General features: G+C 41.4%; 2 protein-coding genes and 1 long non-coding RNA gene across 18 annotated transcripts; 2 read left to right on the top strand and 1 right to left on the bottom strand.

The window, feature by feature from the left end:
* Positions 1–20,180: 20,180 nt before the first annotated feature.
* MINDY2 (MINDY lysine 48 deubiquitinase 2) lies at positions 20,181–127,539 on the bottom strand. 13 transcript variants are annotated; one of them, XR_010590730.1, is made up of 11 exons: positions 126,715–127,538; positions 110,750–110,807; positions 109,324–109,428; positions 98,661–98,725; positions 76,361–76,519; positions 73,809–73,911; positions 58,714–58,856; positions 32,171–32,372; positions 26,195–26,377; positions 22,393–22,799; positions 20,181–21,899 (listed from the first exon to the last, which is right to left on the bottom strand). XR_010590730.1 is itself a non-coding variant. In XM_065558269.1 (10 exons), the coding sequence occupies exons 1-10, from the start codon at positions 127,405–127,407 to the stop codon at positions 22,674–22,676; spliced, it is 1,806 nt and encodes a 601-aa protein (XP_065414341.1). In that variant the 5' UTR covers positions 127,408–127,537; the 3' UTR covers positions 20,181–22,673. The 13 variants fall into 13 exon arrangements, 7 of the variants coding, with proteins under 7 accessions (XP_065414341.1, XP_065414340.1, XP_065414343.1 ...); XR_010590727.1 differs by having other exon boundaries at positions 22,393–22,796; positions 32,171–32,344; positions 126,715–127,537; XR_010590726.1 differs by having other exon boundaries at positions 22,310–22,799; positions 32,171–32,344; positions 126,715–127,536.
* A 145-nt stretch (positions 127,540–127,684) lies between these two features.
* Positions 127,685–129,181, top strand: LOC135973735 (uncharacterized). The gene is made up of 2 exons (XR_010590731.1): positions 127,685–127,895; positions 128,403–129,181. It is a non-coding gene; the product is annotated as an uncharacterized LOC135973735 (long non-coding RNA).
* A 6,736-nt stretch (positions 129,182–135,917) lies between these two features.
* Positions 135,918–254,942, top strand: ADAM10 (ADAM metallopeptidase domain 10). Of its 4 annotated transcripts, none has more exons than XM_065558264.1 (16): positions 135,918–136,249; positions 170,400–170,550; positions 191,900–192,018; positions 194,799–194,957; positions 206,927–207,030; positions 210,922–211,071; positions 213,509–213,601; positions 215,629–215,812; positions 224,426–224,589; positions 226,559–226,742; positions 233,311–233,461; positions 236,519–236,702; positions 240,923–241,031; positions 242,227–242,447; positions 251,940–252,066; positions 252,673–254,942. In XM_065558264.1, exons 1-16 carry the CDS (start codon positions 136,195–136,197, stop codon positions 252,765–252,767), a joined length of 2,250 nt encoding a protein of 749 aa, XP_065414336.1. In that variant the 5' UTR covers positions 135,918–136,194; the 3' UTR covers positions 252,768–254,942. The 4 variants fall into 4 exon arrangements, with proteins under 4 accessions (XP_065414336.1, XP_065414337.1, XP_065414338.1 ...); XM_065558266.1 differs by lacking the exon at positions 135,918–136,249 and adding an exon at positions 159,131–159,255; XM_065558265.1 differs by lacking the exon at positions 251,940–252,066 and having other exon boundaries at positions 135,944–136,249; positions 252,673–253,313.
* Positions 254,943–263,355: the final 8,413 nt, after the last annotated feature.

Here is a 263,355-nt window from a genome sequence, read left to right as displayed (position 1 = left end):
AAGTTCCACTGTAAGTTCCTCATAATGGTGCTGGATGCTTTTGAGACTGATTATATGACCGAGATGAATGACAAACTACTCCATTTCAACTCAATCCCGTGCTGGTCATGAAAATCCTATCTGCTATAATGCCATGAGGCAAGAGTTTGGGGATTGGGTGGCAACTAGCTTTAGATTTTAAAGGGACTGGAGGTTGCTTTCCAGGCTACTCCTCGATACTATACCTAGCTAAGTCTCCTGGCCTGGGTCCTGAAGACTAGCAGAGAAGTGGGTCCATTGCTGGTACTATGAAATTAGGTCGATTTAATAGTTGATTTTTTTAGAAATTGATTTGATACAGTCAATTGTGTGTGTCCGCACTAAGCGCATTAAGTTGGTGGTGTGCATCCACAGTACTGAAGCTAGCATCGACTTTCGGAGCATTGCACTGTGGTAGCTATCCCGCAGTCTCTGCCACCCATTGGAATTCTGGGTTGAGCTCCTAATGCCTGATGGGGCAAAAATAGGGTTGTGGGTGGTTCTGGGTACATGGCGTCAGGCCCCCCTCCCTCTGTGAAAGCAACGGCAAAAAATCATTTCTCGCCTTTTTTTCCTGGGTTACCTATGCAGACGACATACCACGGCAAGCATGGAGCCTGCTCAGCTCACTGTCACCATATGTTTCCTGGGTGGTGGTGGCAAACGTGGTACTGCAGTGCTACACAGCAGCATCGCTTTGCCTTGCCTTGCAGACAGTGCAATACGACAGCTAACTGTTGTCGTTGTTCCATGGGTGCTCCTGGCTGGCCTCTGTGAGGTCAGTCGGGGGCACCTGGACAAAAATGGGAATGACTCCAGATCATTCTCTTCTTTAAGTTTCATTTAATAGAGATTCAGTCCTGCCTGGAATATTATGGCAGCTGGAGGCTTCTGCCTCAGGCTGCTCTCCCAGTCGGCAGCACTGTGTGGTTGGGCCGACCCCTTGCTCCCATGGCTCACGAAGCCTGGATAGTAGTAAGGAGCAGTTCAACAATAGGCTGAGCAAGTGCATAATGGTGGTAGAATGTGCCTTTGGACGTTGAAAAGCTCGCTAGTGCAGTTTACTGACTCAAACCTCAGCAAAACCAATATTCCCATCATTATTACTGCTTGCTCCATAATATCTGTGAGAGTAAGGGGGAGATGTGTGTGGAGGGGTGGGAGGTTGAGGCAAATCACCTGATGGCTGACTATGTGCAACCAGACACCAGGGCGGTTAGAAGAGCACAGCCCTGCTGTGCATCAGAGAAGTTTTAAAAAAACAGTTTCATGACTGGCCAGGCTACGGTGTGACAGTTCTGTTTGTTTCTCCTTGATGAAAACCCGCCGTCTTGGTTTACTCTACTTCCCTATAAACCAACTGCCCTCCCCTCCCCCCTTTGCTCTCCGCTTACAGAGGCAATAAAGTAGTTTCAAATTCTTGCATGCATATCACACAAATTGGGGGATAATTGCCAACGTAGCCCATGAGGGGTGGGGTAATTATAAGGGCACCCTCTAGAATAGCATGCAGCTCACAGAAGCGGCAGGTCTGGGGCTCTGAACTGGAGCAGCCGTTTGTGTCTCTGGTAGGCTTGCCGGAGCTCCTTAAGTTTCACATGGCACTGTGGCGGGTCTCTGTTACAACCTCCGTCCTTCGTGCCCTTGAAGATTTTTTCAAATATTCCAGCATTTCATCTTTTGGAACAGAGTTCAGATAGCATGGATTCGTCTCCTCATACAGCAATCAGATGCAGTACCTCCCGTTCGCTCCATGCTGGAGCTCTTTTGCAATTCTAGGACTCCATGGTCATCTGTGCTGATCAGCTCGCCACACTGGCCCAACAGGAAATGAAATTCAAAAGTTGGTGGGGCTTTTCCTGTCAACCTGGCCAGTGCCTCTGAGTTGAGTGCTGTCCAGAGTGGTCATAATGGAGCACTCTGGGATAGCTCCTGGAGGCCAATACCATCAGATAGCATCTACACTACCCCAAATTTGACGCAGCAGGGTCAATTTCAGTGCCAATTCCCTCATGAGGGAGGAGTACAGAAATTGATTTTAAGAGCCCTTTAAGTTGACAAAAATGGCTTCGTCGTGTGGATGGGTGCAGGGTTAAATCAATCTAACGCTGCTAAATTTGACCTAAACTTGTAGTGTAGACCAGGGCTGAGGGACTGTAAAGTTGCTTTCCTCTTAAAGCTGCTGCTTCTGCATAAGAAACTACAGCAATACTTACTGAGAGCCAGATTGTCATCATCTAGTAGTGCACCCTCCCTTCCCCCCCCAAACCCAGTGATTATATTGCAAAGGCAGGTGATACAGATCAGTTCTTTGAAGTCTCACATCCTTGACCCATGCCAGTCTACGTAAGGGACAGAAACTGCACATGTGCCTGTACTTCTGTTAAATCTACATTCAGTTCTATGGCTCATGTGTTGATATGCCTGCAGACTACCCAAAGAGTGGATTTGTGTTTAGCTTTATTTGCTGAGTTTTTCCAGGGGGTGGAATGGGGCAACTACTCTAAGGGCTGGCTCAAGTTTTCCATCCATCACATGCCACTGCCCCCTAGCAGTGTTTGGATATAGTAGAGAGCTATTAAATATCTGGCTTTTTTGGGGTGGGGTGAGAAATTAACTAGCCAAAGCTCAATTTAGATAAAACTGCAGTGATGCTGCTTAAAGGGGGATAGCTTATTCTTTTTTGAGAGTGTTTGAACTAGTGACAAATCAAATCATATTCTACAATTGGCCAGTTTGGGTTTCATCACATGACAATCTTTAAATCAATATTAATCTTAGATGCTTGGAGACTCTGCAACTCTACATTCTAGTGAGGGTGGAATAGATGTTCCAAGCCCACCTTAGAGATGCTTTTCCCTTCTGCAGCAGGCCAGGAGGCTTCAGCTTTTTTCTTTCAGCTACAGCCTTTACACCTGTATCCCATACTTTTGTCACTAATACTGGATTACTATAATGGGCCCACGCTCAGCAACACCTAAAACAATGTGGAAACTGAAGCTGCTATAGAATGCAGCAGGCTGCTAGAGTAGAAAATATTAGTGTGAACATACATGTTTAGGATATGCACTAGCTGCCTATTTGTTGTTGGGTCACAATTGAGGGGTTGGTATCAACTTTTAAAGCCCCAAATTGTTCAAAATATTTCTACTTTAGATGAACTTTAATACCTCCAGGGATCTCACAAGAATTAGGTAGGGAGAGGAGCAGAGTCCTGTTATAAACAAGATGGCTGCAGGCTTGCTGCTTTTGAGGATTTGCAAGGGGGGAGGTAGAGATGGTGCCATGGCTCTAGCGCTTCTACCTCATCCAAACTAGCCTAAATCTGATCACTGCCCAGCTATGTTGAAAAGCTCATCTTTCCTGAAAAGGTGGTGGTGACTGAGAAAAGGAATTAGAGGTGGTTAACCGGGGGGAGTTCCTGTCTTAAATGACTTGAAATAGTGGTTAGGGGGCATAGGTGGGCTATGCACCTGGTGACATGAAGTGGTGGCCAGAGAGAAGGTAAGTGTTTCAAGTGGCTTTCAGCAAAGAGATCCATTTCTTGCATTTACCCACAGTATTAGCCACTACCTACCAATGCATATCTCTTCCTGCCCATAATTTGGACAGTTTCAGCACCAGGGCCCTCAAAGATTTGATACCAATGCCAGCCTGAAGTTCAGAAGTGTAAGAGGTGCATCTTTATTGTACACCAAAATTAAAAGCACACTGCTACTCTCTGCTAAGATGCAACTGCTCACCAAAAACCCTCTTCCACTCCAACCACACAGTCTGGCTATTGAGAGGACTAGACTAAGGGCCAGGTCAGTGCTAGGAGTGCTTCAATGGTGTAGGTATAACAGTATGCTTCCCTGGCAAAGTGATTTTAGTGCAGACATTGTCCTTGGGCAAAATTGCCTTTTTGGTAGCCTAAATAAATTCCAGCCACCCCCCACCAAAAGGAATTTTGTCAGTATGTAAAAACATGTAGGGATGTCTCATGCTACAGCTACATCTGTCACATCACCTCCTGACCAGCAGAGTTAGATCAGCAGAAGTTGTTCTAGCCTTACCCTCAGGGAAAAGGGACACTTACTGATTAAAATACCACAATTCGTACAAAGTCTTCACCATTACTGACCAACTGCCATCAATTAACATACAACACAACACTTTACAAAGTTACGTAGCCACTAAAAAGGGGTCTGTCCAATACAATAGACATATGTGCTGTATTAAAAAAAAACAAAGCACCTGCCTCAACACCCAGAGGAAAAGAAAACAAAATTCCAGTCAGATTCCCACTTAAATGCAGATTTCAGAGTAGCAGCCGTGTTAGTCTGTTCTTTTTGCACTTAAATGCATTAATTCTGCTCCTTGCCGAAAACTTGGGAAAGGGACTGGCCCTGCAGCATGTCCTGAGGTTTGACAGATACAGGCTATTAGAGACCAACATGGGTGAGTAAATTCCAAAGGCTAGAGCCCCATCTACTCTGCTAAAGCCTCCTCTTGTGCACTTCCAAGAAGTGAAGCTGTAGCAGTATCACACAGGGAGAGGCCTCTCCAATAGTAATGATTGATGCAGTTCAGCCCTTTACAGGTCAATTACCAACATGCTGAACTCTGTAACAACAGTCAAGCTCTAGATATTACTAAGCATTTGTCTTGTGGTCAGTGAGCTACTCAATTTAACAAAAAAGCCAATGCTTCACTCTTGAGTTCAATTAAAGTGTAGGCCCATTTGATAACACGTGTCTCACCCAGTAGCAACATCACCATGGACCATAATGATAGTGACTATTTGTTACTTAAAGTAATAAGTGCTCTTCTAGGCACCACTATGTAATAACCCATACTATCAAAGAAGGGGGACTGCTAGCAGGGGGGTCTGCAGGCCCTTTCTTTGGAATATGATCTCCCCCTTCAGTTTGGAATAGGCCAAGCTGTTGTCCTTTAGGGGATATTACAATGCATATCTTTTTAAGAGGGCTGCTGCTGAAAAATATTGGGGGTGGATGCATGGGGCAAGTGGAGGATCTGGTTATTTTTTGTTGTCTGGTTCAGTTATGTTTTTCTAACTACTGTGTATGTCAGAAACCTAAATATGTACAGGGTGGCAGAGGTAAATCAGATAGCAATTTATGCACCAGAGATAGGTCTCTAAAGGATCCCTCAAATAATTCTAGTATCAGACAATAGATTATCAGAAGATGTTTTCTAGGGCCTATTTCACTAAGAGCTTGGAGGAATTCAAGTTATATCACACAAAACTCCACTTTTTCCATCAGAGCAAAGTGAGGCCTAAAATGACCAGTATGTGAACTTCTCAAATTCACAACAGTAAAGAAACAATTGCACACAAGAACATGCTAGTGGTACTTGAGACATCCTTAGAAAGACTTCTCTTATAAAATAGTATCCGTGCTCTGATGTAGTAATTGGAATTCTCATACCAGTCCAGACTATCATCTGTGCTTTGTAACTTGATCATTGTGCTGCTTTTGGCGGGGGGGGGGGGGGGGGGGGGGGGGGGGGAGAGAGAGAGAGAGAGAGAGAGAGAGAGAGAGTGTGTCTGTGTGTGTGTAACATCTTTTTATACATGTGATCCAATTATATCATCTCCATCTGCTGGCAACAGAAACTAAAAACCCCCTCAAAGTTATCAGGTACAAAGTGTTATAACCCTTAAGTCTCGACACATTGTTTTCTGTTCCTGTCCTAGAATGTTCTAACAAACTCTGGATATTACTGCAGAACCTCAGAGTTACAAACACTTTGGGAATGGAGGTTGTTCATAACTCGGAACAAAACATGGTTATTCTTTCAAAAGTTTACAACTGAACATTGATTTAATACAGTTTTGAAATTTTGCTATGCATAAGAAAAATGGGCCTTTTCACCATCTTAATTTAAACAAAACAAGCACAAAGTTTCTTTACCTTGTCAAATCTTTTTTAAAACTTTCCCTTTATTTTTTTAGCAATTTATGTTGGGGGTTTTTTTGTTGTTTTTTTTTTTAAATCTCTGCTGCTGCCTGATTGTGTACTTCCGGTTCCAGATGAGCTGTGTGGTTGACTGGCCAGTTCGTAACTCTGGTGTTCATAACTCTGAGGTTCTACTGTAAGTACAGTTTTTAGTTAGAAATAAGTTAGGTCAGAGTGAGACTGTAACAAGATACAAATTATTAAATTTATTACATAAGCACATCTCTAGATACATTTAAAAAGGTATGGCACAATAATCAATCTATCTAATCCTTCAGCTGTGAAAAAACAAAGGAGAAAAATCAAATGCAGAGAAAGTTGTAATTTTTAACTATATGGGACAATTGTTTATCTTGTCTATAAACAGATACCCTGTATTAACATGTCTTGAAAGTCTAATACCTATTTGGTCTTAAATAAAGTTATATTAGGAAAATAATAAAATGTAGGTTTTACCTAAAATATATGTGCATAATGAAATGATCTCAAACAGTATAATAGAAATATCAAGACTGGATAAAATTACAATGGGTTTTATCAGCATTCATTATACTTCACCCTTAATTTAGTGAGACATTTTGTATTACAAATTATATAAAATAGCAGGCATTTTCCATGAGGTGAATATAATATGCACAGTGCTTAATGGATCAAGCAGCAATATAATACAGAGGTCTACTTTCCCATTGGTTAGAATAGATGCAGACAACAGTGTAATGTTCCCACAACTATTTCAATTTTCAGGTAGAAACCTTTCTAATCACAGATACCAAATATAGTATGTAATAGTTTTGTGAGCCATTTAACTACATGGATTCTATATTAGACATCTTACAAGAAATAGCATGCATTAATCTTAATTAATCCTGTTACATGACAGTTTAAACCCAGTAAAACTCAACTCTAGAGACCTTATTAAACATAGAAAAAAACAAAAAACTTTTCTCTGAACACACCTAGAGATATCCATGCTAAGAACAAAACAGGTTAAAAACATTCTCCCTAGGAATCTAGTGTATTAAATGACTGGAAATAAAAGTATGGTACCAAATAGAAAAACCTTAAATTATTAATTATTTTATTATTATTTTTAACAAATATACAATGGTCACCCTTAACTTTTCAGTTGTACAGATGTAGGGAAGCAGAGAAGATGGCAAACGAGGTAACATTGTTTAAGAAAGGGATTCTAAAATCCTATACCGTGGATCACATCTTAATATATTGTAGACCATCTCCCTTCCCATTTATGATCAAATAACAATCCCCATGGAAACACTACAATTGCTTACTTGGAAATGTAATATTAGGAAAGTATTTTTAGGGGTTTTTAAAAATGTTATTTAGTAGCTGCAAATGAGGACTTAGCATCATGCAACTAAAGTTCTCCAGGGACCATCAGCAAGCCCTTGGACGCCTGGTGGTACAGAATTTTAGAACCACCAATGTAACGTTTAATTCAAAATTTTACAAAGTCAGCGTTGCTTTAGTAGTGACCACTAAAAGGACATTTATGGTTTTCTCCCCTCCTAATGAAAACTGTCTTAAGTTTTAAATTTGAGGGTCTATCAGCATTTTATTTATAAAGTTTATTATTTATAATTGGATTGTGACTCCATTTCTCAGGCTGACACTGCATACAACAGTTCAATCAGAGCAATGTTTGGCTTTTTGATTTGAAAACTCTCTTAAGTTAAAGAAAGGCACAAAAGCTAAGCCTGAGACTGTCAACTTATTGCAATTTTGATTAAGTACAACATTGCACAAATAGCCAATGAGCAGAGGTGCCATAATATCTAGGCACAGTGGGGTGAATTTAAAGACCAAAGCTATTTTAATTATGATTCTATTGTGGGTTGAAATTACACCTTTAACAGTTTTTTTTAAAGATAAAATCAGGGTTTTAACTACACTAACCTTTTGTTGCATTTATCTAGTCATAAGGATGAAAATGGCCTTTGAAAGGCTAATGTCACAATGAAACTCAAATGAACCCCAATCCGCCAAGCTCATTTATAAATCAGACCTTTGGGTTCAGTACAGAGAACTAGCTCACTTAGGCACCAATGCTGCAGACTTTTACATATGAGCATAAATCTGAAGGATCAGGGTGTGAGACTTCATGTAATACAGAATACCAAAAGGATCTGTATGTAGTCATCCTGAAACATCTGTGGCTGATTAAAACACATATTAAACAATTTATCAAGTTATTCTATAGAATTTAATATTGTACAGATTAAATGGGCTTTAAAAACACACTTTTATACCTCAAACAAAAAAATAAATAAAAATGGAAGTTGCAGGACTAACTGCCACCAAATAATTGTTTTCAATTGTTGCAACATTTGTATGTACCAAAGTTGTATGATGAAACAGGTTATCAAGAGCTAAAATCCGCAATCATTCAAAAGTATTTAATCTTATTTTATATATAAAATTCTAACAGCTGTACAGGAATAATTTATCATCTGTTTATGAAGTTATAAGCACAACTCAGTTATGACAATGAGTTTAGTTTGAACAAAGGCATGTAGAGGACTGGAATAAAAATCTCATTATCAGTATATTGCTAATATGCTACATTGCAAGGGCAACAGTCACAAATGCATGTCCTAGCATTGTGAACTGTGATAACACTTATGAAAAGCTTTCATTGTGTCTACACTATTAATACAACTATGCTGGAAAAGGTATGTAACCTAGGGAAGAAGGGGCTTTCCACTATTCTACTGACTAACATGTCAAGTCTAATCAACACTTGTGTGTGTGGTTATTGTAATTTTGCTGTATTTCTTTCAGCTGTAGCAATGGCTAAAAATATTTTACATAGCTGTAGACTAAAACTTAGTGTCACTCATCCTGTTTCCATATCTGAAAGATAGTGTAGATTCAATATGGCAAGGCTAAATACAGCAATTATTGAATAGTTACTCAAACTTCATTCCCCACAAACTGTTCTATATTCTCCTGAAAATGGTTTAGAAAAACTGAAAAATACAAAAAACCTACTGTGAATTAAAGATGACGACATTGGGACTAATTCTGCTCTTCTTATACACAAATAGTCACACTGATTTAACTGAAATCACTCATGATTAAGCTGACCAAGATTTGGCCAATAATTAGTAAATGGTCCTTCACACACAGTAATTAGGAAACAATTTAATTACCAAAATGAAACTTACATTAAACAGTTTGCCAGTTAGGTCTCAGTTCAATTTATGCACATTAAGTTGTAGAGGACTGTTCACATACATAAGTTGTATGCAGTGTTGTAGCCATGTCGGTCCCAGCATATTACAAAGACAGGGTGGGTTAAGTAATATCTTTTATTGGACCAACTTCTGCTGCTTGTCTCTCTCACCAACAGAAGTTGGTCCAATAAAAGATAAGACCTCACCCATCTTGTGTCTCATACATAAGTTGTGGCAGGCTAAGTACTTTAAAGTGTAAAGAGAGTTCTACTTACCAGTGATTCTTCAAAATGTTCATGTGTTAATACCTTTTTCCTTTTAGTAGTACAGAAATTTTAAAAAGCTAATTTTCATCTAACTAGTTCATACAAAATTAGTCTTCTCTGAAAATTTAAAATCTCAGATTCTAAACCTTACCAGGGAATTTATTGGTTTCTTAAATTATTCTCTTTTAAAAGATTAAGTAAAACAGATATAATTAATGCTTTAGAAAACAATATAAATTAATCACTAAGACTCTTAAAATGCAAAACAGATCCAGTTTGCAAAAACTGAGATGTAATGCAATATTAGATACCCAAGTAATTGACTGAAACCCTTCTCTTTCATATTAATCTTTGTAAAACAGGATTTTAGTGCATCTGACTCTTGACATGACTGAATTTTAATTAAATTATACTGCTTTTGAGTATAGTTTTCAATATTACAATTTTTTTCCAGAGGTAAGATCTGCAATAAGTAATATGAAATTGTAAAAACATGTTTATATTGTGATTTGTTAATATTATGTGCATCAAGACAAATACCTTAGCTGGCAGCTAAAACTTCATAAAGCAATGAAGCCCTTGAACCAATGTAGCTCAGCAGTTAAAAGATTTTTTTTTTCATTTTGCTGTACATTTTACTAAGGAAAGACATTACAAATAATCAGTTTTAAACAAGAATGTTTCTTTGAACCAACCTTTTTCGTAAGAAGGGATCTTATGAATGGTTTTCTCCATGTTACTTTATTATTTTTGCAAAACACAGTGCCCAGTATCAAAACCATGTAATTAATAAATAGAAGAACAAATATTTCAAACTATCATATTACCTTTAGCAGCTGCTGCACTGGCAGCAACTTTTGTAGTATGAAATTCCCCAGTAGTATAGAGCATGCCTCTTTGTTAACGTGAGTCCATACACATATATAAAACAAGTTACCAAAAGGCAATTGTAAAACAAACAAAAATGATACGTATTTCTGCAAGTAATACTTAAGACAATGTTGAAAGCTTAACCAAAGAAAATTATGAAAATCCGGATGTATCCTGTCTTTCGGTCAGAGGGATGCTGTGATTGAAAGGTAGGAAGTCAGCCGTACAACATTATTTATATCAAACTACTACAAAGGACTAGGGGTGGTGTTCTGCACTCACTTGTGGGACAGCTGGAGGCAAGGCAGTCATCCCTGGTAGAAAAGAATGTATTTTTTCAAAGCTGACCTTTTGCTTAAGAATTGGCCCTCAATTGCTAACAAGAAATTTTGAAAATGGAAGAGGGTGTGATAATGTTCATTGTTATTTTGCCATTAATACCACACATTGGTTTGATGTCTGAAGTCTGTTGGGCTATAATGCAAAGGGGAAGGAAAGAGAATTGATTTCTTTTGTTAATCTTACCAAATTTTGACAAGTTAAAACTTACAGTGATTAAGAACATATACAGGCAATATAACAAAGGCAAAAGCAAAAGGCAATAACAGTTGTTTGTGATAAAATAGCAACATGTTACAACAATGTTGAAAAAAGTGTTATTTACTTTAAGTAGTACAAATTGTATCAAAGGGTGAGTCCAGCTCATTTCACTGATGTGCAGTCTTGTAATAATTAGAACAGTCAAACATTCCAAGAGTCATCAGTAATATTACAATATTTTAATGTATCTGGACATACACAAAGACGCTTTTGCTATAACAAAAATCAAATTGCCTCCGATATAACTAGTTTTCAGACACGCAGCCACTCATTTATTTCTGGCAGGGTCTCAATGGTTATTTTTGCCTGCCGTCACAATGGCCAACTCTTAAGTATGCCAGAAAGGAAAATCTGGTGCTGTAAATTAAATATGACAAATACAATATCCATCTGATAACGCTGCAGCTATTATCAAAGTGCTGAATCTGGTGTAGTTTAAAATAAACAGGATAGTAATTTTACTGGTTCATTATATCTACTTACATTGCTCATTAAGAGGTCAGAGCTTTTAAAGCAGAATGTGCTAGCTAGCATTTGCAAATACAAAACCAGGTTTTCCTACAGCACTTTTCCTAGAGTAAATAAAATTCCTATCTAATTATTTTGTCATTTTTGTCCCTTTTTAACCCTATCAAGATTTAAGTTAATTAAAAAGCACACTGTTGAAGCGTTTACACCAAAAATGTGACCTACCTTTAAACATTTGAACCTAAAGGACCTTGCAGACTATATTCTATAAATATCTATTTAATTTGAAAACTAAAAACATGTTTGATGTAAAACATCTCAACATGATTTTGAGCCCCTTCTAATTGCTCTGTACTAGTTGTAAAATATTATTCCTTGAATAAGGAGAATAATAGATGCTTGGGCACCAAAGTAGTAACAATAGAAAATCAAGTTCAATTAGAAACAGAAGGGAAAGGTTGCCAAAAATGTAAGGAAATTTGGTAGGACAAGAACTGTGTTTTCAAACTTCTCTGGCAGTATTCTAAACAAATTTTGTATTATAAAATAGTCATTTTGATTTAAAATCAAATCTTTTTTTAATAAAACGCATAATATAAAATCAAACCAATTACAGTTTAATAACGGAAGCAGGTTGGGGTTTATCTTTTAAAACTTGGAAGGAAGGAAATCTTAATATTCGTTCACATTTTTAAACCTCTCCCTTCCTCAACCTGATGAGAGTGAGCTAGAGACTATGACTGGGATTGTCAAAGAATATTAATGGTATTTTAGTGCCCAGCTCCCTTGGGCTCATTTGAAAATCCAGCCTAAGGTTGTAATTAAATCTAAATTGTATATACTGAGTCTCGCTTTTCTTCTTCCAGTCTTCATAACTACAAAATTCTCGATTACTACTGGGGACTATATAAATACATAATACTGATATACATGTTAACAATTAGCTGTGCAACCTTTGACTGAATTGCAAGAGTGACTCCAATGTACAATAAACTGCCAGACTCCTTGCTCATTTCTAGTCTAACCTCACACAACACTTTAAAGATGGCATTAAGAATTGGAATTCTATATTTAGTGGATTGTGGTATTGTCCAGGAACCAATGGACGCTTAGCCCTGCACCAGCCTCTGCTGGTCACAAAATGAGAATGATAGCGAAGAGCACACAAGAGTATATTTCTGAGGACTTGTCTTCATTACCACTCAAGTTGATGTAAGTTACACCGATCAGGAGTGTGAAAATGCCACCCACCGGAGCGATGTAAGTTGCAGCAACTTAAGCACTGTCTACACCACATTATATCAGCGGGAGACACACTCCCGCCAACATAGCTTCCATCTCTTGTTGAGGTGGAATAATTACATTGACAGGAGAGCGCTCAACTGTCAACATAGACGCAGCTGTAGCGCGGTAGTGAAGACAAGCCCTAAGGCTTCAAGTTTGTATAGTGATATAAATTCTATTCCTCCGTGTAGTCATTAAATGTTTCCAGTGGATTTACAACAATCTCCATTGAGTTGGGAACATTACTGTGGATGGTTATGGATACAGCAATTTGTTACAGTTCTGAAAGCTAATATCAACTCAAGTAATTGAGCAGAATACTTGTCTGCAAAGTATTAGTCAAAAACAAGATGTAAATGTTCATACTGCTATATTCTGCACAAATGTATTACAATAGAAGAAAACAAATGTCAGTATGTGTCAAACCTTTCATGTTTTTATCTACTTTTCATTCAAATGTGAAATTTTTTCCTCAATGTCAGTGGCCCTTTTCTATGCATTCTTTTGAGTTTCACAAGAACAATGCTGCAGATAGTACTTTTATAGTACATTTCATCCAAGTGTCTAAATGTTCTTTGTACACAATTATGCCTCACCACACAGCTGAGCTTACAAACATTTCAGATGAATAATGAGTTGGTAAATGATTATACATCAATTTTTGTTAACTATTCTTTTTCCTCCTTTAACTATTTCAATTCTAATCAGTATTACCCCCTTGTGATGGATTAGTATAAGTCTGCATGTATCTGTATCAAGCTGCAATCTTCATTCTGTTTTGTGAAGACCACTTTGATTGTAAAACTGTTTTGGCTGTGTAGCCCACATGTTGAGCTAAAACACACACACACACACACACACACAAAAAGAGAAATTCTTGCCCCTGGTAGAGGACTAGCAATGGGAGGGAGTCATTAAACCCTGATGACCTTCCATTTAATTGGAAGCTCCCTTGGACAAAGAGCTGGCTACCACCCAAGGAACCCAGCTCTCCCAAGCAGGCTGACAACCAAGCAATGGATCACCTGATAGGGGTCTGAGGCTGACCAAGGAGCTCACCTGACAGAGAGGAATGCAAGATACAGAAAGAGAAGGTCTGCTCAGAGTAGCTCTCTCACCAACCAGAAAAGGAAGAGAAGACTGTATTGGAAGAACGAAGTTCAGGAGAGGAGAGCTGCAAGTCTGAAAAGACACTGAGTCCCAAAGAACACTCAAGAGTGGTGAGGAAACGGAGGCAGGGAATTGTGTACATGTGGTTTATTTTACATGGATTTGTCTCTTGTGCTATCTAAAGTAATGAGTGATTGGTTTAGAAATCCCTCTGCAAAGTCTCTGTATTTTCTTCAGTTATCACACGTCCCAGAAGGGGTTAACCATAAACCAGAGTGGAGCGCTAGAGTAGGTGCCAAAGCTATTGGGGAGTCTTAGGAGGGTTCAGCACTGGCCAAGGGCAGCTACAACACCGGGTCCGACTTCTGAGAACAGATGCCAGACAGCGTTTATGGGCTGGGAAGCAAATCTAGAGGCCAAAGAGAGACTGTGCCATTGAGTCTACCCAGGCCCACAGGAGCTAAAAAGCATTCATATCCAGTGTGTGGATCCAAATAGAGGACTTTAGTGAGTGTCCAGCTGGGGGAGTTTGACCAGGACTGTGACACTCCCAGTCTTCCAAAACAGAGACTTATAAATAAAGGTATAAAATATAACCCTGAACATAATCAATAGCACCATCTGAAACGAGTGCAGTTTTGATAATCAGATTATTACAAGAACCATACAAAAATACCACTGTATCGCAGCTTATTACATACATGGAAATATAAATAAACTATATAGATTTCATGATAAATATGGTGGCTCCATATTTATTTGGGTAGAGCTGAACAGAGGTACAATAGCTATGTTTAGGAAAAAGACTTGGCATTGAGAAACAGTGAGACACAAGGGATGTTTTTCCATTAGAAAAGGAAAATGTGTGTGTATGTTTAAAGACAGCTTTTGGGCTTCAGAGGGTGGCTGAAATACAAGAGATCTTGAGATGTAATCTGCAGCTGTGGAGGTGGAAGATGGCAGAACAATTTCCATATCAGAGACCAAAAAAAGGAGCTGGAAAACGTATTTATTAACACACTTCATTTGGAAATGTACATTCAACCAATGTAGATTTCTGAGAAAGGAGCTGTTCCATTACTGAATATGGGTAGAAGGATGAGTCACTGTATCAAGTACAAATAAACTGAGGTGCCAAAGTAATGCCCTCCTTCACCATCTCCCTATCTCCACCTTCATTATAGTAGTTTAAAAATCGAGAGGGAATAAAATTGGCGAATAATAGTTTAGTTGACCATATAAAGAGTTGTAAATCTTTGATTGTAAACTCGTCAAGGAGGGGACTGTGTCTTCCTTTGTGTTTGGACAGCAGAACAGTTGGAGTTGTTATAATCAGATAATAAATCTGGTATAGGTAAGAGGAAAGATTTGTGAATGAAGTCAAACACCTGAATTCATGACAGACAGGATGAATGTGGGTCAAAATGGGAAATTTTAGTTAAAGGTACTTTTCTTACCAATTACCAGAATAAGAATTTGATACAGTAGAAGACAGAGTGAGGAAATAACCAGAACAAAGAAGAATACATATTTGGGTATCCTCTGCATAGAAATAATAGCCATGAACCAAAATAATAATAATACCTTGAACCAAAAAAGGTAGTGGCCAGAGGAAAGAAGTGTAGGTAGAACATGGCCCCATTATAGACATGGGCAAGTGGAATGGGAAAAAAATATTGGAGAGGTTATTGAAAAAGATTATAGAAACAATCTTTGTTTGCTAAAGAATACAGGGTAAGTCAGAAGGGAAAATTTGCTGGAATTCCACAAGTACATTTTAAACACTTGCAAAAAGTCAGATTTATATTCTGTTTACCTCTAAGATGCTGGACACCTTTTTTTTCCCCCTCTGTGTACCTTACAAGAAAGGTGAATAAAAATATATACCCTGATCTGCTACATTCATGAATATTCCCATTGACTAAAGAGTCTATTTGGCAATGTCTTAAGGATGTCAGTCCTGATAGAGACCGGAAAGCATAAACATCAATTGTTTCCAAAGCCAGATCCAGAGAATGAAATAAAATACTTAAACCCACTGTAATAATGAATAGATACTAGTTTGTTTTGAACATGAGGAAAGGAAAAGGAGATATAATTGTAAAAAGCATTTATCTGCTGTTGCCCATGCTGTTCTTGTTCTGTAACCCAAAAAGATTTCAGATACGAGTACTGTCAATCTGACACCTTCCAATATTACGAAATTAAAAAAATTAAATGCTCTGCATTCTGAAATACTCTATGAAGCAAAATGGTCAAAGGTGTCCCTTAGAGAAGAAAACTCCAACTTCTATCTTAGGTACATTATCCACATAGGGTGGGATTTTTCAAGAGCATCTAAAGGAGCCAGGCACCCAAATCTTACTGACTTTTAATGGGAGTTGGTTGCTTAACCCTTAGATGCTCTTGAAAAATCCCACCCATTTTCTACATTAAGGGACAAAGGATAAGATAAGATTATTTTTTCCTATAGCTATTTTTACATCTTCCTCCTTTTCCCCTGGATTTGGAAAGGAAAAATATTAAAGTTGTGCATGCTAGTGGTACCATAATGATGTTTGTTGTAACATTTTCACACCTTTCAGTTTTTCCATAACATTATAGTTCAGTGTTTTAAAGTATCACAGCTGATAAGCCTAGTATCCTTGGTCTCTGCTCAGTAATATTTCTAAAATTGTTTTTAATGTTTTTAGCGAATATTATGCTTATGAATAAAGGTTAACATATACCAGATACTTTGTCTGCCCTATAATTAAAAGCGTCTCTAAGTCCCTAATGTGTATTTAGCCATTTTTATTTTTAAAGAAAATGAATATGCTAAAGTTACTCATATCTGAAAAGTGGCCAGTGTAGAATAAAACTAGGTTATATGCACAGATCCGCACTCCTGGACCACTCAAGGAAGTTTAGAGGCAACTGTTGAAAGAAAAAGTTACATTAACTCATGACCAGCTACACACTTAGTCTAATTGGATACAAATTAGAACTCGGTTTCAATATCTCCTATAGCAGAGTTCTCAGAAAGCACAAAGAGCTCAATGATTGAGGCACAGCGTTGGGATTCATATTTACTGAAATAAAAGAAAACTTATAGCTGTAATTCACAATTTTCAGTCACTTTTAGATACTGTCCAGCATTTCTTTTATTGACAGTTCCAGCCATGCCCTTGCTATATCAAGATAGAAGACTTGAACAGAAACATTTAATACTAATCAGTTCTTTCACACACAAAAAATCTTTGAAAGGTAGTCACTTTAAAAAAAATATAAAAAAGCAAAACTAAAACTGTGTGCTGAGCACATTTGAAAATCTCATCCCAATGTCCTAACTCTGTGAAGTCAATTAGAGTTTTATCACGGGCTTCAATTGGAACGGTTAGGCCAATACAATTTTGAAAATCCCACTGTTGGATTTTATGCTAAAAGAAATCTGTTTGAAACAACCACAAGATTACTTCATACAATTTAACAAATTCTCTACAGTACCACAGCAGGATGGTTAAGTCTCCCATAGTTATGAATTTTATGATATCTGTGCTTAATCAGGCTGGAATCTAGAATTGTCAAAGTTGTAACTGAGCCTAAAATTCAGTTATGTCACTATTAGGGAAATGATAAAAGATACAGGCCCATGAAAGATCTAATTTAAAAGAAAAAAAATGTAGCAAGTTTTACCAGCTTGGAGACTTTTTTCTTGCTACTACAAAGACTTAAGCATAGCATTTGGGGTGGAGAAACCGTTAGTTAATCAAGCAGATTTTACATATTTCACTTTCTTTTGGCCCAGTGAAAGACATTAGCCAGGACTATAGTGCAACACTGTTTCCTATACAGATGTAGCAACCATGGAATTGGGCAAAATTCTGATAATGGTTACTCACTCCATTTAGGAAGATGTGAACTACATCAACAAAAATTTTCGGATGAAAATAAGGGCATAAAATCAATCCATACAGCAAAAAGTCACCAGAAAGTATTTTGTAAGCTGCCAATTTAAAAACATATGAGGGTCCTATTTAGAGTTTCGAAAATGCTGCTAGAATGTTCCCCATGGGATACCAGGCCGGACATCTGACACTTCCCACAAAACAACTCTTTCGTATGCCCTCAAAATATTGCTTCTTGTACAAATCAGTATAGGGCCTCTGACACTTCAAATGACAACCATTCAGTTATAGTTCTCAGTTAGAAATACACAGGCATCCAAGACAGATTAATTCTAAAATATGAAGACTTTCCTATTTTGTAGGCTTACTTGTGCATATGGAAAGTGATAGCTGCAAAACAGCAATGAACTTCCAAACTGCAGCAAGCTCTGCAGAGGCAATTTTTCAGATAAAGACAGAGCTAAAGTTCATAAGTTTAATCAATCATTGAGATTTCAATGGAGCTGCTGAGAGGCCCTACAGAATGGGCCCCATTCTTGACCCAGGTGCACTACAAGAGGGGAAGAGGGGACAAAAGGTGCCCTAAATGAGACAGCTGGTGTAATGCCAATAATCAGTTCCCTTCCTGCAAGTGGGCATGTCAGGCATTGCTTGGGGGAGGAGAGGACCTGGCCAGCTCACACTGTGCTCCAGATATCTGAGAGAGAGAATTGTTCCTGGGGAACATTCCAGCTGCATAAGTAAGAAAAGCCTTCTAGACAGGGGCCTGAACAACCAACCAGGAACCGCACATACCATCGCCCCCCAAGATCATGAGCTTGAAACAGCTGACAATTGACCCTAAGGAGTCTGTATGTCTCCTGGCCAGCTATGCAACAAGAAGTGCTTATGACACTGCAGAAAGTGGCAGGTAGACTACTACACAGCCAGATTTAGGATAAATGGAGAAGGAGGTCATTCAATGTGACAAAGCTCTCTTAAAAGGTGGACTTCCAAAAAAGAGGAAGAATTACTATATTGTTGTATGTTCCAAATACACAGAAGGAAGGAAGGAAATTCTGCAAATTTCTACTTTAAAACATACCTATTTTCTCTTACTGGTGGTTTGAGTCTATCAAGATTCTTATATTAGTGCCTATCACCATTGAGCACCTTGTACCATAAATCATAACTGGCTATGTAGTCTAGACTGATGCTACAAGCCTTTCTTGGTGCAAACAACTTATTCTCATAGCTGGCCTGGAGTAATACACTATCTCAGGACAATCAAACTAAATGCTTGATTTGATGCTTTTACCCCAATATACAATCTGTGGAAGATCTCACACTGCTCAGATCACCAAGGAACATGCAGGCTGCCTGCTGTTTAAGGTTTCACTTTCTCAAGTTTTTAAAAGTAGAATGCTCTAAAACAAATAAAACCATTAGAAAACTACATAAAATTGGCTACATCATAGACCATATCTTTTACAAACTCCAGTGATTGGTTTGACATCACCAGCAGAAAACTGAACTGAGCAAATGGCTGCCTGCACTTTTCATATACGCAGCAACAGAAGAAAAAAGGTAGGGTTTAAATTAGAGGAGTATTGAGTACACTTTTTACTTTTGTGTTTATGCTGAATAACATCAAATGATTTTGAATTGCCTTGTATTAAGTAAGGGAGTCATTTTTCCAATAACTTTGTATTTACAAATCTGAATACCCAAAAGCAATCCCATACAAATGTTGCAACCATCACGGTACAAGATTAAGAAGCCAAAATAGTTTGACAAATATCAAACAAGTTGTGGAAGTGTGGGTTGCTGATCCCAGGGCATGTCTATACTAGAAAGGTAAGTAGGCCTATATTAGGATTAATGAGGATTATATTTAGCAGTGAAATGGGTTCCATATAACTCCCAATATACTTTCCCTTGACAGCTCTCTATCCATCTTTGTGTATGAGGAGGAGATGGCTAGAGAGTACATCTTGGTACCAAAAACCCCCACACAAGTATTTTAACAGATAGAATAGAGTAAAAATACCCAAACATTCAAAGCATTTAAAAAATAAGCCTAGTTCTGTAGAAAGTTGCAAGAGTAATAGCACTGGAGAACAGAACACAGTACTGGAGTTAGGGGTATAAATCTTCCTATTGTGCCCCACAAATATTCCCCAATATTGATTTAAAGGGATCACCATTACAGGTGAGTACTTCAGTCTCAATGACCATTCAATCTCTGGATTCTTTAGATGCTCAACAGATGCCAACTGTTATGGGAGTTTTGCTGATGTAGACATCAATCCCGTAGGAAATTAATTAAGACCACCACACTCATTTCATATTGGGTACCAGCTTATATAGTTATGATTTCGGTCACTACCAAGTTGGGCTAGATGCACACTAATGTCCTACAAGTAAAAGAGTAAAACCTCAATATTACTAAAACCTTTAACCATCCAGACCCTTAAAGAAAGAGCAAATTGACAAGAATCATTGTGTGAATAATATGAATATCAAGCCACAATATTTCTGAAATTGATAACTCCTTTATTGAAGGAGAAACTGAATTCTCTGGAAAGTCTGAGATTTTTACAACAAACATTGACAATTTGTTTTCTTCCACTGTAATTGAATATACCAATATTACCATAAGTATATCAAATTATGTTTCAGGGGTGTCAGTAAGACATGAAGTAGGAATATTATACAGACTTTTCTGATACTAGCAAGTACATTGAATTATTTTTAGTGATTTACTTTATTTTACGAAAAGATGTACTTGATAGTAGCAACAACAATCTAAGTTAATTTGTTTTAAAAGTGAATGTAAATGGCAGTATTATCATTGGAAACAATACGGTAACAAAAGTTTAACTTGACATTTATTTTTAAAAAGTATTAAATGTAAATATGAGTTTGGAAATATTTCATCAGTAACAGACAGCTTTTAAAAAAAATATGGTTCAAAGTTTTTGTACCTCCAATACAATACGTCAATATTTTCTGTTCTGCGTAAAGCAAACCATCACATTTGTGTTCCTCGTTTATATTCGTATAAATTTATCTGAAGAAATTGATTGCTCCAGTGAAAGGAATAAGGTAAATAGTTTGATTTGACATAGAATAACGTTATTTTAACTGGCATACATTTGAATAAGTATTAATGACCTTTCTATATAATTATCAAGAAATAAAAAAAAATTGTATCTAAAATTTGTGTCTGAAAGAGAGATCCCCTTCAATCATCCATCTCTTCAGTATTATATAAAGGAAGTTGTAACAAAATGGATAGAAGGAAAAAAGCTGAGGAAGAAACAAATAGCGTGATCTGAACTGGCTCTTTAGTTATTACCAAAACTATGCCTACTTTATCAGTCTAATTGTTTATTTAAATATGTAACAGATTTGTGCAATGACTGGTTCCAACTATGGAGGCAATTCCATTTGAAACAATTTTATAGCATTTCTTTAACTCTGGACTCATTCAAAAAATCAAGAGGGTTTTTTAAATTTTGAGTTCCATGGACATTCCCCCAACCCACACTTCAAAAATATATGAATGTCATACTCCAGTTGGCTGCTTTAAACTGTTCTATACTCACGTATATTAATGCACTTACCAAGCCTTAGAATGTGAATCAGAACTATTTTTTTCCAGCAGAAGCAGCTTTTTTCAAAAAAGTCTACAAATTGCTAAATAAAAACTTTATCAAAAGGATCAGCAACAAGGTAGTTGTTATTGGCTTTCCCTGTTGAAATGAAAGAGGATTTGTAGTATCCTCATAATAAAATTCAACAAGTATTTTGTTCCTGTAACCTATAAATACTACAAGATGGAACATGTTTATTTGGTTCCCATAAATTAGAAAATAGAAGTTTCCCATAACTCTAAACTAATGATTTAAAAAACAAAGTGATACTACATCTGAGTGCCTTTCCAAACAATTTGAGAGACTAGCTTAACCTTTCTCTCACCCTGCAAAAGTGTGCTTTTTACAGATACATGATTTTTAAAAGTATTTGTACACAGTACACTAGCTTAAATATACAAGTGGACATGTTAAAGTCATGTTACGGTTCAAGGTACTTCTGGACGAAGGCAGATATTAAGTTAGTTATTTTAATTCTGCATTCCTATGCAGGACAAGCATTATTAGAGACTTCAGTTTCCTACCACCATTCACGTGTTGCATGGAGAGATCAATAAATAACTTCTGTGGTCCAGTTTACCTATAACGGAAGATACTAAACAAAGAAAAAAAAACTATTAAATTATTTGTGTCTGACCCTGATAAGATCTGAGTTGTGATACCCAGTTTTTAACTGCAAGAAAAGCAATAATAAATCTTTATCTTGCTTATCAATAGACACCCCATTTTTCCATGACACCCAATTTTCAATATAATGGTTAACAAATAATTTATGCATGGGACAAAGGTCATGGTGGTAGAACTAACCCAGCACAAATATGGGTTAAAGAATGGGCTACCAGCTCTTGAACAAAAGGAATCTGGGTGAGTTATGGAGGCAGTGTGCCCAGACACTCATTGGGCTCTAAAGCCATGAATACCCAATCTAAGTTATATTGTCAGACCATGAAAAGTAATACAGGATTCTGTTGTGCTGATGTAAAGAAATCTGACAAAACCAATTACCTCCTTTCTTTGTTTAGAGCAGAAGATGAACTAGCTTACTAACTGATATTTTAAGTAACGCATGTCACTATGACAAAACTTGCCGTGATTTGTGTGTTTAGCTACAAGGTGCAGTATTTCTCATGACTGACTCAAAGCACAGCCGCATCCAATTGTAATGGAATTCCATCTCACACAGAGCGCACTGTATGACTTTGAAGAAAGTCTGTATGATTGTAACAAAGTAGTCACCCATCCTCTCCTTAAACGTGAATAAATCCATGGGGTAATCAGGCACAGGCGGCATGTAACGGGTTTGTCTTCATTTTATTCCTTGTTTTTGTTTGAGGACATGCACTTGACTCCAGGCAAAATCCATCCCCGGTTACAAAATAACACAACTATTCTTTTCTTTCTCTTTCTCCCTCTCTTTCTCTCGAGGTTCTTTTCGTTTGCGTTCACTACTTCCAGATTGTCTTCCACTTGCTGGAGAAGCAGCTCCTTGCACCTGCTGGAAGAAAGACTTTAAAAATCAAAAACAGCAAAGAGAAATATTATTCTAAATGCTACAGGTAGTTCCTGAATCAACATTGTGGTCTAAAATTCATATGGCTTGGAGCAGTAACTAACGGAAACTGAAACTTGCTCACTAGCTTTAATAATCATTAATTATGCAAACCACAACCATCAGGCACAGAGTGTTTCAGTTTGAGGTTGGTTAAAACTAACATGCAAAATTAATTATTTTTGGCAAGAAAGACTGATTGTATTTTAGTTGGGTGGTGGGAATCTAAGTCCCCTGCATCTTATACAGCAGAACAGATCTAAATAAGGTGCAGTACTGAGCCCCAAGCACTCTCCATATCACTTGTATCATTTATTTTGATATTAAATTTAACTTAGTTTATAATACCCCCCATTTTCACTGTGCTGTAGATTTTTCAGTTTTCTTTTTTAAAAATCAAAGACAAACTACATTTTCGAAGTTGCAGAGGGAAAATGCTGGGTTTTGACTACTAATTGTGGAAAAGTTGGGACTTTTGGCAACAAGGAAGCCATAGGAATTAGTTTTAGTTTTTGATAATCAAGAGGCAGTGAATGCTTTTGGTACTTTAAGCCCTATGGGGCCAACTATGGGAAGGGGCAGAGGTGATTTTACATTTGGGAGAGCAGGCACATGAATTTCTTCTTCCCCATCCCAGCAATTATATTGAAGCTGGCTAATCCCTTTATGTCTTGACCAACTAACTGCAGCTGCATCCAGTAGTGATGGATAAACACAGTAGTTTGATATTTCTGCTAAAACAATGAGCAGCATAACCATGTTATTTATATTGTCATAATTGTGCTTCTCTGTTAACATCCTGTTTAGATTAATGGGTGCACTTCACACTTCTGAGTTATTGTTCCTGTCTGTCTGCAGGCTCAGTCAGACATCACAGATAGTTTACTTTCAATTTTGAATATTTTTCGCAACTAAAAATGTGTTTTTTTTATTATCTTAGAATCAGGAAGGGCAATTTTAAAAATCCAGTTAGGTGACAATTTACATAGATGAATATAAATCACATTAAACAAGGTGCCTTGAACATCATTATTTACCTTGACAAAACAACCTCAGAGGACCTGGACTGAAAATTCTACTGTCATCTACTGCTAATTTGATATTTTGACATAAAATCAAAAGGACAGAATAAAAGCAATTACCAAATCTAGTACAAACTAAAGTATTACATAATATAATGCAAGAGCACGAAGTCCTATAATGTGGTTTGTGGGAAAGTAGCGTAGTTGGATATTATTTAACAGATAACTCCTCTGATAATTCAGTAATTACAGTGGACTAAATCAGTGGTTTTCAAACTTTTTTTCTGGCAACCTAGTTGAAGAAAATTGTTGATGCCCATGACCCAACAGAGCTGGGGATGAAGGGTTTGGTGTGTGGGAGGAGCTCAGGGCTGGGGCAGAGGGTTAGGGTGTGTGGGTGAGGGCTGCAGGGTGGGTCTGGAAATGAGGGGTTCAGGGTGTGGTAGGGGATCAGGGCTCTGTGATGGGGTGCAGTCTCCGGGGTGGGGCCAAGGATGAGGAATTTGGTGTGCAGGAAGGGGCTCCAGTTTGGGGGGGAGGGGCGCTCAGGGCTGGGGCAGGGGATTGGGGTGCACGCTTACCTCAGGTGGCTCCCTGTCAGCAGCACAGCGGGGGTGCTAAGGAAGGCTTCCTGCATGTCCTGGCACCACGGACCGCGCTGAGCCCTGGAAGCAGCGAGCAGCAGGTCCGGCTCCTAGGCATAGGCATGCAAGCGGCTCTGCGCAACTCTCGCCCGCAGGCACTGCCACCCCCCAGCTCCCATTGGCTGGGAACTGGCCAATGGGAGTGCGGAGCCGGTGCTCGGGGTGGGGGCGATGCGTGGAGCCTCTTGGCCTCCCCGCCTAGGAGCTGGACCTGCTGCTGGCCACTTCTGGGGTGCAGTGCGGTGTCAGAACAGGTAAGGACGAGCCTGCCTTAGCCGGGCAGCACCACCGATGGGACTTTTAACGGCCCAGTCAACGGTGCTGATCAGAGCCACTGGGAACCAGTGCCTTACATTCCACGGCCCAAAACTGGGTCATGACCCACAGTTTGAAAACCACTGGACTAAATAAACAGGATAAAGGCAGAGGTTTTTTTTTTTTTTTTTTTTTTTTTTTAAACACCAAATGCCGAGACATCTATTGCACAGGCTATGATCACTGTGTAAACAAGCAGCACCCTCAAAATGTTGGAAGATGCTCTCCCTCTGCATGTGCTACCCTTTTTTCCCCCCGCCCCCATCTCCTTTCTCTGAATGAGAGGGCTTCAGTCAATTTTGAGTTTTCTGTCCTCTGTCAGTTCTGCAGTCTAATAAATAAATTTGAGACAGACATTTTTCACCTTTTATGATTCACTCATACACAGGAATAAGTTTTGCATTTGCTGCCTCACATTTGGATGACTGGGAAGGTAACAAGGAAAATGTCTCAATGAGGAATAAACAGATATGAATAAGAACTTACTGATTAACTGCAAGTTGGATAAATGGGGTTTTATGCAGCTTTTTAGTTGGTTTAGTTTCAGAAGTCAGATACAATTAGGTGTGTAAAAATAGTTATGCAAAACTGAAAATGGGATTACTTAGGGACAGTGAGACAAGCAGCATTCAGTGAAATTTCTAGTCATGATGTAGGAGAGGAATAAGATGTTAAAAACTGGTTTTGCTGTAGCTACTAATAGCTGAATAATGAAAACCCAACTCTGCATGCTAATTAGTATAAAACAATTAAAAATCCAAGAGATACACGTTTCAGTTTTTCATAGGATTGTCTTATTAAAAAAATGCTCTCTCCTCTTCATCCAAAGATGGCTGAAATACTGCATGGCACTACTTCTGTTTCAATGCAATTTCTGTAACAACAATTATAACTCTTATCAGGATCCCTATTTAACAGTCTTAGCAAAATGTTGATGTAGGAGCCTAGGCCATTAGCAATGTGGTTTAATTTACCGTGACATTGACTGAAATTGATATGGAAGTAGCATGCATACTCTAGCAGTAATAAGATTTTTCCTAAAGTTTGTTGTGCCATCATCATAATTCACTCATTGTACAGAGTGTTAGTGGTATTAGTGTTACACATCTAGAATAAGTTCTATGAACATTGTTATGGTAATTCTGCCTATGTAATTGTTATTGAAGCAAAAAGATTAAATAAAATCTGAGAAAGTAAGATGCTATGGAAGAAAATCAAATAGACAGTACCCTTTTCATACTGAATGAAACTTATCATTGATGTAAAACACTCACAGTAGTTAAAAATTTTGTTTTAATGAAGTTACCACAAAACTAAATAAAGTCAGTAACTGTACTCTAACCATGGAATATGCTCTTACCTGGACCTGAGCAGCAGCTGCAACTGCTTGTTCTTGTTCCTGATAGTACTGAGAAGCCCGCCTATCCTCCTCTTCCTGCAGCTTCTTTGCCAGCTCTAGATCACTGATTCCTTCTGGGATCTGCTCCCAGTCGATATCTTGGCTCTGCTGCTCTTGTTGTAAAGACAATGCCATCAGATAGTCCTAAGAAGTAAACTCGTTATTAGTAAACACTCTTCTGCTTCCCTAACGATGAGCCAAAGTTGTAACGGGAATTCTATGAATCTCTAAAAATGAGAGCTCAATATTTATGCTTCCTGGATGGTTTATTATGTTGAACGGCCACTTAAAATTGCTGGCTAAAGCTTCCATAAGAAGTCAGATCAAGGAAGGAATTGTGATAGGAGCACCTGTATACCTCCTCTGTCATTGTTGCCTGCCGTACATCTACAGTCTACTTTTTTTTTTTTAAATATTTATCCATATGTAAACAAACATATATAAAAACTGTGTTTACATACAGGCTTACTTTTTAAATTCCTTATATTATCACCTCTCTTTTTCATAAGTGTTCCATTAAACCACTATGAGCAAGCTATTCTCTACCAAAAATCTTCATCCTGTCTTTGGGGGGAGGGGATTGCTCTGAAAATCTAGCTGAGGGATTATGATTTATAGACCATCAATACTCAGTGATATTAATACTCACTTAAATTTTGACAGCACGTAAGAGAATGAAGTTCCACACTGACAAAGTGCTAAAGTTATGTGAACTAGTGTTTTTACCCTTTCAGAAATATTAGCATTGCAATATATTATCATTCAAGAAGAGTACTTTGATTAGCACATTGCTTTATAAAAATCACTTTAGACCAAGAGCAGAAGAGAGCAAAACTGCAGAAATCCCTCAGAAAATCTGTGTGTGAGGGCATGAAGGACAAGTGCAGTAACATCTCTTTTCCCTAACCCAACTACCATATACTTACATCTTTCTCCTCAGAGAACCACATGGAAATTCAGTTTAATGTGAAGTTAGAGAGGTGCAGAAGCAGGAATCAGCTGCTTTATACGGCACATTTCCCCTTCTGCTGCACACAGTAACATTAGTAAATGTTGCTTCAAGGAGCATTAGCTTACACTATGGGATTGGTGACATAAGAAAAACAGAACCCAGGCACTACCAGTACTTGGGGAGAGGATGTTAGGCCTCGGGGACTGCAGAGGGACAGTTTATCTCCAGTGCAAAATCTGTGCTTTGACTCAGGGTTACTACTGGATGTACAGACCATCTGTCTATTGTGAATACTGCTTCCCCACTCCTTCCACACCTCCACAAACTCCTGAAGGAAGAAAAGGTTATGACCTTCCCAAAAAGTACACACATTTTTGAACAAGTGTCCCTCTGTCACTTAATTTTATATCAGAGGAGATCAAAGATTTTGAATTTAAGTAAGAGAAAGTTTTTTCACTATTTAAATTAGCTACTTCTGATTGTAGGGCTAGTGTACAATACTGTAACTTTTGCAAGGAATTCTTAAAAAGCTGCACTTTAATAGTTATACTGGATCAAACAAAAATATTCCATTAGAAGATATGTCATCCAGAATTGTACTGTATTGCACCACCTAAGAATAACAAAATGTTTTGTAGCTGTCAGTTATTTCGGATATTATTGGTATTGAATTTAGTTTTCATTTTATCTGCCATGAGGGAGCTGTCATGGGAAAACACCTTTCAGCCAAATAAAATAGTAGTAGTAACAGCAAAATAAAATGGAAATTCTTCTTGATCAATAGAAGAAAGAGACATTACAGTCTTCCAGTTCAGAGCTTTAAAACAGGAGTACATTAAGCACACCAGGGAACTTTTAGTTTGCGGAAGCAGGTTCCACACAAATAGTGCACAGCAGGACTGTGAGAGTTAGACTTTCACCCTAGTTTGTCAAGAACTTATTGTACATATAGATATATAGCTAAATTTTGTACAGCTGTCCACAGCTTCAAGGGGCCATGGCAGCCACGGCTTTCCAGCAAGTGAAGATGCCCCAGCCATCTCTCTTTCACTCAGAATTAGGGCTTTGGAGCGGTGCTCCAGCTCCAGGAAAAAACCTGCAGCTCCACTGCTCCGGAGCTGCTCCGCGCTCCAGCTCCGCTCCAAAGCCCTGCTCAGAAATGCCCCTTGTACTGGGAACTAGCCATAAAAGGCTGCTATACAATGTCTACGCTACTTGGGGATTCCCCTTACTCCAGGAGAATCCTGAAGTGCCCAGCAGTGCTGGCTTTATGGCTGCTTTGAGCCATAAAATCACAGTGGAGAATCCAACCCATTGAGTTTTTGGGGTTGCACTGAAGTGTTCAATTCCAACAAATGCCAGTACAGAATCGTCATTCCAAATTTGTTCTCAAGCTTCTTTTCCCCACAATGTAGCACTTCACCCCAGCAAAAAAATGGATGTGCCAGCTTTTTAACATTTAATTTTGATATACCAGGGGTTTTGGGTTTTTTTGCATTACTTCAACAGCTCCAAACAAATTAAATCTGATAACATTAATTTCAGATAATCAACTCTACAGACATCTGTTTGGGCTAGTCTCTGCTCATACCTGACTGCGCAGTACCACAGGTGGCCCCTAAATTTTTCTCATGTTTCTAAATTTTTTAAATTTCACTCATATATTTGCAGGGAATAAGATTAAGTCTTGATTTATATTATCAGAAACGGTTATCAAAACCTACACATGTACATTGGAACATGTTAATATGGGGGAGATAAAACATCTTAAATCTCAGATTTTAACTGAAGTGCTTACATTTATTAAAAGCATCTGCCTACACATATTTTAAGCTTTTTAAAAATATGTAAAAATGCTTCTCAAATACACTTTAAGAACTCATTAATTGGTTTTGTCTATGCAGAATGTAAGGTCTTTGAGGCAAAAATGGTCTCCTGCTGTATGTTTCTACCCTGCCTATCACAATGGGTCCTCTTAGATGAGACCTCTAGAAGCTAATATGAAAAAAACAAACTAGAATCGATGAACACTACTGTTTTTGTATTCCATTCTGCAGAATTGATATCAAAAGGCAAAGTTCAGTGATGACAGTGAGATCTGAAATAATGTATATCAAAACACAATTATGTACTGTACTACTCTTCTCAAATTTAGCACCCCTTACAGACAGGCTAACCCATGCTTTTAAGGTAAATTACCAACAGCATGCAGAATTTAAGTCCTTACAGAACAAATCTGAAGTTGGCTAGATATTGTAGCTTTCATAAACTAGCATACGCTACTAAGTTTTTACTAATAGGATGACAGTAATTTATTAGTCATAGTAAGTTACTATGTATAGTAACTGGGGTTCTTCAGATGTGCTGACATTCTATTCGTAGAGTGCATGCACCTAGAGAGTTTGAGATTGGAGACTTTTTGACTCACACTATCCATATGGCATTCATGCACCCGCCCAGTCCTTGTGCTCTGCAGTAAGGGCATTTAAGGGCAATGTGTGTCAGCACTTCTCACTGCAGAATCCCCAACAACTAGTCCAAGGCAGACAGAATGGAAGAATGGGATGTGGAATGTGCATATGGTCAACACATCTCAAAGAACTCCATTTACAGTACATGGTAAGTAACTTGCCATTCTCCTTCGAGTGTTTGCCCATATACACTTTCCACTGATGTTGACTCCCAAGCAGCAATGGAAGCTTAGAATGGTTAGTTAAACAATGAGTGAAGAACTGCTTTACCAAATAAAGCATCAGATCTAGAAGACTTAGTGATGGTGTAGTGCTTTATGATGATGTGTATTGATGCCCAAATAGATGCTTTACAGATGACTGATAGGGGAAAATTTTCACAGTGATGCCACAGATGTTGCATAACCACCATCATCACCATGAATCTGGCAGCTGTTTCCACCATATACAGTGAACCTCGCCGATCTGTACTGGCCATTTGCTGGCCTTTGTTGACTAATGACAAATTCTTTGCAAGTCTCATTTGGCAATTTATCTGCAAAGGTATGCAGTCTCTCGTGTACCAAAACTCATAATTGGCTAATATGGCCTAGTAATTGGCCACATAGAATTGTAGGCTTGCTAAAGAGTAGGCTTTCTGGGCAAATTTACCTAATCTCTTTGGTTAGTCCTCCTTTTGGTGTGGACTTGAGTTGTTTTGCTCTTTCCTTCATTACTGTGACTACAGAGGAAGATGTCTGTAAAAGAATTCTGCACTCTTGGGAGGCACTTGATATTTGGCTGTGTCCATGATAGCTTTGTTGACAGGGAGGGCTATTTTTCCTGCCAAAGAAGCATGGGGAATGTCCACTGACTTATGAGTCTGCTTCTGGACCTCCTCAATAGGGATTTGAAGGGCCTCAGATATCCTTTTTAATAAATATTGGAAGTCCTTGAAATTGTCCAATTATGAGGCCATTGGTAGCACAACAACCTCATCAGGGGACAAAGAACAGGGCCACCAGAGCTGGCAGGCTGCCCTCTTGTTCCTGTTCTTCTATAACTTCCTGTTCTACCTGCGGTTGAAGCAGAACCAGGAAATGTCAATGGGTAGCCTGTGGGACTGATATTGTGGGTGAAACAATCTCCTAGCAGCGGTGTTGGACCGTCGGGTTAAAATTGGACTGAGCAGACCAGGGTCACCAACAGGGCCACAAGGGAATTGGTTGGTATGAGCCTGATGGCCAGGAGATAGGGAACCAGGGGTCAGGATTTTGAAGGTCCCAGTATTTTTCCTGTGAAAAGTGTTTGGACTATCAAATATCGAGGGTTGAGGCAAGTAAAGATGCTACTGGTATGTATCTTCCTAACCCTTTGACTCTGAAGAGAACAAGAAGAATGGATAGCGCTGATTAATGGGGGAGGAGGGTGTTGTAGAGGGTGGTGCTGTGGCTCCCAGTGCATTAGGAACTGATGGTGCCAGACCAGTTAGTATAGAATCATAGAATATTAGGGTTAGGCTGGTGTTAGGTGCTGTAGGCAGGTTTTCCTCTTAGACAAAGCCTTGGTAGGTGTTCCGCCTCTCGGACTCCTGGAGCCTTGTGGGCTGTCTGAGGAGGAGGACAGCCCTCATGACCTGGGGGTTGGGCAGTCATTGGACTCTCGCAGGCTGTACTTTGGGGCTCTGAAGTCATGAGGAAGACCTGTAAACCAGCCTCCCTGTCTTCCCTGGCCTTAAAACTAAAAGACTTACAAATTGCCCATTTGCTGGGAATGTATGATTCTTTCAGACAATCAAAGCACTTCTGAATGTCAGTCTGAGACTGTGATAATTCCCTCACAAGGGGCAGCGTTTCAATTCAAGAGAACCAGATGATGTCATGCTGTTGGTGATTAATTCCTAAAGAACTAACAATAGATACAGACAACCAGGTAACTATATCTATTAATGGACTAAGGTATGACTGTATAAACTTTGAAATCAGAGCTAGAACTATACTAGTAAAGAACAGCTAGCAGTCTCTCAGACAATCAGGGCTCCATTTCTAAGCTGAAAGGATATGAGAAGAACTGAGTGGCGGCTGATTAGCTTGTCCCTTAGATGCCCTCACGGCAGAGCATGAGGATTGGCAGGGTGCACGTGCACATATGGATACTACTGGCCAAAAAGTCTCCAATCTTGAGCTCTTGAGGCATATGCACACCATGAGTGGAATGTGCATATGGACAAGCACCCGAAGAAGCGAAAATTCCACAGTATTTGTTTTATGTTTTTAATAATGTATATTAATTCCTTAACATGTCAAATCTGACTTCCGGTACCTTAACAGAACATGCTAAGAAATACCCATGTGAAGAGGTAACACTAGAATCTTTGGAAAACGGGTTCACTTTTCCCAGAGAGCAATTTTCAAAAACAATCTGTCATCCTTACTCTGATCCCACTGAAGTCAGTGGCAGAACTTCTCTTGATTTCAATGGGACCACTTTGGAAAATCCCACCCTACAAAAGCTGGAGAAATGCAATAGATTTACCTGATCGATTTGATCCTGCTGCCCTCTATATACAGTTTCTGGGTCTGATGGAGGCCGAAGGTGGAATTCAGAGTCACAGAAATTTCCATCACCATCTACATTATGTAAACTTTCCCAGACAACTTTCTCTTCTGTAAGAAAACCCTGATCTGTCACCAGTAGATAAAGCTGACCCTAAATGGAAGGATAATAAGGATAGAATCTATAAAAGAAATAAAAGTAGATCTTTACAGTCTGAAACATTTACTTATTATTCCTGCTAACTGAACCTCCATGATTCGGTAAACCGAACAAGGATAATTTAGATTTATGCCCATGTTTCAGATTTAAAACTATTTGTATACTTCTGTTATCTGTACAGAATATTGAGATTTATATTAGTGCCCATTGCCAAGGCACATTGGCAACTTACAGCAATACAAAGAATCCATCACAGGAGAATAAAATCCCTGCATATTAACTAAAGTTCCCATTCTCTATTACAATAAGCATAAAACATGGTCTTATAGTACTGTGCTCCAACACCAACTTGGGGTCTCAAACTACTTGATGGAACAGGTTCCAGAGGTGTGGGCCCTTAGCTGAGAATACCTGGCTACCGGCAATGTAAGTCCCAGGACAGCAAAAAACGAAAAAAAACAACAACAACAAAAACCAACAGATTTTAACTCCCATGGCAGGACTTGGAGACAAGAGAGGATCTTCAAATAAGTGGTCTCGGACCATTATTACATTTATAGATGCTAATGCTTTAAACTGCACCCAAAAGCGAACAGATGGCCAATGCAGGTCATAGAGCACTATTTTTTTTTTAAATGCGCGCTCTCCAACTCAAGGGGAGCTGCTAACTTCAGCAGTAGCTGAAGCTTTCAAATCCTCTTTAGTGGTGCCCCAAGTAGAGCTTACTGCAGCTTTCTAGCCTTCACGTTATAAAGCCATGGCTCACTATGACACTATCCACATCAGATTATATATTATTTCTATTATGGCAGTGTTAGAGACCCCACCAAAATCACAGTCAGTGTGCTAAGAGCTGTACAAATGCATAGGAAGAGACAATCCCTGCCCTAATAAGTTTACAGCCTAACCAGACTAAACTATGGGATGCAAGTAATATGCCCATTCCACACAGAGAATTTAAGCACAGAGCGATTAACTGACTTCCCCAAGTCATAAAGGAAGACTGTCACAGATCCTGGAATCGAACCCAGACGTCCTGAATTCCAATCATGTACCTTAATTTTACAATCATCCTCTCTCTCTCTCTCTCTCTCTCCCTCCCTCAAAGAACAGTTTCAGCCAACAAGCCAACAAATATACCATAGCTGTCAGCTGAGAATTCAGGGCCAGCAATAGATTCAATATGGCCTGAGATTGCAAAATGTGCATTTGCAAAGGCCAGATAAAAGATACAGTGCTTCCCTTATCTATCATATCGGCTTAATCTTACACAGCCAGTTTGATCGCATCTAGTCTGCACTTTTGTTAGAAATTGACACTTAGTAGCTGAAAAAGAGCTGAGCAGCAGCATGAAGTAAAAATAGGGTTGCATAGTGGGAAATTGATGACAGCATAGAGAAATTTACAACTATAAACTATTAACCAGCTCTTAGACACCTCCAATAATTACATTTAAACAGAAAAAAAGTTTTATTTATCCATTGTTACGATTAACCAAAACACTTCTCATTAATCTTTTTCTTGGTAACTGATCTAATTAAGCAGAAGTAACACCACACATGGTTCTCCCACTCTCAGCATAAATACATGACTGAATGTTAGGGACCAGATTTCATAACTGTGCATGCAAATGGTCAGGTAATTGTTTAAAAGGGTTATTTGCATATTTGTCACCACTGTGCATGCAATCATAGTAATTCTACACAAATATGGGTACTAATTTCTGTAACTGCAGATGTACCCGCACAATTATGGAATCGGAAGCAAGGGAAGATTTAAATACTAATATCCATTTTGTAAGAAATTGTAATACATATGCTTTTTTTTTTTAAATTAGCCCTCTACTTTTATTTCATTGACCACTTTTGTAATAATTGGGCCTAAAAATTTACCCTAATTGTAAGCTTAACTGTGGGAAAGTGGATAAAAAGTTTACAAAATGTTCCAATCACGTGTATCAATAGATGCAAAAGGGAGACAGACTGAATCAGTTCAAACAAAAAGGCCTGCTGATATAACTCAAGGACTGTGTTAGGACCACGTCTGGTAAACAAGAGAAGAGTGGAACTGGAAATCAAAAGAACATAAGAATGGCCATACTGGGTCAGACCAATGGTCCATTTAGCCCAATATCCTGTCTTCTGACAGTGGCCAGTGCCAGATGCTTCAGAAAAAACTAACAAAACTGGGCAATTTATCAAGAGATCCATCCCCTCTCATCTAGTTCCAGCTTCCAGCAATCAGAGGTTTAGGCACCCAGAGTAGGAGGTTGAGTCCCTGAGCATTTTGGCTGGTATGCATTTATGGGCTTATCATTCATGAACTTATCTAGTTCTTTTTTGAACCCAGTTATAGTTTTGGTCCTCACAAGATACCCTAGCTACAAGTTCCACAAGTTGACTGTGCATTGTGTGAAAAAGCACTACCTTGTATCTGTTTTAAATCTGCTGCCTATTAATTTCAGTGGGTAACCTCTGGTTCGTGTGTTATTTGAGAGAGTAAATAACACTTCCTTTTTCATTTCCTCTATGCCATTCATTCTTTTATAGACCTCTATTATATCCCCCCTCAGTTGTTTCTATTCCAAGATGAACAGTTGTCTTTTTAATCTCTCCTCTGACAGTTGTTCCATATCCCTAATAATTTTTGTTGCCCTTCTCTATACTTTTTCCAATTCTGTCTTTTTTTTTTTTTAATTAAAAGATGAGGCAACCAGAACGGCACACAGTACTCACGATGTGGGCATACCATGAATTTATATATTGATGATATTTTCTATCTTACTATCTATCCCTTTCCTAATGGTTCCTAACATTGTTAGCTATTTTGACTGCTGCTGCACATTATGTTGAGTATGCATAGCTAATTTAGACCTCATCATTTTGTATGTGTAGTTGGGATGATGTTTTCCAATATGCATTACTTGACATTAATCAACACTGAATTTCATCTGCCATTTTCTTGCCCAGTGACACAGTTTTGTGACACCCTTCGTAACTCTTCTCAGTTAGATTTGGACTTAATTATCTTGAGTAATTTTGTAGAGTCTGAAAACTGTGCCACCTCACTGTTTACCCCTTTTTCCAGATCATTTATGAATATGTTGAACAGCACTGCTGTCAGTACAGATCCCTGGGGGACTGTGCTATTTACCTCTCTCCCCTGTGAAAACTGACCATTTATTCCTAGCATTTGTCTCCTATCTTTAAACCAGCTACTGATCCATGAGAAGATCCTTCCCTCTTATCCCAGGACTACTTACTTTACTTAAGAGCCTTAGGTGAGGAACCTTGTCAAAGGCTTTCTGAAAGTCCAAGTTGACTATATCCACTGGTTTACCTTTGTCCATTTTTGTTGACCCCCTCAAATAATTCTAATAGATTACTGAAGCATGATTTCCTTTTATAAAAGCTGTGTCGACTCTTCCCCAACATATCCTGTTCATCTACGTGTCTGACAATTCTGTTCTTTATTACAGTTTCAATGTACCTGATACTGAAGTTAGGCGTACCAACCTATAATTGCCAGAATTGCATCTGGAGCCAATTTTAAAAATCAGCATCACATTAGGTATCTGCCAGTCATCTGGTACAGATCCTGATTTAAGTGATGGGTTACATACCATAGTTAGTAGTTTTGCAATTTCATATTTGAATTGCTTCAGAACTCTTGAGTGAATACCATCTTGTCCTAGTGACTTATTACTGTTTAACTTCTCTTTTCCCCAGAAAGGACAGTTTTTACCATTTTAAATACCATCTAAAGCCTGGTCTACATGTAAAATTTAGGTTGAAAAAAATCCACACCCCCAACTGCTATAGCTATGCCAACCTAGCCCCGACGATAGATGTAGCTAGGTTGACAGAAGAATGCTTCCATTAACCTAGCTACCATTGCTTGGGGAGGTAGTGTTCCTGTAGTGAAGCAAAAATACCTTCCATCACTATAGCCTGTATCTATACTATGATATACCAACACAGCTATGGCACTGCATAGCATAGCAATGGCCTAAATGACAGTGAAACAAGGGTGGTGGCAGGGGTAGGTTCCTTTTTAAAAACTCTCTCCAGGTATTTTAAAATGAAAGACTTATTTAATACTTAATATTTCAAATGCTTTAAATTTCTTTTCTGTATCTTTAATAAAAGGTTAAAAGGATGTTTAATGATGTGTTTGCCACGGTACCAAGCAGGCTGAGGGGTCTGTATCTCAAACCTTGTTTAAAACTGTTTAATGCTGGACAATTACAGGAGCACGTTAACACTTTTGACTCTTTAGGCCCATTTATTCCATCAAAATTAATGTACCACCACTTGCCTGCATTCCTAGGCATATCAAAGTGTGCAAATACCTGCTCTTTACAGACAGAATGTTACCATCCTTTAACTACATTATGCTAATATAAAAGTGCATTCATTCAGTCATCTTTTAAAAAAAAACCTGTAAAGACAGTACTTCAGAGCTTTGGCCCATGGAAAGCTTGCAGCAGACCCGTCCATGCCTAGTTTTCTTTTCTATAGCTCTCAAAAATATTGTGAAACAACTTAACATTTACTACAAAAAGTTCATTTTTATAGTTTATGTGAGAAAAAAAGCCTATGAAATCTGATTGTCACATACTAAATTCAATGTTTTAATTAATTTACTAACTTCATACTACAATTCAAACAAATCTGAAGTGTTTCAACTATAGAATACAACATTTTAGTTATGATTTTTAGAAATATATTGCACAGAGCCCTAATAATGTTGTATAACAATTTATGTCTAGTAACTTTAGATAGCAAAACTTGTTTTGGGGATTTTACATAGAGAAATCTCATTTTGGAGCATAGATTTTTGAGGACTGATGCTGGAAGAAGTTCTGAAGTCTCATACATTAAACTCATACAATATTGTATAAGCCAAATCTTCCCTGAGGGATGGCTTCTTTCCTATCTGTAAGTGGAAACTTTAAACAAAGTTCTCTCTTTTGTGGCGAGAAGAAAGAAGTGGTAGGTTTCTTGTTGGTGTTTTTTTTTTTAGTTATTTTTCTATTTACTGTTTCAGAATAAATATAAAAATGGGGCAGTTTTACATCACTCACCCCAACTCCCCTGGCAACTGTTTTTCCTGCTTGGAAGTTTGAAATGGTAATAATGCCAGTAGAGATGGATTAGTAGGTAGAGTGCAAATAAAGTGGACAGCAATTTATCACATGGATACGACCATCGCAGGTGTGATCACATTTTTTTCCCCTTAGACTGTAATGGTCATTAAAGACATCAAATGAACAGAACAGCTACAGTACTAGCAACAATTTTGCAAGTGTTCTTATATACACAAATAATGACATCTTAAACTTGATCTAGAGAGCCCACCCTCTAGGAATGAGAAAGTAGTTCAACTTCCAGACCAAGGCAAAACTTGGGTTCTGCTCAGACTATCAACAAAGGTACCAATTGTACATTTTGGGTAGGTTTTTTTTTTTGGGTGGGGCGGGGGAGAAGTCAAGGAAGAACAAGGGCATAAAACTGGTATTTTTATGTAGCCCTCAAAGAACCATGATTTCACTCAGTATCAATTTAGTGAACATTCAAATAACTCTCTCACTGCTGGAAGGCTTGGTATCTCAGGATTAGTGTCCTGACCCAACTATTCCCCTTTATTTCTCTCTTTAATATCCTTTTGATTCAGAATCTGGCTAATATTATGGTTAATCATATTGAGTTGCCACTGAGCAGCTCCTCTACTGCTTACATACATATCAGAGTCTCTCTACAACAGTTCATTTTGGCAGTCCATCTGTCCTTCCCCCAAAAGCTCCCCCCCCCCCTATAAATAAAGGCAAAAGAGAGATGTGTCAGGGATTTTTAACCGGTTAGCTGACAGGCAACATTAATACTATGCTGTTTATGAAAAGATTTTCATTTGATAACTAATACCCCAATACTACTAGCCCCAAAACTGGTGGCATAACCCTCTCACTCAAATTCAATTAACAATACTACAAGAATCTGTAACAGCAGGAGAAGTAAAAGCCAGTATGTCACACCCATCTAAAAACTTCCCCTTTAATGATTTTCTATAGTTTGTGCCTTTGGTCTTGCCTACCCTATAGAAAAGACTATAGTAAAATTATTAAAAAAAACTTGCGTCAACTAGTAACGTTTTCCTCAGTGAGGAGAGAACATTATGGAGCACTTGCAGTGAGGAGGCCACAAGGAAACTTCCCAGTTTTGCAAGGGACAGAAACCATCACACTTCTCCACACTGGCTACTGAAACCAGCTAGCTGCACAGGGCAAAAGAATATCTGGCATCATCCTAAGGGATGCAGCAGCAGGCATACTCCCTCTCTGAGCACTAGGGAACTCCCGGGAGGCATTGGACTGCCTTCAACATAAGCCTGTGCTTATCTGATACCATTTTTGGAAAACCATTATTAATATTAGACTATTGTCTACACTGTATTAGTTTTCTATGTTCTGACTGTAAACCAGAAAACATAGCTGTTCTAGTTTTAGCTCCGACACAAAATCAAAATTTTAGGGGCAAGTTCAGATCCAAATACTCAGACCAAATGACCAAAACTTTAAAGGATGTCAAAATCTGACATTTCTATTTTGTCTCATTCCTAAAAAGAATCTCTCCATAACTATAATAATCTTGCTATAGTATTGTGTATTTCTCTGTAAGCCATTGAGACCAGCTATACAACTTTCAACACAGCTATGGGAATTAAATAAAAATAGAACATTAAGATCAGCAATCTCATTACCAACATTTTCTACAAAATCAAAATCCCTTCCCTTTTTAATCTTCAGTAGATGGTACAGGAATAGTAAGATGGTTAGGAAAAAGTCTATCTTTTCTTGATTAGGCAGGAACCCCTATATATTCATGAACTTTTTCAAACTGGATAAAACCAAACCAAAAAAGTTTCTTATATTTCCATCTGCTGAGTGTTTTAAATAATGCAGTATAATCTGTCATAATATACATTAGTGTAATTAGAAAAACAAATTGAAAGAGGAATGCACTTCTTAAAATAATGTGGACAAGTCTGTTCAATGCAAATGCACTGTAGAAATTGGAATTATATTTATTCAGCAGGTTAAACTCCCACACTGCTGAAGTTTTATATGGCTACTATTGATCAATTCACTGCAATTCACTTTTCTGCATTCTAATGTTATAACCAAGGAGTGCCACCTTAGAAAGCAGTTTGGAGCAATATTTCAAGAGTCTAGAGTAATGCATGAGATGGTGAGAAATAACTTGTCCTATAACAATGGTTGACTGAAGGGAAGATGTGTAGGAAAACTATGGATGTGAGGAAAAAAAAAAAAAACAACTCAGTCACCAAAAATACTGAAATTCAGAAAAAGTTAGACAAAATTTCAGTTTCTGTCCAAGTTTTGCATCAGATATACATTGCGCAATTGTTTTATGTACAAGTGATAAAATATATATTCTAGGGCTGCTGATTAATCGCAGTTAACTCATGAGATTAACTCAAAAAAATGAATAGCGATTAATCGCAATTTTAATCACAGTTAAACAATAGAATACCAATTAAAATTAAATATTTTTGGATTTTTTCTACATTTTCAAATATATTGATTTCAATTACAACCCAGAATACAAAGTATACACTGCTCACTTTATATTATTTTTATTACCAATATTTGCACTATAAAAATGATAAAACAAACAGTATTTTTCAATTCACTTCATACTGTAGTGCAATCTCTTTATTGTGAAAGAGCAACTTACAAATGTAGATTTTTTTTGTTACATAACTGCACTCAAAAACAAAACAAGGAAAACTTTAGAGCCTACAAGTCCACTCAGTCCTACTTCTTGTTCAACCAATCGCCAAGACAAACGAGTTTGTTTACATTTACGGGAGATAATGCTGCCCACTTCTTATTTACATCACCAGAAAATGAGAACAGGCAAGATATCTACCAGATATGCTAACTATCCGTATGCCCCTTTATGCTTTGGCCACCATTCCAGAGGACATGCTTCCATGCTGATGACACTTATTAAAAAATAATGCATTAATTAAATTTGTGACAACGCCTTGGGGGGAGAATTGTATGTCTCCAGCTCTATTGTACCCGCATTTCTGCCATATATTTCATGTTATAGTAGTCTCGGATGATGACTCCGCATATGTTGTTCATTTTAAGAACACTTTCGCTGCAGATTTGACAAAACGCAAAGAAGGTACCAATGTGAGATTTCTAAAGATAGCTACAGCACTTAACTAAGGCTAGCATATGTCCGGATTTCCCCGGACATGTCCGGCTTTTCGATCTATAAATAGCCGTCCGGGGGGGATTTTTAAAAATCTAAAAATGTCCGGGATTTCCCCCCAGTCGGCTATTTATAGATAGAAAAGCAGCGGCCAAGTGCCGCTGGGCACCCAAAGCCCCTTCCCGGCTCCCCCCATCCCCTGCAGCCTTACCATGCTGTCTGGCCCGCAGCTGTCTTCCCCCTCCTCCCCTCCCCTCCCCTGCACGCTCCGCCCCACCTGCTCCTCCCCCTCCCCTGCTTCCCACCAATCAGATCTTCGCGGGAAGACTGAAAAGAAGCAGGGGCAAGCGCGAGGCAGCAGCAGGTAAGCTGGGGCGGGGGGCGCGAGGAGCAGAGCTCCGGGGAGGCGCGGCCTTGGCCGAGCAGCTCCCTCCGGCCCGGGCCGAGCGGCGCCCAGCTGCCCCAGCGGCTCCGGCCCAGCTCGGGCCCCAGCCCGGACCCGGCTCAGCTCGGGCCCCAGCACCCCCAGCCCGGACCCGGCTCAGCTCGGGCCCCAGCAGCGCCGGCCCGGCCCGGGCCCCAGCAGCGCCGGCCGAGCACCTCCGACCCAGCCCCAAGCCCCACCCTGGCCGGAGCATAGCCCGATTCCTGGGCTCTTTAAAGCCGGCCCTGGTCAGGGGACAGGGAGGCGGGGTTGGATGGGTGTGGAGAGGGGTTGGGACAGTCAGGGACAGGGAGCGGGGGGGGGTAGATGGGTCTGGGGTTCTGGGGGGGCTGTCAGGGGGCAGGGAGCAGTTGGATAGGGCATGCGAGTCCCCGGGGGTCTGTCTGGGGGCAGGGATGTGAATATGGGGTGGGGGTGTGGATAAGGGTCGGGGCAGTCAGGGGACAGGTAGGGTTGTAGGGCGTTCTCAGGAGGGGGCAGTCAGGGGACAAGAAGTAGGGTGGCTTAGATAAGGGGCCGTTAGTGGCAGGGGTCCCAGGAGGGGGCAGTCAGGGGACAAGGAGCGGGGGGGGTTGGGGGTTCTGAGGGGGGCAATCAGGGGGTGGGAAGTGGGAGGGAGTGGATGGGGGTGGGGCAGGGGCGGGGCTAGAGCGAGGCTCCTCCCCCCCATCCTCTTTTTTGCTTGTGGAAATATGGTAACCCTAACTGAACCCAAGGTTTAAGAATCTGAAGTGCCTTCCAAAATCTGATAGGGATGAGGTATGGAGCATGCTTTCAGAAGTCTTAAAAGAGCAATACTCTGAAGTGGAAACTACAGAACCCGAACCACCAAAATCAACCTTCTGCTGGTGGCATCTGACTCAGATGATGAAAATGAACATGCACTGGTCTGCACTGCTTTGGATTGTTATCGAGCAGAACCTGTCATCAGCAAGGACATGTCCTCTGGAATGGTGATTGAAGCATGAAGGGTCATAAGAATAGTTAGCGCATCTGGCATGTAAATATCTTGCAATGCCGGCTACAACAGTGCCATGCGAACACCGGTTCTCACTTTCAGGTGACATTGTGAACAAGAAGCAGGCAGCATTATCTCCTGCAAATGTAAACAAACTCGTTTGTCTGAGCGATTGGCTGAACAAGAAACAGGACTGAGTGGACTTCTAGGCTCTAAAGTTTTACATTGTTTTATTTTTGAATGCAGTTATTGTTTGTACATAAATCTACACTTGTAAGTTCAACTTTCATGATAAAGAAATTGCACTACAGTACTTGTATTGGGTGAACTGAAAAATACTATTTCTTTGTTTTTGCGGTGCAAGTATTTGTAATAAAAATAAATATAAAGTGAGCACTGTACACTTTGTATTCTGTGTTAAAATTGAAATCAATATACTTGAAATGTGGAAAACATCCAAAAATATTTAAATAAATGGTATTCTATTATTAACAGTGTGATTAATCACACGATTAATCGTGATTATTTTTTTAATCGCTTGACAGCCCTCATATATTCCATCTTTGAACCCTTGTACAAATGTATTTGAGCCTTTATTTATTACAGCCATCTGGTTTTTATTTGTATAATACACTAGTTCATTTTTTAAACAAGTATTGGCTCACATTAAATGATGTTGCAGATTTTATTCAGAAAGGCAAATAAAGGTGTAAATAAAGCTTCTAAAACAATACAATATGAAGTGCAACTTGAGAAAAATACTTCACTATTTACATGCTTTAGAGATGTTCTTCAAACAGGAAGGATGATTTCTCTTTTTTTTTTAAGGGGACATTTTAGGGGTTTTTGAAAGGTAAAAGGTTTTTGTGACAAGTTCAGTTATTCAATTACCAATATTAAAAAGAATATTTCATAACCTCTATGGATATGTCTATACAGGAATAAAAAACCCAAAGATGGCCCAGGTCAGCTGACTCAGACTTACAGGGCTCAGGCTCTAGGGCTGAAAAATTTCTGTGTAGACATTTGGGCTTTGACCCTGTGAAGATTGTGAGTCCCAGAGCTTGGGATCCAGCCCAAGTCCAAACATCTACACAGCAATTTTTAGCCCCACAGTTGACCCAGGCCAGCTACAGCCATGGCATGGGTCTTTTATCCCTGTGTAGATGTTCCCTATCAGACTAAAACTGAACATTTGTTAAACTATTTTAAAGCCAAAATTTATTTGATACTGGAGAACTGTTTCAAGCTTGAAGTAAATATTCGCTACTTTTTTTTCTTTTGCTTTAAAAACTGAAATTTAATAGGTGTATATAAATCATGATCATCTTCAAATTGCAGGTATTTTACCTTATAATAAGACTAAAACATTTAAATACACTATTTCCTGCTCTAAGGTGAGAAACTACTTTGGATTTTACTGATCTATCTAAGCAAGATCACTGCAATTGGCTAGTTAAAAAATAAACTGGTTCACATGAGCAAAGCACGAAATGAGATAAATAACTACTAGTTGCAGGAAGATGAGGAAAGTCCTCCTCTGGGCACCTGTCAGTTATAGGTCCAACTTAAATAGATCTCATGATTATTATTATTCTGCAGTTACCAAAAACAACTCCCTAAAGGCCTTTACATATTGTTCAGGTAGTCTTTGGTGTCAAGAGGGAAATGGGTGCCAATCCTGCATACGGTATTGAGAGGCAATGAGCAAACCACAAGAGCAAGGTGAGGCTTGACCATCATGTACTGTCAGTTGTGTTGCTCCTGTGTAATAGCCATAATTTGGCTACTGAACTAAATGGAGCATCAGTCTTTCCTGTATTCCAATTCCTGTGTTCCCATGTAAATATTGTTTTTAACTTGAGACAGTGAATCTGAAATTTGTGGTGTGTAACCAGTAATACAAATGTACAGTTGATTTATGAGGTAGTCTTAGCATGTTTCTGGCAACAATATGGTAGAGAAGTTTGTCATATAATAGATTAAACTGAAATTATTTCCTAGCCTCTGTATTGTAATTTTCTTCCTGTCTTCTTTTATAAGAATGTGATCATGTCTTCCCCCTTTCCAAGCTAAAAGAAAATATTTAAATTGCAAATACTGCCCAATAGTTTAATCTGACAGTTGAATACTAGCATATTTTAATCTAATTTCCTTGAGAATAAGGATGCACTGACCAAGGATCTGAATCTGGAAGCAAAACTCTTTCTTGAACTCAAGTCTTGTATATTAGTTGAATGCACTGCCATTCTGTTGGGTGTCATTTCTCATATATTTCTATTACAGCCTCTCATAACAACTCAAATTGATGTCATAAGGGGAAAGGTTTTAAGAATCCTGTAATTTCTTAAGAGCCATGTACACAGGCAACTCGATTTTTACTGACTGGTGAATTGTATTTTGAAGCTGTTGATCTTGAAAACAGAAATACTGATGAGATTGGGTTGTAACCACATAGTAAATGGCATAAGGATAGATATTTGGCACACAAGAAGTTTCTAGTTCATGTGATGAATCCATTTAAGTAATTGTGGCCTGCTTTTTGGGCCATGCTTGCTGACCGTCTACAATGCATTATTAGTATAGATGTTTTTATCTGAATTGTGATAGAATGTTAAGAATTCATTGTTTATAAAATATGGAATTAAAAATGAATACAAAGACGAAGACAGACTGATATAGTAATGTTTTAGAAATATACATTTCAAGGGCTATAAAGCTAGCAGTTAACATTACTATACATTGCAGTAATAGCTGTTATCAGAAAGGGCATAGAAGAGAAGGGTTTAAAAAAATTAGTCACAGGCCCACAAATGATATTTATATTTAGTAGATACTAAGCCTATTGAATAATTATGAAATATTAAATATTTATCCTGAAAGTCTAAGCCTTCATATATTCATAAGAATAAGAACAGAACATAAAAATGGCCCTACTGGGTCAGACCAAAGGTCCATCTAGTCCAATATCCTGTCTTCCAACAGTGGCCAGTGCCAGGTGCCCCAGAGGGAATGAACAGAACAGGTAATCATCAAGTGATCCATCCCCTGTTGCTCATTCCCAGCTTCTGGCAAACAGAGGCTAGGGACACCATTCCTGCCCATCCTGGCTGATAGCCACTGATGGACCTATCCCTCCATGAATTTATCTAGTGTTTTTTTTTTTAAACTCTGTTATGGTCCTGGCCTTCAAGACATATGCACACAGTTTAGCCTCACACATAAAAGGCTCAAGTGCAAGTTTTGATAATGGGATTGTTTGTCTAAAGAACCATTTAATACTTTTCTGTTTGTAGATAAATAATCTGATAAATGCAAGGACAATGAGCATAGACTGTGGTATGTCAAACTACAAGTACTCTGTTAACCTGAATATACTTCTTCCACATTTCTTCTAGCAGTTGCTTTTATGTATTGATTGGCAATACACCTACTGGTTCTATTGGTTTGCATGACACTTCTAACAATTAATTCCATACACTGATTACTTGTTATAAAAGTGATTTATAAAACTTTTTACACAGTATTTTCTGTTTTGTTTATACATTATAAGGCCAATTAGCAAGTTTCGATCAGTCTGGAAAACTGAAAAGGAAAACTACATTCTGTCTTAAAGGGCCTGATCCAGAGCTCACTTCAATGAGCTCTGGAACAGGCCCTTTGAGTGTTACAAAAATACTATACATTGAGATGAACAAACTTAATTATTTTGGGACAATTGAGAAAGACCATGAGAGAGAAGTGTACTTGTTTTTTGAAGTACTATAAATGTTTGATTTGATAGTCCTGATCTTTAAGAATAAAAGTAGTACTAATACTAGACAAGCAGAAGTATTTGAACAATTTAAAATTATACACCTCTACCTCGATATAACGCTGCCCTCGGGAGCCAAAAAATCTTACCGCGTTATAGGTGAAACCGCTTTATATCGAATTTGCTTTGATCCACCGGAGTGCGCAGCCCCCCCGCCCCACCCCCCGGAGCACTGCTTTACTGCGTTATATCCAAATTTGTGTTATATCGGGTCATGTTATATCGAGGTAGAGGTGTATTCAGTGCCAAATGGCATTAATGTTGTGTCTAATCTCTGAGACACAAATAACTCACTATTTTTACAGACATAAATCTGATGCTTAAAAAGGAAAAATTATAAGTGTTTCTATGATATGTAGAATCTGGATAAATACTGTGCAGATTTCTTAATACAGAAAGAAAATATCTTTTTAACCTACATAAAATCACCACAAAACACACTTAACAGTCCAGGCAGGAAATTAGTTTCCTGTTACTTTTCTGTAAAGCAAACAGAGTGTGTAAGCAGTCATATCAGAGGGAAACAGTCCAACTGAACTAAGATATCTTACCAGAGCCCCTCATTACAGTCCTGTTTTTCCTTGATTTGGGGGATTATCGTTTGCTGTACTTATTATCTGTGTAATGGAAAGCAGAGGCAAATCTCAAAAAAAAAAAAAAAAAAAAATCACATCTTTAACAGTTTTAAAATACTATTGGCACAATCAAAGGCCCACAAAACCAAAAGCTGTTAGAAAGTTAAGGGTAGGGGACAGAAGAGATGAATGCTCAAGTGAAAATGTACAAAAAAAAAAATCTGGTGTAACTTGTTATCAAAGTGATTAGGAAACGGTCTTTAGTTTTATGGAATTGTCAATTTATTCTCCCCATTATTTTATGCAATAAATTGAAAATTTCCCACCAATTGCAATATTTTATACATACACACACACACATATACATGCATATATATATATACACACACACAGTAGAACATCTCTTTATGAACACAAGCAGAAACATGCACAAAGAATACATCACAATATTCATTTAAGTTTTTAACTTAATAAGCAATGTCTGGTAACAGAGTATGAAGTATCATATACATTCGATTTTAATCATACAGTTTTCCATAGCAGGAACATTAAAGTTTGGCTAAAAGACTTAGTTTATGCAAGCCTATATTCCTTACATGTTCCAACACCTATTCATCAAATTAGGCTTGAACTGGTATTTTTTCTAAAATTATGCTGTGTGTAAATTTCAACAAATTATAAAAGATCTGGGTGTGACATCCAGAGTATTATAACTTTTATAAACAGATAAAACAAAATCCAATTCTTTGGAGAGGAAAACAATTTCTTTACTCTCTCATGTTAAACCTCTGACAAAGGCAATATTAGCTCCCTTCTTACAACTGCTGTTGCTGTATTTTTAATGTCTTCTTTTTAATGTGAATGATGTGACTGAAAACTAAAAATACATTATTGACTGAAGGATGCTTGTTAATATGCTTCTGCAGTCACAGGTCATTTAATACATGGACTAATTAAAGTGACGTAGTTAGTTATCAACATGAAATTAAAATAAAATATCAAGAGATGTCTATATATTGCATAAAAGCACAAAGTGTGAGGATATCAATAAGACTGATATTTTAATATTGTTTCACTCTCCAAACAATAACATACAACATTGTTCCCTGTCACCGTCTACGGCAAACAATGCAAAGCTTATGTTTTCCTCTACATTTTGTTCCTTTTTGTGTTCATATGTCAAGGACTCTGTTAATCAGGTGCAAAAGCCAGTCCAGATGACATCTTAATTCTGTAGCCAGTGTAGGATTCTATTCTTAAAAAAAAAAATCTGCTAGCATGTGTGTGTTATGTCTAAACTACTTAAGTACATCAGTGCAACTTGCACTATGGATGAACACCTAGTACAGATGCAACATTGCCTAAAAGAGGATTCTCTGCAATCACAGTTCACTATGTCTTCAAACAACACTCACTGAAAACTGTTGCGCTCACACTGAACCGTAGACAACTATCCCACAGCTCCATGCAAATTTCTATTTACTGCTTCAATCCAGTTTTCTATATGTAAAATGCAAAGTGTCTAAATGTGTATACACATACAAACTGAGTAAAGTTTTCAGAAGACCATAAGTGACTTAGGAGCCTAAGTACCCAAGTGACTTTTGAAAATGGAAATTGGATACTTTTGTAAGTTGTCTTTATGCAAAAACAGATATAAGCATGATTTTACAAGTTAAATGAGCTTGCTTGAGAAAACTGGGGATTTGGTGAAACAGTTATATTGAACTGGTGCAGCTTCAACCCCAACACAGTCAGACTGTTTTAGCACTGCAATGGAGCACATTGATCTGATGCAGAGTACAATGGTGGTGAGCTTTGCTCTGAGCATGAGCAATTGCCACAATGCTAGTCAGGGATGCTGGAATAACTTGAGTAGTGGGAATACTGAGAACCAAACTGTGAACCCTGTAGATAATGGAAACCACTTCAAGTGAGGGGTTGCGGCAGCATCTCCAGCATCCCTAGTTTCAGTACCTATGATGCTAGTACTCTTTGTGAGCTGCTGCAAGCACTTTATGTGGAGAGGAGGTTGCCAGTGTATGCAACTGTGCATGCAAAGCACAAATTTCTTTAATGTAAACAAGGCTATGAAATGCAACAAGTCACCTCTGCAATGCACGTCAGCTGAAATAACCTAAGAAATTTTAATCCGACAGCTTCTCCTGCATTTTGGTGTCATATGACAATACACTATACTTGTATTGGTTGGAAAAAACAAGTTTTTCAGCAAATATTTATATTCCACTATGGAAACACTGGTTACAATTCAACTCCATAGTTAAAGCAGAGTTCCATTTTGCACTTAGAGATTCAATCTTTATTTTTTTATGAAAAACAGCATATCGTCCCCAAACTTACAGAATTTACTTTTTGAGTGTTGGATTAGTTGTCTGAGAATTTAAAGTAAATCCATTAGAGTTAACAGTTAAAAACCGGGTCCTATAAAAAATTAGTATCTCTGTCTTTTCTTTATTCCGAACGATCTTAGCAAAATATAGACACTTCAAAACTTGTATATAGTTAAAATAACAATTTTATCTAGTTATTATGGTTATGTAGGCTACAGCCAGGCTCAAGTCAGCAGCTCAGGTAACTTAAGTGCATTGTGTCATCCGGTGTAATTAGAGATTAGCATATATTTCAGCCTTCTTTGAAATACAGTAAATCAATTGCATCTCAACCTCAAAATTCAAGAATGATGTTGAGTTTTGGGAACACCCAAACTCTCAAGTACACGAGTACATACATCTGATGTATATGAAAGCTTTATAGCTAGGTTGACATGTTTAAGCTACCAAAGCTAACAAGAATTGTTCTTTCAAAAAGATTTGCACTGCAAACACCTGTACTAATAACTTACAAAAAGGTTAGCATTCCAATATTCCTGCAGCTTCAGGTTTTGGGAGATTACCCATTTGCTATAATTGTGATTTAAATTTGGCTAATCTGTACTGGCTATTAGTAGCCAGGTCTCAAAATATAAGGCTTTGAGAACATGGGACCAAAAAGCCCAGGGCACAACCTGGGGGCTGGATATTAGGAAACCCAGAAGATAGAGCCCCTCTCACACAGTACAGCAGTATGACAAGCACCATCACTTCCCTCTCCTCCTGTCAGTTATTACAGTACTGCTGCTGTAAATATCATTAAAACTTGCAGAGATTACACTAAATCCAACTGGAGGATACAATAGGACAGATGCAAGACCTTAAGGCAAAACTTCATAGTTGTAACTTTGTGTATTTGACACATATAGAAAATAGTCTTGAAGGCCCACAGATGCCACAGAGTTGCTTGGGTTTTTAGCTAGGATTAGAGTCCAAACTCCATTTTTAACTTCCTTGGATTGGAAGAGTAATGATGTAGTGATTTAACCACTGCTCGTCCAGAATGGACAGATTCCTGACTTTTTATTTAATTTTTATTATACCCCTAAAGAATTTCTCCACTGAGGAAATTGGGACAGTTTCTTGAATATCTTGCAAATGATTCAACATGGCTAAGAGTCCTTCCTAAATACAGATGCACGATTTAAAATGTAGAGTGGTGGGAAGGTCCAGAAACTAAGAGCCTTGGGACATTATAAAGCGGGCCCAGTAGCTGGAAGTGAGGAGACTTCAGTGATTTTAAAATACAAGAATCCTGGCCTGTATCTCTGAAACACCTTATGGTCAGATTTCCCAGAAAGGACAGAATTTAATTTCCCAACTTCATCTTTGTTTACGCGGAACAACAGGATCTGATTTCAGTAACTGTTCCTGATTGGTTTACCACCAAAGAGCAAGATTACGAAAAGTAATGTTTGGGCCTATTGCAAGGCCTGAACGTTATGTTTAGCTGATGAGACATTTTCAGCAAGGTCATTCATGACTTTATAAAGTCTCCCTGAAAACATGTCCCTTCCTATACGGAAAGGACACAAGCTTGAATTAAGCAGTGATTTAGTATCTTGTCCAAAAGCAAAGCCTTGGGGACTCTTCTTGACAATGGAAGGAAATCCATAATAAAGGGTGGTAAAAAAAACCATTCTGAGCTTGTATCATAGAGGTAAGAGGAGGATAAACTATAATGAATTGACAACTTGTGGAGAGATGAAGAAGCAGTTGTTTCAGGAGAAGCCAAGAGCTCTCCTTTCTACTATTTTATTAGGTATGTAGGCTATGTAGAAAGAATGAATTGAGATGGTTAGATGGGTTGCCATAGACCCATAAGATTTTATAAGGACTTCATCAACTCTTTCAAGTAGATCCTGGGGCTGGCTTTTACTTCAATGGGATCCAAGCAGCCACCACAAACTATTTTGAGGACTGAGGACCAGCATTTCACATTAATATTGGGGAGCTTATAAAACTTGGCAGCATTAGCAGGAAAGGCAAATTCAATGTCACGAGCATGTTACAAAGATATTTTCTGACAGACACAGATAAATTGCATTCTTAGGTTTTTCTTCCTCTACTATGAGCTAGAGTTCCCTTGTGGCAACATATAAGTAGCAGGTTTAATTCTAAGCATTTTAGTAGTAATTTCAGCATAAACAGGAAATTCATCCAGAAGTCCTTCAGTACATCCTAAGACTTGGGAAGACTCAACACCCTTATCATCCTCCTCTACCAGGTTATCTCAGAGGATGAGAGAAAGGAAGGCACTTTTATCATTGAATGATTAACTCTTCATAGTTGTCCCCAGTGAGATTTTCCTTATCAGAGTTTGGCTGAGCTGAAATTGAGGTAATGCTCTTGGGAGGTAGGTACAAAAAAAAAAATAGTGCTAGCCTTTGTAGTAGAAGCTGGTTTCTTTGTCTTAATGGTTATGCTGAGTAAGAGGTCTTGTCTGTACCTCACTTCCACAACTGAATTATCTAGAATGAAAACTAAATTGAGTAGAAAGAACAGAGGTGCATTGTGTCCTTTCTGGAAATTAGAAATAGACTGAGCAGAATTTCCTACCTCTTCTGTAGGTTTCTGTGCTGCCAAGACAGGACTGTCAGAACTCCTAGCTGATCTTGAGGTCAAGGTCCTGGAACAGCAGGAAGCTCCAAGTCAGTGTCACCTGATGGTTTGAAGTCCTCAGAGCAACAGAGGCAAATAGACCCAGCAGCTGTGGGTTGAAGAGGCACTCTGCAAGTTAGACATTTCTTGTCCCCTTTTCTCATTTTATTTGTTGACTCAGAGTAACTTTTTTATTTTTCAGCCATGACTGAGCAAGGGTACTTTTAAGATGTACTCTGAGCAAAAACTGGAGAATTTAGGAGACAGTATGTGAACAAGAATCCTTGAGGCCAAACTTTTTGGAGCAATTTGATTGATCCCTGTGTCACTTGCATGGCAAGAATGACTGACAAGCATTCCACACTGGTGTAGCAGAGACTGCAGAATGGAATAATATTTTAATATTTAATTTTCAAGACCTCTAGTGTATTTTCTTACTCATTTGTAGCATATTGGCAAGTTTAGCTTCAAGCTCAGTAAGTGGGAAGGAACATAAAACTTAACGTGGGAACAATATAAGAAAGGTAGTGGATTTTTGAACCTCAAATCCCATCTCCCCCAAAACTATTTGTAACATACTCTGTGCACTGGAAGCTAGCAATAATATCTACATATTGGGAGAATGACAAAAGTTACATCCTCGTTTTCATTATACCAATTCAATCATGCATCCTCGACGTCACAACAGCCTTAAAATTCTGCTGCTGACTATATTGCATTTCAGCCAAAGAAATCCTGTTGTCTTAAATTATATTTAACTGTTTTGTTCATCTCATAATTGTAGAGTAAACATTTTTATTACTTCTCAATTAGAACAGAAATGTGATGTGTGAAAGCAGCGCTGGCTACAGCTCAATTACTGCTGCCAAGATTGGGAGGTCAAGCATAAACATTAAGAGCAGATTGTGTTACTAAGTAGCAGATCAGTTTTTATTTATTTGTATGACCATATTTTTTAGCATCTTGTATTTTGTTTCAATAGATTACTGAAACTCATATAGTAGAAATAAATGTGGCCACGACAACAACAACAAAAGACTTGTGGTTAGTTTTTATTAGTATGGGGCCCTTTATGCTAATGTCTGCCCTCCTGCTTAGATCACCTCATACACAAAAGAATGCTTTTCTCATTGTCTCCCCAAAGTCTCATTACAAAGTAACTAGTTTGTTGATAATTTGGAAGCTAAAATGCTTTCCTGTCAAATTTTATATCGGAAGAAATTAACTTCCTTTAAAGTCTCAAAGGGATTATAAAATGTTCCAGCTGACTTGTAAAGCTATACATTATATTGGCCCTTCTTGTTTTAAAAACAACTAAATTTGCACTGTACTCTTCTAATCAAACAAGGTCTCTTATGTTCCGTAGTGCCAGTTTAAATTTCTGGAAAAGTGAGTAATTCAATAAAGGGCTTACCAACCTTTAGAGATCAGCAATATGGGGGGGGGGGGGGGGGGGGGAATGTAGTTTTAAAGACTACAGCCAAAGTTTTCAACATTATGTGCCTGAAGTTAAACATCTAAATCTATATAATGGCACATAAGTAACCGGTGGGATATTCAGCATTCCACAGCACCTGTAACTCCTGTTGAAACCACTGACACCCTAGTTTGAATTGTTTTGCATACAAGACATTCCAAGTCATGCTACTGTACTATTTACATTTATTTATACTAAGCACTAAGAAATGTACATTAAGGGAACTAAAACTGAAGCCGGACTTTACTGTACTAAAGTCTCACTAACAGTAACCCACTGATATCCCACTGTTAATTACTGATTTTCTGAATTAGCAAGTGTAAACAAGTATAATGCATCGACATGCACCTTGTTCATTTATTTGTATCGCTATATTTTAGCTTTAATTATTCACTGCGGTAGTTTTCTAGAAAATAATAAGCCTCAAATCTTTAAGACACTCCCTTGAAAGTAACATCTGCTCTCCACCAAGATAAACAGAGACAAACATATATAACATAGTAAATATATCAATTAGCATGCCATCTTTTGTCTAACATACTTAATAAAAATTTGAGTCACATTTTTGAAGTTAGGCATGCTCAATCCATCTGCACATATCTAATTTATGTGCAGGACCTATATGTCACACATGCTATTACCCAACTAATCAGCTGTATGCATACATAAATACCTGATTTGGACATGTATACTAGGTATGTCTATGAATATATTAATTATGCACAAACTGAATGTAACAGCATATTATACTTTGAAAGAATTGTTCAGTACACAATTATTTCCAGCATGTACAGTATTATAAGCAACTGATAAGGAATCTGCTCCCAATTAAGAAATCCTTAGAAATCAAACAAGTTTTATTCATGAAGCTTTCTATCACATTTCCAAAGTGCCTACAGGGATCCTTCATGGAGGAATTATCGGTTCTACTGGGACAGCTCTTTTATTAGCTCACTCAGTTTTAATATGTGAAAACAAATTATTGATTTGTAAATGTGCAAGATAGACTTTAATAACCCATGCTGGGAAATTATTCAGTGACACTTCACTCAGAAAAAGTAATTTACTATTTATATTATGAAAAGGCAAAAATTAAAAATGTAAAATGTACACAATATACAGTAGAATCTCCCAAATTCACAGAAATGACTGGGGTGAGGGTCCTTTGTGAATTTGTAAAAAGTAAGTAATTAAAACCAAGGATAACGCACCACAAAATGTACTTTGATAATTAAATAGGTATACTTTAATCCTAATAATTTATAGGAGTATTTACTTGTGTACAGTACTAGCGAATGTTCAAATATTGAATAATATTCTATGTTTGGAATAATACAAATATTTTGTATTATTAAACTTCTTTATTTTTACAAAGTTTGTTATTCAGGTGTTAAATCTCCATAGCAAAGTGGGGACAGACTGCTGGACTGTGTGCAATTTAGTGAAGTCTAAATCCATGAGATTCTATTGTATTGCTATATGTTAAACATAATTTTCAAAGTATACAATACCTTTCATTTGCTGGATACCTATAAGTAGGATGAGAGTAAAATATACTGACAACATATGATATTTCCAGATATTTTAAATTCAATTTAAGATAAGATTTGTTTTCAGTCTTAGAAATGTATTTTTAGTAATAGGCACTCTTCATTTCCTGTCCTAAACCAAACTATATTATTGCTGGTCACTTAAAAAGGTGTTGTGTTTAATCCCAGAGGCGCAGCATTTTCATGTATTAAAGTGATCTCACTATATAATCTATATTTAAGTGTGCTAAACTGGTAAAGCACCCAGGATGAAAATGAAAAGCCAAATTTTGAACTCTGATCCAAATACTGGGCTCTGGCTAAAAACAATACTTTTCCACGTGTGGATATGAAGACAGAATTTGACCCATATTATATTTCACTAGTTAAAAAAAGTGACTGCAATCCATTCTGAACAGCAGAAACATGCTTAACAGCTTCAAAACTTAAATTACAATATCATAAGTGAATTTAATGCATTTTTACTATTTTATTTTAAATATTACTTTCTGTGTTGTGATTGGCTGATTCTAATTGGTATATTGCTCTAAATCTCATTCATTTGTTGTTCGAAATGGTTGGTGCTTGTATGACAGTTCCTTTTTAAATAAAAAGGCCTCATTAAATATCCCCCTACACACACAAAACCACCCCCACCCTCCCTGCAATGTTTTGGTTCACGTTACAAACATCATTACAATGATCTGCAAGGCTATATTTTAAATAAATAAATAAAAGTAGCATCTAAAGTCTTAAAATTGCACAGCTTATTCAGGTCACTAATTATTCAGTGCTCCATAGGGAATGATTTATACAGAGTTTTTTACATTTTGAAAATAACAGTCCAGTAACAATGATGGAAACACTTGTCATTTCTTCAGAGTTTGCATTGGGCATGAAGCCACAAACATAACTGGAGACCTATAAGATCTCCTAGAATATTATGTTATATTATGAGACAGTATCTTTGTAATCATAGGGATGTCTCACCTCATGGAAGAAACTACTATTTTTCTGGCTTTAATTCTAGCTGCAAAAATTCTAAATATCTGCTGTCAACAAGAGTTTTAGCACATACTGTCACCTCAGCAGTGATGACTAAACCTGTTCACAGATGATATTTGTATTCTGTGCACATTTAGGATGTGAATAAAGTCTCAAATTGACTAAATTTGACTATGATAAAATTTTGAGGCACAAATTCCGCTTTTCCTTCCCACAACAGAGGAGAGGGGGGAGGCTTATAGGAAGAGATTAAAATTCAGCAGAAGATCTTGCTTCCCAACACCAACTCCATCCAAGACTTCTACCAAGTATTCAGAGTCTTCCTCCCAACCCCCCATCAAATTCATTCATGGCCTATTTTAGCTTCCTCCTTTGTTGGCTTAGAGTGCAGAATACAACTCCTTTAACTATTGATTGTTGCTGTATTCCACATTAACTTAATTCAAAGCATGTATTTTTTTCTGAAAAGTTAGTAAAAGTGACTTGAGACAAACACGCTTACAAGTAAAAAGTTATTCAAAGTGTCAGACCTACAAATTCAATCGAAAAGTCAAGCTGGCTTTTTCAACTGCTTCACTAGTACGACCAAATTGGAAAAAAAAAAACCTTATCACTAATGTTAAAAAGTGGCAAGTTCATTTTTGTAATTAATGCTGCATTTCTGGGACAGTATGGTAATGATTTGTAAAACTGTTTGGGTTCTAAATAAAACAAACAAACAGACAAAATCTCCTTTTTATCAGTCAAATTCTGCCCTCAATCACATTGTCCAACATCATTGTACATTTAACCTGTACTCCAGCTTATGGTTTCCAATATACAAGAGACACACTAACTGATACGTCCTGAAATACCATGTAATAAAAAAATTAGCAATTATTAGCACTATTTACAAGGCACAATAAATACGCATGAATTAAAAAAGAAGGCTCCTTTACTAAAATCTGGCTAATACACAACTGCAAAGCTTTAATATAGAAAGGTAAAACTTACTAAAACTCACACTCATGTTGAGAGAACTTAGCTAGAGTTCCACGTCAGAATTTTCAGCCTCATCAACCACCCAGGGGTTGACTTCCGTCATTCTGAACTTTTGTCTCCAAAGACCTAGTCACTCCTCTCTCCCCAGAGGGCTGACTGAGTTCAAAGTTGACAGTGCCCCTTTCTGGATAACCTCATATGGTTAATTCAATCACAGCAGCCTTTCAGGATTTGTAAAACTGTCTTAAAGCAATCGTGCTCCACAAGTGCCTTTGAACGTGAATGAGACAGATCCTTCCATCCATGGAGCAGGTGAGCCCTACAGTCACTGAGTCTTAGTCTTTCCTATGGTAGCCTTGTTTGCCTGGTTACAAATTTAATGTCAACCTCTTTCCTCACGTCAGAAAAAAGCCAATAAAAGTGGTTTACCTTCCACTCTATGTAATTGCTTTGTAGGACAAAGAGTTTACCCTTTCCTACCCACAAAGAAATTTCAAATCCCTATAATTCTTATTTCAAGAGAAGATGTCAGTCAAGAGCCCTCTCATCTCTGAAGTTCATTGGCTTTTCCACAATTTTAGATGCTGCTAACTAATCAGAGGCGGCTATATCCCAGGCAGTGTTTGCACAATTTTCTGCAAATATAAACAGTTAGGCTATTGTCATACCTAGCACTGAACTCATTTACCCCATCATTAGCTACGTGCTAGTCAAGTTGTCTACACATATAGAGCTTGTCTAGACTAGGATAAAAGATGTATTTTTAAAAAGTTAGCTCAAACATTTTAACTACCATCTTTTAAAAACTCTAGTATAGGCAGGTCAAGTTTACTCCTGGGGAATTCTGCGCCACTGTCTGTGTGCAGAATTCATGTCCCTCACAGAATTTTTTTCCCTCCACAGAAAATACACTCTGCTGGAGAGGCACTGCAGTTATGGCTTTTGCCCACCAGGTGCTGCTGTGGCACCAGACCAGAGAGCAGCCGGCTCACCAGACATAGCAGCAAGCAGCTGATAGGGTGGAGGAGGAGAGTCTGTATTCCTCACAGTGCCCTGCCCACAGGGCCAGATGAGGAGGCACAGGAGAGCGGGGCATATGCAGCTGCTGGGGAGAGTCACACATGGGGGTTCAGAAGGGCTAGTGAGGGGGACAGATTGAGGCAAGGGCTAAATGGGACTGGGGGTGCAGGGACACATGGGGCTTGTCAGGGATGCATGGGGAGAGGGTGACTGAGTGGGGATGCAGAGATACATGAGGAGGGGGGGAGGCAGTGCAGGTACACATGAGGACAAGGGCAGGTGTGCCTGAACGAACAGGAGAGGCTAGGGGTCAGCCAGGGTCTGCATGTGGGCGGTCCCGACTCCCTAACAATCCCTCCACCCCCAAAGTCCCCTATTCCATACTTCTCTCACCCACACCCAACAACCCTCCAGGTTCACTCCCAGGCTTCTTCCCAGCAATTACTTTCCTCTCCCTCAGCTCCTCCATTTCCCCTGACTCCTCCAAGCCTTTGCATTTCTTCTGAAGGGTGCGAGAAATACATTTCTGTATTGCAGTTTATATGAATTATTACTCAAAGCTAGGTATTAATATGCCTAGTAAGGAATCTATTTGTCATAAATATTTCCTGGATTGTTTTTTGTCTGTACTGTTACAGACATACTGGACAGGTATTTTGAAATAAATTACCAAAATAATAGAAACTGGTATGATTATATTGTGTTATTTTGACAAATAAAATATGCAGAATTTTGCAATATTGTGTGCAGAATTTTTAATTTCTTGGTGTAGAATTCCCCCAGGAGTACAAGTTGTATTTTAAACGTGTTAAGTGGTAGAGATCACCCAGAGTTCACCCACTGTCCAATGATTTGCTTCATGAGAGTATCTCCCTAATTGTTAGCATATCCAAAGACAAGAAATTCAGCAATACAGCAATATAAAAGTGAAAGGGTATAAACCCTGTATAATCTGTATTCCAATAATAAAATACCTTGTCTCAAAGATCTTAAATCAGAGTAATGCTGCATAACAATTTTATTTTGGGAGGGGGAGAGAGATTAATGTTTTTTCTATACTATAATAAGCTAAAATATTTAATTATTTTAATTTTTGAAAAACAGTGCTAAGTTATCAAAAACAATAATTTAATCTAAATATGACATATACCTTAAAACACAGCTGCTTTTTATACTAGTAATTTGGAAATGGGTCATATTTCTCCACCATTTAAATTCAGTAAGAAAGTGCAGTCTTTTCATCTGTCACTACAAATATGTGCAAATTCCCTTTTTCTAGCTGACATACAGACGATAATCAATGAAAAGGTTAATAATCATACCTTATATTTGGTCATGGTGCTAAAATGGTTGTTCCTGAAGAACACACAAAGTTCTCCTTCCTGAACTGCTGAAGTCAGCTCACATAACCCATGGTATGTCAACTGAGTGGCTGTGTTGTTCAGAAATTGTTCAGCTACAAATCCTATAAAAGCAATGCAGATTATTAACTGTGTGTCCATCATACACATCTAAATACATACATACCTACATAAAAAAATTAGATACATAAAAATTCAGACTGTCAGTTAGTGAAATGAACTCTCAAGGTTTATATCAACTTAACTTTTCTTCTTCTGGTGAAATCTAACTTCCCTTCTCAATTTACAGCTGTGACACTATGACATTACCCAGGGTACAATCTGGACTGATAGACAGCTGCATCCCCTCAATTCTCCAGCATGGGGTACCTTTTACACTGCTTTGCTGTTGGAGCAATCACTCCTGATCTGCTCTCTCACAGCTTTCAGCATGTAAATTACTCCCAGCTATCCTGCAGGAGTGTCAGCCACTCTTGAATTACACTGCAGAGCAACACCAGCAAATTTTCTGTGCCAGACTTTCCCCCAGAAATGTGCATCTTATATTGCGCAGCCCTCTCCTGGACAACACATGCTCATATAAATAAAATATATTTTATTAAAAGAAAATGCTATGTACAAATCCTGTTAGCCTAAAGTTTCCCAAACACTTCAATCCAAGCACACTGGTTTAGATAAAACAATAAAACAAGTTTATTAACTACAGAAAAAGATGTTGCGTGATTACAAGTAATGAGGCATAAATGTCAGGACTGGTTACAAAGAAATAAAAAGCAAGAATACAATACCTAACTTAATAAGCTAAGTGAATTTAAAGCAAAAAGTCTCTCTCACCACATGTTCTAGCAGTCTTACTGGCTAATTTCCTTTCAGACAGGATTCCCCCCCGAGTCCAAAGCTGTTTCTTTGTTCCTCAGGTGTTGTAGTTGCCGTTGATAGAGAGAAAGGAGGGAATGTTTTGGGGCATCTGTTCCACTTTCTTATAGTTCTTTTTCTTTTAAAAAGATCTCCCGCTGCAGTTCAGGAGACAGACAATCTGTGGGGATGTGAACCTCCAGCTGTTTCTTTGGCAAAATGTAGATTTCTCACTAATACCCTCTTTCCTGCCAAAAAACGGCCACTTAACCAGGTGATAGTCCACTTGATTTTTTTTAACATCTGCTGATCAGGTGGTTTCGCAGTTTCTTTCAGAGTGTGTGACACAGTCTCTCAGCATAGTCTCTGTGATATATAGATTGTAATAGATTTTTTTACCTTTAGTCCTTTTGGTATGATGTCCATCTGTTTGTATTTGGAAAGGAAGATGATGTCTGTATCTGTATGAGTTTTTCCATGAAGTTGATGGATTTCCACTCCATACGGCTAAATGCAGTGCCTTGCATAATGACAGGTTTCAGAGTAGCAGCCATGTTAGTCTGTATCCGCAAAAAGAACAGGAGTACTTGTGGCACCTTAGAGACTAACAAATTTATTTGAGCATAAGCTTTTGTGGGCTACAGCCCACTTCTTCGGATCCATTACAATCTACATATCACACAGACTATGCTGAGAGACTGTCTCACACGCTCAAAGAAACTGCGAAACCACCTGATCAGCATCGTATACAGCAAACAGGGAAAGATTAAGAATGAGCTCTCAAAACTGGATACTCTCATAAAAAAAACAACCTTCCACACAAACTTCCTCATGGATAGACTTTACAAAAACTAGACAAACCATTTACAACACAAACTTTGCCTCTCTACAAAGGAAAAAGGACACTAAACTATCTAAACTGCTACATGCCACAAGGAGCCACAACAGTAGTTTCCTTAACCCACCCAACAATATTGTTAATCTTTCCAGCTATACTCTTAGCCCAGCAGAAGAGTCTGTCCTATCTCGGGGCCTCTCCTTTTGTCCCTCCAGATCCACGAACATGATACAGTTCTGCGGTGACCTAGAATCCTACTTTCGACGTCTCCGACTCAAAGAATATTTCCAACATACCCCTGAACAGCATACTAACCCACAGAATCCTCCCTACCAGCACTACAAAAAAAAAGGATTCTGCGTGGACTCCTCCGAATGGTCGAAACAACAGTCTAAATTGCTTCCATCAACGTGCAAAGGCTGAAATTGTGGAAAAGCAACATCACTTGCCCCATAACCTCAACCATGCTGAACACAACACCATCTACAGCCTCAGGAACAACTCTGACATCATAATCAAAAAGGCTGACAAAGGAGGTCCTGTCGTTATCATGAATAAATTGGAATATGACCAAGAGGCTGCTAGACAGCTCTCTAACACCACATTCTACAGGCCATTATCCTCTGATCCCACTGAGGATTACCTAAAGAAACTACACCATCTGCTAAAAAAACTCCCTGACAAAGCACAGGAACAAATCTGTACAGATACATGCCTAGAATCCCGACCAGGGGTATTCTATTTGCTACCCAAGATCCATAAACCTGGAAATCCTGGACGCCCCATCATCTCAGGCATTGGCACCCTAACATCAGGATTGTCTGGCTATGTGGACTCTCTCCTACACTCCCAGCAATCTTCAAGACACCACTGACTTCCTGAGGAAACTACAATCCATCGGTGATCTTCCAGAAAACACCATCCTGGCCACTATGAATGTAGAAGCCCTCTACACCAATATTCCATACAAAGATGGACTACAAGCTATCAGGAACAGTATCCCCAATAATGTCACAGCTAACCTGGTGGCTGAACTTTGTGATTTTGTCCTCACCCACAACTATTTCACATTTGGGGACAATATATACCTTCAAGTCAGCGGCACTGCTATGAGTACCCACATGGCCCCACAGTATGCCAACATTTTTATGGCTGACTTAAAACAACGCTTCCTTAGCTCGTCCCCTAACGCCCCTACTCTACTTGCGCTACATTGATGACATCATCATCTGGACCCATGGAAAAGAAGCTCTTGAGGAATTCCACCATGATTTCAATAATTTCCATCCCACCATCAACCACAGCCTAGATCAATCCACACAAGCGGTCCATTTCCTGGACACTACTGTGCTGATAAGCGATGGTCACATAAATACCACCCTATACCGGAAACCTACTGACCGCTATTCTTACCTACATGCCTCCAGCTTCCATCCAGGACACACCACACGATCCATTGTCTACAGCCAAGCTCTAAGATACAACCGCATTTGCTCCAATCCCTCAGACAGAGACAAGCACCTACAAGATCTCTATCAAGCATTCTTAAAACTACAATACCCACATGCTGAAGTGAAAAAACAGATTGACAGAGCCAGACGAGTACCCAGAAGTCACCTCCTACAAGACAGGCCCAACAAAGAAAATAAAAGAACACCACTAGCTGTCACCTTCGGCCCCCAACTAAAACCTCTCCAGCGCATCAAAGATCTACAACCTATCCTGAAAAAGGATCCCTCACTCTCACAGATCTTGGGAGACAGACCTGTCCTCACTTACAGACAACCCTCCAACCTGAAGCAAATACTCACCAGCAACCACACACCACACAAGAAAAACACTGACCCAGGAACCTATCCTTGCAATAAAGCCCGATGCAAACTCTGTCCACATATCTATTCAAGTGACATCATCATAGGACCTAATCACATCAGCCATGCCATCAGGGGTTCATTCACCCGCACATCTACCAATGTGATATATGCCATCATGTGCCAGCAATGACCCTCTGCCATGTACATTGGCCAAACCGGACAGTCTCTACGCAAAAGAATAAATGGACACAAATCTGACATCAGGAATCCTAACATTCAAAAACCAGTAGAACACTTTAACCTGCCCGGTCATGCAGTAACAGACTTGAGGGTGGCAATTTTGCAACAGAAAAGCTTCAAAAACTGCTGAACTTCAATTGATATGCAAACTAGATACAATCAATTTAGGCTTGAATAGAGACTGGGAATGGCTGAGCCATTACACACATTGAATCTATCTTCCCATTAAGTATTCTCACACTTCTTATCAAACTGTCTGTACTGGGCTATCTTGATTATCACTTCAAAAGTTTGTTCTCTTACTTAATTGGCCTCTCAGAGTTGGTAAGACAACTCCCACCTTTTCATGCTGTGTGTGTGTGTGTGTGTGTGTGTGTGTGTATATATATCCTCAATATATGTTCTATTCTATGCATCCGAAGAAGTGGGCTGTAGCCCACGAAAGCTTATGCTCAAACAAATTTGTTAGTCTCTACGGTGCCACAAGTACTCCTGTTCTTCTTCTTATGTAACTGTAGTTCTTTAAGATGATGTCATCAATGTGGACGCCACTGTGAGCGTACATGCACCTCATGTGTGAGATCAGAATCTTCTGAATAGCTGTGTGTTGTGGGGTCTTGCTTGCACCCTGTGCCTCTTCATGCTCCCATGCAAGGGCATAAAGGGAAACGTGGCCATGACCCTCCCTCAGCTCCCATGCAGCTCAAAGCACTTTTTGGCTAACAACGCCAAAAGCAGAGATGGGGAACAGGCTGGGGGATCCACACTGACTACAACATCTCCAAGAACTATAGTTACCATAGGGTAAGTAACCATATTTTCTTCTTCTAGTTTGAGTCAGTGTGGATCCCACTGTGATTGGCAAGCAGCATCCCCTTCAGGCTGATGGGAATGACTATCACCATACGCATTTGTCAAATGGATATTGGAGTACTGCTCTCTCAAATCTAACATCAGTTCTTGCAGACAAATCCAGCGCATAATGCTTTACAAACATGAGCAGATTACTCCACATAGTAGGCTTTGCAGATTTCAGGTATGGGAACATGTGAGAAACAAGCCAAAGATTTAGCTTGAGCTCATGTGGAGTGAGCTTGAAGGACGGGGGGGAAAGTACATCTGTCGACTGCTAGATGAATGAGATACGCTGAGTTATCCATTTTGACAGTTTCTATGACTACCTAGCTTGACCTTCAGAGCAGCCACTTGTAATTATGAACAAATGTTGGGACAGCATGAAAGATTTAGTCTTGTCAACAGTACTATAGAGTGTGACTGCTGGATAAGCACATATGAAGCCCTTGAGGAATTCTGATACAGTAAGATGAGAGAAGATGAAGAGCAACAGTATCAGAGGGTGGTATGCCAAAATTACCACAAGATAGACCTTGCTCAAGCTGGAAGTCAAGTCTAGAGCGCTTCAATTGCAGTATGTAGTCCAGGATCTTCGGTATCGAGGCCTGTTGGACCACCCATATGGAAAACCTCTTCCACTTAGAACGGTTTTTCTCATGGATAGGTTCCTGCTTAGAACCAAGATACCCTGGACAAGTGACAAGCAGCCCTTTTCCATGATACTCATCCAAGCAGTATTTAGGCAGTCAGTTGTAGTGACACTAGGTCTGGGTGAAGTAATTGTCCCTGTGATAACAGATCTGGGTGGAGTGGGATCTTGACTGGGGGGTTGTGCCAACAGATGTAGCAAGTCCATACCATAAGACAGAACTGTCTCAGCCATTACAAAGTTACGGGGATGAGCCTGAGATGGTCTCACTTGGCTTCAGTGGTCACTCTGGGGATCAGTGGGAAGGTGTAACAAAGCCTTTAACTCCACTACAAAAGAAAGGTGATTGGAGGGACTCTGGATTCATGGCCTCTGGAGCAAAGCCGGAGCACTTTGCATTATCTCTGGTGGCAAACAGGTCAATTACCCACGTCCTCCACAACAGGAAATTACTTGTGGTGAATTTCTACAGCAACCACTTGTGGTCAGTGACTAAATGCCTGCTCAGGAAACCCACTAGGTCATTGCTGGTTCCTGGCAGGTGCTGCACTACTGGGGGGATGTTGCATAGACAGCACCAATTCCACAACTTGATTGCTTCATTATACAACGGGGGATATGTAATACATTGCCAATGTGTTTTTGTTGATATTTGTGCTACGAAGTGCCATAGGACCAGGAGGATACCACTCACACTGGCCTGATGACCCTAAACTCCAGCACTTCCATGAAACCGCGTTATATCGAACTTGCTTTGATCCGCTGGAGTGTGCAGCCCTGCCCACCTGGAGCGCTGCTTTACCGCGTTATATCCAAATTCGTGTTATATCGGGGTAGAGGTGTACTACCATTGATTTGCTCAGCAGATGGTTCCCGGGGACTGACCTGAGCCAGGTGAAGTCTGGCAAGCAGCATCGCATATGTACATGTGGACACATGACCCAACAGTGTCAGCTAAGTCTACACTATCCTGGTCAGATTAGTGATCATCCCATTTACTAGGGATTGGATTGCAAGGAACCTATCCTGCGATATGTACGCTTGAGCTATTACCAAATTTATTCTGGCTCCTATAAATTCTAATGTTAGCATTGAAATCGGGGTGGTTTCTCTCAGTTGATCAAGAGGCCTAGCTGAACAAACAGGACTACTACATAGTCTCAGCAGAGTTTTTGGAAGCGGCAGAGAGATAGCCTTGCACGATTGGTCACAAAGATGCAAGCTGCCATCTGTCCCAGGAGCTTATTGTGTTTTGAGGTCTCCCCTGAATTGCCCGTACCAGACCTGACAAGATTACAAAGTGTCTAAGGGAACATAGGCTCTGGTTTCAATGAGTCCAAATATGCCCCTATAAACTGTATCATGTGTACAGGGATTAATGTGGACTTTTTTACATTCAGCTACAGACCCAACTCCTGGAACAGATCATGGGCCATCTGGGTGGAAGACAGAAGTGCTTCGTAGGAACGGCCCTTGAGTAGCTAGTCATCGAGGTACAGGAAGTCTAGGATCACTTCTTGTTGGTGTTAAGCAGCTACTACTGTCAGGACTTTTGAGAACACCCTTCAGGCTAAGGAAAGGCTGAAAGGAAGCACACATTATTAGAAATTATCCTGGCCTATAGTGAAGCATAGGTATTTCCTATGGGATGGGATTGTTATATGGAAATAGGCATCTTGTATATCAAGAGCTGAAAATCAATCCCCTTTCTCTAGTGAGGCAATTATAGCTGCCAGAGTCAACATCCTGAATTTTTGAGACTTTACTACCTTGTTTAGAAGTCTTAGATGTAAGTTCAGTCTCCATCCTCCATCGTCCCTTGGCAGAAGGAAATACTTTGAGTAAAATCTCTTGCCCTTTGTGAGGGGAAGGAACTGGCTCTACTGCTCCTAATCAAAGGAGAGAGTTCACTTCTTGTCTCAATAAAAGCTAACAAGAGGGGCCCTGAAGAGGGACAGGGACAAGGAAGGAGTAACGTAAAACGGATGGTTTAACCTGATGTTATGACCTCTATCATGCAGTGATCATAGAGGTCATAGTCTGTAGTGATCTGCCTCCAACCATGGTGGAGGTAGGCAAGCTGGTCTCCAAAGGAGGGAGGTAGGCTAATAGGCACAGCTGTAAATACAGGAGGCACAGGTGGATTTGAACCCTCAACCAACTCAAAACTGTTGCTTTAAAGATGGCTGGGTGCTCATGGAAGGTGGTTGTGCAACCCTCTTTCTCTGAAATTTGTCTTTGTGGGTGGTTCAGTGGCTCTATGGAATCTGGAAAACGGAATAGGATGTGATCTCTGGGTAGTCTGTGACCTACTCAATCTTTTCTTGTATGTAAATGTATATATGCCCTGAGATCACAAAGGAGCCCTGGAGTCCTTTAGGACTCATCCATGGCCTCCAAGAACAGTTTATGACTGTCAAAGGGGAGGTCTTCCACGCTGTTCTGTACTTCTCTCAAAATCGTGAAAGATGGAGCCATAATACCCTCTCATAACCACTGCCATGGAGAAGGACCTGGCAGCAGTGTCCACAGCAGTTCCGGCCACCAACTGTCTCTCTGCGATGGACTGGAATTGCACACTATGTTTTTTTGGCAGACGTTCAACAAAAGCCATGAATTCGTTATAATTTGTAAAATTATATTTGACCATCACTGCCTGATAATTCGCGATCCTGAACTGAAGGGTTGCTGATTAATAGATCTTTCACCCAAGGGGATCCAGCCTTTTCTGGTCTGTCTCATATGGTGGGGGGGGGGGGGAGAGAAGTCCTGCTTCCCTCCCTTGTTTACCGCATCCACCACTAGGGAGTTAGGTGGGGGAGGGGAGAACAAAAAGAATCCCTAGGGGAAACAAACACTTCTTATCCACCCATTTACACATGGGTAGAATAGTAGCAAGTGTCCGCCGAATCATCTTAGTGAGATCTAGGAGCACCTCATTGATTGCTAACACACATTTGAGGAGTGTTGCTGACTACAAGATATTCAACACTTTGTGCTATGAATCCTTGACCTCCTCAAGAGGAATATGAAGAGTGTCAGCTACCCTCTTTATGAAGTCTTTAAATTGCTGAAAATCATTGGCCCTGGGTGGTAGTGGAGGCATAACTGCCTCGTCCAGATGCAAGAATTGTCTCCTTATTCGCCCTAGCTTCCTGCTCCTCCAATGTACCCTCCTGGGTGGGAGCTGGTTGGGGAGGAGAGTGCTGTACAACTTTACCCTCGCTGAGATTTTGCCAGACCACTGGTACTTTGTTGTTGAGAAGCAGCTCAGGGCCTCAGAATGGCCATTGGGGAGCCCATACAGAAGTGGGAGTGGAATGCATGGTTTCACCACCCTTGATAAATGAGCCTTATCTTCCCTCTGACTTTCAGAGAATGGGATCCTGAATGGATGTGTGGAGATTCATGAACAGAAATAGAGGATACTGACTGGAAGTCTCCTTCATCCTCCTCTACCTGATCCAAAGGGGGAGTACCTGCAGGAAACAGTGGAGAATCTTACAGTACTGGAGGACAGTAGTCCAGAGATCAGGTTTCAGTACTAAGAGATACTCCGTACCCATCAAGAATGGAGACTCTGGTTCGTCCATCATTGAGAGGTCCCTAGTATAGCTGAATTCCTATGGTACAGAGTAGGGGGAACAGTACCCTGCGGTAGCGGAGACCATGGTCGCCAAAGCCAACAGTGGACATACCAAAGTAGACACCGATGGTATCTGTTGCTTGAGGGTGCTACAGGCATGGATACCGACGGTTGGGATGAACTCAACAGTGCCAATCCCAACTCTCTAAGCTTTCCCTCCTTGCTGGTAGAGGTTACCAAGGCCCTATCAGAACCATGTCTTTCCTTTGTGCTCTGGGATTTTATGGCCCCATCGGTACTAGAGGAGGAATCCTTCAACTCAGAAGGTAACAAGTAGAGATGTCAAGGCTTTGGAGACATAGATCTCACCAAGGAACTAGACCTTTTCAGAGCTGGCTCCTTAAAGTAAGAGTCCATGCTCCTCTTTTCAGAAACCTTCCCTGAAGGCTTCAAAAGGACTTTCTCAAGGGAAGCCTGAGGGGTGCTGGATCTGTCTGGAGACAGATGTATAGGTTGATTTACTGACCTGACTCAGAAGCTGGCTGAAGGGAACGTTCCATCATTAGCAGTCTGAGTTTAATCTCTCTATTTTTTCTTGCCCTGGACTTGAGGGCCAGACAGAAGTTGTACTTCTTGGAGACATGGGACTCCCCCAAGCAACAGACACAGATTGGCCATCTCCCACAACACTTCAGTAGTAATTCAGGTCTAGTCATTGTTTTTCCTGGAGGAATCTCTGGATTATGGATTGCTGGAGAACTAGTAATAAATATTATGACATTACAGATACCAAGAAAAAGAAATGTGAGAGGGGGAAAGAGCTTTTCTTTAGTTAGGTAGGCATTTGATCTAAATAGATGGTAATAAAGCGGACAATTTTAAATAGTGTGAATAAAAACTCTCTCAACAGTTCAAGCATCTAACCTTCCCAGGATCCCAGTTCACATCTCCATGTCCTGTAAGGAAGGCCTCAAACTAAAAAAGGAAAACAGGACTTGGCATTTCTGATATTAGTAAGATATGAATTAAATAAAAAAACATGCAGAGCCTGAAAAGTTTGTGTGTTTCTTTATGCACTAGGAAGATGCACAAAAAAGTATGCAACCAGTTTTTTGTGCCCCTCTCACCCTTCAAATCAGATTTAAAAATGTACTTTACATGTACTTAAAGCAATTTTCAAAGGGGGATAGCTCAGTGGTTTGAGTATTGGCCTGCTAAACCCAGGGTTGAGAGTTCAATCCTTGAGGGGGCCATTTAGGGATCTGGGGCAAAAATCTGTCTGGGGATTGGTCCTGCTTTGAGCAGGGGGTTGGACAAGATGACCTCCTGAGGTCCCTTCCAACCCTGATATTCTATGATTCTATGAAATGTGGCCAATCAAAAATAATTTTTACCAACACTGTCAGAGGCATTTCACTACCTGAGCCAGTTACCCACCTATTTTCAACTTTCTATTTCCAACAGTCTGGGCTATAAAGCTGTTCAATACAGATTGTAAAAAAGGGAGAAGTGATGTGTTCCCTTATGAGTATACTGAAAATTCAATCATACTAGAGCCTTCATATAGGATTATTCCATTTAACATTCCTGCACTTACTATAGTTCAGGCTCCTTAGAAGCAAACAAATACTTCAGGTTTTCAAAAAAGTTAAATGTAACAGTTTTACATCATCACAGGATTTCCCCCCCCCCCCCCGCCGCCCAAAAAAAAATTCACCTTTTTGGATGTTTTTCCATACCTGGTCCCTGTCCAAAAATGAACTTTTCTGAAAATGCCAGCCAAAATCTTCACTCGTTTTTTGGTTAGGTAAGAATGAAAAAAAAAGTTCATTTTTCAAACATCTAGCTCCAAAACAGCTGAGCTTTGAAGACTTGCCAATTTTGTACAGCTGACATTGCCTTTTTTAGATTGACCAGTACATATCAAAACTATATATCAGCACTGTAAATCTTCTTTGTATTCCACTATTACCTTTATTCTTGTAAATAATTCTGTAATTCTCTTAACATCATCATGGTACAGGACTATTATAAAGCTCCACAATCTGTTATTTGCAGGGCCGGCGCTTCCATTTAGGCGACCTAGGCGGTTGCCTAGGGCACCAGGATTGGGGGGGTGCATTTTGCCGCCCTTGGCGGCAATTTGGCGGTGGGGGGTCCTTCCACACTCCGGGTCTTCGGCGGCAATTCTGCGGCAGGTCCTTCACTCGCTCTGGGACCCGCCGCCGAAGTGCCCCGAAGACCAGGGGCGCGGAAGGACTCCCCCCGCGCCCGCCGCAGAATTACCAACGATGACGGGGAGCGCGGAAGGACCCCCGCCTAGGGAGCCAAAAACCCTGGCGCCACTCCTGGTTATTTGGCAGCCACTTCTAAATATGCACAAAAATTAGTTTCAAAATTTCATGACTCTGTAGAAAACCTAAAATGGTTGTATTTAATAATAAGGAAAATTACCACTGTCCCAACAATATTTCTTATACACTCATAAGCCATGCCATATTTATTCTAAATTTTGAATTTAAGCATTCATGTTGTGGTTCCGGATGGTGTCTGCCTATGCACGGAAGATGGTAACTAGCTGAAAGAATTCCAGGTAGAAGTGGATAGCACGGGGTATTTCCTCCCACAATGTAATGGGAGCTAAAGGGTAGCCCCTTTATTATATTTAGATAAGAATTTTATACTTGTTAAAACAAACTGGCTTATATAGTCATCAGTTTAGAGCAAATGCACATATTAGTTTGCAACTTTAAAGTTTTAAGTGGATCAAGGCCATTATTTGGGCCCTTAATTAGGCATTGCTGAGTGCACTGCCTAAATCACTTTTCAGTAGGAAATTTAGGCTCCTAAATCAACACTGAGGGCAGCAATGCCTAAATACCTTTAAAAATCTGAAGTTAAGTGTTTACCTAGTTGACCTATAGGATATTTTTTCCCAAGTACTATTATTTAGGAATAATACCAGGAATAAAACCTAAGTTTGTCACAATAGGGAACTGGAATAGGATTTGAGAGAGTCCCCAGGTGAAACCTGGACTGTGGGACTGCTGAGACCTCCAAACCTACCAGCTTGGATTGCCTCTCACATTGTGAGGCTGATGTCAAGCTACAAGCCTCTAACACAGAGGTTCTCAAACTGTAGTCCGCGGACCACCACTGGTCCGTGAGCTCCATTCAGGTGGTCCCCAGACAGTTCCCTCAAAGGTGCACACCTGGGTGGCCGCACATGAGAGAATGAAGGACTACCCACCTAATTAGTGGAGCCACGCAGATGTGGCTCCACTAATTAGGTGCCTGGACCCTGGAGAAGACGCACATGTAAGGTGAGGTGGTGGCCTTCGGGGGAATAAGGGGTAGGTGGGAGGCAGCAGTGGGGTGAGAAGAGGGGGTGGGGGAATTTGGAATGTGCAGAGCTGCGGTGGCCAGACAGAGGCGACTTTCCCCAGCTCCAGGGCTGCAGCTGCTGGGGAGAGACGGTCCTCCTTTCCAGGCTCAGCTCTGTGGCTGCTGTGGTGGGGGAGAGACCCTCCTCCTTCCCAACCCCAGTTTGGGGGCTGCTGCAGCAAAGGAGAGAGGGAGACCTCCCCCTCCGCTTCCCAGCCCCACCTCGGGGGCTGTCGCGGCAGGGGAGAGAGGGCATATCTATCTCATTAGAAAGGTAAGACTACTGATATTAAAATATGAGTTGTGTGCTTTTATTTGTAGAACAAAAAATGTTTATTATTACTTTTTTTAATGTAGTGCTTTTATCTAAAGTGCTTTACAATAGTTAGCTAACAGTACAAACAATATTTGGAAAGATTATTAAGTGGTCTGCTGAGACCCTCAGCAATTTTCAAATGGTCCACGGGGGGAAAAAAAGTTTGAGAACCACTGCTCTAACAGGTACTGCACTTACACAGGCATCCATAGGCAGGGACACACTCAACTGAGTTACATGAATGATCTCCCAGCCACTCATGAACCATCAATAGAGAGGCTCCAGCCAATTCCCCTCAGCTCCCCAGCCTTAGACCCCAGAACTGTACCATCTTGCACTGGTCAGATGCCTGACCAGTGCAAGTTCATATTTAGTTCACCATTTCTTCATAGGAAAGTGGATATGCACCAGCCTCTGTAATCGAAGCTGGGATTTCCTAAGCACTTCCACCAAAACACACTTTTAGGTAAAATTAAAAAAAAAACAGATTTATTAACTACAGAAAGATAGATTAAGTGATTTTAAGCAGAAGGCACAGAGATCAAAATTGGTTACTTAAGAAATAAAATAGTTAGAATTTAAACTGCATTTCTAACAGACTAAACAAGATTTGAATCAAGCAGTGTCTCACCCTAACAGATGATACAAGCAGGTTACAATTTCTCAATGCTCACAGACTGGACTACCTTCCAGCCTGAGACCACACTTCGCCAGTTCAAAATCTGTGTCTTCCAGATGTGCTTCCAGGTGTTGAGATGGGGGGTGCGAGAGAGAGGCCAAGTGATGTCACTGACTCTCTTTTTATACTTTCTTCTAGCTGCTAGAAAGATCCTTGCTGTGACGCGGGAATTGGGCAAGCAATCTCCACTGCTCTAAGGAGCCTCTGGTATAGTGGATTATTTTCTTGGCCCATTAATGCTGTGTGGGGCCTCCTTTGTTGTAACTGAAAGGCTGGCTGTGGGCATTCCCAACCTCACAACATATTTCAGTAACACATATAGCAATACTTAACTTCACAAACAATGATAGTACATACAATCCAACAGGATATTAAATGTTCAACAGATCAAGACTTGTTAAATGATACCTCACAAGGCATACTTTGTACAAAACACATCATAATCATATGATAGTGATGAATATTGGGGGTCCCTGGGTGTTACTTTAAGGTACAGAGTGTCACACCTATCCTCTAACACATTGCCTCAAGTAGAAAACATGATGGAACTGAAGAGGCTAGAGTGTTTGCAAAAGTCACAGCACCTTGTGGAACTAAACACTGGTCAGACTTGTTCTACACCCCTTCTGATACAGACACACATTTTCACAATGGCTTCAGTGGCATATTTAGAAATAGTATTGTAAAGACTACTAAATTAAAAATGAGTCTACCCATGAAATTTTGATTGAAGTTTAAATAGAAGTAGATCCAAAAGTATTAAAGTAAGGCTATCTGTAGAGGAATAAGAATAAAGTTTGGCACCAGTCCTGAAATTCCAAGAATAATCTTTAGCTCTTCAAACTCCTTATATATACTTGCAGTTGTATAGAAAACTGAGTATGTGGTGATACATACTTATTTTCAAAGCACAATGGATTTAAACATTGCTGTAACTGAAAAGTTGAATGCAAAATTCTAAGCTCCTGTGTTTTCTGTAGAACTATCACTGATGACACCCAGTACCGATTAGGCACTCTGCCTCTCACATTGCAACTAACATAATGAGCCACTAATAAGGCTTCCAAAAATTCATTCCTGCCTGATTCAACTATAGTCTATGGATCAAACTTTAGAACAAAAATGGATTTTAATATATTGTATTTTTTTGTGAAATACATTCTCACTCACATGTGCCTTTTTACTGGCACTATTTTTCATATCCCTTCACCAGTAAAGGAAAGCTCCCTTATTACGGAGTCCAAATGCACAAACCACAGAAAGAGAACAGCTGATACATTGCAAATCTCAACAATAATGTATAATAGATTTTCTTTATGTTTCCAATCTGAAATCTTGAGACCTACCATGTGTAGAAGTACTATATCTTTCTAATAGTGATTTTCCTCTTTCCAAATGATAAAGTTCCCATGTCTAGACATGATATGTGGAGACATAGCAGATCTGAAATCTGTCACTGACCCATGACTGAATGTTGCCCATGAGACCTCAGACTAATGAAATTCTGTAAGAAGAGAGATTTCTCCAGCTTTTTAAAATGTAAAAATAGCAGAGCTCAGAGGTTTGTAAAGCTTTGTAAATTCCACCCCCAGAGGGCAATCCCAGTGCAGATAGTTTAATGGGCAAAGATGAAGTTGAGGAGATTTAATGTGCATGATTAATGCAGTTTATCACATGGATGTCACCACCACGTGACAGACTACATATACAGTAAGCCAATATACAAAATGTATAATTAAAAACATTAAATAATTTTTAAAAATGTATAAACTGATACTGCACTTCATTAGTTCCAGTAATGAAAGAAGAAAAAAAAATTACCATGGCAGCATTCACCCACCTTCACTAACCAGCTCACTGTTGTCCGACTGTTTACAACAGATTATCTTCTCCACCAATTGATTGTAACTACAATTACCAACTGCCTTCACAATGTCAGCAATCTGAAAAAACAAATACCGGGTAATTCATTTATCTTTATGAAGAACAGAAAATCCATTGTTTGTTCCTGTGTGCCTACTGGAATTGTTCACAAGATAAAATACATCAAAAATAAATTGCCCACAAGAGGTTTTAGTCTTTTAGCTATACCACACTAAGGTCAATACATAGTCCTAGTTCAAGAAGCCTTAATCCAAGGATGTTGCACACATTTTGAGGAGAGTGCAAAATTCCATTTTAATTATGGAGCTAGGGTTTAAGTTTAATACTACACACTGCCCTCAATACACAGCAGAATATTCAATTATATCCGGGGGAGATCTGCATAAAGATCAGGGGTAGAACCAGTCTTAAGCAATACCTCAACTTTCAGTTATTTATTATTTTTTCAGTTATGTGTTATTGGCACATTCAGCTTCACTTAGTGCAGAATATGCTGCTTTTTTTAAAAAAAAAGATATATATATAATATATATAAATACATAATTTTTCCCCTCTCTTCCTTCCTTATTTCCTTTTTTCTGTATCATGCCTTCATACTTTCCAGAGCCATTGTTGCAGGCAGCCTGCAGACTCAGGCAGATGACACTGCATTAGTTGTATTTGGTACACATCTCGAAGACGCTCTGCAACTATGAGGGTTACAAACTTTATCTTTTAAATGTGAAGACTTTGATTTTTATGTGACCCACATGACACACATTCTGCAGAATCAATCAATACATGCCTACTTAAGCCACATTTCTTTGCTGATTTTTAGAATACATTATAATGTGCTGCAAATCACTTACATGCATGTTCTAGAGGATCCCAAAGAAAAGTTAAAAAAATTAGATGGCTTCATCTAGTATTCCTCCTTTTTAAAAAAAAAAATACTCAAACATTTAGCATACAAAAAATAATGCATTCCTATTTTTAGAAAGGCTATTACAAAGTTTTCACGATTTAAAAAAAAAAAAAAAAAAAACATGTCTGCCACAGTTGTCTCTGGGTGCTCATATAAATCTTGATCTATACAAAATCAGTTAAGTAACGCCAACTAAACTGAAAATGTAGATGTTAACTGTTACAAAAATATTTTCCATCCTCATTCCCTTAGAGAAATACCTGAGGGAACAGTTAGCTTTTTACATTAAAGAAATAATGTAAAAAGCTAAGGAAATTCTGGCTCTGTTAGATCAGCACAGGAAATAATTTCCAGAATTAAGGTTACTCCATTAAGACATCCCCTCCAACAAATCTCAAAATACTCAGCTCTATTAACTATTAGCATGTCAGCTGATTTAAGCCATATTGGAAGATCACAGAGTCAGATGCCCAAGTAGCTGGGAAAAAACTTGGTAAATACCACTTAAAATCTAAGTTCTTCAGACCATGGATCACTTCTTCATGTGTTTCTAAATCAGTGGGGCTTCAGTCATAGCTGGTGCCACAAGGGACTAACCTAATAATAAATATTAATATCAGTATGAAAGGCTTGGTTTGCACCTGGAAGCAAATAGGAAACCAGAAAAGTTTCCGAACACCAATATGTGCTTCTCCCTTGGCCAAAACTACAACATTCTACAACAACTATTGTTTCTCTTGTTCTCCAATGCTGTCACCCATAGAGTTCACAAAAGGTCTGGACTATAGATGAAGGGTGCACATCAGAGAGAGATGGGTTGCCGTCTATAGTGCTAAAATGAGATGAAAACATTTTCTCGCCATGAAAATTGCCAGGTGAAATTAAAAAAAAAAAAACACCTAGAAAAAAGCCTAGATGATTACAAGACAGAGTCACAAATCATTAGGAACACATCAATCATATAGACAGGCTACTCTAGCCATATAACTCCCCAGCCAAAGAGTATCACCTTCCTTTCTTAATTGGATGGCGCCTCAGCCAGCCCATCTTAAACAAAATTATATCACTTATTCTTACTTGGTTTTAATGCTCTCAGTTCTTGAAACAGAAGCTGCTAAAAGCAAGTAGGAATTTCAGGAAGGAGGGAAGTCACATCATGTTCACTAACTTCTTAGTGTCCAAATTCTTATATGAGCAATCAAGGTAAGAAATGAATACCACCCCTGGAAAGGGGAAAATAAAACTCAATACCCTATTTTGCACTATTTTGGACTTAAAATAGACTTGTCTAAAATCTGGAACTTTCTAACATTCAATCATTGCAAAGTTATAGTGCCTTAAAATGACCAGTATGATTCACACCACTCTTCAAGGTGAAATTTTAATCTTTCTGGGTGCAGACTCAAAAGAAAACATGATCAGCTCACTGTGACGCCTGTCTACACAACAAAAGAGACTATAAACCTTAGGTTAAAATTAAACAAGAATCTGAAAATTCTGATGTGCCATACACATCTTTGATGCTCTTCAAACATTCCCCCAGTAAAATGTAAAATAGTTCAGACAGGAAATAGATAACTCATCATATAAGCTATTTTGCTTACCTGAGGATCCACTAACCATCCATGGTACAAAGGGATATCAAGAAGGTCAAACACTATGCATTCAGGTGTGTATTCAAAAACTCGTACACCAGTGAACTTCACGTTCACATCCAGACCTGTCTGTAGCTTATGTAGGATAGCCATTGCATCACTCATATTCTGACAACAGAAAGAAAAATATAGATTAACCGAATGGACGGCACTAGAGAATTTTCTACACTTAGTAGCTACTCTTGTAAGATAATCATTTCATCCAATTCAGTGTTTTATATAAAACTTGCAAAAAGGCACATTAGGTAAACAATGGATTCAATACATTTTCTCATTAGTTACACAAGTATCACAACTTAAGATGCATCTTCAAATAAAAGAAAATATAAATTCACTTACAATTTTGTGTAACAAATAATCTACATGTACTAAACAGCACAATTTAAGTTCATTAAAACCTATTTATATATATTGAGGTAGTACGTCAGAGGTCCCAGTCCCATATGAAAGGCACTGTACAAACAATATAACAAAGACAGCTCCTGCCCTGAAGACTTAAAGTAAACAGTTTATATATTTTTAAATAAGATCAGTTTTCCTACTTTCCATCCCTGACTTCAATTTATTGATTTGAAGGAAGGGAAAGTAGCAATGCACAGAAGAGTCTGGAATAGCATTTGAGGCATAAGTTTGTTATAATGCCCACATCCGCAATGGCTGAAGACTCTGGTTCCATGTTACACAAACAAAGGAGCTGTATTATGGAACTCGAATGGATGAGTGGGACATGCAGAGAGATGCTGCTGACGGTGATAAACTCATAGACTCATAGACTTTAAGGTCAGAAGGGACCATTATGATCATCTGGTCTGACCCCCTGCATTTTAATAAAAGTTATTAAACCGTGTTAATAGCCGCAATATGACAGTAACTTTCCCCAATCTTCCAGAGCAGCTCTGCAGATTGCCATTTGCAGTTCCCTCACTCAGTTCTGTCTGACTTCATGCTGCATGTCACTCCTGCCTCCAAAGTTCAAAAAAAAGGGTGCTTTGAGTAATTCCTCTTTTCTCTCTCCACACCCAACAGCCCCAAGCCAGATATTTGGGAAAAAGGTGGTTGCAGGAATGTCGTCTTTTTCCATGGACAAAGTCCCATACTTCTGGGGATGTTCTTCTGAGTCCTAACCCCGATGTGAGGGCAACACCACTGCTTTCAAACAATGAATGGAGACAAGGGCCAGAAAGATAAAATGAACCAGAACTATAAGGAATGACTTGGAATCATGGAATCATAGACTATTAGGGTTGGAAGGGACCTCAGGAGGTCATCTAGTCCCACCCCCTGCTCAAAGCAGGACCAATCCCCAACTAAATCATTCCAGCCAGGGCTTCATCAAGCCTGACCTTAAAAACCTTTAAGAAAGGAGATTCCACCACCTCCCTAAGTAACCCATTCCAGTGCTTCACCACCCTCCTAGTGAAAAAGTTTTTCCTAATATCCAACCTAAACCTCCCCCACTGCAACTTGAGACCATTACTCCTTGTTCTGTCATTGCTACCACTGAGAACAGTCTAGATCCATCCACTTTGGAACCCCCTTTCAGGTAGTTGAAAGCAGCTATCAAATCCCCCCTCATTCTTCTCTTCTGCAGACTAAACAATCCCAGTTCCCTCAGCCTCTCCTCATAAGTCAGGTGCTCCGGCCCTCTAATCATTTTTGTTGCCCTCCATTGGGCTCGTTCCAATTTTTCCACATCCTTCTTGTAGTGTGGGGCCCAAAACTGGACACAGTACTCCAGATGAGGCCTCACCAATGCCGAATAGAGGGGAATGATCACGTCCCTTGATCTGCTGGCAATGCCCCTATTTATACAGCCCAAAATGCCATTAGCCTTCTTGGCAACAAGAGCACACTGTCGATTCATATCCAGCTTCTCGTCCACTGTAACCCTTAGGTCCTTTTCTGCAGAACTGCTGCCTAGCCACTCGGTCCCTAGCCTGTAGCAGTGCATGGGATTCTTCCATCCTAAGTGCAGGACTCTGCACTTGTCCTTGTTGAACCTCATCAGATTTCTTTTGGCCCAATCCTCTAATTTTTGTCTAGGTCCCTCTGTATCCTCTCTCTACCCTCCAGCGTATCGACTCCTCCCAGTCTAGTGTCATCTGCAAACTTGCTGAGGGTGCAGTCCACGCCATCCTCCAGATCATTAATGAAGGTATTGAACCAAACCGGCCCCAGGACCAACCCTTGGGGCACTCTGCTTGATACCAGCTGCCAACTAGACATGGAGCCATTGATCACTACCCGTTGATCCCGACGATCTACCCAGCTTTCTATCCACCTTATAGTCCATTCATCCAGCCCACACTTCTTTAACTTGCCGGCAAAAATACTGTGGGAGACCATATCAAAAGCTTTGCTTTGCTAAAGTCAAGGAATAACACGTCCACTGCTTTCCCCTCATCCACAAAGCCAGTTATCTCATCATAGAAGGCAATTAGGTTAGTCAGGCATAACTTGCCCTTGGTGAATCCATGCTGACTGTTCCTGATCACTTTCCTCTCCTTTAAGTGCATCAGAATTGATTCCTTGAGGACCTGCTCCATGATTTTTCTAGGGACTGAGGTCTTTTAAAATCTCAAATAGTTTTGATAAACTGTAATTATTAAAGTAATGTTGAGAAGTGAAAATTGACCACTAATCTAAACGGCAAAAACAGCAGTTGAAAGTGCTTGATATCAACAAGAGACAAGATTAGAGAATTAAACAGTAAGTCAGCCTTACAGAATTCTATTTGTTCACTAACTCAGAATGAGGTTTTAGTTTGTTGTCCCCCAAATTTAGTTGAATAAAAACAACTTGGAATGAGGCTTTAGTTGTTAAAATAGATGAATAATATATTAAGATAACCATCACTTCTGTAGAAGGTTCACCCTAGGCACTAAACAAATGAAAAAAACCACTTCATATTAACGTAGTAAATTCCTGCAACATTCCAAACATACCTTTCAAATGCTAGTTGTTTCAGCTGTAGGAAACATGGCATGGAGATAACTCTTATTAAGGTGACATGTCCTACCTAGTTCTAGAGGAATCTGGCTTTGAACTGAGCTGTGAGCCTTTCACCATGGGAAAAAACAAAAACAAAAAACCCCACATACAAAGCACACAGAGATTTTTCACTAAGCTTTGATGAGTGCTCATAAGGAAGAATAATAGCTGAAGCTATCTAAGTGAATATCTCCTAGGGAAAGGATATAAAGTAGGGCTGTCAAGCGATTAAAAAAATTACTCGCAATTAATCGTGCGATTAAAAAAATTAATCATGATTAATCACGCCGTTAAACAATAGAATATCATTTATTTTAAATATTTTGTGTGTTTACTACATCTTCAAATATATTAATTTCAATTACAACACAATACAAAGTGTACAGTGCTCACTTCATATTTTTATTACAAATATTTGCACTGTAAAAAAACCTAAAAAATTGTATTTTTCAATTCACCTCATACAAGTACTGTAGTGCAATTTCTATCATGAAAGTTGAACTTACAAATGTTGAATTATGTACAAAAAACTGTATTCAAAAATAAAACAATGGAACTTTAGAGGCTACAAGTCCACTCAATCCTACTTCAGCCAATCACTCAAACAAAGGTTGATTACAATTTGCAGGAGATAATATGCCTGCTTCTTGTTTACAATGTCACCTGAAAGTGAGAACAGATGTTCACATGGCACTGTTGTAGCTGGCGTTGCAAGATATTTATGTCCCTTTATGCTTCAACCACCATTCCAGAGGACATGCTTCCATGCTGATGATGGGTTCTGCTGAATAACGATCCAAAGCAGTGAGGACTGCTTTTTTTCCCCTCCTCCTCTGGTTTGGGTTCTGCAGTTTCCACTTCAGAGTGTTGCTCTTAAGACTTATGAAAGCATGCTCCATACCTCGTCCCTCTCAGATTTTGGACGGCCCTTCAGAGTCTTAAACCTTGGGTCAAGTGCTGTAGCTGTTTTTAGAAATCTCACCTTCTTTGCATTTTGTCAAATCTGCTGTGAAAGTGTTCTTAAAACGAACATGTGCTGGGTCATCATCTGAGACGGCTATAACATGAAATATATATAGAATGCAGGTAAAACAGAGCAGGAGACATACAATTCTCCCCCCAAGTAGTACAGTCACAAATTTAACGCATTTTTTTTTAAACAAGCATCAGCTCTGTTTTGTTTTAGAGTGCAGTTATGCAACCAAAAAAAAAAAATCCGTATTTGTCAGTTACATTTTCACGATAAAGAGATTGCACTTCAGTACTTGTATGAAGTGAATTGAAAAATATTATTTCTTTTATCATTTTTACAGTGCATATATTTGTAATCAAAAATAATATAAAGTGAGCACTGTGCACTTTGTATTTTGTGTTGTAATTGAAATAACTATTGAAAAGGTAGAAAAACATCCAAAAATATGTAATAAATTTAAATTGGTATTCTAGTGCTATAAGTGAGATTAATTTTTTTAATCGCGATTAATCTTTTTGAGTTAATCGCGTGAGTTAACTGCGATTAATTGACAGCCCTAATATAAAGTAATAAGAGGAGGCACCCAAGATCAATGCCTTGTGAGACCTTCACACAGTTTTGCAGGATCATTCACCAAAACAGATGAAGGTATGACCTGAGAAGCAAGAGGAGAAAAAGGAGAGGGCAGTATCGTCCATCAAGTGAGACCAGGATTTTGAGGAGAGTATTACTGCAGTGTCAATAGTTGCAAAGGGCTCAAGGAGGCCATGAGAAATGGCTATCAAGACATCACTAAAAACTTTAAGAACGATTTCAGAGGACTGGAATGGATGGAAAATTGATTAAAATGGGGATTCAGGATGGAGATGGTGGAGGGAAGGAATCAGAAGACCAGTCCCACTTCTGTTAAGGTGGCTGGAGGCAGAAAAGATGGGAATGGAGAAAAAGAAGGGTTAGATACACTGGAGGTTAGGGAGAGTAAGCAGAAGAGTAAATGGAGTCAAGGGTAAGAGAACATGGAGTTAATGAAAGCAGTTGGAGAGGAATGAAGGGAAAGGAAGATAGTGAGAAGAGGAAAGAATGGAGAAAATGACGAATGGGCTATGTGGTGAGCATCATGGAGAAATATGTGGCAGACAATGATTAGTGAGCCAATTAGGTTAATAAGACAATGAAATGGGTACGCCATGAAATGACCTGAACAAATGAAAAGCAATCTACTAAATGGCAGTGAATTCCCAGAAAACTGGAATGATTAAACAAGAGAGTAACCAATAGATTTCTAATGTTAGTAGTTAATTTTTAAGCAAGTTAATGAATCAATAAAAAGATAAGACAGGGCTTGAGTCTGTGTGTTAAGATATAGTAACAAAGAAATTAAAAAAATCAGTGTATATGCACACAGTCTAACTTCTCTCCTCGTAACTCAGTCAATTCAAAATGTGTTTTCATTGAACTTCCTAATGATATATTTGTGCCAATTTTTGAGTTTCTACCCCCAACCTCTAAGATACTAGGGAACTATCATTCAAAAAGCATCCGAAGAAGTGGGCTGTAGTCCACGAAAGCTTATGCTCTAATAAATTTGTTAGTCTCTAAGGTGCCACAAGTCCTCCTGTTCTTCTTTTTGCGGATACAGACTAACACGGCTGCTATTCTGAAATCATTCAAAAAGGCTTTTATTTATTTATTTATTTATTTTTGGCAAGAGTAGGGTTACCATACGTCCGTTTTTTCCCGGACATGTCCGGCTTTTCGGCAATCAAACCCCCGTCCGGGGGGAATTGCCAAAAAGCCAAACATGTCCGGGAAAAATACCTTCCGGGCACTTCCCCTCCCGCGGCTGCTCTGCTCCTCCCCTCTCAGACTTCGGCTCTGTTTAAGAGCCAAGCTGCCCAAGCCAGCGCTACCGGCTTCAGGCAGCCCCCCTTGCCTCCGGACCCCGTGCCGCCGGCCTGGCACTTCTCCTCCCCGGCTCCAGCTGCTCTGCTCCGGCGGCGCAGGGTCCGGAGGCAACAGGGGCTGCCCGAAGCCGGTAGCGCTGGCTCGGGCAGCTTGGCTCTTAAACAGAGCCGAAGTCCGAGTCCGGGGAGGAGCAGAGCAGCTGGAGCCGGGGAGGAGAAGTGCCCGGCTGGGGGCGCAGGGTCCGGAGGCATAGAGGCTGCCCGAAGCCCGAGTGCTACCGGCTTCATGGTTTGCCGGGCAGCCTCCAGACCCTGCGCCCCCGGCTGGGCGCTTCCCCTCCCGGGCTCCAGCTGCGCTGGGGAAGCCCCGGCCGGGGGCGCAGGGTCTGGAGGCTGCCCGGCAAACCGTAAAGCCGGTAGCGCTCGGGCAGCCCTTTTCGCGTGGCTGGGAGAGAGGAGGGGGAGTTAGGGCGGGGACTTTGGGGAAGGGGCGGGGAAAGGGCGGAGTTGGGGCAGGGCCGGGGTGAGAAAGGGGCGGGGCCGGGTGGGAAAGGGGCGGGGCTAGGGCCCGTGGAGTGTCCTCTTTTTTTATTTTTTAAATATGGTAACCCTAGGCAAGAGTGTCATTTCCTCCCTACCCACCACACAGTCTCTCTTCCCACTTAAAATCAACTGAACTATTTTTACTCAGACCTCTAGAGGAGACCAAACCTGGAAAGTTTCATCCCAAAATGTAAAAGTTTGCAAAGTTATAACAGTTGAAAAGGGCTTTTTAAAATGGCAATGCTCACTTTAACCATAGGTATATGCTCCACTTGTATCATATTTGTTTCTACAACCTACGATGTAATATCTAGTAGCACTATCTGCATGATGAGTCCATAAAATATTTTTTATTAAACCATAATTACAAAATGTAAATTACAGATTAAAACATGCACTGAAGTAATGCAAGTTTGCTAGCATATATAGGCCAGAAAAGTTGGCCACAAAGTTAGCTTCATCATTAAATCCTTTATCACTGAATTGAATTTAAGCATGGCTGTGCTGCTGGTCGAAAAGAAAAGGTTATTAGAACACACATCAGCATGATGTTATACAAAAATTCTAACTCAAGTATATGGAATCATTATGGATAACAAAATTAGTTTATGTGTAAAAGAAAACTGTACTAGTTGATATGCGTGGGTAAGATTGTACAAAGTGCTGTAAAGTATTCTATCATATTTAAGAAACAATATGGTAATACATACACACAAGAAAACCAAGTTTCATCTCAATCTTTAACTCTGGCATTTAGTGACTTGAGAGTTTAAGCAACTAATGGCCCATTACATTTTTCCATATAATTATTACTGCTTTGAGGGTAGAAAAGTATTTTATACCTAAACTGATTAATTTCAATGACAATTTTGAGACTCTGATTTAAGTATAATAATGATATCATGAATTTTTCATTTCTGCTAATTTCGGTTAAACTGGATACCCTCTGTTAAAACAACAACATCATGTAAAATGTACTACAGTATTTGAAACCAAATTATTTCTTCATTATCTAAATGGATTACGTTTTCACTTATATAAATTTAAACTAACAGTGTCTAATTTATTTCAAAAAGCACATTAAAAACTCTACTCATGTAGGACTCTTTGCTTTGGAATCTGGCATCAGTGGAGACTGACCCACCATTCATGACTTAAGTTGTATGAAAAGTAACTTCATGAAGCTAGGAACTGAGCCTAAGGCTCCATATCGCTTTTACTGATGTTCAAGCCAGGGCCTTATGCAGGCTATCAATTAAATATATTACTCCTGGGGGAATTCTGCACCAAAAAATTAAATGTTCTGCAAAATTCTGCATATTTTGTCAAAACAACATCACCACCCCAGTTTCAAATTATTTTGGTAATTTATTTTAAAATATCTGTCAACAAGTATGTTTGTAACAATACAGATAACAAATGAGATGCAGGAAATGTTTTTTGAGAAATAGATTCCTTACTAGGCATATTAATACATAACTTGAGTAATAAAACTACAATACAGAAATGTATTTCCCACACCCCTCAGAAACAGTGCAAAGGCTTGAGGGAGTCGGGGTAATGAAGGAGCTGAGGGAGAGGAAAGTAATTGTTGGGAAGGAGCCTGGGAGTGAAACTGGATGGTTGCTGGGTGTAGTTGGGAGAGGAATGGAACAGGGGTTTTGGTGGGCAGGGGGATAAATTATTAGGGCAAATTGTCTGGTGGGGTTTTTTGCCTTTCTTGCAGTATCCTGAAAGTCCAGTTTTATGATAATAAGGAGAAAGGACAGGAATTAAAAAGTGGAAAGGTTATAAGTGGAGTAATTTCATCACAAGCTGTGTTCAGTATTGCCATGAAGTTCAAACTGGCCAGCTCCCAGAGGTAAACATGAGTAAAATCCATCCCTGTGTCTGTTTCTTTCTCTTGCATGCGCACACTGCAGTAGAATCAAGGTAGTACCCAAATTAAGGTCGTCTGTATCTTCTAACTTTAAAGTGCTTGATTCTACAACCTTAAACAAAATGTTTCCATCAACATATGATTTCTCTCACACACAATTTCTATTTATTTTTTAAAAGTAAGACCAAGTTCTGCTGTGGACAACTGTAGTTGTGAAGTGTTAGGCAACCTTAATATTGGGATGTTACCTCTATAATGTGGTCCACTACAAAAAAAGTTTGAGAACTCCTGGTTTAAGTTTATAACCGATACATGAGAGCCCAAATTTTGGGTCCCCAGCTTGTGAGGGATCCTGCCTGAAAGATGCTGTCAAGCAGTTGGGGAAAGACTTATTGGGAGGAGTTGATAGGTTGCTGTAGGAAGACAACAGGCATGTGTAAAATATCGTAATGGGTTTCCCCTCATCCACTGGCTGCACTGCAAGTAGGTGTGATTTTGAGAGAGACTATTGAGAAACAGAAATTTAAACAATATTTCTTTTTTTGGGGGGTGGGTGGGGGGGAGCACTGTCTGCTCCGAGCTGTAGAAGAGGTAGGAACAGTTGTGGAAGGGCTTTGGCTATATTAAACGTTCATTGGATTTTGGGAGGGAGGGGCATAGCCTCATCTCATTCCTTTGATGTTACAATATTTCGTACTTACTGAAGTCTAAGGGAGTTGCAGTTCCTCAGGAATTCTCAGAATTAGGCCTTCAGATTTTTCTAATACAATAAACCAAGCCATAAAATGATGTTACTGTGACAAATAAAATGATAATGTTCTTTACAGCTTTTATCTTCAATGCTATCAATGACACAGACTGAAAGTTAATTTAAAGAATAACTACCATTGTGATTAACTCTATGCTAATTATGGATATGTTCTGTAGGTCCATTACAATATAGAATATGCACTGGAAACTCAGTCCAGATTTGAATACGGGTAAACAAAATAGAAAAAATAATATTTCAGCAACGTGTCTGAACAGTGAAGTTTTCTATTATTGTTAAAAGTGAGTATTAAAAGTGGGACAGAAACTCTTGTTCACAAGTTATGTAAGACACTTACAATGCCAATGCCAAATACTTCCAAACAAAATAAGCAACCCTAGTAGTAGGTTCAGTTACATCAATTTCACTTAAATCTTCCTTTGCATTCAATATTTATGCTTTGTTCAAGAGGATACTACTTATTACTCCTCAACTTTTAGATTGCTTTGCTGAGCAAAATGGGACCACTTCTCTTTTAAAGCTTTCACTTTACTATCAGGCTATAGTTGATTGACATCAGAGCACTTTTGTCACTGGGAACTCAATACACTTAAACACTAACTAATTATTTTTAGTATTGGGTAGAGACTATAACAGGGGTAGGCAACCTATGGCGCGAGTGCCGAAAGCGGCACGCGAGCGGATTTTCAGTGGCACTCACACTGCCCGGGTCCTGGCCACCGGTCCGGGGAGCTCTGCATTTTAATTTAATTTTAAATGAAACTTCTTAAACATTTTAAAAACCTTATTTACTTTACATACAACAATAGTTTAGTTATATATTACAGACTTATAGAAAGAGACCTTCTAAAAATGTTAAAATGTATTACTGGCACGCGAAACTTTAAATTAGAGTGAATAAATGAAGACTCGGCGCACCACTTCTGAAAGGTTGCCGACCCCTGGACTATAACAAAACCAAGCCATCTCACTTGAGAATTGGATTTCTTTAGCTGGGAGTGGACAAAAGTACACAGGACTAGGAATCCGATGTTTTTAAAGGGAGGGGTGGCCAAACTGTGGCTCACCGCATGTGTCTCTTTCACAGTTAAAGTGCAGCTCCTGGAGCTCCCTCCCCCCCCCCAATTCTCCCACCTACCAGTCTAGGGGCTTCTGCCCAGCAGTGGGGAGGGGAGGGTGTGTCTTGGGTCTTCTGCCTCACAGGAGGTGCTTGCCAGGACTTGGGGAACAAGGCTGAAGCCCCATGCCCTGGCTGGCATGCCCCGGCTCTCGAACTTCTGAAGACTGTCGTATGCGGCTCGGAGGGTCTGTAAGTTTGGCCATCTCTGTTTTAAAGAAACAATCTTACACTTCCCATTCCTTTAACAGGTGGGGAGGAACTAGTCACTCCACACACTTCAGATCATATATCAAAGGAAAGAGTTCCTTGATGCACAGGAAAGAGAAAACCTACTTTGTAAATAGAACTGGAATAAGACAAGTCATCAAGAAAAAGAACAGTTACTTACTTTACAGTAACTGTTGTTCAAGATGTAGTCAGTGTGAATCTCACTATAGATGTGCAGGCAACTCGTGCACGTGAGATCGGAATCTTTTGAATACCTATGTCCATTGGAGCTGCATGTGCTCTTATGCAAGAGCACACAGGGTGGAGGAGCCGCAAATCTCCCTCAATTCAAAGCCCATTTCATCTGCAGACTCTAAAAAGCAAGAATGGAGGGCAGGCTGTGGGTTCCGCACTGACCACATCATATTGAAGAACCACAGTTATTGTTGGGTAAGTAAAAGACAGACAGTTACCTTTTCTGTAACTGGTGTTCTTCGAGATGTGTTGCTCATGTCCATGCCACAATAGGTGTCATGCTCACCACGTGCACCGGTGCCAGAAGTTTTTCCCCTAGCAGTACCCATAGGGGAGCGCCCCTAGCGACCCCTGGAGTGGCGCCTCTATGGAGCAGTATAAGGGGTGCAGCGCGCGCTCCCCCCACCCTCAGTTCCTTCTTGCCGGACAACTCCGACAGAGGGGAAGGAGGGCGGGATGTGGAATGGACATGAGCAACACATCTCAAAGAACACCAGTTACGGAAAAGGTAACTGTCTTTTCTTCGAGTGATTGCTCATGTGCATTCCACAACAGGTGATTCCAAACTATATCTGTTGGAGGTGGGTAGGAGTTCACAAATTCTCGGGATGGAGCACAGCCATGCCGAACCCAGCGTCCTCCCTGGTTTGGGTGATGATCGCATAATGTGAGATGAACGTGTGAACTGAAGACCATGTGGCAGCCCTACAAATGTCCTGAATGGGGACATGGGCTAAAAAGGCAGCCGACGAGGCTTGTGCCCTAGTCGAGTGAGCCCTCACAAATCGGCGGTGGGGGGACTCCTGCCATGTCATAACAGGTACAAATACACGAGGTGATCCAGTTGGAGAGCCGCTGAGTGGAGATCGGCCATCCTCTCCTGTGTTCGGCCAATGCGATCAACAGCTGCAAGGACTTCCTGAATGGCTTCGTACATTCCAGGTAAAAGGCCAGAGCACATCTCACATCCAGCATGTGGAGACAGCGCTCCTCGTTGGATGCATGGGGTTTGGGACAGAGCACCGGCAGGAAGATGTCCTGACCCATGTGGAAAGTAGAGACCACCTTGGGGAGGAATGAAGGACATGGTCGGAGCTGGACCTTATCCTTATGGAACACCGTGTACGGGGGTTCAGAGGTCAGGGCTCTGAGCTCCGAGACCCTTCTAGCTGACGTGATTGCCACCAGGAAGGCTACCAGACATGAGAGGTGCGACCAGGAGCATGTAGCTAGTGGCTCAAACAGGGGAACCGTCAACCGGGCCAGCACCAAGTTCAGGTCCCTCTGCGGGACTGGGGGCTGAACATATGGGAAAAGACAATCCAATCCCTTAAGGAATCTGCCAGACATAGCATGGAAGAATACCGTGTGGCCCTGCACCGGTGGGTGGAAGGCTGATATGGCCGCCAAGTGCACCTTGACGAATGAGGGCCCTAAGCCCTGGGCTCTAACGTGAAGGAGGTAGTCTAAAATGAGCTGGATCAGAGCAGCCCCGGGCGAAACACTCCGATCAGCTGCCCACTGGGAAAACTGAGACCACTTCGCCAGGTAGGCCCAACGTATGGAGGGCCATCTGCTTTCCAGGAGGACACGCTGACCCCCTTCCAAGCACGTCCTTTCCTCCAGGCCTAACCATTGAACAGCTATGCTGTGAGGTGGCGTGCCGCTAGGCTTGGGTGGAAGTGGAGGCCCTGGTCCTGGGAGAGCAGGTCCGGGTGGGATGGCAATGGCCACGGCGGGGCGACTACCAGGCTCGTGAGAGTCCCATACTAATGTTGCCTGGGCCATGCTGGAGCAATCAGGGGGACCCGGGCCCTGTCAGTTTCTATCTTTTCCAAGACGTTGCCGATCAGTGGGATCAAGGGGAAGGCATAGAGAAGCTGGCCCAACCAGGATAGGAGGAAAGCATTGGAGATGGCGCCCGCGCCCAACCCCTCCCGCAGCAGAAGTGGGGACACGGGCAGTTCTGCCGTGTTGCGAACAGGTCCCCCGGGGAGTGCCCCACTTTTGGAAAATCCTGTGCACCACCTCTGGGTGTAGTGACCACTTGTGCTGAGAGGAGAAGTCTCGGCTCAGGTGATCCGCCCGCGAGTTCTGGGTGCCGGGTAAGTGGTGGACTTGTAGGCAAATATCGTGGGCTATACAGAAGTCCCACAGCCTGAGGGCTTCCTGGCAGAGGAGAGGGCCCTGCCTTGCCTGTTGATGTAGAACATAGAGGCCGTGTTGTCCATGAGAACCCTGACCACTCTGCCCTCCAGGTACGAGCGGAAGACCACGCATGCCAGACGGACTGCCCTGAGCTCCTTGACATTTATATGCAGGGCAATACCCTGCAGGGACCACAGACCTTGGGTCTGAACGTTCCCCACATGGGCTCCCCACCCCAGGTCCAACGTGTCGGACACCAGCTCCACTGATGGGGGCCTGCCCCTGAATGAGACCCCATGGAGCATATTCCCTGGGGAGGAGCAACATTGAAGGGAGGTGATCACCGGTTCAGGCACAGTGAAGACTTTGCCCATACTGGGAGAACACTGGGGCCAACCAGAGCTGAAGGGGACACATCCTGAGTCTGGCGTGGCGAACCACACATGTGTATGCCGACATGTGACCCAGGAGCTGGAGGCATGCTCTGGCTGTGGTCATGGGAAACCCAGTGACTGTGCTGATGAGCTCCCTTAGGGTCTCGAACCTGCCCAGCGGGAGGGAGGTCCTAGCCAATGTCACGTCCAGGACTGCCCCAATAAACTCTATGTGCTGCACCGGGACGAACGTGGACTTGGTGTCGTTTACCAACAGGCCCAGAGTGCTGCATGTGGACAGGAGAAATGATACGTGAACCCGCACCTGCAATCTGGAGCTGCCCTTGACCAGCCAGTCATCGAAATGGGGAAGATCTGAACCCCACAAAGTCTGAGGTAGGCTGCTATCACAGACATGCACTTTATGAATACCCAGGGAGCAGTGGACATGCCAAACAGGAGGACCATAAATTGGTAGTGTTCCTGTGAAACGGAGGAAATGTCTGTGCCCCTCGAATATATGAATGTGGAAGTACACATCCTGCAGATTCAGGGCTACGTACCAGTCCCCAGCATCCAGGAAGGGGATGATGGAGGCCAGAGAGACCATGTGAAACTTGAGCTTTACCATGTACTGGTTCAGGCCTCACAGGTCCAGTATGGGCCAGAGCCCTCCTTTGGCCTTCGGGATAAGGAAGCAGCAAGAGTAGAACCCCTTGTATCTGAACTCCACTGGCACCACTTCCACCACTCCTAGGCCAAGGAGCCGCCACACCTCCTGCTTGAGCAGGGCCTCGTGACAGGGGTCCCTCAGGAGGAACAGGGACGGAGGATGGATGGGTGGGGTAGAGGTAAACTGTAGGGTGTAGCCCCCAGAGACGGTATTGAGGACCCATTGGTGCAAGGTCAGCCGCGACCACTCCGGGAGAAAAGCACACAACCAGTTGGAGAAGGGAAGCTTTATTGCAGGTGGATCCCTAGTGTGAACTGGTAAGTTGCCCCCGGGCGTCCCGTCAAAACTGATGTTTTCCCGCTTGTTTGTCCTTGGAAGCCCCAGGTTGGGGGCAAACTGGGACTGCCTCTGTGGGCGTTTCTTATAGTCCATTGACTTTTTATAAAGGGGGCTCATATTTAGAGTGGGTGGCCTGGGTCGGAGCCTGCTGCGGCTTAAACTTGGTCCTGGCCGGGACATAGAGGCCAAGGGTCTTAAGCGTTGTGCAGGAATTTTTCAGGCCGTGCAATTTTATGTCCGTCTATTCCGCAAACAGAGCCTTGCCATCGAACGGAAGGTCTTGTAAGGAGTTCTGTGCCTCGCTGGACAGCCCAGATAGCACGAGCCATGATGCCCTCCTCATTGAGGCTGTGGAGGCCTTAGACCTTGCAGCCATATCTGCGGCATCTGACGCTGCCTGAAGGGTTGCCCTTGCAGATGCTGTACCCTCCTCCACCAGAGCCTTGAACTCCTTCTTGTCACACTCTTGGAGAGAGTCCTTGAATTTAGACAGAGCCGCACAAATTGAACTTGTACCTCCCCAGGAGGACTTGGTGGTTCACCACCCTTAACTGGAAACTCAAGGAAGAATAAACTTCTCTCCCGAATAGGTCCAGTCTCCTTGAGTCTTTATTTTTCCGAGTAGGGGCTGGTTGGCCCTGCCTCTCCCTGTGGTTGACCAATTCGACCACCAGGGAGTTGGGGGCAAGGTGGGTGTACAGGTATTCATGCCCCTTGGTGGGCATGAAGTACTTCCGTTCCGCTCTCTTAGCGATTGGGGGCAAGGAAGCCAGGGTTTGCCACAAGGCCTTCGAAATCTTTGCCACCCCTTCATGGAGAGGGAGGGCCACCCTGCCCAGTGCCCAAGAGGACGTTGAAGAAAGAGTCCGAGGGTTCCTCCACCTCCTTGTCTTGAAGCCACCCTTTTCAACCATCCCTGGTGGGCCTTAGAGTCCTTCTGCGGAATAGGTGGAGGAGGGGCTATAATCGCCTCATCAGGGGAGGATGAGGATGGGGGTGCAGTACTCTGTGTACCCACTGGTGCTGGAGGTCCCACTACTTGGTCGCCCTCTGGGTGATGAACACCCCACCATCTCCTTCCTGGGAAGCTGAGATAGGGAGACCGATGGTCTCTCCGAGGCTCCGGCCACCGAGCAAGCCACCACCAGGGGCTGCATCAAGGGCCACAGGGCCCATTGGTACCACTGTGCTGGCCAAGGAGCCTGATGCCACCGCACCTGCTGTGTCACCAGTGGAGCAGGCTGTTAAGCCTGACTAAGCCTGTCCCATTGACTGACAACTACGAAAGGAGGCCGGGCGTACGACTTGCTGCTGTCCCAGGACTGGGAGGAGCGGTGACATTGGAAACTGTGCCGACCACGAGACCGTGATCCTGGAGTAGAGGAGTGGAAATACCGCCGGTAGCAGCTGCTCTGCGATCGGCTCCAAATGGGCAGATCTGCGACAGTGAGGTGCTGGCAATCGACACCAGGGACTGTGGGAGCAGTGCCGTGGTGGTGTCCTGGAGTGAGACGAAGAACGGGAACAGCGTCAATGCCTGTACCACAATGGGCTACGGTAGCCTCTCGGAGATGAGGACCTCCAATACCGTCTATCCCGCTCTTGACGGGGCACGCTCTCCTCGCAAGGTCTACGGTCCCTCGAGGTGGAGCAGTGCCTGGAACCCCTGCCAGTCAGTACCCAGCCAGACAACCTGGTGGGGGTTGACAGGGACCGGCGCGGACTACACACGGGGCAGTCGCTGAGCGACGAACGGCATCAGGAACATTCCCTAGACCGTCAACGGCGGTGACGGCAGAGATCCAAGTGGTGGCTTGCCTCTGGACCGGGGAGCCAATGGTGGCGGTACTCCTGGTACCAGCACAGATATAACATCCCGGGCTGCTTGGTGCACTGGTCGGGGTCAATGCCAACTCCATCAGAATGGCTCAGAGCCAAATGTCCCTTTCCTTCTTGGTTTGAGGCTTGAAGGATCTGCAAATCTTGCAGTGATCGCTGAGGTGGGTTTCCTCCAGACAGCGTAAACAGTCCGTGTGCCGATCACTCACTGGCATCAGCCGCCTGCAAGTGTCGCACGACTTAAAACTTGGGGCATGCCCCGACCCAGGCACACTAAACTGACCTACTTTAAGTATAGGTATTACTAACTATGAACGAACAAGAGTTCAAGAGGGAAGCTGCAGCCAAGCTGGAGCAGAGCAGTTCCGATGCACCTTCACTGGCGGCAGGAAGAAACTGAGGGTGGGGGGAAGTGCGCAGCACCCCTTATTCCGTGCCATAGAGGCACCACCCCAGGAGTACCCTACGGGTACTGCTAGGGGGAAAACTTCTGGGACCATTGCATGTGGTGAGCACGCACACCTATTGTGGAATGCACATGAACAATCTCTCAAAGAATCATTCTTCTTTTTTTTAGTATGCGTCAGTGTGGATCCCATAACAGATGACTGGCAAGCATCTTCAGGATGGTGGGAATGAGACGCTTCAATTGCATCAGTTGAATAGTGACTGGAGTACCACTCTTGCAAATCTGGCCTCTTATTAGTCCAATGCGTAATGTTGGACAAACATGAATGGCTGCTCCACCTAGCAGCCTTGCAGTTTTCAGATATCAGCACATTTCAGAAACAGGCCAAAGATGCCACTTGGGTTCTGATTGCATGACCCTTAATAGTCAGACAGAGAAGTACATCAGCCAGTGGGTAGCACAGTGAGATATGGGTTACCCATTTGAAAGTCTGATGAAACGCCTTGACCATTGGAGCAGCCAACTATAGATATGGGGACAATCTAAAAGATGTTGTCCTGTTGATGCAATATTGAAGAGCTCTGGATACGTCTAGGGTATGGATCGTCTTCTCCCCTTGTGTGGAATGTGGCTTTGGAAGACACGGGCAAACTGAAATCAGAAAATGCCTTGGGAATTAATTTTTTGCACAAGGTCTCAGTACTACTGGCTTTATGAAACAAGATGAAAGAAGTTTCCACTGAGTGCCTGAAACTTGCTCACTCTTCTGGCTAAGGTAATGGTCACCATAAAGACAGCTTTGAGTGGCAGATGGAGTCCTAAAGGTTTAGGAGGACAATGTTGAAGCACCATGCTGGAGCAGGTTCTCTAATCAGTGGGTAAAGGCATCAGACAATCACAAGAAGGACAGGGTTTAAACCCAGTTTGATTCTAGTACACCACTACAAACAGTCAGTGTGAAGCATTTCACCCCACTGTATAAGGAGGTATGCAGGAGGATCTTCCCCTTCTTGACCTTTTCCTTTTTGGGGAGAGGAGAATGCCCATTTAAACGAATTTTTAATAGAAATATCAAAATAAAGAAAGTGAAGAGAGATTTCTTGAGAAATGAAGAGTTTTGAAGCCTAGAAAAAAAAGAAACGGGTCAAATACAGTCCAAGCTCCACCTTGCTGCCATGGGAGGTGAGAAGGAACTTAAGGAGGGTTGCAGCCACTCCACACGAAAGCACAAAGAGGCAGAGGAAGCATGCACAGCCCTGAAGGAGGCTACTATTCAAGCGATTATGAGCTTTCACATGAGCCATGTGCAAACCTACAGTGCAGTCCAGAGATATGAGACGCATACTTATAAAACTACAAATTCTTCAGTAAAATGTGGCATCTCATCCTTTTTTATTTGCTTTTTAAAAGAACCACACACTGAGAACAAGAGAAATGCAAAATATAGTACTTGCTGTCATTAGGTTGACAAGCAGCAGATAGTTTCAATTAATTAAATCCTCCCAATATATTCCCAAACAACAATAAAAATCTATGTAGTCTCATCTTAACTCTATTTTAACATATTAATTATGTAAGAGTAAAAACACATTACAAAGATGCTGTAACCACCACAAAAACAGATATTACACACCCAAAAAATGCAGAGATAAGGGTTACATTAAAAAGAAATTCAAATCAGTTCAAGTAAGGAAATGTACAGTAAAGACACCCAGACAATCTTTTCTCTACACTGTAGTGACACCATACAGTAACCACACAATTATGATTAGTGCATAATTGTGTTTCCAGTTTATATTAAACTGATTTTTTATAACAATATATATTTTCTCTCAAGGCATAATGCATTCCTCGAAATACAATACCTCACCAGAGCACTATGAAATATTTGCTGAGAAAGTGGATGAAACAACTAGGTCGCCATAAGAATGGAGTCTGCTACTCCACAAAGTGAGCGCTACTAAGATTAGAAAATACTGGATAAATATGACTATTTATATATTTATAAAGCAATGTGGCATGGAAGTTAAAATATACCTACACTAGCCTCTTTAATGATGTAAAGGAACATACCAAACAAAAATATTGTATGACAATTACATGTAAACTCATCCAGTTGGGTAAAGGGAGGCCAGAGAGGCTGCACTTTAAATGGGTAGCTAATTTTCTTCAACCTTATTCCAGTACACTGCATCTATCTCTATACAATATTTTTCCAATAACTTCTAAATCACAAGATTTCTTGTAACCATTGATAACTTAGCACTCACTTGGACACATGAAACATTATATGTCAGTTACTCCAATCAAAGTTTATAACACAAAATAAATCATTTTGGATAATTTTGAAAGACTATGCTCCATGTCAATTTCAGTTTCCACAATACCACTCCACTTGCTGTTTCCAGCACAACAAATACAAGAAGTATGTGTATATCCTCCCAAACCAAATAAGGAGATCCAGTAATAAAACATTAATAGTTCCATTTCAAACTCTAATCATTTACTCCCAATGAAATCCCCCCACCTCTCCTTTAAAAATGTTATGCACAGGGAATAAGCTATGAACACATGTAGATGGAGCTGAAAAAATTCACTCACTGGAGGCAAGTAGGAAGCTTTGCATGCTACTTGGGGGCATATGTTAGCAGTTTCTACAAAAAGTAAGCTTTTAATTAAAAAAAAAAACCCTTTGTTTCTGTTCTTTATGGTACTAGAGTAAATATTCCAAAATGCAAACCAACTCAGCATTGTCTTCCCTAATCTGCAGTCAGTTCCAGTGCCTTTGCACAGCATTACCAAGCACCAGCAGAGTATTTAGACTCTGGTCTGTTTCACTGCTTCTATTCAGAACCTGTGGGAAGCAATAAAACTCCGGAATCATATCAAATTTACACGGATGTAGAGAAAGCAATAAAGCATAGAAGCAGGCACTTCACAGAGGAGACAGACTCAAAAAGTGGTCTAGAGGTAGATAAAGGAGGACACTTCTTCACACCACCCTACCCAGCATCCAAGAAGCTCTAGGTGAGAAGTCGAACAGTGGAGACCTGATGCCCACACCCCACAGGAGCGGGGAAGCTGAGGAGAGGAGTACAGTAACAAAAGCTTCTGTCTGTCGCAGCAGCCAGGAGGCTCTGGGATGGGTAGGAAAGACATAAGCATTGCCTTACCAGATCATTGGTCAATCTAATCTTGTATCCTATCTCCAACAGTAGCCAATACCTGCTGCTTCAGAGGAACATGCAAGAAATACTGCAGTAAACAGTCATGGAATAGCCTACTCATAGGGAAAGTTTCTTCCACTGTAATTCTAGATGTTTCCATTATCAATATATCATGAATGTCAACCTTTTTCCGAACTCTGCAAAGCTCTTGGTCTCATTGTGGCAATCAGTTCCACAGGCTAATTGTGTGTTTTATGAAAAACTGTTTCCTTATTAGTTTGAAATGTGTTGCTAATTCGTTCATTAAAGGTCCACTTTCCTTATATTAGGAGAAAAGTGGAACAGAAGTACCCAACCTATCTTCTCTATATACTGTTCATTATTTTGTGTATCATGTTTTCTACTGGAAAGAAACAGCACAGATCCCCTTCATCTTTTATACCCAATGCTGATTAGTAGGTGCATCTTGTAAATTTATCAAGGTCTGTAATAAGAAATATTTCTGCATCATCTCAATGTTTTGTCCTGATCGTTTAAGGCAATACAAGTGATTAAAATAATGTTTTAAGATTTTAAAGTCTTAGTTCCTTGAGAAGAAGCAATTTAACAACTGTAGCAACACAAAGGCTCATCATTTTTGTGCACTGTAGCAAGGTCTGCATGGCACGTTAGTGCACCTCTTCTTGAAAAGTCAGGCACCTCTCCCTGAAAAGTCAGGAGCAATAATCAGTTTCCTTAGTTTTAGGATTCTTAATTTATTTTCCCAAACACTTTTAATCTAAAGGATTTCTTTTCAAGATATGAAGTGAAATTTGTTTGTGAATGATGCTGCATTAACAGCACTAGAAACTGAAGTCCCTGACTAATCTAATCTATGTAGCTTGTCTGATTTGTAGAAGTGCAATCTCTAGTGCACTGCCATGCATTTTTTCTGACTAACATGTCAATACAGGAATAAAGACCCTAAATGTCAAATTATGCCTTAGCTTGTGCAAGCCCTTTGTCTCCAAATTGTGACTTCAGTTATATCTGTGTAATGCTCAGCTTATTAGTGGGGATGACGTATGAACCAAGGAACATCCACCTTGACTTCAGATACCAAGTTGAAATTGTGAACTCATGTTCCTAGACATTTGCCTTCCAACCACCCACAAGTGACTCAAGACACCTTTTAAAGAAAAACGGCTTACATCAGTCACTGTTGGCACTTACATAAGCTCGTACACAAGCTTTCATGATGTCACTTTGCCTTTTTAGTATTTAAAATGGAGCGAGAAAACTCAGTTAGGTATACATTTATAACAAATAACCTATAAGATTACAACAAAACAAAACATAAAAGAAAAATCTTTCTTTCCACTCCTCTCCCATTTCATTTACTTTGTGGTCAGAGTCACAGTTTTATTGATGGTACACATCTTTCTCCAGATCCTGCAAGAGGATGTTTATCAGTATCACAAGCATCAAATCTCAAAGTGAAAATGATTCAGACAGAAGTGTGCTGTGAAACAAAAGTGAGGAATGAGCTGAGCATCCTGGGTGGTGTTGCTATCAGTCACTTCTTGAACATCAACAGGAAGCAGAAAAAGTTGCACATTTTAAAAAGGACTTTACAAAATTCAGAATGCATTATTGGTACTATATCAAAGAATATATTTTCAAAAACTTCATGCAGTTCATGTCCTTTTAATTTGGGTATGTATAGCGATTTTTGGTTTTAATAAGAAAATTACTATTTGCATGCACCCCAATTGCCTCTACAGGGCAGTTTTTTAAAAAATTAATGTTTATAGTGACTCATCCCAAAAGGCTCCCAAAGCTCTTTTCAAAACATATATGTAGGATCACACACCTCGGATTAAATGCGGCAGTCACTCTATACTAGCAGTACCCACAACAGATTTGTTATTAAAAATACATATATGGGAGAGACACCTTTACCTCAGTTATATTTAAAAATGGAATAAGTATATTACTGTTACTAGATCAACTACTATATCCTCAATTCAAGGAAGAAGAAATAGCTATAAAACACTTCCAAGAATTCTTAAGACTTTCTGTACTACTTCTGTGATCTGGTTACAGCAGCATCTACAGATAAATTTGAAGTGATTAAATTTTCTATTCCTATCTGAATAGGGTAGGCTAATCTGAAAAGCATGGTTTTCAGTTATCACAGATTTCAGAATAAGTACCTACTACCAGTACTCCAGGGACATCTGAACTGAAAATATGAACTACTTTAAAATAAGTACAATGGAGTCTGTCATTATACTTGCTGCAGAGAAAGAAACTCATTTTGCCATGGCTGATATAACAGCATGCAAAGACATTTTATTTTCTTTGCTAGCAGAGAGGGAAAGATTTAGAAGTCAGATTGAACACTAAGCCCAAGGCCAATCTGTTATAAACAAGAAAAAACTGTTGTCTCTTCTCAAGAAAGTGATTCGTATAGCAATAACTAATCTTCTCTACTTTAGGAGAGACTGTAAAACTAAATTTGATACTAAATAAATAAGAACAAAGGCTCTATTTTCCATACATTGGTGGATTTTACAAATTCTCAACAAAAATAATTTAGTGAAAAATAAAAAAAAATAAAAATGCTTTAGTTCATTACTGAAAAACAAACAATTGCTTTTTAGAAACTGTTTCTTACCTGCTCATAATTTAGACGTTGAATTTCAGAAATCTCTTTTGGTTTTGCATCAAGAATATAGTCTCCTTAAAAAAAAATAATAAAAAAAAATTTCAAGTTATAGTTTATTCCACAACTCAAAGCTTTAGATGTACTCTTTAAAAGTTGTCTATCTTCCTGAACCTCTTTGACAAAATGGTGGCATCTTTAAGTAACCGTCTTTAAGAAACTTACCATTGGAACAACTTCCCCAGGGTCATAGTGGATTCTCCATCACTGACATTTTTAAGGCAAGATTGGATGTTTTTGTAAAAGATATGAACTAGGAATTATTTGGGGGAAGTTCTATGACCCGTGTTACATATGACATCAGTGATCCCTTCTGAACATCTATGAATTTAAGTTTACTAATGAACTGATGAGAGCCCACTTCCTCAGAACTTTAATCATAATTGTTAGAGAAAAAGTTAAAACACAGTCTTATCAGAAGTGAAACCCAAATGATAAGTAAACATTTCAGTTAGGCATGTAGCTACTCTATGGCCTGGTCCACACTAACCCCCCACTTAGGACTAAGGTACGCAAATTCAGCTACGTTCGTAGCTGAATTCGAAGTACCTTAATCCGAACTTACCGCGGGTCCAGACGCGGCAGGGAGGCTTCCCCGTCGATGCCGCGTACTCCTCTCGCCGAGCTGGAGTACCGGCGTCGACGGCGAGCACTTCCGGGATCGATTTCAGAACATCGATTGCCTGCCGCCGGACCCGGAGGTAAGTGTAGACGTACCCTATTTGTTGACTTTTTTTTTTTTGAGCAAGTAGTCATTTATTCCTAGAGTTTGACAAAATATTGTTTGCAATGTTCTTTCAGTGTTTCATGAATTAATTTTTATTGGGTCCAAGATTTGCTGTTTTCTGTACCATTTTCAATGTGTCATGATGAGAGTTAAATATTAGTTTGTATTTTAATAATCCTGTTGCTTTGGATAAAGGCATAAGATAAACTGTGTTATATATACAAAGTTATACAGACACAAACTTGTAATTCTTACATCACACAAAAATATCCACTCCCTATTTGTATATATTTACATACATGTTTGTGAAAATCTGATTATACTGTTTGAATGTCTATTAATTTCCCATTTTTATATAATATTCAATTCTTTGTTTTTATGCATTACACTTTGTTTCTGTTCTGCGTGTGTCTCCAGGGGAAAAAAACACATTTTGAAGTGAAAGTTACAATTCTTCTTGCACAGCAAAATATTCCTCTTGCAATCGCAGACCAACTGAGCCCCCTGTTTAAAGAGATCTTTCCTGACAGCCAGATTGCTCATTCAGACCAAACCTTGGACTAGATGGGACACAGCCCTCTATTATCCAAGTGAAGCTAGCAAATCCCAAATCATATTTCAAGTTTAAGCCACTAAAAGAAATAGTAACAGCAGCAAGGTGGCCACATGGTAATATAACAAAGTACATGAATAAAATCAGACACCAAATTAGAAACCAATATAGATATTAAAAGAAATGTGAAATCTAAATCCTTTATGTTTTGTTAGCATCAGATTAAATACATGTAAAAATAAAGTAATTAAACAATTTACTTAAAGTATAGTTTGGTTGGGTTTTATTTTAATTTCATTTTAATTTATTTTGCATTTATTTTGGAATCTGATTATTTAGGCTTGCTGTAAATGTAATATGAGCAATTATATCAAAATCAAATGACACTGAAAAGTAGGGCTGTCCATTAATCAGTTAACTCACACGATTTACTCAAAAAAATTAATCGCTATATTAAAAAATTAATTGCAATTAATCGCACTTAACACTAAAATACCAATTGTGGATATTTTTCTACATTTTCAATATTGATTTCAATTATAACAGAATACAAAATGCACTGTGCTCACTTTATATTATTTTTGATTACAAATATATGCACTGTAAAAATGATAAACAAAAGAAATAGTATTTTTCATTTCACCTCATACAAGTACTGAAGTGCCATTTCTTTATCGTGAAAGTGTAATTTACAAATGCAGATATTTTTGGTTACATAACTGCACTCTAAAACAAAACAGTTTAAAACTTTAGAGCCTACAAGTCCACTCAGTCCTACTTCTTATTCTGTCTGTCGCTAAGACAAACAAGTTTGTTTACATTGACGGGAGATACTGCTGCCTACTTCTTGTTTACAATGTCACCTGAAAGTGATAACAGGTGTTTGCATGGCACTGTTGTAGCCAGCGTTGCAAGGTATGTGCTAACGGTTCATATATCCCTTCATGCTTCAACCACCATTCCAGAGGACATGCTTCTATGCTGATGATTGGTTCTGTTTGCTAACGATTCAAAGTAGTGCAGACTGACGCCTGTTCATTTTCGTCATCTGAATCAGATGCCACCAGCAGAAGGTTGATTTTCTTTTTTGGTGGTTTGGGTTCTGTAGTTTCTACATCAGTGTTGCTCTTTTAAGACTTCTAAAAGCATGCTCCACACCTCATCCCTCTCAGATTTTGGACAGCACTTCAGATTCTGAAACCTGGGGTTGAGTGCTATAGCTATTTTTAGAAATCTCACATCGGTACCGTCTTTGCGTTTTGTCAAATCTGCTGTAAAAGTGTTCTTAAAACAAACATGTGCTGGATCATCATCTGAGACTGCTATAACATGAAATATATGCAGAATGCAGGTAAAACAGAGCAGGGGACATACAATTCTCCCTCCAAGGAGTACAGTCACAAATTTAATTGATGGATTATTTTTTTTAACTAACATCAGCAGCATGGAAACATGTCCTCTGGAATGGTGGCCGAAGCATGGAAGGGACATATGAACCTTTAGCGCATTTGGCACGTAAATACCTTGCAACGCTGGCTACAACAGTGCCATGCAAACACCTGTTATCACTTTCAGGTGACATTGTAAACAAGAAGTAGGCAGCAGTATCTCCCGTCAATGTAAACAAGCTTGTTTGTCTTAGCGACAGACAGAATAAGAAGTAGGACTGAGTGGACTTGTAGGCTCTAAAGTTTTACACTGTTTTGTTTTAGAGTGTAGTTATGTAACAAAAAAAAACAAAACAAAAAATCGCATTTGTAAATTATACTTTCACAATAAAGAGATGCCACTTCAGTACTTGTATGAGGTGAAATGAAAAATACTATTTCTTTTGTTTATCATTTTTACAGTGCATATATTTGTAATCAAAAATAATAATATAAAGCGACCACTGTGCACTTTGTATTCTGTGTTGTAATTGAAATTAATATATTTGAATATGTAGTAAACATCCAAATTTATTTAAAATAAATGGTATTGTATTGTTAACAGAGCGATTAATCTTTTTAATCGCTTGTCAGCCTTACTGAAAAGTGTTTTTCAAATGGATGATCACTAGGAGAAGGTGATATAGAAAATAAACACATTGTTGTATTGATAAAACAGTTCTCTTTTTTGTTAGGTTTATATAAAAACAGTTTATTTTTTGAATACTTCTCCTATACTGTCCACTGACTGTGTGCCTAAACCAGGGGTTGTTAACTCAGGTCCTCAGGGATCTCCAACCATCTAAATTTTTGTTTCCGACAGCAAATAATTGTTTTTATTAAAATCCATTAATTTGTGTTGCATATAGAATGCTCACGTGCCCTCGACATTTTTATGAATTAGGACATTTAAGTGTTTTATATGCAATATTAAGCAGTGTATATTTAAAACAAACTATTAAGTGAAGTGCCAGTTGGATTAAAACCCTGGACTATTGGCTGTCACCAAGGACCAAAGATGATCTAACACACCAGCTGGGAAAATCTCACTCTTTGGCCTTGAATCTCACTCTTTGGAGCTGTAAATCTCACTCTTAAGGGCAGCCAACCCTCGGCATCTCTGTTAGCTATTAGTTTATCAAAGAGAACAGAAACTCCTAAAACATTTGCCTAGACTTCGATTTTTAAAATGTGATGAAATAATATAGAGCAATGCCCTCACAGCACATATGATCATAACCCCAGACAAATACATTCTTTAACAAAGTTAATGAGAGATCTTGAATCAATACCCAAATTGTTGTTTGCCACGAGTTACAGACCCTTTGAAACAATAAATCTGTAGATGCTTTGATAGAACATAGCAATATCTGCTTTATAGGTTAGATTAAAACATGGTCAGACAAAATATGAATTGCTTTGAAAATTAGTATGGATTTGGTTTCAAATAGTTGTAGAATTTGACTAATGCATCCAGATCTAATAAACTATTTAATTTGTGTATAATACACTAATCAAAGTATATAAAAATTGAGGATATTGGCAGCAGCCAACTGGCTAGGAGTACTGCAAAGAGCCAACTCCTTTCCCCATGAGCAGTATAATCTTCCGTCTCTTGGGAGTAGGAGAGGTGTGGGGACCAACCAGACCAAAGGCTCTTGTCCCATCCCATTACTCTTCATATATATGTGTATATATACATATATACACACACACACACACACACACACATATATACATATACACACAAGTTAGCTACCAGCCTTTCAGAATCCTCCCAATGTTGCTTTATTTTGCCTTGCAGCATCTTTCTCCCCCAATCTCTATGAGTTAAGTCTTCCCTTATCAGATATTAACTCACCATCTCCTAAGAGGCCCTTTGAGAAGAATGAAACAGTGGGAATTTCCTCACAACAGGCAGCTTCTTACCATAACCTGAGAAAACCTGGCAGATATTTAGCAAGGGATCCAAAAATTACTGTGTCCTCATGAAACACTTAAGGGGGACCATCTGTCATAAGAGCCTGAATCACCCCTATACTTTGAGCTGAAGTGAGGCTACTAAGAAAAGCTGTCTTTGCAGGTAGGTGGTAAAGGGAACAGCTTGCTCAGCACTCAGAGGGGCGGAAATCCATCAGCTCTGCTAATACTTAGGCTTGGCAGAATTGAATTTTTATTTTATTGTTTTGACAGATAATATTGATGTTTATTTTTAAGCATTGTTCCAATTTTTATTATTTACATTTTCACAGTTGAGGGAAATTATGGAGGGAGGGGTCAGACAATGACAGAAGATGATGAGATTCAAGAAGTTCAAGCTTTATAACCATTAACACCACAAACTGTCAGCATCAAATGTCAAAGTATACAAAGGTTTCAGAGTAGCAGCCGTGTTAGTCTGTATCCGCAAAAAGAAGAACAGGAGGACTTGTGGCACCTTAGAGACTAACAAATTTATTAGAGCATAAGCTTTCGTGGACTATAGCCCACTTCTTCGGATGCATATAGAATGGAACATATATTGAGGAGATATATATACACACATACAGAGAGCATAAACAGGTGGGAGTTGTCTTACCACCTCTGAGAGGCCAATTAATTAAGAGAAAAAAACTTTTGAAGTGATAATCAAGCTAGCCCAGCACAGACAGACAGTTAGATAACAAGTGTGAGAATACTTACAAGGGGAGATAGATTTCAATGTTTGTAATGGCCCAACCATTCCCAGTCCTTATTCAAACCGGAGTTGATTGTGTCTAGTTTGCATATCAATTCTAGCTCAGCAGTTTCTCGTTGGAGTCTGTTTTTGAAGTTTTTCTGTTGTAATATGGCACATGATGGCATATATCACATTGGTAGATGTGCAGGTGAACGAGCCCCTGATGGTATGGCTGATGTGATTAGGTCCTATGATGATGTCACTGGAATAGATATGTGGACAGAGTTGACATCGGGGTTTGTTACAAGGATAGGTTCCTGGGTTAGTGGTTTTGTTCAGTGATGTGTGGTTGCTGGTGAGTATTTGTTTTAGGTTGGGGGGTTGTCTGTAAGCGAGGACAGGTCTGTCTCCCAAGATCTGTGAGAGTAAAGGATCATCTTTCAGGATAGGTTGTAGATCTCTGATGATGCGCTGGAGAGGTTTTAGTTGGGGGCTGAAGGTGACAGCTAGTGGTGTTCTGTTATTTTCTTTGTTGGGCCTGTCTTGTAGGAGGTGACTTCTGGGTACTCGTCTGGCTCTGTCAATCTGTTTTTTCACTTCAGCAGGTGGGTATTGTAGTTTTAAGAATGCTTGATAGAGATCTTGTAGGTGCTTGTCTCTATCCGAGGGATTGGAGCAAATGCGGTTATATCTTAGAGCTTGGCTGTAGACAATGGATCGTGTGGTGTGTCCTAGATGGAAGCTGGAGGCATGTAGGTAAGTGTAGCGGTCAGTAGGTTTCCGGTATAGGGTGGTATTTATGTGACCATCGCTTATTAGCACAGTAGTGTCCAGGAAATGGACCGCTTGTGTGGATTGATCTAGGCTGAGGTTGATGGTGGGATGGAAATTATTGAAATCATGGTGAAATTCCTCAAGGGCTTCTTTTCCATGGGTCCAGATGATGAAGATGTCATCAATGTAGCGCAAGTAGAGTAGGGGCGTTAGGGGACGAGAGCTAAGGAAGCGTTGTTCTAAGTCAGCCATAAAAATGTTGGCATATTGTGGGGCCATGCGGGTACCCATAGCAGTGCCGCTGACTTGAAGGTATATATTGTCCCCAAATGTGAAATAGTTGTGGGTGAGGACAAAATCACAAAGTTCAGCCACCAGGTTAGCTGTGATATTATCAGGGATACTGTTCCTGATAGCTTGTAGTCCATCTTTGTGTGGAATATTGGTGTAGAGGGCTTCTACGTCCATAGTGGCCAGGATGGTGTTTTCTGGAAGATCACCGATGGATTGTAGTTTCCTCAGGAAGTCAGTGGTGTCTCGAAGATAGCTGGGAGTGCTGGTAGCGTAGGGTCTGAGGAGAGAGTCTACATAACCAGACAAGCCTGATGTTAGGGTGCCAATGCCTGAGATGATGGGTCGTCCAGGATATCCAGGTTTATGGATCTTGGGTAGCAAATAGAATACCCCTGGTCGGGGTTCTAGGCATGTGTCTGTACAGATTTGTTCCTGTGCTTTGTCAGGGAGTTTTTTTAGCAGATGGTGTAGTTTCTTTAGGTAATCCTCAGTGGGATCAGAGGATAATGGCCTGTAGAATGTGGTGTTAGAGAGCTGTCTAGCAGCCTCCTGGTCATATTCCAATTTATTCATGATGACGACAGCACCTCCTTTGCCATCATGTGCCAGCAATGCCCCTCTGCCATGTACATTGGCCAAACCGGACAGTCTCTACGCAAAAGAATTAATGGACACAAATCTGACATCAGGAATCAAAATACTCAAAAACCAGTGGGAGAACACTTTAACCTGTCTGGTCATTCAGTGACAGACCTGCGGGTGGCTATATTACAACAGAAAAACTTCAAAAACAGACTCCAACGAGAAACTGCTGAGCTAGAATTGATATGCAAACTAGACACAATCAACTCCGGTTTGAATAAGGACTGGGAATGGTTGGGCCATTACAAACATTGAAATCTATCTCCCCTTGTAAGTATTCTCACACTTGTTATCTAACTGTCTGTCTGTGCTGGGCTAGCTTGATTATCACTTCAAAAGTTTTTTTCTCTTAATTAATTGGCCTCTCAGAGGTGGTAAGACAACTCCCACCTGTTTATGCTCTCTGTATGTGTGTATATATATCTCCTCAATATATGTTCCATTCTATATGCATCCGAAGAAGTGGGCTATAGTCCACGAAAGCTTATGCTCTAATAAATTTGTTAGTCTCTAAGGTGCCACAAGTCCTCCTGTTCTTCTTTTTAAAGTATACAAAGTAAATATCCTTAAATCAAACTAAGTTCTCAGGCAGCATTTCTCTTAGTTTGCCTATTTGCAAATTTTGATTAAGGAAATACTTTCTGGTTGGTTTGTGTGTGTATAGTGAAATTGACATTTATGACAATTATCGAGGAAAAGCTCATCCTTCCAAGTCTACTAATACTATATTGAGGTCCCAAGGATAAGGGGGCTTCCAAATCAGTGGAAAAATGTGAATGAGGCCTTTAAGGAATCTTCCTGCTGTGGGATGTGGGAAAAACAAAAAAAGTATGGCTCCCTGGATAGGAGTGTGTTATGCAGATATTGCTGCTAGAAGGAACCTTATGGAGCTGATTGAAAAACTGAGATTATTTCAGAGTTAGTAAATAGTCCAGTATTGCTGAAATTGGTGATGTCAGGGGAGAAAGCTGGTGCTGAGATCCTCAAAACAAAAAAAAAATCTCTTCCATTCAGCTTTATAATTAAATCTCATGAAGGCTTCCTGCTTTAGAGCAGGGGGGGAGGGATAGCTCAGTAGTTTGAGCATTGGCCTGCTAAACCCAGGGTTGTGAGTTCAATCCTTGAGGGGGCCACTTAGGGATCTGGGGCAAGATCAGTACTTGGTCCTGCTAGTGAAGGCAGGGGGCTGGACTCGATGACCTTTCAAGGTCCCTTCCAGTTCTAGGAGATGGGATATCTCCATTTATTATTATAGAGCAGAATGTTCTGAACCTCAGAAGAAAGCTTCTTTCTGTGGACATCATCCAGCCAACATCCTGGCTGTCAGATGTAACAGAGTTGGGTCCAGGTGTATAATCTAACTGTTGTTCTCAAAGACTACGCAGCCAGGGCCGGTAAGGTGATGGTGGCTATGTTGAAACGTTCATCAGTTCTAAATACCACAACTGCCTGGCCCAAACTGGAGTGTGTCCTCAGTACCCTTGGCATCATGGACATTGGTGGAAAGGTATGCATTAGTCTTAGTAGCCAGGCAATTAAAAAACAAAAACAAAAACAAACAAAAAATGACATCTGTCAGGGAGGATTGACTCCAACACCCTCTTAAACAGATTGTCAGACTTCTGTTGTTCTGGTCTGGGGCAAACAGATCTATTTCTGGAAATCTCCATTTGTGAAAGATGTTATGTAGGACTGAGTCTCTGACAGATCACGCATGGTAATCTGAGAACAGCCCATCAGCTGTTCTATGAAAATAATGAGACCAGGACGGCCAGGCAACCACAGTGGTTTGATTCAGAATGCACCAATTCCATTGCCACATGGCTCCTGATAGAGCAGGGAATGACCTTGCTCCCCCATGGCTTGTTGACATAATGCATAGTTGTGGTAAAGTCTGTCAGAACATGTACTGTGGATCCGAAATGCTTTTTCATGCCAGTTGGACGGTTCTGAGCTCTAGATATTTATGTAGAGAAAAGCTTTTTGAGATGTCTGAGTGTCTTGGGAGGCAGCAGGTACTGTGTTGTACACCTGATGAGGAGAGAGCTTTTTGAGGGACTGTGACCATCATGTCCATGCAGTGCCTTCTGGATAGATAAACTGATTTCAACTTCAACCATCCTTCAATAGAATGTAGGTCAAGTCTGACAATCTCGGACGTAAGAGCATGAGGCCATGGGTCCTAGTAGCCTGAGACACGTTCTTACTGATGGTCTTAATTGATCTTGAAGTGGGTTGATAAAACCTATCATTATTTGGAATCTCTTGTGTAAGATAAGCTGTCATGGACCTGGACTCTATCAGTGTTCCTAAGAAATCTACGCTGAGTCAGTACAGTTTTTTGTCTTTTGATGTGGATCTAGCGAGGCAAACCACATTAGAATTATTTGTACTGAGTTAATCACCTGTTGTGGTGATCTTCCTCGAATCCTCTAGTAATCAAGTTATGGATGAACCTGGATTCTTTATCTCCTTAGATAATCACCACAACTATTGAATACATTCAGTGATGTGGAAAGATCAAGGGTAGGACTGGTAGCAAGATGTTCCCACCATGAATCTGAAGTATTTCCTGTAGACTGGCTGGACTGATATATAGAATAGGCATCTTGCAAGTCAAGAGCTGCAAATCAGTCCTGAAGATCTAATGAGTGAATTATAGAGGTCAAAATCACCATCCTGAACTTGAAATAACAGATTTTAAATCTTATCAGTGCTAATACCCTCGGGAGGGGAAAGGAGAGTGTCTAACCTAACAAGTTTATCTAAGGGAAAAAGACATGTGTTTTTGTAAACAGATGATTAACTATGATTCTGACTAACACCCACTAGCACAGTCTCCAGAGCAAAGGAGACAACTGCTATGGCTGCGAAACAGAACCTCTGGCCATAAGAAAGAACTCAGGGACAGCTAGACCTGTTCCAACCTTTACGCCATCAGGTGAGGGGATAAAAGGGCATGTAGGATGCAGGCAGAGCCCCACACTCTACTGCCCAAAAGAAACCATCTCACATGCATGAAGCATATGCACACCAAGAGCAAAATCCATTTAGGCAATCACTCACAGAAGAATCAATCAGTCCAGGGTTGTAATTCATCCTTATGAAAATATGTTATAGAATATTCTCCATAGCCAGTTTACTAGTAGGGCTGCTTAAGAGTTTCTTTGTAGCATTAGCAATGGTAGAAGTGTTTTAAATCTCCATTATTATTCTTCACTGTTTGCTATATGTAATGGATGCTGGTTACTAAATTTCATAAATAACCTCAACTCTATATGCTTAGAATAGCCTTCAAACAGTAGATTAAAATAAAGGCTACTGGGAAAAACAAACAAGAATTTTTTAATTACTGCAACTAAGAAAAATTTAATGTTTAGTGCCTCTGACTGACAAGCAGCCCCAAATCACAGATATGTATATGGCCATATAAACCAAGTGATGTTTCCCATTCTTTCTTGCCATCTCCTATGGTTCTTGATGGGACAGAGATGACAGTAGCCCTCAGTTAAAATGACCTCTTACAAAACAGCCATTACCTCCCTTTGTTCTCAGCAAGCGTGAAGCAAAGCTGCTCTCAAAGAAGATGGTGTCACCTATGCCGTGAGGGTCCACGATCTCCTCAGCATGGCCTAATTTCTTTCCTATTGGGAACAACAAGAGGTGGTGGCCGTTTCCTAAGAGAACAGTTCTCTGTGGCATTCCCTAAATACCAAAATTCTATTTATCAGCCTCAGTTATGAAAAGTAAAAGCAGGAAGTTACTACTAATCATAAAATGAATGCCCTCAAATAGAGCCAATGCATGAGATTTCAGTGAGTTTTAACTCTATGGGGAGTTTGAAGTCTGTTATTCCATTATTAAAATAATTCATAGTAAAGTGTTCAGACACTGGATGCTAAATTTCTTAAAGAACTCATTAAAAAACTTTAAAACTGATGTTATTTCAAACTAATTAACCAAATTTGGTGCAGAATGAATTGACAAATAAAAGAGCAAGTGCAATAATTGTGGGAAGGATATGCTGTATTCCTTATACATAAAGTGGTTGAATTCCTGCTTTAAGAAAAAACCACCCCTCACAGTTCCATAATACATGCTCATAAAAAGTAAATCTAAACAGTCCATCTATACAAGTGCTTCCTACAGTAGCACAGATCCATTCATTGTATAGTGCCTAATCTTTATGTGTTTTTCCTCCTTGTTATTTTAACCCACAATAAACTATTCCCTAGGGAAGGAATGTTATAGAGAAAATCGTTCTTTTCACTTTTTCAGGTTAATTTTATACAAAAAACTGAAACATCACTCCAAAGTTATTAGGCTGGGAGGGAAGGACCTGTAGTGTCTAGAGCTTAAAATGTGTGGTGATTGAACCTTGAATATCTGAATGTTCTGGACTATCAGAGTTAGACTTGTCCTCTGGAAACAGTTGTAGATGGGTTAGAGACTGAACCTGAGAATGAAGTGGAGCCTGCAAATAAGAGACCCCCGTGCCAATTACCTACCGTGCCAATTACATTAATTTTTTGTTGTTCTTGTGATTAGGCAAGAACAAGGAGAAAAATAAAGTCACTGTAGAAATTTAAAAGAAACAATTGTCTTCGTACTTTTCAGGAGATAGAATATGAACAAAGCAAGGAACATGAAGAAGAAAATGTCTATTGGCATCCTGGAGCATGAGGCCAGGCCATCTGCATGATCCAGGCCATAAGCTGGCAGTCACAGCAACATTTTACATATAACCATGAAGGTAGAGCACAGAACTTCCATTAGCAGCACCAATGAAAAGAACGAATGCTAACCAAGGTAGTCTAGTATACCAGATTATATTTTGCGTAACCTATATTCAATCAAAACCTGCTGGAGAAAAAGTTATATGGAAAAATATTCTCATGTAATACTACCAAGTGATAAACTACTTTCTTAAATATAATTATAAATCTATCCTGGGTCACTACTAACCTAAATATTCCATCAGCTGTTCAGCAGTTATGATTTCCATCATTGGTGGCAGCTTGACCTGTGAAAGAAAAGGATTTTGCTTCAAAAACTGAGAAGTATATTTGAGGAAGTTTGTGTTTCACTTTTTGATTTTAATGTTTTTACAAGCTCTTCTGAGCAGAGAGCATACCTATCTCTGTGTTTATACAGCACCTAGCACAAGGGGGCCCAGATCCTATAGGATATCTCTAAGGGATACCATACTATATTTCAAAAAATAGAAAATACTTTCTAGTACATGAACTAAACACACACAAGGGTGAAAGATCTCTCCACCACAACACGACAGTACGGTCACACAACTTAAAGGAATGACAGTTGCATACTGCTTGTGTACTGTATTTAATGTAACATGGTTAAATTTTTTTTTTTTTTTTAATTGTACGTAGTGGAAAGTTAACTTGCTTTTCTACCATCTTTTCCTTCTTCGCTTCACTCACCTTTTCTTCTTTCCTTTCTCTTCCCCTCCAACTCCTGCTCTTTCCCTAGAATGTTTTTTCTCTACTTCCTCTCCTACATTTTCCTTCCTTCTCACAAGGTCCATCCCTCTCTCTCTCTCTCATATTTCACTATTCTAAATTATCCCATCAAGCTTTTCCTCTCTCCCCTCCATCATGCAAATTCAGATATAGGATTTTTATTTATTTATTTTAAAGAGAATACCTAATAGCAAAAGGAAACAGATACTAAACACTGGGCCAAATTCCTGTGGAAATACTTAAGTGAAACCTCTCTCCATATACACACAAAGAAAGAATTGGTGCTGAAATCCCTGAATCTTGCTTGGAGCACCATCTTTTGTATCAGCCTCCAACTAGTAGGCGTCTGATAAATGTGAAGCTCTCACGCCAGTCTCCCAAGCCTCTGGGGCTGCTAGAAAAGAAGAAAGTCTTCTCTGTTTACTTCTTTACCAACTCTGAACATGGAACCCAAACCTCAATTGGAGTCATACTCCTTGGAAAATAGTTCCAGTGCCTACTTCTGCAACTGATGAAAATGAAATTCAATTGTCAGTTTCACTGCTTCCAGTGGGATTCAAAAAAGGCAGAAATGGAAACTAACAAGGCAAGTTTTCACTCCACTGCATCTTGGCAAAACTATAAACAACATAAGCAGCACTAAAGCTCTCTGAAAACTCTGGAAGACAGAACAGCATCAGGTGACAATTTTGGAAAGGTTTCAAAATCATAAGGGCTGAAAAACCTTAATACTTGATTCTCAAGAAGCTGATGGAAGCATTTGCCTAGACAAGCAAATTTTTGAAACCTTTTAAAACTGAGCTACTTAGAATGATTAGACTTATACAACATCTCAACTTAATTGCAAATCAAATCTATTTTTATAGGGCTTCTATGGCCTGGTTTACACTAGGAGGTTATGTTGAATTTAGCAGCGTTAAATCGAATTAACGCTGCACCCGTCCACACAAGGAAGCTATTTAGTTTGACATAAAGGTCTCAAATTCGTTTTCTGTACTCCTCCCCAACGAGGGGAGTAGCGCTAAATTCAACATGGCCATGTCGAATTAGGGTAGGTGTGGATGGAATTTGACGCTAATAGCTCCGGGAGCTATCCCACAGTGCACCACTCTGACGCTCTGGACAGCAGTCCAAGCTCGGATGCTCTGACCAGCCACACAGGAAAAGCCCCGGGAAAATTTGAATTCCTTTTCCTGTCTGGGCAGTTTGAATCTCATTTCCTGTTTGGACATCGTGGTGAGCTCAGCAGCACTGGCAACGATGCAGAGTTCTCCAGCAGAGGTGACCATGAAATCTCAGAATAGAAAGAGGGCCCCAGCATGGACCGATCGGGAAGTCTTGGATCTGATCGCTGTGTGGGGCGATGAATCCGTGCTTTCAGAGCTGCGATCGAAAAGACGGAATGCAAAGATCTACAAGAAGATCTCAAAAGCCAGCACAGAGAGAGAGTACAGTCGGGATGCAACTCAGTGCAGTGTGAAAATCAAGGAGCTGAGACAAGCGTACCAGAAGACCAAAAAGTCAAACGGACGCTCCGGATCCCAGCCCCAGACATGCCGTTTCTACAAGGCACTGCATTCCATTCTAGGTGCGGCCGCCACCACTACCCCACCACTGACCGTGGACTCTGAGGATGGGATATTGTCGACGGCCGCTTCCTCGGAGATGTTAGTGGACGGGGAAGATGAGGAAGGTGAGGAGGAGGACGAGGCAGTCGACAGCGCTTACAATGCTGATTTCCCAGACAGCCAGGATCTCTTCATCACCCTCATAGAAATCCCCTACCAACCGTCCCCTGGCATTAACCCAGACCCTGAATCAGGGGAAGGATCAGTCGGTAAGTGTTTTAAACATGTAAACATTTATTTTGAACAGAACAGGAATATTAACAATGGGTTTTTCATGATTTGTTTGCCCTAGGCGCTTATCGTTTTAGTCTTTGGCAGTGCAACTACTGCAAAAGAATCTAACAATGTCCGGTTTATCATGATTAGTTTGCCCTAGGCGCTCTACTTTTTAGTCCTTGCCAGTGCAGCTACTGGAAAAGAAGGTCTATATGTCCGGGGATAGAGCTGAAATCCTCATAGGACATCTCCACAAAGCTCTCCTGGAGGTAATTGGAAAGCCTTTGCATGAGGTACCTGGGGAGAGCGGCCTTATTGTATCCTCCATGGTAGGAAACTTTTCCTCGCCGGGCTATCATCAAGTACTCTGGGATCATTGCCTTGCAGAGAATACGGCCCTGGTTTTTGCTGGCTTTCACGCAGCATGCGTTCTTTCTCGATCTCAGAAATTCTCAGCAGAGTGATGTCGCTCATGGTGACCTGCTTAGAATTAGGGGAATGTTACTATTGGGACTGCTTGCCTGTTCCTTTACAGAACTGTCACCGGCGGTTTACAGCCACACGGTGGAGGCGGGAGAGAGGCAGCATACAGGGATCTTTCCCGGGGACAGCCATGAGGGGGTGGGACAGGGGCAGAGTTCATGCTGGCCGGATTGCCGGCAGCAGGAACTGGCCAATGATAGGAGCATTGCTTTGAACGTGCAAGGAGTGCACTGCTATAATTTAAGTTTTAAGCAGCCAAAAGTCTACGGCTTACCATGTCAGCCTGCTACCCGAATTCCGCTGTCCTGCCCCGCTTGTCTGATCTCCACTGCAAGACTCCAGGCACTTGAATGCAAAGGCCGAAAATTTGACTGTCCTGAGTGCGCATGTGATAGGTGCTGTGCATGGTCTTGTTCACAGAGAAAGACTATGTTCATTGTTCACAAAAAATTATCTTTGTGAGGAATTCACTCCCTTTTTCCCATCCCACAGCTGCGAATGTCTCCTGACCTACCCTGGCATCCCCCTCGCAGAGGCTGGCGCAGATTAGGCGGAGAAAGAAAAGGACACGGGACGACATGTTCTCAGAACTTACGGGCTGCTCCTGAGCCGATGCGGCCCAGCAGACCCAGTGGAGGGAGAACATGTCGCAATACCAGCGAGCACACAGCGAACGGGAGGAGAGGTGGCGGCAGGAAGACCAGCAGGCGACTCAAACGCTGCTTGGACTAATGAGGGAGCAAACAGACACACTCCGGCGCCTTGTGGATGTTCTGCAGGACCGGAGGCAGGAGGACAGAGCCCCGCTGCAGTCTATCTCTAACCGCCCTCCCCTGCCACAAACTCCCATACCTCCTCACCCAAAGTCCCAAGAAGGAGGGGCGGCAGGGGCTGTGAAAACTGTCACTCCACCCCTGCAGTACCAGAAGGCTCTCATTCCCAAAAATTTGATAAGTCCTTTCCTTCCCGCCTCACGCAAGCTCCCGTCCCAGTTTCATCCCCCAACTGTGTAGTTGCTAATAAAAGATAAGTTTCTGTTAATTACTGTTTCCATCATGTTCTTTTAGGGGAGAGTGTTTGAAGGGGGGGGGAGGGGATTGGTAATTGGAGAGGACAGTCACCTTTACCAGGGTACAGACACGGGGGCAGGTTCAGCAGAAGGTCACACACACATTGCAGTCACTAGGCACCCTGGTCAGTCTGGGAGGTGGTTTTCATGTTCTGTGTGTGTGTGTGTGTGGTGGGGGGGGGGGGCGGCATGTGACTTTGTGGTGGGGGTGGGCGGATAGAGATCTTATGCAGCGGTCCTTGTCCTGGATCACAGAGCCACGCAGCAGGGGATCTGTAACCGTCCTCCCCTGCCACAAAGTCAAATAGCCCCCACACAGAGTCCCGAAAAGGAGGGGTCGCAGGCTCCATTGAAACAACCAGTCCACCACTGCGGACCACTCTAGGAGCAGGAGCCTGTCATTCCTCGAGTTCAGAAGCGTTCTTTCCATCACTACGCCCGCTCCCCACCACAGTCTGCATCCCAGTTTCAACACTTTACCGCAAAATCCGTAATAAAGAAAATGGTGTCCATTAACAAAGTTCCATTTCTTTTATTTTTAAATGTGTGTTGGAAGGGGGGAGGGGATGGGGTGAACGGGGTATGTAGCTGGAGAGGATAGTCAACAGTAAGTGGGTAAAGAAACGGGGGCAGGTTCAGCTTCTCTTTAAACAAACTTAATAGTCACAGGTTACCCTGCTCACTGAGGAACCTAGCTTTCAAAGCCTCCCGGATGCACAGCGCGTCCCGCTGGGCTCTTCTAATCGCACGGCTGTCTGGCTGGGCGTAATCAGCGGCCAGGCTATTGGCCTCAACCTCCCACCCCGCCATAAAGGTCTCCCCCTTGCTCACACAGAGATTGTGGAGCACACAGCAAGCTGCAATAACAACGGGGATATTGGTTTCGCTGAGATCTGAGCGAGTGAGTAAGCTTCTCCATCTCCCCTTGAGACGTCCAAAAGCACACTCCATCACCATTCTGCACTTGCTCAGACGGTAGTTGAAGAGTTCTTTTTCATTGTCCAGGGCGCCTGTATAGGGCTTCATGAGCCAGGGTATTAGCAGGTAGGCTGGGTCCCAGAGGATCACCATAGGCATCTCCACGTCCCCAACAGTTATTTTCTGGTCCGGGAAGTAAATACCTTCCTGCAGCCATCTAAACAGACCAGAGTTCCTGAAAACACGAGCGTCATGAACCTTGCCCGGCCATCCTACGTTGATGTTTGTAAAACGTCCCCTATGGTCCACCAGTGCTTGCAGCACCATTGAAAAGTAGCCCTTTCAGTTAATGTACTGGCTGGCCTGGTGGTCCGGTCCCAGGATAGGGATGTGAGTTCCAGCTATAGCCCCACCGCAGTTTGGGAATCCCATCGCTGCGAAGCCATCTATAATGACCTGGACGTTTCCAAGGGTCACTACCTTTGACAGCAGTAGCTCAACGACTGCGTTGGCTACTTGCATCACAGCAACCCCCACGGTAGATTTGCCGACGCCAAAGTGATTCACGACTGACCGGTAGCTGTCTGGCGTTGCAAGCTTCCAGAGGGCTATGGCCATTCGCTTCTGGACAGTCAGGGCTGCTCGCATCCGGGTGTCCTTGCGCTTCAGGGCAGGGGTCAGCAACTCACAAAGTTCCAGGAAAGTTCCCTTCCGTATCCGAAAGTTTCGCAGCCACTGTGATTCATCCCAGACCTGCAGCACTATGCGGTCCCACCAGTCCGTGCTTATTTCCCGGGCCCAGAATCGCCGTTCCACAGCATTAACATGACCCATTGCCACCATGATAGTCACGACGCGGGGTCCCGTGCTTTGTGAGAGGTCTGTGCCACCCTCAGACTTCATGTCCTCACCGCGCTGCCGTAGCCTCCTCGCCCAATTTCTCAGCATCTGCCTCTGGAAAAGGTGGATGATAAGGTGCGAGGTGTTGACAACGGCCATAACTACAGCGATGGTTGCAGCGGGCTCGATGCTCGCAGTGCTGTGGCGTCCGCGCTGTCACTCACCAGAAAAGTGTGCGAACTGATTGCCCGCCGGCGCTTTCAGGGAGGGAGGGCGGGAGTGACGGTTGGATGACGACAGTTACCCATAACCACCCTTGACACATTTTTTTCCCCAGCTGGCATTGGGGGCTCGACCCAGAATTCCAATGGGCAGCGGAGACTGCGGGAACTGTGGGATAGCTGCCCACAGTGCACCGCTTCCAATGTCGACGCTTGCCCCGTTAGTGTGGACTCAAAGTCGAATTACTGTCCTTAGTGTGGATACACACGTTCGACTTTGTAATATCGATTCCACATATTCGATTTAAGTACAATCAAACTACTCTCATAGTGTAGACATACCCTATAACACTACAAACTAATGACTTTCAAAACCTTTGGCAAGTGTGCATACAAGATTTTTGCCAAAATGGTGCGCAGCCCTTGAGTTCTGTTGCAAGGATTTGTCTCCACAGGGAAAAAGTCCAGAATAGATAGTGTAGAACAGCTATTGCTGAATAGGTATTCCACAGTAGCTCCCCATATGGATACTCTTATTTTGCGCCTTTGTGAGTTTTAGGTTAATTCGTTTAGAAATGGATTACCCCAAACTGCTAAAAGGCCCTCAGTGCGGAATAAGAGCGTCCACACAAAATGTCGAAGTGGGAATAGCTATTGAGATCTAAATTTGCACCCTTCTTATTTTACAGTAACTCCCCTGTATAGATAAACCCTTAAATCCCCAAGCAGCAATATTGGTCCATACTGTCTTTCACAATCTACAGCAGGCCACGAAACTATAGCTATTTTTCTGTTATGTAGACCTTCCAAGAGCTAGATGCCTGTGCTGCCTTCAAACTTGACTACAAAAACATACTTAGTCCTTCCCACAGAATTCAAGCAGAAGCTACAGCTAATGAAAATAAGATACATTTAAGCAATGTGAGCATATGGGATTACATCTGTGATAAAGTCTCTGAACTGGCTTCTTGTTCACATCCCAACAATTCATGCTAATAGTGATTATCTTTAATGCCCTGCATAGTCTAGAACTAGCCCCTGCCTCTGATGATTTGGGGAAATCTATATGTATAACTTACAAATTCTGGTTATTATGAAGTTACTGTATCATAAATGCTCTCTGTTGATGTGTACCCACCATGATTCTAGCAGGATTGTTCACAGACCAGGGACAATGTAGAGTCATTAGAACTCAACAACCATGTATTCAGGTTAAAGTACGTTGGAACAATGGGTTTGCTTGAGCTGGAAGAGGATACCTCCTCATCCTGTCTGAAAGGAGAGGGGAAAATGGATAGCAGAAAATTCCCCAAACTGGACAAAAAGACACCAACATACTGATGTTGGCCATAGAGGCTGGGTGGGTCAGGGGAAAATTCACAGTAAGACACAGGAAATATAGGAAGGAGAGGGGAAGGGGATGGTCTGGCCACAGTCAGAGGAAGCAAGCTGACCTAGGAAGAGAGGCTCCATGTTTTGACAGAGAAGTCATACAGCTGCAAGGAAATAATCCTGGATCCCATAGAGGACCCTGTCCACAGCCGAAAGAATGCTCTGGAGTGGTGAGGAAACTCAGGCATCATGAAATGATGAGTTCAAGATTCTAAGGAATGGTAGGAGGGAGAACAGCAAAATAAAGACAATGGATTTCAAGGCAGCAGATTTCAGCAAACTCAGGGAGTTGATAGGTAAGATCCTATGGGAAGCAAGTCTAAGGGGAAAAATAATAGAAGACAGTTGGCAGTTTTTCACCACCTGGATCGATCGGTCTTCAGCTGTTGTTAAGTCTGTGCCAATCACAACACGTCCGCCATTCTTCTCGCATTCTTGAATTTCTTCTCCACGTTCGTCCGAAACGAATTACAATGTCATCTTCCCATCTTCTTGGAGGCCGAACAGGTGGTCTTTTCTGTTCTCGCGGGTACAACGCGGCAGTTTTTCAAAGAGACATTATTAAGGGCACAAGAGCAAACTATTCCACTGCGTAAGAAAGATAGGAAGTAGGGCAAGAGACACCGCTGGTTTAACTAGGAGATCTTCAATGATCTAAAAATAAAAAAAATGAGTCCTACAAAAAGTGGAAACTAGATCAAATTACAAAGGATAAATATAAACAAATAACACAAGTATGTAGGGACAAAATTAGAAAGGCCAAGTCACAAAATGAGATCAAACTAGCTAGAAATATAATGGGTAACAAGAAAACATTCTACAAATACATTAGAAGCAAGAGGAAGACCAAGGACAGGGTAGGCCAGTTACTCAATGAGGGGAGAAAAACAGTAACAGAAAATGTGGAAATGGCAGAGGTGCTTAATGATTTCTGTATCTTGGTTTTCACCAAGAAGGTTGGTGGTGACTGGAGGTCTAACATAGTGAATACCAGTGAAAATGAGGTAGGATCAGAAGAGGCTAAAATAGGGAAAGAACAAGTTAAAAATTACTTGGACAAATTAGATGTCTTCAAGCCACCAGGGCCTGATGAAATGCATCCTTGAATACTCAAGGAGCTGTCTGAGGAGATATCTGAGCCATTAGAGATTATCTTTGAGAAGTCATGGAAGATGGGAGAGATTCCAGAAGACTGGAAAAGGGCAAATATAGTTCCCATCTATAAAGAGGGAAATAAGGAAAACCCAGGGAATTACAGACCAGTCAGCTTAACTTCTGTACGCAGAGAGATAATGGAGCAAATAATTAAGCAATCAATTTGCAAACATCTAGAAGATAACAAGGTGATAAGTAACAGTCAGCATGGATTTGTCAAAAACAAATGGTGTCAAACCAACCCGATAGCTTTCTTTGACAGAATAACAAGATGGGGGGGGGGGAGAGGATGTAGTGAGGCGGTGTGGCTCCCCGCCGCCCCGGAAAGGGAAGAGCCCGTCCCTCAGAGGTTCAGGCGGCGACCCGGAAGTATAAAGGCTCGCCCTCAGAGGTCAGTAAGGCCCCAGCGCTAGAGAGACCAGATGTCTCCAGCCTAGCTCGTGACTGGGAAAACTCTGCGGCCCAATGTGGCCGCCAGGACTGGCCAGGCCCGCCCTGCGCCCGCTACCCGGAGGAGTTGCCGGGCCTGCCACTCGCCCGCTACCCGGAGGAACCTATGGTGCTGGATCCCCCAGAGGACAACACCCAGTCCCAGGTACTACCCGAGGGGAAGTCTGGAAGTGGCTGCAGCACTGCCAGAGCCCATGTCAGTGTGTTGCGGCCAGGATCCCCACTGACTAAGCAGCGAGTCTTCTGCCGCTGCTAGGGCCCCAGGCTGGAACGCAGTGGAGTGGGAGGGCCTATGTCCCCCCTGCCACCCAACCCGTGGTTGGCAGTCTCCCCCTCTCCCAGGGCTGAAGAGGCTTGGGGCCTACTGTTGTTTCTCAGCCCTGCCTGAGGGCTTGAGCTCTGACTCTGCATTGCCCCGCCCTGTTCTAGGGCCTGGGCTTGATCCTATTTATACTGTGGTTGCTCAGCCCTGCCTGAGGGCCTGAGCTCTGACTCTGCATTGCCCCGCCCTGACCTAGGGCCTGGGCCTGCTATTAATTGTACTGCTCCTGCTTAGCCCTGCCCGAGGGTCTGAGCCCGTGACTCATTGTTGCCCGCCCTGACCCGGGGCCTGGGCTTCCATTGTTTATTTCAGTTAGCGCAAGGGCTGCCGAGGGAGACCCCCGTGGACAGACTAATTCCCCGAACAATAACTGTATGTAGGGAGCCGGTGTGGTTCCCTGCCGCCCTGGAGAGGGTCGAGCCCCGGTTAACCCTTTTACAGGGGGAAAGCAGTAGATGTGATATATCTTGACTTTAGTAAAGCTTTTGATACAGTCTGGCATGACCTTCTCATAAACAGACTACAGAAATGCAACCTAGATGGAGCTACTGTAAGGTGGGTCCGCAAAGGGTTACAGAAAGTATTTATCAGTAATTATCCGTGGTTCAGAGTCATGCTGGAAGGGCATAATGAGTAGGGTCCCGCAGGGAACAGTTCTGGGTCTGGTTCTGTTCAATATCTTCATCAGTGATTTAGATAATGGCATTCAGAGTACACTTATAAAGTCTGCAGATGATACCAAGCTGGGAGGGGTTGCAAGTGCTTTGGAGGATAGGATAATTCTAAATGATCTTGACAAACTGAAGAAACTGTCTGAAGTAAACAGGATGAAATTAAATAAGGACAAATGCAAAGTACTCCACTTAGGAAGGAACAATCAGTTGCACATATACAAAATGGGAAATGACTGCCTAGGAAGGAGTACTTTGGAAAGGATATGGGGGTCAAAGGGTCACAAGCTAAATATGAGTCAATAGTGCAATAGTGTTGCAAAAAAAGGGAACATCATTCTGGGATGTATTAGCAGGAGTGTTGTAAGCAAGACACAAGAAGTAATTCTTCCACTCCACACTACGCTGATTAGGCCTCAACTGGAGTATTGTGTCCAGTTCTGGGTGCCACATTTCAGGAAGGATGTGGACAAATTGGAGAGAGTCCAGAGAAGAGCAACAAAAATGATTAAAGATCTAGAAAATATGACCGTTGAGGGAAGATTGAAAAAAATTGTTTTTTTTCAGTCTGGAAAAGAAAAGACTGAGGGGGGAGATAACAGTTTTCAAGTATGTAAAAGGCTGTTACAAGGAGGAGGGAGAAAAATTGTTCTTAACCTCCGAGGATAGGACAAGAAGCAATGGGCTTAAATTGCAGCAAGGGAGATTTAGGTTGGACATTAGGAAAAACTTCCTGTCAGGGTGATTAAGCATTGGAATAAATTGCTTAGGGAGATTGTGGAATCTCCATCATTGGGGATTTTTAAGAGCAGGTTAGACAAATACCTGTCAGGGATGGTCTAGATAATACTTGGTCCTGCCATGAGTGCAGGGGACTGGACTAGATGACCTCTTGAGGTCCCTTCCAGTCTTATGACTATGAATCCTGTATATTAACCTGGTTATTTAGATGTTTTCTGTATCACTATATTGATTTAACACAACAAGAGAGTCTGAAAAAAAACAAACAAACAGGCAAGAAGGGAAGGAATGGCTTAAGAAAAACTACATCTCTGCAAACACATGAGGGTTGTTAAGGAACAATGCCATGATTAACTTTGAAGATTTTGCCCCCTCTGCAGCTAATCCACAAAACTCCTGTAAGCACAGGACATGAAAGACTTCTGGCATGTTAAAGGAACATTCCCAAGAGAATCGGGTAATTATCAAGGGGAGGGACTAGAGAGACAGGATGGGGTGCCTGAAGAAGTTAGGCGTACCCAGATTACCGTCAGAGGATGGTAGGCCTTTAGGTAAATTAGGCATGGGTGTTAACTGTTTTAAAATCCTCTTTTCTAAATGTTTTGCTCTTATTGCTAAAATAAATAATACATTGGTTTTAAGAAGTCTGATCACCATATGCTTCTGTTCAGACTCCTGAAAGGAAGAACCACAAGAGTATGAAGTCAGTCAGACCTGCTAGGTAAGAACAGTTGATACCCAGGGCTACAATATCCTGTGTCTACTTTAAGAGTTGGAGAGTTGTGGAATTCCACCCCAGGATAGGTAAAAGCACAAGTCACCTGAGGGGATGCACTCAAAAAAGGCACAGAGACGCTGTTAGCCCTGTAACCATGACATACCCCTTACTCTGAGTTGCTGTAAATGTTTGAGACCATAACATGTTTGTCTATAGGGTGACCAGATTTTCAAGGTAAACACAAACACCTATGGAGGTAAAGGGTTTGGTGGGTGAGGAAAGGAGCAGAGAGATCACTGTTCTATTCTCTATATTTTAATCTTTCTTCCCTCTCCCCCCACTTTTTCTTCTCCCTACATCCTTGCTGCATTCTGCTCTGTATTTCCGCTCTAGATATCTCATGATATCTCTCCCTAACACACACAGTACGCTCAATCTCTTTATCCTAACTCTCAGTCTTTAGTCCCTTGTTCCCATCCCCACAATTCCCTGCCACAAATGGAGTTTTCACCCATGGTGTAGGGAAAGTGAGCAGAATGTGGACGTCTATCCTCAGCCTGGATCAGTAGCCAGCTACATACAAATGTGGTGAAGATCAGCTGCCAATAAGCTTGCCACTCTCACCAGTGTCAACATATATCTGATTATAGTTTGGGAGGGGGTGGTGGGGAAGTAAAGCAAGTGGGGGGGAGGGGCACATTAACCAGGAGATTTAATTAAATGTAGGGGGGCAATATTACTGTACAACAAATTAAGTGGAGGTCTCTGAAATGCATGCATGCTCACTCAGTGTGAAATCAGTTTCATCAATTTAGCTGGCTAGCAGCTACTTCAGGTAGCCAATCTGCTGGGATTTACATAAATCAGGACAGAACTCTCTTCTGTAATACTAACAGGAATATTAGGATAGGCCCTGAAATTAGAGAGACTTTGGATTTTTCAGGGAAACACTGTTACCTTATTTATAAAATCAGAGATTACACTGTTCACTCAAATAAATACATAGGGGCACATGATCATAGTGTACAAAAGTCAAGTACAATTTTGGGTGGAGTCTAAGAGTTAATTATACATACATATTATACACTGTAATAATTGGGGCATCACAGGTTCTACTCCAACTGTGAGTTTAACTGCTGGAAAGTAGGTATAGGTTCATAAACTGTCCCAATTATCTGTTATATAAAATTGTTTAAAAATAAACGCAAAAGACAGTCTACTAAGGCCAGCCAAGGACTGTGTTAAGATCACTTCTGGTAAACAAGATGAGTATTGAACCAGAAATCAACAGACCCAATTTGGTGCTGCAAAAATTAAGCCTAATTGGTGGACAAAATAATGAGGAGGGGCTATTCCACTCAACATCCCATTTTTGAGGTCCCTAAGAAGAGACTTTGGGGGGTGAGATAGTAATGGAAAATTTTTGTTGTGAAACCCAGATCCTGGCACACAATGGGAACCCCCAGAGTTCCCCCTTTTTATCCCTCCACTATCTTCCTCCTGTCCTCTTTCTCTGTTTCAACTTTTCCACTCAATCCTAAGACCAACTGCACCGCATAGCACCAGCATGACAAGACGAGGCAGCCCACCTAGGTCTGTCCAGCCTTAGAAGGAGCAGTGAAGGAGAGGAATCTGACAAGGCCAGGCAAATTACATCCCTGACCAGAGAGGTAAGCCAGATCCAGAGCAACAGCTGTTGTGGCCAACCTGCCAGCCCCAAAGCATCCATCCATAACTGACTAGCCATCTTGTATCCGAAAAAACAACAAAAAAAGCTATATTCCCCCCACCTTTTACTATCCTATCTCTTCATTTCCTGTGCGTCCCTCTGTTTTGTCAAAAGCAGAAAAGTACGGCCAGCTGCGAGGCCGCCCAGTGCGGCCAGACGGTGGGGTCAGCCACACTGGCTGCTGCAGAAGTCACGGACTCCATGACTTCCACGACCTCAGTGACAGACATGGAGCCCTAGTCATAATGACGGCACCCTTCTTTCTAATGAGAAATGAAATATATGACTAGACTATATTTAGGAGGTATCTTTCCTCATGATTTTTACCAAAAAAACCCACCAATAATTGTTGGATTAACAACACTTATCTTTGTCTAATTAAAACAAAATCCCTCTATTTAGTAGGAGAATACGGTTTCTTAATACAAACATCCTAATCTGGGGTTTCATCATATAAATACGGCATGAAAACACTTCACTCTAGAGAAGGAGACAGTCTGGGTTAATTTTAAAAGTAGGTTTTTGCTTTGTAAGATCATATCCACCTGGAGCTGAAGGATGTTTGTGCTTTTCAATGAAAATACTGAAGATCTCTGAGGGTTTTTTTGACATCTTCCCTGAGTCAAATGCAAGTCTTGTCTGCTCTCTGTGGTCATTAAAGATCCCACAGAACTTACTGTAAGGTGAATTGTATTTGCCCCTGGACTCTGGACCCACCAAATTTCACTGCTAACTACGAAAGTATAATATAGTACAATTCTGATTGCCACCCTACATGCCAAAGATATCTGCATTTCAGTAGCGAAGCTGTATGAATATTTGGCCCAATGCTGCTTCCATTTAAGTCAATAGTAAAACCTCCACTGACATTTGTACATCCTGAAGGTTCCCAACACCTACCTCTTAACCACTTTTGGCTCTTTGTTCACGTCACCTGCTACATTTGAAACAGCCTCCCACTCCAGGAGTGCCAACTATCTTTCCCTTGCTCATTCAAATTCCTCAAAAAAACTACTTCTTGCACTAAGCCTTCCTGTACTGATTGCCTGAGTGATACTCGTGATAGACTGATAATATCCTGAACAAACCTTATGGAATTAAGATTAACTTAATTCCGTAAAGTTTAAGCTTATTGAATGAGGGTTAAGACCTTTGGGGTACAGTGTATTAAGAATGCAATTGTGTATTATCGTGTCTTTGTATGTACTTTCACTAGTAAGGATGGGGAATGCTAATGTACTTCTTCTGTTATCAACCCTTTGAAGCCACTCATCTGGAGAGGTTTGCACTAGGTCAAAATGGATTATCCAGGGACCAACAGACAAAGAATAAACAGCCTTGTTTTAAACTGGTTCAAGGCCGCCTTCTTGATCGAGCAAACAGCCAGGTCCCCCGGTCCACAGAGGGCCCCATTCCTTAGGGTAGGGATGGAAGGACTGGGCCTGCTGAGGCCTCATAAGGCTGGGTGTTTGTTCCGAGCTGAAGCTGTAATGAACATGTAACATGTAACTTATAACTATGTCAATTACATGCATTGACCATCTCTGAAGAGAAAGCAAGTTGTTATCCTCAGGCAACCTCTGTCTGTGCTGCAAACAACATAATGAAGGCAGAGAACTGTGCATCTTGGAAATACCATGGGGGGGGGGGGGGGAGAGTCTCCACTCACAAAGGAAATGGCTGAGAAGCTAGAAGCCTCAGAGTGGGTGCCCTTCAGTGGACCAATGAGGGGAAATACAGATGCAATTGCCCTGAGCTGTCACAATATCTTACAGTATGTGGGGTAACAGGTGCATCTGTTTGGGTTAGATTATTGACTTTTCTTGAGAGGAAAAACCCACTGTGGTTGGTTTTAAAACAGAAGGCAAATTACTACTTTGCATTAATGTCTACTTCCTTTTCAAATCTCCTTATAAATATTAATCCTAACACCATGCTATGAATTGTAGATAAGGATTATCCCCATTTTATAGATGGGAAAATTGAGACAGAAGTTAAAATAACTTATCCAAGGCTGCAGTGGAAATCATTATTCAAGACAGGATTAGAACATGGGAGTTTCTGGTTCCCAGTCCTTTGCACAATCTTGGCATATATAATACTAAATAATATTGGATCTTTACAATACGCTTCATACAATTACAGCCGAGTAATTATTATTAGGTATGTGCTTTGTAAAGCACCATGCCCGTTATCAATGTGCCAAACAGCAATAATAGGTTGGCATTTTATAAAGAACTGTATACAGGCCCAGCACTCCTGAAAACAGGTTATTTTTTGCAAATTGTTGCGTATGTTCCTATCACCATGAATTTGTAGAATAGATTTCTATTTAGTAGACTGCTACACATATTTCTAGTAATATATCATTGTTATGCTTTTGTTTTGTGAAGCACCATCTACATTACTATTGCTATTTAAAAAGTAATAGCAGCACTTTATAAAACACAATCTTACCTATATTGCCACTACTACACAAATAATAGAACTGTTTTGCAAGATCCCATGCACTTTCCCAGCATTTGGTATGAGAAGTGCTATATAAAGCATATAAACAATAATAGGCTTGCGTTTAAGAGGTGTAGTTTCTAATGCTGTAGTAATAGGTCTAACATAAATAGCTGCGTATATGTTTCCACCCTACTGTATAAAGATTTGTGATCACAGAAATGCTGTGCATGTTTCCACGGCTACAGTAATAGTTATTAGGTTTGTGAAGCATCTTGTGCGTTTCCAGAGGAATACAAATCACAACACAAAGTGAGATATATGTAGTGCGGGTCTGTGCGTATCTCCACTATCACAGACACTGTAACTGTGTCTGCGCGAAGCTTCAGGTACGTTTCTACAGCTAAAGACATTGTCAATTACTCCCGGCCCGGGGGATACGATACCTTCCAAGCCAACAGCAGCACGTTCATAATGGCCAGCAGCGGGCAGGGCCCGTTCTCGTTCTGGGTGATGATCGGGGTGTTCTCCTCCTTCCAGCGGACCCACTTGATGTGATAGACCGACTGGCCGGGAAAGCGCTCCTTAGAGGCAGACAAGAGCTGAGCCGCTGCCGTGGGCCCATCCCCTCCGGGGCTCGGGGCCTTGCCCTCCGCTGCCAACGCCACCTCCTCGGCATCGCTATTGAGCTCGGAGCTGCTCGGGCAGCAGGAGTGCAGGTTGGAGAAGGACTCCAGGGAGTCCAAGCTCCGCGACTCCTCCTCTGGGGGGCTGGGGTCACCGCTGCTGCCGGCCTCCCCGGGGCCGCTCTCCAAGGCAGGAGCCGCCTCAGGGCTCTCAGTCACTGCTAGCTCCGCGCAGTCCGCAGCGGACCGGCGGTTCTCAGTGGCAGACACGGGAGACCCCTGCGCGGAAGGAGAGTCCCTCCCGGGGCCCGCAGCAGGCGGGGGAAGAAGCAGAGGGGAAGGACCCCACTGTCCGCCGCCCTCCTCAGCAGTGACGGGTCCATCCCTGCCACTACCCCCGTTAGCCGCCACCTCTTCCTCCACTGACCCCTCCAGGATGATTCGGCCCGCAGCGCCCCCGCCGCCCCGCTTCAGCGCGCCCGGGGGCGGCGGGGGCTGCGCCAAGCTCTCCATGGCCGGCCCGCCGCCTGCCCGCCTGCCTAGCGCTCTACTGGCTCCGCAGAGGCAGTTCCTTCGCCAGCAGCGCCCAGGACGCCATGACAGCGGCAACAGCTCCGCCCCGCGGCGCCGCCCCTAGGACGTGTAGGTGGGAGGAGAGCAGCTTCAGATCGCCGCTGGGGTGGGGAGCGCGCGCGAAGAATGGGAGAGGCGCGGCCTAGAGGCTTGATTTGAGTCTGGGGAGGGGCGGAGCGAGGAGCTGGTTGTAGGCTAGCGGTGGCGGGCCAGGAGCGACGCGAGCCCAAGGAAGCGAAGGGCGCGAGAAGCAGGTTACGCAGCACCAACTGGTTTGAGTCCGAGAGGGAGCGGCGAGGAACTGCGCGCGGCCCAGCGGCGCGAGCCCGAGGGAACAGGTGGGGAGGGTGCTAAGAGCAGGGGGCGCGCGCTCGGCCCAGCCGCAGGAGGAACGCGCTAGCCAGCGCGGCTTGACAATTTCGGATGTGGTAATTGCAATATCCCGTTGGACATCCACCATGTAATTGTGTGCATGGCTAGCGCCTTCAGGATGCGTAGGGCAGACACCTGTTTCGTAAGCCAAAAAACAACTACAAAGCCGACTCCCTATTCCCAAGCAATATCCAATTTGCTGACTTAATCTCGGGTTCTCCATTTTATCATACAGGCTGAAGTGTGTGTGTGTGTGTCTTTCAAGATCCACATTTTCCTTTCAAAGCCAATAGCCGCTTTCATCTCCCCGGACACAACCGTTTGCTTTTCAGTCTCAAGTTACTCTGTTACTTTGCTAATGATGTCTGTGAACAAATATAAGGCACAATACAGCTGTGTGAGTGAGATGTGCCTTAGATAGTTTTTAAGACCTTTTAATTAATTGCAAGCCCTGCACGAGTTCTGGAATAGCGTGTTAGGAGCGGGCAGCACGCACTGCTGCAGCGAAAAGGAATCTGGGCTCACAACAATTACGTTTGCAATCATCTCTCACTATTTTGCAGGAAGTTGAAACTCGGGGCATAGGATCTGCGCAGAGGGCTCCGGTCACAGCCTTTTTAAAGAAACAGTGCAGCTGCTTTCCTGAGCCGTAACAAAGAACATAAGAACAGCTATACCGGGTCAGACCAAAGGTCCATCTAGTCCAGTGGTTCTCAAACTTTTGTACTAGTGACCCCTTTCACACAGCAAGCCTCTGAGTGCGACCCCCCCCCTTAAATATATTAAAACAGTATATTTAATTTATAACTGTATTATAAATGCTCGGATGAAGTGGGGTTTGGGGTGGAGGCTGACAGCTTGTGACCCCCTGATGGGTCACCTAGTTTGAGAACCCCTGATCTAGCCCATTACCCTGTCTTCCTACAATGGCCAATGCCAGGTGCCCCAGAGGGAATGAACAAAACAGTCATCATCAAATGATCCTGTTGCCCACTCCTAGCTTTTGGTAAATGGGCTACAGACACCATCTCTGCCCATCCTGGCTAATAGCTATTGACTAGGACCAAAGGACTATTATGTTCTTCCAAAAGGAATTGTAACATAACCAAGATGAAAACCTCGCAAAGTTCTCGCTTCCTATCAATATCAGGGATCTGAGGAAGCTGGTAGAAATGTCATCCGTAAAATATTAAAGACCATCTCAGTTCCAGGGAATTATTTTCCTTTCTCTATATATTTTTCAGTGGTATGCATTACCACTGGTGGTGGTTTGCTAACCATCTATGCTTTAAAATGTTATAAATGTATGGTTAATGTAAACCATCATTAAAAAAACTAATGTCACTTTATGATTGAAATTGAATACTAAGCAAAATCCCCAACTGAGATAAAAATGTGAGTTTGTAAAATGAAGGGTTGATATAGACTTGTGAGGCAGGGGCAGGTAAGAATTTACTTTCTCCATATTCTTATAGATTCATAGATTCTAGGACTGGAAGGGACCTCGAGAGGTCATCGAGTCCAGTCCCCTGCCCGCATGGCAGGACCAAATACTGTCTAGACCATCCCTGATAGACATTTATCTAACCTACTCTTAAATATCTCCAGAGATGGAGATTCCACAACCTCCCTAGGCAATTTATTCCAGTGTTTGACCACCCTGACAGTTAGGAACTTTTTCCTAATGTCCAACCTAGACCTCCCTTGCTGCAGTTTAAACCCATTGCTTTTTGTTCTGTCCTTGGAGGCTAAGGTGAACAAGTTTTCTCCCTCCTCCTTATGACTCCCTTTTAAATACCTGAAAACTGCTATCATGTCCCCTCTCAGTCTTCTCTTTTCCAAACTAAACAAACCCAATTCTTTCAGCCTTCCTTCATAGGTCATGTTCTCAAGACCTTTAATCATTCTTGTTGCTCTTCTCTGGACCCTTTCCAATTTCTCCACATCTTTTTTAAAATGCGGTGCCCAGAACTGGACACAATACTCCAGCTGAGGCCTAACCAGAGCAGAGTAGAGCGGAAGAATGACTTCTCATGTCTTGCTCACAACACACCTGTTAATACATCCCAGAATCACGTTTGCTTTTTTTGCAACAGCATCACACTGTTGACTCATATTTAGCTTGTGGTCCACTATAACCCCTAGATCCCTTTCTGCCGTACTCCTTCCTAGACAGTCTCTTCCCATTCTGTATGTGTGAAACTGATTTTTTCTTCCTAAGTGGAGCACTTTGCATTTGTCTTTGTTAAACTTCATCCTGTTTAACTCAGACCATTTCTCCAATTTGTCCAGATCATTTTGAATTATGACCCTGTCCTCCAAAGCAGTTGCAATCCCTCCCAGTTTGGTATCATCCGCAAACTTAATAAGCGTACTTTCTATGCCAATATCTAAGTCGTTGATGAAGATATTGAACAGAGCCGGTCCCAAAACAGACCCCTGCAGTACCCCACTCGTTATGCCTTTCCAGCAGGATTGGGAACCATTAATAACAACTCTCTGAGTATGGTTATCCAGCCAGTTATGCACCCACCTTATAGTAGCCCCATCTAAATTGTATTTGCCTAGTTTATCGATAAGAATATCATGCGAGACCGTATCAAATGCCTTACTAAAGTCTAGGTATACCACATCCACAGCTTTATCTGTCTTTGTTTCTCACTCTCAAAATCCCTCGGTCTCTCCTGGTGTTATTTAAAGTTTTTGGAAACAATTACTTCAGCATGAGTAGCTTCCTGTGAAGCAATGGAAGTTCTTGTAACTTACCTAGCCCTTCCTGTGTATATGCTCATGTAATAATTCTTACAGACAACTCTTCCATTTGATTCAAAAGTAACTCAGCCTTTGTAACTTATTCTGTAAAATATTCTACTATTTTGCCAAGACAACAGTAACTAAAAGCAAGTGTTCAAAGCTTTAAAATTTAAATATTAGTTTGATGTTTTAGTATATAGTTGACAACATCTGAAAAGCAAACTATAAAACTGGATTGTGTCCTCCTCTATTTTTTAAAAAAACTTTTCAATAGAAGCGCATATAAACAATTACACACTTTTATAAATTGCTTATTGTTGACTTTTCTTGATAATTTTCTCATTGGGTCAAAAAAATAACAGCACCATCAGACAAATGCTATACCATTTCTGAAGTCAGACAGAATGTGCTGTAACCTGAGGGAGTTGTGGGGAGAGGGTTATATTTAAATTTGACAGTAGCACTGTAACCTAACAACCGAGGTTGCATGCAAATGTGTTAGTTTCACTGTAACCTGAAAGCAGGAACCGTAAGCAAATCTTTCGCTGTAATCCAGCAGCATTTTATGTTACCTTATAGCAGTGCCATAACAAGGGCGAGGCGAGTGAGGCACTTACCTCGGGCGCACAAAGGGAGGGGCGCAATCACCTCCTCTCTGCCCCTGCTTCTCTGCTCCACCGCTTCCCGCGAATCAGCTGTTCGCATGGGAAGCCTGGGAGTACGGAGAAACAACCGGCGGCATGCTCAGGCCCAGGGAGGCGGAGGTGGAGCAGAGGTGAGCTGGGGCGGGGAGCGCAGGGCCGGGTCTAACTTTTTTGCCACCACCCCAAGCAAAAAAAAAAAAAAAAGTGTGTGTGTGGGGGGAATGCGCTGCCATGGTGCGGCCGGAGGAGTGGGGGGGGGGCAAGGCACGGCCGGAGGAGCGAGGCACGAGGTGGGGATGCGGCCGGAGGAGTGTGGGGAGCTTGGCAGGAGGAGCGGGGGGGGGGGGGCACGGCACAGCCAGAGGCACGAGGGGGGGTCGGTGCAGCCGGAGGAGCCAAGGAGGGGGTGGCGCCCCCGGAGGAGCCGGGGGGGGGGCGCAGCATGGCCGTAACGTGGCCGTAGGAGCCAAGGGAGGGCACAGCATGGTGCAGCTGGAGGAGCCAGGGGTGCACGGCTGGAGGAGCATGGGGGGGGGCGCAGCATGGCCGCAGCGCGCCCAGAGGAGCCAAAGGGGGGCGGCACTGCCAGAGGAGCGGGGGGGGTGGGCGCAATTTTAAATTCTTGCCTCGGGCGCAAAAATAGCTAGTTACGGCTCTGCCTTATAGGGACATTCTAAATTGACAGCAGAGTTTGAATGTAAACTGGCAAAGTAACCCAACAATAGAATTTGCATATAAATCTGAGACTAGCACTGAAATTTGACAGTAGGTTACATGTTTAGATTAAGAGTGTTACAATTCTGGAGTGAGCTATACCTTTGTCTGTTCTCTCAGTCTTTCTTTGGGCACCTCTTTCAAGTGGCAGACTTATAACTTCTCTGAGTTGGAATCCTGTGATTCACCTAACTTTTAGATGGAATCACCAAGTTACAGCACCCCGTTTACCAACCATATTTCTTCAGCAGGTCCAACTGTCTTTGGCCCCTACTGAAGTCTTCTCTCTGGGAGCTGTGACCAGTTTGTAAATACAGAGACAGAGTACAGCTTGTTCAAAATATAGTATTATTTATTTATTCATAGGAACATAACAAAAAAGGATTAAAACAACAAAAGCCTAAGCATACATTGTCTTACCTAAATTTAGCACCTGCCGCATCCAGTTAGTCCTGATTTAGCCTTGGTAACCTCTGCCTCATTTTCCTGAGGACCAAGCTGTAGTCTGCTTTTCTGCAGAGACTTTGTCTTCTCAGGCTCAGCTTTTTAACCACTTTCAAGCTCTTTGTTGAGAGTTCCTGCCTCAAAAGCCCTGGAGTTTCAAGCTGGAATCTACCCTACCTTCTTGTGGGATCATACTCTGATTCCACATTAGTGAAGATAAACCTCAAAGGAATTTTCACCTCTTTTGCTGTTTGAGTACTGGCCATCGGAGCTGTCTACAGCCATTGATTTTTGTTTCCTGCAAAGCTAAATAAGGCTACGGTGTTGGCTACACTAGAGAGCTTACACCAGCATAGCTGCACCATTGTAAGCTCTCTAGTGTAAGTGCTCTAAACCAATAGTAGAGAGCTCTCCCATCAGCTTAATTACTCCAGCCCATGCTAGTGGTGGTAGCTTTGTTGGCGGGAGAAACTCTCCGGCTGACATAGCACTGTCCATACTGGCACTTAAGTTGGCATAAGTTATGTCACTCGGGGTGGCTAATTCACAATCCTGAGCAACATAATTTATGTTGACTAAAGCTGCAGTGTAGCCGTAGCCTAAAACTGGTTTAATTCTTACTCTTTAGCTAGCAATACAATAACCACCTAGCCCACAGAGATATATGTATAACATTCATAAAAATAATACAGCTAACTCCCACATTCTCCAAGAGCATAGTTGGAAAAGCTGGAGATTGAAAATGCAGAGGTGATGGATGTGAAGAGGAATAATAAGTAGTGGAATTGATTGTGAAAGAGAAAAAGAAGACATGAGGAAGGAAATGGAGAAGGATTATTTTCTTCAAATAGGTTAATCAAGTAGTGGATAAAGGAGAAGTTGCTGACAATTTATTTAGATTTTAAAAAGCCCTTTCACAAGGTCCTCATAAAAGACTACTAAAGAAACTAAATACTCCTGGTGTCAGAAGTAAAGTATTGTCATGGATCAAAAACTGGCCAAGAGACAGAAAACAAAGACTAATAATAAATGGTAATTTTTCATCATTGTAGAAGGTTAAAATGAGAATACTTCTAGTTTCTATACAAGCACCAGTATTGATTAATCTATTTATTAATTACCTGAAAAAAGGGGTGGAAAAATTTGTAGATGACACAAAATTATTTAGGTTAGTCAAGTCCAAAACTTGCTATTTTAGCATTAATTATTACAATATTCTTGTTATTCATATTAATGTCCAATCCCCTCTTTGAACCTTGCTAAATTTTTGCCTCGGTAATATCCTGTGCCAATGACTTCCATAGTCTTACCATGCGTTTCGACATAACACGAGAACAAGGGGACAATGAAATTGAAAGGCGACAAATGTAAAACTGATAAAAATAAATACTTTTTCACATAATGTGCAATTAGAGTGCAGAACTTATTGCCACATATGTGGTTGAGGTCAAGAATTTAGTAAGGTTGAAAGAGGGCTTGGACTTTTATAAACACAAAAAGAATATCCAAAGTTGCAATACTAAATTTTTTGAAGGGATATAAAGCCTTATGCTTCAGGGTTTAAGCCAATTTCTAACTACTATTAAGATGAGCTCTTAATCAATATAAAATTATTGAATATCTGTCTACAGGCCCGACGACAGGGGAGAAGGGAGCAAAGGGGGCAATTGTTCAGGGGCTGGCAGATAGCAGGGTAAAGGCAGGCTTCCTGCCTGCCCACTCTCGCTCCGTGCCGCTCCTGGAAGCGGCCAACCAACGTCCCTGCGGCCCCTGGGGAGGGGGTCTCCGTGTGCTGCCCCTGCCCCGAGTGCTGACTCTGCAGCTCCCATTGGCCAGGAACCGCGGCCAATGGGAGCTGCGGGGGTGATGCCTGCGGGCAGCGGCGCATGTAGACCCCCTGTACCCCCTGCCTAGGAGCCGCTGCCAGAGGGGTGTGCCAGTCGCTTTCGGGAGCCACCTGAGGTAAGTGCTGCCCCCCTGCTCCCCACCTGCCCTCCAAACTCCTGCCCCAGCGTAGAGCCCGCATCCAAACTCCCTCCCAGAGCCCAAACCCTCACCCCCTCTTGCACTCAAACTCCCTCCCAGAGCCTGCACCCTGCATCCCAACCCCCTGCCCCAGCTTGGTGAAAGTGAGTGAGGGTGGGGGAGAGCAAGCGATGGAGGGAGGGGGATGGAGTGAGATGGGGTGGGGCCTTGGAGAAGGGGTGGGACAGGGGCGTGGTTGCAGGGAAGGGGCAGGGCAAGGGTCTTTGGGTTTTCTGGATTAGACAGTTGGCAACCCTACCGGGCAGGCATGTAGAAGCCCTGGCTGTGCTGGAAGAGTGTACCCAGTAGTGCAGCTGGCAGCTTGCTGGGAACCAGCCAGCACAGGCGCAGAATTGCCCAATTGTCAGGTGGACTGCACCCTTGTGGCGGCTTGTGCATGTGTGGGGGCCCATTGACTATTCTGCCCGGGGGCCCGGAATTGCTGTCAGCGGGTCTGTCTGACTACTGTGGAGAAGAGTTGGCAGGCACTAGGCAAAAGCAGATTAAGCAATGGCTTAGGGTCCTGAGCAGCTCAAGGGGGGCCTCCCATATTTGCTTTTTATGTGTTGGAGAGGGGAAGGAAATATTCCTGCATAGGGCCCCTAGCGGGCTAGCACTGCCTCTGGGGTTTCTTGCACCTTCCCATTGAGCACATGGTGTTGGCTACTTAGAAAGAGGATACTGGAGCACATATTGGGTCTGACCCAATATGCCTTTCTTCCTAAGGGGGTCCTTAACTCTTGGGCCTATTGTTTCTACATGCAGAATCAGAAAGCGAGGAATCAAGCCTAGCCACGTTTGCCCAGGGAAAAAGGCAAGAGGAGGAATAGCATGAGGACTCAGGAGGCTTCACGCACCAAAAGTGCGGGGGAGAAGGTAATTCGATCAATCGCCTACAGAAATCTGGCTTTAGTTGAGGAAGCCCCTTTCATTGTGGGTTGTAAGATAGGGCTTAAATTCTTAAGAGTATTTCCTGGACCTCCACCCCCATGCTATTAAAAACTCCAGGTAGGGTAACCAGATGTCCCAATTTTATAGGGACTGTCCTGATATTTGGGTTTTTTTCTTATATAGGCTCCTATTACCTCCCACCCCCGTCCCGATTTTTCACACTTGCTGTCTGGTCACTCTAACTCCAGGGGATTTGAAAATATTGACGGGAGCTCTGCTCCTCCAGACAGCTCCTGCTGAATGTAGGGGAGGCGCGTATTGGGAGAAAGAGGCTGTCGAGTTGGGCAAGGAGGAGTAAGCGTCTGCTTGCAGTTTGCACCTTGCGCGGCACCTTTGTCGGTGCAGCGGTGGTCTTTACAGTGTGCTGCTAATGCATGCTGCTGAACAATGAAGGGGGGGGAGACGCTGTCCCTTTAAGACAGCAGGGACACTATTTTCCAGCAACGCCCCGACGCTTGGGTCTGGCTCGGTGGCTCCCTGTACCACGTGGGAGGAGGCGGGTCTGAGAGTGGGGACGGGGTGTGGCCGATCGCGCGCTGTGGGCGTGTCCCCGAGCCCCGCCCCTCCCTGGTGCTGGCGTCGCGCGGGGGGAGGGCGGTGGAGATAGAGTGGCTGTGGCTCCAGGAGCGGGGCGCGCTGCCGGGCGGGCGCTGAGGCGGAACGAGCCACCGAGTTGACGGTTGGAGGAGCGGGCGGAAGCGTCTGCCTGTGCGGCGGCCGAACGAAGGGAAGCGCCTAGCCGCCCCTCCCGATCCCAGTCCCTGGCCGGAGCGGATGCGCTGCGGTTAGGAGGAAGCGGCGGCGGGGCCTGGGTCAGGCGAAGATGGTGCTGGTGGGGGCGATAATCCTGTTCTGCTCCTTGGCGGCCGGAGCCGGAGGTAGGGACTGGCCGGGGCCTGGCACCGCGCGGTGTGTTGCCGCTCCTTGTTGGGGGCGAGTGAGGGGAGTGCTCGAGGCCGGCGGTGGCGCTCCGCGTCTCCCTCATTTATAGCCTCGAAGGGAGCCCGGGGCCTCTTCTAATTCCTGGCTCCCGTCTTTGGAGCGGATCTGGGCCCCGCTTCCCGGGATCTTCCCTTGAGTTACCGCATGTCAGGCCTGGGTTAGATCCGGGGGCGCTTCTCTTTCCCTCCCCCGCCAGATTTCTGGGCCGGATCCAATCCTTCCTGTACGGGCTCTTTCTCTCTCCCCCCCCCCCCCCCCCGTTACTGGGCTGAGTCCAATCCCCGTACTTCCCGGTGGTTCTTGTCCCCGCAGGTCACTGGGCTGAATTCTTCCTGTTCCTCTTCCTCCCCCGAAAAATCCCTCCGCTGGGTTTTGTTTTCTGCCCCGCGGTTCCTAGGCTGGGTCTGACTTCCCTTCCCCTCGTCCCCTGAGACTTTCTTTATGACCTCAGGATCTGTGACTGCCCAGGTTCATTCCCTGTTATTCTCTCTAAATCTTCCTCCCCCGCCCGTTGTGTGACGGGAGCGATAAGATGGTCTGTGTTTGAGAGAGAACAAGGCGCACAAACAGCAGAGCATGGGGGTGGTTGTTGCCTGGTGAATCGTCTTTCCCCCTCAACAAGGCATGTAGTAAACCTCACCAAACTACTTTTAGGCACATAAAAGATGTAAAGTAGCTAGAACATCCTACTCCCAAAAGGAAGAAATCTTCAAGAGAAAGTAGAGTGGTTGAAAGTTGAAAGCTATTGTGTTTTAGAGGTCTGGGAAGATGATTAGCCGTTTGTTAACACTTCTTAAAGCTCCAGTTTCTATGTAGTAATTTCCCAGTTTTTGAGGTCACTTGAGGTTTTAAAGGCGGAAGTATGGTTAGTGAAAGAAGTTAGAGCTCCCTTTTCTGCTGTGGAAATAGAATATAAGAGCTGGGATTTCCTGGAATGGGACTGTAGTTACAGCTAGGGGCTTAACTCTGTCCCAAGCCAGGGAACCTTAGCCTTGGAAGAAGCGCTGTTGCTTTTGACATAATTTTTATAGTGGCTATGAAATGCACTTTGGAATTAGGAAGATATATGGGGAGGGTGGTTGGTTGTTTTGTGTGTGTGTGTGTTTTGTTTTGTTTTTTAGATGACTCTGGAAATGGAAGGGTTAATAGCAGCATAACTGAAGCAGTTGATGGAGGGGTGGGTGGAGTAGTTGATAAGGACTTCTGCTTGTTTCACACTTATTCTGTTTGAGCTCTGTTTCTGTACATTTCAGTATTAATGGGATTGTGCAAAAGATGGCATTTTGGATGAATTGTAATAAAATGATTTTGAAGTAGTTACATGAAAACTTCAGAGCATAGTTTTTAGGCAAAGCCAACAGAAAAATATTTCTAAGATAGAGCTGAGAAAGCAACCCAGTTTGCTGTCAAAACACACACTAATACTGCAGTATCTAGTACTTTATATAGATCAGAATATAGACCAAGTTTTTCTACTAATGTTCCTGTAAGTTTGCAAATATTAGGACATGACATTTTTAAACAAGAATGTTTTGGAGTACTATTCAAGGGTTTTTCCTCAACACTTTATATAAATTGATTAAATTGTCCTGACACTAGGAGCATTTGAGATAGCTCATCCTCTGTTCTTAAAAGTAAAATAATGCTTTCAATAGGAAGCTTTAAGTACACTAAGAGTAAACTTAGAATGTACAAAAGCAAATTCACTGGATGCAAATTTTAGGTCCAGAGCTGTCAATTTTATTTTAGAAATTCATATTCAGATTACAGAGTAGCAGCCGTGTTAGTCTGTATCCGCAAAAAGAAGAACAGGAGTACTTGTGGCACCTTAGAGACTAACAAATTTATTAGAGCATAAGCTTTCGTGGACTACAGCCCACTTCTGCGTGGGCTGTAGTCCACGAAAGCTTATGCTCTAATAAATTTGTTAGTCTCTAAGGTGCCACAAGTACTCCTGTTCTTCTTATATTCAGATTAGCCAATGAAAGAGGAATGGGGTCCTATTTATATTTTTTTTTTTTTATAGGTTTGGGAAATGTATAAAACTTGTGACCTATGTTTTTGTGTGTAAACATAATCCTCAGCAGGATAAGTAACATATTGGGATTGGTGTTGGTATCCATTCCTCCCCCTCTCCCCCCAGTGATGCATGTGACATGGATCAGGTATCATTCTCAGTTTTGCATTATATGTTGGAGGTATAGAAGATGCAAATATTTAAAAAAATCAAATTATTTTTATTGGTGATTTTTTTTATTTATTTTCATGTTGGTTTACTTTTCATTTTACAGTGGATGTGGTGTAGTTATTTTTGTAGTTTAACCTTATTATAATTGTTAAAGCAGCACAAACTCATACAAAGTGAACTATGTAAAAAGTGAATTGACAAAGGTAAAAACACAAACTCATACAAAATTGAGAAACAAATTGCCAATGCTCCATTTGAAACCAATACCACCTTCCAGTATAACGAATTTACACAAGAAAGTGGTCCTCCATCAGTGTTTACAGTCCAAAGTTATTAGGATTTATGCTCTTCAGCCACTTAGGTGATTTTGAAAATCCCACCCTCAGAGTGCTTAAATACTTCTTAAAATGTTGACGTGTGCATATTAAAAGTTCATAGTTTTGTAAGTGATAACGGTTTTATGCCACTAAAAGAAGCTTTCAGTAAAATACACTAGCCTTGATGCATTGAAATGAATGTACCTGCTTAAGTATTAGCAAGATTAGGTCGTTAATTCTCAGTGTATTGGGGTTTTTTGCTCACAATAGTTCTGTAAAATTCAAATATATCTATCAATACCCTCACAAAAAGGAGCAACGTTTATCGTTAATTATAAATTGTAATCTAAAACTGTAGTAGTACCACAAATTTTGTAAAACTGATTTGAAAGCCTTAACTTGATTTAAATGAATATCTTTTTTTTTTTAAAGTCATTTGACAAATCACCTTGAGTTAAATGGCTCCACCTTGCTTGACACAAAGTTTGTTTAGAAAACCACTTAAACTGGATACATGTTCAGTATCCAGTGACAACTGGTTTTGGTTGGGTTCCACTTTTTAAAAAGTACAGTACTGTCACTTTGTAAATTGTTCTAGGGCAAAATGATTATTGAAATGTCCTTATTATGATCCTTTGTAATCATTAATACACTTATTAATTAATAACATCAAGACCCATTCCTACAAACATATATACATAAGTTTATATAGGCCCTGATCCTTAAACACTTATGTCAGTATAACGTCGTTGAGCAGTGCAGTTATATCAACCTAACTCCTCGTTTAGATAGCACTATGTCAATGGGAGGCTTCTCCTGTCAACATAGGTACCACCTCTTGGGGAAGTGGAATACTTACCTATACAGGATAAACTCTCCTGTCAGTATAGGTGGCATCGCCTACACTTACAGAGTTTAGTGAAAAGCCTGTCTTGAAGTTAGACCACTTTCTGTTAGCAAATTAAATTGTTTCAGCTGAGTAAATGTAGCATTCAGAAAACAAGTGATCCAGCTCTACAGTTACAGGATTAGCGTAATTAGCATATACATCCTTTTTTCATAATTGGAAGAAGTGGAATCAGTTGGGGATTTGTTTGAGAGAGATGCAGACTTGCTAGCTTCTGGCACCTAAAACTGTTGAGAATTTTTAAGAGATAAATCTTTGTTAACTTAAAAGTTAGAAACTGGAATCCTGAAATTAGTTATTGCTGTAAGAAAGACAAGGTATGTAATGTCTTTTATTGGACCACCTTCTGTTGGTGAGAGAGACAAACTTTTGAGCCACACAGAGCTCTTCTTCTGATCTGTTACCTCACCCACCTTGTTTCTCTAATCCTGAGACTGACACAGCTACAATTACTCTTACTGCCTATAAGAATTTTTAATGTACAGTTCAAAAAGGTAAATTGAGCATGTGACAGGTTCAGTCACAGAGACTCCCCTTGGGACTGTCACCTGGCGTGGTGAGACTACCTCTAAGCCAGTTTTCCCTGCCAGCTTGGGACTTCAGAACCCTGTCTTGTTGAGCCAGGTAAGGCTAATCTGCTGCAACACAGACCCAGGGTCTGAACCACGCTCCCAAAGCTGCATACTTAACTGAAAACAGCTTAGAAAGTACTCCTGTCTCCAGCATCCAGACACCCAGCTCCCAATGGGATCTAAACCCCAAATAAATCCGTTTTACTCTGTATAAAGCTTATACAGGGTAAACTCATAAATTGTCCGCCCTCTATAACACTGATAGAGATGCACAGCTGTTTGCTCCCCCAAGTATTAATCACTTACTCTGGGTTTATCAATAAACAAGTGATTTTTATTAAGTATAAAAAGTAGGTTTTAAGTGGTTTCAAGTAATAACAGACAGAACAAAGTAAGTTACCAAGCAAAATAAAACACAACACGCAAGTCTAAGCCTAATACATTAGGAAACTGATTACAGATAAAAGCTCATCCTCAGATGTTCCAGTAAGCCTCTTTCACAGACTGGACTCCTTCCTAGTCTGGGCCCAATCCTTTCTCCTGGTACAGTTCTTGTTAGCTCTAGCTCAGGTGGTAACTAGGGGATTTCTCACGACTGGAACCTCCTTTTGTCTCTCTGGTCCCCGCACCCTTCCTTCTAAATGGAAAAGCACCAGGTTTAAGATGGATTTCAGTATTATGCAACATGGTCACATGTCACTGTAAGACCTTCTTCATTACCTTTATTACATAGGAAGGCTTGTATGTAAACAAAGCCATCTACAGTCAATTGTCCTAGTAAATGGCAGCCATCAAGATTCTAAATCACCATTCATGGCCCACACTTTGCATAATTACAATAGGACGTCAGAGTTGTGCTTTATATTCCTAGTTTCAGATACAAGAATGATGCATTCATAGAAATAGGATGAACACACTCAGTAGATTATAAGCTTTGTAATTATAATTTACAGGAGACCTTTTGCATGAAGCATATTCCAGTTACGTTATATTCACACTCATTAGCATATTTTCATAAAATCATATGGAGTGCAACATCACAGCACTGTGGAGACATTTGGTTCAGGGACTATTCAGTGACTTACACTACTGTTGCATTCACAAGCAAGGCAATAGTCAATGATGTGGGGTGGGGTGGGGGGGTGTTCTTGACATTTAGCATACACCGCTATTCCAGTTTTCTGTGAGGAAATAGGATGCAACTGTTAAATGTTAATGAGTTCCAAAAGGAGTTGCTTCCAGTCTTCAAAGGAGTTGAATATAGTCCATGTCTTTCTGGTTGTGGGATAGAAAATGGGCCTGGGTTTACTTCTGGCCTGTAAAGTTAACCTGTGTGATTGGCACACGGGTTTGAGGATCTGGATTGGCCTCGTCCAATTGTGAGCCATACTACAAAGCTATACCTGAGTTACTATATCCTTACAAGTGCCGTGTTCACTCATGTCACTAGGACTTCTGGGGGTACAGTCCGTGCTTCTTTGTGCTGTGGTAAGGTGAGCTGATCTGATTCTTTTGCAGTGAATTGTGAGCGAACTTGTCTGTCCTTGTGGGCTCCTGGGTGGAATTGTGGGAAGACCTTTGGAGGATTATTGGCATTTTAAGAGATTTAGTCTGCATCCTCACTGCAGAGCGGGTGTGTTATCAGCCCGAACAAAAGTGGCACTTGTGCTCTAATCTATACCCCCAGCCAGACAGCTAGGATTTAAAGCATCACCAACCTCATGTGAGAGGGTTTTGTGTGTGATGGGGAGAAGGAATTTGGGGTATGTCTACACTGGAAACTTCAAAGTGCTGCCGTGGGAATGTTCCCATGGCAGCGCTTTGGAGTGCAAGTGTAGGAGAGAGCTCCACAAGAGATTAGCTCCGTGCGCTCCCAGTACTGGGAACCTGTCTACACTAGTGCTTTAAGGCGCTCAGACTTGCTGCAATCAGGGGGGGTGATTTTTCACCCCCCCCGATTGCAGCAAGTCTGGAGCGCTATAAAATGTAAGTGTAGACAAGCCCGTAGAAGCAACACCTGAGTAAGAGTCTTAAAAGTCACTCTTAATCCTAGTATGATGCAAACTTATATGGGATATAATATATGAAATCTTTTTTTTACAAAGGTTTATCTAAAAAGTTTGTTGTTGTGAGGGAACACTATCAACTTGAAATCTCTAATCAGTTTCAAATGAGTTAAAGGTAGCTTCAGGTACTATATTTGTCAGAGTCCATCTGCTAATTCTTAGGAAACTATGATTTTAAGTTCACATTTTTTGTTTTTTCTCCTATTTCTATATGAAGGGCATACACACACACAGCAAAACAATGAAACTACATTTGGTAGCACACTAAGTATAAAGTAAACACACTGAAAGTATACTTTTCTCTTTCAGTAATACGAGAGCTTGTCTATACAGCCACTTAGTATGTGGTAAGATGGGGTGTAAATCTACAGTGCTCTTGGAAAATGTATGTGGAACTTTAAGTGCACAGTAGCAGGGTCCACGTGGCCAGTTGGAGCATGGCATTTTAGAGCACTAGATTTATATCCCAGTTTTCTACATGCCAACTCTACAGAGACGTATCCTTAAACTTTAACAGTAACAGTAGAAGCTAAAAAGAAATGTTTGTGTCCCTTTAAGAGGTTTCTTATCTTTTCTACTGGAGAAAGCAACATGACAGTGCAGAATACGGAAGTTCTCTTTAGCTCGAAAAAACCCCCAGCAATGCAAGCTTCCCTCTTACTGCAGCTTTGTAAAATTCTGTTCAACCGTTCATCTTGATGAGGGTTAAATGTTATCTTCACATGAGCAAATAGGTTTTCATGAACATTTACCAGTCCAGTTAAAATTTTTTTTTGCACGTCTTCTCTAATGTACCTCTGTCTTCAGCTGAAGACAGAATCTCTCTAGTGATGAGTAGTTCACTCCCTGTGCTGACATTTACAAAGCTGCCAATCAATGATGACTCTTGCAATGTGGACAGCTGTCCTGTAGGAACTAGGCTGAGGACTGTTAACCAGTTTCAAATAGCCTGTCAATCATACATCAGATTTTGTAATGACTTTTGGCTTTTTTGGATTGGGTTTGAGCTACTGACTTCAAAGTAAGACTTGTCTTACTATCAAGCAATCTGTGTAGTCCTCAATGTAGTTTTGAGTTCAGTAGATTATAATGAGGATTACTGTATGCTTTGCAGATGAGAGATTGCATTTTATTCACAATAGTGATTTACAACATCTTCACGAAAGTGGTGAGGAACTTTTCCACTTAGTCTTGTGAACTATGAAATTGCATGCCAGTGTTATAGAAATCTGATCATACCAACTATAAATGTTAATTATTAGCATCTGAAATCTATAGTAAACTGTTTAGTGATATTAGTTTAACTTCTTTACTCATGTCTTTAACTCTATATGCTATTGAATAAAATTCCACAGATTTGGGTCATCACTTGGCCTGCAGGTTTGTCATGCCATGGAAAATGTCATAGATAGCGAGATTTTCCTCTTTGTCTATTGCTTTTTTGTCTGTGATTCATCTTGCAGCAACATCTCTTGTCCATTGGGCCTGGGCCTTGCTCCCTGCTCTTTGTATTGTGACCTGACATACCAGGTCACAGAGCTGCTCAGGTCTGGCCAGCCTGCCCCTCTGTTGTTTGGATTGTGTAACGCGTATTCATAATGCCTAGAGCAGGGCACCACCTCCACATATTGGGCTAACTCTCCAGCTCCTGCCCCAGGCCTTGCCTCCACACAGGGCAGGGATTAGGGTTGTGCCAGGGGTGAAAGATGGTTAGTTCCCCCTCAGGGGGGCAAAGAGGGCAAATCCGGACCAGTCACAGTAAATGTAGTATCCTGTGACTTACTGAATTTGCTGTGATCAGTTTTTTTATCAAAAAATACCATGACAAATCTGCAGTCCTAGTCATCGCTAATTATTGTTGTGGGCACATATGGTGCGTCCCAGAGAAACTACTGATGTGCGTGCCACTGTTTAAAGTAGGAGAGAACAGTTATCAGTATAAGTCTAATTTTTAAAGGAAGATAGAGGCCCAATTTTTAATTTAAATATGTGCGTGCACATTGCTGCAATTTTTCAGTTGCAGTCACACCTGCATATATGACATTTGCATTGTTTCAGTGAAACTGGGCTAACACTTGTAATATATTAACATAAGCTTATCACATAAAGCAGTTTTTTGGGTGAAGTATAAGTGGGGGGAGCATGTTCACATTTAATTTCTCCTCAAACATCTGGCATACTTCCCACTTTATTCAGTGGTAAGTTTAGTGTTCTGGAAAGGTTGCAGGTAATACTGGCGAGAGATGTGGTATAGGTACAAAAGAAGTACAGTAGAATCTCAAAAAGAACAGGAGTATTTGTGGCACCTTAGAGACTAACAAATTTATTAGAGCATAAGCTTTCGTGGGCTACAACCCACTTCTTCGGATTGTAGCCCACGAAAGCTTATTCTCTAATAAATTTGTTAGTCTCTAAGGTGCCACAAGTACTCCTGTTCTTTTTGAGGATACAGACTAACACGGCTGCTACCCTGAAACCAGTAGAATCTCAGAGGTATGAACATAAGAGTTACAAAGTGACTGGTCAACCACACACCTCATTTGGAACTAGAAGTTCGAGATCAGACAGCAGCAGAGACCCCCAAAAAAGCAAATCCAGTACAGTACTGTGTTAAACGTAAACTACTAAAAAAAAAAAAACCTAAAAAATTGACAGGGTAAGGAAACGGTTTCTGTGCTTGTTTCATTTACATTAAGATGGTTGAAAGCAGCATTTTTCTTCTGCGTAAAGTTTCAAAGCTGTATTAAGTCAATGTTCAGTTGTAAACTTTTGAAAGAACAACCATAACGTTTTGTTCAGAATTACGAACATTTCAGAGTTACAAACAACCTCCATTCCTGAGGTGTTCATAATTCTGTGGCTCTACTGTACCACAGACAGCTGTGCAAACTTCAGACCACCCTGCCAAGGTACCTCAATCGTGATATGAAAGGACTACTTCTAGGACTTCTCTACCACCTCTGCTGGGATTGATTACAGAGTGGTCAGTGATAGTAACTGTGTGGTGTGGCAGGGTTATTTATTAGGAACAGCGTGAGTACCAACTCATTTTTCATAGGCCACCAAACAGCCATGATGTATCATAATATATTCTCTATCAAGAGCTTTACAGATGAATAAACACAATGGGTGAGATTTTTCGTCACCCACAAGCCAGGTAGAAGGGCTAGTGTGGTGAAACGGAGCTCTAAAATGGATCTGCCCAGGGAGGAAGTCTCCCAGCCTGGGAAGTGAGGAAGACCGTCACACATGTCCTCTCCTCCCATAAATACTGGGAGAAAAGAGTGAAGCTGTAGCATATAGTGCTGTACTGATGGTGCCCATAGGTAACCAGTGGCTGAACTACTGTAATTTAATCCTCTAGTTATGTCTGTTACGCATCAGTAGCTCAGAATTAGGAGGGTGCAAAGGTGGCTTGAAGCTACCTTGTCACCCCCTACCTCTGTGTGTGAGTTGTTTGCTGTCTCTTTGTGCTATACCTCTATCTTAGTCACTTTCTGTAGTCAATTGGATACTAAATGTAGACCTAGGAAAATGGTTGAAAGTAAAAAAAAAACATTTGAGGGAAATAGGGAGTGTGGGGATTAGGATTAACAAAAATGTCACTTATTGGAGTTTATAAACTTGGTGAAAGTTTTTCATATGGATGCACACTGAACATAGTTCAACAATGTGGTGATAATATTTTAAATCATTTTTAGTACTTTTCCCTTCCTCTTGCCCTCTGTATTCCTGCCCAGTCTTTGAATTTACCCTGTTACTACTTTACCGTATTTAATGACCTCTGTAATTAATGCTAGCAAGTTTTCACCTGTCTTGGAACAACATTTGTGACACAGAGCAATGCGTCATGTCTTATGTTTAAGGCTGCGTTGTCTGTCACGGAAATCATGGATTCCATGACTTTCCGTGACCTCCATGACTTTTGCAGCCACCAGTGCTGGCTCAGGGGCTGCCCGAGTTGGGCAGCCCCATGGCCAGCAGCAGCAGTTTGGGTGTGGCGGAGGCGCAGGGCTGGGGTTGGGGGTGTGCTTACCTGGGCCGGCTCCACGTGCTCCCACCGGCATGTCCTTGCAGCTCCTAGGTGGAGAAGCCAGAGGGGCTCCATGTGCTGCTCGTGCCTGCAGGCCCCGCCCCCGAAGCTCCCATTGGCTGTGCCTCCCAGACAATGGGAGCTGCGCCTGCAGAGCCAGTGCTTGTGGTAGGAGCAGCAGTGTGCGGAGCCCCCCTGGCTGGAGCTGTGGGGACACTTGGAGCCTGGTAGGGAGCCTGCAAGTCTACATAGATTCCATTCGTGGTGCACATGTGGCCCATGCATGCAAGATCAGATTATTTTTAACAATGTGTCTGTCTGGAGTTGCACCTTTGCCTTTGGAGCGAGCTCAACCACTACTGCCTTCTGCCCACCTGTGAGTGAGATGGAACCCTTTGCAAAGTCCTCATTCCTTTCACTGTGTGAACTAGACTTTGTTTAGTTATAGTCATAATTAGTGTTAGTGTAGTTAATAGAGTTGATTAATGAGGTTTTTGTTGCCTATGGCTTAGACACCCAAACAAACTTTGTAGTTGTTTCCTTTTGCCTAAGTTTCCCCTCCTCCCCCATGCCAGGTAGACACCAAGCAACCAGGGTTAAGAACAGTATCTCATTTGACTTTATTGTACACCTGTTAATGATAGGCACTCTCTGTATCTCATGAGGAAAATGAAGTGTACACAGAAGGAACTTGAGGGAGGCAAGACTCAAGCTCCTACTACTTGAGAAGTCTATGCAAGTCTCCACAGACTTGGAGACCTGAGAATCCTCAGGAGACAGGTCAGTCTCTTCCAGCTAATGCCCTTGTGAGCAGAGAATCCACTCCAGACTCCTGGGCTGCTACTACTACTCACCCCATTTGTTGTCCATGTCCCAAAGAGGCAGGAAAGACCACCACTCAAGGGAAGGGGCTAGGTGTAGGTTACCCAACAGCATGCAGGAGACATAAGCCACAGCTTTCCTTAGGGTTCTTCTGTCAACAGCCATAATCAGAGCAAGATAGCACCAACAGTTCCTTTATGATTGTAAAGACCATGCTGCACTCAGTACTGAGTTCAGTGCCCAGAGCCTCAGCATCAAATGCTTCCCTTACAGTACCAGTGTTGGTCACCTCTCTACCAGTTGATGCTTCAATATCATGGCATCAAACCAGTTTCTTTCAATTGGCTGAAAGTGTTTAAGGAAAGTTATTGCTAAACTCCCAGATTTTTGTTTCCTATGTGTCTCCAGTTGAGTCTCATTGGTACTGATATCTCCATGTCTTAAACAAGGCATGTCAGATAGGACTGGCTTTTCCCTTGTAACAGTTTACTTTTTCATCTTCCTCAGCAGAGCAGAGGACACAAGCGGGGGAAGAGCCTCTGTTTTCCCTGGGGGCGTTGCAATGGGAGTCTGGGAGTGAATCCAGAGGTTTTTTTCCCCCCAGGGGTATTAAGAAAGAGATCTAGGGAGCACTTTAGTTGGTCTCCCCCATGCATCCTTCCTCACATTATCCATGTCAGCTATGGTTATACTTGGTTCCCTTGGGGTATAAAACTCTACTCCAGAAAGTCAGCATCCTCATTTGTATTGAGGGTCAGATCTCATTCACCTGTGAGACAGATTCAGATTCCCAAACTTCTCAGCTAATTCATCTGCAGCTGTTAGGTCAAGAGAAGGACAGTGGGGATGATCATTACTCTTCTGAGCTGGAATACCCAGCACCTCTTGCTATATCCTTTTCTTTCCCCAGAGAAGCCTTCAGTCCTGCATCGTAGCCTCTGTTTGAGTTCAAGGTCTGTCAAGACCTAATGAAAAGGATGGCAGAAATACTGGATGTTACCTCAAGAGAAGTAGCATAAACCCCTGGGTATCCTTAATACAGCAGCATTAGGAAGGCTATGTATTCACATAAATCAGGAATTACACGAACCTGCCAAGGCAATTCCAGCTATCTGCAAGGGTGCTGACTGGAGGTATCCGGTTCCAGCTAAAGGCTCAAGTACTCTTACCAGCATTCTGCACTTGCCTTCCCTTAGGCCGCTTGTACTGTCAGGGAGTCAAAGCAGCAAGGTCTCCCATGATGATCAGGATCCTAAAAATCTAGACGTTTTGGCTGGAAGGTCTGCTCATTTGCAAGCCTACAAAGGAGGATAGCAACCTGCCAAGCAGTATTCTTTAAGTACCCCCTCAGGTCCCTTTTCAGAGACCCCTCTCATGAGACTGTTAAAGCAGGAGTTAGACTCCCTTTTACAACTGAGTGCAGAAATTGCCCTTAGAATTCAGGGACAAAAGTTTTCATTCCCACTACTTAATCCCACAATAAAGCAGTGCTCTGGGGTGGCAGGGCTGTGCACTCCGGTGGATCAAAGCAAGTTCAATATAAGGCGGTTTCACCTATAACGTGGTAAGATTTTTGTGGCTCTCAAGGACAGCGTTATATCAAGGTAGAGGTGTAGTTAACTTAGCTTCTACCATCCCTTCTTTGGGTCCTGAGCCTATTTTGTTCTGTTATGACCACAGCAACTGTCGCCTTAGTAGTTCTGCCTGATTCTAGTCTCCTAGAATAGAGGCCAGATTCTGCATCTAGAAACAGCACTACACCTGACAGCCTGCATGCTGTCTGGCTGAAGTTCACAGAGAAACTGTTGAACCTGGAGTTTTGCTTCAAAGCAGGAAATCTTTGTTCAACCAGACATACAGGGCCAAATGGAAAGATTTTCTACTTGGGCAGCTCAGCTTTTGCCATTGACCGCTCCAGTTGCAGCAATACTGGGCTGTTTGCTATCCCTGCAGCAATCTGGACTATCAATGAGCTCAAAGTCTATCAAGGGGTAATATCTACAAATCCTCATCCTATCCAGGGCACACTATATTTTGGCACCTTATAGTGGTAAGATTTCTGAAATAATTTCTTGGATTTTCTACCAGTTAGGGAGCCTCTTCCTTCCTGGTACCTTAATATAGTACTAACTGGATTGATGGGGTTCTCCCCCCTTTGAGCCCCTGACAACCTGCCTCCTTTGACACCTAAAAAAGGGAAACAGCATTTCTGGTGTCCATAACATCAGTTTAGGAGCAGTTAGGCCCTCACTCCCAGTCCCCTGTAAATGGTCTTTCTACCAGGACAGTTACCCTTAGATCGCACCTAAAGTTCCTGCATTTGGTGGCTTCAGAATTCCATACAAATCAGTCCATTCACCTCCCAGTTTTCTTTCCCACGCTTCATTTCTAAGCATCACACATTAGCCATAATGAGAGCGTTATCTTTTTTTATTTAGGTAGGCTTGGTCCTAAAAATTTGTCCTTGGTATTTGCTTCTATGACCAAAGGTTGTCCTGTATCCACTTGGAGGTTATTGAAGTGGGTTTCTCTACATGGATATTTTTTTTATCAATTAGTCAAGAAGGATTCCACTTTGTCATATTTGAGTTTATTCCACTAGAGCACAGGCATCCTCTGTTGCCTGTTCGGATAATAGTCCTATACCTGGGATATATAGAGCAGCTACGCAGAGCTCGATCTACAACTCACTATTCCATAGTGCAGGCTTCCAAATCAGTGATGGTGTTAGTAAGGCTGTCCTGCAATAATTATGCAAATAGAACTCTTTGTACCCCTCTCCAAGCAACTAAACAGCTATTTAATAGTCATCACATGTGGAATCTCTGTACAATCAAAGAATGTTTACCTTCCAGTAACTGATTCTTCAAGAGGTCTTGTCCCCACAGATTCCATGACCCAACTGCCTTCCCTGCTAATTTGAAGCTCTGCGCCATTGGGGTTCATATTGGCGAGGGGACCGAGTGACACTTGAGCCTACTCTACTCTTTATGCCCTTGGCTATAAGCGTGGGTGGTAAGAGCACCTACGACACAGGCAGGGCTCCAATGGATACTGCTATTCAAAAAGATTCCAATCTTGTGTGCATGGACCAGAGTGGAATCTGTGGACAGTACATCTGAAAGCTCCACACTTACTGTAAGAAAAGCAGGGTGGATAAAAATCAATGCTTTAAAAAAAAATAGGTTTTTTCCTCAAAAAGCATTTTATCAAAAAAAAATCAATCTAAAGATAGTTTTAATTAAGATACATTATAGCCCAAAGATATTTCATCATGGAATAGGGATTATAAATTCTAATTCTATAGTATGAGACAATATATTCATGTAATGTTTAAGAAAAGTTTCGTAAATGAGTTCCAATAGTTCATGGGTTAAGGACCCAATTTTATGCGGTTCCACGTGCTTCTGTATAGATTATTTAGGTTAATCTTTCTATCGACCCAATAGGACTTAGTGCTCAGTCTGGAAGGTACCATCAGAGACACTTCGTTTTGCAGTTCTCAAACTGTGGATTTGTCTCTCCAGAGATAACATGTTTGTTAACAGCAAAAATGTTTTTAAATAAATGTATAGAGGTGAGAAATAACAGACCTCAACCCTGTTGTCCCTCTTCAAATTTGTGTACACAGAGTCAATCCCTTACCTCTCTCTAAAAGTGCAAAGTTTCAAAAAGTTCAATGAATAGAAGATTGTTGGGGGCGGAATAGAGAAGAAGTCTGGAGATAAATGTGAGAAGGGAGGGACAGGCAGTAGAATCAAAAGTGAAACTGTTTGAGCAGCATACTCCAGAAGTCTTGAGGTCTTTCTGAGTGAAGCCTTCATTGATTTGAGATCTACTAGACCATTCTCTCACTAGAAGGGAAAATCTATAATGGCAGCATGCGGTAAAAGAGACCCAGTTTGGGAATAAGAACCATTCAAGAAAAATGTTTGCTGATGATGTTTTAAAGAGAGTCCCACCAGTGAACTAGTGGAAGTCACTTAAGCACTTGGATTCAGAGACTATTGAAGTGATAATCTCACTTTTAACAGCAGTAGCTTCTTCTGCCGGTGTAGAAAGAATATTTTCTTCCTTTGGACTAATTCATTCTAAATTGAGAAATTGTTTGGGACCTGAAAAAGCAGGGAAACTTGTTTTTCTTTTCCAGATTATGAACAAACAGGAAAATGAAGGTGAAGACTGAGTTAGCTGCAGAAGCCAATATTTTAAGTTTCTCATGTAGACCTGGCTGACAGTAGATTTAATTTTTTTTAAATATTTTATTTAACTATTTTTGTTAAACAATTTTGACAAAAACAAACCTGATTTTAAAAAACTTGAATGTTTAACTAAATTCAAAAATTCAGCTGCTTGTTTTGTTAAAATACATAACATTGGTATTTTAGTTAAATAAAACAATTTAAATGTCTGTCTAGTGATGTTCTCCTAATATAGCATGACAAGAAAGTCCTCCAAATATTAATGATTAGTCTGTTGAATTGGAGATAGTTCACCTTCCAATGACTTCATAAATATCTGCTTCATTTACCAAAAGTAAATGAAATAACCAATCATTCATTTTCTGAAATAGCTGTAAAACTAATCTGAAAAGTTTTCAAAATAAATCACTGTTTAAAAAGGTATAGTGTGTACCTTGTAAAAATGAAACCTACATCTATCTCTGAGCTGTAAAGAATATGTATTAAGGTTATAACAGCTAACAAGAATGCACTTTTATGTAGAAAACCATGATTAAATCGAGTCTTCCTGACTAGTGATTTTAAATCACGATCCTGAAGGAAAGTAACTTTTTTTTGTTTTGACTTTAATTGAGAGGTTACAGGCTGCCAAGTTACGTCCTACATTTTGGGTTACCTGATACATTTTTGAATGGGGCAAATCATTAGACAATTGTGCTGCTTCCACTGTTAGCTTGTAGCCATTTGCATTTCTCAGCATAACTCTCAAACATTTCAAAGTCTAGTCTTCGGGGGAAAAATAAGCCGAAGTATTGATTTTTATTTTTTTCCAGGTGCCCAAACAATGCAAAACACCCACACAACCAGTGTAACCATGTGTACTTAGAATGATTAATCTTCTTGTCTTTCTCCTTCCCTTCTGTGTCTTGTCTTAAATTAGACTGCATACTCTGCAGTGCAGGGACCGTGTCTTCCTGTGTTGGCATAACACCTGTCACAATGGGGGTCTGATCCTGATTGGGTCTTTTGGGCACTATTGTAATATTAATGTTACATTTTCAGAAACACACAAAGTTAAGGTAGCATCATCCAGTGTGAAACCTTGATGTTTATTTGTAGAGCCCTTAGCAGATACAGATTTCTATCCATGGATAGAAATCAGTATCCGCCGAACTGTAAGGCTCTCCTGGGAACCACAGGGGCGAAAGGAGCAAAACATGGGGCCGCTGCTCCCAGGAGCCAGCACCCTGCATCAGCAGCTCTTCACGTGCTGCTGTACTACCCCCACCTCTTCCATGCAGCTGTCTGCGTGACTGCATCTCCTGTCTGGGGTCTGTACAGCTGCGCCAGAGGACAGGGCTGGGGGTGGGACTTGGGGTGCTACACTTGCACAGGAGGAGCCGCCAGCGTGGGGTGCTGGCTCCTGGGAGCTCCTTTTGCCGCTGCGATTCCCAGGAGAGCCCTGCAGTTCAGTGGATACCGATTTGTATCCATGCAGGGCTCTATTTATTTGGTATAGAGTAATTGAAGACTGAAACCCATTCTAGGAAAGCTACATATGAAAAGACATATGCCATAGATAATGGTGCTGCATTCTTTCCTGGGAATAGGGTAATGTGAGCCCTTCTGAAATGGCAATTGCTGTTTCCTAATAGAGCAAGAGAAGATCCTTCCACAACACTAACCTAGCTAGGAACATAGCACTGCTGAAATGCACAAAAGGGAATATGTAACTGGAGTGAAAATACCTAAAAACCTTTCAGTGTCTACTTTCTGTGGGGAGAAATAGCAGTATTGGTTCCTAATACTTCCATATAGTGACCTAACTGATGAGGGCTTATCAAAGGCTGTGTTGCTGCCTAGCAGAACCAATAGTTATGCAAGAACTGCTAAGGCTGATTATTTTTGCTATTTTATCACAAAATAGCCACTGTGTCAGAGATGGGCTAATTTAAGCACTGAGTACCGCAGAAAAGGATCTGGGGGTTATGGTGGATCACAGATTAAATGAGTCCACTGTGTAATATTGTTGCAAAAAAGCAAACATCATTCTGGGATGAATCTCATTGGAGCTGCAGTGTTGTAAGCAAGATGAGAAGTAATTCTTGCACTCTATTCAGCACTGATAAGGCTTCTGGAGTACTGTGTCCAGTTCTAGGCATCACACTTCGGGAAAGATGTGGACAAATTGGAGAAAGTCCAGAGGAGAGCAACAAAAATAATTAGAGCTAGAAAACATGACCAAAGAGGAAAGATAGAAAAAATTGTTTTAGTCTAAAGAAGCGAAGACTAAGGGGGGGACATAAATCTTTCAGTATGTAAAAGTTTGTTTATAATGAGGAGGGTTACAACTTGTTTTCTATATTCTCTGAAGACAGCAAAGAAGTTATGGGCTTAAATTGCAGCATGAGAGACTTGGATTATTAGGAAAAAGTTCCTAACTGTAAGGATAGTTAAGCATCGGAAGAAATTACCTACAGAGGTTGTGGAATCTGTTGTTGGAGGTTTTTAAGAACAGGTTAGACAAACACCTGTCACAGATGAACTAGAATAGAGGCAATACAGGTAACGCGCCAATCTTCTCCCCAGCCACCCCCCACCTGCTGGAGAAGAGGTGCTGAAAATTTTGACAAGGGGCTGTCCCAGGACCTGATTTCAGGGTTCCAGTTTCTATGTTGGACACCTGTTGTCTGAAATATGATAAATATGAAGCAGTTTCCCCAATCTCTGCTGGAACAGAGAAGAGCATTCTGTTTCTCACTCACTCCAGAGCTTCTTGGCTGTTATGAAAGTGGGTGGAAATTCTGCTCCTTTACTTAACCTCAGTCTCTTGGGTGCTGCTGAGATGTCTGTTCTCCCTTTTTTTGCTGCTGGGGGTGGGTGAGAGGATGTTTTCTACTTCCTCCAGCAGCCACCATTGATTGTGCTCCCTAGTGACTGGCTCAAATGTTTGCCTTTGCTCATAACTTTCCTAATCAGTAACACAGTGATACTGATCTAATTATTAGTTTCACTGCTCCCTACATGGTCATGAATAAACAAGGAAAACTAACACTGGTAACTTTTTTTTCTCTCTCTCTGATCAGCTGAGGCATTGGAATAGTCTTGTTTTAAGATTGAGGAAAACAGTACATTATTGGTTTACTTTCAGTTCCTATTTGGAAGGTTTTTGGAACGGTTAACGTATAGAAGTATTTTTTAAGAGAGCCTAGGTTCTGCAGAAATGAAATCACTTGCCCAGGAAGACTTCTTGTTGTCCTCACGTTTCACTTCTGTTGATCTTCCTTAAATAACTCAAGTCTTGTTTTTCTTGGGAAAAAAGGTGACTCATCTGAAGTTTGCTTGGGGAAAAAAGTACTTAATCTCTATTTGTAAGCATACCATTATGTTACCTAGGATACAAATGGATTCCTTGTAAATTCACTACACGATGAAGTCTCAAATTCTTAAAGGTTCATGATTTTCTTCACTGATACATTTTTAATTTGTTCAAATTTCACTCTACAATAGTAGACCAGATACAAGCTAGAGATTTTCTAGTCTTGAAGTCCTGTGAGGAAATGTCACGCTCATAGATGGACTAAATGTAGGATCAAGGAGAGTTGATATTTGATACGGACATACTCTAGAGCAGTGGTTCTCAGCCAGAGATGTGTGTACCCCTGGGGGTACTCAGAGGTCTTCCGGAGTTACATCAACTCATCTAGATATTTGCCTAGTTTTACAACAGGCTTCATAAAAAACACTAATGAAATCAGTACAACTAAAATTTCATAAACAAAGATTTGTTTATACTGCTCTGAATACTATAAACTTACATTTAAGTGCAATATTTATATTCCAATTGATTTATTTTATTATTATATGGTAAAATGAGAAAGTAAGCATTTTTTGGTAGTAGTGTGCTGTGACACCTTTGTATTTTTATGTCTGATTTTGTAAGTTTTTAAGTGAGGTGAAACTTGGGGGTACAAGACAAATCAGATTCTTGAAAGGGGTTTAGTAGTCTGGAAAGGTTGAGAGCCACTGCTCTAGAGACTGGATGATAAGTAGAATGCAATTCTCTTTCAATTTTGGGTTTTCTTTCACTCACGTACTAAGGATGTCTGACTGGGAGTATTTTAGAGAGACTAGATTTGATAGAAACATCATCAGGCCTTTTCTCAAAGCAAATATTTGGTTTAAATACTGAATGTTTTCAAAGGGATAGTCTGCTGTGGCAACTTATCTTAAGATAGTATTTTTACTTAAATCACAAAATAAATACCAATTATTCATTTACCCAAAAGTTTAATCTGAAATACAGCTGTCTTTCAGTGAATTCCTGATTTATTTATTTTTTAGTTCAACTTCACAAATAGGCTGATTGAAGTATAAGAGTGTGTGCCCTGTGGGGGCCAGCTGTGGTCATTCAGTTAGGGTGAACTGCAAAGGTTGGGGCAGACAGTCCCCATAAAGCTGGTGGATTTTGCAATACTTAGATTTACCAATCCAGCACAAAACAGCTTCTTTATTACTTTACTGGTTATTCAGAAGTCCAAAACAACACAGTTCCCTTAAAGCAACTCAGCCTCTGGCCTCCATCCAGGTACCCAAGTTAAATATGATGCAGATTCCTGTGACTCTTATTTAATCATATAAAAGAAAAGGTTCTACCAATCCCAAAGGATCGGACGCAGTACCTCCCAGGTTATTGAATATTCCACATCTTACCCAAATACACGCTACAGCCAACTCTTATTAACTACACTAATATTTATTAAAACACAGAGAGAGAGCATGGTTAAAAGATGGATATGCATACAGACATGAGTTCAATTCGAGGTTCAGATTTGTAGCAGAGATGGTAAGCTTTCTGGTTGCAAAAAGTTCTTTCAGAAATAGTTCATAGGTTATAATCCAATGTCCAAATATCATATTCAGGGCATACCAGCATAACTGGGATCTCAGTCTTGTGACTCAAACTTCCCCCTATGAAGCTTAAGTAGATCTGAGATGATCAGGACCCACGAGTCTTTTTATACAGTGTTCTAGCATCCACTTGACCACATAATCCTGGTTAAACAATAGGCTTTTGATGTAACCTTTTGCTTTCTAAACACTACCAGTAATTAGTTACACAAATTAACATAGGGCAATTCATCCATTAGGCAGTCTAGTACAGACTTCAAAGAGGCATATAGACAATGACATTATTTTACCCAAGATTCATCTAAATATTAATATTCCCTTTTGATCTCTGAATCAATAGTTATAGTGACAGAAACTGTCTGTTTACGGGTAGCATATAAGATGTACACAATTAGTATTCTAACAATATAGGTTTGCATTTCAAAGTTCTAGCCTATTTAGCACAAATGGCCCTAATTATCATTCGCATATCTTTCTATCATGACTTTTAAAGGTAGGCTTTGGGTCATTCAGCCTGCAAGCTGTTGAACCCTTTCTAGCCATGTGTCACAGAGGGTTATAGATTGCCTTAGGTCATACTATGAGGCAGTGGCTCTTCCTTGTGTTCAGCTATTATTTGTAACTATTGGACCATACTGAGTTGAACTGGCATAAATTACATTGTGCAAATGCTAGTTTTACAATGCAAAACTTTCATAATGAAACATAGAACCAGAGTAGTCATGAATTCCTGAAGCTTACTGCTAGTTAAAGAACCTTTCCGGTAAAAGTTTTTCGTGTATTGTCAGTGTTGTCCAAAGACTTCTTGCCAGAACATGTCCTCTGGGTGGGAGGACCAAGGCCAGGGCTACACTAACAAGTTAGGTTGATCAGCTACATTGCTCAGGAGTGTTTTTAAAAAAAATCCAAACACCTCCCCCTAAATCACACCCTTGAGCTAGGTAGTTAAGCTGATGTAACCCCTGATGTAGACCGTGCTAGATCAACAGCAGAATTCTTCTGTTGACCTAACTACTGCCTCTCAGGGAGGTGGGTTACTTACATTGATGGGATAACTCTTCTTGTCGCTTTAGTAAACATCTATGCTGAAGTACTATAGCAGTGCATTTCTAGTGAAGACATAGCCCAAATTTATTTAGCTCGTATACAATAACTAAAGGGGAAATGAGCCACGTAATTACAGATTTAAAACTGGAAATAGGCAGAGCAATATTCTTAAACAGAAGGATACAAAACAAATTAAGAAATTACAGGCAAGTGTTAAAGAACTATGTAAAAAGTGCATTGACAAAGGTAAAAACACAAATACATTTATATGGTGTACTAAAATGCAGCTTCTTTACTAAAACCACATCTAGATGTATCCAAAGGAAGTCTTGCTGCAAAACATCTCACAAACACTAGTTTATAGAAGAAGGCATATGATTATAGGTCTGAAGTATTCTTTCCCCACCTTTCTTGCTGAAAACTAGGGCTGTCAATTAATTGCAGTTAACTCACGTGATTAACTAAAAAAATAATAATCGTGATTAAAAAAATTAATCTCCATTAAACAATAGAATATTAAATATTTTTGGATGTTTTTCTACATTTTCAAATACATTGATTTCTATTTCAATACAGAATACAAAGTGTACAGTACTGACTTTGTATTTTTATTACAAATATTTGCACTGTAAAAATGATAAACAAAAGAAACAGTATTTTTCAATTCACCTCATACAAGTACTGTAGTGCAATCTCTTTATCATGAAAGTGCAACTTAAAATGTTGATTTTTGTTGTTGTTACATAACTGCTCTCAAAAATAAAACAGTGTAAAACTTTAGAGCCTACACTTCACTCAGTCCTACTTCTTGTTCAGCCAATTGATAAGACAAACACATTTGTTTACATTTACAGGAGATGCTGCTGCCTGCTTCTTATTTACAATGTCACCTGAAAGTGAGAACAGGCGTTTACATGGCACTTTTGTAGCCAGCGTTGCAAGGTATTTACGTGCCAGATATGCTAAACATTCGTATGCCCCTTCATGCTTCGGCCACCATTCCAGAGGACATGTTTCCGTGCTGATGATGCTTGTTAAAAAAATAAGGTGTTAATTACATTTGTGACTGAACTCTTTGAGGGGAGAACTGTATGTCTTCGGCTCTGTTTTACCCGCATTCTGCCATACATTTCATGTTATAGCCGTCTCGGGTGATGACCCAGCGCATGTTTGTTTTAAGAACACTTTCACAGCAGATTTGACAAAACACAAAGAAAATACCAATGTGAGATTTCTAAAAATGCTACCGCACTTGACCCAAGGTTTAAGACACTGAAGTGCCATCCAGAATCTGAGAGGGACGAGGTGTGGAGCTTGCTTTCAGAAGTCTTAAAAGAGCAACAGTCCGATGCAGAAACTATAGAACCCGAACTACCAAAAAAGAAAATCAACCTTCTGCTGGTGGCATCTGATTCAGATGATGAAAATGAATATGCGTTGGGCCTTTCTGCTTTGGATCGTTATCAAGCAGAACCCATCATCAGCATGGAAGCATGTCCTTTGGAATGGTGGTTGAAGATGAAGGGACCTATGAATCTTCAGCACATCTGGCACGTAAATATCTTGTGACGTCAGCCACAACAGTGCCATGCGAATGCCTGTTCTCACTTTCAGGTGACATTGTAAACAAGCATACAGCATTATCTACTGCAAATTGTAACTAAGTTTGTTTGTCTGAGTGATTGGCTGAAGTAGGACTGAGTGGACTTGTGGGCTCAAAAGTTTTACATTGTTTTATTTTTCAATGCAGTTGGTTTTTTGTACATAATTCCAGGGCTTTGAAGCTGTGCTCTGGCTGTGCTCCAGCTCCAGGCAAAAACCTGCAGCTCCACTGCTCCAGAGCTGCTCCACGCTCCAGCTCCGGACTCCACTCCAAAGCCCTGCATAATTCTACATTTGTAAGTTCAACTTTCATGTGGAGATTGCACCTGTACTTGTATGAGGTGAATTGAAAAATATGATTTCTTTTGTTTTTTACAGTGCAAATATTTGTATTCAAAAATAAAGTGAGCACGATACACTTCGTATTCTGTGTTGTAATTGAAATCAATATATTTTGAAAATGTAGAAAACACCGAACAACATTTAAATAAATGGTATTCCAATATTGTTTAACAACATGATTCATTGTTAATCGTGCGATTAATTACATGATTAATTTTTTTAATTGCTAGACAGCCTACTGAAAATATATTGCTACTCCACTGAAGTGGGGGATGATAGATGGTGTGTTCAGGGGTCTAAGCTTCCCTATCCCTTCATTTTGTTTCATTTACCAGACAGCTTCTAGCTAGAGAGTAACCAGAGCTAGATACAAAACTTTAGTGTAAGGGAACACTAGTAAGCATTGGGAAGTAAGGTGAGGTGAGAAGTCATGCTGCTCAGAAGGAGGAAGAAACTGGGATTCTTCCAGATCCTGTCCTTGGACCCTGGTGGATGGGGCAAAGTTGTATCTTTCACAGCAGCTTCTGGCTATTAGATGTATCTTGTTGATTTATTTTAATCCTAGGTGTCCCCAAGTAGACATGCCCATAGAGACCAAAAACCTTTGCGCTTGGACAGTTTTGAGTGTCTTTCTAGGTAAAAATCCAGCAGTGTGAATCATACAAGATGTCTTCATGAGGTAGAATTATACGGTTATCTTCCCTTCTCCCCCTCCAGTCCTCTTGGCGAGTTCTCCATTACTGTACTCTTCTCTCTTGTCCCCACAGTTTCCCAACCGCTGACAGCAGGGGAAGGAATTAGAGGTGCTTTTCTTCTGCCCTTCTTGTTGCTTTAATTTCACAGAGAAATGGAGATAAACTCTTTCCACTGGGCAAATAGTCTGCAATTGCCTTCTTATTAAATGTGTAACAGTGATAATAGGAAGAAGTGCTTTGAATTTTCTTGTGTTCATCAAAGCAATTGCTTACGAAGTCTGCTCCCCAAAATTTTGAGGAGATTCAGGCGTTGAGTAATGTGAGCTTCAGGGAAGCTTATGAACCATTTACAAATGACTGCTGTGGGGTTTTATTGCTTGTGCACTATTGGGAATTTTGATATGGCTATTTCCTGTTTGGCTCCCTGGCCATACCATGTCAATTTGTATTTTAAACATCATTTTTTAAAAAAGGGAAGCTTGTCTAGAGTAGACGCTTGTACTCTTTAATTCATTTTTTTATTACCACCCCTTTTGGTCAGATAGTTAATAGTAAATTTTCAGATGTTTGTCAGAAAATGGTATTCTGTAGAACAGACGGTAAGGCAAGGGTAGTATATAGGCAGACCATGGGCCAAATCTGGACTGCCAGACATTTTTGAAAGCTCCCCAAAATCTTTTTATCTACTTTATTATTTATTATCATTATTTTTTTTTATTTTCTCTGGAGTTTGGGCCTTGACAAAAAAAAATTGATTTACCAGGGGAAAGCAAATGGGACATGAATGCCCAGTTATTCTGTTGGTGCTTTTATACTAATAGTGGGGTAACTGGGAGCACTTTTATGTCAGCTTAGCTAAGAACTTGTGTTTATGTTGAGAGAAACCAAAATACTGTAGTAAATTCTGAATTGGAGAACATATTTAGCTGAAAACATAAATTACTTTTATCATACAATAAATCAAGATGGTATCAGGGCTGCCCAGAGGAGGGCAAGTGGGGCAATTTGCCCCGAGCCCCCGCAGGGACCCCGCAAGCCCTGGCCGAGAATCCCTTCTCTGGCTACCCACCTGGCGGCAGTTCGGGTCTTTGGCAGCATTTCGGCAGCGGGTCCTTCAGTGCTGCCGAAGGCGCAGAGTGAGTGAAGGACCTGCCGCCGCCACAGACTCAGAGCAACTGAAGGACCCGCCGCCGCCCGGTGAGAACAAGCGCCGCAGCAGGTGGCGCCTTTTTTTATGTCCGCTCCCCCGCTTTGCCCCAGGCCCCCTGAATCCTCTGGGTGGCCCTAGATAGTATTCAGTGTTTTGAAATCACACTGATTAGATTTAAGTTTTTTATATCAGTTGGTGAAATATTTAATGGAGAAGTTACAGAATTGTGGTATTTTAGTTGCAAGACATGTCATGTAGCTTCATATTCATTGACTGCATATTTTAAAGTGCCTTTAAGCAACTCTTAATGCTCCATTATTTACACTGTTTTATGATACATACTTTTTTTATAAAGGAAAAATTGTTTGCATTTCTGTTTAATCAGTTTTGTAGTACTTCAGGAAACTGGTATTTTTAAGTATATTTTAGTGAAAAAGGCCCTGAGACACAATTACTACCTGTCTATACTTCGAACCTACTGACAAAATTAATGGTAATATTTTTTCCTCTTACCATAGCATAACAAAGGGTGAAAACTTGGCCCGGTTGAAATCAAAGGTCAGGATGTTGCTTCAAAGTGTTTGTTTGAAATCCGTTGATGTTTATTTTCTAATGTCCACTTACTTTTTCTGAGCTCTGGTCATTTTCTAAATGCATGTTTAGGGATGTTCCATTTATGTACTTTCTACTTCTAGATGTTACTGTCGGTTTAAGTGTTCTATTCTAAAGATGTGTTTTTAAATATACTTGACATTGTGTATGAGTAAGGCTGCAAGTCTGTCATAGAAGTTCCAGATTCTTTGACTTTCCGGGACCTCTGTGACTTCTGCAGCAGCCAGTGCTGGCTCAGGGGCTGCCCGAGCCAGGCAGCCCCTAAGCCAGCAGCAGCAGTTTTGGTGTGTGGGAGGGAGCTCAGGACTCGGGGTTGGGAGGTGTGGGGGGATGCTTACCCCAGGGTGGGGGGCTCCCAGGCTCCCATTAGCATGGCCCTGCAATTCCTAGGCTGCAGAAGGGCCGGGGGCTCCCTGCCCCCACAGCTCCCATTGGCTGTGGTTCCCAGCCAATGGGAGCTGCGCAGCCGGTGCTTCTGGCAGGAGCAGCATGCGGAGCGAGCTCCCCCTGGGCCTGGACCCTCTGCCGCCTAGGAGCTGCAGGGACATGCAGAGGTGGGTAGTCTGGCATAGACCAGCAGGGGTCCCTGGGCACATGCCATTGCTCACTCTGTCTCCCCCAGCACCCGCGGTGCCCTGGGACCACTTCCCCTCTCCCTCCCTCGTCCCCCCTCCGAATACCTGTGCCCCTCCGCCAAAATTTTAGGTAGGGGTATATAGTAAAAGTCATGGACAGGTCATGAGCCATGAGTTTTTGTTTATTGCCTGAGACCCGTCCATGACTTTTTTACTAAAAATACCCGTGACTAAAAGGTATGTATAAGAGAGATTCCCACTCTTCAGACTTTATAATCTAGATAGACAATATACCAGCATGGAAGCAAACTGTAAAAGCTTACAAAGTCTGGTTGTGGGGGTTTTGTTGTTGCTTTTGTTTTGTTTTTTGCTGCTTTACTAGCTTCTTCAAATGATTCACACCCTTATCTCTACAGTTGTTCCAGCTTAACTCAAAGAGCTCTCTTCTATGCTAGCTCCATAGAAAGAAATAGCTCACTTTCATAGAGAAAAGTGACTGCATACCCACTGACATCAATACTTTTAGGGGGGGGGGAAGAAAACAAAATTTTTTTTTTTTTGAAGATGGTTCCCAAATCTCTGGAGGTCTGTGCTCGCTCTCCTCCTGCCACTACAACTGCTCTGGCAGCAGGATGTTCAGGAGCACCGCCAGCTTTTCCGCCGCCCTAGGCAGCGGAAGGTCCCACCCCAAAATGCTGCCCCCCCCCACAGAGGCAGCGGAAGGTCCCGCCGCGGAAATACCGTTGCGGTCACCGCCCCCCAAATTGCAGTGCCCTAGGCAACCGCCTAGGTCGCCTAATGGGTTGCGCCGGCCCTGAGGATGTTGGGTCTGCTTCAAGGAGATGACTCCCTCCCTGCATGGGAATGTCTGCTGGAGATTGAATTCAGCCTGGTGAGATCTTCCCTACTGCTTCATAGTTCTTACAGTATAATCAAGTGTTTGGGCTCGGATACAGGGTCTGGACAAAAAAATCATCTAGCATCTGGTTAGTAGGTGCTAAAGATGTCCTCCTATCTTTTTTACTGGACCAAAAAGATGGGAAATTAAGTTTAAAAATAATTTCATTAGGACATGGAAAACAGCACTGTAAAGTCAAGGAGTAATTCGCAGCTCTAATCTGTTCCTTGAATTAACTCTTTACTAGATATGTGGTCATACCTCTTTCTGCATTCATTTGGAGAGTGAATTCCTCTTGCTCATTCTGATTTGAAAAAATTGGATGACAAGCTTATGAATTTTCCTCATGATCTTGTCTAACTTGAAGTACTCATTGTTCTGTAATTTAAAGTAGCTTATGGTTGTAGTGGTCTCACTTTTTAGAAAGGTATCTTGATGAGCGTCACTTTAATTACTAATTGGCACAGTGGAGTGGAGATCAGTTGTATGTCCGCCAGTCTGCACTTTCCATTATTCATTGTCTAAATATTTCTGGGTGAGACTTCCTGAAGGAAACTTCTTAAGAGTCGTTAGCTTAAAAAAAATGATTTTCATGAGGTGCTCCTATCCTGATATTTTTGAATACAAAAAGACCAGCAAACAGACTTGGGTGTATGAATTCTTATCTCCCCCATAGATCAGGACTCTGATACCTGCTATTGGAGGATCCACTTAATCTTTAAAGGAATTTATTGGTACCCTTCTCGCTCTTTTCTTTTAAAACAAGTCTCTCCTATCCCAGCCCGATTAGCTTATTTCTTCAGTTATACTCTTTACCCATTTGTACATCTTCATGCAGAATATGCACATTCCAAAGTAGCTGAACAATTTTCCTCATAGCTGAACAGGTCCTCTGAATATTCTTTAAATTAGAGGATGTTGCTTCTCTGTTGCTGGACTTACTATTTTACCAGGCTGAATGAAATGGGATAGAATGCACTTCTGAGGTTATTTCCACCTTCCCTCCTCCCCCAGTGAGTCTATTTAAAAGCAAATTAAGCATAGAAACTAGCTTTAATACTTTGTTATACTGTCAGTAAATTAGGTGTTGTATCTCTACTATAACATAAATGCTTTGAGCTTTTGTAAGAGATCTGGGCAGGGTTGGCTGAAAATAGATATTGTGCTTATGTTCCTTTGAATGTTTGACTTGGGAGAATAAAAGATGGCCTTTATATCGTTAAGTGATATTAATAAGAACCAGGTATGAAATGACTGTGATTTAGAAAATTCTTTGATATCTTAGACTTCATTCCAGTTAAATCCTTTAAACTTATTATGCTTAGGAAAATGTAATTACTGCTCTGCCAAATAGCTTGAAGAATAAGCAATACTTAATTGCAGAGTATTCCTAAAAATTACTTCTGCTTAGTCCTTAGTTTCTCTTAAAGTATAATTGTATATAGAAGCAAATATATCAAGCCAGAATATAATCAACCTTTTTTACTTTACAATATTGGTGGATAGCGTGCATAAAAGGCCACTTATCTGACATAGTTTGGAGCAAAGACTGAGTGTTCTTATGATTGGGGAGGCTTTTCTGTTGATTTGATATATTGGTTGGCTGAGTTAATTGTTTCTTGTATGTAATTTAATGTAATTTAATGCTGGGTGTTCATCCTTTGATGGAGCGTTCAAAGTTGTTTTGGTTTTTTTTGCATGGAAATCTTTTCTTGTCTAAATCTAAATAAAATATAGCGATTGGCTTGTCATGGAGAATACTCAAATTGTTTTTCTTTGGTGTTTAGGGAAGACGAAGTGTGTAGTATTGTTCCCTTGTTGCAGCAGTAGCAGGGCAGAACTCATATATAGGGGTCAAAACTGTGAGAATCTTGAAATGAATCTATAATAAAGATGGTATCCCAGCCAAACTTCAGTTAGGTACAGTTCTGGAGTGATTTCTCTGAAAAGCCATGCCTAACCATGTCTTAGTAGAACAAGCATTGCCTCCTTCCAATCTAAATGTAAAGCTCACTGCTTCACCCTCACTCTTCTGCTAAGCAGCACATAGTATACCAGTATTTGCTTCAATAGTTAAAGCATGCATAATTTTCTTTCCGGGCCAAAAATGGAAAAGAAAATTCAAATGAGATGCTAGTGTATTTGTTTTACCATGGAAAGTGATCAGATCACAGTGATGGCCTGGTTTAAAACCATAAATAGAAAATCTAAAAAAACTGAAGGTAGCAATTTACAATAAATCTAAATTTGCAAATGTCTCATTCTTGGCACATACACAGAGGCCTCTGCTCTATTATCCTCATTTTGGGAGGGTGAATCCTCACTTGAATTTGGCTACGGAGATAATGGGAGGTGCAAATCAATGGTAAACCCTCTACTTTGACTACTTTGTTCATTTTTGGATACTTAATCTCCAGAAAAAATATACCAGAAGTATAACAGATTCAGAAATGGGGGACAGTTACTAGAGGTATGGAAAATTCCAGGATATTTTTAGATTGTGAAATTAGTTTAAAGAGGAAATGAATGAGGTGACATAAGAGATAAGAATGCTACCCGATATGCTTCTCATAGCACAAGAATAAGGAGATGAATGAAAATTAAATGAATGAATTTTTTTTTTATTTAAACACAACATGTGGCATTTGCTGCCATAAAATGGCTATAAGTTACAGAGGCAAAGTCTTGGGCTGCATTAATTCTTCAGTAGCCATCTCTGCTTGGAGAATTATCTTTAAAGAGGATAGTGGTGTTTTGGGGAAATCCCTGTGGAGCTGTGCTGGCCAGGGAGATGGGCAGAGCAAAAGAGTCCTGGCATCCAGGAGATTGGCTTAGTTTGGGATTAAACTATTTACTCATTGGGAAAACTGCATTTTCTCCTACCTTAAATTAATTATTTGGAGAAAGCTCAAGGATCTGATTTTCCTTGGATATATTTATTTTTACCATAGTGAAATCCTCCAGATCCCCTCTGACACTTATTTCTAGAGAAAGGGGGATGGTCCAGTCCAAGTTCTGGAAGATTAAGGACAGGAAACAGAAGAATGAGTTTCCCAGGAGGAGAACCTTGAGAATAGAAAAGATTATTCTCCTCAAATAGATGAGCAACCAGTTTTAATTGTGGCAAGCACATTAAAAAAATCATAAGGAAGAAAAAAAAGCAGATGGTGAGCATGCCACAGTAACAGAAGTAGAACAAGATAGTAATTTTGTCCTTGGAGTTTTTTCATAAGGGCACTTTTGCACAAGGAAACGTTCAGATCACCAGTCCATTTCATATAGGTAACTAAATAGTATCAGATCTGGAGTTGAAAACTGGAAATAAGACTGCATATCTTACTTCCAGTACATTAACTTGGATATCAACAACTGTGTGTATTAACTTTAAAAATAAATGATCTGAAATTCCTTTTACTCCCACTTAATCCTGAGTGAAGTATATGCAAAGGAACATCTGATTTTGTGTGGTAACTGGATGATAGCTGGTTTAAGTAAAGATGGTGCTTTTACTCCATTTTATCGGCCTTTTCGTCATTACTTCAATTTCACAGCAAGGATACAATTGCAGAGTATTTCTCCAATCCATCTTTGAAGTCATGGGGTCTACTCTATCAAAGGGATGATGTGGGGAAGACCTGACAAGCCATTGGGCAAAGCTTGAATAATAAATATTAATATTATTTGAACATTTCTTCTAGAAGTCTGGTTGGCAAAAGTTATCCTAAAGACATTTTTTGTTTTAGAACTATTAGCTTGTTTTAAAAAAGTTTGACTTTTCCACAATAAACTGCAAATTAGTGTTTCTACATCGCTGCAGAACTGGTGTTTACATTTGAACAATGTTATGAACTATGTTCAAATGTAAAATGCTGTCTTAATGCACGTGACTGCCTGATCCATTGTGTTCTTCAAATACAGCAGCTTCAAATGAAGCTATTTCTATGAATTTGCAAAAGGAAGGATTATAAATTGGTCATTTTGTTCTTCTGGAAGGCCTCCTTGTCTCCAACTATATAAATTTACATATGAAGTACTAATGGCAAATACTCGTGTGTTCTGCATGCAAAATGTGTGTAATGTTTTAAGGCCTATTTTAATTAGGGTAGCTAGTTTTTAATTTTCCTCAACATGCTGTGGTTGTTTAGTGTCCCATTCTAACAAAGAATGAAACAATGAAGTAATTAAGACTGATACATTTAAAAAAAAAAAAAAAAAAAAAAAAAAAAACCAAACAAATGCAAACTCTGGTTCCAATCAGGGCATCAAAACTCTCTCTCAAATTCTGTATAATAACTTTTGGCCTGATCTTCAAAGTTGTTGATTAACACCTGAAGTTTACATTCATTTGCTGGAATTTGAGGGCACCCACCTTTTTATTGCTGTTCCTTTTATGAGCACCTTGAATTCTTAAGGGTTTAGATTTCTGGACCCAAACCTTTACTTTAGGGAGCAAAATCATATAGAACCTATGCTCAGTCACTTTAAGTGCCTTATATCCAATTAAAAATGCTTTGCAAGATATAAAAATATTATATCTGATCTCCATCTACTCATCTCCTGTTGGGTTTGTTCCTCTTTTCTGTTCTTCCTCCCCACTACTTTCCAGAGTTAAGCTTTTACTTGTCTTTGTCCCCAGTCTGAACTATTGAATCCCTTCCTCTTAAGTTGTTTCCACAAAGCCTTCTTTCAGCTTGCCTTATTATTAACTCAGAAGTAAATTCTATGTATGAAGAATATTGTATGCGAATTGTGATGTTTCAGATACTGAAGGAAACTATACATAATGGCTGTACTTATGTGTAGGAAGAATAATTGCTTAGAACACACTTAATGAATGTCAGGACTACTTAGAAGAATACCTTGTCTCAAATGATCTCTTGTGAAGCTTATTTTGTACTATCACTTTTGAATATTCACTTTCCAAAATAGAAGAAGCAGAAGTCTTCACTTTTTATTTAAAAATATGAAACATACAAAATAACAAGTAGTGGCCTAGAGCATTGAATACATAGTATTCACCATTCGGGGCATGAGTTCCCACCACTCTCCCATCCATGAGGGTTTGCGGGAGGAAGAAATTCTCAAGACCAAGCCAGCCTTGGAGTCACTCATCCATTTTGAGTTGGTAGCAGCAGCCCTCAGTCCCCAGTACATTCATTACTTTTTTTTCTGAAGTTTTACTGGGGAAATGTCAGTGACAAGCTGTTTGCTCCAAGCTAGGGTTACCATATTTCAACAATCAAAAAAGAGGACGGGAGGAGCCATGCCCTAGCCCCGCCCCTGTCCTGCCCTAGCCCCGCCCCTGCCCCTTCCACTCCCTCCCACTTTCTGCCCCCTCAGAACCCCCAACCCTCCCCCCCACGCCTTGTCCCCTGACTGCCCCCTCCTGGGACCCCTGCCCCTAACTGCCCCCCAGGACTCCACCCCCTACCTAAGCCTCCCTGCTCCTTGTCCCCTGACTGCCCCCTCCTGAGACCTTCCCCACATCCTAACTGGCCCCCTACCTGTCCCCTGACTGCCCCAACCCTTATCCACACCCCCACCCCCAGACAGACCCCTGGGACTCCCACGCCCCATCCAACCACTCCCCACCCCCTGACAGCCCCCCCGAACTCCCAACCCATCTAAACCCCTCTGCTCCCTGCCCCCTGACAGCCCCCCCCAGAACTCCCAAACACCCCCTCGCTCCTTGTCCCCTGACTGCCCCCTCCTGGGACCCCTGCTCCTAACTGCCCTCCAGAACCCCACCCCCTACCTAAGCTTCCCTGTGCCTTGTCCCCTAACTGCCCCCTCCTGAGATCCCCCCCACCTGTACTCTGACTGCCCAAAACCTTACACCCCCAACCCCCAGACAGCCCCCCCCGAACTCCTGACCCATCCAACCCTCCCCCTGCTCCCTGTCTCTTGACTACTCCCCCCCCCCCCCGAACCTCCCTGCCGCTTCTCTGACCCCCGGCCCCCTTACTGTGCTGCAGAGCAGCGCGCTCGGCAGCGGGGGAGGGGAGCAGGGTCGGAGCTCCAGACTGCCGGAGGCCGAGGAGACGGCCAGCGATCTGCGAATGCAGGGGAGAGGGGGAGAGAGAGAGAGAGAGAGGAGGGGAGTGGTTTCAAGTTGCAGGGGAGAGGAGGGGGAAGTGAAGGAAGGGCTCTGGCTGCCGGAGCCCGTGCGAGTGGCACCATCCGGCTGGCTGCCCTGTAAACCGCGCACGCTCTGCATGGGGGGGGCGGGGGAGAGTCCGGACATTGACAAATTCCCCCCGGACGCTATTTTTAACTGAAAAAAGCCGGACATGTCCAGGGGAATCCGGACGAATGGTAACCCTACTCCAAGCCCCTCCTGTCCGCTACACCACAGGCTGCTCACCATCAGCTTTGATATCAGTGTTCCTATTTTCCTGTTCCTAATGTCCCTCCCATTTAACATCCTCTGTCCCTTCCTTTGGTTTTCCTTATTTTGTTTCTTCCCATCCTTTGTCTGCTAGGTTGCTTTAGCAGCCTAATTTAGCACGTACCCTTAATTTGTCTTCTGGCAGATGTCTAAACAGCGGTAGAGAAGTCAGTTCACAAGCTTATTAATGCCAGCTGACCATTCAGATATCTAGTCTTGCAGTGAGTCTTGTACTAAGGCAGAAGTACCCAATGTCTATCATAACTTTAAAGCCATTGTTTTGGGCCCTGTCTGCACTATATGTAGATCCAGGCAAAGCTCTCAAATACTAGTGCTCCTGGCCAGCTCTCCTTGTGTTCCCTTCCATCCTCAGGGTAACCAGGTTTTTCTTCCAAATTTCTCGTGCACTCAACATGAGTCAAAAACCTTCTGCAGGGAAATGTCTAGGCCAGGAGGCTTGAATTCAAGCTGAATCTTCAGGGATGTTTCTTCAACCTTGTTTGTTTGTTGCTTGCATGGAAAACTGCTTTGGAAGCACAGTTATCACATGGAAGAATATTTGTATCACTGCTCATTAAGACTTGCTTTTTATTGCCATGTTTGGCCTGCAGAAGTAAGCCTTCAATTTTGAGTAGAAACTGTAGTGCTAGCAATGCAGAAGGAAGAAAATGCAAGTATGTTTCTTTTAGGAATGCAAAAGAAAAATGTCAAGTTGTTCTATTCACTGATACTTTTGAAATGCTGAGACTCAGATTACTGTTTTTTCTTTTCTTTTCACAGGCCAGTATGGAAATCCTTTAAATAAATACATTAAACATTATGAAGGATTGTCATATGATGTGGATTCATTACACCAAAAACACCAGCGTGCCAAAAGAGCAGTGTTGCATGAAGACCAGTTTCTGCATCTAAATTTTCATGCACATGGAAGGTGAGTAATTTTTATTTAAAGCTATTCACCTTAAGAATACTTCCCATTTATTTTAACAAAATACAGATGCATTGGTTGAAGTACTATACAAGTGCATATGAATGTTATATAATTTGAATGTTAAAATATTTTAAAGATAGCTTTCATAATGCAAGTGAATTAACTGTAGGTGTTCAGAATAAATCACACTGAGTTGCAACTGTCATTTTTACTTAACTTCCTCAGATTTTCTTGTTTAACCTCAAACCAAAGATTTTATTTTTGGCTAAGCTTAAATCTCTGTTGGTTTTTGAAATATGTTAAGAGTGGACTGGCATAGTTATTCCTGGTTTTGCAATGCATTTTTGGACTTTGTGAATAGCACAAAGCTGCACACTGAACTTTGCCTGTGAGTAGTCTTCATTGAAGAAAATAGTCGAATTTGGGACAAAATACTAAATTTCGTAAGCAACTAAAAATGCGTTTTCTATACTTATAACTGAAAACTGAAGTTATCTAACTCCATGTTGCCAGAGAAAATTAGGTAATTCCATAGTGTCACATTGTAGATAAATGTGGTGTGTGGGTGAAAACTAGCACTGTGCTGCAAAGATTTGAAAAACCCTGGTCCTGCAGGTAGCTTGCCTTTTTATTTAATAATAAATAAAAAATAAAATAAAAGAGAACTCTTGTATTTAACTTACCTTTTGCTCTTCCTGATTTTTTTATGGTCAAATTTGCTCTGAGACTGTCTATATACCACAAGTGCTACAGCAGCACAGTTCTACAGCTATGCGACTGAAGGGGTTTTTCTGTTGCTATGTTGCCCAATTCTTTAGTAGTTATTAATTATTGATTTCTAATTAATACTAATTTAAATAGGGTACTGTAGGTTCTAGTCCCAGGATCTGGCTTGACAGAATCAAGGTTATTGAGTTCAGTATCTGGTTGGGAACCCCAGAGTACACAGTGTAGACACTCAGACTGAGGGGAAAGCAAAGCTTTAATACCCGTTGTGAACACAATTAGTAAAGCCACAGAAGCGCCAAACCACATAAAAGGATAGCAAAAATACAGAGTTACGGTGATATATTGTACAATCCCTCACATATGTACTCATATAGTCATACCCTTGCTTGGGGATCTGATTGTAAGAGACAACCTGCTCTGATCCTGGCATGCCAAACAAGGCCCATGGTCCAGATTGATGGACAACAATGACCCCCTTTATGTGGTGGTCTGGCCTATTGTAGGGCCCAGGGGCTGTCATGAATATTCATTCAAATGCTCAGTCTCCCTTGTCCATATCCAACTTTTATCCTATAGATAAGTATATTAATGATTTTAGCTTATTGCCATATACATCAGTTAATTGCCAGGGCAAATACGTGGTTAAGCATCTGCTGACAGTCTATCCAAACATACCCAAGCCTAGTATCAGCTCAACATTCCTGTGGTTATCTGGTAGCATTTTAGACATATTCATCTCTGATGTAGGAAAGTATTATCTTTATTTGACACGGTAGAACAGAGTTACAGAAAACATCACATTTCAGATATCCTCATTTTGGTTGCCTCAGTGACTGCGTGCTTAACTTGAAGTATCCAGGGCTTGATATTTCAGAGGTTCTGAGCATCCAGAGCTCTCAATTATTTCAGCTAGAGTTGTAGGTGTCACAGCTAAGCACCCATAAAATGAGGAACGGTTAGTAGCCACATCTTAAACATTTTAATCTAAGTGACTTGACCAGCATCACATAAGAAGCCGGTGGCTGAGGAAGGATAAAGCCCAGATTACCTGGATCCTAGCCTCATGCCTTGCCCACAAGGACTATCCTTTCTATTCCTGCAGCAATTTGCCTTATTCAGTATGAACCTTCTGAGGGAATGCAAACATGAGAAAGGAAATAGAAATTCTCAGCTGTTTATATTAGGCAAAACCTAGATGGGATTTCTGGGGACACAGAAAAGGCTGCCTCTGTCGCCCTTCAGTCTTTTTTCCACTGCTATATTTTAAAGGCCTGCTGCAAACAATGGATGTTTTGGAGCGTCTCAAAAAAAGACAAAAAAATCTTCCTGTCTCTCAACTGTGTTCCTCTGGGTGGTGGTCACCATTTCCTTGGATTACTTTTGAGGATCAGTGGGTGCATTATACTGTGAGCCCAGAGCTCCAGGTCTCCTGAGCTCCTAGTTACATAGACGTGTTTCACAGAGTTCACCTGGCTGGGGGAACTAAGGTTGCTAATTAAGCCTGCAGGGACAACATGTCAGGAAAGGAAGGAGTATAGGCTTGGCAAAGGCATTTCCTAACCACTGTCACTTTCTAATAATGTTTGAGTTACAGATCTATAAAAATAAAATATGAGCACAGCCTCCCCCAACTCCTGGTGCCTGATCTCGATGCTCTTGAGAGCCCTGGGTTTGGTTGAAGTACATAAGGCAGGGTCCCCAAATTGGGGGCCGTGCCCCCATAGAGGCATGTGGAGGAACATTGGGGAGGTGGCGTGTGTGGAAGGGCCTGGGCCAGCCCCATGGGGCCACTCTTCCAGACCAGCTCCACCCCCACCCTCGCTCTTCCCCCACCTCCCGTTGAGCCTCCAGTCCTGCTCTGCCTTCAGGCCCCACCCAGCTTCCAAGGGGGGGTAGGGAGGGAATGCTACATTTCCAGCCCAGCTCCACCCTCATTCCCTCTCTGTCCCTCCCTCCCCCGATCAGCTCCGCATCTAGCCCCAGCTCCAGCCCAAGCTCTGCTGTTGAGGAAACCTTGGCTGTGCAGTAATGGAGGGAGGACACTGACCGATTCCATTACTGGTTAGGGAGGAGGGTGACTGGAAAAATTTGCTCAACTCCTGCATGTTGCGATGGTCTGGCCTCTTGCTTAGAAAAGTATCCCTCTTCTAAAACAGCCTTTCTCCCCCTCTTCCCTGTGTGCTTCAGCTCCCCTCCCTCTTCTGTTATGTGTATAGAGACATTTAAAGTCAAGGGCCCTACTGGAAGAAAACCCATTGTTCCAATAGGGGAGAGTCATTCAACATTGATGGCTGTGCCATAGCTTCTCAGACAATTTTTCTGCTAGGTGTCATGCCCCTGCCACAAAATGGATGCTCTAATCAACAAAGGAGGTTGTAATGCAGCATGAAGGTCATGCTCCAAATGATTACAATGGAAAATACAACCCCTGAAACAACATGGGGTTTATAATTTGATATTGACGCATCCTCAGTTTCACATTGACCACTGTGATCAGTAAATAATCGATGACAGTCTCCAGAAAAGTACCAGTATTATATTGGTGTTGTAAACAGGTTCCAACATCTCTTACTACATTTTGCTTACCTAAAAATTTTAGCTGATGTGGGATTCTATATTCTAAATATTGCCATAGTGTGTTGATAGTTATCTGCTGCATTTCACCAAAGAAGTGGTTTCTCTTCAGTGGTGGATAAGTCATCCATATATGTAGCTTTATCTACATCAGGGATCGGCAACCTTTGGCACATGGCGGGCTGGGCCGGTTTGTTTACTTGCCGCGTCCGCAGGGTCAGCCAATTGCGGCTCCCACTGGCCACAGTTCGTTGCTCCAGGCCAATTGGGGCTGTAGGAAGGGGCGTGGGCCGAGGGATGTGCTGGACGCCGCTTCCCGGCATGCCAAAGGTTGCCGATCCCTGATCTACATGATAATTTTAAAGCTCCATTGGATGAAAATAGCTAAATAAAATTTAGATAGTGATCTTTGAAAGACTTTCCACTGTAAACTAGTCTCTTGTGCTCCAGTTCCATAAGGTAACTGAGCCCAGGAACCTGACAGTTTTTTTTTTTTAAAAGATAGCATGAGAACATCTGCAGTTACCTTAGAAAGAATTTTAAAAAAAGCGTGGAAGGGATATAAATCTGCGCGCTTCAGGATATAAGCCAACTTCTTACTTAAGGGGTTAGGAGGAAACTTCCTACACAGATAGGTGTCACCGTTCTGGTTGAGCTCCTTGTAGACACTCACCAGGCTGCTGAGTTTGGATCTCAACACTGGACTTCTGTGTTTTTTGGCTTTCTGATCATATTCCAGGTACTATCTCTGGCTTTGGGTCTCTAGGCACACAGGGTACAGATCCTTCATCTAACTCTGGCCCCTCTCTGAGCTGGGACTTTATTGCCTACTTGCCTAGGCCCTGATATTAGCATCATCCTCGCAAGGCTTTCCAATAACTTAAGTACATCCATTCCAGAACTCCAGCATTGTGGGCACTCTGCTTTATGGTTTATCCCTTCAGAGACATCTAATAGCTGAAGCAAACCGCTAAACTTACATATGATTTCCAACACAATAACTCTTCATTTTAGATGGGGTCAGAGGTACAGATCTAGGCAAAACAAGAAACATCTGCGCAAAAATTCTTCCCTCGGTTTCCTCAGCACTTTGCAGCATTCTTTGGGACTGTACTCTGTGTCTTCTCGTGGTTCCAGGACTCCATTCCTCCAGGTCAGGGTTCTCTTCCAGATCCTGGAGTCACTGTCTGAACTCTGCAGTTCATTTCCTCTAGCTGTGGCTGGTGTCCCGCAGTCAGATAGTTCTCTCTCCCTCCTCAGCCCCTGGTTTTAAAGAGCTGTACCCGCACCTAGGCTGTATCTACACTTAATATGCTACGGCAGCAGTGCTTCAGTGTAGACAATCACTACAGTGATTGGGAGGGGTTCTCTTGTTGCTGTAGTTAATTGACCTCCCTTAGAGGCAGTAACTAGATTGACAGAAGAACTCTTCCATTGACCTAGCCCTGTCTAAACTGGGGGTTAGATCGGCATAGCTACGTCTCTCAGAGGATGGATTTTTTTACATCCTGAGAGACACATCTCTGCAGACGTAAGTTTTCAGTGTAGCCCATCCCCTGGTTTTTATGCCCCTTATGGAGAAAAGCCACTGCTCTAAACCCCCACTCTGTGGACAAACTTGGTTGAACTGGTTCCCATAGGCTTCAGCCTTTCCATTGTCCTAAGGTGCTCCCTCTTGAGTAAGAGCTGTTTTGGTGATGACTATCCATTGCTCCTAGTCTGGGAGAGACATGACACCAGCCCTGATAGCAGATGACTGACTATATATCCCCTGAGGCATTTAGTGATGCAGAAACTTCCTCAAATCAATCACAATTCAGAAGTGTTATGTAGGTCTCCAAATAGAAACAGCAGGTTAGTACACAATTGCCCACTTTGGGATTTTTGCACCTTCTCCTGAAACATGTGGTGCTGCCTGCTGCTGCAGGCTGAGTAGTGGACTAGATATTTCTGGTCTGGTAATTCTTAGGTTAATTGTTTTGAATGCATTCTTAAACTAAACAGCAAAGATTAAATATACACACAATGCTCAGTAGAAATAAAGTGTTTTATAAAAATTATGACACTCTTTAAAACTGATGATGCTGGTGTTTCAACCACAAAAGCAAGCAATGCAGTGTTGTGGGTGACATTTGCCAACAGGTAAATAGATATTAGATCAAGAAATCATTACTTACTATAAACAGCAGTACCTGGAAAAGGTAGGTGGATGGATTAAGGGCAAATATTCAACCTTGGGATTCCTAACAATGAGTATAGCTTTTGTTTTATACATAACTTATTTTTATTGTAATATGGAAGAAAATGTGTTTACAGTTTTTTACAATTGCTATTGTATGAACTGACTTCTTTGATATTCAGTCATAACTCTATGTTCTGAATGTACATTAAAAATACTTATTGGTGTGTTTCAGAAGCACTGATTGTTAATAAACCATGCTTGCAAAGATTGTAAATACACTTTGTGGAGAGGGGAGAATATTGCACATTTTTTGCAGCGTTTAACTACAATAAACTGGCACTTAAATCCCACCCAAAAAAGATGTCTTTTATGATTTGTTTGCAAAAGTCATCTTGAGTGCAGACCATTTGAGCTTGTAGGGTTTAGGTGAAATGTCTTGAAACATAGACCATGAGTCTGCAATGCGCTGCACCAAACAAGTCCTTGAGTCTTGGTTTACACCTAAAACTTAGGTCAACCCAACCACGTTTCTAAGGAGCGTGAAAAATCCACACCCCTGAGCTATGTAGGGGTAAGGCGACCTAACCCTGGTTGTAGATGGTGCTAAGTCGATGGAAGAATTCTTCCATCAGCCTACCTACTGCTTATTGGGAGAGGTGGATTAACAGCAATGAGAGAACACCCCACCCCCACCCCATCCCCCGGTTGCTGTAGTGAGTGTCTACACTAAAGCGCTACAGCAGCACAGCTGCAATTGTGGTGCTGTAATGGTTTCAATGTAGACATAGCCTAAGTATAGATATCACTAGATTGATGGAAGAATTCTTCTATTGACCTAACTACCACCTTCTGAGGGGATAGTTTTACTACAGCGACTGAAAATCCTTCTGTTGCGGTAGCAAGCATCTACACTGCAGCACCACAGCCGTACTGCTGAAGTGCTTATAGTGTAGACCTACTTTAAGGCTCTGCCTGTGTATAGTGGTCTGCCTGCATGGAGTCAGTTGTGAGGCCTTAGCAGGGGACTTTATATTTTAAAACCTCATTTCCTAGCTGAATTCTTAACTTAGCTTGCAGACTGGGTGATACTTTAATGGCCCAGTTGTAAACACTTGATAATACAGGTTAATATAATACTTGCATCTCCTTAAACGTGCAAGGGCACTAAGCATAGCTACTTCTAAACTTTTTAAAACTCTTGCCCATTGTACAAAAGGAGAAGTGTCTGTTAAAATGAGACAAAAGCTTTTGTAGAAGTGTGGCACATCTATATATTTTTATTACAACGCTTTAATCCTCACTTCAGAAGATTCACCCTTTTTAAATTGACTTTGAAGATCTTGGCTTATTCCTTAGTCATAGTGACTTTTATAACAGACCATTAAAATATTGCAGAAGTGTGGAAAATTGTAATTCTAAGCAATTATCCAAAGCCTTTCTACACAAGATATGTTTTTGTAAGGAGAACAAAGCTATTCTTTTTAGATGGGGAGAAGCACTTTTGCACTTGTGCTAATGGTAAATGTATCTCAAAATAGTTATTGAAAATTAAAGAATACTATTAGAATACTAATAGATTTATGAATATTTCAAAATATTGAAAACTAATCCAATTTCAACTTGCTGATCAATTATTGTTTAACATTCCAATTTAGAACAATACCTTGCTGTGTTTACATTTTCTTGCATTAGTTTTTCTGGAGGGAAAAAAGTGCATATACATGAAAGCAGAAGCTATCAAAATAATTCTTTATAAAGGTTTGAACGCTTAGAACAACTTCGTGAATTAATTGCTGTAACTTGCTGAAGTTTTTCCAGAGGAAAATTCTAACGATACCAGACGGGTGTTTAATAAACTTAATTGAACAGCTCTGATACCATCTATGAAACTTTTTTCTTTTCTGTGGCTCTGTTTCCTTTTGGGGCTTGTGGAGGATCAGAGGCTACTGCTGAGAGAAGTCCGTGTTTGTGAGTGAAGATGCAGAGGATCTCGTATTCTAACCTTACTGCTTTCTTGGGCTCATCTGGTGCATTTGGAGCTGCTTTTTCTTTACAGAAATATCTGATGTGCAGGCTAGGCTGTAATACTACTTCATTACTTGATTTTTAACTGCCATCAGTTCACTGTATAGAGAAGAATCAAAAGACCCTTCAGCTCAGTGTCCAGAAAACTTGCTGGTGACATTGGGGGGAAAACAATGTGTGAAGAATCAGAGTATTCAAGTGTGGCTGGCTTGCTTCAGTGTGATCTGTCTTTTAATCTGTAGATGCTGCTTAATAACATGGAGACCAAAGACATTTACAGCTCTTTACATTTGAGTCATTTTAATTGAACTGATACTTAGATAAGTAGTCTCTGCTAATAGTATCAAATATATAACTATTGTATCACTACTGTGTGTAGTATTTCTGACAACTTACTACTTCAATATTTGTACTAAAACAAAATGCACAGTACACCACAACCACACAAAGCAGTTAACTTGTAAATACAAATTAAAACAAGCTCTTATACTATAAATTTACCAAATAAAGTAAACCTTTTACAACTTCAAAAACAGATTACAGTAAGTTTTTTTTATAATTGGATAATCATCTAAATACCATTTGTTTGGCAGCTTTAATGCTTGAGATTTTAAATGAACACTTAATAAAACACAAGGGCAGTTAAGACCATTAAAAGTAACATATGGAAACCTGTTAAATCTTCGGAATCATAAACTTTATTGTTTAGATCAGTTGACATCGCTGCCTTGCAGTCAGTACAAAAATTATTTTATTTTTTCAAGGTCTGAAATAGGAGAAAATGAAAAGTTGCATGTGCAAGAGGTACAGGTTAGAATTAAAATTAACCTGCCTACAGTTAATTTTACATGCCCAGGATTTGCAAACCCAGTTGATTCTCATTCAGGTAGGTCCCCTACTGCTATCAGTATCCTATTAGGAGGGTAGTGAATTCAGAAGGAATGAGACACTAGAGGGACTCCAATATGGTGTAACTCAGTGGTTCTCAACCAGGTTTCAGGTGGTCCACCAAGCATCGCCGGCATTAGACTCACTAGTGCTCAGGACAGAAAGCCAAAGCCCCGCCATGCAGGATTGCAGCCTGGGGCCCCAAGCCCCATCATTGGGGGTTGACGCCAAAGATTGAACAACTTAGCATCGCAGTGCCACCGGTGGCGTGGGGCCCTAGAAAATTGCCCTGCTTGCTACCCCCTAATGTTGGCTCTGGCTTTTATATGCAGAAAAACAGTGGTTGTGGCACAGCTGGGCCATGGAGTTTTTATGGCATGTTAGGGGGGGCCTCAGAAAAAAAGATTGAGAACCCCCAGTGTAAGTATGTGTAAGGGAGTTTGATTGTAAATGAGTTTAACTTACTCCATTATATGCCTTCCCTCTTAATATGGGATATTGGTCTCCATCTCAGTGGCAGTATTTTACTTTCTAACAGACTTTTCTTCTTGATCACAAATATTGCCTTATTGTTTTGATGTTCACTTTCCTTTAATAAACTCTCCAGCAGTAGTTTCGAAACCTTCTTTCGTAATATTGCGTTTCATTTTAAGGTTGAAAGAAAAGCTAGGCTTCTATAGCAATCTTGTAAATCAGATCTATCCCTTCATCTCAAATGATGTTTGTAAGGTAATTCATAATTCTCGGGTGGAAGATTGAATCTTTCATGAAGTCTGCAACTTAAACGTAGGAAGCTGTATTTTGTCATGTTAACTCCTGAGGTTGCAACTTCCATACTGGACTATAAATCTACTTGAGTTCTTGTGTTGGCTCAACTCCTTGCTCCTGTAGGGTCCCTGATCTTGCATTGAAAAAGGTGGAAACTTTGATTCAAGGAATGAAACTGTCCCAAAAATTGAAGAGTAATGGTAAATTGCCCTTCAGGGAAAGATCCTTCTCAGCCTAGACATTGCCAACATACCAACTGCAGAACAAACATAATCTTAAATAGGTAATTGTAGTTCTATTAAAGGATGAGTTTATTGTGCTAGACATTAATTAGTAATTGATTATTTTCATTTGAGGACAGGATTTGAAAAACTTACTTCGCACCTCATAGTCCCAGAATTAAGTCTGCCAATCAGGGTGAAAAATACATGTACAACCAAGACCCATGCATATTCAAAGGAATAATAAACTGTCTTCTGTTTAACTGTACTGTCAATTAGCTTTCTACTTAATGCATTTAAAAAAATGTAATTTACTATCTCTTCCTTATACTTTTTCTCTAACTTGTTCCATCAGTCTGTCATCCACACCCACTAACCCCCACTCTGCATAGATTCTGCAAAAATTGATGACATTCCCCTGGGAAAGATTGCTACTCACCATGGGTGAGTGAACAAGTGGATTTTTCAAGTGCTTTTTGAGGACAAATGACTACATCTGCATATTACTAAATCATATTACAGGTACACTCAAAACAGTTTTTCAAAGGCAATCACTAATCTAAGATTTTTTCAGATTTTTATTGCAAACCATTTCATATCATTCCGGTTGAAGTCAAGCATCTGAACTAGCTTCTGTTGGAATGTGTAGCCTTAAGGAAAAAGCTGTTTTTAAAATACGTGATATATATGACAGTTCTTAATTTTTAACTGTGTGTAAGCCAAAAGGCCTTTCACCTGGTTAAACCTGTGGATATTTTTGTGTTCTGTAATATTTGATTCAAAGATGATTTAGGACCCTATTATTTCAATATTTAATATCTATTATAAAAAGGTTTAAAGTTCAATAGCAAAATACCTTCATACATTTGCTTCAGTCTTTGGCTTACAAGTAAGGATGGCTACATCTGATAACTGTCTGTCAAAAGTGCACATTTTCAAAAACTAGAACCCTATCTTAAACCAAATGTTTGGAACAGTTTTTTTGAATGTCTCACCTAACTGAGTATTTCTAATGGTATTTTCATTGGTCAGCGCTGATAACAGAGGGCACCTATGGGATGGCTTGCACAGTTGGGCCCTGAGTGACCAGTGGATGCAGTGCAGTTGCTCTCCAGGAGACTGACAGGAATTGTTGGTGGCAGCAATTCTATGCTTTTTGTGCTTATCCTGCACATTTTTTGAGTCTAGGGTCAGTGGCTCCGATTGGCCAGTGTAATCAGCACTACATGGTTGCCTTTAACAGTGGAGTCAGATAAGAGTGGGTAAGCAAAGTAGGAAAGCAAAATAATTATACCAAGCCAAAAAAGTGGCAGTGTAGCTACCATACCATCGAATCAATGCTTTTAATTGATAAATCTTAAACAAGTTTGCTACAACAAGCTGGGTAAGGAAAAAAAAAATTCAGCAAATGATCTTGCGTTCAGACTATAGGGCTGAGGCAATGGGGATTGACCCCTTTAATTAAATACTATTGAACAGCCCAACTACATTCAGACATAGTACCCTGGATGCCAGTTACCACTGGGTTAACATGGAACACGATTAATTTCTGGATGCCATAACCTTACTGCCCCAAAAGTAGAGGCTGCCGCAAAAGGGTGCGCATCCTGACAATACTGATAGTTTAGAGAGCCTCTGCAGTGAAGGGGAGAGGGAAAGGCTGGTCATGATGAGACCATTACAATTCAAAATGTCCTTACTAAAATGTACTGGCTTTTATTCCAGTATTCACATTTTCAGTTAAAATATTCTTAATGTGCTGGTGGTATTGCAGAGTAAGAAGTCTTCATCTCAGCTACAGGCATAACTTTGGAACATATAAATTATCTGACAATCAGTTAAACTGAGGATGGGAATAAGCCTTATTTGTTAAGTAGAATTTGGGTGGGCTTTTCCTTACCAGTCAAGGGAACTCTTTAGATTCCCTTCAATTTTCACTTGAAATTAGTGCAAATCACTGACTGTTTTGATGGATAGGTTCATTTTTATTAAGGTGTTCAAGCTGATGTTACTTCAGCAATGACTGTCATGAGATTTTTTTTTTTGGGTACGGAGTGGGCTTGTTGATTGTGCAGTCATTATGAACTGAGAGTTAGGGGCACAGTAGCCCCAGAGCAGTTTGCTAACATGTTATGCTAGTTTTTTAATCTTTGAGAGAGGTTTTTTTTATAGTGCCTTCAGTTTTCAATGCTGTTAGACACCTGGATATGTTAAACCAAGTAATTATTGACTATATTTGAACAGGTCATGAAAATGAAAGGTGCTGAAAATTATATTGATATATTGTCATCTTTAAAAGTGATATGCAAAGCATGCAGTCACAAATGAGATGGACTGAGGCGACAATATTTTATCTCAATGAACGGGGGAGGATGCTCTTCTCCACGCTGTCAAGAAGTGACTCTACTCTGGGAGTTATTGCCAGTCAGTAGATATAGAAGCCAGGAATACAGAATGACCTAGATGACCAACTGAATAGATAATTTACGAGTCACCATGAGTGGTCTCTTCGCCCAGATCTGGCCAAATACATCTTCCAGCGGACAGGTTCCCCAAGTGGACCTATTTGTGACAGTCCAACAGAAAACATTAGTAGTTCTGTTCCGTATGAGGTCACAGCCCAAGATCCATAAAACGACTTTTTACTGATATGGTTAGTCAGGCTCCTCTATGCTTTTCCACCAATCCCATTCATTTGCAGGATGTTGCTAAAGATAAGACTGGACAAGACCGGAGTCACACTTGTAACCCCAGCATGGGCCATCAGCACTCTCCACAGTTCTCCACTCTCCTGGCACTATCAGTGAAACCTGCAATTTCACTTCCACTAGACTCAGACCTAATCTCCCAGGATCACGGTTGCCTACTCCACCTGAGCCTACAGTCCCTTCACTTAACTGCATAGATGCTCCACGGGTAGGTGCTAAAGAGCACGCTTGCTTGAAAGATGTTCAAGAGGTCCTGCACAATAGTAAAGCCTTCTGTGAGAGTTACTTACCTTGCTAAATGGAAACTTTTCTCCATCTGGTCTTGCCGATATGGGGTATCACCGACTGGTTCATCAGTTCAACAAATTCTGGACTACGTATACCTGAAACACCAAGATTTTGCAGTTATACCATCAAAGTACATCTGGCTGATATTTCAGTGTTCCATCCTAAAGTGGATAATCGTTCTGTTTTCTCCAATGACATGCAATAAGGTTTTTAAAGGTCTTAGTCAAATTATATCTTCAATTGCAAGAGCCCATTTCCACAGGGGATCTAAACTTAGTATTGTCCAGACTTATTGGTTCCCCATTTGAACTGCTGGCTACCTGCTCGCTGCTGCATCTATCAATGAATGTGGCATTTTTTGGTGGCCATTACCTTGGCCAGAAGAATAGAGAGCTGCAGGCATTAATGTCGGGACTTCCTATATGATGTATTTTAAGGACAAGGTTTACCTGCGTCCTCATCCAAAGATCGCCCCAAAGATGGTTTCCTCTTCTTCCATAATCCAGCCAATTTATTTGCCTGTATTCTACCCAAAATCACATACAACCAGAGTGGATGAGTGTTTGGATACCTTGCCTCAAGGCTCCAGGGACAATGCTAGAGTGGGACAAGTTATTCTCTAATCTTTATTGAAATAGATTCTGATTCCACTTCCTGTCTTACAGTTTGAGAGTTGCCAAGAGTGGAATGCATGTGTGCAATCACTCAAATAAAAAACAGTTGCTAACCTGTTCCATAAGTTATTCTTTGAGATGTTTTGCACATGCCCATTCCACAACCCTCTTTCCTACCCGTCTCATTGGAGGTACAGCAGGAAAGAATGGGGGAGATGGGGTAGGGGTGGCTTTTCCCTTTAAACCTGTGTGCAGTGGCAAATGGCAGTAGGGGAAGCTTGAGCTGCCTAACAGGTTCTGCGGAAGGAAAAAGTTTCCATTGGCTGGGTGCTCAGTGCACTGACATTGAGAGGAATGGAAGTGCAGCATATCTCAAACAGTTACAGAACAGATTAGTAACGGGTTTTTTTAGCTTTTAGAAGATACTCAAAACACACAGACTCGGAAAGAAACTGTTGGCTTATAGTGTAAGCCATTCCATTGCATGCTTCACTAGTAAATTTCTGTAGGAAAAAATGCGCTAGCTAAAACGTATATGAAAGAGCACTTTGTTATAAAAATGTCTGCAATTTGGACCGATCACTTTAAAGTCAAGTTTGGATCCAGATGCAGACTTTTTCAGGGCTTCAGAGTTGTTAGGGATCCCTGTTTTTTATTTGTGTTCATCTGATCTGTAAAATACTTATATTGAGGCAAAAGCATTAAAAGTAATAAGGTTCTTTTCGTAAGAATTAAGCTGGGAATGGAAAGGGGAAACTATTCAACTATGGGGGAGAGGGAAAGTAATTACAAGCTAGCTTAAAAGTTGGAAAGAGTAACAAATTGTGCGAAATTGGAAGGGGGAGATTAGGGACTCTAAGGCTGCATTTACATGCCTGTTAGTCTTTACTTTGGTTAGAGCTGTGTTTCCTAGTGTACGGGAACTTCTCTTGATGAGATTTCCCAAGTTGTCTTGTGCAAAAATAACAGTTGTCTCCTATTTTATAGGAACCTGATGCAGAAATAAACACTAAATGCTTTGCATACCTTAACTGTTATCATATTCAGTCAAAATAAGCATGTCAGTAGTTTTCAGCTGTTTGATTTGTATGCAGTAATACTGTGCATACCTTTTTATGGCTAAAGTAAAATGTAGGATAGATATAATTAAAGCTTATGAGAAACTACAAAGGTTTTGTCTGAGCATAGTTAGCAACTGTTTCAACTACAAATCTTCATGACAAAGGGACAGTCTGGCCTGTACATTTGTTTTAGTAAAATTGTTGAAACTGACTTTTTTTAAAGCAAACCATGCAGTAACTTAAACATGGCTCATTATTGCATCTCCATGGTTGTATATAATCAGTTAATCTATCATAATTAAAATAACAGCAATAATAAAAAATCTATTTAGTAAAAAAAACAAAACCTAAAAATCTGCAATAATAAGCATGATTAAAACCATAGTTCTTGAATATTTTAGTTCAGCTCTAGAGGTAACATCACTGTATGAAATGTACTTTTATGCTAATGTGGCAAACATGAAATATGAGAGAAATCGTACTCTAGCTATTTTCTGGAAACGGGTGAAAAAGATTATTTAACCAGTGTTCAAGCAACATAGCTTGCTGGGTATTGGTACTGCCTGTGTGGTGCTTTGTCAGTTTTTTCAGCAATATGTGGCTGCAAGCAAGAAGGTCAAAGCCATATTTCAAATGCATTACAATTCAGTTTATACATATTAAGAAGTTCTTGCTATGTCAGTTTACATAATTGTACTGAGCAAAATGGTTCATTTGCTTTCATTGCTAACAATAGGTAACACATTAATAAAATGAGACTAAATGCAAATCCCCAAGCACAGAAATTCAAAGGTAGGAGTCCTGTTGTCGAGGTACTATTTTGATCCCAAACTGTGAATTGACGTGATTGTGTGGGTTTAAACCAATATCTACCTTTTAAAATATGTAGTACAGAATTTCATCATTACCACTGCCTATCTAAAGCTTTGGGGCTTAATTTAACTTAAATTGTACTTCATCCTTGAAATCAAATAACTTTTATCCCCCTCCCTTTTTTTCCCCTTGGAAACTCATTAGCAAAAATTAGTGCTAGTGACTCGCCAAACTTGCTGAGTTATGACTGATTATTCTTTTGCTACCTGGAGTATGTGCAAATGACCAAGAGAAGAAGGCCTGTTATGTTCCAAAGCTGTTTTTAATCAGATTATCTAACAGATTTCTTAATTTAGTTAAATTTCCTCATCACTTCCTACTCACCTCATTTAAGAGTGAAGTCAGTATGTAAAAGCATAAAAGGATGTATTTTTATTTAAACCTCTAGTCTGTTTTACTTGAGAATGGCTGATCGTTCAAACTGCTCTGTTCATAATAAAAAGTTTAGTCACACTAATTAGCATTTGTGTATAATTTGTAGCTTTACCCATATACTGGAACATAGTGGTGTTTTTAGAAATCAGGAATATTAATTCCAGTGGTTACTGGAAGTTTACCTTACAGGCCAGTTTGGTAGGTATGGATTCCCAGAATGGAGGTATGAATTCCCAGGATGTACACATTCTCAGATACCAACAGAAATTTTTTTATTATAAGGTACAGGCCATCTAAGCAAACCTACCTCAACAATTGCTGTTGTGGAGTAGGAAGTGCAAGATTGAAGAATGATGTGTAAATACCTCAGAAGAGGATTTTAGTGTCAGTTGAGACATAGAGCCTGTTTATCCTACTCTGTGTAATTTTAGGTTGAATCCAGTATATTCTGGCTTTGTATATAATTTCCTTTTGTAATAAGGCCAGCTACATTCTCAATTCCACTTACTTCAGTTGAGCAAGAGTGTCTGAGAGGAGGATTTGGCCCTGATTATGTAGTATTTCTACACCTGTTTTTCATACCTCTCTTGAGTAGTTATGTAGTTTTCAGTGTTAGATATAATAATAAGCTTGTCCTTTATTTTCGAATAGCTCATGATTGACTTCAGTTTATATGAATTAGAACTGGAAAAGTTTAGTCTTAGAGTACTTTATTTTCAATATGCTACTGTATCACATGTAATATAGAGATCAAGGTCATTCTTTTCTCTGAGCATATAGACTAAGTTACGGGTCTGCAGGCAGAATAAAAACACATGAATTTCCTTTTAGAAAGAATACCATTCACTTGAGTCAGCTGTGACAGAGGTCTTGCTAGGATTTTTAATAGACATCAGTGAAATCAGGGAGACTAGGTTATTCTTTCACACTTGGGCCTCCCCTAGGAGGAAGATAGCAGTCCCTCAAATGTGAGGGTGGAGATTTGTTACTAGAGTTTCAGCAGATGGATGGAGTCAAGAGCTTGTCTAAACACAACAGTTTGACTTAAATCAGTTTTAAAATGTATTTAAATTGGTATAACATTGTTAACCTTGTGTATGGACACCTATATCTGTTTAAACCTGCCGTATCAGTTTATCTTGATTTACAGGCATAATCTGATAAGAATGTCCACGCAAAGGTTTTAAGTCTGTTTAAAACAATACCTTTAAACCAGTGCTGTGTGTGTAGACCAGGCTTAAGCAAGAGCATATTGTGAACTTCATTATATTCAACTTTATCGTTTAAAATGGATGAAGTTGGCGACCAGGGCAGTTGTGTAACTTGTCAATGTAATATCAAAACAAAGTAATATTTAATATTTTAGTTTTATTCTGTAATCTTGAATTCCTCAATTTTCCATCTGTTTGTCATTTGGTCTCTAAATATTTATAGTTTACAAGTACATAAAGTATATATGTCTAGAGATGTACCATTTACATAAGGACATTCTGTAGACATAAACTTTCAGTGAGACATTTGTTTTCTTCTTACTACCAAATATAAAGTTTGTTTACCTAATCTCCTAGGCTGTGTAGCAGTGTGCATTTCTCATCCTGTTATAAATTACTAATTTACTTAAAGCTAATCTACCAGATGTTAACTTTGAGTATTGAGATTACTTTCTCAAAAGATAATACATAAAATGCTATTTTTTGCTGGAGTGGTGTGTGCGCTATTTAATAGAGAAGGTTAGAGAACAGGAAACTTACTGCTTGTTTCTTAGTACTGAAAAGTAATATGGCTATGGAAATATAAGGATAGTTGTATTTGGAGGTATTGCTTATTACATTTTGTATTGGTGTTTGTATTGAAAAATCAAAGAAAAAACTTGTCTGAATATAGACTTCACTGTGCGTTTTTCTGAATTTAGATGAAATTGAATCTTAATATTAAGAAAATGCTGAAGATATTTTTAGGAAACTTTAAAACTGAAGATATTATTTATTATATAATTGAGGTGTATCCTGGAACAAAATTGGATTGAAAGTGACTGACAATGTGACTGACTTCAGACATTAACACCCTTTATTTTTTTTATACTGTGAGCACAAATGGACAGTAGGTTTTACTATATAAACTATGAATCTGAATGTGTTTGTGTAGTGTACATCTCAATGTACGGGGGAGAAATTGATTTTTTTCTTGTTCGTTTAAACAGTGGATTTAAGAGAAGTCAATATTGATGTGCTAACTGTTTTCTTGCTAGCAGATTAAGGGGAAAGTAAAGGTGGAAAGAGTCAAGAATATTTATTATAATGACTACAGAAATGAAAATTACAAGCCAAGTAATACCCTTTTTATATATGCTTATTTCAGGTTTGTCTCACTAATTTGATTACTCTTCAAAGTCACTCTGTTTAGGCCTATTTGACACTTTTTAGTCTTAATAGTTAGTTCTGTCTACCGTATGCGCTCGAAGACTTTTTGTAGATGCTCCAGGTGTTCTGCCCATGAATCAGAAAAGATGGCCACATCATTAAGGTAGGCGACTGCAGAGTCTCCCAGTCCCACTAGGAGACTATCTACAAGTTTTTGGGAGGTGGAGGGCACATTTTGCAGCCCTAAAGGGGGCATGTTAAATTCATACAGCCCTACATGGGCGATGAAGGCTGACCTTTCCTTGGCGGATTCATCTAGCAGTACTTGCCAGTACCCCTTGGTTAAGTCTAAGGTAGAGAGGAACTGAGCACGTCCCAGTTTCTCCAATAGGTCATCTGTGCGTGGCATTGGATAGTTGTCTGGGCGAGTTACAGCATTTAGCTTACGGTAGTCCACGCAAAAGCATATCTTCCCATCTGGTTTTGGAACTGGATCCACTGGAGATGCCTATGCACTGTTAGAGGGGTGGATTACGCCCATCTATAGCAAGTCCTGTATCTCCCGTTATATAGCAGTTTTGGCTTGAGGAGACACCCGGTAAGGTTGGGATCTAATTGGGCGAGCATTACCTGTATCAATGGAGTGGTATGCCCGTTCGGTCTGTCCTGGGGTGGCTGAGAACATCAGTGCAAAGCTAGTGCACAGCTCCTGGATCTGCTGTCGCTGCATACGTCAAAGTGTTATGGAGAGGTTCACCTCTTCCACACCACTGTCACTTTTTCTTTTGTAGTAGACACCTTCAGGCCACTCAGCGTCATCTCCTCCCTGGGCTGTAAACTGACAAACCTTTAATTCTCTGGAGTAAAAGGGCTTTAGAGAATTAACATGGTATGCTTTAGGGTTGAGGTGGAGGATGCTATGAGATAGTTAACAGCTTCCAGGTGCTCTTGGACCATGAATGGCCCTTCCCACGATGCTTCCATCTTATGGGCCTGGAGTGCCTTCAAGACCGTGACCTGGTCCCCTACTTTGAAGGAACACTCTCTGACATGGTTATCATACCAGGCCTTTTGCTCTTCTTGAGCATCTTTTAGGCTTTCTCTAGCAAGAGTCTTGGAGGGTGTTTTGTACGTTGTTTACAAAGTCCAGAATGTTAGTTCCTGGAGAAGGCGTAAACCCCTCCTATTGCTGATTCACCAACTGTAATGGCCCCTTAACCTCGCGGCCCTACACAAGTTCAAATGGTGAAAACCCTAAACTGGGATGTGGTACAGCCCTATAGGCAAAACTTCAGTTACAAAAAACAGGAATAAACCTCCCTCTTAGCATAGGGAAAATTCACAAGCTAAAACAAAAGATAAGCTAACGCATTTCCTTGCTATTACTTACAGTTTTTGTAATCTTGGATGCTTATTTCAGGCAGTGTTTTAGGAGATCGTTTTTCCTGCCCTGGTCCCTCTCTGTCCCGGAGAGAACCACAAAGCGAGCACAAAACAAAACTCCCCCCACAGATTTGAAAGTATCTTCTTCCCTTATTGGTCCTTTTGGTCAGGTGCCCACCAGGTTATTCGAGCTTCTTAACCCCTTACAGGTAAAGGAGGGATTTTATGCTACCCTTAGCTGTATGTTTATGACACCCCCTCTTTCTTGATTTGAGGTAAAGATCTGGGATGGCCCTTACTAATGACATCTGAGGCAGGATGTATGCAGTGTTGTAGCCGTGTCGGTCCCAGAATATTAGAGTGGAGCATGGCATGCATCTATGTCACAGAACAAATTGGGAAGGATGGTTTAGTGGCTAAGGCATTTGGACCGGGGCTAGGGAGATTGAAGGTAATACCCTGCCAAAGGTTTCCTATGTGGATCTTGGGTAGTTCTCTTAATCTCTGTTCCTCAGCTTCTTATTTACAAAATGGAGGTAATATCGTGTTGTCTTGCATGTTTAGACTGTAAGCTCTTGAGAGCAGGGCCATCTCTTGCTATGCTTGTATAGTGCCTAGAACATTGAGTCCCTGATTTCAGTAAGATTCTCTACAAGAGGAGGATAATATTCTGTAACACAATCTCCATCCAAGATTTCAGTAAGGACAATTGTCTCTGTAGTTTGAGAAGGACGAACGTCAGTCTGTGTTGCACATGTGAATTCAAGTTGTGTCATGAAGCGCATATGTTATGTGGGAAATGGGAAATGACAGCATCTCCAACTTCTGCCACTATTCCCTTCCTATGTGATTCTGGAGCTGGGTAGGTTCCGCTGCTGATAGGGGAGCGTTTGGTTCCTTGCTAGTAGTGCTTCTTGAGAACAGATCAAAAGCCCAAAGCTTGACCACCTCTCAGGGGATGTGTACCTGGGAACATTCAGGAAGATTAAGACAGATTACCGGAAGGTGCAAAGTCAGTACGGATCTTTAATTGATTTGCCTTAACTTCCGTGTGTCCATGTAGACAAGCCTTTAGATGTCTGGCTTCACGTGCATCCACTCTCTCGGTGTTTAGGAGTGGCGGCAGCAGCACTTGTGTCCATCTCATTGTTTGAATGTAAAGTAAGGGATTTCTGTAGTGAGGAAGAGTCATACAATAGAAAGACCTAAATGAAACTGATATTGCAAACTTCATTAAACAAAACCCAGGTTGATTTTATATTATTTTAAGAGCTTTCTAGTGTTGGGAGGGTGATTCTATATGCAAAACATGAAGTTTAAATGTTGCAGTCCTGATTAATTTAGATGACTAAAATAAGTTGCCAGGTAAAGGTAATTATTATTTTGTTCAATTGGACTATGCAGTTGTTGATTTTAAAAAATACTTTATTAATGTGGCACTTGTCATACTGTAATACAAATAATAGCGTTGGAGTGAAAATTAATTTTGGGCCTAATAGCTGTGGATCACTAGTGGTGTATTAGTTATTGCAGCACTTGTAAAAATTGTCATGGTTTTAAAAAAAAAAATGGACAAAGTTGACATTTTATATCTTGATAACTTTTTCTTCCACTTAAGTATTAGAGGTTGAAACATAAATTTGTGCTCCTGATTTCCAAAGAGATCATTTATATTTCTAGTGGAATTAAATGTAGTCGGAGTGTTAAATATAAGTAAATCTGTTCCATTTAGATATAGTTGAACTGCTATAGTTACATGTAGTAATCCTTACACATATTTGTGGACTTATTACAAGTGTTGGCGTCCATCTTACTTTTGAATTTCATATCAAATTAATCCAACAGTATATCTATACTTTAAGTCTCTATGCTGGAAATTGCAAGTAAAATAAATTGAAAATGAAGAGATTACTAACTTGAATAGTTTATAATGCTTTATCAAAGAAAAGATGGCTCTTCCTTCAGTTACTCCTGCGTTTTATGGAGGAGTGGGAACAAAATCCATAGTTAAGGCTGGAGCAGGTAAGATTAGGTTTGTGAACTTTAAGAGTGGCCATTTCTCTCTTATATTATTTTGTTAGTATAGTTACATCAGAAACGTCTGAATACCATTATGTACTGAACTGAAATCATTCTTGTAATATGTTTATCTGTCTCATGCTCTATGTAAGGAATATTGTTTCCATATTTTTAAAGGATTTGCAAGGTGTTTTTACTACCCACATTTTAACAGTCTGTATTCAGCAGTGTTTGTGAATTGAAATTATATTTCAGTTTACTATCTTTTGTTTACTTTATAGACACTTCAACCTTCGAATGAAGAGAGATACGTCCCTCTTTAGTGATGACTTCAAAGTAGAAATATCAAATAAAGTAGTTGATTATGATACCTCCCATATTTATACTGGACACATATATGGTAAGTACAACAACAATTTCACATTGATTAAAAAGTGCAATGATTTTTAATGTTGTTTTGACTTATGAAGTAGAAAATACTTGATCAAATTGCTCAGATATTATTTTAAAATTTCCTTAATTGAAAAAATACTAAAATATGATACATGGACAGTTGATTTATCTTTTCCTAACTTAGTTTTGGTGGACTTACTGCAAAATACTTTCATAACTTATTTGAAGTCATTCAAAGTCTGAATGTCCTTCATTTTAAGAACCTTCTCAAGAATGTGGGTACTGCACTTCTGAACATAGTCTTTCCTTCCTTTCTTTCCTCCTTCCTTTCAAACAGATGGTGACTTCAGTCTGTGTATTTTCACTTAAGGATGAACTAAACCAGATGGCTGAACAGTTGATTTGACCATCCCCTATTCAGTTATACTACTGAGTGGCCCAACTACAATATCAGGCAACATGGTACCTGAGGGATTTTGACAAGCAATGTGGTGAACTTAGACACCCATATCCCAAAAGAAGGCCCCTGTAAAAATTGTATGTAATCTGGTGCTTAGCCCTTTGAACAAGCTGAACGTGGAAACTAGTCCTGACCTTCCCCGTAATGCTTGTTGGAAAAACTTGAAATTTTCTGTTAAGTTTCTACAAGGATTATGAAATGGCTATAGGTGATCGAGTATGAAATATTAAATTTGATGCCTATTCAAATTTACTTCCATTTAAGAGTTCACATACCTTGAACTATAAAACTTTATGCTCATATTGAATGAATGGTGAAGGGAATCTAGAGAGTCTTCACCAGCATAGAATCAATAACTTGGTCATTGACTGTAAATGCATGTATTCCAGAATTATATATATATATATATATATATATATATATCTGGAGATGTAAACTCTGGGGGGTGGGGAAGAGTGCTTTCCACTACTGGTGGTTCATACATTGTTGATGGGAACCAAAATCTCTTGTGTATCTCCATAAGAGAGCACCATCTACAAAGCGATGCATTTATGGTATCTTACCCCATCTTGCACCCCTCCTTGCTCCAAAATAAAATGTTGGAAGACATGTAGGGATACATGGTTGGTTTCCTTAAGTGTGTTCTGGGCTCAAATTTGGGGGTGGGGGTAAATTTGCAGTCATTTTTGTCATGCTTTTCTTGGTATACAGCCCCTACAAAATGTCGTGCTTTTACATTTCAAAGTGCTTGAATGCTTGTGTATAGCCAGACTGTCTTCAAGACAGCTATGCCCTGTTGGAATCTGGGGTAAGCTATGTAGTGGAAATCTGGGGTTATTTGGCTAAAGGGTTCATGAGAGAGCCTCTCCCACAAATGACCAACTTTTAATTTGCTAAGTGCTCTAAAATCAGGTACACAGTGAAGCTAGGGTGGGGAGCTGAGAATAAGCAGGCAAATCTTAGACCATTGACAGGTACATAGTTCTCAGAGTTGGTAGGGGTGGGGTGTAAGGTCAGGGAAACTAAGAGGAGGCTCAGTTGAAGATCAGCTAAAGATCAGCTTGAGCTCTTCAAGGAAATGCTTAGTGAATGAGGCCCTGGCAGTTGCTCCACTCACCTCAACTCAGCTGGTTGCTTGGGGAGGCTGGTGCTCATCTGCAGTCCCAGTGACTATGAGTTCAGATCCTCTCCTCATCTGACTCTTGTGATTGAATTTTAAGCATGTGGAGTCCACATACAGATTCATCTGGGTTCATCTTGTATCCGGAATCAGAGCCATTCTCAATGCAAATGGTCTGGGTCCTAAAGGGATAGCAAGACTGAAACTCTACTCACCAGTCCTGCTGGTTTCTCCAGCTGCTAATTGTGGACATGGGAGAAGTGCTAGCAAAGTCTCCCTACAGCACCCCTTTGGTCCCATAATTGCCCCTCAATCATGCCCTATATAATTTTTTGAAAACTGGAAGTTCACATGGAAAAAGATATTTGTAGGATATACATGCTTCTGCATTGCCTTGTGCCTCATTCTATTCCAGAACATAAGATTAACTTCCCCAATTTAAACATTGGCAAATGAGCAAATGCAAAGTTGAAATGACTTTCCCATATGAGCTTATCTTTTTTTTCTTTTTCTCCTTGATGTCTGAACAGAGGAGTCTTCGTCATCCCTTAGCCTCTTCCAATCAGTAGCAAGTATTCAGGTCACTGATGCTTTACAGAATACAGTGAAAGTCCATTGAACAGCCTGAATAGAAGTGCTGATTTGGAGCTGTACAGGGCTTGGTTAGAGAAAGGGGGTTATGATACTGTGGTAATCCCAGTTCCTGTAGCGATCCCTGTGGGGGATCACTTAGGTTTGTGGGAAAGTATTGCTTTAACACTTTTCAGTGTTTTGCTTTTTAACACTTGTTTTGTTCTTGTAACATTAACCTTTTGAGGTACATGTAAGAGGACCCTAATTCTGCATTTCTTGGTTTGCCAATGTTGGAATTTTGGGAATTAGGCTCATATTCTGGAAAATCATGAGTACAGGGCAGTGCTGAGTACCTATTACTTTATCTGTATGTTAACTAACTGTTTTGCATGTGAATAAAAATATATTTGAGGTGGTCATGGGAATTTTAGTTTTACAGCTTTGTGCTTCAGAATTTCCTTTTTGAATTCATGTTTCAGGTGCATTCTTGTAAGTAAGCTTAATTCACACACTGTTTCCCTGTATTGATTTCAGAGTGTATCCTGGAAACATCTTTGTATATAAACTGTAAGAATGTTTTGAGATGGATGTAAATATTGTTTTTTCAAAACACGCTTGCTGCTTTGTTTAATAGGCGAGCAGGGAAGCTTTAGCCATGGATCTGTTATTGATGGAAGATTTGAAGGATTTATCCAGACTCACAGTGGCACCTTTTACGTTGAGCCAGCAGAGAGATATATTAAGGACAGAACCCTACCATTTCACTCTGTCATTTATCATGAAGATGATATCAGTAAGTATTCCCACTCTGTGCTGTAGACAAAGAGAAAACGTTTTGATTAAATGTAAAACTGCCTAAGCCAATGGTAAGTTTCAAACTGAGGGGTCTACAGAGACAAATATTCCAAGATTCTCATTATCATACAACAGTACGAGTCATGATGTTCTGAAGTGATCCATGTGCAGGTATGGTATGAAAGGAGTCTAGTGCAGGCACAAACCTTACCCCACTTCAAACTTGTTTTGTTTTTTATTCACTACTTGGCCTCTTGGACTAGCCCTCTAGCTGCCAGACTAGTGGAGTGGAGTACTAGTGGAGATCTTTCCTGCAAAGTTAACATAAAGCCTTCCCTTGAGCTCGTTAAAATGTCACATACTGGCCATGATGCTTTCTTGTGAAGTTCTGTGGTATCCAAAAGGAGGGATGAGTAATCTTAATTCACATTAAAGTGCTCCTAGCTTCATATAATTATGTAAGAAAGATGCCCAATTTAGCCATGTGGAAAGCAACAGCTTTCCCTGCACATATGGGTCCCAGACTCCTTCAGACTGGTACTTAAAAGGTGCAGTAACAGCTAGCATCTGGCATTCTGGGGCACAGTTCTGAGGGGAATTTTCAGTTGACGAGAAAGTGCAGAAAATGCTAGCTACAAAGGTCATAGATTGTAATGCTAGAAGGGACCATTGTAATTATCTAGTCAGATCTCCTATATAACGTAGGCCCTAAGGCTTCTGTACTTTTTGAATTAATTCCTGTTCAAACTAGAGCATATCTTATAGAAAACCGTCCAATTTTGATTTTAAAAATTGCCAAAAATGGCGAATCCACCTCGACCTTTGGTAAGTTGTTCCAGTGGTTAATTACCCTGTTGTAAATTTACATCTTATTTCCAGTCTGAATTTGTCCAGCTTCAACTTCCAGCCTTTGTATCGTGCTGTACTCTTGTCTTCTACATTAAAGAGCCCATTATCAAAGTTTCACTTCCCACATAGGTACTTATAGACTGATCAAGTCACCCCTTATCCTTCTCTTGTTAAACTAAATAGATTGAGCTCCTTGAGTCTATTGCTGTAAGGTGTAAGGCATTGTTTTTCAATACTTTTAATCATTCTCATGGCTCTTTTTCTGAACCCTCTCCAATTTATCAACATCCTTCTTGAATTGTAGACTCCAGAACTGAACAGAGCATTCCAGTAGTGGTTGTACCAACACAATAGAGGTAATATAAGCTCCCCACTCCTACTTGAGATTTCCCAGTTGATAGATCCAAAGATCACGTTAGCGGCAGCCCTTTTGGACACAGTGCTACACTGGGAGCTGGTGTTCAGCTGATTATCCACCGCAATGCACATACCTTTTTCTCAGTCATGGCTTTCCAGGATAGTGTCCCCCATTCTGCAAGTATGGACTATATTCTTTGATCTAAATGTGTAACTTTACATTTGGCCATATAAAATATGTGCAGCCTTACCAAGTGATCCATGTTGCTTTGTAGCAGTGACCTGTCTCCTTTACCACTCTCTGCGCCTTTGTATCATCCGCTTGTGCACATTAATAATAATGTTAAGTAGCTGTAGGGCCAGGAACTGGTCACTGAGACCAAACTAGAAACATCCCTACTTGATGACTGTACCCTAGTCACAATTCAATTTTGGGTCTGTCTACACTGTAGCTGTCTATACTGCAGCTGGAGCTCAAACTAGCACATTAAAAATAACAGCGTAGGCGTCGAAGCATGGGCTCTCAAGCTTAGTTTTGATGTCAGATACTGACTCTGTGTTTGCTTTATTAACCAAATTTATAATCTTGTCAAAATACATAGTTTTAAAAGATCTATTTTCCACAGTCCTGTGTCAGTTGCTTCCTTATTTTGACCAGGATTAATGTCAGGCTGATAAGCCTATAATTACCAGGGTCATACAGGGTCATACTTGATGCATCTGAAGAAGTGAGGTTTTTACCCACGAAAGCTTATGCCCAAATAAATCTGTTAGTCTTTAATGTGCCACCAGACTCCTTGTTGTTTTTGTCAGGGTCATCCTGTTAACCTTTTAAAAATATTGGTACATCAGCTTTCTTCCAGTCTTCTGGAACTTCCCCAGTGTTCCAAGAGTTATTGAAAATAGCTCTTCAGTCAGCTCTGTAACAGCTCTTGTTTGCAAGTTGTCCTGACATGCTGATTTTAAAATGTCTGACTTTAGAGCAATAGTTGCCAACTGGTCGATCCTAGAGGATCTTCTAATCGATTGCGGTCTCTGATGGCAGCGCAGTGTGGCTACCACTTAAGGCAGACTCCCTGCCTACCCCGGCCCCATACGGCTCCCAGAAGCGGCCACTGCAGGAGGGGGGCGGAGCAGGGGTCTCCCTCTGCGCCCTGCTCCTGCCTGCAAGCACTGCCCCCGCTCCCATTGGCCAGGTGAGCTGCGGGGGCGGTGTTTGCAGAGGGGGGCAGTGCACGGAACCACATGCTCCCCGCCGCAGGGGCGCGTAGGCCCCTTCTGGGGGCGGTGTGAGCCCGGGGTAGGCAGGGAGCCTGCCTTAGCCTCGCTGAACCTGCTGCCCAGCGGGAGGCCGCACTCCAACCCGGATTCCTGAGTCCCTTCCTGGAGCCAGCACCCAAAGCCCCACCCTGAGCCCCCTTCTGGAGCCAGCACCTCATACCCCCTCCTGCACACCAAGCTCCAGTCCTAATCCCTCAGCCAGAGCCAGCACCCCATCCCCCCTCCTGCCCCCAAACTCCCTCCTAGAGCTTGCACCCCTCACCCCCTCCTGCATCCCAACTCCCTGCCCCAGGTTCAGCCCAGAGCCCCCCTCACACTGTGAACCCCTCGGCCTCAGCCCAGAGCCCACACCCCTCCCCAACCCCTGCCCCAGTCCAGTGAAAGTGAGGGATGGGGGCCTCGGGGAAGGGGTGAGGTAGATTCTGGGTTGCCCTTGGATTCAAAAAATGATCTTGGGCGTAAAAAGGTTCGAGACCACTGCTCTAGAGGCTGCTGTTTTAATGTCCTTCTGAGTTTCTGTTAAAATGGAAAGAGTTTCTTCATCATTATCTATTTAATTTTGCTTTGATTTTTCATTGATATCAGCTTAGGATAACTTCAGGACTTGTGTACATTGTAATATTTTAAAAATTAATGTATAATGTTTACTAAGACACCTCAAAACGATTTGTGAGACACCTTCCAAAGCATACTGTCTTATGCCGTGAGGACGCGAAGTAAGTAATTTGAATTCAATCTAAGATACGTCGACTTCAGCTACGCTATTCTTGTAGCTGAAGTTGTGTATCTTAGATCGATCCCTCCTAGTGTAGACCAGGCCTTAGATATGTAATCTTGTTTGTGATTGTAGTTTAACAAACAGGCTCTTAGTTCTTCTTGCTGTATAATCTATAACTGCTTCTAACTCTCATGACATAGATAACAGCTCGTACTGGAGAAGCAACAAAAAAAGGTCTGTGCTATTTCAGCAGGTTGTGGGGGAGGGGAAGGAATCTTTTTGCTTTAAGATGGAATATTTTTGGTCAGCTGTGTTTGAACCTTTTGAAACGATATACTTTTAGAGCCTTTTCAGGAACCATAATGCAACATATGATTAGCATCTCAATGAAGTCTTATTCAGTAGTCAAACAAAAGTTTTTTTGTAAATGGGGATTATATTGTCATCTTTATAAGCAGGCTTTTGTCGGTTACAGTGGATGTGGTGACCAGTGGAAGGCAGCCTTCTATTCATGACTCTGAACACAAAATGAATGATTTCAGATTCCTGAGCCACTCCCAATCAAACTGTTTTATAACTCAGTGCCAATATGATGCTAATTAGTTGCATTCATTGATGGATTAGTTTTGGAAACCAGTTCTTCTACACAGTAAGGCTTTCAAAGGAACTCTTTATTTAAATATGTGAACTATATAATATGTTCTTGAGTCACATTATGAAATACAAAATGACTTGCATGTTTACTCAGGTTAGTTGTGGAAGGGAAAGCCTGCTCATAATTCTTTTGCAGTAAGTCATAAAGGAAGTGGAAATTTTGGTGGCCTCTTCAAGGCCTTGGAGAAGTTTTAATCATTTAAAAAAAAAAATCATCCTGTACCTGTTCTGGTGAGTCCATATTTTGGTAAGGTAGCTTTATTCACCATGAATAAATTTACTCAAATTTACAAATTGTGTTTTTAATTACAACTTGCATTTCTGTGCCCACTACTTGTGGTAACCATCTTGTCGATAAAAATATTTTTGAAGGTGTTATGGGAACCCAGTGTGAGTGGTTGATAGTTCAGAAAAAAAAACTACTCCTTTAATACAGGTTTAACGTCTATTTATAAGTTTTAAAATTGTTAGTTTTTCTTAAATCACTTTGTGAGGAACCATGTGTCTAAATCCAGTGTACTTTTAATTATTTAACCATACATTGCTTAGTAAACAGTGCCATCAACTAACAAATGGGGGACGGGAGGAGGTGACCTGGTTTCTTGCTCTCCAGACTGATATTACACTTGGTATTCTGACAGAGTAAAAATAGATTTCTCACTTAAAACATCCCTGGTTACTAATGTCATGAACACTTCATAGCTGTTCTGCCTGCTAGTTACATGTAAAATGTTATGGCCCTCACTAAATATTGAGGACAGTAGGGATTTTAAAGGGATTATATGTAAGGATATGTAAAAAGTTCCCCAGTGTGGTCTCTGTTTCAAATATCTAACACAGGGGTAGGCAACCTTTCAGAAGTGGTGTGCCGAGTCTTCATTTATTCACTCTAATTTAAGGCTTCGCGTGCCAGTAATACATTTTAACGTTTTTAGAAGGTCTCTTTCTATAAGTCTATATTATATAACTAAACTATTGTATGTAAAGTAAATAAGGTTTTCAAAATGTTTAAGAAGCGTCATTTAAAATTAAATTAAAATGCTGATCTTACGCCACCAGCCTGCTCAGCTCGTTGCCAGCCTGGGGTTCTGTTCACCTAGGCCGGCAGTGGGCTGAGCAGGGCCTATGGCCGGGACCCCAGACCTGGGGGAAGGGGGTGTTTCAGGGATCAGGACTGGGGTGTGTGGGGGGTGCAGGGCAGAAGGCTGGGGGTGTGTTGGGATGTGGGGGGTTCAGGGCAGAGGGCTGGGGGTGTGGGGGGGAGTTCAAGGGTCAGGGCAGAGGGGTGTGGGGGGGTTCAAGGGTCAGGACAGAGGGCTAGGGGTATGGGGGTGCAGGGCAGAAGGCTGAGTATGTGGGGGGGGTTCAGGGCAGAGGGCTGGAGTGTGTGGGGGATGCAGGGCAGAAGGCTGGGGTGCTCGGCTCGTGGGGGTGCTCCCAGCCCCTGCCCTGAGCGGCTACCTCTCTGCGTCCTCTATGGAGCTGTGTGCACGCTGCCGCTCTTCTCCCTCTCCCCCTCGCTAGGGCCATCAGATGATTGGTCAGGGAGGGAGAGGAGGAGGGGCAGGAAAGCACCGCACTGGGGGAAGAAGCGGGGAAGGAGGGAAGCTTGGCTGCTGCAGAACCAAGCTTCTGCCTCCTGCCCCCGCAGGGGAGAGCAGTGGGCGGGGCTGCTGAGTGGGGCTGGGGACCGGGACCATGGCAGGGAGCTGCGTGCCACTCAAAATCGGCTTGCTGACCCCTGATCTAACACTTGTAGGAGAATAGGAAAAATAGTTTTTCAGTTGTTCAACATATTACCTTGCAACTCTTTGCCCAGAAGATCATCCTAGTTACATCCAGTGGAGAGGTCCAGATGCCCTTCTTGGCTTTACTGGAAACTTGTGGTCTGGAAGAGGTGACTGAACTTGCCTTTTGGTGAAGGCACATGCTCCTCTGCTGGTCAGCTCTGCGAACACTGGAGCTAGGATCAAGGGCTACTTCAGGACAACTGGAGAACCAAAATGGAGCTATGCTTCACACAGGAGTTTAAAAGCATCAAGAGAAGCGCTGCATAAGCCTTTGTGATTCAAGGAAGCATCACTGCTTTAGCACTCACCATCACAGGCTGTTCTGGGACCTCCTCCTCATCCCCCAAGATCAGAGTAATGCCCTCACTGAAATGAATGGGTAGTCCTTGCTGCCCCGCTCCTTGCACAGCAGAAGTGTAGTGCCACTGATTTTTTTAAAGTGAATATGAGTTCTGTTTGAGGCTATATTACTCTGAATAGTAGCATAGCCACACATTCTAATAATTTTTTGTTTTTGGAATGTACATATATCTATCAAAGGGATACTAATTAATCCAAACTCGTTTGGTGTCAATATTCCAATTGAACAATTAACAGCCAGCAGAAAAAGGTTCTAGAAAAGTTCTAGTCTCATCTCAGTAAATTTTCTCTAAAAAGTTGCCATCATGGGAAGGATCTTCATTTTGAGAAGCATTTGCTATAGTAAAGACAGCTTGAAAAATTCCTGACTGCAAATGTGGTGTCAGGTTGTACCGGAATCTCAAGTCAGCTCCCCTTGGTAGAGATGGTAGGCACCATTAGCTAGTTAGTGTCTTGATACACTAATAATATGGCTTAGGTATGTCTGTTGTATTTTGATGTCACTTTAAACCTCTTTAAGGTTGCTACTGCACAAAGGACCTCTTGTCCCCTGAAGCTTTTTGGAACATGGGACTTCAAAACCCCATATTCAGATATGAGAAACCCTAGAAAAATACTCATTTAAGGGGTCTCTACATATCTCTGAAAAGAATGCTACGGTTATAAGAAAAAACAAACCACAGACTTGTAAGTCCATTTGAGATATCAACATCTTGTACCATTCTTTTGCAAGTGAGAACTATTTGCCTAAACTGCATCAAAGAGACTTTAGGAAATCCCTTAGCATTCTTAGCTTCTTAAACTGCAATCTTGTTTCCTGGAAAGGCAGGTCGTTGTTGACAGATCCCACTAAACACTATTTTCATTATCCGTGCTGCTGAACAGGCCACATTGAAGGTCCTGTTGGACTGTATGAACAAGAGTCGTGATTTGGATTTGTGGTGACCAATGAGTGGCTTTTTGTTAAGGAAGGGGTTTCTATTGCCACCCCTGCAGAGTGGCAATAAGATTGTGTGGTGATTGTGTATGTGAAATCTGCTGGTACATCAGATGACCTGTTGGTCATCACTTTCTATTGGTCGTCACTCTTTAGGTCACTAGAAATTCAAGTCTGAGGTTTATCTTGGAGCCAGGCAACATAGTCCAATAAAATCATCCTAAACAACCAGGATTTTTTGAAAAATTAATGCTAAAGTCAGCAATTTTAAAAATATTTGATTTATTGCAAGACACAGCTTAAGTCTCAACCTCTCCTCTCTAATAATATAAAAAATACAGAACATAAGAGCACTTATGAGGAAGCTGACATGCCTAATTGAGGTAAAAAAGGTCTTGTGGTGACATTGTCACTAGTTTACAGAAAGTTACCAAAATCCGGTAAAAAATAGCTTAAAAGACCCTGGCAACAGCCAGCCACTGAACATTCATTTATAAGGTTACAAAGTAGCAGCCGTGTTAGTCTGTATCCACAGAAGGAACAGGAGAAGAAGAAGAAGTGAGCTTTAGCCCACGAAAGCTTATGCTGAAATAAATGTTAGTCTCTAAAGCGCCACAAGTATCCTGTTCTTTATTCATTTATCAATAAAAGTAAAAAATAAGTTGGAGAACTTACGACTAGTGTTGTCATTCGTCTTGCAAACAAGACAATTTACAGCCATCTTTATATTTGGGGACTGGGCCACAAATCAAATAGCTTATCTTTGAAAGTTTTCATTTTGATAGAGAAAAATTGTGTTAAAATCTCTCAACATGAAACACATTATATAACAACTATTTCTTAAAAGTCTGTGTGCTACATACACTATTTCTCTCAGGTGAGGAAAGCTTGTTAGCCATATTCTTTAAAGTCATAGACAGTGGATTAACAGAAATATCATATGTATAGTAAAATATTCTTGGTTTGGGTCTACAGCAAAAGTAATCTTATGTGGCTTTGTAAATGTGGCTTTCAGTGTGTTCTAGTGTTAACTTTTCTTTTAGGGCTTAAGTATTCATCTCAAATCCTAAGATAGAAAATGAAATACTAGGTTTTTTCTGTTCAGTCTTTTCTTTGACTGCCTACTAACTTTTTCTTCTGTGATTGTGGAAGTGTGTGTAACGTTGTGTCTGGGGTAGAAAAGGGTATGGGGAGGAATATGTGGTGCATTTCAGCGTGAATTATTGGTGTCTGGGTGTCACTTGAGAATGATCCAGGACTGCTTGCTTTGTTCTTATTCTTGCGCCCCCATCTATTCCTTCACTATCCCACCATCAGAAAATGAAATCCTCCAACAGATGATTGATTTGTATTTAAGGACCTTTAAAAGAAACATACCTTACGATAACCTTTGCCGATATTAGATTTGCAACAAAAACTAAGTTGTGACCTTCATTACATCATGTGACTAAAGCTGATTATGAACATAATTGGATTTAAGGCACAGCCTATTTAAAGTTTCCCTGTAAATTCAATTCCCCTCTTTCACAAATATGCAACTGGCAGTATTAAACAATAAAACATCAGATAGACTATTGCCCAGGCTGGGTAGAAATATAAATATTGTGCACTTGTCTAGTTCAGGGGTTTTCCCATAGAACAAAATATTGCTGTTCTGAGTTGTGATATTCCATTGAAAAGAAGATGCGAGTGTTCCAGACATTTTTTGTAATGCAGCCATATTTTCCAAAGAGATATGGACAATAGATCCCACAGTATTAACAGTGTATTAAACTAATGGACACTTGTTTATCAATAAAAAAGTGCTGTTTCTCAACCTAACTTTGAAAAGCAGTATTTCTTGAAATGTGCAGACTAAGCAAAGCTCACTCAGCTGTTCAATAGTGCAGTAATCTTGCTGAAAGTATCTAACTCAGGAACATGTTAGCTATAAGAAGATCTATGCTAATTAGTTATTATTATTGTTATTAATAATCTAATCAAAGTTTTTTACATACATATATCCGTTTAAGATTTAATTTAAAACCACAATATATACGAAATACTGTATCTTTAAAACTAGAGTTCTCTGTATGATATACTTCCATTTGACTCTAACATTCATCTTGACTTGATCCTTTGACATCAGGAATTGGGATTTGAAAGAGAAGGCTCCCACCTTACGTTTATTTCCATGGAATAGGATGATTTATTGAATTCATTTAAAACATTCAAATAGAATTTTAATGCAAGTGGATAGAAATGTTTTTTTCTTTGAAATTGCAAATTTCAAAATAGTTTTAAAATGAAGTTAAATATACAATAAATGGCAGTGGCTTGAATTTCTAGAAGGAAATCTGTAGAGGTAAGTCTAAACACTGCATTCTTGCCTACTATAGAGTTAGCTGCTATTTAAAGAAAATGTCATCGGTTCACGCTCATTGTCTAGATAATAGCGTTCCTTGTCCTAGAGGCATGTCTGTCACTGTTCACTTCCTTTTTGTGCAGATGATATTCCCATTCTTGCATCTCCTTTTCCCATAAGGTTCCCATCCTCTTCTCTAGTCTTCCTATTTTAAAAGCCAACATTTTCTCTAAAAAGTAAATACCACTATTTGTAGCTATAAAGTGGCTACTGCACATGTAGTGGGTGCCACCTACAGTTGTACTGTACCATGTCCCTATTCTCCTCTCAGGAAGCACATTTTCTCTTAGAACAGGAGCACGCTGCCATCTTGCATTTCAAATTGTTTTAACAAACTACTTTTGTTTAGTCAACATTGTTTAAGGGTAAATGCTTTATTCTTTGCTTTGTAGTATCAGTGATTTATGCCCCAGAAAACAAACTAGTTTTGTGGCATTGATCTGGATTCTCTACTCTAGGGATATGATGCAGTTGGAAATAGACTTTGAAGTTATAACAGTTGTAGCTTAGTTTCCATTAACAATCAGATTGTAGTAATTCTGTATCTTGTGTTTCTCCCTCAGCTTCCCCACAAAACTTTCATTTTTTAAAGCACAGTGTGGCCATGTCTACATTAGACTTTCAGCAGCATAGCTCTATTGGTTGTGTCCCCTCAATGTGTGATCTCGTACTGACTTAGCTCTTTTGGTAAAAGCTCCAAGTGTAGATGCAATTGTAATAGTACAGTTTTGCCAGTATCAGTTTTGCTCTGGGTGGGGGTGTAAAATAAGCTGTATCAGTAAAAGCATAGCTTTGCTGATGTAAATTGCCTCCACGCTAGGAGCACTTTGCTGGTGTAGTATACTGGTATACTTGTACTGACCAGTAAAGCACTCCTAACTGTAGACATAACGTATGGTTACACTCTACCAAAGACACTGACCAATAAGCTGTATTTACTGATACACCCAGTAAAACCAGAATGGCTCTGTAAGGTGGGAAACTGAGGCATGAGTCCTCCCAGTGTAGGCTTAATCAGTTTTTTCTTTGTAAATTTCAGACAAAATCATTGTCATTTACAGTTTTACATATATAACACACAATAAAATGGAACAGATAGGGGTCCAAGTTACCGAGTTCTGTTGTACTGGGAAGCTCTCCATTTCATGATGGTCATCTCAGTCTCTGGACTGGTGTTCTCCAATTTGAACCCTTGCTCACTTGGGTTTTCATACATTTTGTTCTACATCACAAAAAAGCATCCTAAATTATTTGTTAACTTAACCTTTATTTTTCTTATTTGAGTTACAAATTTATAGGGAAGAACATGCCCTTATGTCAGCATATTCTTATATTTTCCAAACATGGGTTTTTGGAGATTTTTTTGCTCAGTTTAGCACTAATGCTCATAAATCATTGAAAATCCTATTGTTACAATTTGAAGTACTTATTCAGTCTAGGGCCAAGATGTTGAATTGTTCCCCAACAGCTCTGAAAGTGTTTTGAAATATTAAAGTACCATATGACTTGTAAGGTTCTTTTAATTTTTGTTGTAGATGGCAGGAGAGGTTATAAAATACAACCTGTGCAACCTGTAAATATACTACAGACTATTCAACTTGGGACACTATAGCACAATCTTCAGGCAACGTGGTCCAGTTGCTGGAAAATGGGACAGGGAATTAGGACATGAATTCTTTTCCCATCGCTGCCACAGATTTTCTGTGCGACTGTGAGCAACTCACTAAATTTCTGCATCGTAGTTTTTCCTTTGTAAAAAGAGATAATACCCACTTGTACAATTCTGATAATTCGTAAGAAAATGGTTCTGCTTATGGCCTAGTTTATATAAAATATACACTTCCCATAAGAGCAAATATATATATTTGAATGTTTAATTTTAAGCTTATGTTGAGTAGTCACTAGTGATGGTTTTGTTGTGTCATATTCATGTTAGTGAGACTTAAATTTGTGGGTTGATTAGAGAATAAGGTTGCTCCAATATAGTAAGAAAGTTCAGAAGTGAACTGAAGGATTGTAAAATCCAACGCTAGTTACTTGACAGTAATAGAATGCCTCGGGTAGAATTAAAAATGACCGATATTTTAAAACAAGTAATAAGATAATTTCCTCTTACCTACCAGGACCTGATTTCAAGGTCTTCCTTTCTTCAGCAAGAATTCATGACATCATTAGGACCAAAATAATGTAAGGAATACTGCTTTAATGGCCAATGATGTCATCAGCTCTTGCAGTAGAATCAAAATCCTAAACAGTCTGGTCAGGTAAAAGCTTCAGTTCACTCTTTTAAAGCTTATTTTTCATTGTAAAACTATCCATGTTTTTTAGTATTTTATGTGTCACGATTCATTTGTGTGAAATAAACTAAGAAAAGTGAAGTAAAGTTGGTGGCTTATTGGGAATGCTTCTGGGGAAATATTTCAGCTGTTCTGTTGCATACTCAAGTTGCAATCTCTGAAGATTAGAGATTTTTCCTTGAAGTATCAAGTGAGCAATGTTGGACACTAATTGAAAATTAATCTGTCTGATACTCTCACATTTTATACATAAAAGTAAAATTTAAACAAATATTCAGAAGTTGAAAAATCAAAATAACCTAATTTTCCCCACATTTTAGAGTATCCTCATAAATACGGACCACAAGGAGGTTGTGCAGATCATTCCGTGTTTGAAAGAATGCAGAAGTACCAAATGACGGGTGTAGAGGAACCAACAGCACAGGTACAGCATATGGTATAATGGATCGTATTGATAAAATGAAAATTAAATATTGATATTGTTCCTCTGCATGTGCCCAGTATCCCTTCACTCTTTTCCTGGCCCACCTCACCAGCCCTCCAGTCAAAGTTGCCCATACAATTTCAGAGGACTTCTCCAGCTTAACAAAAGTATCTGAAAAAATCATTTTCCTGTCTTTAAATTGTTTATAATTCAAAAGGCTATTTAAATTTAGGCCCAAAAGTCTACATTCCTGAACACAGGTATAGTATAGATCCTGGTTGGTATATTATGTTCAGGTCAATGAAGATGCATATGTGCACAGGTACTTGGGTTTCAGTTGAGAATATGTTTTTGGTACAGAACGGAGGTCTGCGTTGATGTTATCTCAAGGTCTTAGTTATTTGACTATTTTTATTGACTATTGTTCCAATTACAAGTCAGACTTTGCAGATTTTAGGTGGTGTAGAAGCAAACAGTCATGTCAACCTTGGAACAGAAAAGTTGGTCACATTGAAGAGCCTATTTGTTTGGTTTTTGTCTGGTGACTAGCAATTCAGCTTTAACCCACTGAAGACTAACCAGCTTCCTAAGGTTTCTGGGGAGAGGGAAGAGAGGTTGGTTCTTGAAGAGCAATCTATTGATTACAGGCCACAGTGGACCCAGGAGTTGCTTATGTCTGCACGTAGTTCATTTTGTTACACGTAGATTCTTTGTACTATATTCATCACTATGGAATCTGAGCACCTTCCAGGGGCAAATTAAGGAACATGAGTGGAATAGGTGTGGGATCAAAATGAGCCTCAGAATGTCTGCAGCAGGCAATGGAAGTTTGAGTGGAAAGGCACTTAAAATTTAACCAATGTGGAGCCCTACTTCTTTAGTTCTACTAGGATGCACAGGAGTTTAGGTGTTCCTTATGAGAACCTTGGGAGATCCACAGGAAGAAGGGGAGAATTGCCCCTCTGTGCTGACTCTTGTAATCTTTTTAGTCTCCTAATTTCTCCCCTCACTGCCTACATATTTTAGAACAGGGGTCGGCAACCTTTCAGAAATGGTGTGCTGAGTCTTCTTTTATTCACTCTAATTTAAGGTTTCGCGTGCCAGTAATACATTTTAACGTTTTAGAAGGTCTCTTTCTACAAGTCTATAATATATAACTAAACTATTGTTGTATGTAAAGTAAATAAGGTTTTTTAAATGTTTAAGAAGCTTCATTTAAAATTAAATTAAAATGCAGAGGCCCCCCTCCCCCCTCCCCCTCTCCCCCCCCCAGACCAGTGGCCAGGACCCGGGCAGTGTGAGTGCCACTGAAAGTCAGCTCGCATGCCGCCTTCGGCACACGTGCCATAGGTTGCCTACTCCTGTTTTAGAATGTGCACAGAGGAGGGAATCCTCTCCTAGCCATCTTAGCGTCTCCTAGCCTTCAGCAAAGGCAAAATACTCTTTAGTGGATATTAGGAGATGCACAGATGAGGGCTTCCACTCCTGCAGATCTCAGGAAGAAAGAAAATAATTCCAAGTCCTTTGCTCTGCCAAGTTTCATATTAGTTCCGAAAGACAAAACTTGATTATGAAACTATTAAGGCTGCAGATACATATCTGAGTGTTACCTTTCAAGAACCTTTTAGCTGAAAAAAAGGTTGAAAATTAGATAAGGTTGTACTCCTTAAATACAACATTGCCTTCTTTAAAAAGAACCTTCACTCCACCCTCAGTAAAAACAACAGCACAGAGTAAACTAGTACGTGAATACCATAATCTCAGTAAAACTACATGTTCATATACTGTTAAAAACATTATTATTGTCATCTCATTCTTTCTTCCATTGGACTATACCTTAGTTTAGACTGGTTTGTGTCTCATTTTAATAAGCACTAAAATTTTCTTTTAATATATTCCACCCTATATGTTAATATATTTTTGGAGCTTTCAGTGAGGAAATCTTGTAAATACAGCTAATTACACCTGAAACAGTCTCTTTCCTTCATTCCCTACATATTCTGGAAAGGGCCACAAAGCAAATTGCATTCATTTTCTGTCCTTGAAGGGTAAAACCTAGTTCAGATGCTAATGGCTTAAATTAATTTTACTGTCAACAGACCTGCTCAGATGGGATTTGCAAAGTGCTTTAGTGTTTTAGGAGCCAAAGTCTTACTGAAAATCAGTGAGAATTGTGCTAAGTCACTAAGATGTTGAAAATTGCACCCACGGTCCCTTATGCTACAGTACTTTCAACTTTATTTTAATTATCTTAGGTAATAAGTCAACTCGCTAAATTGAGTCTTCCAAAACTGACCGTATCCATCTCAGATTCCACCATATAATCTATTACATTATGGATTTGCTCCAAGTCTTGTCTCTAGCTAAAAACTTTCTTTCCAGTGTTAGGAATGTCCTGATCCCTAGTGTGGACAGTTTCAACTGTCATGACTATTTTCAGAGCTGTCCAATAGATTTACCTTTAGTGGTTAGATGACACTCTGCTGAAAACAGCACTGGCAGCCAAAACCCTATTTACATTGTGGCTCAAGAAATTGCTAACACTAGTGCAATTAAGCCAGTGCAGATGGATCCAGTGTTGGGAGCAGCAGGACTTTCCCCCCAAAACTGCCATGTGTAGACATGACCTACTAGATGATGATGGGCTATAAATAGGGCCCTACCAAATTCACGGCCCATTTGGGTCAAATTCACAGTGATAGGATTTTAAAAATCCTAACTTTCATGATTTCAGCTATTTAAATCTGAACTTTCATGGTGTTGTAATTGTAGGGGTCCTGACCCAAAAAGGAGTGGGGGTGGGGGGGAGAGGGTTTCGCTACTGCCACCCTTACTTCTGCACTGCTGCTGATGGCAGCTCTCCCTTCAGAGCTGGGCTCCCAACCAGTAGTCGCTGCTCTCCAGCTGCTCAGCTCTGAAGGCAGTGCTGCTTTCAGCAGCAACGCAGAAGTAAGGGTAGCATTAGCGATCCCCCTGCCCCCATAACTCTTTTTTGGGTCAGGATCCGTACAATTACAACAGCTGCCGCTTGCAGGCTGCCCAGCTCCGAAGGCAGTGCAGAAGTAAGGGTGGCAATACCGCGACCCCCGTAAAATAACCTTGTGAGCGCCTCCCCATCACTCCCTTTTGGATCAGGACCCCCAGTTTGAGAAACACTGGTCTCCCCTGTGAAATCTGTATAGTATAGGGTAAAAGCACACAAAAGACTAGATTTAATGGGAGGAGACGAGATTTCACAGTCCGTGATGCATTTTTCATGGCCGTGAATTTGGTAGGGCCCTAGCTCGCTAAGGCAAATGTGTTAGCTATCAGTGCTCTGAATGGCAGAAATAGTGGATGCGTTATTCTGGCTGTTGTTTGGTAATACTTCATTCCACGTTCAAGCACATATTGGAGTGTTTCAGCTTGTTCAGGTTAATAACACTTCAGATCATTACTACTCTAAGAAACAACCTTTTTGTTGTGGTGAGGAAACACTTCTAGAATTGATTTTTATATCTACAAATTGGATTTTGTTGTTTATCCACCATTGCAAAGAGCTACATAGTTTTCTATTATGGTTTACTAGGTTTTAGAAGCACAGAATTCCTCTACGATGGTACCAAAACTTCTCTATTTTTGTTGGCTATATTCCAAATTACAGGGATAAGCTCACAGAGGAGTTATGAGTAAAGTGTGCTTATGAAGTAGATGACCTATTTGAAGACTAGCCAAGTTCAAGGTTTAAGAAACTTTTATATAATAAATAGGATAATATAGCTCTTAATGTGTTTTTTCTCTTAAAAATACTACATTCCTGTAAAAGGCATTAGTGTTTTTAAATTACTTAATTTTAAAAGAATATGTACAAAATTAATGCTTCATTGCTTTCTAATTTCTATATATATATAGAAACCCTACAAAGAACATAACATCAATGGTCCAGAGCTTTTAAGAAAAAAACGTGCAGCTCAAGCTGAAAAAAATACTTGTCAGCTCTACATTCAGACTGATCATCTATTCTATAAGCATTATGGAACAAGGGAAGCTGTGATTGCACAGGTATTTGTAAGCCTTTAGTCACTATTTCAGGAGTCTGTTCTTTTTCTCTTTAAGGGGGAATAGTCTAGACAAATGAATGCATTTTTATCATGGTGCTTTTCATGTTCAGGTCTGGATACACTTTTTCATCTGCTACTGCCATCCTGGCATTATTAAGGCAGCTTTCTCATTGACCCACCACAAGGGTACCAAGTGCCCAATGTTCAGAGGTGCTAGGCGCTTGGACCTCTCTTTAATGGGAGTTGTGGATGTTTAGCACCTGTGAAAATCGGGCCCCAAGCTCATAGTTTAAGAAAATAGTTCCTTCTGGAGATGTCAGATTTGTATGAAAGTCTGAAAAAATGATATGTTAGCATTTCAAGAGGAAAGCTATACAATGTAAATTCTGAGCACTTTCAGTTAATGACTGTGGGTATGTCAGCAATGCACCTGGGAGCATGCCTTCTAGGCTGGGTAGACAGATCATACTAGCTCTGCTTGCGCGAACATGCTGAAGCAGTGTTGCCATAGCAGCACAGGTGGTGGCTTAGGCTAGCCACCCAAGCGCAAACCCAAGGAGTCAGGAGGACTTGGACTTGGGTGACTAGCCTGAGCCCCTCTGCCTGTCCCACAACGTCCACACTGCTGTTTTAGTGAGTCTGTGCTAGGACGCGTGTTCCCAGCAGCGGTATAGACGTGTCCAGTAAGACCTACTCCTATAGCAGCAAGTTCAGTAGATGATCAGAGAAGCAGCAGGAAGAAACTAAAAGTAGACAGTCCTCACTTATTTCAATGAATTCCTAGCCAGGAAACTTACTTTCTTGGTTCCTCTTATGTTTGCTGAAAAATCTAGGTGAAGTGTTATGTAGCTTCACAGCCCATTTTTGCATCTAATTTAATGTAGATTATTAGTTCATTAGACTGTACCGCTACAATTCATTATGGGTAATGTTTTCAGAAGTGTCCTAGTCCCATTTTCAAGAGTGAGTTAGATAATTAGGCACCTAATTGAAAGTCAGCAGGACTTAAGAGCCTATGTCTCTTTTTTTGAAAATGGGGCTTGGGCTCCCGAGTCCACAAAGGGACTTAAGCTTTGCAACACTTTTAAACTTTTAGGCGCCCAGCTGCTGGGTAGGAATCCTTAGCCCCAATTTAGGCAATGCATGGTGAGAGTTAGGTGCCTAAGAATGGGATTCAGAAAAAGGCAACAAGCGGAATGGGAAGCAGCCTAAGCTAGCCAGTAGGAAATACCAAGGAAAGGGGTGGGCTTTAGGCCCTGCCACATAAAGGTAGTTAGGCATTTCCCTCCAACCCAGAGTTAGATGCCTATTTCAGCTCAACATTCATAGCTGTGAACCCTCTCGAGGAGTTGTGCACTGGGCTTTACAGTCAATCTTTGGTCCAATGAATATCTATTTATATAAAGTGGAACAGTTTGAACAGGAGAAATTGAGTTAAGGCATTCACCTGGAATGTGGGAGAGCTGCATTCAAGTGCTTGCTCCAAATCAGGCGGAGTGGAGATTTGAAGATGGGTCTCTCCCATCCCAAGTGAGTGCCCTAACCATTGGACTATTGGACACACATCCACCCTTCCCGTTCCCCCAAATTCCTGATCTGGTCAACCCCAGCTGTCTTTTTTTTTTCACGGATTAGATGTGCTCTGAGCACACCTAATAGATTGGGCTTCCCAGGTGAGATAGGCAGAGGAACGCTTAGTTTGAGAAGTTCACAGGTGTTTAGGTGCAAGCGAGGGCGGGAATCAAGCTGCTTTGATAGCATCAAGACTTAAGCGGTTTTGTGCAGGCCAACTGGCAGGAACGTGCATGGGAATTTAGGTGACTTCATTGTTAGACGCCAGCGAAGTGGGGTTTTTTGAGGATCTCATTGATCCCTAAATATTGGACATCAGCCCACTTGAAGTGGCAATTAGGCACCTAAGTCCCTTTGTCACTCTAATCCTAAAGTCACTTAGGTGCTTTTGAAAACTTTATCCTGTATTCTTAAGAAGGCAAATTTTTCATATTTGCTTTCTAGTAAAAATAGAATAATATGCAGTGACAATTTACAATTAAATTTTGTCTAAAACTCTTCCAGCATATCATTCTTTAAAATAATGCAATCCTTTGAGGATACTTTTCACAGTACTTTGATGTTAGGGTGAATTAAATGGCTGTCACAAACAAATATATCATAACTGTTTCCAGTTATTTGTATTGGGTGAGTAAAGTTAATTTAGCAATAGGGGATATCTAAGATTGTTATGGTCTGAACTATGTAATTTACTGTAGATGTACACTGATTATTCATCATGGGTACTTTATTAAAAATGCCTATCACATATGAGTGAAAGTTAATTTGCATGTGAAGATGCTTGCATTGAAGTTTTCTTGTGTAGCATAATAGGTAGAAAACATTTTTTGACTGTAAACACTTCAGCTTGTCTTTCTGATTAATAGATATCCAGTCATGTTAAAGCAATTGACACAATTTACCAGTCAACAGATTTCACAGGAATCCGTAACATCAGTTTCATGGTGAAACGAATAAGAGTAAGTAATTCTGTTGTTGCAGACATATCTGTTGAATGTGAGGAATGTTAGTTAAATGACAATAATTCTTTTAAACTATCTGCTGAATTTGATACTTTCATGTTAAAAACAGTCTGTTATAATTGTCCTCCTACCTAATTTCTTCAGTGCTCTTGCAATCTTAATATTCACATTGCCATGGCTTTTATTATAGCCTTGTGATGTTTCAGTTCAGTGTTTGACATAGCGGACTAATTTAAGGGACAAAGCTTCTCATATTGGTTATCAGCAGTGATGGGAAAGGAAATACAGTAGAAATATAGGAGTTTACTTGGGGGCTGTTACAGTATTTTTTAAAACTGCTTATATTTGATGCTTTAAACCAATGGTCACTGCAGAAATTTGCTTCCTAATTTTAAAGTCCAGTTTATCCTTAAAATGGTTCTTTCATTGGTGGGGAAAATGTAGTCAGTACATTGATATAAAGAAACATCATTTAGTTGTTAAAGGGGACATGCAAAGGAGAAAACTGTTGTGCTTGTTCCCTTTTTGTTGCTTTGATGTACAAAGAAAGCCTGAAATTCTATGTGTGTGATAAGTGGTGTGCTTCGAAAGTTAGAAATGTGGGTCTTTTAAACAGGGTTTGTTTATGTAGTGGGAGGAGAGGGTTAATTCCCTCCAGCACAGGTGTAACTCTGACTCTTCTTAGGCAAGAAGTTAGATTAAGTGATCTTCTTGGTCTCTTTTGGCCTTAAAATGTATTTATCTACCTTGGAAGGATATCTGACACTACAAGAGACCAACTAAAAGGGGGAGCAATTGCGAGGAAGGGATTTTAGTCTAGTGTTAAAATATAGGCTTGGGTTTTTTTTTCTTTGTAACATCTATGTAACTAATATATAAACAGCTTGGGAGAAAGGAGGTCTTTTTTTGAAGAGTCAGCACTTCAGCTTTTTTGGTTAAGGTGTGAGGTAACTCACAATACACCAGACCCCTGAAAAGTTCCTCCTGAAAAAATAGGGAAGGTCAAACCAGACTGGATCACTTTATACCTGACTCTCTTTATTTTAAAGATAAAAGATTAAAAGGCTGCCTTTATACATTATAAAAAAGCAAAAGACCAAAGTGCAATTTTTAAAAAAACTTCCTTCTGTAAATTGCTTTTAGGCCTCCAACTTTTAGATTGTTACACATGAAATTGCTCTGTGCATAGTAGCACATCTTGTTGTGTTCAGTTTAAAAAAAAAAAATCTCTCATCAGCTTCTGCCTTAGTGCATGTTTGTGCTCAGAAAAATATCTTTGAGAGACTTTCACAGTACAAAGAAAAGGAGTACTTGTGGCACCTTAGAGACTAACAAATTTGTTAGTCTCTAAGGTGCCACAAGTACTCCTTCTCTTTTTGCGGATACAGACAAACACGGCTGCTACTCTGAAACCTTTCACAGTACAATGAGCTGAATGGAATTTATGTATAGCTCATAATACTAAAACCTTGCTCTTAGTTTTATATTGGAGATTTAATGTGAGCATGCAGTTTTACTTTATATGACACTTTTACAAATCTTTCTTGTTTTTAGCTGTATCTAAACATTCTTACCTTTGTGTGCTATGATGTCGCATGTGCCATCAGTGTATATTATAGGATATAATACAATCTTTTTGCTCCAGGAACTTGCATTTAAAGTAGATATAGCTGTCAACTGAATAACCAGATGAAAGTTCATCTCAAAAATGTAGAATTAAGGTTATAAATACGCTTTTTTTAATTCTTGTGGATGAAGTTTGTCTGAAGGAAGTATTTGAAGGAAGAGGAAGGAGGTTGTAATTTGCCGCATAAATGCAGTTATGTTGTCTTATGAAACAAGTTCACTTTAGGACTCAGTATTTTCCAGATATTATGAATTGATATGTAGTGTCTATAAATCTTTAGATATTGATGTTATTATTTGACATCAGAGTTGGTAATAGGAAGTCTTTCTTAGCAACCTTGTATTAGCCAGACGAAAATGAAATGTTTGATTCAGTATAAATTTGAATTTACTTTTAGATCAACACAACTGTTGATGAGAGAGACCCTTCCAATCCCTTCAGATTTCCTAATATTGGTGTGGAGAAGTTTCTGGAACTGAACTCTGAACAGAATCATGATGATTATTGCTTGGCCTATGTATTTACTGACCGTGATTTTGATGATGGTGTCCTTGGTCTGGCTTGGGTTGGAGCCCCTTCAGGTAATTAATCCATAACTAGAGTACTCTCTTACAGAAGTCAAGTATTTTTAAGTAGGAGAAAGGAAGAAAAGTATCAACTGTTGACTTTACTGAAATTTTTCCAACATTGTAGGTCTGATTCTTCACAGTTTGATAATGTATGATGTGAAATTATGTAAATATCAATACATCATGTGCCACTAACTATTTGAGTCATACAGATTCCCCTATTCATTGCTTTCCTTTAGAACAGCACCTTAATTCTCTGGGCAGACACTTGGCCAGGTATGAGTGACCAATGAAATGAAAAAGGTGTCAGAAGTGCTTTGAATAAACTATAAGCAAGGCTCCTTGTATTATACAACACTCTACAGCCATAGAATTCACATCTTGCCATAGATTTGTACTCCAGGATCTGTGGCTTCCAGCTCTTACGGATACAAATAACTTGGAAATCTGAACAGAGTATAAACCAATGCAGTGATGTGTGCAGAGACACTGAAACAATATATCTGTACTTGCCCTTCCTAGATGATTTGTCTTTAAATTTCACTGAGACTCTGACCAGTTTCATTTCAGCCATGTGTCTTAATTTTCAGTGTCTAAGTATTTCCTGAAAGCACTTTACTATGTCATGTCATGTGGAGAAATTTAACAGTCTTCATGATAACTTTCATTGGAGCTACAAAAATCTGCTATTCCAATAGTGTTTTATGCCTGCTCAAGTGTGACACAAGAGAAAATCTTTCTAGAGAATGACTTTCTCCATTGGAGAAATACCATTTACCACCTGACAAGGAAAGTCTGTTCATCCATGTGGATAGGCAACTAGCTCCCTCTGCAGAAAAGAGCCTGTATTGTTACTGTAAAACAGCAGTTGAATAATATTGGAGGTCAACAAATGTCTAATGGATGGAGAAAACTAGTTGCAACATTCTTTCAATCTAAGTGATCATACCTCACTTAATTCTAGAGTATCTGAATGTTAAATGGATAACCTACCATACTTTCCTGTTCTCATATCCATTTTGTGACCAGAAAGTGTAAGTCTTGTGCTACAGATAAGGTCATGCTTGGTTTGTTCTCTAATATACTCAAAGGCTTTTTCTTTAGACAAGTCTGACACGAAGACTGTATCTTCATACTTCTGATGACACACTGCTGCAGTGCTGCTTTTTTGTCTTCTTGGACCATACCCTTTACTTCCTAGTTCCTATAACTTCTTTGGTCAATCAGTTAATCAGCATAGATGAAATTTAAATTTCAACTTTCACTATGCTGTGGATTTTATTTACAAAATTGTGTTCTCAGTAACTTGGGTAGTTTTATCAGTACTACTGTAATTCTCTTGATTTTTTTTTTTTAATGTTAACTTGGACTTGTCCATTTAATTCCCTGAATGACCAAACTGTATTTGAAATAAAATAAACACTAAAATTCACAAGTTAATAACTTCTATCCCTTTACTTAGAAAGTCAGTGGTAGGAAAATTTCCTGTTTGAAGATAAAGAATTTCTGATAGTCTTCAATCCTCACAAACTAATCAGATAGTATGCGAAATAAAATATGAAAATATCAATTTAACCTGTAGTTCTTTATATATATATATGTGTGTGTGTGTGTGTGTGTGTATGTATGTATGTATGTTCAAATTTTTTTAGAAGTAACTAGAAATATTGCTATAACAACATTAATCAAAATTTATTGTGAAAAGAAAACTTTTAGTTCAAATTCAGGATTGTGGAAAAAACCTTTTTATTCTATTCCCTCTCCTCCCTCCCTCCCCGGAAAATAGTTTTTTGAGGCTTTCATTTTTTATCACCAAAATATTTACATGAACATATTATTTTTATATTAGAAACAGATTCTAACTGAATAAACATAGAATACAGTTAAGTTAAGTTATTTAGAACATAGATTTATTTTCAAGGCTTAGGCTTATTGGGAAACAAACTTCTATAGAAGTAGAGGAAGAGGAATGGGTGAAGTCACTTGTAATTGAGAACAGGGACATGGCTAGTGAGTGGAATCAAATTGGAAGTTGAAGCAGAGGAGAGGATGAAATTTAGAATTTGATTTGCTAGAAACTTCTGAATATGAGCAAGGCATGTGAATTAGTTAATCTTGTTTGGTATCCAACATTGAATTCAATAGGTGGCTGTTCCTTGTTCTCACTGTAGTATATGTGAAAGCTTGCTGATCACTAATGGAAAAACTTGGCCTTGTTATCTTTCACTGCAGCTTGTGGTATTTGGCAGCAGTGTCCTCTATTTCAAGGGAAGTAGTAGATGTTTGTGTTAAATGGTGCCCTGCATGGCCTGGAGTTAGGATTGTTGGTTCAACTTCATTTTCAGGAACGTTAAAAATTGGAAATGTTAAGCATATTAGTTTAAAACAATTGTTCTTGAGTTGCCAAAAAATAACAGCTGCTGCTTTGGCTGCCCCATATTGCTTATTTGTATAATTGATCCTTTAGGAAATGTTAGGTTTGAGCTGTTTGGAACACACTGGATACGTTAGTTTTACAAGATGAATAGTTTGGAACTGATAAGTCTGTATGGCATCTCTTATTTTTGGATATCTTACCAGTGTTGGATGTTACATGCCCAGCCTGAGAAATAAGACTCTAACCTCACTTTCCCAATACTGTGTCTACGCTTTGTGTAAATGTAAATTTTTATAGACTTATTATGTCTCATTAAAAATTCCAGCTGTGCAAACCCAGGCTTGTTAGTGTCCATGGTTCCACAAGAGCTTATTAATTACATCATGTCTAAAATACACAAAATAAGTTAACTGTAGTTATGAAAAGCATTTTTTGCATTCCCACAACTATAAAATGTTCTCATTGTGGGGTTTTTTTGTTTTCTTTAAATATTCACAAGCATCTGACCAAGCTACTATTTTTAACTATTTAGGAATTTTTAACAAGTTGACAAGTCCTGGCCATGTAAATATCAGAAACAAAACAATTATTAAAACAGTTAATTTTTGTTTAATGAGACATACAGGAGTATAGTCATCAGATATTTCTGTTTAATAGGGTGTTGTATTACAGAGTGAGCATCATTAAAACACCTGTAATATGCCATTTCTACTGATTTTTATTAAATTGAGTGAAATCTCAATATACATGTTTAACAGGTCAGGCGTGTCTATCAAATGTTAAAAAAACTGGATAGGCGTGCTGGGTTTTTTGCAGGGGGATGTACTTTGAATATTGAATAAAAAGTAACCCTATATCTATGTATCTATCTGTCTTCTGTCTCTTATTGGATACATAGTTATGTTAATTTTTCCATAACTACAACCTCCTTTTTTTTTTTTTTTTTTTTTTTAAACCATTCCTCTATGGTTAGACTGTTTCTTTTTCCAGTGAGAGGCTACCAATAGCCAAGCAGTTACTACCAGATGAGATTAATTCTTCATTTCCTCTTGTGTGACCATTTCCACTAGAAAGATTACCGAGAGATCGTTTTGGTAATAAATACCCAACAATTTGTGATATTTGGTTGTGGATTGCATCCAAATACTCTCTAAGGACTGAACGGAACATATCTTTTAGCCTGGTTGGTTTGAAGGGCCATTGAAACAGTATCTTCAAGAATTTTTTATTGTGCGTCAGACTGAGGTTACTGGTCCTCTCCTCCCCCCCCCCCGGACTAAGCCCCCTTTCTCTGCGGTAATTTGTCTATCCACATCCTTTCCACAGTGAGTCATATATGAATTTTTTTTATTAGAAAAGCTGTCTGCAAAGATTAATACAAATTAGCTATTTTTTTGTTTCCTCATTGACCAGATGCCAGCGCTTCTATTTGTTAGCTTTTTGTATCAAACAGGTTTTCTAGAAAGTTGAGAAACATAATGCCTTACTTGAAAGTACTAGTGCCAGTTAAAATTAGTTGTGATCTCTAAATAAGTTAGGAAAGTTTCTTTACTGAATAGCTGGCCAACCAAGTGTATTCCATGGCTCTCCCAATCTTTGAAGCTCTTTGGTTTGCAATTTGGGTTAAGATCTAGAGTATTTGCAATGGGTGTGATTGGCAAGGGGAAAGAATTTCTCTAATTCTATCCCAAACCCATAGAGTAGCCTTTACTAAAGGATGTGTGTGTAAACTTTTGGAGTAGCCTAGAGATTTACACTGTCACAATTTTTCTGTTCAATAAAGACCCAATGTTTGTCTGGGCACCCCCCACTCCACTCCTGCTTTGAGCTGGCTGGCTTGATAATACCATAGATTGGTGATTCTCAAACTTTAGTAACCTGAGGACCCCAGTTTTGATTTTAAAATTTGCTGTGGACCCCCAAGCCACCCGCTCAGCCCCAGGCCCCGCCCCACACCACCCCTTCCTCCAAGGCTCCACCCCGCCTTTCCTCTTCCCTGCCTCTTGCTGCTGCCTCCCCCAAGCACCCCTGTCCCCCTTCCTCTCCCTCCCTCCCAGCGGGAACATCTGTTCCCCAGCATGCAGGAGGCGCTGGGAGGGAGGGGTAGGAGAGTTGATCAGCAGGGCCTGCAGACCCCTTTTTGAGAAACGCCGCCATAGATTATTTGGAGCGGCTAGTCTACCCTGTTTAATGGATCTGTACAAAGTATCTGCACTCACTCTTGGCCTTTTCTTATTCCATGTAAATTGTAACAGCACCCTCTGTATTCCTGCTAGGTTTGTATCTGGGATAATCAGAGAAAGATTTTGAAACAAGAAAGATATCCTTAGAGTGTTTATTTTGATGGTGGCTGTTCTTCCCAATCAAGAAATTGCTTACGTCCCCCAGCACTCCAAATCTTTTTTCATTTGCTGAAGTAGGGGGTTAACATTTAAATGATAGAAGCTCTTCTAGGTTGTTTTGAGATTTGAATTCCCATGTATCTTATAGAATTTGTTGCCCATTTGTACCCAAACATTTTCTGGAGGAGTGACTTTTCAGGGTCTGGCAAATTTATAGCTAGTATTTCAGATTTGGCATAATTTTATTTTAAATCCAGACTTTCCCAAAATCCTGGATTGTTTTAGCGAATAGTTTTAGAGAATATTTGATTTAGATAAAAATGTTACATCTATATATGCTATTTTCTGATGTGGTCCTGCAAGTTTCATTCCTGTGATGGATTCATTGTCCTTTGAGCAAAAGGCTCTGTGGCCAGTCCAGAAAGTAGAAGAGACATTAGACATCCCTGTCTACTCTCTGGGTAATTCAAGTAAAGGAGTTAACTCCATCAATTCACACAGCTGCTTTTGGGCTGATGTCAAGAGCAGTTATTCATTTAAGGAACTGGGGGCCAAAGTCCATATGGGACAGGACTTGAAACAGAAAGTTCTACTCTATTCCATCAGACTTTCTCTGCGCCTAGTGATAACAAAAGAAATGGCTTTTTTTTAACTGCAAGCTACTATTTTTGATCATTCAAAAATTTCCTGACCAATTTCAGCCCAGTTTCTCACCACAAGTTTCAATGGTATTTTTGTCTGAAAATAAATCTAGTGTAAATTATTTTATAGTCTACATATTTATAAAAACGACTATCAGACTACACCCTTGAGTTTTGTAAACAATAAAATCGCCACTCACCAGCTGAAAACTAATACAAATGTTTAGGGTTGTGATCAAATTGAACTAAATTCATTTAAAGCTATCCAATACCTAGGTAATACTATCAATCCTACTTGTGTCTTAAGTATTGGACACATTTTCCCCCAGCCAAATGACTTTTCTGTTTTCACTATTGTGTCCCGTCCTGCTGTGCGGTCATTTTCAGTAATGTCATGGAGACACCTAGGCAGGGATAGAAGTCCATAAAAAACAAATGTCACAGAGAAGGTAGATCGGGAGCTTCTGCTCTTTGTGTCTCATAACACAAGAACAAGGAACGAACATTCAGTGAATTAAAAACTGATAAATTAGGAAGGAAATACTTTTTCACATAATGAGTAATTAGACTGTAGATCTCATTGCCGCAGGAAGTCATTGAGGCAAAGAACTGTTCACCGAGATTTAAAAAAAAGGTTGGACATTTATGTGGATAACAAGAATGTCCAGTATTATAATCAAAGCTTACACATTTTGGAAGGGATATTAAACCCTCTCATGCTTCAGGCCTTCAGAAAAATCTAGCTATTAGATTAGGATGAGATATAATGTGGGGGACACACTAGCCCTTATAGTGGGGGTTCTTGCGCCTTCCTCTGAAGCATCTTGTAAGAACCACTGACAGAAACAGGATATTGGACTAGATGGATCTCTGGTCTGATTGGTATGGCAATTCATGTCTGTCGTCTCTACCACTTAGATTTTCTGATTAGGTTATGCAGGTGAATTGGCCTTTTACGAGGGTGCAGAGAGCCCCCCTGAAACACAGAGGAATCTGTATATCACTTCTGTATAGACCAATGCTGATCTCTGCCCAATCGAGATCATCTCCCCCAATGGAATTGACTGGATGGGCAGCTCTTTAATCTTCATCTCTGCTCAAAGTCTAATGTCTTCAGGGTGTCTATTACTGATCGTCAGTATGCTGATGATTGTATCATCCTCGCACACACTGAGAATGACCTTCAGTCCATACTGGATTTTCTTGCACAAGCTTACCGAAGCCTAGGACTCTCTCTCAATATTGAGAAGACGAAAACGTTCTATCAACCTGGTTCAGGCCTTAAACATGACCCAGAACAAATCACCATTGAGTGTCACTCTGGAGACAGTTGAGCACTTTTGCTACCTCAGTAGCCAACTTTCTCAAAATGCAAAAATCGACAGTGAGATCCAGCACAGAATCCAGTGCGCAAGTGCTTCCATTGCTCCGATGCGTTTTCAGAGCACATGACCTATGGTAGGACACCAAGATCCAGGTCTATAAGACAATTGTTGTTCCAACACTCCTCCCTGGATGCGAAACCTGGGTGACCTATCGGCAGCACCTCCAGAGTTTGGAGAGGTATCACCCTCGATGCCTCCGGAAGATCCTTCACATCAAATGGCAATATCGCCACATTAATGCCAGCATCCTTGTCACCATCATTGAAGCAATGATTCTCATGCACCAACTTAGCTGGGCTGGACATTGTGTGTAGATGCCAAACTCTCGCCTCCCAAAACAAGTCCTTAACTCTCACTCACCCATGGTCTGAGATCAAAGACACACTGAAAGCGTATTTTAAGAAAACTGGTGTGGACATCAGAAGCTGGGAAGAGCAAGCCAGCAACCGACCCCAATGGTGCCATATCCTCCATCAGGCAGTGGCATGTTTCGAGGAGAAGCACCTTGTCCTCAAAGCTGAAAAGAGAGAGGAGGAAGGAAAAAGAAATAACTTTCTCCCAGCATGCCATCGTCTTGTCACAAAATGTATGTACCTACTCAGGACAGATTTGCGGTTCCAGGATCAGACTCCAGAGTCATCTCAGGACCCATATGTAAATCCATGGTAGAGATCATCCTCGAATCGAGGGATTGCCAATCCATCGATCAGTCAGACCAGTGTTGGTGATTGTCCTGAGGAAGAGTCACAGGAAATTCAATACATGCCCTAATGGCCCTAATGCTCCATGTATGTGGCACAGAGAGTCTGTTTTGGTCCATTGGCTGGGAAAGCATGGCGGCATAGTGGGGTAGGGCTGATAGAATGTAGATTTTGCAAGCACCACTTACAAGAACTTTACCTGCATAAAACATACTTAGTTGGTGAATTTCGCCCTTAATGCATGTGCATCTATTAGATAGTTAGCATCACGTTTTATCTCACATCTGTACAGGATTTCTTAATCAAGGGGTGTATTACATAGAGTCTGGATGACTAACAGGTGTTGGATGTACAGCTAAGGAATGTTTTGTTAGTCTGTTTAAGGAGGATTTTAGGAATCTGATTATATTTTGTAGTATGAAAGGAAGATAGGTTGTCCTTTAAGACTTGCTGCATTGAAATGTATGGGTGAATATAGAGTGTGTAGTAAGGCTCCACTTTGGACTTTTTACTCACTGACTTATAGGTGCTGAAGTATGAATCTTTATCACCCTTCCCCTGTGAGACTATTCCTGGAAGTACTTATTCTCATATGACTTATTTTGCTGAACTGCAACTTGACTTTAGCAAGACAAAACTTGTTTAGAAAGCATATGTTCTAGATTCTGAAAATGTTTTTACAGCAAAATAACAGTCTCAGGACTGCGTTTTCAAACACTGGGTGTAACTTCCTTGATTGTTGACCTTTAAACACATATGATTAACCACTATCAAAACCACACTTCAGTTTTAAATTGTACTGCGAAGAAATGAGTCACTCCTTCTCACTAGGATATGTGGCTAATCTTAGGCCTTTTACAAGTACTTTTGGGAAAAAATGGAAGATACTATTTAAAAGCAGATTTGAAGTATACGCAACTGAACATTGTGAATGTTAGCCTTTTTCCTTGATACTGGAAAGAATTTTTTTGTATTCAGAAATAGTATATTCTTTACTTGAAAAGGAGAACCAAATGGAATTTAGATTAAAAAAAACTGATGTGGCACTCTACACACTTTCAATATTGTAATATTGTTAGAGTACGTTTTCAACTAAGATACAGAACAAAAAATACAACTCACCTCTCTTCTTTCAAAATGTTTTAATTTTGAGCTATTTAACTCTTGTTCTAAATGCAGGGAGCTCTGGTGGAATATGTGAAAAGAGCAAACTCTATTCTGATGGTAAAAAGAAGTCCTTAAATACTGGAATCATCACTGTTCAGAACTATGGCTCTCACGTCCCTCCTAAGGTTTCTCACATCACTTTTGCTCATGAGGTTGGACATAACTTTGGTTCTCCTGTAAGTATTAAGTGTTGCTCCATTACACATTTTGTTTTGGGAGGCATAACTTGTTAATGATGAAAACATTTTGTAACTTAAACCTTTTACTATTATGTGTATGCTAATAAAAACAATTCATCTAGGTATGCATGCAAAAGAAAAGCAAGGACTTTGCAGATAAGCAATATGTGTTAAGATCTTTATGAATGTTCTACAAAAGGAAGAACTTGGTGCAACAGGACTTTTGTGAATATTCTTAATTTCTCATTTAGCTGCTTACAGCAACTACTGGCTTAGCCTATCTTATACTGCACTTATTCATGACTACTCTTCTGTAAAAAGTGTGGGTTATTCTCTCCTAAAGTCTTCCCACTTCCTTTGAAGGACAAAGCTTACTCATCTCTCTTCAAAAGTGTGTACGTGTGCATCTGTGTTTTGGTGAGAAGTAAATATTAGTTCTTATTTTATGCAGAGTGAGGGCAAGGGTCCCAGCTCATGAGGCAAAACTTTGGTTATGTCCTCTCACTCAACAATGGGGATAAAACTGGCTTTCCTTTGTACCCTTTGCATTTTTTATACCTTTAAAGGTTTTTAATTTATTTTGAGAAGCAACTGTCTGAGTTACACTTGTAATAGGATTTTGAAGCAGTTGTCTTCACGTGCTATGTTCAAGGCTTTTGTCTGTGACAGGCTGAAAAATTTGAGATTTTATTTTTGTCTTTTATTTGTGGGTGAGTGGTTGTGAAAAGTGGAGAATATTTCCTCTTTTACATGTCACTTTTAAAGTTTTACATTTTAGAAAACTAGAAAATGAACCACTAAGCTAACTTCTACCATATTGGCAGGAACAAGAATCCAGAATGTTAACAGTATGCATTGATTTGAAGAAGTAGGAAATCTGTCAGAGTGAAAATCTCTTTGGACCAATTGAAACATCATTTTTGAACTTGCCTATGAAACTCATGTTTGATCTTGGATAGTCAGTGGATATACTTGTCAGAAAATTTGCTACTTTTTGTAGTAATACCATTTTAAAAGTGCACATTTATATACTTATGTTGGAAGGGATGGGTCATATTCTGAGAAAATCAATTGTCAAAAGTGGTAGTACAGTATTGGTATTAAACGGTTTCTTACTCTTGTCAAATATTTTTTAAAAGCTTTTGCCATTTATCATAATCTTTGAAACGTCTATATTGTAAAGTATTCCATGTATGTTACCAGGTGGTGTTATAAATTATCAGTTCTCCATAGTGTGGATAGAAATGGACTTCCCCCACAAATCATATCATATTTAAGTCCACATTTTCCCTACAGTGTGAATGTGAACTATCTGAAATGTTTCCACTGGTCCTCCCATTAGTGTCCTACAGAACACTTGGTAGTATTCAGAAATCTCAGAATCCTCTGCTTTTGGGAGATACCAGGAACTGTGGACAGGTACCCAGAGGGCACTGTAACTGAAATAGTCTAAAACAGTGCTAGTGTGTAAAACTGCTCTGATTCTTTATACTAGTCAATGTGGCTAAGCATGGACACATCAAACCATTTGTGCTTAAGCCAGTTTTATTTAACCATTTCAAGTGAACAGTCAAGTTCTCTAGTGTAAACATGATATGGTTGCTCTCACAGAAGTTAACTTTGTCAGTGCTCCAAAACTTTTGGGATATAACCTAAAAGCAGTAAAAGAAAGGAGCGTGTGTGTTGTGTTGCTGTAACCAGCACACACACAGGTTGATAAGCCACCATTAACATTTAAGATGGAGATGTTGTGGACTTTCCATTTCATCCTTTGCTTCTGATATTCATCACCTTTTTGAAATAGGCAAGTGGGGTACACTTTTTAAAAAGGCAACAATTTTGTATGAGCTTTTGTTTCTCACCCTATTACCCCACACAGGTCTGTTATACACATAGGTAGAAAGATAGCAAATTAACCAATAGAAACTGATCTGCTTGAAATAGTTTACAATGTTCTGTTTTGCAGCATGATTCTGGAACGGAATGCACTCCAGGAGAGTCCAAAAACTTGGGGCAGAAAGAAAATGGCAATTATATCATGTATGCAAGAGCTACATCTGGGGACAAGCTTAACAACAATAAATTCTCCCTCTGTAGCGTTCGAAATATCAGCCAAGTTCTTGAGAAAAAAAGAAATAATTGTTTTGTTGGTATGTATTTTTGTCACCCTTATAAAATGCTAAAGAGTTAACTGAGCTCTGATCTAACTTTTCTTTTGCACAAGAAGTTCCCATTGTTATTAGTGGAAGTTCTGAATACAAAATGAGAACAAAATATGTAGTAGAAATCAACAAACTGGATGCTGAAGAGTATTGTTCAAGTTTCCCTATAAAATCCTAATCTGCAACACACCTACACTTCCAATACTAATTGGCAATGTCTACTCAAGATGCAATCATGCTTAACTATGTCATATGATAATTTAACTACAAGTTCTTCTTCGAGTGCTTGCTCATATCCATTCCATTAGGTGTGTGCGCGCCGCGTGCACGATCGTCGGAAGATTTTCTACCCTAGCAACACCGGCGGGTCGGCTGTGGAGCCCCCTAGAGTGGCGCCTTCATGGCGCTGAATATATACCCCAGCCGACCCGGCGCCCCCTCAGTTCCTTCTTACCGCCCCTGACGGTCGTTGGAACTGTGGAGCGCTGCTTAGCTGTTCTCCACTCTCCCTAGCTTAGTTACATTCGCAGTTATAGTTATAGTTGTAGTTCTAGTGTTTATAGTTAAATAGTTTAAAGTTGTTTTAGTTGTTATTCTAGTTCAGGGGATTAAGGGGGTCGTCTCCCCCTTTCTCCCCCGGCCGCGGGGCCGGGCTCATGCCCAACGCTCCCGGCTTCAAGCAGTGCGCCTCCTGCGCTAAGCCTATGCCCACGAGCAACCCGCACGACTCCTGTCTGAAGTGCCTGGGAGAGTCCCATCAAACAGATAAGTGCAAGATCTGTAAGGCCTTCAGACCAAGGACCAAGAAGGAGCGGGACTTTCGGCTCCGGCAACTCCTGATGGAGGCGGCACTTAGTCCGGACGCTCCATCTACAAGCCAGGCCCCGGCACCTAGCGCCTCGGTGCGCAGTGCCCCGGCGGCACCGGCCACGACGACCACGCGAGTGGCGTCGGACAAGCCTCCCCGGCACCGGACCTCGTCGGCACCGCAAGCACAGCAAGTGCCTCGGCGCCGGTCATTATCCCCGGGGCATAAAAAAGCCCATAAGACGGGGACCTCCGTGCCGAAGACGCCGGCTCCCCCAGTGCCGGGGGTAGAGCCGCGTCCGCCGGTGGAGCACCGGAAACAGGTGCCTCCAGCACCGTCGACTCCGGCGCCGAGGCCGTTGAGTCCGGTGCAGATAGCGTCTCCACCGAGACCGGCGGTGATACAGTGCCTCCCGTCGACTCCAGAGACCTTCGCGGCGGCGAGAGACTTAATAGCTCTCACGGAGCCGGCACCACCCCAACCACCGGCACCGACGGCACCGTTGACTCGCCCGGTCCAGTCGAGGGGGAAACCTGCCTTGATGCGCCCTCCATCGCAAGGGCTGGAACCTCGGCACCGATCCAGGTCCCGAAGCAGGTCCCCACGCCGCTCGCAGTCCCGGCGCCGAATATCGCCTCGGCACCGGTCGTACTCGCGGCCAAGATCTTCTTCGCGGCACCGCTCTACGTCTCGGCACCGCTATGATCGTCGGCACCGATCAACGTCGAGACGTAGTTCTCGGCACCGCTACGGTCGACGCTCGACGTCGAGAGGCCGCTCCCGGCACCGGGCATACTCCAGGTCCTCGTCGAGGTCCAGATCCGACTCCCGGCACCGACGAGGTCATCGGCACCGGTCGCGGTCCCGGCACCGATCGCCGGCACCGCGTAGAGATAGATCATCTCCGGACCGGCACCGTGCGGCACCGCAGCCCACGGGAATCGTCTCGACGCTCTCTGCACCGCCGTGGCCATCGAGATCGGTGTCCCGCTCCTCGGAGGACCTCTCGAGATCGGCATACCCCCCTCAGGGGCAAGCCGAGGAACAGGACTTGGGACATTGGCAGGACACGACAGAGGACCATTCTCATGGCCCATCTCACTGGTCGTTTTGGACCCCGTGGGCGTACCATCAGGCGCAAGGGGCTCCAATTGCTTCGACCTCTCGCTCCGGTCACTCCGTCAGAAGGGCCCCGGAGTCCACCATTTCTCGGCCTCCGCCAGGGGGCATGGAGGCTTCTGTGTCCGCACCACCTGACGCCCTGGACCCAGGCGCAGGTGATGCTCCGGCCCAGGAACAGGGAGACCAGGACCAGCCCTTGGATCCTGTTCCACCGGAGGCATCTTCCTCTTCTTCTCCGGATGAGGCAGTGGTGGGCACATCGTGCACAGGCCCACCTCCAATAGATCTTCGGGCTCCCCAGGATCTTCTGCGCAGGATGGCCCGTAATATGGACCTGCAGGCGGAGGAGATAGTGGAGGTGCACGACCCGATCGTGAATATCCTCGGAGCGGATGCCCCATCGAGGGTGGCGTTACCCCTGATCCGCACGATACAGGCCAATGCTTCTACGATATGGCAGACTCCTGCCTCTATCCCACCCACAGCGAGAGGGGTGGAAAGGAAATACTTTGTCCCGTCTAAAGACTACGGGTACTTGTATACCCACCCCCAGCCGTGTTCACTGGTGGTGGCATCAGTGAACGCAAGGGAGCGCCACGGTCAGCAGGCCGCAGCGCCCAAATCAAAGGAGGCTAAGCGCCTCGATTTATTCGGCCGTAAAGTTTACTCAGCCGGAGGGCTGCAACTTAGAGCGGCTAACCAGCAGGCGCTCTTGAGCCGCTATAGCTTTAACTCCTGGAACTCTATGGGGAAGTTCAAGGAGTTGGTTCCCCAAGAGTCCAGAGAGGAGTTTGGAGCCCTGGTAGAGGAGGGTAAGAAGGTGGCTCGGACCTCCTTACAGGCCTCCTTAGACATAGCGGACTCTGCTGCGAGAACCCTGGCCTCAGGTATCGCTATGCGGAGGATCTCCTGGCTCCAGGTCTCGGGTCTGCCTCAGGAACTGCAGCAAACCCTGCAGGATCTACCCTTCGAAGGTCAAGGGTTGTTTTCAGAAAAGACGGACTCTCGCCTGCAGAGCCTCAAGGACTCCAGGACGATCATGCGTTCCTTGGGGATGCATGTTGTGGGCCCTCAGCGCAGGCCATTTAGACCGCAGCCTCAGCACTTCTACCCCCCCCCCCCCCCCCCCGCCTCGTCAGAGACAGGACTCGGCCCGGAGGCGAGGGCGAGGTGGTAGAAGAAGGTGGACCGGCCCTCAACCTGGTCAGAACCTTCAGGCCCCAGGCAGAACTTTTGAAGGTGCGGTCGAGGACGGCGCCCCAGTCATCCCCCAGGATCCAGCCCCCTCCTTTCGGGATCGCCTTTCCCATTTCCACCGTGCCTGGTCCCTTATAACCTCGGACCGTTGGGTCCTTCGCACGGTGGACAGGGGATATGCTATCCAGTTTTCTTCAATTCCCCCCTCCTCCCCCCCTTCCCCGTCCCTCTTCAGGGACCCTTCTCACGAGCAACTTCTTATACAGGAAGTTTCCACGCTCCTTGCTATGGGGGCCATAGAAGAGGTTCCAGTGGAGTTAAGGGGCAGGGGATTCTATTCCCGTTACTTCCTCATTCCCAAGTCCAAAGGAGGTCTGCGACCTATCTTGGACTTGCGCGGACTCAACAAATTCGTAGTAAAGTTGAAGTTCCGCATGGTCTCTCTGGGGGCCATTATCCCTTCCCTCGATCCTGGAGACTGGTTCGCCGCCCTCGACATGAAAGACGCATACTTTCACATTGCAATTTACCTGCCTCACAGACGCTTCCTGCGATTCGTGGTAAGCAGGGTGCACTACCAATTTACAGTCCTTCCCTTCGGCCTATCCTCGGCCCCACGGGTGTTCACGAAATGTATGGCTGTCGTGGCAGCGTACCTTCGTCGGCAAGGGATACAGGTGTTCCCGTACTTAGACGACTGGCTGGTACGCGGTCGCACCAAAGAACAAGTTCGAGATCACGTCCACATAATAGTGCACACATTCAACAAGTTGGGTATCCTACTCAACAAGGACAAATCCACTCTAGAACCTACCCAGAGAATAGAATTCATCGGCGCGGTTCTAGACTCCAGACGCGCACAAGCCATCCTGCCAGACAATCGCTTTTGCACCATCACGAGCCTCATTCAAGGACTCAAGGCCTTCCCAACTACCACAGTGAGGTCGTGCCTTACCCTGCTGGGTCACATGGCTTCCTGCACGTACGTAACCAGGCACGCCAGACTTCGGCTTCGCCCACTCCAGACCTGGGTGTCATCAATATACCGCCCACATCGGGACAGCCTGAACATGGTGGTCACAGTCTCGAACTCGGTCCTGACCTCCCTCACATGGTGGCTAGATCACAATGTGGTTTGCGAGGGGATGCTGTTTCACGCCCCACAACCCTCTCTGCACCTGGTCACAGACGCTTCATCTCTGGGTTGGGGCGCCCATCTCAACGAGCACCATACCCAGGGCCTGTGGACTGCACCTCAGCTAGCCCTGCACATCAATGTTCGGGAACTGATGGCGGTGCGCCTGGCGTGACAGGCATTTCTCAATCTCCTACGTGGCCGCTGTGTGTTAGTTCTCATCGACAACACCACGGCCATGTTTTACATCAACAAGCAAGGAGGAGCACGTTCGTCAATTCTATGCCAAGAGGCCATTCGCCTGTGGGACTTCTGCATCGCCCACTCAATCCATCTCACGGCATCGTTCCTCCCTGGAGTCCAGAACACTCTGGCGGACCGACTCAGCAGGTCCTTTCAAACACACGAGTGGTCTATCCGTCCGGACATCATACATTCCGTTTTCCAGAAGTGGGGGTTTCCCCAGATAGACCTGTTTGCATCTCGAGACAACAGGAAGTGCCACGTGTTCTGCTCCCTGCAAGGTCGAGCTCCGGGCTCCCTCTCGGATGCGTTTCTCCTTCCCTGGAAAGACCACCTGTTTTATGCCTTCCCTCCGTTTCCTCTGGTCCACAAGGTACTGCTCAAATTGCGCAGAGACCAGGCACAGGTGATTCTGATCGCCCCAGCGTGGCCGAGACAACATTGGTACACCACGCTGTTGGAGCTCTCGGTTCACACACCGATCCCGCTTCCATTATGCCCGGATCTCATCTCTCAGGACCACGGTCGCCTGCGTCACCCCGACCTGCAATCACTCCACCTCACGGCGTGGCTGCTCCATGGTTCACCCAGGCAGAGCAGCAGTGCTCGCACTCTGTCCAACAGATTCTGCTGAGCAGTAGGAAGCCCTCAACACGGACCACATACTTGGCCAAGTGGAAGCGGTTCTCCTGTTGGTGCGAACGAGCCACGTCCCCGTTACAGGCACCTATTCCTCTCATATTGGAATATCTCCTCTCCCTAAAACAGCAAGGGTTGGCGATATCTTCAATTAGAGTTCACCTGGCCGCTATATCGGCCTTTCACCCAGGGGAACTCGCGTCTTCGGTATTCTCTAACCCGATGGTCGTTAGATTCCTCAAGGGCTTAGACCGGATGTACCCACAGCAACGTCAGCCCGTTCCGACGTGGGACCTCAACCTGGTTCTCTCCAAGCTCACAGGTCCTCCATTCGAGCCACTGGCCACCTGTTCACTTCTGTACCTATCCTGGAAGACAGCCTTCCTCATAGCCATCACCTCAGCAAGGCGCGTTTCTGAACTCAGGGCGCTTACATCTGAGCCCCCTTACACAGTTTTTCATAAGGATAAAGTGCAGCTTCGTCCACATCCTGCCTTTCTCCCTAAGGTGGTTTCTCCTTTTCATATCAACCAGGATATATTTCTCCCGGTCTTTCATCCTAAACCACATGCCACTCGCCAGGATCAACGTTTGCATTCTCTGGACGTACGCAGGGCCCTGGCCTTCTATATTGACCGCACAAGGCACTTTAGAAAGACGACGCAACTCTTCGTTGCAGTGGCTGACCGAATGAAAGGCTCACCGGTCTCCTCACAACGCCTATCCTCCTGGATTACGTCTTGCATCCGGACTTGCTATGACCTGGCAGGTGTCTCAGCACCGCACCTCACCGCTCACTCCACGAGGGCCCAAGCTTCCTCGACGGCTTTCCTGGCGCAAGTTCCGATCCAGGACATTTGTAGAGCTGCGGTTTGGTCATCAGTCCACACGTTTACAGCGCACTATGCACTAGTGCAGCAGTCCAGGGACGATGCTGCCTTCGGATCAGCAGTTTTGCACACAGCAATGTCTCACTCCGACCCCACCACCTAAGTTGGGCTTGGGAGTCACCTAATGGAATGGATATGAGCAAGCACTCGAAGAAGAAAAGACGGTTACTCACCGTTGTAACTGTTGTTCTTCGAGATGTGTTGCTCATATCCATTCCAAACCCGCCCCCCGTCCCCACTGTCGGAGTAGCCGGCAAGAAGGAACTGAGGGGGCGCCGGGTCGGCTGGGGTATATATTCAGCGCCATGAAGGCGCCACTCTAGGGGGCTCCACAGCCGACCCGCCGGTGTTGCTAGGGTAGAAAATCTTCCGACGATCGTGCACGCGGCGCGCACACACCTAATGGAATGGATATGAGCAACACATCTCGAAGAACAACAGTTACAACGGTGAGTAACCGTCTTTTACCATGCATGTCTTTGATATTCTGTAGTGTTACAAAAATATACTGACATTTTTCAGAGTCTGGCCAGCCCATCTGTGGTAATGGAATGGTAGAAGAGGGAGAGCAGTGTGATTGTGGATACAGTGACCAGTGTAAAGATGAATGCTGTTATGATGCAAATCAACCAGAAGATAAGAAATGCAAGTTAAAACCAGACAAACTTTGCAGGTATTGTATATTTGTTATATTATGCTTATTGAATTGTTCAGACTTATGGATAGGCTAGCAAGCTTTATTTTAGAAATATCTTCTATGAGGTATACTGTTTGACACTTGAAGTCTAATCTCACTTATATTGTTAGAATGTCCCTAATTTTACTAGTAACAATTAATTAATGGGAATTTCACTAACTATATTATGTTATTTTTTTAACTCAGCACTAATTTTAACTTTTTCTTAGTCAGCAACTATGAGACTACCTTATTCTTAGTTTTTTGGAAAAATGCATCATTTAAAACTTTCTAATTAACTACATTAAGTACATCTTAGGGTCCAGGATAGATAGGAACAAGTTGTGTTTAAAAATGTTGGTTGGTTGTAGTTATCCCTTGAGCTAAATTCAACCAGCTAACACACTTAAACATTACTGTCCTTGTCCCTACTCAGGGCAAAATCATATTTATCACATTAGTTATATCCTGCAAGGTAACACATTCATTTGTAGACATGGTCTTAAAAGAAATCCAAATTTATTAGTCCCTTTACTTGCTTATCTGATCTATCTTGGATGTTTTGCAGAAAAATTGAGCAGGGACACTCAGTATATCTTGTGCTTCTGAAAAGGGTCAGGTTGACAGCTCTTAAGACTGAAGGTCTCTCTCTAGCTAGAGGAAGGTGCAAATGTGCAGTGTCAGGACATACTTTTCCATGCAGCTTTGTTACCGTGGATTAAACCAGGTATGGTTAGGACAAATTCTGCTGATAAATTTAGTCTTACTGTTAATTCAGTCATTGACTCCTTTACTAAAACTGCCATGGAATGTTTAGTTTTTGTCAAATGTTCAGAATTTTATACTATGAACATCTGCCCGCTAGTACCTGGACTGAGGCCATACTTTAGGTGACTGTATTGTCACTGGCTGATTTCAGTACGTATATGTACCCTGGTAAAAATTCTCTGGTGGTCTTGAGCTAAGAAAGGCTGTGGAAACTGTAATAAATCCCTTGTCATTCCCTTGGTCTGTTATTCTTAATGTTAAGTAATATCAGAGATTTGCAAGGGGGAGGGCGGGAGAATCAATTGGATCCCTACCCTTTTTTCTCTTTCTGACTGTTGCTGTTGGGGAGAGAATAAAGAATGCAAGCAGATCAGAACCTTGACAAATCTAGAAGGCTATCTACGGGCTTGTGTCTGGCAAGCTGGGGTGTAAATCTATCCTACACTCGCCTGCTGCGCACTAACTCTGTGGACTCTGCTGCCGGACACTTTTATCTTCCCAGTTTCAAAACAGGGTAGATTGAAGTGCGTTTCAGAATTTTTAGCATGAGGGAGCAGGGTCCACACAGACACTTACTGCAGGGTAGATTTATACCCCTGTTTGCAATGCAATAAATGTTCCTGTAGACAAGACCTAATTTAAGAGCAGCATGAGCTTTTCTTGGCTCATAGCTATATAAGGCTGCTTTGTTCTCTAACCCCATTGCATGTGATATCTTTTTTTTCATCCTCACTGCTGCCAGAGTGTCTATGAATACATTAAACTTTAATGGCTTGCCAGACACCAGTGTTGAACTTCTGTTGAAGTGGCATTGATCAAAAAATCAAGAACTGGCACTAGAAGACAATTCAACTCGTGAAGCCTACATGATAGCAAAAATGGCTATAGTATCGTGTTCATCAATACAACTTGCATGCATAAGATAGCAATGTGACGGTAATGAGCCCAAACAAACCCTGTTTACAGCAGTAGACTTCCTTGGACCACTTGCTGCAAGTAATTACAAATGGCAAGATATATTGAAAAGTCTGTATTTATGAGAGAACTTTCAGGTAGAGGCTGGTATTGACTAAATATCTACCACATTTATTCAGAATTTGGTCATTTTCATAGCGTGCCATATGCAATACATTTCCTAGAAGGAAGGTGACTCAAGGATACAATTTGGTATCAAATAGGTTTTTCTGGCACTTGGGTTTTACATATCAAACTTCATCTGTGTTACCTTGTTTCTAGGCAATGCAACACATATGGCATGATATGAAACTGACCAAAAATATAGATACTTCCAGTAAATATATAAACTTTGCTTTAGTAGCTTAGGCCTTTATTTATACATACATACATACATATATATAAATAAAATCTCCTAAGCTATATGCAACTTTTACCCATTTAAAATCTCAAAGAATATTTTACTTGGAGGATGTGAATGTGTCCCTCGAGAGAGAACCAAAAAATGAAATTGCCTAGCTTGGATTAATCCTCAAAAATGAGGGAAAATGGTAAAAGTAATCTGAAATTATATAAATTCATTGTTTCAGTAATGTTCTGTAACATTGGTAAATTACTGTTAGTGATGAAGGGTATGATGTGTCAGATTCTTTACTGTTTTGGGGTTCACTCCTCAGTGTGAAAGGACTTCATCTTTAATTTTAAACTTCCTCGGGGTAGTGAGTTTAACTTGGGCAATGTTATCTGAACCTAAAATTTCACTTTTATGAACTTTTTATGAAGTTGCATCTGAAGAAGTGAGGTGTTTTATCCACAAAAGCTTATGCCTAAATAAATCTGTTAGTCTTTAAGGTGCCACCGGACTCTCTGTTGATTTTGTGGATACAGACTAACATAGCTACCCCCTGATATTTGACTTTTACGAAGGTGTTCAGATGTAAACATGCATGCAAAAGTAATTTTTCTAGTGTAAGCAACGTAAATGGTGTTGATTTTCATAATTTAATCATTAAAGTTGAGACCAAGAAGACTGCTGGATGCAGAATACCAAATGTTTGTTACCCACAAAAAAATCATTTTTCAGTTTAAATTTTGTTGGCACAAATTGGAAATAACAAAACTGACAATATTTTTGCATGCAGTTGTAGTTTTAAGTGGTATTCCAGTTAAATGTGCATATTTCTTAGCAAGTTCTACTTTATTCTATCTCCTTTAATCAATAAATCTTAAATTTAGAAGACTTGAACAATATTGCTATTCAGGGTACATTAGAAACACCAGAAAAAAATCTGCATTTTTCTGAATACATATTTTCTGTTTTTTTCTTTGTAGCCCCAGTCAAGGCCCCTGCTGTACTCCACAATGTAGCTTCAAACTCAAGACTGATAAGTGTCGGAATGATTCTGACTGTGCAAGAGAAGGAATGTGTAATGGTTTCACTGCTCTCTGTCCAGCATCTGATCCCAAGCCAAACTTCACAGATTGCAACAGACACACACAAGTTTGCATTAAAGGGGTGAGCTTAATGTTCAGAACTGTTGTACTAACCGTATATCGCAGAGCACAATTTTTGAAGCAATATGGCTTTATCACTTATTGAGGATAGTATAAGAGTATTGCCTTATTTTTCAGAAAACCCAGTGTGTTCTTAAAGAAGAAAAAGTAGTGGGAAGACCAATCTTCCCCATAGTTACCTTATTTTGAAACAGCTACTCTTTTAAACACTGCTTTTGGTAATATTCTCTTTTGCAGTGCTTGAGTTACTGGAGGCCAGGCCCCTCATGCTTTGAACTACCCTATTTCTCGCCTATTCCATGGTGCTGGGGGAGTGGAGTGTTTTGGCCCCCTTACTTCTCCCAACAGTTCCCTACAAAATGCTCTGCCTGGCCAAAGTGTATTCATGGCAAGCCAGGCAGAGCAAAGGAGCATTTGCTGACTGCGCACTTGCCAGGAATGTATACAGCCAGCCAGAGCAAGGGGGAGCATTAGCATATTGGAATCCTGCTAGTAGTTTGCACAACAATCCATTGCCCATAGGGAGTGTCTGTTTCATGCCAGCCTAGAAATGTGCCCACCACATCTAGTAAGGCAGGGAGAATCATAAAATTCCCCTGTGTGTGTATGTGCGTGTGTGCACAACTGCCCAGCACCAGCAGGGAACATCCCCAAATTTAGGTTAAGACCTGCTTCCTCTTCTGAATGCTCCTAATAGAGTACTCTGAGCATTCGAGGACAGAAGAGTTAACAGAACTGTTGGCCTTTAAAGTTTCATACTAACTGGGTAGCTCAGAGGGGTTACAGAACAGTCCTTTGAGCCAGGGTGATGGATTCTGCCTAAAAGTGAGAGGGCCGTGGCCCACAGCATTCTGGTGCTCCTGCTTTGAGCATGACCCAGCTAGTATCCATTTAAGTCCCACTTTGTGCAGAAATTTGGGAAAGTTTGGGAGGTGTATTGCAAAAATCTGTCCCTAGAAAGGTTTTGTTTTTATTTTGGGTGAATGTAACCAATATCTGTGTAAAAATATTATATAGAGAGAGAGAGACGTGAATGCTTGCTGGGGCAAGGGAAGAACTGTGAGGAGAGTAGGGGTGAAAGGTTTGGGGCTGCATTGAGGAGAGGGAAATAAATGTGAATGAGTGGTAGGGCAGGGGAGAGGATTGGAGGGTTCAGGGGCGGGACACTAGGAAAGGGACATGAGGAAGAACGGGGGTCGAGTGCCTCTTAGCCCCACATTCTCCCCTTATTTCGTGTGCCTTGATCTGGACAGTCAAGACAGTCTTCTTGCCCCCTTATGTGAGCTGGGATCTGCAAGACTCTGGCCCCTCAAGGGTGACTGAGCCCTATGCTTTGCCCCATTGCATGTGTGCCAGGATCTGGTGGACCTCTGCCCCTCTGTGGTGGTCTCACCCCCCCCGACCTCTTGGCATCTTCCCAGTTTGGGGGTGGGGGCTTGCTTTTCTGGGAGGGTCTGAGCCCATCTCCCTACCCCTCATGTATACCAGGATCTAGGGGTCCCCTGTGGGTCTTTCCCTACTCCCTCTCATGTGAGCCAGGTTCTGGGGAGGCTAGCCTTTCTGGGGATGTCTGAGCCCCACTCCCATACCGTCTCATGTGATCTGGTGGGGTCTCTCCCTCTTATGCGTGTCTGAGCCCTGCTCTGTGCCTCCTCCATGTGAGCCAAGATCAGGGAAGCACTTCCTTTCTGGATGGGGAGCTTAGAGCAGGCATGCTTGGCACGTACCCCAAGAACACACTGCTAAGACTGGGTGAGGAGCTTGAAACTCTGCAGCACTGGGGAGGGGAAAAGGAACACCCACTGACATGAATAGAGAGGTTCACAGGTTTCAGAGCCATTCTGTCAGGCTGAATTCCTCTCCAGTGTATTCTTTCAGCTGACAACATCTCATTGAGATGAATGGGCCACTTAACACCTCTCTGAGCCTGCAGCTTTGAAGTTAGAAACCCATCATGGGAGAGAATCTGAGAGTGAACTGTAAATATTTGGGGGAAATCTAAATTTATTTATTTTGAAGAAATCTAACATGAATAGAGCAGAAAATTCAGAAGATGCTGAAAGTGGTTTTGGAGAGTAAATAAATTACACATGCGAAGGCTCACTGGGAGGGGAGGAAGGGGGGTAACTAGAGGTGCAAGAGTAGGTGGTAATTGGGGAAGGGGGTTGGGTATGCAGCAAGGGATGAGAATATTATGGGCAGGGGGATAAATGGAAATAGGCAGTAAGGGAGGGAAGAGAGGCTGGGGGCTCAGGTAACAGGATGGGTTAAGGATTGGTGAGTGACAGTGGAGAAAAAAGCAGGGGTTGCAAAATGAGGGTAACTGAGGAAGTTGAAGGTTTTGGGCGGGGGGCTGTCAGCCCTGAATTCTCCCCTTTCGTTTGTGTGCTGCAATCTCAGTGAGCCTCAGCCCTCTCCTTGTTTGCTGGGTTTTCTGTGATCTGGGGAATTGTGCTTCTCTTCGCGTGTGTGAGCCCTTTTCCCTGCCCCTCCCAGTGAGCTGGGATTCGGGGGGAGATGAAGAGAACATAAATTCAAACCTCTGAAATCCAGAAAACGAATACTTAAGGTACACATCATCCCTTTTTATTGGTGGGGGTGGGGGGGCATACTGACCAGTGTCGATGGGTCTGGGGCCCAGTTTTAAAGGAGGGGAGGCCTGGGTGGACCTGCAGCATGGTTTTGGGAAGCCTAAAGGTGGGTAGTGGGAATAAAGGTCCCTGCTCAATGATGCAGCTCAAGCTACATAACCCAGATAGCGTGCAATCCTCCAGTAAGCTGCTGCCTGTTATATTTATGCAGCAGCATAGGGCAGGAGACAGCAAGAAGCAACTTCTTTAATGTTAATTGCTTCTACTGTGCCAACTAAAGGCTTAATAGGCTGGGAAGTGGTAGGGGAGTTGGAGACATTGGTGGGGTGGTGACGTCGTGGGATGGGGGTGGAAAATGAGACCCAAACCAGTCTTTTCTTTCCCACTTAAAGTTACTGTTAACAACCATATAACAACACTGTTGTTATAACAACACTGTCAAGGTTTTGGGACATAAAAACATTTCATACATTTTAAACCATGGCCATTATCCACATTCTGCTATAACAAAATATCTAAGAGACAGGAGGAGCACTGAGGAATCCCATAACTGTGAACAGACATTGGTCTGGAATTATTTCTGGCTCCGCCACTATCCTGCCAGGCAAGTCACTTCACCTCTCTGTGCCTCAGGGGATAATGATGTAAAGTTATTGGAGATCTCCTGATAAAAAGCACTATATAAATACTAGGTCAATCTGCTGCTTATTATATAGCCACAATAGCATTTCAACTGCAAACCTAGGTAAGAACAACTGACCACTAACTCCTACCACCAAACATTTCTTTCTGTTTAAAAAAACAACACTGGGCAATTAAATGGCAATCCAGTATACATTTAGGTGGTATCCTATGTGCAAGTGCAAAGGGGTTGTAAGAGGGTATGAAGTGGTTAAATTTCACAGTTGTGGTATTCTATCAGAGGTGGGGCATAGGGCAAATGCAGGTAGTGTCTATCCATTAGAGCAAAAAGACAGAGTGCAAGTAATGTGTTATGGGCATTGTCGGGCATCGCTCAAAGAGGGCAGAGTTAAGGTTGCATGGGCATTTACCGTAACTGTATTTCCTGGTTTTCAGAAGTTTGTTTTGCTGAACTTGGCATTCTGGAAGGGCACTAGCTACCAATGGGCAACCTTAACTCTGTGTATTAATGAATTTTTTGGCATTTTATTTCCAAGATGGTCAGAGAGTACTTTAAAACTGCTAATACTGTAGGGGACCATGCAGAGCAATCTAGCCCAAGAAGGGAACATCTTCAAAGTACTACGGCCCCCTCCCCCTGTTCTTTTTTCCCATAATTTGATCACTGCTCATTTGCTTGCTTCAGAATTTGATTTTGTGATCATCCAAACATTGAATTACATACAGTATTATAGACTTTCCTGCTACTGATTTTTTCCCCTAAAGGAAAGAAGACATTGAAATGCCATATCTTTCACACTCTTGAGCTATTTTTATTTTCATGAATGGCTATTCCAGTTCTGTGGCCTTGATTTAGAATTTTTTTGTACATATTGCTGTGCTATGTATTTGTTGCAACTCCCGTTTTGCATGCCTCCCCCATTTATTGGAATAGGGTATACCAAAGAACCTGATTTTGAATTATTCTTCCTCCTTTTGTCTCCAATAGCAATGTGCTGGTTCTATCTGTGAGAAGTATGGTTTGGAGGAATGTACATGTGCTAGTTCAGATGGCAAGGATGATAAAGAGTTGTGCCATGTCTGCTGCATGAAAAAAAGTAAGATTTGCATGCTTCTAAACACTAATACAATAGTAAATCTCTCAAGGTTTACTAGACTTTTTTTTATTTAAAGTCACCTTTGTGGTTTAAAAATATTTGAGTAAGAATTACAGCATGTGGAAAAACGCAAAGTATAATTCAGTGTTTGTTCATAATAGTACATAAGTAATAATGTGCTTCTCCCTTAAAGATACTCAGTGGACCTTAAGAGTAAAATGCCCATTTGATAGGCCATTGATACCGTATACACTTGATCATAAGCCGGTTCGTTTATAAGCCAACCCCCGCATGATGGATAAGTAAAAATGGAAAATTTTTATGACCTATTCATAAGCCGATCCTATAATTCAGGGGTCAGCAAACTTTGGCTCCCGGGCCATCAGGATAAGCCGCTGGTGGGCTGAGATGGTTTGTTTACCTCGAGCGTCCGCAGGCATGGAGGTAAACCTTATGTAAACAAAGTGTCCTGGCGTGCCAGCTGCTTACCCTGACGGTCCGGGACAGCAACTGGTGGGAAAACTTGGGGGTGGAGGGGAGAGGCGCGGGGGGGAGTGTAACCCCTGTGACCACCTCCCACAGGACCCCATCCCTAGCCCGGGACCCCCACACACTCCCCATCCCATCCCTTACCACCTTATCTGGGGAGGATGTCTCTGGCCTGGCTGGAGCTGCTCCAGCAGGCTGGGCGCTGCGGCCGCAGCCTGCTCTGCGGGGCGGGGCCGAGCAGCATGGCTGCAGTTTGCCAGCCCCAGAGCTACAGCTGCTTCGGAGGCTGGGGGGAGAGCAGCGTGGCCAGAAACAGAGACTCTGGCCCTGCCTCTTCCCTTCTGGCTCTGCAGGTTGTGGTTCCTTGCTCCCTCTGTTGCGGGGGAGGGACTGTGTCCCACCTCTCCCTCTGTATACCCATTCATAAGCTGACCCTCTCTCTGGTGCTTCCTTTTTTTACTAAAAAAATTCAGCTTATGAATGAGTATATACAGTATGTCATAAATATTTTTGTTTTTCAAGTTCATAGTTACCTTCATGAAAGACAATTACATTACCACTTCCTGATAAGTTTTTTAATAGGGTAAGAATTTATTTTTAGTGGTGTGTTGGATATTCTTTTACACATTCAGGCATGTGCAAGGTATTTTGTTATAAACTTGTCTTGAAATAAAATCCAGTCTTCAATTATATTCACTTTTTTCAGTGGATCCAATGACTTGTGCAAGTACGGGATCTAGTCAGTGGGAGCAGCATTTCCATCTCAAAACCATTACGCTTCAACCTGGATCCCCCTGTAATGATTTTAAAGGCTATTGTGATGTATTCATGAGATGTCGGTTAGTAGATGCTGATGGTCCTCTAGCCAGACTAAAGAAAGCAATTTTTAATCCAGAGCTGTATGAAAATATTGCTGAATGGATTGTGGTAAGTATCTTAATGGTTTGGAAACCTAAGCATAAAAGAGTCCTGTAAAATGGATTGAATATATTCAATGTTTGTGACTAATGATAAACATGACTATATATGCAGTATTTCAGTGTTCTCTTAAGGTATGTCTACACTGCAGTAAAACACCCACAGCTGACCTATGACACTTTGCTCAGACTGCTGTGATATAAAATTGCAGTGTAGACACTTGGGCACAGGCTGGGTTGCCAAAGGTCCCAGAGCCTGATTGTCTACACTGCAATTTTATAGTCCACAGCACAAGCCCCATAAGCCCGAGTCAGCTGACACACACCAGCCACAGGTGTTTTACTGCAGTGTAGACATACCCGTAAAGTACATTCTCAATCCTTACTCTTTGGTCTGCTTCTTCACACTCATAATCCAACTAGCAAGCTTAGCAGGTAAAGTTCAATATCCTTTGGAGACAAATTGAAGCAAGTGGCTTATGGTATGTGTAGTACGATATTGCTTCTAACCATGCTAATATCTCTTCATTTTACTGAGTGGTCACCTTAATTTTTTAAAAATCTGACATTTTTTTCCAGCTCTTAACACTTTTGTCCTCCTATGTAGGTGCTCAGTTCCTCAGAACATCAGGGCATAGGAGCTTTTTGCATATCTTTTGATCCCTTACCCTAAAGGGATTATACTTTTCCAATGAAGTATCCAGCAGATAGAGCTGCAAGGAAACAAGGGTGGCTTTCCATGTTGGACTTCTCTGTTCACCTTTGTGTTAGGTACATCTATAGTTTGTCTGTATAGTTCATTCATTACATGTGTCTATGGTACCAGATTTTTCACTGTAAATCTTAACCAACATATGTGTCATTACCATCCATTCATTTCAAAAATATCTGTCAGAACTTCATAAATGAACTATACAAAATCATAACTGTATACCGTCAACATAGTTTTAAAATGTCTGTTCAACAGTATATTTTTGTTGAGCCCTTTATTAGATGCATATGATGCTAAGTGGATTCATCTCCACTCTGAGGCCAAATATTAGCTGTGTATTTTCACTATACTAACATTGTCCTTTACTTGGTGTGTTTAAATAGGTGTGTGAATGTTAGCCTATACACTTCCACAGTGTTCTTATAGTGTATATTTAAGACTCAGTCAATTGTCTGTTTTAGGGTTTTATACTGCCACCCGTCACTGAGGAATCTGACAAAATCCTTAGTGGACATTGAGTCTCTGGCACGTCTCTCTCTTTATTTTTTATATTTTATTAATTTTAGATTTGTTTTGGGATAACTTCTGATTTTGGTTGGGTTTTTATGAGTAGAAGGGGGTATTAATGTTAGTGGTGTTCTTGTAATGGAAAGCCTTCTCTGAAGGGGTAGGATTGGCAGTATTTCCTAAAGACAGTCAGTCAGAGTCAGGATATGCTCATTTTGCTCTGGAAGCTTGTTTTGTAGCCACGCGCCTTAGATTGAAAATGCTTTGTTACTAGCAATCCTGTTTTTCATTCTGGACTTTATGATCTGCATTGTCCCAGAAGAACACAGCTACTTCTGTGGTTCAGAGGTTAAAATTCAGTCTCTGTTGTAGCTAGGACTTAATCAATTAAATGTTTTGAAGATCAGGACCAAAGATTTAAACTGGTTCCGGGTCAGTTTCTCATGCCAATGGAGGGACTTGAGTACAGGCTCATTGTGCTCCTGATGGCCTTACCTATGGGGAAGGTGGGCAAGTCTTCTGTACCAGCTGAAGCTTGTGCCTAGATTACCTTTGTAATGTCATTGATCTGTTTCTGTTTCCATTGTATTTTTGTGTACATTTACTAGTCAGTTTTGGTTTTAGTCATCTTGAAACTTATTTTTTTACTTGGTTTCCTTTTATGACCTAATTGTGTATGGTCACAATAACACTGAATACAAAGAGCAACTGAAGAAAAATATGATGTATAAAGAAAAATTTGAGGATCGTGCATAGCTTAAATAAATCAAGGAGTTGATAGTTCTACTCCAAAATAAGCAGGGAGAATGACACCTGCAAGGCTGGCCAGAAACGTTAAGTTTAGAAGGGAAGTTTTTCCTCAACAGTAAGGGCAATTTGACAATAGAACAGCATGGCAAGATATGTCATTGTGGAAACTTTTAAAAATGAAACTGTCTAGGTACAGCATAGCTTGCGTTAAGTGTAGGAAATTAGATGTGCTGCCCTGTGTCCCCTGTAATCCTAGCATCAAGGGCAGGGGTGGGCAAACTACGGCTAGGATGACCAGACAGCAAGTGTGAAAAATCGGGACGGGTGTGGGGGTTAATAGGAGCCTATATAAGAAAAAGACCCAAAAACCGGGACTGTCCCTATAAAACCGGGACATCTGGTCACCCTAACTACAGCCCGTGGGCCCAATCCAGCCCCTCATGACTTTGGATCCGGCCTGTGGCCCCCGGGGCCCTTGCCTCCAGGCACTGCCCCCCGTGGCTCCCATTGGCCAGGAACAGGAAACCACGGCCAATGGGAGCTTTGGGGGAGGTACCTGGAGGCATGGCAAGGGCAGCACATATGGAGCCCTCCTCCAGGGGCCGCAGCGCTTTCTGGAGCGGCGTGGGGACAGGGCAGGCATGCAGGGAGCCCGCCATTGCCCCGGTGCGTGCCGCTGCCACCCTGGAGCCCGAACCCCTCCTGCTCCCTGCCCTAAGCCCCCTGCCTGCACCGCGCACCCCTCTTGCACCTCAACTCCCTGCCCTGAGCCCCCTGCTGCACCCTGCACCCCTGTGCACCACAACCCCCTGCCCTGAGCCCCCTCCCGCAGTCCGCACCCCTGCCCTGAGCCCCCTCCTGCACACCGCACCCTCTCCCACACCCCGCACTCTCTCCCACACCCCAACCCCCTGCCCGGCCCTGCATACAATTTCCCCACCCAGAGGTGGCCCTCGGCCCAAAAAGTTTGCCCACCCCGATCTAGGGATTTATAATATGAATACATCCACTGAGCAGTCCTCAGTATTTTTTTTGTCAGCTCTTTCAGACCAACAATTAATATGTTGGAAATTAAAGCGGATTTTTCCAAAGCACCCTAAAAGAATTGAGCACGCAAATCTTACTGAAATTCACTCTGATTTACTCACTTGACCATAAATTAGTTGTTATTGAAGCGCTGTCATTTATTAATGCAATTTTCATTGCTTGATGAATACCTAATACAGTATAGGTATATAAAGCTTCCCTTTTGCTTTAAGAAACTATCATAATAAATTTGTTCTAGTATTTGCACACAGTCAGTTCTCTGTAAACTCTAAATATCCTTTTTGAGAGGAAAAGGAATTTGCTAATGTCACTCTACTCTAGGGGCACAGAATTTTCCTAAGGAGGGAGTCCATGGAGAAGATTTTTCTCCAGTAGGATGCCTGTCCTGGGGCAAAGAATCCGCAGTGTGCCCCACAGGCATGGCTCAGCTTCACATACAGCTGACAGGGCAGACACAGCTGCAGGCAGTTTTGTAGGGCTGCAGCCAAGGAAGGAAGTGCTGGAATGCCCAGGGCCCAGAAGCTGAGCCATGCCTGTGAGAGGCCCCTGGTGCCAGGGCAGGGCACAGGCCAGAGAGCACAAGGGGAATTACTGTGCAGTCTGCGGGCCCCCAGCTCCCTGTGGAAAGCCCCAGTATCAGGGCTGCAACCCCCACTACCTCCCCACCAAGGGAAATGAATTTGGGGAAGTACTGGGGCCTTCCCTGCCAGCCCACAGCACCAGGATTTTGGCAGGGGCTTTCTCATTGGGCAGGGATGTGGCACTCCAGCCTGGTACTCCTGTATGTGAGTCCCAGGCTGTGAGTCCCAGGCTGCAGTGTTGCCCCATACTTAAAGCCCTACCAAATTCATGGTCCATTTTGGTCAATTTCATGGTCATGGGGCAGGGATAGCTCAGTGGTTTGAGCATTGGCCTGCTACACCCAGGGTTGTGAGTTCAGTCCTTGAGGGGGCCACTTAGGGATCTGGGGCAAAATCAGTACTTGGTCCTGCTAGTGAAGGCAGGGGGCTGGACTCGATGACCTTTCAAGGTCCCTTCCAGTTCTAAGAGATGGGATATCTCCATTAATTTAATTAAAAAAAATTTTTTTTTTCACAATTTCAGACATTTAAATCTGAAATTCACAGTGTTGTAATTGTAGGGGTCCTGACCCAAAAATAAGTTTTGGGGGGGGCATATCGTAAGGTTATTGTAGGGGGGTTTGCGGTACTGCTACCTATATTTCTGCATTGTTGCTGGTGGCGGCACTGCCTTCAGAGCTGGGTGGCCAGAGAACGGCGGCTGATGGCCAGGAGCCCAGCTCTGAAGGCAGAGCCACCACTAGCAGCAGTGCAGAAGGAAGGATGGCCTGGTATGGTCAGGGCTGGCTCTAACTTTTTTGCCACCCCAGGCAAAAAAGAAGAGCGCCGCCCCGCCGTCCCCCCCCCCCCCCGAGCGCCACGCCGCCGTACCACCCCCCACGAGCACCGCACAGCCAAACCCCCCCAAGCGCTGCACCATCAAAATCCCCGCCCCCCAAGCACCACGCCGCCTGAATCCCTGCCCCCCCAATGCCGCGCAAGCCTCAGAGCCGCGCCGCCCCCCCCCCCCCCCGAGCACCACGCCCCCGCCCCCTCCGAGCGCTGCGCCGGCCCAAGACCCTGCCCCCCTCCGAGTGCCGCCCAAAGCCCCCCCCCCCGAGTGCCGCGCTGACCGAAGCCCCGCTCCCCGAGTGCCGTGCCGCCAAAACAAAAAAACCCCTTTCAATGCTGCCACGACGAACCAATAAATAAATAAATAGAAATAAAAACCCCGAGCACCGCCTCGCCCCAAGGTGCAGCCCCAAGCACATGCTTGGTCGGCTGGTGCCTGGAGCCGGCCCTGGGTATGGTATTGCCACCCTTGCTTCTGCGCTGCCTTCAGAGCTGGGCGCCTGGCCAACAGCCGCTGCTCTCTAGTCACCCAGCTCTGAAGGCAGTGCAGAAGTAAGGGTGGCAGTACTGTGACTCCCCCAAAATAACCTTCCAACACCCCCTCCCCCTGCAAACCTCTTTTGGATCTGGACCAGCCAATTTGACAAATGCTGGTCTCCCCATGAAATCTGTCTAGTATAGGGTACGAGCATACACAAGGTTTGTGACGCATTTTTCATGGCTGTGTATTTGGTAGGGCCTATGCATACTGCTGTCTTGGGCATGGCCAGAAGGGGAGGCAGCAGTTGCTGGAGTCTCTGTTCGGAGCCAGCCAAGTAGGAGGTGGGCCTGGGCCCCCTATTTGTTGTGCCCCTCCTTTTCACATAGATACCTCTGTAGTGTAGGTTTATAGCAGTGTTTTGGTGGGAGCGAGGGGAGCCGTATCTTATCTTTAAACAGTCTAGTACACAATACATAACTATTTCCTAACTGCATTAATGGTTAACTTTAACTGCATCATAAGGGTTTCTGAACTTTATCTACTAAGCTTGCTAGTGTGCATCAAGGACCTGGCCAAAGAGTTGGCTCTTTAGAGGCTACCTTCAGGAGAACTCCAGTCACAGGTAAGTAGTTTGCATTAACCAGCCAGGTAATATGTTAAGCTTTGTATGGATGATCAAATACAAAACTGACACCCCACTTCTAGGGAATTAGATGCTTAAATGTGAATTTAAGTGTATTTGCGATGGCTTAACTTTCATTTGAACTAAAAATATTCCATTTACACCAAATCAAAAGCATGAGTCAAAATGTATAGCACTGAGAAAAGTTTGATAAAATATTACATTTACTATTAGCATATACAAATTAGATAAGTAATCTCATGAATTTGTATAGAAATAAGCATGCAGATTTTAAATGTATGCAGCAAATGGAGAAGTAATATGTATAGATATGGAATGTAATAAATCTGTCAGCCTCATTTATATGCCATATAGAAACTACTAAATGAAAATTATTATAGATTGCAAACTAAAGCATTCAAAAAATTAACAGCTGTCTGTGCAACCTTAATTTTGCCCCTTTGTGCCTATGCATTATTATACAGTTTTTAATTACATCATTGCTTGCTATCTTTTTTTCCACATTTCAAGTCTCCCTGCTTACAAAACCTTGCCGCATTCACCTCCCAATATGTTAGAGGCCTATGAAAAAATAGCATGTGATTATGTAATTAGACTGTCATAAAGCAAAAATGGAAGGGGGCAGAATTAAAGTTGCACAATAAATCTGGCATTTCTTAACTTTGGAATGCTTATCTTTTCAACTGTAACAAGGTTTTTAATGTCATTTTTATAGAATTTCCTTAAAAAGAAAAGTTCATGTGCAACTGTGACACACAATTTGTGAGTGGTTTTTGCTGTGCGACACTGAAATGCTGGGAATTGGGATTCCTGTGTTCAATTTCTTGATCTGGGAGTGGAGAATGGCCTTTGATTTGATCAGAGGACTGAAAGAAAATATGTAGGTGGTGGTGGTTTGTCAGTTATGCTTTTTGCTTGCACATTGCTCACTGTTGCCTGACTCTTGTATAAGACGACATAACCAAGCACATAGATTTGGCACATTCTTTGAGAGGCACTGTGACTAACTAGATAAGATTTTGGTTTGCTGTATTAGAAACATAGGTTCTATTATTTCTTCTGTCAGAAGCGAACCTGTGCAGGTTCTCAGATCCTCAGTTATCTTTGATGGGCGGAAAACTTGACTCCCTCCAAATTTAAGTATACGAAAGCTTGCTTAATATAGGTTGTGAAATACACAGAATTAATATTATTCAAGGAAAGATAAGACTAAGGTCTGGTCCACACTAACCCCCCCCACTTCAAACTAAGATACGCAACTTCAGCTACGTGAATAACGTAGCTGAAGTCGAAGTACCTTAGTTCGAACTTACCGCGGGTCCAGACGCGGCAGGCAGGCTCCCCCGTCGACTCCGCGTACTCCTCTCGCGGAGCAGGAGTACCGGGGTCGACGGCGAGCACTTCCGGGATCGATTTATCGCGTCTAGACAAGACGCGGTAAATCGATCCCAGAAGATCGATTGCTTACCGCCGGACCCGGAGGTAAGTATAGACGTACCCTAGGACTCAGTCTTCTATTCCCAGCCCAGAGCATCTTCCCTTAGTCTAAAAAGTATTTTAAGAATAGAGAGGTGACAGGAAGCAGCCTGTGTTTCAGCTGGAAGGCTTTCTCTGTTCTTATCTTAGGCACGTAATGCAGGAGATTCACTTGGGGCCTGGGAGCACATGCAGTGCAGTTGGACTGTAGAGAAAATAAGGGACAAGTAGGGATCAAACTGTAGTGCCCATATGCAAATTCTCTGCATATTATAACTTGGCCAAAAATATGTCTGCTTTCATGGGGGACAGTAAATGACACATCTCCAACCTCAAACATCCTCCCTGCCGAGTAACAAATTCCTAATTTGAATCCTTGAGGCATGAGAATTGTTTTTAAAATGTCAGAATTTAACATAGGCAAAAGTACCTGTTTCACTAAATGATTTCTTGGAAGTGGCAGACTTCTAAAAACCACCATTGTGTGGCAGAGAGAGAGTATGGAAAATTCCCAACTGAATGACCAGTTTGTCTAAGTTCAGTAACTGTAAACAAGGTTATAATAGGTGTTAGACAACTTTAACTATAGTCTTTGATATTGTTGTCCACCAGTTTGGAACCCCCTGGGTATTAATAGCAGTGTAGGCAGTGAGGCACTGCCTTTGGGCATCTACCCAGCTTTATACTATACACAGCTCTCTACAGCCCACGCAGTCCCTCTCCAGGCTACCACTGAAGCCTTTCCCTGTCAGAGGAAGAGTCCTACAGAAGGGAGCTGTGCAGAAAGGCTCTACTAGCTCACCACTGCTGGAGCTTTCTCCCCGCTGTGAGGGAGGGCTTTGGTAGTGAGATACAGTGGGGAAAGGTTCCATCAGCTCACTGCTGCTTCTTCTCTCCAGAGCCTTTCACTGACCTGTAGCTACATAGCAGTGTGGACACCACTTACTTTTCATTATGGCTTGTAATGAAAACTGGTGTGTAGTGTAGACATAGCCTAAGAATTATTAATACACTTAATGAACAGGTCAAAGGTACCATAAAAAGATCTAACAGTAAAATGAGCTTCTCCATTTTCACTTTCCTCCTTAAGCCTCTAATAAACTGAAATGTTTACAGTTTGTCCTGAAAGTAATAAATCCTGGCCGGTGTTGGGTCCAAGTGGAGGCAGGAGGAATGAATTCCAGAGTCAAGGACGGCTTCTCCCTTATATATAATTGTTTGTTTATTTATTTATTTTAAGTGGAAGGAAAACTTGTTCTAAATCTTCCCTTTCCTTCCATGGACTATATTTTTGTGTATTCTCCCTAGTGTATATTTACTTCCATTACAACAGCATTTCAGAATCAATTTCTGCAGTCTTCTGCTATGAAAAAATGACAAAACATTAGTTGTAACTGAATTTTACTTTATGGCTAGATTTCATTACTTTCTGCATGCAAAGCAAAGGCCAGATTGTCAGCTAAGAGCTCTGAAAAAATATGCAGATTCTTACCTAGTTGCTGAATTGCCTCAAGCTGCAATACAGCAACTTAATCCTTTGTCCTTTTTCTTTTGGCTTTTTCTTGCAGTCTGTGAATTGATTTACTCACTGCCTTGGAATATGTCTGCCAAATCCATGGGAGGTGTTGGCTTTTATAAATAGCTGGCACTGGAAGATTTGTGACTTCTAGAAGTTTTACTATAATAAAATAGCAATATAATTAATAATTAAGTGAAACAACAATGCTAGAGCTCAGAAAAGCTAGGGTTACCATATTTTCTGCCTCCCAAAGGAGGACACTCCACGGGGCCCCAGCCCCAGCCCCGCCCCAACTCCGCCCCCTCCTCAAAGTCTCCGCCCCCTCCCCTGCTTCCCGCGAACATTTGAGTCGCGGGAAGCCTGAAGCAGGTAAGGGGGAGTGTGGGGGGAGGAGGCACGGCCCAGGCTGGCCCCGGCCCTGGGGTGCCGGCCCCGGGCCCGGCCGACCACCCCCGGCCCGCCCAGCACTGCGGTCCCCGGTCCCTGGCCGAGCACCCCCGGCACCGCACCGCTGGTCCCCAGCCCGGCCGCCGGCCCGCCCCCGGCGGCGCCCGGCCCGGCCCCCAAGCCCCCGGCCCGGCCGGCCCGGCATGTCCCGATTTTCCTGGACATGTCCGGCTTTTTGGGCTTTCCCCCCAGACGGGGATTTGGAGCCCAAAAAGCCGGACATGTCCGGGAAAATCCGGACGTATGGTAACCCTAGAAAAGCTATTATCAAGTTGGGGGAGTTTAGTGTCTATGTTCACCCAGATTAGGTGCAATAAATGCCTAACCATGATTAAATGGATTATTAGATGCATTCATTAATGCCACTAATTTATTTTATGTAACTTGTTAGTATATTTCATTGTATGGGAAACCTTACAGCCAAATAAATTTACAGCCAAATTCAGCCAAATAAATTTAACAATGTACTGTCTTCTTTTTTTTAACCTTGTTTTGTAATGTGTTTTAGGCTCACTGGTGGGCAGTATTGCTTATGGGAATTGCTCTGATCATGTTAATGGCTGGATTCATTAAAATATGCAGTGTTCATACTCCGAGCAGTAATCCAAAGTTGCCTCCTCCTAAACCACTCCCAGGTAAGTACATCCAAGTGATTAAGACAACAGAGAAGTAAGAAGGTAGAGCCTTTATTTTCAACTATATGCCTTGCCCTTTTCAAGTGTTGAGAAACTGTAGCGCTAAAGTTCTATAGTTCATAGTCTGGCACTGTGAAACTACAAGATTATGTGTGTTGTTTTTTTTGTGCCAGTATAACCCCATAGAATTATTTCTCAAATCTGGTCTACTGTGTAGACAGAGATAAAATTACATCTCACTTCCTCCTAGTCAAAATAGGGACTATAAACATATAGAATATGTGGAAAGTATAGCAGTAGTTGTTGCAATTACTAATGTAGGCTTCCTTTTACGCCTTCTCCCTACACCTCATTTCCGTCAGAAAATCGTACGTAGCAGTTTATTTACAATATATTACATGTTCACACCATGTAGTTGTCTGTTAAAACTTTTCTTATTGCAATTTTAAATACTGTGCTTTTCACAAAGCATGAAAATATCCCTTCATATTTAATTTGCCTACCCAGAATTGTACTTCATTTTATTGGCAGGCATTCTTTTAAAAATGCATTCTTTTATTTATTTTTTTCCCTAACAACTTATGTTTTTTTCTCTGTTTACAACAGGCACTTTAAAGAGGAGGAGACCACCACAAACGACTCAACCACCACCACGTCAGAGACCCCGGGAGAGTTATCAGATGGGACACATGAGACGTTAACTACAGATTTTTGCCTTGGTTCTTCCTAGTGCCTACAATGGGAAAACTTCACTCCAAAGAAAACCTATTAAGTCACTGTCCCCAGTCCAACTCTCAAACAAAAATAGAAGAAAAAAAAGGCAAGATGTTATGTCCTCAAACAAGTGGAGGAGTTTAATTTTTAATTATTGGACCTTCCAGAGAGAGAAGTGATTTTCTTACAGATATTTTTAACCTAATGGCACAAAAGTCTTAGATTATCATGTTTTTTTCCCCTTTTCTGCTCTTCATTGCTGCATTTTCTTCACTTGCAGGCAAACATGGCTCTAGTAAAACTTTTATTCACAAATTGAAAATATATCTGTATATATTTTTCAACTGCCAATCAAGGTTAGGAAGCTAGATCACCTCAACATTGGAGACATAACCTGCCAATGTATATAAATTGTTATATGCAGACATGTATTTCTAATGTACACCCGTACTTCTGTGTGCAATTGTAATCAAAATAATTGCAATATGGATGTTTCTTTGTATTATAAAACTTTTCCGCTATTAATGAAGAAATTACTGTTTAATTGACTTACTCAGGATAACAGAGGATGGAGGTGTATAATGGTCAAGGATTCTGTAATGCTTTACACAGCAGTTTTGAATCAATTCAAACTTTTTTTATTAGGATCAGAGTTGGTTCAAGTACTCATTTCATCTTTTATCAAACAGCTGCTAAGACATAGCACACAAGTTTGAATGCTCTTTTTGGAATACATGCAACAAGTGTGCAAACTTCGCATATGCCAGAATGTTTCAAAATTACATTTTATATAAATGTCTGATTTCTTGTAGTTCAGCATAAGTATTTTTAATTTTCGTCTGATTATTCTGTTAAATAATGAAGAGTTGGATGAAATATTTCCATGCTTTAGTAGAGAAATATGCCTGTTATACAATTTGTTTTAAGGACTGCAACCGGTTTATTTGGGTTGTTCAGATATTCGTAGTGTGGTAATTACGTTCATGATTCTGAAGAAATGGGAAGGATGAAAAGCTGTAGTTTCTATTTTTTAATTTATCAAATATTTAGATAACTTTCCAGCATGATACTGTTAATGAATAACCACTAAAATACAGTAATATTCCAGCTACTGTAGCTGACTTAAAGTTGTAGTTAAGCCAACTGATTTTCCCTTAAATATTTTATAACAGTAGTGAAGTTCAAACAGCACAATGTCCCATTCCAAAGTTTGTAGTACGAATGTAAATAATTGGCATTTTTTTTAAAAAGAAAAAACAAAAGCATTTATTGTCTTAACATGCTTACTGCTATGCAGAAATGAAAGGGGCATTACAAAAGTTTAAGCTCGTGACATATTTATTGCTTGTTTTCCAAAAGCTGCAAGCTAATTAGAAGCAAATGGCTATAATTTTCCTGGCTTTGCTTAGGAGAAAATTTATTAAGGGTTGGACAGGCTTTCTTTTTTTCTTTTTCTTTTTTTTTTTTTAAGAGTATAAAGTTTACACAATCATTCTCATAATGTGACGCAAGCCAGCAAGGCCAAAAATATTACAGAATATAATGGGATCTCTTCCTTGTAAACTTGTACAGTATGTGGTGACTTTTTTCAAAATACAGCTTTTTGTACATGGTTTAGAGACAAATTTTGTACATGAAACCCCATAGACTATAAATAATTCCAAACAATCTTAATAAGTTAGAAATGTATGTAGTTGCTTTTAAATCATTTTAAATACATTTGTTTTCAGACCGTGCAAAGACTGGAAGTGGGTTTGCATTTCTAAAATGGTGACTTTAATTCAGCAAGAGTTCTTAGTAACTTCTTGAGTGTGATAACCTTTGGGGCATGTAAATTTTTTGCTCGTAGTGTTATCCTGTGGTGGGGTTTCAGCAGATACATGCTGCCCTATTTTATTTTAAGTCTAAGTTAAATGTTTTCTGAAAAGAGAAATGTGCACTGAACTCTCCACTGCAAGTCAAAATGTGGTAAAACAAAAGAGATCAAGACAAATGAGATCTAATACTACTGTCAATTTAATGTCCACTGTGTTTTATACAGTATCTTTTTTTGTTCACTTTGGAAATTTTTACTAAAATTGCAAAAAATAAAGTATTGTGCAAAGATATGTACGTTTTTTTTGAAACTTGAAATGCATTAATAAATAGACTTGATGAAATTATTTTGAAGGTTCGCTTGCTTTTTAAACTCAAAGCAAAAGGAGTATACAAATGCTGCTTCCTCCTACTTTTTCTGTCTTTCACCACAGATATCATTATAACAAGAATAACTGCATTATGAATGCACCAGAAAGTGTTATCCACATCTCCCAATTTGAGCTTCATTCAGTAAATAGAATAAAATTTGTCTGTGAAAACACTCTTTTTAAGATAAAACTCTAAAATTATCTTTATTCTGTTTCTTATTTCTGATCAAAGTATTTTAAACTCCTTCTCTGCTGTTATGTTTAAAAATTAAGCTAATAACTGCGAAGGTGTATAAGGTAGATCTTTAGTTGGTTTGATCTTGTGAAAAATAAATTCACTTTCTGACACATTTTATCTGACAATTAATATAAAATTCACTGAAGATAACTAATGAATAAGATTTCAAAACATGCTATGCAAATCTGATTTTTACTGTTTGTTAAAACTGTCAATATAGATAGCTTTTAATTTTTAGTGAACAGATCTTTGAAAATTGATTTTTTTTTTTTAACTGCTTGGACTAAGATTTATATTAAAAGGCCTGCCAGCCACATCTTTCATTCAGAAGTTGTGCGGTGTAAGGAATATATGCTTGAAGCTTTTCTTTCCCTAACTGAGCAATTGAACTGAGGAATTCCTGAGCATGCTTTGATGTATTGTTTTCATGATTTTGACATCACTGCTTGCTCTTAGAATTAAATTGTACAGTTGGGTGCAAAAAGAATTATTAGATTATCAGTGGGAGCTCTGCACCTCTGGAAGCCAGATAACCTTTTCAGGTGCCTAAATAGGGATTTAGATGCCTAACTGTGAACTGAAATTGGGGGAAAATGACTTATAAGCACTTAAAAACATGGTTCCTGATTTCTTTTAAATTAGTCCTTGTAGACCCTATACGTGTGTAAATGGCTTTATTTTGGTAACTCATCTGATTTCCCCAGGATATATCTGCTAATTGAATTCAGTTGTCTTCATACTTAAACGTTTTTATCCATTAAACCGCTTTTTTCCTTTAGGGAGGATGTGCAGCCAGCATGGTGTGAATGTCCGAAAGAAGGTCTTCGTGTGATTCCCTTTAACATGACGTTTTATCTAGTCAATCAAAGCAGCAAAGACTATAAATCAGTGGCTCAGTCTCACTTTTTCATTACTGTTTCCCACCTCACATAACGAAAGCAGAGGGGAGAGTTACTAATTTTGAATAAAGGTGAATAGAACTAGGAAACATTAGTTCACATAAGGTAATTAAAAGCACTAGCTTTTGTATATCTAAGGTTGCTTTGATGCTGAGGCTTCAGCAGCCTCTGTACAGATCTTGATATTTATTATCCAAATATTTCATACTTGGTTTTCCTAAAGTTAGGCCCTAAATTTACATTTAGGCACTCGAAGAAGTGGCCTGATTTTTAAAGGTATTGTGCACCCATAGGTCCCTGAAAATAGGCCACTATTTAGGTGTAAATGAGGATTTAGGGTGTCTAACTTTTTACAAAAACAAGTTTGAAAATGTTGGCCCATGCACATAGATATCTTGGACACTAAACCTAAAATCAGCTGTTATAATCTGTTCTCCATTATGGTGATTTTTGTGGCAGATTTGTTAAGTTTTCATATGGATGCCTTTCATCATATGAAGTAGCAAAAGGGTGCCTGTGACTTCAGCCTTTAAGAGGAATTGTACTTGGGTTCTAGCCTTGGCCCTTGCTCTAAAAGCAAGATCAGTTCAGTATCCTCTGAACACAAACATTCTTCCAGCCTTCAAGAAAACTACAAGGAATACTGGATGTCTTTATCATAACTTTCTAGTTTGATAGAAGCAAGTCCTTAAAAAATGGATATGAGGCACATCATGTTGCAGAGACAGAATGGAAGGCAGAGTACAATCCAACACTGCCAGCATCATAGTTTAGAAGGTAGAAACCATAATTTTCATATCTTGACGCAACAGTAGCACAACAGCAGAATCAGACTCTCCCAGTCACAGAAAACTATAAATTGCTGAATTTTGAAGATAATCTAGGGAGATTTACAGTTTAAATTGATCAAAAAAACCACTCTTTATCCTGTCCTGGACTTGAAAAAAATCCAGTCAAGGTGAACTAAATGAACTTGGCTATACAATATGATGGCCACAGACCATTTGCCCCTTCAACACTTCTTTAGCATATATTCAGTTTTACTTTTCTTAAAAAAAAAAAAAAAAAAAAAAAGAGGGGTTGGGGGAGCGGGAGAAGGCATCGACAGTTGTGGGACCTCTAGCCCCTCAGAGAAAAGTTTGTAAAGATGTACACTTCTAGATGGAGACACTAGCATCTGTTGTCTAAGTGAATGCAAGACCTCTCTATATCTGCATAAGGCGTACACATCCAAATTTGTCCTTCATTATAAATTCCTAAGATTTATCTGTTGAAACAGATCCATGGACTATTTGCGTGGTCTACATACCCCAGACTGTTCACAAGTTAATATAGGGTTTATGATACTGGAAGGAAGGGAATTAACATTTTCCTGTCAATGGTCATGTCATGGTCAAAGCACTGTCGGAGCAAGAGGTGGATTTAACTTATCATATAGATATGTCAGAAGTGGAGGTACACAATTTTCTTTTTTTTTTTTTTTTTAAGCCACATTGTTTCCATCAGAGAGCTAATTCACCTAGGAAACCAGATAGCCACAAGTATCAGAAGAACCTTTTTATTCTAAGATGGAATACACAAGCTTTGGGTTATAAGAAAAGTAACAATTGTCTGTCTGGAGATTCAACTGCTTGTAAGCCTGTTTGGATGATGTACACTATGTGCAGCGAGCCAAATTTCATGTGTAAACTCTCCCCTGGTTTTCCCTTGGTTACATGGGATCACATTTGAAAGGTCCAGAGAGTCCTGCTTCCTAGAAGTATAAAAGCTCTCACAGGTGGTGGATAATCATATATCATCCTTCACTTTTTGAAGGAGAGCATGCTGGAGTGGGAAGTCTCAATACAAGGTACTTGGGGTAAAATTTTCATAAGTGCTTAAATCCCATTTTCAAAAGTAACTGAGGGCTTGTGTACCCCTTGGGATTATGTGCACTACAGGGGTGTGATTTCTAAAGCACTTTCATGCACTGGCTGGTCTGTGTAGACTGCTGGTGTACACTGAAAGTTCCATAGCACTATGTTAAAGTGTACTAAGGAACCTTCAGTGTGCACCAGCAGGGTCTACATGGACCAGTTAGTGCAAGACACATTAGCGTGCTTTAGAAATCACACCTCCATGGGGTGCAGTGTAGACAAGCCTTTAGGCACTTAGAAGCCTAAATATCATGGAAAGTCAGTGGTTAAGTTCCTGACTTGGAAACATTCAGCCAAAAAGTTGGTGTCTGCTGTTCAAGAGTGATGGACATTCAGGCCTTATTAGTTGATCCACTCTCCCAAGATTTGCCCACATGGATCTTTCATACACTTTCCCACCAGCTTTTTTCTTGTACAGAATGCTTCAAAAGGTCCAATAAGTAGGGCCCTACCAAATTCATGGGCCATTTTGGTCAATTTCACAGTCAGGATTTTAAAAATAGTAAATTTCATTATTTCAGATATTTAAATCTGAAATTTCACAGTATTATAACTGTAGGGGTCCTGACCCAAAAAGGGTTTGTGGGGTGATTGCAAGGTTATTGTGTGGGGGGGAGGGTATTGCCATGGTATTGCCACCCCTACTTCTGCACTGCTGTTGGCAGTGGTGCTGCATTTAGAGCTGGGCAACTAGAAAGTGGTGGCTGCTGGCTGGGAGTCCAGCTCTGAAGGCACCGCCGCCACCAGCCACAGCGCAGAAGTAAGGCTGGCATGGTATGGTATTGCTACCCTTACTTCTGCACTGCTGCTGGCAGGATGCTGCCTGGGGCTGGGCACCTGGCCAGCAGCTGCCACTCTCTGGCCACCCAGCTCTGAAGGCAGCACAGAAGTAAGGGTGGCAATACCACAATCCCCCTACAATAACCTTGCAAACCCTGCTCCCTGCAGCTGCCTTTTGGGTCAGGACCCCCAATTTGAGAAATGCTGGTCTTCCCTATGGTATCTGTATAGTATAGGGTGACAGTACACAAAAGACCAGATTTCACGGGGGAGACCAGCTGTGAATTTGGTAGGGCCCTACCAATAAGTGAGAGCTTGAGTTAATATCTGAGTAGTGCCCCATTGGCTTTGGTGCTTGACCACAGAATTGGCAATTGATCCTTCATTACACCTATGTCTGGGCAGACCCCGTTGCCTTAAGATTCTTTTTATCATGGCACACCAGGCATGATTTATTTAATATGGCCTTTGAGTGTGGTCTTCAGGGATTTTGACTGACCATAGCCTGCCAGGGCCTGGAGGAAATTCAGGCACAGCCATAAGGATAATGAACAAGTATCAAGCGTAGGCTGAATTTTAGATTGTCAGATCTCTGCAGACCCAGATACTGGCACTGAGAAACAACTTAGTGCCAGGAGCTGAACAAAGTCTAACCTTTCCTCTTTTAGTGAGACCTATTAAAGCACAAAACTTACTGTGTCCATTGAAGATCCAAAGATTTGCTTCCTGGGGTTAGAATCTGGCCCTATCGGCATCGACCACACAGCCCTTTTCGCCAGTTTGGGCAGACTTTTTCCTTCTAATCAAGGTCTTATTCCCAGTAGTTGTTGCTTTTGCCAGATCAGCTTCTGAACTGGGTGTATTTTCAAGGAAGGCAACTGCTGTATTGTTCACCAGTTAAGTGTGCTTCAACTTATAGCCTGGCTACCGATCACCTTTTTGGTTTCTGAATTTAAGATCAGGGCTTATTTAAATGAATGGTAGCTATTTAAAAAAGCCTGAAAGTGCTAATAAGATAGAATCATAGAAATGTAGGGCTGGAAGGGACCTCAAGTCATCTAGTCTAGTCCCCTGCTCATGAACTGTCGGCAAATGTTGCCGACTCAACATTTAGTCCTGGTCTACACTACAGAGCTAAAAAAGTTGCCACAAGGCACCTTACGTTGACCTAACTCTGTAAGCATCTACAGTAGGGGTTCTCAAACTTTTGTATTAGTGACCCCTTTCACACACCAAGCCTTTGAGTGCGACCCCCCCTTTATAAATTAAAAACACTTTTTATATTTAATACTATTATAAATGCTGGAGGTCAAGTGGGGTTTGAGGGTGGAGGCTGACAGCTCACAACTCCCAGTTTGAGAACCCCTGATCTACGCTAAAATGTCACTCCCACTGATGTAACTCACCCACTTTGCCAATTTAATAATTCCACCTCCTCAAGAGGCATAGTGCTTAGGTTGACACAATGTCAGTGTAGATGCTGTGTTACTTACGTTGACTTTAGGGGCCTCCCAGAGGTGTCCTGCAATACCCCACCATGACCACTCTGCTCACTGTTTTAACTCTGCTGCCCAGCAGCCAAGTACACAGATACAATAGGGTTACCATACGTCCGGTTTTTCCCGGACATGTCCGGCTTTTTGGTAATCAAACCCCCGTCCGGGGGGGAATTGCCAAAAAGCCGAACATGTCCGGGGAAAAATACCGGCCAGGCACTTCCCCTCCCGGGCTCCAGCCGCTCTGCTCCTCCCCTGACTCTTCAGCTCTGTTTAAGAGCCGAGCTGCCCGAGCGCTCCAGCTTCGGGCAGCCCCCTTGCCTCCGGACCCCGAGCCGCCGGCCGGGCACTTCCCCTCCTGGGCTCCAGCTGCTCTGCTCCGACGGCGCAGGGTCCAGAGGCATGGGGGCTGCCCGAAGCCTGAGCGCTACCGGCTTCACGGTTTGCCGGGCAGCCTCCAGACCCTGCGCCCCCGGCTGGGCGCTTCCCCTCCCGGGCTTCAGCTGCGCTGGGGAAGCGCCGGCCGCGGGCGCAGGGTCTGGAGGCTTCCCGGCAAACCGTGAAGCTGGTAGCGCTCGGGCAGCCCTTTTCGCGTGGCTGGGAGGGAGAAGGGAGAGTTAGGGCGGGGACTTTGGGGAAGGGGTGGGAAATGGGTGGAGTTGGGGCGGGGCCGGGGGTGGGGGTGGGAAAGGGCCCGTGGAGTGTCCTCTTTTTTTATTTTTTAAATATGGTAACCCTAAGATACAAGCCCCTGCCCTTTTAAAGCCCTGCAATTTTTTAATTTCCATTTCCTGCTTGCTTGGCGTGGAGAGTTCACCTAGCAACTGCCCAGCTGACCAGGCCGGCTCCATGCTGCAGACGTGTGGAGTACACAGGAGGTGGTGGATCCCCTGGGGGTGTGGGGAGAAGAGGCTGTGCGGGCACATCTCCAATTCAGACATAGAAACATCGATATCTATGAGCAGATTGCTCAGGGCATCGGGAGGGGAGGGCTACAAGAGGGACCTGCAGCAGTGCTGCGTGAAAGCCAAGAACCCGTGGCAGATGTAGCAGAAGGCAAAGGAGGCTGAGAATTGCAGACATGCCGCTTTTACAAATTGCTGCATGCCATCGTCTGCACAGATCCTACCACCACCACCACCACCACCAAGAGCCACGTGGATACTTTAGGGGAGCTGGAGTCACAGGCCCCTGAAGTGAACAGAGGAGGAGGACTATGGGGTACAGGTGACGGGTGCGGCAATCTAGGACCTGTTTTTGATGCCAGAGCAGTCTGGTCTGTCCCTACAGTCCAGCATAGGTGAGCCTGATGCAGTGGAAGGAACCTCTGGTAAGTGTGCAGTTTGCTTTGATATTTAAGGGGCACATCTGTTCATTTACTCTTTTTTTAATCGTGCTAGAAGAGGTAGCGAAATAACCAATGGAGGTAGAGTCACTATGCTTCTCATTCCCCTGCACAGTTAGGCAGAGGGGGTCCTGTAGAAGAGTTGGTTTATGTGCAGTGGTATGTCTTGTGAATCCTCCATAGAGATCTTGAGGAAACTTTCCTGGATGTAGTCTGCAATCCTCAGCTGAAGATTTCTGGGGACTTATTTCTTCTGCTGTGGTAGGACACTTTCCCATGTCACTCAGCAATTATTAAGCAGGCACCATTGCAGCACACAGGCTAGTAGCATATAGACCTGGTCTGCAGCTGGACATGTGCAGGCGCTGTTCCCTTTCAGCCTCGATTCAGGAGTGAGATGTCAGCTAAAATCACCACTGCCTGTGGAAAACGGTGCCACTATTCCGTTCAATTGCCCTATCTGCATATACTCATGCCCATGAGCTACTCTGCTTTATTGTCCCAACTCCCCCGCCCTGGGACTGCAGCCATGCTGCATGAATCCCAAGGAGAAGTGAGAATGTAGGGTTTGTAACTTGTGTGCAACAAGGGAGTGAGTTCGGTATATACCAAGTTTCTACTGATCTTGTGAAAACACTCCCAATAGTACCTCTGTGCATTGTATCTTTTGCAAGTGGAAATGTGGCCTTGAGCGGGTCTCTCCATCCACACAAGCAGAGCAGCTCAGCCAGATAAGGAGGAGAAGGAAGAGGACATGAGATGACATGTTCCAAGAGATCTTGCAAGCCTCTGGTGCTTCGGATACCAAGCACAGGGCTTGGAGGGATCATCCTTGTGGACAGAATGGACAGGGATCGAGAGGATAGGAGAAAAGCACAGAGAAAGGAGAGAGATGTGCAGCAGGAGATACTAGCACTTCTCAAGCAGCAGACATGCTGGAGACCCTTGTTGACCTTCAGGTTCAACAGACCCATGCTCACCTCCCTCTGCAGCTTATAGAGAACTGCATTCTGAGACCTCCCTACATGCCCCACCCCCCCATTCCACATGGTGTCTGGGGCCACTGCCCTACTCTACCATTCCATCCCAGGGGAGAGAACAGATATTCACAGCTGCACATACACTGCCCCATAGGCGCCAACTCTGTGGGTGCTCCAAAAATTAGTGGGTGCTCTGCACCCACCGGCAGCCAAGCTTCCCTCACCCCCCACCTCCCTTTCACCCCCCTGAGTGCACCGTGTCCCCGCATCTCTGCCTACCTCCCAGCGTTTCCCACCCAACTGCCAACAAACAGCTGTTTAGCAGCGTTAGCATGCTCAGGGGAGGAGGTGGGGAAGAGGTGGGGCGGGGATTTGGGGAAGGAGTTGGAATGGGGGTGGGGCCTCATGGAAGGGGTGGAGTGGGGTTGGGGCCAGGGGCAGAGGGGAAGTCGAGTACCCACGGGAAAGAGAGGAAGTGAGCACCTATGCACTGCCCTGTGAGAGAGACAGTTGGTGTATGTGTTTGTGAAATGAAAATGACTGTTTTTTCCCTTTCAAAGGTTCTTTCCCCTGTATTTATAAAGCATTTCAACATCCCTAATGATAATCCTCTGGTCTAGGAAAAAAAAAGTCCCTGCTTACAGCTTTCTGAATAGTCCTGTGTTCTTAAAGATGCGTGCATCATGCACCATCCTTGACCACCCCACATTAATGTCGATAAAGCATCCCCTGTAA

The sequence above is a fragment of the Chrysemys picta genome, chromosome 10, assembly GCF_011386835.1.
Source record: "Chrysemys picta bellii isolate R12L10 chromosome 10, ASM1138683v2, whole genome shotgun sequence".
In the NCBI taxonomy this organism is placed as follows: Eukaryota; Metazoa; Chordata; order Testudines; family Emydidae; genus Chrysemys; species Chrysemys picta.
Note: the sequence above shows the minus strand (reverse complement) of the source record. Positions and strands in the feature narration are given on the sequence as shown.

Bases quoted from the DNA above. Each gene is read 5' to 3' on its own strand.
- MINDY2 (XM_065558268.1), bottom strand. From the start codon at position 127,407: ATGGAGAGCTTGGCGCAGCCCCCGCCGCCCCCGGGCGCGCTGAAGCGG. The intron at 98,726-109,323 runs GTAATGGCTGTT...TTTTTTTTTAAG, and splicing joins CTTGCTGAGAACAAAGGGAG to GAGACTATATTCTTGATGCA. The intron at 26,378-32,170 runs GTAAATCTATTG...TTTACTTCTTAG, and splicing joins AGCAGGATCAAATCGATCAG to GACTATCTGATGGCATTGTC.
- ADAM10 (XM_065558264.1), top strand. From the start codon at position 136,195: ATGGTGCTGGTGGGGGCGATAATCCTGTTCTGCTCCTTGGCGGCCGGA. The intron at 233,462-236,518 runs GTATTGTATATT...TTTTCTTTGTAG, and splicing joins AAACCAGACAAACTTTGCAG to CCCCAGTCAAGGCCCCTGCT. The intron at 242,448-251,939 runs GTAAGTATCTTA...AATGTGTTTTAG, and splicing joins ATATTGCTGAATGGATTGTG to GCTCACTGGTGGGCAGTATT.